Source organism: Ranitomeya variabilis, chromosome 1 (genome assembly GCF_051348905.1).
Source record: "Ranitomeya variabilis isolate aRanVar5 chromosome 1, aRanVar5.hap1, whole genome shotgun sequence".
Taxonomy (NCBI): domain Eukaryota; kingdom Metazoa; phylum Chordata; class Amphibia; order Anura; family Dendrobatidae; genus Ranitomeya; species Ranitomeya variabilis.
This window is the reverse complement of record NC_135232.1, coordinates 272,852,299-273,140,656: the sequence shown is the minus strand read 5'-3', so window position 1 is coordinate 273,140,656 and position 288,358 is coordinate 272,852,299. Positions and strand designations below refer to the sequence as shown.

Sequence of the window (288,358 nt, the reverse complement as noted above, 5' to 3'; positions counted from 1 at the left end):
ATATAAATAACCATGGTACCTCTGAAAACGTCATCTTGTCCCGCAAAAAAAGAGCCGCCAAACAGCATCATCAGCGAAAAAATAAAAAAGTTATAGTCCTCAGAATAAAGCGATGCCAAAATAATTATTTTTTCTGTAAAATAGTTTTTATCGTATAAAAGCGCCAAAACATAAAAAAATGATATGAGGTATCGCTGTAATCACACTGACCCAAAGAATAAAACTGCTTTATCAATTTTACCAAACGTGGAATGGTATAAACGCCCCCCCCCCAAAAGAAATTCATGAATAGCTGGTTTTTGTTCATTCTGCCTCACTAAAATCGGATTAAAAAGCGATCAAAAAATGTCACGTGCCAGAAAATGGTACCAATAAAAAGATCAACTCGTCCCGCAAAAAACAAGACCTCACATGACTCTGTGGACCAAAATATGGAAAAATTATAGGTCTCAAAATCTTTTTTGCTATAAAAAGCGTCTTTTAGTGTGTGACAGCTGCCAATCATAAAAATCCGCTATAAAAAACGCTATAAAAGTAAATCAAACCCCCCTTCATCACCCCCTTAGTTAGGGAAAAATAATAAAATTAAAAAAAATTGTATTTATTTCCATGTTCCCGTTAGGGCTAAGGTTAGGGTTAGGGTTAGGGCTAGGGTTAGAGCTAGGGTTAGGGCTAGGGTTGGGGCTAGGGTTGGGGCTAAAGTTAGGGTTGGGGCTAAAGTTAGGGTTAGGTTTGGGGCTAAAGTTAGGGTTAGGGTTGGGGCTAAAGATAGGGTTAGGGTTTGGATTACATTTACGGTTGGGATTAGAGTTAGGGGTGTGTCAGGGATGTGGTTAGGATTAGAGGGTGTGGTTAGGATTACCTTTGGGATTAGGGTTAGGGGCGTGTTTGGATTAGGGTTTCAGTTAGAATTGGGGAGTTTCCACTGTTTAGGCACATCAGGGGCTCTCCAAACGCGACATGGCGTCCGATCTCAATTCCAGCCAATTCTGCGTTGAAAAAGTAAAACAGTGCTCCTTCCATTCCGAGCTCACCCATGCGCCCAAAAAGGGGTTTACCCCAACATAAGGGGTATCAGCGTACTCGGAACAAATTGGACAACAACTTTTGGGGTCCAAGTTCTCTTGTTACCCCTGGGAAAATAAAAATTTGGGGGGCTAAAAATCATTTTTGTGGGAAAAAAAAGGATTTTTTATTTTCACGGCTCTGCGTTGTAAACTGTAGTGAAACACTTGGGGGTTCAAAGTTCTCACAACACATCTAGATAAGTTCCTTGGGAGGTCTAGTTTCCAATATGGGGTCACTTATGGGGGTTTCTACTGTTTGGGTACATCAGGGGCTCTGCAAATGCAACGTGACGCCTGCAGACCAATCCATCTAAGTCTGCATTCCAAATGGCGCTCCTTCCCTTCCGAGCTCTGCCATGCGCCCAAACAGTGGTTCCCCCCCCACATATGGGGTATCAGCGTACTCAGGACAAATTGGACAACAACTTTTGGGGTCCAATTTCTCCTGTTACCCTTGGGAAAATACAAAACTGGGGGCTAAAAAATCATTTTTGTGGAAAAAAAAATTTTTTTTTTATTTTCACGGCTCTGCGTTATAAACTGTAGTGAAACACTTGGGGTTCAAAGTTCTCACAACACATCTAGATAAGTTCCTTGGGAGGTCTAGTTTCCAATATGGGGTTACTTTTGGGGGGTTTCTACTGTTTGGGTACATCAGGGGCTCCTCAAATGCAACGTGATGCCTGCAGACCAATCCATCTAAGTCTGCATTCCAAATGGCGCTCCTTCCCTTCTGAGCTCTGTCATGCGCCCAAACGGTGGTTCCCCCCCACATATTGGGTATCAGCGTACTCAGGATAAATTGGACAACAACTTTTGGGGTCCAATTTCAACTCTTACCCTTGGGAAAATACAAAACTGGGGGCTAAAAATTATTTTTTGTGGAAAATTTTTTTTCACGGCTCTGCGTTATAAACTGTAATGAAACACTTGGGGGTTCAAAGTTCTCACAACACATCTAGATAAGTTCCTTGGGAGGTCTAGTTTCCAATATGTGGTCACTTATGGGGGTTTCTACTGTTTGGGTACATCAGGGGCTCTGCAAATGCAATATAACGCCTGCAGACCAATCCATCTAAGTCTGCATTTCAAATGGCACTCCTTCCCTACCGAGCTCTGCATTGTGCCCAAACGGTGGTTCCCCCCACATATGGGGTATCAGCGTACTCAGGACAAATTGGACAACAACTTTTGGGGTCCAATTTATCCTGTTACCCTTTTGAAAATACAAAACTGGGGGCTAAAAAATCATTTTTGTGAAAAAAAAGGAATTTTTAATTTCACGGCTCTGCGTTATAAACTGTAGTGAAACACTTGGGGGTTCAAAGCTCTCAAAACACATCTAGATAAGTTCCTTAGGGGGTCTACTTTCCAAAATGGTGTCACTTGTGTGGGGTTTTAATGCTTAGGCACATCAGGGGCTCTCCAAACGTGACATGGTGTCCCATCTCAATTCCAGTCAATTTTGCATTGAAAAGTAAATCGGCGCTCCTTCCCTTCCGAGCTCTGCCATGCGCCCAAACAGTGAAAAAATATGATTTATTATTTTTACGGCTCTGCATTATAAACTTTTGTGAAGCACTTGGTGGGTCGAAGTGCTCACCACACATCTAGAGAAGTTCCTTAGGGGGTCTACTTTCCAAAATGGTGTCACTTGTGTGGGGTTTCAATGTTTAGGCACCTCAGGGGCTCTCCAAACGCAACATGGCGTCCCATCTCAATTCCAGTCAATTTTGCATTGAAAAGTCAAACGGCACTCCTTCCCTTCCGAGCTCTGCCATGCGCCCAAACAGTGGTTTACCCTCACATATGGGGTATCAGCGTACTCAGGACAAATTGGACAACAACTATTGGGGTCCATTTTCTCCTGTTACCCTTGGTAAAATTAAAAAATTAGAGCTGAATAAAATTTTGTGTGAAAAAAAGTTAAATGTTCATTTTTATTTAAACATTCCAAAAATTCCTGTGAAACACCTGAAGGGTTAATAAACTTCTTGAATGTGGTTTTGAGAACCTTGAGGGGTGCGGCTTTTAGAATGGTGTCACAGTTGGGTATTTTCTATCATATAGACCCCTCAAAATGACTTCAAATGAGATGTGGTCCCTAAAAAAATTGGTGTTGTAAAAATGAAAAATTGCTGGTCAACTTTTAACCCTTAAAACTCCCTAACAAAAAAAAAAATTTGGGGTTCAAAATTGTGCTGATGTAAAGTAGACATGTGGGAAATGTTACTTATTAAGTATTTTGTGTCACATATCTCTGTGATTTAAGGGCATAAAAATTCAAAGTTGGAAAATTGCGAAATTTTCAAAATTTTCACCAAATTTCCTTTTTTTCACAAATAAACGCAAGTTATATCGAAGAAATTTTACCACTATCATGAAGTACAATATGTCACAAGAAAACAATGTCAGAATCGCCAAGATCCGTTGAAGCGTTCCAGAGTTATAACCTCATAAAGGGACAGTGGTCAGAATTGTAAAAATTGGCCCGGTCATTAACGTGCAAACCACCCTCTGGGCTTAAGGGGTTAAACAGTGGGGAGGCCCTCATTCATTATAGGGAATACTGTGGGAGCCCTTATAAAGTGTGGTGCCCCTTATACAGTTTGGGGGATAACATGGGGCCCATTATAGTATAGGAGCTAGTATGGGGGCCATTATACAGTATGGGAGCTAATATGGGGCCATTATACAGTGTATGAGCTAATGTGGGGGCCATTTTATAGTATAGAAACTAATGTGGTGCCCATAATATAGCTAATGTGGGACCATTATATAGTATAGGAGATAATGGGCCTATTATGCAGTATAGGAGCTAATGTGGGGCCCATTACACAGTATAGGAGCTAATGTGAGGGCCATTGTATAGTATAGGAGCTAATGCGAGGCCCATTATATACAGTATATATTTTTAATAATTTTGGATTTTAATCTTAGCTTTATAAGTCTTATTCTTAAAAGCAATAACACAGGGTGATGTATCTGATAGACAGGTGTCTGTGTGTTAAACTTTCTTTTTGTTTTAGAAAGTCTAGTTAATTGGACAGAGCTAGTCAAGGTCTCCTGCTATTCATAATAAACTTCTGCAGGAGTCATAATTTATAACTCTTGCTATTTCCAATTACAATTCTTTCCCCAATTAAAATAACTTCTCCCTTAGGTAATGTAAAGTCATTTCTATTTTTCTTATCTCTGTGGTTATAATATAAACTTGTGACTCGGCATCTGAGATCAGACAAGCCCATACACTAACAGACAACAGTTGTGTCCTCTTGTCCCCGATTGATCGGCTTCTTGATTTGATCAAAACTGGCAAACGTATGAAACCTTTTGAGTTTCTCCTAAAACTTTCCATACAGGTTTCCACATGAAAGAGGAGTAACAAGTTTTTAAGACATGTAATGACTGACAGTCTTTTCTCTTGATCTACATGTCTCACTCTCCCCCTTTCATTTAAAATAAGCTCTGGAGGCAGATTCTCATGCAGATCAGTGTCCGGCCCATAGATCTTTACAGCTCATTTACAAATAAGAAAAACATGGATTTTTCTGGAATAAGACATCAGATCACAGATATCAAGATATCATGTTATTCAGCTTCCTATGATCTACATGCTCAAATAGATGGCTAAGGATCCTACTGACAGATTCCCTTTAATAGTGAAATCTACAATTTCTGCTGATTGCAGTAGACACACTTTTATCTAACTTCTTTGGTTTCATTCGTGTGACATGTCCAAGTGCTGTCCAATGTTTTCTCGGACAGTACTCGGACCCATAGAACAAATGTATTCACACATTTATTAAAATCACAGATACGAGAGTTAGATCTGTATGACTCACAACAGTCCTATTCAATACAGTTTTGTGGATTAGAATTTTCTCATGAACAAAGAACAACTTTATGAATAGATTTTGGAAAAATAATATCTTCCACCATTGGATGTGCTTAAAGTGAACCTGTCACCAGGTTTGGCCGATAAGAGATACGGCCATCACCTTTCAGGGCTGATATACAGTATTCTATAATGCTGTATATCTGCTCCCAACCAGATCTGCAAAACATGAAAAATAACTTTTATTATACTCACCTGCGGGGCGGTCTGGTCCGATGGGCGTAGCTGGTCTTGGTCCGGTGCCTCCCATCTTCTTACGATCCCCACCCTCCTGCTTGCTTCATGTGATGTGTCCCTTCGTCATCCACATAGTCTCCTCGGCACAGCGCTGCTGGGCAGGCGCACTTCTCTACCCTGTCAAGGGTAGAGCAAATTCCTGCAGTGCGCAGGTGTTGGGCCCCTTTGACCTGTCCCGGTGCCTGCAATACTTTGCTCTGCCCTCAACAGGGCAGAGAAGTGCGCCTTCGTAGGAGCGTGGTGCCAAAGAGACATGAAGCAAGCAAGAGGGCAGCTCTTTGTATACTCTTTTGCTAACTCCCCTGCCCAGGAGCTGTGGTATGATCAGACCATGTTCCTGTACGGTGAGACACGGCCATTACACAGTACACAGCAGGGACACATGTATAAGATTATCTCAGCACAGGAACATTTTATTTAAAGTGAACCTGTCACTCGGTTTGGGCGATATGAGATGCGGCCATGACCTTTCAGGGCTGATATACAGAATTCTATAATGCTGTATATCTGCCCCCAACCCGACCTGTAAGACAAGAAAAATAACTCTTATTATACTCACCTGCGGGGCAGTCCGATCCGAGCGGTGTCGCCCTTTTTGGTCCGGCACTTCCCTTCCTCTTGCGATGCCACCCTCTTGCTTGCAGCAGGGGCACATGTATAAGATTATCTCAGCACAGGAACAGTTTTTATTTACGCATGAAATTGTGGAACTTATTTTTAGTTCATGACTGGTTAAAATGTACTTTGTTTGTCTACCTGCTTTAGTGAAAAAGTAAAGCAGAAGCGACTAGGATTACTACTGAGAATAGGGCCATTTCCCTTGGATGGCAGCACACACAGATGTGTGAATGTCGCCTTAGGCTACTTTCACACATCAGGTTTTCAGTGTCAGGCTAAATCCGGCGAATGTTGGAAAAACTGGATCCGGCGCAGATTCTGAAAAACTGATGCGACGGATCAGTTTTTTTTACGGATTCGGCTAGCCTGTCTAGATTATTGGATAAAAAAAAAATTTGGAGCATGCTCAGTTTAAAAAACCGAATTAGGCCGCTGGATCCGCCTTTTTCCGGCACCTTCTGGCTCCCATAGACTTCCATTCTTGCAAACAGCCGGAAGCGCCGGATCCGGCGCTTCAGGCTATTTCGCCGGAGACAAAAAACGTTGCTATGGACGTTTTTTCAAGAAACCGGAAGCGGCAGATTTGCTGGATCCGGCGAAAACTGGACGAAATGCAATGTCATCCGCTGCAATCCGGCACTAGTACAAGTCTATGGGAAAAAAACCTGATCCGGCGGCAACATTCGCCTGATCCAGTTTTTTGAAAATTAGCCGGATTTAGCCTGACACTGAAAACCTGATGTGTGAAAGTAGCCTTAGGCTACTTTCACACTAGCGTTGTACGACGCACGACGAATTGCGTCGTACCGAGGCAAGCAGTGAAAGCGCCGCACAACGGGGGCAGCGGATGCTGTTTTTCAACGCATCCGCTGCCCCATTGTGATGTGCGGGCGGGAAAAGACGGTCTCGACGCACCAAAAAACGTTACATGCAACGTTTTTTGGTAGCGACGGACCGACGCAACCGTTGCTAATGCAAGTCTATGGAGAAAAAACGCATCCTGCAAGCACTTTTGCAGGATGCGTTTTTTCTACAAAACGATGCATAGCGACGTGCAGTGCACGACGCTAGTGTGAAAGTAGCCTTAGTCTGGTCACTGCATCCTCATTTTCCCCATTAATCTCCCTAGACACCATCGCTCAGGACAGGAGAATGTTACCCAATGGCCCACAAAGCCCATTCCTCTAGAGTCGACTCTAGACCCAAGTGGCTAATCAATTCCTACCCTCAACGGCACCCCCAGTATAAGGACACAGGAGGGGCCACATCTGCTGCACGTCTGACAACCAGGTCTCCGACACCCCAGAATGTGGCTGTAGCTTGCATTGGTTGGGCCCAGCTATGGCAACGCCAATGGGAACGCAAAGAAGGGCACAAATCGGGCGGTGACCGGTCTTATTTCGCCCAGAGCCCACAATGTTATACACACGTCAGTATTCATCATTCCATATACAGAGAAAGGGCCGCCGTCATTGTCCGTCTCAAGTTCTCTTTTTACACTGTGTAACTTCTGTCATAAGCGTCACAGGCAAAATGTGACTATCGTGTCCTCGCTGCTATTGCCGCCCCTTTCCCAGCAGAGCAGTGAGGGAGTAGTGCCTGGAGGACTTGTGAAGGCGCGCATCATAGAGAGCGCGGATAGAAAGTCTGTACTGTACGTGGCGTAGTCATCTCGTTTCCCAGCTCGCTCTTACTGCGCTTGCGCACCATAGTCGTGTGCGGGGCTGTTCTCTGCCAGTCCTTTCGGTGCAGTGCGAGCACAACCGGAGCAGCCATGAGCGGGACACTGGCTAAGATCGCCGAAATTGAGTCCGAGGTGATTAATTTGGGGCGTTATCTGGGGGCTTCGGAGCGCTGATTGTAGTCACAGCCTGTTTGCACATCTGGGTGGGTGACAGGGGCAGAGGCTTGCGGGGCACAGGCTTGGAAGGCAATGCTGGGCGTTGTTGTACTATGTCATTCCCAATGTTTCACTGCTAGCACTCACTGTGGATTGTGCTGATTGTATAAGGTGCTGTCTACATTCAGGAAAGTGGACCCTAAACGTTTTCACTGCTGCAGCCAATCAAAGATGAGCAGCTCTTGCTGTGTAACCCTCATAGCCGCCGAGACCAGTGATTGGCCGCAGCGGTGATATTAGCGGTTGATGTGAAGTCGCTGCAGCAGCTGAAACACCAATGATGGAGCAGCAGTGGGGAGCGGAGCCAGCGAGGGTGGGACCCTGCTCTCTGGTCGGTTAGATGTAACCACCGATCAACCAACCGCTGCACGATCAGCTCTATCCTCACCTACTGTATCCTCACCCATCCCTTGTAGATTGTGAGCCTTCGCGGGCAGGGTCCTCTCTCCTCCTGTACCAGTTATGACTTGTATTGTTCAAGATTATTGTACTTGTTTTTATTATGTATACCCCTCCTCACTTGTAAAGCGCCATGGAATAAATGGCGCTATAACAATAAATAATAATAATAATAATAATAATACAGCGTTTAGAACCCCCTTTCCTGTAAGTGGACAACCCCTTTAATAGTTACATGTTAGATGAGCTCATTAAAGCTTGTTTTTCTAAAGTACCTTAATAGCTGCAAATGTTATAAAAAACAAAAACAACCGTTACTCATCTTTTCAATCCAACGCAACCTCAGCACCAGCAATCAGGGCCCCCTCCGGTCTTTATTTCACAGTGATGATGCCACATAGCAACGGGAGCAGTGCAGCCAATCACTGACCTTTGTTGTCTTACGCCCCTCATACAGGCATCACCACAGAGACCAGTGACTGCATGTGCTGGTCACGTGTACAACATGTCATCACTGCAGCAAAGCAAATTTTGAGGGGCATTATGGGTATTGTATTCCATCACTGAGGCTGTAGATCTTTGTGTTTTTTCATTATACATCATTATTAGAGTTGAGCAAATTTTCTTGACTCCCTCCTTATTTGGCAAGGTATAGCACTTACCGATAAGCTGCAGAGGGAACCCGGCCTAATGGATCACACCGGCCGATCAGCTGTTCGGCTCCGCAGCTGCGTATGTCGCGGCTGTGTTACTGTCATGACACATAATAATAATATTATAATAATAATTTTATTTATATAGCGCCAACATATTCCGCAGCGCTTTACAAATTATAGAGGGGACTTGTACAGACAATAGACATTACAGCATAACAGAAATCACAGTTCAAAATAGATACCAGGAGGAATGAGGGCCCTGCTCGCAAGCTTACAAACTATGAGGAAAAGGGGAGACACGAGAGGTGGATGGTAACAATTGCTTTAGTTATTTGGACCAGCCATAGTGTAAGGCTCGGGTGTTCATGTAAAGCTGCATGAACCAGTTAACAGCCTAAGTATGTAACAGTACAGACACAGAGTGCTATTAACTGCATAAAGTGTATGAGAACATGATGCGAGATGCATGGAGAGACCAACAAACGGCCTTATAAAAGAGTAGTTCAAAGGATTATTACCATAGTTATACTTGCCAATAAATCAGGTTACTGCATTAATGTGAAGTGCCGCAAACTGCTGACAGTCACCTGCTGCCTGTGAAGTACTGCAAACTGTTACCAGACACCCACTGCCTGTGAAGGACTAAATTGCTGCCGGCCACCCGCTGCCTGTGAAGGACTGTAAACTGCTGCCGGCCACCCTCTGAATGTGAAGTACCTTAAACTGCTGGCAATCACCCTCTACCTGTGAAGTACCTTAAACTGCTGCCGGCCACCCTCTGCATGTGACGTACTGCAAACTGCTGGCAATCACCCTCTGCATGTGAAGTACCACAAACTCATGCCAGTCACCCGCTGACTGAGTGACTGGCGGTAATTGGCATTACATTGCAGACAATTGATTTAAACCACTGTGATTCCTATGGCTGCATTCCTGGGTGCCAGTCACATATATTTATGCTTAAAACTCTTGCACTTTGCTTTGCAGATGGCTCGGACTCAGAAAAATAAGGCCACCGCACATCATCTTGGTCTCCTAAAAGCCCGCTTAGCTAAACTGCGGCGTGAACTCATCACCCCAAAAGGTGGTGGAGGTGGTGGTCCTGGGGAAGGTAGGTGTGATTTTGAGCTTTTGACGGTGACCTCTTTGTATGCAAATGTAATCAAGAATAAGGAGATGAGTGTACTTTCTGGTTACCTACTTTAATTTCTTGGTAACATTGCAGATGTGCTGATCCATTTGATGCTGCTAATTATTCTAGAGGAAGATGCATTTACAATGCATTTTGGACAACTGAGTAACCAGGAAGTTACACAGAAATGATTTTCCACCGCAAGTAAGGTTATTTTCACAGTAATCATCAGTTAGAATGGATCCATCAGCAATCTGCTGTGTAGGCACAACTTTTTTTTTGTCTGGCTGAAAAAAAAACACAATTTCAACTGGATCTATTTTTTTTTTACATTGAAGTCTATGGAAAACAGATCCTTTAATTAGCCATCGGTTTTTCTTTCACTTGAAAATAATCCGTTTTAAATTGAACAAAATTGATTGCTATTTAATGGATCTGTTTTCTATAGACCTCAATGTTAAACAGATCCATTTGTAATTAAAAAATTTTTTGGGGCGGACAAAAATGTTCTATCTAGACCAGAGGTGTCAAACTGCATTCCTCGAGGGCCGCCAACAGGTCATGTTTTCAGGATTTCCTTAGCATTCCACAAGGTGCTGGAATCATTCTGTGCAGGTGATTAAATTATCACCTGTGCAATACAAGGAAATCCTGAAAACATGACCTGTTGGCGGCCCTCGAGGAATGCAGTTTGACACCTCTGATCTAGACAACTTTTTGTTAATGGATTGCTGCTGGCTCCCTTCGAGTCATTACTGGACATGTGAACATAACCTTTCATAGTAGAAATAGAATGGCGTGCACTCTGACAAAAGAGAGGCACAGGTGCAGGCTGAACCTGGATCAAGTCCAGTTAGACCATAAATTTGTAGAATAACAGCCGCTCTCACAATATAGATTTTCAAATTCAAAAATTGATTAATTTTATTCACCACAGTAGAAAACAAAGATTGCTGAGGTAACGTTTCGACCCCGTAGTGAGCCTTTGTCAAACCTAACTGAAAAAAACATTAAAGACACAGTACATTAGATAATATATACAAGTATGACATGCTATACAGAAACTGTATACAGGCATCGCAATGATGAGCAGGTGGAATCAGATCCGTTATAAACAAAACAACTGTATGTGGAACATAATGCAATGACATATATACACATATTTACAATATATACAACAGGGTGCCCAATGAGGGTTAAATGTATAGTATACCATGTTGCAGACATAGGAAAAAACATGGCGTAAGCGTAGACAGGCGGCAATATATAATCTGCGTTATGTGGCAAAAGGTGCTAAATTACATCTATGCATAGGGGTAATGTAGAACAAATCAACTGACCTTGTTGTAGAGTAGGAAAAAACCCCAGTAGAGAAGAAGGCAGTTTGTGAAGGTTTTTTTTTAGATATACAGGCTCCAAAGTAGAGCTGTGGGAGGAGAGGAAAGTAATGAGCGAGATGTAGGGAAGAAATGAAGAGAGAGGGGGGAAGGGGGGAGTAATGGAGGGCATAACTCTAGCCACTATGCGGAGTGGTGTGGTGAGCTTGGAAGGGGGGATGCAGTCGCAGTCCGGGCTGTGGGGATATACAGAAATAAGGCAAAGCGGGAGAGAAGGCCAAAGAGCCTGAAGGTGTGCGTCGCGATACGATACCTGCTGGTCCGGGGCAGTAAGCTCCTTGTGGTGATGTGCGCCGACATTGGTGGTCAGCGGGGAAATATAGTGTCCGGGCAGGAAGTAAAGAAGGACGCGTGCGCGGTAGAAAATTGCGCTGGGATGGAGGCTAGGAACGCAGGTGGAGCGCCTGCGTGGTAGCGGAGTTATGCTCGTGCGCTAAAAACACCGGGGGTATTAAACGAAGAGGCTGGGGACGCAGGTATGACGCCTGCGCGATAACGAAAGTGTGCGCGTGCGCAGAGCACTCGGGGTAAGGAGCGGCTGTCAGCAAGATGAGTGCCTGTGTATGCGTGCGATAGGAGCGCGGGAGGGAGGGGGAGGAGCCTGCGTAGCAGGGAGAGGAATGAAGAGATGGCCACAAAGGGAAGGCAGAGAAATAAAGAACAGAACGGTGCAACTACTGAAATACTCATAGGAGAAGGAGAAATAAGATAAAATAAAGATAGTGTGGAAATGAATGAAAATGAAAAATAAAAAATAGAAAATAAAAATAATGATGATAATAAGCAAAAAATAAACAAAGAAAAATAATGAAAAAAATGAAAATAAGATAATAAAAATAATATAAATCAATAAAAGGGGGAGAAATAATGCAGATAACTGGTCATATGCGGAGATAAAAATGGAGAAATAAAAATGAAAGATGGAAATGAAGGAGTACAGCATAACGTAAAATAGGCAAAAATGATAAACTAGACGTAAACCTTGAGAAAATGTAAACCTTGAGAAAACGAAGAAACAAAATGGAAAAAAATAAAATTGAAAAAATAATAATGATAAATGGAAAAATGAAAAAATAAAGAAATAAATAAAAATATATAAATAATATAAAAAATAAAATGAAAAATGTAAAATAGTTTCTGGGTATTTACCCCAGTTGGGTGTAATAGACAGTGAAGATCAGATAGCCTGAAAGCATTGAAAAAAGGTTAAAACATATAGCATCAACAGGTCAGCCTGTAATACACTAAACCGCCATTAAAATAATTGATAAAGAATATGGCATAATCATGAAAATATATATAAACATTCGCAAAGGACCTAGACTTTATAATTCAATAAAATAAAACAGGAAACCACGGGGCCACGTGCCACCCTCAGAAAACTAGGTCAAGTTCCCGGTTCAGGCCTTTAGGTGTAAGAGTTTGCATAGTGTATATCCAGTGGGATTCCCGTTCTCTCAATAATTTAATATGATTACCACCCCTGCGTGGTCTATCAACCTGCTCGAGTACCTGGAAACGCAGTTGGGAGACTGAGTGATTGGCCAATGCAAAATGGTGTGGAAGGGGAAGCCATGTTTTTTTACACCGTATGGTGGATTTGTGGGAAGCAATCCTGTCTCGGATGTGTTGTCTCACGAACGTAAAGCAGGCAACAGGGGCATTTTATCACGTACACGACATTGTTAGAATCACACGTGAAAAATCCCTTGATCTTATATTGTTTGCCAGAATGGGGATGGGTAATAGAACTGGATTTAATGACATTTGAACAACATGCGCAGCCTAGGCAGGGAAACGTGCCACTCCTTTCGGTGCCCAGGAAAGTCTGTCTAGGTACTCTAGAGGAGCTACCTATGTCGGCTTTGACAACTCTATCTTTAATGTTGTTAGGTCTTCTTTTGCACATAAGTGGTGGTGTAGAGAAAGCCTCGATGTGAGGATATGAGTGTTTCAGCATGGGCCAGTGTTTGCGAATTACGCTATATATCTTAGGCATAACGGGGTGATGAGTATGGATAAAAGGAACCCGTTCAGGTTTGGGTTGAGTTATCGGGCTGGGAGATGAACTTAAGGCCAGCCTTTTTTCTCTGTCAAGTAAGCTCTTGGGATACTGTCTAGCTGTAAATTTACGGGACATCTCGTCCAGTCGTTCAGGTAATGTGTCGGGCTTTGAGACAATGCGTGCCACACACTTGAACTGTGAACGGGGTAGACTGTGTTTAATGGAGATCGGGTGACAGCTCTGGTAATGGAGTAGGCTGTTAGAGTCTCTTGGTTTAGAAAAGACGTCAGTGGTAAGGAAACCATTGGGATCCTTAATAACCAAGGTATCAAGAAACGATATCTGTGGTGTCACTGTTCAGCGTGAACTGGAGTTCAGGCCGAATGGAATTTAGGTATTCGGTAAACGGGAGTAAGGTATCCTGTGGGCCTGTCCATAGACAAAAATATCGTCTATGTAGTGCAGCCAGCATAGACTATAGGTTTGAAAGAGAGTATTGTCATAGACATATGCGTGTTCGTAGGCATCCATGTAAATGTTGGCGTATGCCGGAGCTACGTTGGCACCCATAGCAGTCCCCTGGGTCTGCAAGTAATATTGGTCGCTGAAAAGAAAAAAGTTGTTATGCAAGACAAGAGATAGGAGATCAAGGCATAGATGTCGGGAGTTACTAGAGAACTCTGGCGGCTGGAGGAGGTCCCCCACTGCCTTTATGCCTAGGTCATGTTTAATAGAAGTGTATAGACTCTTAGGGTAAAGTCACACAGTGGCACTTTGATCGCTACGACGGTACGATCTGTGACGTTCCAGCGATATCCATACGATATCGCTGTGTCTGACACGCAGCAGCGATCAGGGACCCTGCTGAGAATCGTACGTCGTAGCAGATCGTTTGGAACTTTATTTCGTCGCTGGATCTCCCGCTGTCATCGCTGGATCGTTGTGTGTGACAGCGATCCAGCGATGCGTTCGCTTGTAACCAGGGTAAACATCGGGTTACTAAGCGCAGGGCCGCGCTTAGTAACCCGATGTTTACCCTGGTTACCAGCGTAAAAGTAAAAAAACAAACAAACCGTACATACTCACATTCCGGTGTCCTTCAGGTCCCTTGCCGTCTGCTTCCCGCTCTGACTGACTCCCGGCCGTAAGGCAGTACAGAGCACAGCGGTGACGTCACCGCTGTTATCTGCTTTCACTTTACGGCGGCACTCAGTCAGAGCGGGAAGCAGACGGCAAGGGACCTGAAGGACACCGGAATGTGAGTATGTACGTTTTTTTTTTTTTTTTACTTTTACGCTGGTAACCAGGGTAAACATCGGGTTACTAAGCGCGGCCCTGCGCTTAGTAACCCGATGTTTACCCTGGTTACCCGGGGCCTTCGGCATCGTTGGTCGCTGGAGAGCTGTCTGTGTGACAGCTCCCCAGCGACCACACAACGACTTTCCAACGATCACGGCCAGGTCGTATCGCTGGTCGTGATCGTTGGAAAGTTGCAGAGTGTGACAGTACCCTTAATGTCAAATGTGACGAGAGAGCTCCCTGGTGGAGTGGGAGAAAATTGTTTCAAGGTTTGGAGAAAATGGCCTGTATCGAGGATAAATGACCTCATTTTCCTGGTAAGAGGGGTAAGGATCTTCTCTAAATAGATGGAGATGGGAGCTAAAATAGAATCAGTGGAGGCAACAATGGGTCGGCCCGGGGGGGTTGATGAGGGATTTATGGATTTTGGGTAAAGTGTATATGACGGGGGTGACAGGGTGGGGATTAGTGAGGAAAGTGACTGTTTTAGAGTCAATGGTATTGAGGGACTGATATTTGTGAAGAATGGAATTAATCTGTCTTCTGATGGTAGGAGTGGGATCCGAAGGGATTTTTTTTGTATAGATTGTAAATATATGATTTGTAAATATGTGTATATATGTCATTGCATTATGTTCCACATACAGTTGTTTTGTTTATAACAGATCTGATTCCACCTGCTCAGCATTACGATGCCTGTATACAGTTTCTGTATAGCATGTCATACTTGTATATATTATCTAATGTACTGTGTCTTTATTGTTTTTTTCAGTGAGGTTTGACAAAGGCCCACTACGGGGTCGAAACGTTACCTCAGCAATCTTTGTTTTCTACTGTGGTGAATAAAATTAATCAATTTTTGCATTTGAAAATCTATATTGTGAGTGTGGCTGTTGTTCTACAAATTCATAACCTTTCATAGACATTAGTATGGCTTTCTTTCTGGGCTTCTGAAAAGGTGAAAATTAGTGATGAGCGAATATACTTTTCTCGAGCACGCTCGGGGATCCTCCGAGTATTTTTTAGTGCTCGGAGTTTGTTTTCTTCGCCGCAGCTGAATGATTTACATCTGTTAGCCAGCTTGATTACATGTGGGGATTCCCTAGCAACCAGGCAACCCCCACATGTACTTATGCTGGCTAACAGATGTAAATCATTCAGCTGCAGCGATGAAAATTAAATCTCTGAGCACTAAAAAATATTCGGAGGACCCCCGAGCGTGCTCGAGAAATCTTGAGTAACAAGTATATTCGCTCATCACTAGTGAAAATGCCTCCTTCACTCTGGATGGCAGACACACTTGCAGCAAGCATACTGTCAGACTGCAGCTACTTGTGCTGGTTTGACTAACATAAGCTTGTGATGCAATATATATATATATATATATATATTTGGTTTGATCATGGATTTATTCTTTTAGGCTTCGATGTTGCGAAGACTGGAGATGCCCGAATTGGATTTGTGGGATTTCCATCTGTGGGAAAGTCAACACTTCTCAGCAACCTGGCTGGTGTTTATTCAGAAGTGGCAGCTTATGAATTTACTACATTGACCACAGTACCTGGGGTTGTGAGATACAAAGGGGCGAAAATTCAGGTAAATATGCTCTCGTATGGTAAGAAAGGCATAACTTCTAATCACATGGCATAATACATACTCATTCACGTCTTTTGTCTCCAATGGTACACATGCATGAAATAACCTTAAAATCAGATGATCGCAGCTGTGAAGACCTTCCTGCTCCCAGCAGGTCTCACTTTGTATGTTTTCTGAAGTTAGGAGCAAATGTTTGTAACCCGTAACAAAGCAGTTGTTGACATACTGTAGTGGTGACATCACAACTACAGCTCATGTGATTGCTACAGTCAGTCCCTTGGCTCAGAGGCTCATGCCATCTACATCACTATCACTACTAAGGCCAGTTATCGGCTGCAGCGATGACATCCAACTCCAGCGCACTTGACCGCTGCCGCCAATCAGTGTGTGCACAGTGGCTCATCCCATCTCTATCACCTTCTATTAGCTGCAGCAGTCATGTGCACTCTCATTGTGACGTTACTGGTGTTACTGGTCTGTCAAAAAGTCCAGCGCAGCAGCGAAGAGTCAGCATAGCTATGATTATTATTTTTTTCCGTCTTCTAACCTGTGGGGAAATAAAAATGAATCATGGACAACCCTCTTAATAATATTTTTTTTTTCACCAGTTGCTTGACCTTCCTGGAATCATTGAGGGGGCTAAAGATGGAAAAGGCAGAGGTCGCCAAGTCATTGCAGGTGAGTTGGATTCATGTGAATACAAAATGTGCAATATTTTATAATTATTTCAATATATAAATATTTTTCACCTACAGTGGCACGCACATGCAATTTGATCCTTATTGTCTTGGATGTTTTAAAACCTTTGGGACACAAAAAAATTATTGAAAATGAATTGGAGGGCTTTGGTATCCGACTGAACAAGCAACCACCAAACATCGGATTCAAGAAAAAGGACAAAGGTGGCATCAATCTTACTGCCACTGTGAGTACGGTGGCAAACCAGCAACTTTAAAAGCTGCAAGGAAACTGCAGTGTTTCAGTACAGTCTCGTAAGGGTTTGTAAGAAAGGGAGTGGTAAATTAATGTACGCTCTTCAGAACAGACTGTAGCTTTTTGTCATTCCTACATATATGGCTTCATGTAAAACTTTTAATACAGGCACATACTTGGTCAGTAAGCGTTAGTAGATGCGTCTTTGCACTCAAGCCAGAAAAAGAGCCAGAAAACTGATAAATGTAATAATTTGCGTGCTGGCTGAGATTTTGTTTAATATTCTCCTTATATTCCTTTTGTTCTTAAACACTCAGTGTACGCAAAGTGAGCTGGATTTGGAGACTGTAAAGAGTATCCTGGCAGAATACAAAATCCACAATGCAGATATCACGATGCGCAGTGATGCTACCGCTGATGACCTTATTGATGTGGTTGAAGGCAATAGGTATTTCAACTATAAGTGATGTTTCATTCTAGAAATAAGATGGTGGTTTTGTCTTCTTCTATCCTGCACCTCTTTCTTTCAGAGTCTACATCCCTTGCATCTATGTGTTGAATAAGATTGACCAGATCTCATTAGAAGAATTAGATGTCATTTACAAGGTGCCACACTGTGTTCCTATCTCTGCCCATCACCGCTGGAACTTTGATGACCTCTTAGAAAAAATCTGGGATTACTTACGATTGGTTCGAATGTAAGTGGTAAACTAGATTGGTTATGGGTTCTCCTATGACTAGTAATGTGGTATGATTTCTTTGTAGTACCTCTAAAGATAATACTTTTATGCTTTATTTTTACTTCAGCTACACTAAGCCCAAGGGTCAGTTACCTGATTACACCGCACCAGTTGTGCTTCCTGACTGTCGCACAGCAGTTGAAGATTTCTGCACTAAAATTCACAAAAACCTCATCAAAGAATTTAAGTAGTGAGTATCTTGTGGTTCGGTGTTTAAGAAGACTGCTTTACCATTTTCCTGTATTGATTGGTTTCTACAATTCCTGCTGTTGCTTTAGTACATCTCCCTTGGTCTTTTATCTTTGCTTTTACATCATTATACATTTTTGCTATTTTGCATATTCCAAACTCAACTTCCTAATTGCTCACAGAGCATGGCAAAATCCTAGCCATGGGAATGAGTTATGGTACACCTCCCCAATTGGTGGCTTATTTACCAAACTTGTAGAATGATATATAATCCAACAAAACAGAGATGCACAACTAAGGATGGATTGAGTGATAGTAGTAGAGAGGATGTCACCTTGAGAAGTCAGTCATTAAAGAGGTTGTCCACTACTTTATCATTGATGACCTGTGTCTGATCAGTCGGAGTTTGACACTTGGCCCTTCTAATGATCAGCTGTTCTCGGTGTCTGTTTAGCTGCCAGCCGGAAATACTCAATTGCGGAGCTGCTCTGTCTTTTGATAGTGGCCGTTGCCGGGTACTGCACATCTGCCCCCTATTGATTTGAATAGAAGGCAATGTGCAGTACCCTGCCACGGCCGCTATCGGAAGACAGAGCAGATCCGCAATTGAGTATTTCTGGCCACCGCCCTCACCGAGAACCGCTGAACGGGTGTCAGACTCCAACCGATCAGACATGGATGACCTATCCTAATGATAGGTCATCAATGATAAAGTAGTGGATGACCTCTGTTGATGCTCGTCAGCCTTACATGACGTGAAAAGAACCGTAATGAAATTCTATTATTGCTGATTTTCTTTCTTTATCTTGCCAACAGTGCTCTGGTTTGGGGTTCATCTGTAAAGCACAATCCACAAAAAGTTGGTAAAGATCATGTAATGGAAGATGAAGATGTCATTCAAATAGTAAAGAAGTGATCAATACAAGATTGCCTTGTTACTTATGTCTGCAAACACTTAACATCCCGCATCATATTTCTGTATGTAGCTGGTCACCCATCTGTAAATATGTCTTATGCAAAACTGTCAATAAAATTTTGCTCCACAAACCATCCATTAGTGTTATTTTGTAAAAAAAATAAATAAAAAATGGTGAAATGAGAATACAATAAATGCTGGTGCAAAACAATCCGATTTTTAAAGTTTTTTTTTACTCTACTTCCCAATCAAAGGGAAAAAAATGCTCTATATGAAATCAGAAGCATAGAGATGTACAATAGGGCCCTGTAACATTAATGGTTGAGTCTGCAAGGAGCAATTATATAGTTATGTGATAGACTACCTCAGCTTGCACTGCTCCTTCTTCCAATCAAGATCCTGGAGTGACAGCAGCATGTGAGAAGTCTGACTGAAGAAGATTTCTCCCTCTGTCAGTCCCTCGCCACTCCCACAGCTCACAGATGAGTTGCTATGGCAAACAAAAGCCTAACATTGGCCTCCCTGTCTGCCATATGCCTCAGCCTAACAGACCCCGCCCCCGTTGGCATCTAATAGGATACCTGTCAGAAAAGGCCAATCTGTTAGTTATGCTCTGTAGTGCAATGTATTATAGGATCACATGAACAAGTCCACTTGTGTGAAAAACAAACTGTTCAAATAAAAAAAATCCCAGTTTAACCCCTTAGTGACAGAGCCAATTTGGTACTTAATGACCGAGCCAATTTTTACAATTCTGACCAGTGTCACTTTATGAGGTTATAACTCTGGAACGCTTTATCGGATCCCGCTGATTCTGAGATTTTTTTTTGTGACATGTTGTACTTCAAGTTAGTGGTAACATTTCTTCGATATTACTTGCGATTATTTATGAAAAAATTGGAAATATGGCGAAAATTTTTAAAATTTTGCAATTTTCAAACTTTGTATTTTTATGCCCTTAAATCAGAGAGATATGTCACAAAAAATAGTTAATAAATAACATTTCTCACATGTCTACTTTACATCAGCACAATTTTGGAAACAATTTTTTTTTTTGTTAGGGAGTTATAAGGGTTAAAAGTTGACCAGCAATTTCTCATTTTTACAACACCATGTTTTTTTTAGGGACCACATCACCTTTGAAGTGATTTTGAGGGGTCTATATGATAGAAAATAACCAAATGTGACACCATTCTAAAAACTGCACCCCTCAAGCTGCTCAAAACCACATTCAAGAAGTTTATTAACCCTTTACGTACTTCACAGGAACTAAAACAATGTGGAAGAAAAAAATTAACATTTTACTTTTTTTTGCAAACATTTTACTTCAGAACCATTTTTTTTAATTTTCACAAGTGTAAAAACAGAAATTTAACCACAAATTTTGTTGTGCAATTTTTCCTGAGTACGCCGATACCCCATATGTGGAGGTAAACCACTGTTTGGGCGCACCGCAGAGCTTGGAAGTGAAGGAGCACCGTTTGACTGTTTCAATGCAGAATTGGCTGGAATTGAGATCGGACGCCATGTCGCGTTTGGAGAGCCCCTAATGTGCCTAAACAGTGGAAACCCCCCACAAGTGACACCATTTTGGAAACTAGACCCCCCAAGGAACTTATCTAGATGTGTGGTGAGCACTTTGAACCCCCAAGTGCTTCACAGAAGTTTATAACGTAGAGCCGTGAAAATAAAAAATCGCATTTGTTTTCACAAAAATGATTTTTTCGCCCACAAATTCTTATTTTCACAAGGGTAACAGGAGAAATTAGACCACAAAAGTTGTTGTGCAATTTCTCCTGAGTACGTCGATACCCCATATGTGGAGGTAAACCACTGTTTGGGCGCACCGCAGAGCTTGGAAGTGAAGGAGCACCGTTTGACTTTTTCAATGCAGAATTGGCTGGAATTGAGATCGGATGCCATGTCGCGTTTGGAGAGTCCCTGATGTGCCTAAACAGTGGAAACCCCCCACAAGTGATACCATTTTGGAAACTAGACCCCCCAAGGAACTTATCTAGATGTGTGGTGAGCACTTTGAACCCCCAAGTGCTTCACAGAAGTTTATAACGTAGAGCCGTGAAAATAAAAAATCTCATTTTTTCTACAAAAATGATCTTTTTGCCCCCAAATTTTTATTTTCACAAGGGTAACAGGAGAAATTAGACCACAAAAGTTGTTGTGCAATTTCTCCTGAGTACGTCGATACCCCATATATGGGGGTAAACCACTGTTTGGGCGCACCGCAGAGCTTGGAAGAGAAGGAGTGTCGTTTTACTTTTTCAATGTAGAATTGGCTGGAATTGAGATCGGACGCCATGTCACGTTTGGAGAGCCGCTGATGTGCCTAAACAGTAGAGACCCCCCACATATGACACCATTTTGGAAACTAAACCCCTTAAGGAACTTATCTAGATGTGTGGTGAGCACTTTAAACCCCCAGGTGCTTCACAGAAGTTTATAACGTAGAGCCGTGAAAATAAAAAAATCGCATTTTTTCTACAAAAATGATCTTTTTGCCTCCAAATTTTTATTTTACCAAGGGTAACAGGAGAAAATGGACCCCAGAAGCTGTTGTACAATTTGTCTTGAGTACGCCGACACCCCATATGTGGGGGTAAACCACTGTTTGGGCGCATGGCTGAGCTCGGAAGCAAAGGAGCGCCATTTGACTTTTCAATGCAAAATTGACTGGAATTGAGATCGGACGCCATGTCGCGTTTGGAGAGCCCCTGATGTGCCTAAACAGCAGAAACCCCCCAAAAGTGACCCCATTTTGGAAACTAGACCCCCCATGGAACTTATCTAGATGTGTAGTGAGAACTTTGAATGCCCAAGTGCATCACAGAAGTTTATAATGCAGAGTCGTGAAAATAAAAAATATATATTTTTTAACAATAAAGATTTTTTAGCCCCCAAGTTTTTATTTTCACAAGGGTAACAAGAGAAATTGGACCCCAAAAGTTGTTGTCCAATTTGTCCTGAGTATGCTGGTACCCCATATGTGGGGGTAAACCACTGTTTGGGCGCATGGCAGAGCTCGGAAGGGAAGGAGTGCCATTTTGGAATGCAGACTTTGATAGAATTGTCTGCGGGCGTTATGTTGCCTTTGCAGACCCCTAATGTACCTAAACAGTAGAAACCCCCAACAAGTGACCCCATTTTGGAAAATAGACCCCCCAAGGAACTTATCTAGATATGTGGTGAGAACTTTGAATGCCCAAGTGCTTCACAGAAGTTTATAATGCAGAGTAGTGAAAATAAAAAATATTTTTTTTCCCACAAAAAAGATTTTTTTAGCCCCCAAATTTTTATTTTCACAAGGGTAACAAGAGAAATTGGACCCCAAAAGTTGTTGTCCAATTTGTCCTGAGTATGCTGGTACCCCATATGTGGGGGTAAACCACTGTTTGGGCGCATGGCAGAGCTCAGAAGGGAGGGAGTACCATTTGACTTTTTTAGCGCAAAATTGGCTGTCGTGTTTGGAGACCCCCTGATGTACCTAAACAGTGGAAACCCCCCAATTCTAACTCCAACCCTAACCCCAACACAGCCCTAACCCTAATCTCAACCCGATCCATAATCCTAATCACAACCCTAACGATAATCACAACCCTAACCCCAAAACAGCCCTAATCTCAACCCTAACCATAACCCTAATCAAAACCCTAAATCCAACACACCCCTAACCCTAATCCCAACCCTAACCCTAATCCCAACCCTAATCCCAAACGTAACACTAATCCCAACCCTAATCCAAACCCTAACCCTAATCCCAACTCTAACCCTAACTTTAGCCCCAACCCTAACTTTAGCCCCAACCCTAACCATAACTTTAGCCCCCGTCGTCACAAAAAAAGTTCAATGTAACCTTTTTTTTGTACGTCGCGTCCGCCATTTCCGCGGATGCGTGGCCGTAACTCTGCCCCCTCCTCCCCAGGACATAGACTGGGCAGCGGATGCGTTGAAAAACTGCATCCGCTGCCCACGTTGTGCACAATTTTCACAACGTGCGTCGGTACATCGGGCCGACGCATTGCGACCGCCCCATACCGACGCAAGTGTGAAAGAAGCCTTAGGCTACTTTCAGACATAGCGCATTTTTGAGCGCTATTTTGCGGGCGCTTTTCAAAAATGCGCAATGTCATTTTCGTCTGCCGGCAAAGTGAATGAGAAATTCACTTTGCCGTTCAGACACACCGCAAAAAAACGCGGCGCTTTTGTCTGCAAACACGCCGGCGTAAAAAGAATTGACATGTCAATTCTTTACGCAGCGGCGTGTCTGCGTATCCCCCTAGGGCCCCATATTACCTTCCACACACAGCGCCTTTGTCCTGGGTGTCGGCGTCTTTGTACGGAGGGGTTGACACCCAGGACCGGACGTGACGTCGGACAGGAAGAGGGAAGCCCCCGCCCCCCAGTGAAGCAGCATGGAGTCCTTCTGTGTGTGTGTGTGTGCGTGTGTGTGCGTGTGTGTGCGTGTGTGTGTCCCCATGCGACGCTAGTGCCACCATTGTGCTAAGTCGCCGTATGGGACTACTACTCCCATCCGGTATTAGGATGGGAGAGTTGTCCCTGTGTCCGGCGACTTAGCACAATTGTAAAGTTACACAAAACACCTACACACAATACACATACATGACACACAGTACATACAACATATAACACAGAGTATATACTCACCAACAGCACACTTGTAGGCGAAGCCCTCGATCCTCCAGGAAAAAATCCAAAAATAATAAACCAAATTCATACTCCCTGTCCGCAGAATCCATAAAACGAGTGTCCCACGCCGATCGGCTGCTCTCCGGCGATACACTGCCAGGAGCGAAGCTCCTAGCAGTGTATCGCGTACTGTTCCGGAGTTCAATGACTCCGGCGTCTCGGTTAACAGCAGTACAGCTGCGTTGAACTTTCCCACGCAGCACTGCCGTTAAGCGAGAGTGCCGGGGTCAATGACCGCCGGTAAACTCGCTCGCGCATGCGCAGTGACACACCGACAGGAACTATGGCTCCTGTCAGTGTGTTGCTGCAGCCGTGGAGAGCAGACATATCTCTGGATGTGTCTGTTCTCCATGGAAAATCTTGATACGTGGCACTTAAATATGTGGCAATTAAATACGTGACACGTGGCACTTATACGTGATACGTGTCACTTAAATACGTGGCACTGAAATACGTGATACGTGGCACTTTGATACGTGGCACGTGTCACTTAAATACGTGGCACGTGGCACTGAAATATGTGGCACGTGGCACTTTGATACGTGGCACGTGTCTCTTAAATACATGGCACTGAAAGATGTGGCACGTGGCACTTTGATACGTGGCACGTGGCACTTTGATACGTGGCACGTGGCACTTTGATACGTGGCACTGAAATATGTGGCACGTGGCACTTTGATACGTGGCACGTGGCACTTTGATACGTGGCACGTGGCACTTTGATACGTGGCACGTGGCACTTTGATACGTGGCACGTGGCACTTAAATATGTGGCACGTGGCACTTTGATACGTGGCACGTGGCACTTTGATACGTGGCACGTGGCACTTTGATACGTGGCACGTGGCACTTTGATACGTGGCACTGAAATATGTGGCACGTGGCACTTTGATACGTGGCACGTGTCACTTAAATACGTGGCACGTGGCACTGAAATATGTGGGACACGTCGCACAAAAAAGTTACATGTAGTTTTTTTTGTGTCGACGGTCCGCCGAAGCACGACGCATCCGTCGCACGACGGATGCGACATGTGGCAATCCGTCGCAATGCGTCGTTAATGCAAGCCAATGGAGAAAAAACGCATCCTGCAAGCACTTTTGCAGGATGCGTTTTTTCTCCAACGACGCATTGCGACGGAAGCCAAAAAACGCTAGTGTGAAAGTAGCCTAACCCTAACCCTAACCCTAAATTTAGCCCCAACCCTAACCCTAACTCTAACCCTAACTCTAACCCTAACCCTAACCCTAATTTTAGCCCCAACTTGTCTTCTCCTGCCGGCCGGCAGATGGCAGCAGATGGCGGGCGCACTGCGCATGCGCCCGCCATGATGAAAAAGCCGGCTGGCAGGAGAAGACAGAAGAGGACCCAGGGACCCCGGGTGAGTATGTTAGGGTCCCCGAATCCCCCTATTTCTCTGTCCTCTGATGTGCGATCACATCAGAGGACAGAGAAATAACTGATCGCTTTTTTTTTTTTTTTTTTTTGCGGTCGCCGGTAAACTGTTAATTACCGGCGATCGCAAAGCAGGGGTCGGTGCAAATCGACCCCGATCATGTTCTTTGGGGTCTCGGCTACCCCCGGCAGCCGAGACCCCAAAGAACATCCGGGTGCCGGGCGGCGGGCGCACTGCGCGTGCGCCCGCCATTTTTTCCCGGAAAAAAGATGGCGGCGCCCATGGGGAGACACGAGGAGCACCGGGGGAGGTAGGTAAGTATTGGGGGGCTATTGGGGGCCATCGGGGACCACATTTCTCTGTCCTCCGATGTGCGATCACATCGGAGGACAGAGAAATTAAACGGCAAATCGCGTTTTTTTTTTTTTGTTGCGACCGCCGGTAAACGGTTAATTACCGGCGATCGCAACTCGGGGGTCGGTAAAAACCCCCCGAATCATGTTCTCTGGGGTCTCGGCTACCCTCGGCAACCGAGACCCCAGAGAAAATCCGACTCTGGGGGGCGCTATTCACGTTAATTAACGGCGCTGTGGTTTAAGTACCCTTAGCGGCCGCCGTTAAAAGGCGTATCGGCGGTCGTTAAGGGGTTAAAAAAAAAAAAAAAAAAAAAATCCAACCCCCTCTCAAAAATAACATGTATTTGGTATTGCTATGTTCCTTATGACCCACACTGTTAAGACACATTCTGCATGTGAATGCTGTTTAAACAGCAATACTTATATAGCATTTTTTGTTCATAACTCCTCGCACAGAAAAACAAAAAAACAAGTGATCAAAAAAGTTATGTATCCCAAAATGGTACCAATAAAACTACCACTTCTTACATCAAAAATCAAAGCAATCATACAAATCGGAGAGCCCTAACCATTAGAATGCCGCTATCAATCTCTGACAGCGGCATTTAAATGGAACTCTCAGTAAGAGTTAAGAGGTAACCATGGCAGCAAGGGGCCTATGTAAGGCTACCATAGCTGCCATCTTGGCACTCCTGTGATGCTCAGCCCAAAAAAAGTCAAAACATCAGAATTGCATTTTTCCAGTAACACCTCCCTAAAAAATAAAAAGCGAGGAAAATGTTGTATGTACTCCAAAATGATTATGAATGGAAACGTCAGCTCATCATGCAAAAAAAGAAGCCCTCACATAGCCGCATAGAAAAATAAAAACGTTATGGGTCTCTGAAAATGGCATCAAAACATTTTTTTTTTTGTGTGACTCAATGTGCCTTTCCTTAGGATAGGTCATCAACATCAGATCTGCTGGTGTGATGTGATCAGTTGGAAAGCTGCAAAGCCCAACTTAAGGTACCTTCACACGAAGCGACGCTGCAGCGATAGCGACAACGATGTCGATCGCTGCAGCGTCGCTGTTTGGTCGCTGGAGAGCTGTCACACAGACCGCTCTCCAGCGATCAACTATGCCGAGGTCCCCTGGTAACCAGGGTAAACATCGGGTAACTAAGCGCAGGGCCGCGCTTAGTAACCCGATGTTTACCCTGGTTACCAGCGTAAAATCTAAAAAAAACAAACAGCACATACTTACATTCACGTCCCCCTGCGTCCACTTCCTGACTGACTGAGCGCCGTACAGTGAGAGCAGAGCGGTGACGTCACCGCTGTGCTGCTTTCACTTTCACTTGGCGCTGAGTCAGAGGAGGAAGCAGACTGCAGGGGACGCAATGTAAGTATGTGCTGTTTGTTTTTTTTACATTTTACGCTAGTAACCAGGGTAAACATCGGGTAACTAAGCGCTGAGTTAGAGGAGGAAGCAGACTGCAGGGGACGCAATGTAAGTATGTGCTGTTTGTTTTTTTTACATTTTACGCTAGTAACCAGGGTAAACATCGGGTAACTAAGCGCGGCCCTGCGCTTAGTAACCCGATGTTTACCCTGGTTACCAGTGTAAAATATCGCTGGTATCGTTGCTTTTGCTTTCAAACACAACGATACACAGCGATCGGACGACCAAATAAAGTTCTGGACTTTATTCAGCGACCAGCGACATCACAGCAGGATCCTGATCGCTGCTGCGTGTCAAACGAAACGATATCGCTAGCGAGGACGCTGCAACGTCACGGATTGCTAGCGATATCGTTATAATGTCGTTTCGTGTGAAGGTACCTTTAGACAAGTGCATAGTATCTGCATCTGGGTGCTGCAGCTCCGCTACTACGCGATCTGCAGTTACCCAGGAGCTGTGCTGTGTCGCTCTGCAGCTACTGTAAGCAAGTCCGGGTGTTGCATCTCCACCGGTCTGAATGGGATGATCTATCCTAAGGATAGGCTATTGTTATGTAGATACCGGACAATCCCTTCAAGTAAAAATATTTTGGTATTGCTGTAATTGTACTGACCTGGAGAAATATTGGCAGGTAATTTTTGCCATACAATGAGCGCCTTACAAACTAAACCCTCTGCTCAAAAATAAAATGGCAGAATTGCATTTCATACCACTTGGAATTGTTTTTGTCCCCATTCCACAGTGTGTTGTATGGTAAATTGAATGGTATCATTCAAAACTCATCCCGTAATAAAACACTCATAGTGGCTATCTTAATGGAAAAATGAAAAAGTTAGGGCTCTTAGAAGGGGAGAAAAAAAACAAAAGCGCAAAAATGAAAAATCACCTGGGAGAGGAGGGCTGAAAAAATTTCCAAACTTTGTTTCTATTCATGCCCTCATGCAAAAAATGAAAATTGATTTAGAGTTCTATGGGACCAAAAATGGTACCAGTAAATCTACAGTTTGTCCTGGAAAAAAAAAAAGTCTTCACACTATCAGATTACAATAAAATAAGTTATGGCTCCTGGAATGTGGCAAAAAAAAGTTATAAAAAAAAAAATTAATGAAAGCCAAAATTGGCTGTGACGTTAAGGTGATGGAGGAAAAATGTGCACCTCTAGAAGCTGTACACAGAACAGCCCGTAATACAGTCCTGAGATTATGCCTTAGGGTGTTTGCACATGATGTACTGTATATACACTGGATGAAAAATCTGCTGCATGTTACAGTAGTGGCATTGTGGGTGAGATGTCATCCACATGCGGCAGAGAAAATATATTGACTGGCGCATTTGGGGGTTGCATAATTTCGGAATGAAATTCATGGTGAGGACATTGGCTACATATACTTTAAAGGGAACCTGTCACCCCCAAAATCGAAGGTGAGCTAAGCCCACCGGCATCAGGGTGGAATGCTGTAGATAAGCCCCCAATGTATCCTGAAAGATGAGGAAAAGAGGTTAGATTATACTCACTAGGGGGGCAGTCCGATCCGATGGGCGTCGCGGCCCGGTCCGGGGCCTCCCATCTTCATAGGATGACGTCCTCTTCTGGTCTTCACGCTCCGACACAGGCGTACTTTGTCATGTTGAGGGCAGAGTAAAGTACTGCAGTGCGCAGGTGCTGGGCCTCTCTGACCTTTCCCGGCGCCTGCGCACTGCAGTACTTTGCTCTGCCCTCAACATGACAAAGTACGCCTGCGCCGGAGCCGCAGCGTGAAGACAAGAAGAGGATATCATCGTAAGAAGATGGGAGGCCCCGGACCGCGACGCCCATCGGACCGGACCACAGCGGGACCGCCCCTGGGTGAGTATAATATAACCTCTTTTTCTCATCTTTCAGGTTACATCGGGGGCTTATCTACAGCATTACAGAATGCTGTAGATATCCCCTGATGCCCGTGGGCTTAGCTCACCTACGATTTTTGGGGTGACAGGTTCCCTTTAAGATTGAAGTATTTCCTGCAGTCTCTGAAACAGACTGTGGAAGACTCACAAAGTAAAAAAGTCACCAAATGTATGATGATACACAAGTTTTATTTATTCACTTCTAGATTAATCTTGGCAGATCTCAGTCCCTCACCTGACACTTTAGAAACCGTTTCCACCATTCTCCTGTCCTCTTCCCATAATGTTGCAGGCCATACGATAAACCTACGCAGTAGATGACATTTCACTTGTGTGGTTTGTACAGGATAATGCTCATTAGTCCTCAGTCTTCAAAAACAAGCTCATGCCCAATAGCAACCAATCATATATCATTTTACAAAAAAGTTAAGTTTCAACATATCCAATTTGCCAGATAAGCAATTGGCTCCAACATGAAGTATTGGCTTCATCAACAAATTTCTATAGTCAGGTGTTGTTTTTTTTTTTTCCATTGACCCAATATGTACATATGGCTGTTTCACTGGTCAATTTTCATGCTTCTCTTCCACAAATCAAGTGAGTGTGGAGGCAGCACAACACAGGACCAGTGGCCAGGGAAAAAAAAAAAGCAACTTTGTATAGCCTCTGAGGGAAAACATTTCTTGCTTCTCCTGTACTACTTAATCCTTCCCTTAACCCCTTCACGACCTTGCCCTTTTCGTTTTTGCGTTCTCGTTTTTCGCTCCCCTCATTCCCAGAGCCATAACTTTTTTATTTTTCCATCAATATGGCCATGTGAGGGCTTGTTTTTTGCGGGACAAGTTGCACTTTTCAACAACATCATTGGTTTTAGCATGCCATGTACTAGAAAACAGGAAAAAAATTCCAAGTGCTGTGAAATTGCAAAAAAAGTGCAATCCCACACTTGTTTTTTGTTTGGCTTTTTTGCTAGGTTCATTAAATGCTAAAACTGCCCTGCCATTTTGATTCTCCAGGTCATTACGAGTTCATAGAGACAAAACATGTCTAGGTTACATTTTATCTAAGTGGTAAAAAAAATTCCAGACTTTGCTAAAAATTAAAAAAAATTGTGCAATTTTCCAATACCCGTAGCGTCTCCATTTTTCATGATCTGGGGTCGAGTGAGGGCTTATTTTTTGCGTGCCGAGCTGGCGTTTTTACTGATACCATTTTGGTGCAGATACGTTCTCTTGATCGCCCGTTATTACATTTGAATGCAATGTCGCGACGACCAACTGGCGTTTAGAATTATTTTCTCGCTACGCCGTTTAGCGATCAGGTTAATGCTTTTTTTTTATTGATAGATCGGGCGATTCTGAACGTGGTGATACCAAATATGTGTAGGTTTGATTTTTTTTTTTATTGTTTTATTTTGAATGGGGCGAAAGGGGGGTGATTTAAACTTTTATATTTTTTTTTCATATTTTTTAAAACATTTTTTTTTAACTTTTGCCATGCTTCAATAGCCTTCATGGGAGGCTAGAAGCTGGCACAACTGGATTGGCTCAGCTACATAGCAGCGATCATCAGATCGCTGCTATGCAGCTGAATTGCAGGCTTGCTATGAGCGCCGATCACAGGGTGGCGCTCACAGCAGGCCGGCATCAGTAACCATAGAGGTCTCAAGGACCTCTATGGCTACCATCCTGACGCATCGCCGCCCCCCGATCGTGTGATGGGGTCGGCGATGCGATCATTTCCAGCCGCGCGGCCGGAAGCGCCGTTTAAATGCCGCTGTCAGCGTTTGACAGCGGCATTTAACTGGTTAATAGCGGCGGATGAATCGCGAATTCAGCCGCCGCTATTGCGGGCACATGTCAGCTGTTCAAAACAGCTGACATGTCCCGGCTTTGAGGTGGGCTCAGCGCCGGAGCCCACATCAGAGCAGGAGACCCGACCTCCGCAGTAATAGTACGGCGGACATCGGGAAGGGGTTAAAGGGAATCTGGTTTTTGCTATGTAATCTAACAGCATGCAGTAGCGACACAGACCCCAATTCCAGTGCTCTATCACTTAGCTTATTGGGTGCAGCGGTTGTGATAGTCACAGTTCTCTCTGCTGCAGATCTAGCAGAGCTCAGTCGCCGAGCTGTGGATCTACCAGAGCTCAGTTGTTAAAGGGAACCTGTCACCTGAATTTGGTGGGACCAGTTTTGGGTCATATGGGCGGGGTTTTCGGGTGTTTGATCCACCCTTTCCTTACCCGCTGGCTGCATGCTGGCCGCAACATTGGATTGAAGTTCATTCTCTGTCCTCCGGAGTACACGCCTGCGCAAGGCAATATTGCCTTTCGCTGGCGTGTACTCCGGAGGACAGAGAATTAACTTCAATCCAATATTGCGGCCAGTATGCAGCCAGCGGGTAAGGAAAGGGTGAATCAAACACCTGAAAACCCTGCCCATATGACCCAAAACTGGTCCCGCCAAATTCAGGTGACAGGTTTCCTTTAAGCTGTGTATAACCCAACCCACACCATTGATTAGCAGCTTTCTGTGTACATTGTATAGTGACAGAGAGCTGCTAACTAGTGATGAACGCCAGTGCTCGTTATTCGAGTTTGCCCAGGGTATTGTAGGTACACAAGTGAGATGTTTGCGTTCACATGTTTCACAGCTGTTAGGTACAAAACATGCCGGGATTGCCAATGTTTGTCAGGCAAGCTCCACATGTTTTGTGGCTGTCTAAGGGTACTGTCACACAGTGCCATTTTGATCGCTACGACGGCACGATCCGTGACGTCGCAGCGATCGTATGATTATCGCTCCAGCGTCGTAGACTGCTGTCACACGTTGCAATCACGGCGCTGGAGCGATGCCGAAGTCCCCGGGTAACCAGGGTAAACATCGGGTTACTAAGCGCAGGGCCGCGCTTAGTAACCCGATGTTTACCCTGGTTACCAGCGTAAACGTAAAAAAAACAAACAGTGCATGCTTACCTTCCGCTGTCTGTCCTCCGGCGTCTCAGCTTCTCTGCACTGTGTAAGCACAGCGGCCGGAAAGCAGAGCGGTGACGTCAGACGTCACCGCTGTGCTCGCTTTCTGGCTGGCCGGCGCTCACAGTGCAGAGAAGCTGAGACGCCGGAGGACAGACACCGGAATGTGAGTATGTACTGTTTGTTTTTTTTACGTTTACGCTGGTAACCACGGTAAACATCGGGTTACTAAGCGCGGCCCTGCGCTTAGTTACCCGATGTTTACCCTGGTTACAAGCGAACACATCTCTGGATCGCTGTCACACACAACGATCCAGCGATGTCAGCGGGTGATCAAGCGACGAAAGAAAGTTCCAAACGATCCGCTACGACGTACGATTCTCAGCAGGATCCCTGATCGCTGCTGCGTGTCAGACACTGCGATATCGTAACGATATCGCTAGAACGTCACGAATCGTACCGTCGTAGCGATCAAAATGGCACTGTGTGACAGTACCCTTACAGTGGTGGAACATGCGGACATGAAATGATTAGTAGAACCACTCTAGTGCTGAAATGAAATAAAAAAAAACAAAAACCAATGCAGTGGTGGTTTAAAAGTTCCCTCTTAGTAACAGAGTGATGGACTGGCTAGAGATGAGTGAATGTGTTCATTTTTTGTCCCCGAATCTGATTGTGACATATTCGTGCCATATTCTAACACTATTCGTGTCAAATGTATATTTGAAGATCGGTTCTGATTTCTACTCCCATTGACTCTAATGACTTTCGACAAATATTGCTAAAATGGTAATTAGTCTTACCGGTAAGTGTATTTCCAGGAATCCATCCTGACAGCACCATTGGAGGACGTCCTTCTTACCCTCAGTGGGACAGGAACAACAAGCGGTTAAAAGGACCCTCCCCACTCCACCCACCAGTGATTTTCTAAGTACCACATCTGGATGGATGCAAAAAGAGAGTTTATTAACAGTATATACCAATGTTACATCACATTAATAATTAATCATACTATAATTAATAGTATAAACTTGTAGTGGGAGGGAACTAGTAGTGCTGTCAGGATGGATTCCTGGAAATACAATTACCGGTAAGACTAATTACCGTTTTCCAGTTCACCATCCTGACAGCACCATTGGAGAAATACCAAAGGATGTTAAACTAGGGTGGGACTACTGCATGTAATACTTTTCTACCAAAAGCTAACTGATCTAAAATAATGGGATGTATTAAAAGAGGCATAGATGCTCATGAGGAGAACATAATTTTACCTCTATACAAGTCACTAGTTCGACCACACTTAGAATACTGTGCACAGTTCTGGTCTCCGGTGTATAAGAAAGACATAGCTGAACTGGAGCGGGTGCAGAGAAGAGCGACCAAGGTTATTAGAGGACTGGGGGGTCTGCAATACCAAGATAGGTTATTACACTTGGGGCTATTTAGTTTGGAAAAACGAAGACTAAGGGGTGATCTTATGTTAATGTATAAATATATGAGAGGACAGTACAAAGACCTTTCTGATGATCTTTTTAATCATAGACCTGAGACAGGGACAAGGGGGCATCCTCTACGTCTGGAGGAAAGAAGGTTTAAGCATAATAACAGACGCGGATTCTTTACTGTAAGAGCAGTGAGACTATGGAACTCTCTGCCGTATGATGTTGTAATGAGTGATTCATTAATTAAATTTAAGAGGGGACTGGATGCCTTTCTGGAAAAGTATAATGTTACAGGGTATATACACTAGATTCCTTGATAAGGCGTTGATCCAGGGAACTAGTCTGATTGCCGTATGTGGAGTCGGGAAGGAATTTTTTTCCCCATGGTGGAGTTACTCTTTGCCACATGGGTTTTTTTTGCCTTCCCCTGGATCAACATGTTAGGCTAGGCTATGGGTTGAACTAGATGGACTTACAGTCTTCTTTCAACCTTAATAACTATGTAACTATGTACCTAACTATGATCTGATGAGACATCTAGTTTAGAGTGTCTAGCAAAGGTAGAAAGACTGGTCCAAGTCGCCGCCCTTCAAATTTGCTCAGCTGAGGCTCCCCCTTTCTCCACCCATGATGTAGAGATAGCTCGAGTTGAATGGGCTCTAAGAATATCCGGGGGATCTTTCCCTTGGTCTGTATACGCTAGGTTTATCATGGTTTTGATCCACCTAGCAATAGTTGATTTTGCTGCCTTACAACCTCTATTTGGATCCCTGTACTGTATGAACAAGTTAGCGTCTCGTCGCCAACCTTCTGTCGCCCCCAGGTATTTTAGAACAGTCTCCCTAACGTCAAGGTTATGGTAGACCCCTTCCTTTGTGTTTCTAGGGTGTTGTCAGAATGAGGGAAGGATTATCTCCTGATTTGTATTTGTTGAGGACACTACTTTGGAAAGGAAGGCTGGGTTAAGTCTTAGGGTATGTGCACACGTCCGGATTTCTTGCAGAAATTTCCTGAAGAAAACCGGAAATTTTCTGCAAGAAATCCGCATTTTTTTTTTCCGTTTTTTTCCCGTTTTTTTCGCGTTTTTTTAGCATTCTGCAAGCGTAATTAGCTTGCAGAATGCTAAAGTTTTCCAAGCGATCTGTAGCATCGCTTGGAAAACTGACTGACAGGTTGGTCACACTTGTCAAACATAGCGTTTGACAAGTGTGACCATCTTTTTACTATAGATGCAGCCTATGCAGCATCTATAGTAAAAGATAGAATGTTTAAAAATAATAAAAAAAATGGTTATACTCACCTGCAGGCGTCCGTTCCTATAGATGCCGGTGTGGTTCAGGACCTTCCATGACGTCGCGGTCACGTGAGCGGTCACATGACCGGTCTCGACCAATCACAAGACAGTGACGTCATCACAGGTCCTTCACCGCACACCAGCTATAGAAACCGAAGCGGCAGCATGCAGCGGAGAGGCGGGAAGACATCGAAGGTGAGTATATGACTATTTTTTATTTTAATTCTTTTTTTTTTTACCAATTATATGGTGCCCAGTCCGTGGAGGAGAGTCTCCTCTCCTCCACCCTGGGTACCAACCGCACATAATCTGCTTACTTCCCGCATGGTGTGCACAGCCCCGTGCGGGAAGTAAGCAGATCAATGCACTCCTAGGTGTGCGGAAACCCCTGCAATTCCGCATTTTAATGAACATGTTGCTTTTTTTTCCGCGATGCGATTTTTTCGCGGAAAAAAAGGCTACATTTGCACAAAAAATGCGGAATACACTGAAAATAATGGGAGGCATATGTTAGCGTTTTTTTCGCGTTTTTATCACGTTTTTATAGCGAAAAAAACGCGAAAAATACTGAACGTGTGCACATGGCCTTAAGACTATCCTGTCATCAAAGATCTGAAGATATGGGTCCTGGATGGAAAGAGCCTGCATCTCCCCCAATCTTTTAGCCGATGTGATGGCAATCAGAAAGGCAGTTTTAAAGGAGAGATTGGCTATGCCCATATCTTCTGATAACAAGAACGGGGTTTTACACAGGGTATTAAGGACCAGGTTTAGGTCCCAAGGAGGAGTTGATTTTCTCACAAGTGGTCTCATTTTCTGCGTGGCTCTGGAAAATCTTGCTATCCAAGGATGGGAGGCTAGTGACGTATCAAAAAAGACACTAAGCGCTGCAATCTGTACTTTTAAAGTACTAGGCCGGTGGCCCTTCTCAAACCCGAGTTGTAGGAAGTCGAGAATTCTGGGAATGTCAGGTTTTGAAGTATCCACAGAAACCTCTCCCAGAAAGGAGCAATACCGCTTCCAGATTTTGTTATAAATTGCTGAAGTCACTGGCTTTCTGCTTGCCTGGAGTGTAGTAATGACTTCTTCTGACAGGCCTCTGGATCTTAGGGTTCGCCGTTCAGGATCCAAGCAGACAGGTGAAGAGAGCCTGGATCTTTGTGGAATACCGGCCCCTGTAGTAGAAGATCCTGCCTGTTCGGTAACAAGATTGGTCTCTCTGTTGACATTCTGGATAGTAGAGAGAACCAGCTCCTTTTTGGCCAAAAAGGAACCACCAGGATTACGGTTGCTCTCTCGTCTCGTATCTTCCTGAGTGTCTTCGGTATCAGAGGAAGAGGCGGGAATGCGTACAGGAGACCTTCTTCCCAACACTGAGACAAGGCGTCTACTGCAGTGGCTCCGTCTAGAGGATTGAGAGAGAAAAATGCTCTGGTTTTTGCATTTGACCTGGTGGCAAAAAGATCCACCTGAGGTGTTCCCCATCTTTGGCACAGACTGCTGAATACTTCTGGGTTCAGTTCCCATTCTCCGGGATGTACAGACGTTCTGCTCAAGAAGTCTGCTACTTGATTCTTGGCGCCTTCCAGGTGAACTGCCGAGATGGATTTGACAGATTTCTCTGCCCATCTGAAAATCTGGTCTGCTAGGTGTTGCAGCGGTGGATGTCTCGGACCTCCTTGGAGTCTTAGAAATGCCACTGCTGTGACATTGTCGGACAGTATTCTTACGTGCCTGCCCCTGACCTGTGACTGGGCCTGGTATAACACCTTCCAGATCGCATACAGCTCCCTGAAGTTTGACGACCTTGAGGCAATCTGAGGAGTCCATTCTCCCTGGTAATATGTTCTTTCTATATGAATGCCCCATCCGAATTGACTGGCGTCTGTGGTAACCGTAACACAGGGATCGAGGATCCATGGAACTCCCTCTTTTAGGTTTTCCGGTGTGGTCCACCAGGTCAGGGATCTCTTTACTGGCGGAGACACAATCATCTTCTTGTCTAGGGAACTCTGTTTCCTGTTCCAAGATCTCAAAATTTCCCTCTGTAATCCCCGCGAGTGGAATTGGCTCTATTTCACACAAGGTATGTATGCCGTCATAAAGCCCAGAATCCTCATTGCCTCTCTTATGGAGGGGGTACTTCTCCTGAATTGGTGTATGTGCCTAATCAAGGCCTCCTGTCTGTCTTCTGGTAAAAAAGATGTTCTGAGTTTGGAGTCTAATATGACCCCCAAAAATTTCATTCTGGAATCTGGGACCAGGCAAGATTTCTTCCAATTCACAATCCACCCCAGATCCTGTAGGATGGAAAGTGTGAAGCTGCAGTCTATTCTGAGAAGTCTTTCTGATCTCGCCATTATCAGAAAGTCGTCCAGATATGGTACTATGGTCACATTCTGATTTCTTAGATAGGCCACAACTTCTGACATCAGTTTGGTGAATATCCTGGGCTCCGAAGCAAGCCCGAAGGGGAGACATTTGAACTGGAAGTGGTACAATATTCCCTTGTTCATAAAGGTACCGTCACATTAAGCGACGCTGCAGCGATATAGACAACGATGCCGATCGCTGCAGCGTCGCTGTTTCGTCGTTGTGTGGTCGCTGGAGAGCTGTCACACAGACAGCTCTCCAGCGACCAACGATGCCGAAGTCCCCGGGTAACCAGGGTAAACATCGGGTTACTAAGCGCAGGGCCACGCTTAGTAACCCGATGTTTACCCTGGTTACCAGTGTAAATGTAAAAAAAAACAAACACTACATACTTACATTCCGGTGTCTGTCGCGTCCCCCGGCGTCCGCTTCCCTGCACTGTGTAAGCGCCGGCCGTAAAGCAGAGCGGTGACGTCACCGCTGTGCTCTGCTTTACGGCCGGCCGGCGCTGACACAGTGAAGGAAAGCGGACGCCGGGGGACGCGACAGACACCGGAATGTAAGTATGTAGTGTTTGGTTTTTTTTACATTTACAATGGTAACCAGGGTAAATATTGGGTTACTAAGCGCGGCCCTGCGCTTAGTAACCCGATGTTTACCCTGGTTACCAGTGAAGACATCGCTGAATCAGCGTCACACACGCCGACTCAGCGATGTCAGCGGGTGAGCCAGCGACGAAATAAGGTGCTGGCCTTCTAGCTCCGACCAACGATGTCACAGCAGGATCCTGATCGCTGCTGCGTGTCAAAAACAACGATATCGCTATCCAGGACGCTGCAACGTCACGGATCGCTATCGTTATCGTTGTTAAGTTTTTCAGTGTGAAGGTACCTTTAGGGCAAACCTCAGAAATTTTTGGTAGGCAGTGTGTATTGGGACATGGTAGTATGCATTGCTTAGATCCAAGGTGCACATCACCATGTCCTTGTCTATGAGAGGCGTTGTGGACTTTATAGATTCCATCCTGAATTTTTTGTACCGGATCCACCTGTTTAGGGGTTTTAAATTTATAATCGTTCGGGAGTCCCCCAACGGCTTTTTTATTGAAAATAAATGGGAGTAATGGTCTTTGCCTCTTTCTGAGATGGGCACTGGGATTACGGCGTTTAACTTTATCAACTCCTGGATGTTTGTCCACATAGGAGTCTGAGAGTGGACAGGGTCGTGTTACAACAAATCTTTCTGGGGGACTGCTGGAGAACTCTAGCCTGTACCCCTGATCAATTACCTGCAGAATCCAAGGATTTTGGGATATTTTCTGCCAACCCCCTAGAAATTTTTGTAACCGACCACCCACTTTGATGTAATTTATTAGACTTTCCTGTACCTGCGCACTTGGGAAGATGGAGTCTCTACCCTTTCCACCCTTGGGATAAGACCACCTCCCAGTCTTCCCTTTCCCCCTGTAGTCTGTCTTCTGACTAGTTCGGGATCTACGAAAGGGCTGGTACTTTTTTGTATTTTTCTCAGGGAACCACTTCTTTTTATCTGAGGCTTTTTCTAGGATGTCATCTAGAATAGGCCCAAATACTTTATTCCCTGAGAATGGGATTCCAAACAATTTATTTTTTGATTGAATATCCCCTGACCAGGTCTTTAGCCAGATGGCTCTTCTGGCCGCGTTGGATAAGGATTCGCTTCTGGCAGCGAAGCGTACAGACTCTGCAGAAGCGTCTGCCATAAAGCCTGTGGCTAGCTTAAGTAATGGTAGGGATTTGAGAATAACATCTCTGGAAGTTTTAGCTTTGAGATGTTCCTCCAAATCGTCTATCCATAGATGCATTGACCGGGCTACCGATGTTGCAGCTATATTGGCCCGTATTATTGCTGCGGAGGACTCCCAAGTTCTCCTGAGCAGACCATCTGCTTTGCGATCCATAGGATCTTTTAAAGCGGAGGAGTCCTCAAATGGGATTGATGTCTTCTTCGCCACCTTTGCAAACGGAACATCAATCTTGGGAACTTCATCCCACACTTTAATGTCCTCTGGATTATAAGGCAAACGGAGTCTGAAATCTCTGGGTACTACTAGTCTCTTCTCCGCTTCCTGCCATTCTTCCAGAATCATGGAACGGATGTGGTTGTTGACTGGAAAAACCTTTGTAACCTGGGCATGTAATCTGCCAAACATCTCATCCTGGACCGAGGTCTCCTCTGGCGTGTCCTGTAACTGCATGGTGTTACGAACTGCATACAGAAGCTCATCTGTATCTGCTGCCGAGAAGAGATATCTCTTCCCTCTGCCCAATGATCCGTCTCTTTCCTCCAGGTCTGAATCCTCCGAAATCTCTCCTTCGGAAGAGGGACTAGACTCTCTTGGCCTTTTCCGTGATGTCTGCGGTTCTGACTGGCTTGTCTGGGGAACATTCAAGCTTGAGATGGATGCCTGAACCTCTTGACGAATCATTGTCCTCATACTGGTTAATAATGCAGTCTGCTCATCCACCCACAATTTTAGCTGTGCATGACTTGCATAGTGGCTTCCGCCAATTTTCCGGAAACTTAGCAGCACATATTGGGCATTTATTTTTCCCTGATTTCTTTCTTTCGGATGTGGGGATAGGAGGCTCTACCTAGGATAGAATACATAGTACACTTTGTAGACAAGGACGTAGGGGGAGGGGTGAGCATTGTGGTATGGCTTAGTATAGCCTACTCACGTGCCCCTGAAGCTGATCAATCCCCTCAGGTCTGGCAGTCTCCTCCATAGTGAGGACAAATTACCATACAGCTGTGTGCTCCTTGTGTAAAGGTACCTTCACACGAAACGACTTTACAACGAGAACGACAACGATCCGTGATGTTGCAGCGTCCTGGATAGCGATATCGTTGTGTTTGACACGCAGCAGCGATCTGGATCCTGCTGTGATATCGCTGGTCGTTGAATAAAGTTCAGAACTTTATTTGGTTGTCAGACCGGCGTGTATCGTCAGGTTTGACACCAAAAGCAACGATACCAGCGATGTTTTACGCTGGTAACCAGGGTAAATATCGGGTTACTAAGCGCAGGGCCGCACTTAGTAACCCGATGTTTACCCTGGTTACCAGCGTAAAAGTAAAAAAACCAAACAGTATATACTCACCTGCGCGTCCCCTGCCGTCCGCTTCCTGCTCTGACTGAGCGCCGGCCCTAAAGTGAAAGTAAAAGCACAGCGGTGACGTCACCGCTCTGCTGTTAGGGCCGGCGCTCACACAGTACAGGAAGCGGACGCCGGGGGACGCGCAGGTGAGCATGTACTGTTTGTTATTTTTACTTTTACGCTGGTAACCAGGGTAAACATCGGGTTACTAAGTGTGGCCCTGCGCTTAGTAACCCGATGTTTACCCTGGTTACCCGGGGACCTTGGCATCGTTGGTCGCTGGAGAGCGGTCTGTGTGACAGCTCTCCAGCGACCAAACAGCGACGCTGCAGCGATCGGCATCGTTGTCGCTATCGCTGCAGCGTCGCTTCGTGTGAAGGTACCTTTAGGATGGCCGGCGGCATAAAGACCCCCGTAAAGCGTTTATATAGGTTTTACCTGGATCCTGCCCTCCTTACCGCATCCACGTGGTTGACCGTGCTGAAAGGCCTCTCCTGAGGCCGGCGCCATCGCTGGCGTCCCTCTGTCCAGCGCTCGTCGCAACCGGAAGTGACACGGCCGTCGGCCGGAACTGACGCGGCCGCAGGTCCTGGAGCCAGCAGCGGCTGCCGCGCTGAGAGCGCTTGCCGGAGATGGATGCGGCCGCATGCTGGTATTGGCCGCCGTCTGGAGATGGCCCCCGTATACACCCCCAGCAAACAGGCGCCCGGACCGAGAGCCCCCAGCATGGAGGAACGGATCCGATCCCAGGAGCAGCGCTACACTGGGGAGGCTGAGGGACCCCCCATTGCAGGTATCAGCCGCAGATATCTTGCGGCAGGGAAGGGAAAGGCTGGGCCCCCCGATCCCTACCATCTGCACAGCACCGTCGGAGGAAAAGCTTGCCGTTCCTATCCACAGTGGGACAGGAAAAACACTGGTGGGTGGAGTGGGGAGGGTCCTTTTAACCGCTTGTTGTTCCTGTCCCACTGAGGGTAAGAAGGACGTCCTCCAATGGTGCTGTCAGGATGGTGAACTGGAAAACAATATTCGATGCAAATCGTTTTCAGAACCGAATCTGAACAAATTCTCTCATCTCTAGGGCTGGCGACTCCATAACCTCAATTTTGTTGGACTGGAACCAAGATTTTGCTTGTTTACTGGTGTGCTTAGGGTCGTTTGTCTTGTTGAAACATCCATTACAAGGGCATATCGTCTTCAGCGTAAGGCAACATGACCTCTCCAAGTATTTTAATATATGCAAACTGGTTCATGATCCCTGGTATGCGGTAAATAGGTCCTGCACCATAGTAAGAGAAATATGCCCAGATCATGATGCTTGCACCACTAAGCGTCACTGTCTTTTGAGGCCACGTGCACACGTTGCGGATTTTTCCGGACTGATTTTGGTAAATCCGCACTGCGGAATTAACGCGATTTTTGTGCGGATTCCTATTATGGAGCAGGTGCTGCGGAATAAACAATGCTACGTTTCCGCTCATTTTTTTCCGCAGCATGTGCACTGCGGATTTTGTTTTCCATCCGCTGTGGATCCGCACCGTGTACACATACCCTGAGTGTACTGTAGCTTATATGTAGAGTTTGGGGTCGTCTGACAAACTGACTGTGGCCCTTAGACCCAAAAAGAACATTATACTTTCATCAGTCCACAAACTGTTTCTCCATTTCTCTTTAGGCTAGTTTAGGTGTTCTTTGGAATATTGTATCCGCTTTAGTACATGTCTTTTTTTAACAATGGGACTTTGCTGGGACTTCTTGCTAAGAGATTAGCTTCACACAGGCGTCTTCTAACTGTCACAGTCCTCACAGGTAACTATCTTTGACCATCGTGGAGCTGAGCCTTTGCCATTCTGGCTATTCTTCCATCCATTGGAATGGTACTCTCTGTTTTCTTCCATTTAAAGGGAACCTGTCACCCCCCCCCCCCCCCCCCCCCCCCCCAGCTGTGTGCTGTCTGAAGCAGGGGGGAGACGCCGGCCCACTTGAGGAGCAGGTATTTCAGACAAATTATAAAACTGATTATTTCTCAAGTTACAGCACCCAGACCTAAAAGAGCCACCTTGTCAGAATGCAGCATTACTGCTGCACAAGGTGGCTCTTTTAGTTTGAAACGACTGGGGGGGACCCATATTTCTCAGGCTTTCAAGGAGGAATGCTTGTACAACATGTCATGGCTTCACCTTTAAATAAGGGCCACCCAATTCACACTAGTTTATTCACAGAAAGATTGACCTCACTTAAGGGCAGCACGGTGGCTCAGTGGATAGCACTGCAGCCTTGCAGCGCTGGAGTCCTGGGTTCTAATCCCACCTTGGACAACATCTGCAAGGAGTTTGTATGTTCTCCCCGGGTTTCCTCCCAAAGACATACTGATAGGGAATTTAGATTGTGAGCCCCATCGGGGACAGTGATGATAATGTGTGCAAAACTGTAAAGCGCTGCAGAATATGTTAGCGCTATATAAAGATTATTATTGAACTCCACACTGCTATTATTTTGAACACCCCCCCTTTCAGTTAATTATTCTTAGTGCTCATACTCACATGCAAGAAACTCGGAAGAGTCTCGCACGTCAACACCTGGCACTGCTGCCGGCACTCGGATCGGAGCGTGCGGCCGCATACAAATACATGCAGCCCCACGCTCCGCTCCAGCGTGCAGTGTTGGATATTAACGTGCGATACTCGTCCGAGATTCTCGCATGTGAGTATGAGCCCTAATACACAGACTCAAAAACATGAATGCTGAGTCTATGGTTTGCACCAGGGCTGTGGAGTCGGTATAAAATGGACCGACTCGGAAAATATATAATAAATCGGGTACAGTAGTTCAATGCAGTTTGTGGAGAATATTTTTTCATAAGGATTTGGGAAAGTTATGAAATGTCCTATGAATGTCTGTCCTATTCCTGATCTAAGGTCTAGATTTTTAGCTGAGATGAATCTGTGCTGCAGTTTATGTTCATGATAAGTAGTGAAGCTCCTCCTCTACAGATAAGGGACAAAAATAAACACACAGGGAAGGAAAGCCTACATTCATCTCAGAACTTCTGGAGTGAACAGAAAAGCAGGATTAAAGAAGGCAAGTACTTCCTAAAGCATATCTAAACTTTCAATAAACTGTGAATAAATCAATAGTCCAGTATATGTGGTCTCTGTATGCTTGATGTTTTAGTTTGTTTTTCCTCTTAGCTCATGTTTGGAGAAATTAGCTGCTCTGATGACTTATATACGGTATACATAGAATATAAGGGGAAAAAATGTTTTCTAATATCTCAAATTTGGAGATCAATGTGTGTGTTCTGGAATGTGATTCAGCACAAACATGCTCCCTCCCTCCTCCCCTCTTCATAGATTGTGAAGAACTATGATGTGAAGCATTTAGTGAGCTGTACCCTGCTGAAACAAGCCTTGATATTGAAAGTTCAGAGTAAAACTATTTAATAATACATTTTACAAATGTTATACTTATCTGTCCTATTGATTTATGCAAAGATTGTTTTATTTCTATCCCAAATTATACAGTGCATGATTCCCTATTCTCACAAGAATTACAATATACTTTATTTATTTTTTTTAACAGGACAATTTTGAGAGCAAATTTACATAATTACAAAATGTCTAAGAAGCATCTTATGAAGTCAGCTGTATTTGAGCATTTCACAGTGACTCAAGATAATAAACATTTTGTGTCAGTGTATAAGTGACCCAGATGAAAACAAATGCTGTGATGCCAAAATCAGTGCATACTCAGGCAGTGGTAAAAATGCTCCTTCAAGAGCTTCCAATCTAAAAACACATTTACAATGCTGCCACGCAGGAGTTTACAAAGCGGTGTACCATTATCATCATTATTTGCACGACCAGCTTTTACAGCTCTTAATGGAGCAAACCTGGTGCTTCTCTGGAAAGAGAAAGTATTAGAAAATTAGTGATGGAATAAGCCCTTAACCAAAAGGAAGATCTTAAAAAGACTCTCAAGAGACGCTTTGTATTTCTTAAAATGGATGCCTGCACACGTCACAGAGTGAGTTATTTTGTTATTAACGTTCGATATGTTTGTGACAACAAAAAGATTGTTACTAAAGACACTGGCAGTAGAAGATACTAAAGCTCATCACAGCAGCCAGTTTCTTCAGACCTTAGTGGAAAAATTTCTGCAAGATTATGAACAGGTTCTTGCTATTGTGACTGATAATGCTTCAAACAAATAAACTGATGAATGAGAATGAAGCTGAACAGCAGCTAGAAGAATATTTCACATTCAGCATGTTGGAGATGGAAGGCCACAGTCCTGTTTCCAGAACGGAGGAACAAACAGATATTACTACAGAAGAACAGCAAAATGATTCTTTACAATTAGATCTTGTTGAAGCTGCTTCACACCTCTTTGCTATTCAACACATGCACTGTGTTGCGCACACGCTGCAGGTGGCAATAAGAGATAGTCTGCAAGAGGGACATGCAGGAACTCTGATTAGCAAAGTACTGCCAGAACCCCTAAAATTGATTCCATCTTTAAGAGACGTGCTGGAAAAGGAGCAATTGTGGATCATGCCACTCGGCGGAGCAGCGCCTATTTAATGATTGAGCGATTGCTTGAGCTGAAACCCTTCCTTGTAGATATGGCCAACCCTCAGGTAATGCTTCATGAAGGTCAATGGACACAGGTGACTGAATTGAAGGAATTGCTTCATCACACATTTACAGTGCCTAAAAAGTTACAAGCTGAGGATTTAACTCCTGGCATTTTTATAAAGGAGTGGAAGAACTTGTTGTTTTGCTTGTCCCAAAGAGGTTTAATCGCAGATGGCATTGCTGCTTCAATGAAACAGAGAGAGACACTGCTAATAGAAAATAAAATTCTTCTGGCAGCTGTTTATGTGGACCTGAGTCATCGTATATTGCTTTATGATCAACAGCTTACTAAAGGAAAAGAAGATGTGATTGAGGTAGCAGTTAGGATGAGTGGGCTACAATATGGCCAAGAGCAAGAGGACTCGGGCTATGCCAGTGTTGCTGCTGCCGTTCCTTTATCCTCATCAGATGAGTTTAATTTTGACAAGTATTTGGACGACACGGAGCAGGCAAAGCGTTGCCGCAGGGAAAAAAAAAAAATAAAAAATCCACTCCCATAGAAGATAGTGACCATATTTCAGCAAAATTTTTCACTTGCTCTCAAAGAGTAGAAGAGTTCAATCATTCATCAAAACTGACTGCACGAGGCAATTCCTTTATACCCTGAAATTGTTAGAGATGTTCCCCATGTGGTTACCGCTTTGCCACCAAACCAAGTTAGTGTAGAGAGGTTGTTCTCTAGCCTTAAAATAATTAGGTCAGATATGAGGTCATCTATGATTGAGGATCTGATGGAGGTGATACTATTTCTCAGAACAAATTCATAGACTGCACAAATGCTATTCAGTACGTTTTTTGTTGTAGACTCCTCCCCCCACTTACTGCATAGTGTGTAATAAATTGTAAAATATGCAAAAGTTTTTTGTTCTCAAGTCGTTTTCCAATAAATATATTTTATGCTATATCTAAATGACTTGATTATTGTATCATGATGATTAAAAGCCTGATGTTACCATTTTACTACAGTAAATTTATCACTTAATCTTAAACACGAGGCATGTATGAGGGAGTCTGTCATGGGATTTGAGGAGTCGATGGTTTGGCTTACCGACCCCACAGCCCTGCATGCAATCCTTTGATAACAGATATTACCCTGACCCACTTAGTACAACAGTGCCTGATCTCAAGTGTGCCATATATCAAAGCTTAATAAACCATGCCAGGGGCAGAGTTAGGCCTCTGGTTAATATACAAATAATTTGCTCTCCACAATTCTGCTGCAGAGGACCCATGTAGTGCATGATTTTCCTCTTTCAAACTCCTTACATGTAAAAAAAAAAAACAAAAAAAAAAAAAAAAACACACTGATGTGAACTTCCCCATTTATTAACATTGGTCCGAGTGCTATGCGATGTTTTCTTGCATAGCACTCGTCTGTATTATACTCTAGTGTCACGCCGGCCTTATGCAAGCCATGGCAAGTCAAGCCATATTATGCTGTACAAACCACACAGATAACATGGTTCTGCTTTTGTAGCAAACCCTGTAGAAGAGCATGTAGATAACTTGCCATTTATTCCTTATGGGTCATCCTATAAGTCCTGCTGATTCAGAGATTTTTTTTTTCTTTCTTCCAGAAATGCAGTGTTAAAAAAAAAAAAAATATATTAAAATACTAGCACATATATTTGGTGGGGCAGCCCATGTATCTATTCTGGGAGAGTGGATTCTGAAAATTTAACTTGTCTTCTTCATATGATGAGACTTAACACTCATGTAACCTTTCCAGAAAGTATTCCAAGAAACTTCCTGCCAGTATCCATTCTCCAGAGTAGTCTGATTAATAACCAGTTGTGTGCCAGTACATTCAGCGACTCTGGGTTGTGACAGCTGAAACTACAACCACCCAAACTTCATTAAAAAAGAGATACAAAAGTGGGTAGTATTATGCAGGATAGGCATGTATTCACACTGGTTTTTGTATGGTCCACTTTGGCAGTGCTCCTAGTGAAATGATGTCCCTTTTGGTCCCTGGAGGAGCTGGCATATTGTATGTATGTATAACTTTTCTGCTGCACTGTTCCATACCAAAGCATCGGTATGAACATCATAGGGGCCTATGGGCATACTTACCTCTGCACATCTAATTGGTGTAAACACTGGATGGCAGTTAGTTATAAGTCAGTCAAGAAATCCTGACGAAAATAAAGGAAAATGTTCCAGCTCTTAATAAAATACTTGACTTTAAAATACAAACGCATTAAATAAACAGCCCCTCGGACAACGCATAGGACATGAGCTATGCATTTCGATTGCTGCCAAAATCTTTATCAAAGCAGCTTTGATAAAGATCGCAGTAGTGATCGAAGCACATAGCTCATGTCCTCCTGTGTGTTATCCGAGGGGCTGTTTAAAATACAAACGCATTAAATAAAGTCAAGTATTTAAAACCAAGGAGAGCTGGAACATTTTCCCTTATTTTCTACTGGTTCGTCTCATCAGGACAGGGTTCCGTGAACCTTCTGAAGATCGGTGAGCTGGCTTTTTTCCTTACTGTGAAGAAATCCTGACACCTACTAGTAATGTACACTGCACATGCAGAGTTCTTTAGTGTGTACTGCAGACAGCTGAGCACTAAGATGACTGGTTCCTTTCTAAGGCTGGAAATGCTATTACCAGGTTTGGACGATAAGAGATACGACCACCATCTTTCAGGCCAGATATACAGCAGTCTATAATGCTGTATATCTGCCCCCAACCAGATCTGCAAGACAAGAATGACATATATGCTCACCTGCAGGGCAGTCCTGTCTGAGGGATGTCACTGGTCTTGGTTGGGCGCCTCATTTCTTAAGATCGCAGTCCTCCTTGTGGATGACTCATCCCTACGTCATCCACACAGTGTTCCCTGGCATTGCACTCCTGTACAGGCACACTTCTCTGCCCTGATGAGGGCAGAGCAAAGTACTGTAGTGCTCAGGTGCCAAGAAAAGTATAAGCCCTGGCACCTGCAGTACTTTCCTCTGCCCTAGTCAGGGAAATAAAGTACGCCTGCGAAGGAGCGCAATGCCGGGGAGCACAGCATAGATGTAGGGACGAGTGATCCATGCGACGCAAGAAGGACTGCAATCGTAAGAAGGGATGCGCCAGAAGACCAGTGACACCCCTCAGACCGGACTGCCCCACAGGTGAGCATATATGTCTTGCAGGTCACGTTGGGGTAGATATACAGCATTCTATAATATGGTGTATAAGGCCTGAAACAGTCAAACCTGATGACAGGTTCCCTTTAAAAAGGAGCAAATCAGTCCCTGTTCATTTTGACATTGAAAGGGGAGCTGGAGACATCACGTCTAAAAAGATATCTGTTGGCTTATGTGCACGAGTGGCGATTGTTGAGCACCTGTCCATTGCTTGGATAGGTGTGCGACACCTGCTGCTTGAACAAACAAGTTGTTAGAGGTGACCACTGGCATGCTCACGTCTCTATGCAGAAGTGAGTGGGGCAGGATTTCCAGAAAAAATAAAAAAAATAAAAAGATTATATAATATACCTATGTTTTTTTAGAATCACTCCTGGCTTAGGCTGCAAATACATGTTCAGGTTTTGAGCCAAACAAAACAAACAGCCCCAGCCAAAAATAAAAACTTCATGAAGACAAGTAAAAAGTTATCTAGACACTCCATTAGCATTATGCAGATTTAATTGAAAGAAAAGACATGTACAAATTAAAGGGAGAGCTCAGACTTTGTAAGTGGCAAAACAGACTTCGCTTTCTCATCTGTACAGCTAGTCAAACAAACTATTCTAAATGTGAGTATATACAAACAAAAACCTTTTTACAAGTCTGTACACAAAGTTCATCTCTTGCCAGAGATCTCCTTAATCCCTTAGCAGACTGCCAAGTTGAAAGGGAAAAAAAAAAATATAAAGTGCCCCTTCCCAAAAAATAAAAATAAAAAAATAAAAATAAAGGCTTCATGAGCAAATGAGATGAACCTTCCTTTATCAGATAGTCTGCATGAATACTGAGCAGATAGGAGGGTGATGCAAACTACTGAAAGTTGATTAGGTAGGCCTCCGAATAAGACAATCCATCTTGTGCCCAGAATGGATCAGACTGTAGACCATGAACGACCCAATTTACCGCCACTTTATTGTCTGTATTCAAGTTCATCCACACTGATCACTTTAGCAGGCATAGAAGGGAGTGGCTGCTGCAAGACATCAGAACCAAACCACTTGGCCAGTCCCACAGGGGAAGAGCTCCTTGGAGGACGCTGATCTAAATGCAGATTGGGCCGACTCTGCAAACCTTGTGAAGGAGTATGAATGCCAGAAAAATTTTGACCGCCAGATCCTAGGAGACAAAAATTTCAATTTACGTTTAGTAAACTCATTTTTAAGTCAATCTGTAAACAATTCTGAATTATACAGCAACCTACAAAGAACCTTAATAGAGTAATGTTCATCCACAACTATACAAAATCCATTTTATTAAACAGAAAATATAAAAATATATAGTGCAAGAGATTCAAGGTATTGAATCCGTAAGCAAATACAATGTTGCATAATAATGAGCACCAGTAAGAGTGACTGTCAGATATATCTGTCTACATCTAGAGATCTGGCTGAGAAATAGTTATGCTGCCATACGCTGACATGAAGATAGGTCAGATAGACCCCAAAGGTGTTTTACATAGGGGGTCTAAAGTGCTTACCCTCTGTAAGGCTTTTTCCCCAGGTGTACAAATGTACTAAGTTATATATATTGTACAGTATCAGCATGATGTACCATGTCAGCAATTGTCCAAGACAAATATTGATTTATCATCATTTGTAATATCTGACCCTTCTGATCAGCAGAATGAAGGCCAAAATGTATCTGTTACAGGAGCACAATCCCACTATTTTATGGGGCTGTTTACATGTCCATGTATTTTCATAAATTGAGTAGTCCACACATAAGCACAGACATGTCCGATTTTCACTCATCTCATAGATCTAACTTGTCAATGCAAGTCTTAAAGAAGTTGTCCACCAATTTGACATTCATGGTCCAGTCTTAGGCTAATTTCACACTAGCGTCGGGCCGAGGTTCCCGACGCTAGCGTTGTCTCCGCCACACAACGGGGGCAGCGGATGCATTTTTCCAGCACATCCGCTGCCCCATTGTGAGGTGCGGGGAGGTGGGGGCGGAGTTCCGGCCGCGCATGCGCGGTCGGAAAAAGCGGACCGTCGTGAGCAAAAAACGTTACATGTAGCCACAACACGGCGCAACCATCGCACGATGGTTGCGACGTGTGTCAATCCGTTGCAATACGTCGCTTAATGTAAGTCTATGGGGAAAAAAACGCATCCTGCAAGCACTTTTGCAGGATGCGTTTTTTTCGGCAAAACGACGCATTGTGGCAGATTGCAGTTAACGCTAGTGAGAAAGTAGCCTTAGGGTACCGTTACACTAAACGACTTACCAACGATCACAACCAGCGATACGACCTGGCCGTGATCGTTGGTAAGTCGTTGTGTGGTTGCTGGGGAGCTGGGGAATGACTTCGGCATCGTTGAAACTGTCTTCAATGATGCCGAAGTCCCCCTGCAGCACCCGGGTAACCAGGGTAAACATCGGGTTACTAAGCGTGGCCCTGTGCTTAGTAACCCGATATTTACCCTGGTTACAAGTGAACACATCGCTGGATCAGCGTCACACACGCCGATCCAGCGATTACAGCGGGTGATCAGTGACGAAATAAAGTTCTAGACTTCTAGCTCCGACCAGCGATATCACAGCGGGATCCAGATCGCTGCTGCGTGTCAAACACAACGAGATCGCTATCCAGGACGCTGCAACATCACGGATCGTTGTCATTCTCGCTGCAAAGTCGCTTAGTGTGAAGGTACCTTTACTGTGGAATCACATTAGCATATGGCATTGGATGAGATATGCTAATGACCCTCGGCTCCTGCTCTGCTGCAAGCGGGAGACGAGTGTCAGTGCCGTGTGCTCCAGTCCTCTCACATCAGAGAATCCAAGTACAGTTGCAGGGGAGACCGAGAAATTTCGCCATCTCCTCCACTGCTAGCATCTGCAGTAATCGCACTGCACTTGGGTAATATCGGAGTGCAGCATGATATTTCACACACACAGACTTATATGGGTGCGTGCGAGCCGATTCACAGATGCAATCGCAACATGCTGCATTTGTTTTTGTATGCAAAATCAGCATGAGAAAAATCGTAGATGTGAGGCGTCGCACAGGTTAACATTCAGCCGAGCACAGAATTTTTTTTTTTTTTTATAGGACTGCACTCTTCCGATTACATTGCAAGTGGGAGTACAACACAACCCAGCCAACGGTCAGCTGTTCTAGATGTCAGCAGCTGCTGAAGTACTCAGATCTCTGACTTTCTTCCCATTCCCATAAGATTTCCTCCCTGCTCCAAGAAGGAAAAAAACAAAAACAGGGCTCCCACAACACCTGCTCCCCACCAGCTTTAGGGTCACCAGATGTTGTAGCCAATTTTCCCTACCATTCCAATGCACTCTCCTGAAGAGAAGAACCCTGCTAGTAAAATCGAGGGAGCCAAAGTTAAAAAGATGAAGATTAGGCGAGTTGCAGGAACTAAACTCACCTAATCCTGTTAAACAACCCATAATCTCCATCCTACACCTAAACTACCACTAGAATGGCCTCCAGGTTCAGTGCAATCCCCAAATTAAGCCCCAGCTTTATTTCGGCATATACTGTAACATCAAGGGGGTGGCAATTTCTGCAGGATATTGGGCATGGACACGCCTCAGCAGCCAAGAAGCCCCCCCCTTTCCCTCACCTCCATCAGTGCTCGCAATACTCATGTAACATTAACCAATCACATTACCTCCTTCAATAGGTAAAGTAACTGTGCCAAAAATACAAGTTATAATACAACTCTTTAGTACGTCAGAGGTCAGATCCCCTGCTTTGATGTGGGCTCTGTCGGTGAGCCCGCATCAAAGTCGGGACATGTCAGCTGTTCAAAACAGCTGACATGTGCCCGCAAACGCGGCGGGTGGAAACCTATTAACTAGTTAAATGCCGCTGTCGATCGCTGACAGCGGCATTTAACTACCGCTTCCGGCCGGAAATGAGTGTATTGCTGACCCATCAGCGATGTGTCGGCATAACAATTAGGTCTCTGAGACCTCTATGGTTGTTGATGCCGATTGCTATGAGCGCCACCCTGTGGTCGGCGCTCATTGCAATGCAAGAATTCAGCTACATGGGAGCGATCTGAGCTTCGCTCCTATGTAGTAGAGCCGATCGAGTTGTGCCAGCTTCTAGCCATCCTATGGAGGCTATTGAAGCATGGCAAAAGTAAAAAAAAAAAAAAAGATTTGTGCACGCACCGTAAAATCTTTTTCTCTGAGCCAATCATTGGGGGACACAGGACCATGGGTGTTAATGCTGCTGCCACTAGGAGGACACCAAGTAAACACAGAAAGAATAGCTCCTCCCCTGCAGTATACACCCTCCTGCTGGCTCTCCGTGAACCAGTTCGGTAAAGCAGTAGGAGCTTAATATTTAACAAGAATGAACTGTCAAAACCAAGTTAACTCAAAACAAAACCAAAGCCAATAGGCTAACAGGGTGGGTGCTGTGTCCCCCAATGATTGGCTCGGAGAAAAAGATTTTACGGTGAGTACACAAAAATCTCCTTTTCTCCTACGCCTCATTGGGGGACACAGGACCATGGGACGTCCTAAAGCAGTCCCTGGGTGGGAAACAAATAACTGCAATTGCTGCTTGTACCCACAAGTTACATATGCGGAACGGCTGCCTGCAAAATTTGTCTGCCGACGGTCGCATCTGCCGAGGTCTGAGAGTGAATATGGTAATGTTTTGTAAAGGTATGCAGACTGGACCAAGTCGCAGCCTTACAAACTTGTGCTGCCGAAGCTTGGTGCCGGATGGCCCAAGATGCGCCCACTGACCGAGTGGAGTGAGCCTTAATCCATGTTGTGACAGGAAGACCTCTGACTCGGTAGGACTCTTGAATAGCCGAACGGATCCATTTGGCTATTGTCGCCTTGGAAGCAGGAAATCCTTTCCTCGGTTCTTCCGGGAGCACGAATAGGGCATCTGACCTGCGGAAAGACGCTGTCCGCGAGATGTATCTCCTAAGAGCTCTCACTAAATCCAGTGTGTGAAGGGCCTTCTCGATGCGATGGACTGGTGCCGGACAGAGTGACGGTAAGACAATCTTTTCATTGATATAATAAGAGGATACAACTTTCGGTAGAAAAGACAAGGATGTCCTCAAAACCACCCTATCCTGATGAAAATTCAGGAACGGAACTTGAGAGGACAGAGCCGCCAACTCGGAGACTCGTCTAATAGAGGTGACCGCAACTAGAAAAGCAACTTTCCATGAAAGAAGAGACAGGGAAACCTCCTGTAGAGGTTCGAAAGAAGCCTGTTGCAAAACTCAGAGGACCAGATTAAGATCCCACGGTTCCAACGGCATCATATAGGGGGGCGCCCGGTGGGAGACTACCTGAATAAACATCTTGACCTGTAATCTGTTGGCAATCCTGCATTGGAAAAGAACAGGCAGGGCTGAGATCTGCCCCTTGAGAGAACTAAGGGAGAGACCAAGTCCAAACCCGTTTGTAAGACCTGGAGAATGGAATGGATGGAAAAATGTAGAGGAGAACGTCCTCGGTCGCTACACCATGAAAAGGAAGTCTTCCAAGTGGGATGATAGATACGCATAGACGTAGGCTTTCTAGCGCTGATCATGGTAGCCTATGACTTCTGGAGAGAAACCTGCCTGGGTTAGGATCCGGGACTCAACGGCCATGCCGGCAAACACAGGGCCTCCGAGTTCTGTTGGCAAAAGGGGCCTTGAGATAGCAGATCTGCGCGATTCGGTAATCGCCAGGGAACGTTGGCAACTAGTTGAACTAGTTCCGCGTACCACGCCCGGCGTGGCCAATCTGGCGCAATCAGGATTACCTGTACCCTCTCCTGTCTGATTTTCTTTATGACTCTCGGCAGGAGAGGAAGCGGTGGAAATATGTACGGAAGCCGAAAATGATGCCACAAGAGCGTCTGAACTGATGGCTGCCGGATTGTGGGACCGAGCCATGAAGTCTGGAACCTTGGAATTCAGCCGTGAGTCCATCAGATCCGCGTCCGGGGTTCCCCAACGACAGCAGATCTAGTGGAAGATCTCCGGATGGAGAGACCACTCCCCGGAGTCGAGGCATTGCCGACTGAGGAAGTCTGCCTCCCTATTGTCCACTCCCGGGATGTGAACCGCAGAGATCATTGAGCGGTTTTCCTCGGCCCATCGGAGGATGTGGCCTACCTCTGTCATGGCTGCCCTGCTGCGGGTTCCCCCTTGGCGGTTGATGTATGCCACTGCAGTGGCGTTGTCGGACTGAATCCTGATTGGGCGACCTGCTAGGAAGGGATGGAACAGGAGACGTGCCAGCCTGATCGCCCGGATTTCCAAGATGTTGATTGGAAGGCGTGATTCCTGGGGGGACCAGCAGCCCTGAGCAGTGTGATGAAGGAACACCGCTCCCCAGCCTAGAAGACTGGCGTCTGTCGTCACAATCAGCCGATGTACTGGAAGAAAGGACTTCCCTTGATTCAGAGAGGATTTCAATGTCCACCACCTGAGAGACTGTGACTCGCTGGGGAAGGAGGAACCGACGGTCTAGGGAGAACGGGTTCCTGTCCCAAACAGCCAGGAGGGCATGCTGTAGAGGACGGAGGTGTAGTTGGCCAAATGGAACCGCCTCCATAGCTGCTACCATCCTGCCGAGGACTCATACTGAAGCGCAGAGAGTGAGAGCGAGGTTGAAAGCTTCTGAGCTTCTCGCTGTAAGACAGATCTTTTCCGGGGGAAGAAGAACCAACCCCCGGGACGAGTCGAGTATCATTCCTAGAAAGGAAATTCGCTGAGCCGGCACTGGGGAAGATTTTTTGACGTTTATCTTCCAACCCAGGCGAGAAAGGGTATCTATTGTGATGGCCACGGCTTCCTTGCAGGAGCGGAAAGAGGGGCCTTTGATGAGGATATCGTCTAAATATGCGAACGCCACCACTCCTCGGGTGTGGAATATGGCCACGGCAGCCGCCATGACATTGGTGAATACACTGGGAGCGGTGGCGAGGCCGAAGGACAGAGCAACGAATTGGAAGTGATCTTCCTGAATTGCGAAGCGAAGAAACCTTTGGTGAGAAGGTAAAATAGGAATGTGGAGGTATGCGCCCTGGATGTCTATAGACGCCAGGAACGCGCCTTTCCATGGAGGCGATGACAGAACGAAGCGATTCCATCCGGAACCGTCGCACCCTGACAAACATGATCAGCAGCTTTAGGTCCATTATGGGCTGTACTGTACTGTCCTTCTTTGGAACAATGAAGAGGTTTGAATAAAAACCTTGAAACCTTCGCTTTGAGGGACCGGAATAATCACTCTTTTTTAAATTCGTTTATTGATTACAGCATGAACCATACATACATTTGCTTATATTCATTATTATCCATTAGATACATAGAATTACCACACATAGCCATGTCTGGAATATTGTAAAGGTTACAAGCAATGCATGTCAATCATTTGTTTATATCCTATTCAAACTTTAACTACATTAACTTCTAATAAAACCTCTAAAACTAACATGCTGCCGCTTAAAGGAGAGTTCTAGATAGATTCTACCCTGTGAGTAGACAATGTCCGCAATCTTACACCTTTTCCTTGTTTATTAAGTTATTTAACCTAAACAGTATGACAGGAGGAGTTCCATCTTCCCCATATCTTCTCAAATTTAGCTGGATTACCTCTATTCTGGTACAGTGTCCGCTCATACGGAATAATGGAATTTACCAAGTCCACCCATGCTCTAAGAGTCGGACAAGAACCACCCATCCATCTCAGAGCCAACACCTTTCGTGCCAAAAACAGCGTCTCCCTCAGAAAAATTCCCGTATGATGATCCCAAGTCTCTGCCTCCCATACTCCAAATAAGCACACCAGGGGTTCAAGTGGGACAGGGATCGACACCAGTGATGCCAATAATGTCGTTACCTCATTCCAATATTGGAAGACAATAGGACATTTCCATATCATGTGAATAAAATCTGCATTGCTAGAATGGCATCTCAAGCAGTCTGATGAGTGTAGACGACCCATTTTAAAAAGACGAATCGGGGTCAAATAGGATTGATGTATGATATATAGTTGGGTCATCCTATTATTACCTGATGGGGAGACTTTAGTTGGGGATTCCAAGATTTCATCCCATTCCTCTCCCAGTGTGTCTGGGAGAAGCCGTCCCCACTTCCCCTTAATTGAATCTATGGTAGATCCCTCACCCATGGATAACAGATAGGTATACAAAGAGGAGATAAGTCCCTGGGGACCCTACGAATTAAGGATACCTATTAACGGTAAATCTGAGATAGCTCGACCCGTACCCACACTCCGCATATGTGACTGGAAGGCTGACCTTAGTTGCAAGTAACGGAAAAATTGAGATTTTGGTATGTTGTAGGTATTTTGTAACTGTTCGAAGGAAACAAAAATCCCCTGATTATGTAGATTTCTTACTGTAAGGACACCATACGATATCCAGAATTCAGTGGACGGATGACCCAGTAATACCGGAAAATAACCATTATTCCACAATGGCATTTCAGCTGCTATATCAGCAAATCCCGTTACCTTTTTAATTTGCCTCCATATTGATCGTGCCAACCGAAGCAAAGGTAGTAAATGAGGAACAGTAGTTCTCTCCATCTCCAAAAATCCCAGTGGACAATCAATTTTGGCTGAGTACAGAATATGGTTTTCAGAGTTAGGAAGAGTTTTCCCGGGCATCCATATATTCAACAGTTTAGCCTGACCAGCAAGGTAATATAAGTAGAAGTCTGGCAGGGCCGCCCCACCCCCTTGTTTGGGTCTTTGCAGGGTGGATAACTTAAGTTTAGGCCTAGCCTTTCCCCATATGAAAGATGTAGTAAGGGAATTTAGGGTTGTAAAAAAAATTTAGGTATTATAACCGCACTGTGGTGAAAACAGTAGCTCAGCTTTGGGAGCAATATCATCTTTATGAGATTAATACGTCCAGCCACAGATAATGGTAGTTTGTCCCAGGTAGCAAATTTGGATTTAACCACATCTAGTAACGGAAATATATTAAGATGCAAGTCTAGGTGACTACTCTGGGACATATGTATTCCTAGATATTTAAACTTAGAGACAATGGGTAGCAGTGAGAGAGTTTCAAGGCAGGACATTGGAGTATTGGAGAGAGGCATCAGGGCAGATTTTTCCCAATTTATATAAAGGCCAGAAAATTTACTGAATCTATCTATCATCGTTATTACTTTCGGTAATGTGTCCTCCGTTTGATCCATAAACACCACCATATCATCAGCATATAGACCGATGACGTCCACCCTATCAGCAATATGTATCCCTTTAATATCTACCGAAGACCTCATTCGTATTGCCAAGGCCTCTATCGCCAAGGCGAATAAAGCTGGGGAGAGAGGGCACCCCTGTCGAGTTCCTCTGTGCAAAGAAAACGGTGCAGATATTGAGCCATTCACCACCATTCGTGCCCTAGGTTTCGCATATAACGTACCTATCCCTCTCAAAAATGTATTCCCAAACCCATATTTCCGTAAACATGCAATCAAGAAGGGCCATTCAAGGGAGTCAAAAGCCTTGGCTGCGTCCAGCGAAGCCAATGCCCACTTGTTGTCTGGTTCCAGAGAACTATATTGTATGACCGACTGTACCCGTCTGATGTTGATAGAAGTATTTTTCCCAGGCATAAAACCGGTTTGATCCGGGTGTATGAGATCTAATATGATCTTATTCAATCTAGTGGCTAGGATTTTAGTGAAAATTTTATAATCTACGTTCACCAAAGAGATTGGTCTATATGATCCACAATCCAGAGGATCCTTCCCCTCCTTCCTGAGTACAACAATATTAGCATCATAAAACGTTTCGGGTACAGATTCCCCCTCCCATATTCCCTTGAGTACCTTCAGCAGTATAGGTGCCAGTTTGTCACGGTATTTCCTATAGAACTCAATGGGAAACCCATCAGGTCCCGGGGCCTTTCCAGCTGCCATATCTGTTATAGCGTGTTCTACCTCCTCCAGGGTAAATTCAGCCTCCATAAGGGCTTGCTGGGATGGGCTCAGTGAGGGGAATGTTATATCCGATAAATAATCTAAGCATTCATCAATACCAGAACCACTGCTAGATTTATATAACGAGGTATAATAGTCATAGAAGCCCTGAAGTATTCCTTCAGTAGAGGATACTAAAGAGCCATCGGACGCCCGGATCTGCAATATTGTATTGGAGGTATTGTGTTGGCGTACCAAGAAGGCCAAAAGTGTACTGGCCTGATTCCCCAGTTCAAAATAGGCTTGGCGAGTGAAAAATAATTTGCGCTTTGACTTAACATCTGCATGTTGGGTATATAGTCTCTGGGAAGTAAGCCATTCAATTCTATTACTGCTGGACTGGTTGGCTATGTAAGTGGCCTCTGAGTCTTTTAATCTTTGTTCCATCTCCTCATCCTCTTTCGCCGTTACCCTCTTAATATAGGAGATAGTAGAGGACAGACATCCCCTCAAATATGCCTTCAGGGTGTCCCAAAATAAACCGAGGTTTTGGAGTTCCGAGTGTGTTAGAATGAAACTATTCAGCTGATCAATCGTCCTATCGCTAGCGTCTATTAATTTTAACCAGAAGGGGTTCAATTTCCAGGACTTACTATTATTGGATTGTCCAAATTTGAGTTTAAGAATAATTGGGCTGTGATCTGAGATCCCCCGACTACCATGTTCAATACTATCCATCCATAATGCCAATCCACTCGACCCAAATAAATCACTCTGTCTTTTCTCAGGGAGCTTATAGCTTTGAAGAACTCTGATGCTTTTGCCCTGGGAGAAGAAGACAGGAAAAAAAAACGGTTTGGGGACGAGATAAAAGATCTATCTTGTATCCGGAGGACACTAGATCGCGGACCCACTCGTCGGGAACGACCGATAGTCACGCGGCACTGAAGGAAAGCAGGCGGCCGCCTACTTTGAGGGTGTCCCCCGGATACCGCAGGTAGTCATTGTGTGGAAGGTCTGCCCGTTCTGGCACCTCTGGATCCCGGCTGCCTTGACCTGCCTCTCCATGAAGGGGAAGGCTTAAAAGAGGCCTGTGAACCTCTGTCTCCGCGTTGTGCCGGGCCAAAACCAGGAGATGTGGAAGTAGAGGACCAGTGAGTTGTAACGGGAAAAAAAAAAAAAAAAAAAAAGTTATGGGTCTGGGAAGGAGGGGAGCGAAAAAAACAAACAAGAAAATACCCCAGGTCATGAAGGGGTTAAGTAAATCAGATGCAAATTTAGGTGAAGAGAAAAAAAAAAAAAAATTTACACAGTGGCAGAAAGTGGCTGTACCTTACTGTGGCATAGTAGAAGGCACCCAACTTTCCAGATCTCATGGAACTCCGTTCTGCCCAACCACAGATAAACCAAAAGTGGGATTTTTTTTTTTTTTTTACATAACTGCATAATTAGGTGGATTTACCTTTCAGAGTCCCAGGAAAGCCAAGTGATAGAACATGTGGAGCTGTAATAGACACAGCTAAACATTAGTGATCGGTAGTGATGAGGGAATATACTCAGGTGACCTCCAAGTATTTGTTAGTGTTCAGAGATTAAGTTTTCATCCCGGCAGCTGAATGATTTACAGCCATTAGCCAGGCTGAGTACATGTGGGGGTTGCCTGGTTGCTAGGGAATTCCTACATGTAATCAAGCTGGCCAATATCTGTAAATCATTCAGCTGCCGGGATGAAAACGTAATCTTAAACTTAATCTTTGAACACTAAAATACTCAGAGGTCACCCGAGCGTGCTTGGGAAAAACAGGATTTTTGGTTGCTTACCGTAAAATCTGTTTCTTGGAGCCTTCATTGGTGGACACAGGAACCATGGGGTGTATGCTGCTGCCACTAGGAGGCTTACACTAAGCACAAAAAAGTTAGCTCCTCCTCTGCAGTGTACACCCCACCGACTGGCATTATACTCTTCAGTTAGCGAGAAAGCAGTAGGAGAAAAACAATAAAGGTTGAAACAACCACAAACGTGAGAACTGTAAAAGTGAGAACAGGAACAGAAAGAATAACATGGGAGGGAGCTGTGTCCCCCAATGGAGGCTCCGAGAAACAGATTTTACGGTAAGCAACCAAAAATCCTGTTTTCTCTATCGCCTCATTGGGGGACACAGGAACCATGGGACATCCCAAAGCAGTCCCTGGGGAGGGAAAAACAGACTTCCATCAGGTCAGAGGACTCACCACTGCCGCCTACAAGATCCTTCTGCCTAGGCTGGCATCCGCCGAAGAGTAGGTATGGACCTTGTAAAATTTTGTGAACGTGTGGATGGAAGACCAGGGTGCCGCTTTGCAAAGCTGTAGGGCGGAAGCCCTGTGGTGCACCGCTCAGGAGGCGCCGACTGCCCGGGTAGAGTGAGCCTTAACCCCAGGAGGGGGCACTGTTCTTGACCCTGGAAGCCTCCAAAATTGCTGTTCTGATCCAGCGAGCGATAGTCGCCATGGAAGCTGGTAGGCCTCTACGCGTTCCATCAGGAATGATGAAAAAGATTCAGTCTTCCGGAAAGAGTCAGTTCTAGCAAAGTAGATTCTCACCGCCCTGACAATGTCCAGCTTGTTCAAAGATCGCCCCAGAGAATGAGTTGGAGTTGGACAAAAAGAACGTAGGACGATGTCCTCGTTGAGGTGGATACCACCTTAGGAAGGAAGGCGGAGGTCTCAGGACCACCTTGTCCTGGTGGATAACCAAGAAAGGAGGTCGACAAGAAAGGGCCGCCAACTCCGAAACGTGCCGGATAGAGGTGATGGCCACAAGAAAGGCCACCTTCCAAGATAGAACTGACAGGGAAACCTCCCTGAGAGGCTCAAAGAGGGGACCCCTCAGAACCTCCAGAACAAGATTAAGATCTCATGAATGCACAGGGCCCCTGTACAGAAGGATAGCATGGGCTACTCCCTGAAGGAAGGTCTTGACCTGTGGCTGGGAAGATAACGTCTTTTGAAAGAGGATGGAAAGTGCAGAAACCTGGCCCTTAAGGGAACTAAGGGCTAGACCCGCATCCAGTCCTGCCTGAAGGAAGGCCAAAATAGAAGGAAGAGGGGGGAAAAAAAAAAAAAAAAAAAATCATAGGAGGAACGTGGTTGGACTCGCACCAACGGAAATAAGCTTTCCAGGTGCAATAGTAGCTTCTGGAAGACGAATGCTTCCTAGCCTGGATCATAGTGTGAATGACCCGATCTGAATGCTTTTAGAACGGAGGTCTCAGCCACGCCATCAAACTGAGCGACCGAGAATTCGGGTGGCAGATCGGGCCCCGAGACAGCAGATCGGGCCTGTCTGGAAGTCGCTAGGGAGCGTCCGCGAGAAGGTTTACGATCTCCGCAAACCAAGATCTCCTGGGCCAATCTGGGGCGATCAGAATGACCGGCACCTCTTCTGCCTTGATCTTTATAAACAGCTTGGGAAGCAAGGGCAGGGGTGGAAACAGATAGGGGAGCACGAACTGCGACCACGGAATGGCCAGAGCGTTGATGCCCACTGCGAGAGGATCGCGGGACCTGGAAATGAATCGAGGGACCTTCCTGTTAATTCGGGACGCCGTGAGGTCCACATCCAGAATCCCCCAAAGACAAATCTGAGGGAAGACCTCCTGATGCAAGCACCATTCCCTGCCACGAGGCCCTCGGCAGCCCAATTGTCCACTCTGGGGATATGCACCGCGGATATCACTGGAACCGTCGCCTCAGCCCAGAGGAGGATCTTGGATACCTCGGCCAAGGAGCTCCGAGTCCCCGTCCCCAAAACAACACCCCCTCCCCCCGTGGCATTGTCCGTCTGGATTCTGATTGGCAAAAACAAAAACCTCATTTTGTGAACACCACAAAAAAAGGGCTTAAAAGAAGCCCGATAGCAAGCAAAAAAGCCTACTCCACTACATGCATAAATCAAAAAATAGGAGCAATCAGGTCTAATAAAACTAGTAAATTTATTAATAGATCAAAAAGTCCAGTGGAAAAAAAAAAAATATAATACATGTCATCCAATGTATACAAAAAACAATTGCAGGAAAAAAGGACACAGAAAAGCTGGGACCCACACAATTGCACCTTGCCAATTAGTGAAACAAATTACATCACGTTAAGGTGCAAGTGCAGTAGTATGTCATATTCAGATGGCAAGCATAATCATCCAGAAGTCAATATCACATAACTCCAAATGTTTGAGGACAGCAACTGCTTACCAGCAGGTGGATATTGGAGGGTCCTACAGCCGGATGTGGATGCCCCGAATACCCCGATGCGCGTTTCGCATGTCTAATGCCGCTTTCTCAAGGGGAAAGGAGAAAGATTCGGATTGGTAGACCCGAGAATCCTTTCCCAGTGAAGGGACAGAAAAATGGCCCGAATCTCGAGGACATTGATCGGCAGAGAGGACTCCTGCGCTGACCAACGACCCTGAACAGTCAGGTGACGAAACACTGCACCCCAGCCAAGAAGGCTGGCGTCCGTCACAACCTGCCAGTGAACTGGAAGGAAGGACCTGCCCTGGGAGATGAGAGGTGATGTCAGCCACCAGTTGAGGGACCGTTTGACCCGGGGCGAGAGCCACATCAGGTGATCCAGAAAAAGGACAGATCTGTTCCACTGCACAGGGCTGTGGAGTCGGAGTCGGTAGAAATGTACCAACTCCAGCTTTAAAAAAAATGTATTAATATTTCATAATTGAACTTTCATATATATTTGAGTAACATTTATAAATTTCATATGTTCTATCAAACTATGAACAACAGTGTTAAGCAGTTCTGCTGGAGATAAGAGACATTTCTTACTTCTTGTGAGTCACTGTTCTCCACTGCCCTTATCTAATCTAATACTTGGTTAACCTCATGCTGCCCCAACCCCCCTACTTACAGTGTATGAAACTGAAAGTGAAAATGTGTTGCAAATTCTTAGTAGTAAAGCTCCTCTAGACTAGATGTTTACTAGGTGTGCGTCTTCCAAGCATCTCACAGCTGCTACTCAGAAGAGGAAGACTGTAAGAAGTATTATCCTTTCAACAAACTTTGCATCAGTTAACTGAGTACATGAGGAATAACAGTATTACTGACAACTATATCAGTTGTACGACCTGGCAATAATTTTGTACAATTGTTTTTAGGAAAAACAATTGTCATTTGGGTTGTGAATGCAGAATTAAAAACCTGAGAATGTCAAAGAAGCGTCACATTAAATCAGCTGTATTTGAACATTTCACCATCACTCAAGATAGAAAACATTATGTCTGTCAGTGTATGACAAATAATCCAGACGAAAACAAATGCTGTGAAGCCAAGATCAGTGCATATTCAGGCAAAGATAAAAATGCTCCTACCAGAGCTTCTAATCTAAAGAGACATTTACAGCGCTTTCATCCAGAAGTACTGAAAGCAGTGGATGAGAAAGACTGCATCCAAACCAATGAACCAGTGCCCAGCTCTTCCAGCCAAAGGAGCAGAGAAGTTTGCAGCCATCAGTTGCAAGATATTTTGTCAGTGACAAAGTTACTGTGACAATAACAGTAGATACATTTAAAAAACAGATCAGAGCTTGTTGTAAAGGATAGTGTGCCTATTTTATTATTTTCACGACCAGCTTTTATGTGTCTGAATGGGGAAATGGCCTGCAAGCTTGGTGTTTCTCTGGAGAGAGAGAGTATTAGAAAATTAGTAATCGAAGAAGCTTTTAAACAAAAGGAAGAACTTAAAAAAACTCTCAAGGGACGCTTTCTGTTTCTTAAAATGGATGCCTGCACACGTCAGAGTGAACTATTTTGCCATCAATGTCCGATTTGTTTGTGACAAATGAAATAGTTACCAAGACATTGGCAGTAAAAGACACCAAAGCTCATCACACCAGTGAGTTTCTCCAGGTCTTGGTGGAAAAGGTTCTGCAAGACTATGAACTTAAAATAGAGCAAGTTCTTTCTTCGTAACTGACAATGCTTCAATATGATAAGTACTGTTAAGCTAATGAATGAGAGTAATGATGGTGACCAGCAGCTAGAAGAACATTCTGGGTCCACAGACACAGAAATGGTTGAAATAGAGGAACACCGTATTGTAACTGAGGAGCAAACTGAAGTTGCTTCAGATGAACAGCAACATGATAGTTTAGATGATCTTGTTGAAACTGTCAATACGTTCTTTCATTCATCACATGCGCTGTGTTGTGCATACGCTACAGCTGGCTATAAGAGACAGTCTGCAAGAAGGACATGCTGCTGCACTGATTGGCAAGGTGAGAAAATTGGCTACTGTTGCCAGAACCCCTAAAGTTGACTCAATTTTGAAGAGACGTGCTGGAAAAGGGGCAATTATTGATCAAGCCACACAATGGGGCAGTACTTACTTAATGATTCAGCGCTTGGTTGAACTGAAAACCTCTCTTGTAGACATGGCTAACCCTCAACTGACGCTAAATGAAAGTCAGTGAAATCAGGTGACTAAATGGGTGCTCTAGCAATTTTTCCAGCTCAGTGACTAAAAAAATTTACAAGCAGAGGACTTAACTCCAGGTATCTTCTTAAAGGAGTGGAAGAACCTGATGTTTTGCCTGTCCCAAAGAGGAGGGTTAATTGCAAGTGGCATTGCTACATTAATGAAACGGAGAGAGGAGCTACTATTACAAAATAACATTCTTTTGGCAGCTGTTTATGTTGACCCAATGCATCCGATTCTTCTAGATGATCAACAGCTAACTAAAGGAAAAGAAGCTCTGTTTGAAATAGCAGTAAGGATGAAAGGGTTGCAGAACAGTCAGGAGGAACAAGAAGAATTTGGTCGTCCTGCCACATCTTCACCCTCAACTGATGAAGAATTTCGAAAAATATTTGGATCACAAGGACAGTGCAAAGCGTTCCCGCATAGAAGAGTCATCTCCATCAAAGAACACAGCCAGTACATTTCAGCAGAATTTTTCATGTGCACTAAAAGAAATTGAGAAATGTGACAGTTCATCAAAAATAACAGTGCAACAAGCGATTCCTCTGTATCCTGACATTGTCAGAGATGTTGCCCGAGTGGTTACTGCTTTGCCACCAACCCAAGTTAGTGTAGAGGTTGTTCTCTGCTCTCAAAATAATTAGATCAGATTTGAGGGCATCCATGAAGGAGGATCTGACAGAGGCAATACTTTTTCTGAGGACAAATTTATAGATTTCTTCTTATTAACTGCATAACAGTGTTTATTGCATATTTACTTACAAGAGTTTAGAAAAGTTTATAAAAGTTATTTGCTATATTCTAATTGTATTCTAATAAATATAGTTTTAGCTCTAAGTGGTCTGATTACCTATATGATGGTGAGAAACTGAATAAGCACGATGTTAATATTTTACAACAGTAAATTTATTGTTACGAATTGGCCATTTATGAAGGAGTCGGAGCCGGAACCTGATAAAATCCATGAGTCGGAGTCGCAACTGTGGCTTACCAACTCCACAGCCCTGCCACTGCGCGAGGAGAGCCTGCTGAAGAGGTCGTGAGTGAAATTGGGCAAAGGGGATCGCTTCCAATATTGCAACCATCCTTCCCAGAACCTTCATGGCCGTTCGGAAGGAGGGAAGCCGAGGACTCTGGAGCGAGCGAACTTCCCCACAAACGGTCTGAAATTGCCGCCCAGGAGGCGGGCGGCGATGTTTAGACTGAGGAAGAAGGGAACTTGTGCCCAGCTTAGAACCAAAAAGACGTGAACCCTGAAAAGGCAGGCCTGTAAGGGACTTTTTTGAAGACAAATCCGCCTCCCAGGCCTTGAGCCAAAAACGGTCCGACGGATGGTGACAGCATTGCTGAACGCCTGAGCCGCACAAGACACAGCATCCAGGGAAGCGGAGACCAAGTCTCCCTGTATGAGAAATCTGGTTGGCAAGCTCCGCTAACTGTTCGGAAGGGGCCCCATCCAGGATGCCTCCACGGAGCAGTTTGGCCCATTTGGATATAGATTTTGAAACCCAAGTTGAATCAAAGGCCGGGCATAGAGAAGACACAGCCGCTTCAAAAAGGCTGACTTTGCAAAGGATTCTATGATTCTATCATTGGAATCCTTCAGAGATGCTCCGCCGGACAGCGGAAGGACTGTTGGTGGACAGCCTGGAAACTGGAGGATCCACAGAGCGAGAAGCAGTACAGTTGGCGGTGAGCTCCAGAGAAAAAGGATATAAAACACCAAGGCGCTTTCCTCTTTGAAAATATCTGGTTGGATTCTCTTTCTCTGGCCAGAATCTCCTCGAATTCAGGGTGGAACTTGGAAGGTGGTTTAGACAGTCTAAACGAAACCGCCTGGTCTGCGGGTTCTGTAGAGGAGTCTTTGATGCCACAAGTCTCATTTATCGCTCCAATGAGGCTCTGAACCGTATCCCTCATGCTAGAGATTTGGTTTGAGTACAGCTCCAAAATATCCTCTGAAGGCGCATCTGAGAACGCCTTGCTTGACTCAAGGGAGGAGGACAAGGGGAAGCCGAACGTAGAGAAGGACCGTGAGGCGAGATGGAACGGGAAGGAGTCAGACCAGCGTTCCTGTCTGGATCTTTTGTGGCATATAATGGAAGTCTCGGATGGAGCATCCTGCGACCTGCTGGCCACTGTGGGGGTCTGCAGGGGCAATCTATCAAGCACTGACAAGGGTTAGAGATACTCGTTTGAGTTCCGCTACCAATTGAAACAGAGGAAGCCCAGTCTGGAGTGGAGGCATCACTCAAGCGGAGCGGCAGGGGAATCCTGGGCGGTGGGCATAATCGGATTGCTGCAGGCCTGACAGAGGGGAGAAGACTGACCAGAAGAAAGCTTGCAGCTACAAGACGAAAATGCAAAGTGTTTGACTAAAGCAGAAGAATTAGAGGAAGAAGTAGGAGGACGAGAACGACCTCGCTTAGAGGTAGACATGATGTACGGGTCCCTAAGGAAAATGCCAGAATGTTAGGGGACAGGAGGGCAGAGGAGAGCGTCAGTCTGCAGTGCAGTGCTACTCACGGCAGACGAAACTGTTTCCAGGTGGAAGAAGCTGCCCAGCTAGCAGCTCGACGTCCAGAGAAGGTAGTCCTTCAGGCAGGAAGGCAAGGAAGCTCCTGCAGCATTCCGGCTGAAGACCTGGAACACCTTGAAGATGGCGACCGCTATATAAGGACGCCAGAATGCGCGCTCTGGAGGGGCGGAGAAAAAAAAAAAAAAGCGTGAAGCCAAAATGCGATCCTGCAGCGACACTGAGTGGGCGGGGCTAGCCGCACGGGCCAGGGGCACAAAGAAGTAGCCGGGGGGTGGAGTCTGGAGAATAGCCCGCCCGATGAAGGCGGAAATGGGTGGAGTCGCGTCACCAGAAGTAGGCCCGGGCAGAAGCCGGGGCCTAAATTAGATGTCGGCGACCGCCAAAAGGGAATCGCGGCGCTAGCCGGAATATACCCTTGCCACAGAGTGCGGCTGCCGGCCGTTGGGAGAAGGAACAGGGCGGCTGCCAGCAAAGGCTACCGCGCTGTGGCAGTGAGGCCGCGGAAGGAAGGAAGGGAAGAAAAAAAACAAACAAAAAAAAAAAAAAAGAGTCAGTTCAGAGAGCGACCAAGACGTCCAGGGAGTTGAAGGACGTCCTCGTCTCCGCAGCTGACAGGCTCTGGAGGGCGAGTGGCCGGGAGACGGAGCTGGGACTGGTCTGGAACTCCACAAACATGCTTGTGTGTTAGGGGCTTGGTCCAGCTGTCAAATCTATGAGGATACGGGGTGGCAGTACACGCCGTACTCATAGTCCGCATTGTGGGATTACAGTTGTGACTATTCATACTGTATCCCTCCGGAACCTGAAAAGGAACGATGCACATTGAGGTAGATAAGGGTCTAAGACCTGTATCCACCTCCTACTGACACTAAGCTAAACTGAAGTTCATAATGCCAGTCGGTGGGGTATACGCTGCAGAGGAGGAGCTAACTTTTTGTGCATAGTGTCAGCCTCCTAGAGGCAGCAGCATACACCCATGGTTCCGGTGTCCCCCAATGAGGCGATAGAGAAACCAGAGCGACGAGTACACTCGCTCATCACTAGTGCTAGGGCTTCACAGTGACATTAGTCCCTCGATAGCAATTCTCTGAAAGTCTATTCTAGAGCTGCAATTTTGCTGTAAACAGCCATGTTATATGAGTCTTACAAGCGGTAACAGAAAAATCAACACATTTGGAAGCACATGCAACTATAGCAACACTACACCATAATTACGTACAATATAACTCAAATTGTGTCACAGCTATGCAGTTGGTTTTCCTAGGACTGATAGGCAAGAGGAAACAGTACTTTCAGGGATTTTTCCAGCAATTTTTGTGAAGGTGACAAAAATACTTTACCAAAAGACTATGGCACCCTTGAATATTGCACAGGACGCTGAGACAAGTTTTCATGTTTGACGATTCACAAACACCACACACTACAGTTAACACCTGATTCCCTACCAAGTATTGCCAACGTATTAGTAACAGACCTCTTAAAGGGCCACTGTCACCCCCTCCAGCCGTTATAAACTAAAAGCCACCTTGTGCAGCAGTAATGCTGCAGTCTAACAAGGTGGCTCTTTTAGTTTTTGATTCAGTTATTCCCTCAATAAAGAGTTTTAAAATTTGTACAAAATAACCTGTCCTTAGACCTGGAGGCGGTCCGAAGCCTCCTCTGTGAATCTCCCAACTGCCGTCACTCTTCTCTTCTGGGGATGTGGTCGCCGCCCCCTGAGCGCTGTTTCTTCTTAAATCCGGCGCCTGCGCTGTGCGTGCCTGCCTGGGGCAGGCGCAGTCTTCATTGTCCTTCATAGCTCAGATGCAGGGTTCCGGTCTGCGCCTGTGCAGGCAGTGCGGCCACCCTGTTGCTGAATCCCCGCCCCGCACTGTGTTATTCATTATGCACAGTGCGGGGCTGGGGTTCCTGGGCATGCGCACTGCGCTGTTCAGACGCTCCCCCAGCTCCCCCGCCTTCCAGCGTTGTTATTTGCGGCTGCTTCATTCCAAACGCTGGCAAGGAAACCTGTATATTACGGCAACGCTGGAAGGCGGGGGACCGGGGGAGCGTCTGAACAGCGCAGTGCGCATGTCCAGGAACCCCAGCCCCGCACTGCGCATAATGAATAACAGTGCGGGGCGGGGATTCAGCAACAGGGTGGCCGCACTGCCCGCACAGGCGCAGACCGGAACCCTGCATCTGAGCTATGAAGGACAATGAAGACTGCACCTGCCCCAGGCAGGCACACACAGCGCAGGCACCGGATTTAAGAAGAAACAGCGCTCAGGGGGCGGCGACCACATCCCCAGAAGAGATGAGTGATGGCCGTTGAGAGATTCACCGAGGAAGCTTCGGACCGCCTCCAGGTCATTTTGTACAAATTTTAAAACGCTTTATTGAGGGAATACCTGAATCAAAAACTAAAAGAGCCACCTTGTTAGACTGCAGCATTACTGCTGCACAAGGTGGCTCTTTTAGTTTATAACGGCTGGAGGAGGGTGACACAGTGGCCCTTTAAAGAAGACATACTGGATCAGTCAAAGTAACCAGTATAAAGCCAGCCTTGAAAATCAGAACAAATTCTCCAATACATGCCCAAGAAAAACCATAGGATACCTGATCGCTGCATCATTGCAAGTTGGAGATGATTTGCTGGTCGTTGATTAAGAAGCGGATGCCCCGTCTGTGCCAGTGGGTAGAATTGTTGACCCAGGACCGATGGCGAGAGAGCATGCAGATCAACACCAGAAGGCAGGAGACCTTAGGAGCAAAGATAAGAAAAAACAAACTGGGTTTCACAACAGAGCACCAAAAACCATGGAAAATGTAACCCAACATTCTTATAAATACCATGTTGCAGTACTATGATCATGTAACTTGAATGAAGTGTATGCGAGATTATATGCAGCTTGATTGGGCTTCAGACCATCTGCACCTTCAGTTTATTTCTCACATTTTAGATTCACAAGCATTAAGAAGATAGCAAGACCAAGCCGATAGCTAAAGGATGAGCTTGCTACAAAAGTGCCTACAGTATTTAGTGAAAAGCTATGTGGCGAGCTTTACTCCTTGCAGCCCTGATGGATATCTTTAACCCCTTAATCCCATATGACGTACTATTCCGTCAAGGTGACCTGGGACTTAATTCCCAGTGACGGGATAGTACGTCATATTCGATCGGCCGCGCTCACGGGGGGAGCGCGGCCGAGTGTCAGCTGACTATCGCAGCACTATGTGCCAGGAGCGGTCACGGACCACCCCCGGCACACTGCGATCAAACATGATCGCAGTGTTCCGGCGGTATAGGGAATCATCGCACAGGGAGGGGGCTCCCTGCGTGCTTCCCCGAGACCCTTGGTACAAGGCGATGTGCTCACCTTGTACCGAGCGTCTCCTCCCTGCAGGCCCCGGATGCAAAATGGCTGCGGGGCTACTTCCGGGTCCTGCAGGGAGGTGGCTTACCAAGTGCCTGCTCAGAGCAGGCGCTGGCAAGCCAGGAGCCCTGCATGTCAGATCGCTGATATGACACAGTGCTCTGCAAAGTGTCAGATCAGCGATTGTCACATACAGTGATGTCCCCCCGGGACAAAATAAAAAAAAAAAAAAAAAAAAAAAAACACACGAGGCAAAAAACAATGCTTTATTATCATACCGCCGAACAAAAGGTGGAATAACACGCGATCAAAAAGACGGATATAAATATCCATGGTAACGCTGAAAACGTCATCTTGTCCCGCAAAAAACGAGCCGCCATACAGCATCATCAGCAGAAAAATAAAAAAAGTTCTAGTCCTCAGAATAAAGCGATGCAAAATTATGTTTTATAAAGAAGCTATCGTATAAAAGCGCCAAAACAAAAAAAATTACGTAAATGAGGTATCGCTGTAATCTTACTAACCCGAAGAATAAAACTGCTTTATCCATTTTAACAAACGTGGAGCGGTATAAACGCACCCCCCCCAAAAGAAATTCATGAATAGCTGGTTTTTGGTCATTCTGCCTCACAAAAATCAATGTCACATGCCCAAAAATGGTACCAATAAAAATGCAACTCGTCCCGCAAAAAACAAGACCTCACATGACTGTGGACAAAAATATGGAAGAATTATAGGTCTCAAAATGTGGTAACGCAAAAAATATTTTTTCAATAAAAATCTCCGTCCGATCTCAATTCCAGACAATTCTGTGTTGAAAAAGTAAAACAGTGCTCCTTCCCTTCCGAGCTCTCCCGTGCGCCAAAACAGGGGTTTACTCCAACATATGGGGTATTAGCATACTCAGGAAAAATTGGACAACAACAATTGGTGTCCAATTTCTCTTGCTACCCTTGGGAAAATAAAAAAAATAAAAATTCCCACAAAAATGTTTTTTTTTAGCCCCCAAATTTTTATTTTCACGACTCTGCGTTACAAACTGTACTGAAACACTTGGGGGTTAAAAGTTCTCACAACACATCTAGATAAGTTCCTTGGGGGGGTCTAGTTTCCAATATGGGGTCACTTGTGGGGGGTTTCTACTGTTTAGTTACATCAGGGGCTCTGCAAATGCAACGTGACACCTGCAGACCAAATCATCTAAGTCTGCATTCCAAATGGCACCCCTTCCCTTCAGAGCTCTGTCATGTGCCCAAACGGTGGTCCCCGCCCCCCCCCCCACACATATGGGGTATCAGCATACTCAGGACAAATTGGATAACAACTTTTGGGGTCGAATTTCTCCTTTTACCCTTGGGAAAATACAAAACTGGGGGCTAAAAAATTATTTTTGTGGAAATTTTTTTATTTTTTTTTTTATTTTCAGGGCTCTGCGTTATAAACTGTAGCGAAACACTTGGGGGTTCAAAGCTGTCAAAACACATCTAGATAAGTTCCTTAGGGGGTCTACTTTCCAAAATGGTGTCACTTGTGGGGGGTTTCAATGTTTAGGCACATCAGGGGCTCTCCAAACGTGACATGGTGTCCCATCTCAATTCCAGTCAATTTTGCATTGAAAAGTCAAATGGCGCTCCTTCCCTTCCGAGCTCTGCCATGCGCCCAAACAGTGGTTTAACCCCACATATGGGGTATCGGTGTACTCAGGACAAATGGCACAACAACTTTTGGAAATCCATTTTCTCCTGTTACCCTTGGTAAAATAAAACAAATTGGAGCTTAAATAAATTTGTGAAAAAAACAGGATTTTTGGTTGCTTACCGTAAAATCTGTTTCTTAGAGCCTCCATTGGGGGCCACAGGAACCATGGGTGTATGCTGCTGCCACTAGGAGGCTCACACTATGCAAATAAAAAAGTTAGCTCCTCCTCTGCAGTGTACACCCCACCGACTGGCATTATACTCTTCAGTTAGTGAGAAAGCAGTAGGAGAAAAACAACAAGGTTGCAAAACCATAACCACAAACTTGAGAACTGTAAACGTGAAAACAGTCATAGAACATAAAACAGAAACTGAGAAACATTGGGAGGGTGCTGTGTCCCCCAATGGAGGCTCCAAGAAACAGATTTTACGGTAAGCAACCAAAAATCCTGTTTTCTTTATCGCCTCATTGGGGGACACAGGAACCATGGGACGTCCCAAAGCAGTCCCAAGGGCGGGAAGAAACAGACTTCCATCAGGCCAGAGGACTCACCACTGCCGCCTGCAAGATCCTTCTGCCTAGGCTGGCGTCCGCCGAAGTGTAGGTATGGACCTTGTAAAATTTGGCGAACGTGTGGATGGAAGACCAGGTTGCCGCTTTGCAAAGCTGTAGGGCGGAAGCCCTGTGGTGCACCGCCCAGGAGGCGCCGACTGCCTAGGTAGAGTGAGCCTTGATCCCAGGAGGGGGCACTCTGTTCTTGACCGGGCAAGCCTCCAGAATTGCCGTTGTGATCCAGCGAGCAATAGTCGCCTTAGAAGCCGGTTGGCTTCTGCGCGTGCCATCAGGAATGACAAAAAGAGAATCCGTCTTCCGGAAAGTGGACGTTCTATCCAGGTAGATCTTCACTGCCCTGACGAGGTCCAGCTTGATCAACGATCGCTCCAGAGGATGAGTCGGAGCTGGACAAAAGGAAGGTAGAACGATGTCCTCGTTGAGGTGGAAGGTGGAAACCACCTTAGGAAGAAAAGGCGGCGGAGGTCTGAGGACCACCTTGTCCTGGTGGATGACCAAGAACAGAGGACGGCAAGACAGGGCCGCCAGCTCGGAAACGCGGCGGATAGAAGTGATGGCCACAAGAAAGGCCACCTTCCAAGATAGAACTGACACGGGGACCTCCCTGAGAGGCTCAAAGGGGGAAACCCTCAGAACGTCCAGTACCAGGTTTAAATCCCATGAATCCACAGGGGCCCTGTACGGAGGGACAGCGTGGGCTACTCCTTGAAGGAAGGTCTTAACCTGTGGTAGGGAAGCTAAAGTCTTCTGAAAAAGGATGGAAAGCGCAGAGACCTGGCCCTTCAGGGAACTAAGAGCTAGGCCCGAATCCAGTCCTGCCTGAAGGAAGGCCAAAATGGAAGGCAGGGAAAAGGACAGATGAAAATCGGTTGGACTCGCACCAACGGAAGTAAGCCTTCCAGGTACGATAGTAGATCCTGGAAGATGAAGGCTTCCGAGCCTGAATCATGGTGTGAATCACCCGGTCCGAAAGGCCGGACGCTCTTAGAACTGCGGTAACAGCCACGCCGTTTAACTGAGCGACCGAGAATTCGGGTGGCAGATCGGACCCCGAGACAGCAGATCGGGCCTGTGTGGAAGGTACCAGGGAGCGTCGGCGAGAAGATTGACGAGCTCCGCGAACCAAGCTCTCCTGGGACAATCCGGGGTGATCAGAATGACCGGCACCCCTTCCGCTTTGATCTTTTTCAACAGTTTGGGAAGTAATGGAAGGGGTGGGAACAGGTAGGGCAGCACGAACTGTGACCAAGGAATGGCCAGAGCGTCGACGCCCACTGCAAGACGATCGCGAGACCGGGAGATGAACTGCGGAACCTTCCTGTTCATTCAAGACGCCGTGAGGTCCACGTCCGGAGTCCCCCATCGAAGACAAATCTGATGGAAGACCTCCGGATGCAAGGACCATTCCCCTGCCGCGAGACCCTCGCGGCTGAGGAAGTCGGCGGCCCAATTGTCCACGCCAGGGATATGCACCGCGGATATCACCGGAACCAACCGTTGCCTCTGCCCAGAGGAGGATCTTGGATACCTCGGCCAAGGAGCTCCGAGTCCCCCCTTAATGGTTGACATATGCCACCGCCGTGGCATTGTCCGTCTGGATTCGGATTGGAAGGCCCCTGAGAATCCCTTCCCAGTGACGAAGGGACAGAAAAATGGCCCGGATCTCGAGGACATTGATAGGCAAGGTTGACTCCTGCGCTGACCAGCGGCCCTGTACAGTCAGGTGGCGAAACACTGCACCCCAGCCGAGCAGGCTGGCATCCGTCGTCACCACTTGCCAGTGAACTGGAAGGAAGGACCTGCCCTTGGAGACGAGAGGTGACGTGAGCCACCAGTTGAGAGACCGTTTGACCCGGGGGAGAGTCGGATCGGGCGGTCCAGGGAGAAGACAGACCTGTTCCACTGAGACAGGATGGCTTGTTGAAGAGGTCGCGAGTGAAATTGGGCAAAGGGAATCGCTTCCAATGTTGCTACCATCCTCCCCAAAACCTTCATGGCCGATCGGAAGGAGGGAGACCGAGGGCCCTGGAGCACGCGTATGTCCAGACGAAGAATGGATCTAGTCTTCGGGAAGAGAGATTTTGGTCTTACGAGTGTCGAAGAGCATGCCCAGAAAGATGATGCGCTGAGAAGGAATAAGGCAGGACTTCTTCCGGTTGACCAGCCACCCGAAATGGGCTAGGGTGTCGAGAACGATGGACAGGCTTTCATGGGCCTGAGAAAAGGATGGAGCCTTGATGAGGATGTCGTCGAGGTATGGAAACAGAACCAGGCCTCTGACCCTCAAGATGGCCATCAGCGCCGCCATGATCTTCGTGAAAACTCTTGGGGCGTTTGCAAGACCGAATGGCAGGGCGACGAACTGAAAATGTTCCTGAAGCACTGCAAAGTGCAGGTATCAGTGATGTCCTGGAAATATCGGAACATGGAGGTAGGCGTCCTGAATATCTATGGAACACAAATTCCTGAGCCTCCATGGAAGCAATTAGTGAACGAAGGGATTCCATCCAGAAGTGCTTCAGACGAACTCTCTTGTTCAGCAATTTGAGATCCAGAATGGAACGCACCCTGCCTTTTTTTCGGGACCACAAAAACGTTTGAATAGAAACCAGTGAACCGTTCTTTTTCTGGGACGGGAACAATTACCCCGGCTTTGAGGAGAGAAGTGATGGCTGCGAAGAAACCCAGAACTAGAGCGGGATCTCTTGGAGGTCGGAATTTGAAAAAACGATCCCGGGGTCGTGAAACACTCGATCTTATATCCCGAGGATACAACTTCCCTGACCCATGCGTCCTCTACTGAGAAGATCCAGACGTCCCTGAAGAGGAGACGGCCGCCCAGCCTGGGAGGTGGGCTGACAACTAGCCGAGTCATGCCGAGGTGGTTCTTCCAGTCCTGGACCTGGAGGATCTACCCTGGGAGTAGCGAGGACGCCAGGAAGGAGTGGGCCTAAAGGATACCGTCTTCTTCTCTTGACGTGCCTGTGGCCTTTGTTGCTGCTGGGAGAAGGAATTTGGTGCCGCGAAGCGACGAAAAGGCTGAAAAGACCGAAATTGACGTCTAGGAGGAGGGCGACAAGGCTTGGCCTGGGGAAGAAGGGAACTTGTGCCCCCTGTAGCTTCCTTAATGATTTGGTCCAGTTTAGATCCAAAGAGACGAGACCCCTGAAAAGGCAGGCTGGTAAGGGACTTTTTAGAACACAAATCCGCCTGCCAGGCGCTCTTTGGCGAAAATGCGGGGCACGTGTGGAATCTCCTGCCCTGTGAGTCAAGCAGCGGCGTGGAGGAAGGGGCGGAGTCAGCCGAGATGGCGCCGGTGGGCGGAGAGTGCAGGGCACAGTTTGTCGGGCGGGAGAAAGCCCGCCCGAAGAAAGTGGAGGCGTGCGGTACCAGAAGTAGACCCCGGCAGAAGCCGGGACCTAAATTAGAGGCCGGCGCTGCCGGAAAAAGACCGCGGCCCCGGAGCAGTGCGCCGCGGAGCAGTGCGCCGCGGAGCAGTGCGCCGCGGAGCAGCGCGCCGCGGAGCAGCGCGCCGCGGAGCAGCGCGCCGCGGAGCAGCGCGCCGCAGAGCAGCGCGGCAGCCTTCCAGGGCCGCCCGAGGGAACGGAAGTGTCGGGGTCGCGGCGCCGGAAGTAGGCCCCGGCCGGAGCCTAAATTAGAGGCCGGTGCCGCCGAAGAGAGGATCGCGGCGCCGAAGCCGGCAGGTAGTAAGTAGCACGGCGGCCTTGGCAGGCACAGGACGCATTGCGGCCGCAGGGATGCCCCTGTAAGAGGAGACATTGCTGCCGCCGAGCAGTGCAGCTGCAGGGAGAGCACTGAGGCCCTGATGAAGGGGATAGCTCAGGAGGAAACGCGGTGGCCTGAAGGGCCACCGCGCGAAGAGATACTGCTCATGTTGGTGCCCCTGGGATCCCCATTAACAATAAAGGTCAGCGCCGCCATAAGAAAATCGTGCAGCGCATTTAGGGACTTCTACTCCCCCACACTGAGAGGGAGGGCAGGGGAAGAGCTGGGAAAATTTAGGGTAAACACTCACCTAGACATCCCACGCAGTTACTAACCTGAGGGGAATGAGACATCCACGGAACTGTGATGAACGTCCTCGTCTCCTCCAACCGACAGGCTCTGGTGGGCGAGTGGGTGGGGGACGGAGCCAGGACCGGACTTCTGAGCACGCTTGTGTGCTAGGCTCTTGGTCCTGGATCTATGAGGATACGGAGTGGCAGTACACGCCGTACTCATAGTCCGTATTATGGGACTACAGGTGTGACTGTTCACCCTGTATCCCTCCAGAAAAACCTGAAAAGAAACGACGCACATTGAGGTAGATAAGGGTCTAATGAAAGACCCGTGTCCACCTCCTACTGACACTTAGCTAAACTGAAGAGTATAATGCCAGTCGGTGGGGTGTACACTGCAGAGGAGGAGCTAACTTTATTTGCATAGTGTCAGCCTCCTAGTGGCAGCAGCATACACCCATGGTTCCTGTGTCCCCCAATGAGAGGCGATTTAACAAATTTTTTTTAAAAAAATAAAAAAAAATGAACGTTTAACTTTAACATTCCAAAAATTCCTGTGAAACACCTGAAGGGTTAATAAACTTCTTGAATGGTGCAGTTTTTAGAATGGTGTCACACTTGGGTATTTTCTATCATATAGACCCCTCAAAATGACTTCAAATGTGATGTGGTCCCTAAAAAATATTGGTGTTGTAAAAATGAGAAATTGCTGGTTAACTTGTAACCCTTATAACTCCCTAACAAAAAAAAACATTTTGGTTCCAAAATTGTGCTGATGTAAAGTAGACATGTGGGAAATGTTACTTAAGTATTTTGTGTCACATATCTCTGTGATTTAAGGGCATAAAAATTCAAAGTTGGAAAGTTGCGAAATTTTCAAAATTTTCGCCAAATTTCCTTTTTTTTCACAAATAAACGCAAGTTATACTGAAGAAATGTTACCACTATCATGAAGTACAATATGTCACAAGAAAACAATGTCAGAATCACTTGGATCCGTTGAAGTGTTCCAGAGTTATAACCTCATAAAGGGACAGTGGTCAGAATTGTAAAAATTGGCCCAGTCATTAACGTGCAAACCACCCTTGGGGCTTAAGGGGTTAAACACCTCTAAAAAGCCAGATGACTGAGGCTATACTAGATCGCCATAAAGATAAAAGAACCCGGAGAGAACAACAGCTGACATGCACAGGGCAAAGATGTGGGCTCACAGCTGCAGCGCATATCAAAGGGAGGCATGCGACCTGAGCGGGAATAGTACGGCTACGGCAGAGGTCGCAAGGGGGAGTTACCAGTGAGACAAGTAACAGAACAGGAGAAACGAAAGTCATAGTTACTCACCGATAACGGTGTTTCTCAGAGCCCATGACAGCGCACCAGAGAGAGGGGATCCGCCCTTCAGGGACAGGAAACCTACAGGATAAAAGGGCGGTACCTCTCCCCTGCATCAGTTTTGTTTACAGAGCATCGGAGGTCCTCCAGGTTAGTCACAACAACAAAAAATATACAATTTTATCATATTGCTTAACAAGTAAACACCGTGTCTATATGAAAAGGCACTTCACACAAAATAATGTGCTCACCGCACACGTGGTGAGGGGGGGAATAAGTAGGTGCTGTCATGGGCTCTGAGAAACACCGTTATCGGTGAGTAACTGACTTTCTCAGTCGCCCATGACAGCACACCAGAGAGAATTGCAGAGATATATTGGTTAGGGAGGGACCACAGCCTGCAGAACCCTTCTTCCGAAGGTTAGGTCAGATGAAGAGGCTAGGTCTAAACGATAGTGTCTGAAAAAGGTTGAGGGTGATGACCAGGTGGCCGCCTTACAGATTTGATCTAATGGTACCTCTGACCTTTCGGCCCAGGAGGTCGCCATAGCCCTTGTAGAGTGGGCCTTCAGTCCCTGTGGAACGGCGTTCCCGGTGGATGAGTAGGCCAAGGCTATTGCATCTGTTACCCATCGTGCTATAGTGCTTTTAGAAGCTTTGAGTCCTTTCCTAGGCCCCTGGAAGCAGATAAAAAGAGACCCTTCCTTCCTACACTGTTGGGTGGATTTAATATATTGGATTAGACACCTTCTCACATCTAGTGTGTGGAATTTTTCTTCTTTCCTATTTTTAGGGTCTGGACAGAAGGAAGGAAGGATTATTTCCTGGGACCTGCGAAATATGGATGCTACTTTGGGTAGATAGGCAGGGTCTGTCTTTAGTACAACTTTATCATCTAGGATTTGTGTAAAGGGAGGGTTTGCGGACAGGGCTTGGAGATCACTTATTCTACGTGCCGATGTCAGGGCTATTAGGAGGGCAGTTTTAAGTGATAGAATCCTAAGAGGTATTGACTCTACAGGCTCAAACGGGGGTTCTGTCAGGGCTGACAAGACTAAGTTCAAGTCCCAAGTTGGTAATTTTTGTACTGTTACAGGTTTAGACCTTGCGGCTGCTCTGATAAACCGTATCACCCAAGGGTTTGCTGCTATGTTTTCACAGTACAGTGCTCCTAAGGCTGATATCTGTACTTTTAAGGTGCTTATTGAAAGGCCCAAGTCTAACCCCTTTTGCAGAAATTCTAATATTTCAGTCACTGGAACCCCGTCTTGCAACCTGACCCCGGAGGAGGATACAAATTTTTGCCAAGTTTTACCATATATTTTTGTGGTCACAGGTTTTCTACTTTTCATTAGTGTAGAGACTAGTTTGTTAGAAAACCCTCTATCCCTCAATAGTGACCTCTCAAATTCCACGCTGTTAAGTGGAGATTCTCTGACTGGGGGTGGAACACCGGTCCCTGATATAGAAGGTCTGGAAAATCCGGAAGGACCCAGGGATCGGTGATCGATAGCATCCTCAGCCAGGAGAACCAGGCCCTTTTGGGCCAGAAGGGGGCCATTAGGATAAGCCTGGATTTGTCCTGCCTGATTTTCCGCAGAACTGCTGGAATGAGGATGATGGGAGGAAATGCGTACGCAAGTGTTTGTGTCCAGGGAATCGTAAATGCATCTACTGCCTGAGGATTCCCTCTGGGATCTAAGGAGCAAAAGGTTTTCACCTTCCTGTTGTGCATATTTGCAAAGAGGTCTATTACAGGGATGCCCCATAAGTCTGATTTTGTTGAATATCCCCTGATTCAAGGACCATTCTCCTTGTTTTAGTTGGGTACGACTTAGGAAGTCGGCTTCCTGGTTCTCTACTCCTTTTATATGTAGGGCTGATAGGGATAGAAAATTGTTCTGTACTAGGCTGAAAATTTCAGAGGTAGTCTCCATTAATGTTTGAGACCTGGTCCCCCCCTGGTGGTTCAAGTAAGCTACAACTACTTTGTTGTCCGAAAAAATTCGGACATGATGCCCTTGTAATCCTCTTAGGAAAAAAAGTAGTGCATGATTCACCGCTCTCAGCTCTTTTTGGTTTGAGGAAGTCCCGAGTTCCTGACTCGTCCATACCCCCTGAGCGACTTTGTTGTTCAGATGAGCCCCCCACCCTGTGGGACTTGCATCTGTTACTATCTGAGGGTCCTCTATCACCCATGGAATCCCTTTTGATAGGTTGGTGGGATTTAACCACCAGGTTAGGGAATGAATAACGGGCGAACTTAGAGTCATGCGACCCTCTAATCGACCCCTTAGTAAACTCTGGTCTTTTAAAATGTCCCACTGGAGGGGTCTCGTGTGGAGCTGCGCCCACTGAACTGCTGGAAGGCAAGCAGAGAGGGACCCCAGTAACGACATCGCCTTCCTCAGAGACATGGATGGTTTTGAACAAGCTTCTGACACTAGATGTAATATCTTTTGTCTTTTCTGAATTGGGAGGCGACATTCTTGGGAACTTGAGTCCAGAGTGAGACCCAAAAATTCCTGGACCCTGGTTGGTTCCAGTTTTGACTTTTGAAGGTTCACCAGCCAGCCTAGTTTTCAAAATGTCTATCACTCTTTGGCATTGCTGATTGCAGAGTTGGGCCGAGCTGCTTACAATCAAAAAGTCGTCCAAATATGGAACGATTAAGATGTCCTCTTCCCTTAGATGTGCCATCATCTCTGCTACCAATTTGGTGAAGATGCGAGGCGCAATTGATATGCCAAAGGGAAGGGCTCTGTATTGGTATTCCCTTATCTGCCCCTTTATGACCACTGCCAGTCTGAGGAATTTTTGAGAATCCTTGTGGATGGGGACGTGATAATACGCGTCGCTGAGATCTAGAACTACCATAAAACAGTTCGGAAACAGGTTTTTTATTGTCGACTTTATTGATTCCATTTTGAATCGTTTGTTCTTTACGTAAGTGTTTAATTTCCGTAAGTTTATTATGGTCCGGAAAGACCAGTCTGGTTTGGGAACCAGGCATAATGGGGAGTAGAAACCCTTCTTTCTCTCCAGAGGGGGAACTTCCAGGAGGACATTTTTGTCCAATAATTTTAGGATTTCGAGTTCTAGAGCTTCTTGTTGTTGGGTAGAAGACCTCAGTGGAGTTACTACATAGTGTCGGGGGGGTAGGGAAAAAAATTCTATTTGAAGCCCTGCGTTTATCAGATTCAGTATCCAGGGGCTGGTAGTAATTTTTTCCCAGGCCGGGAGGAATTGAGACAACCTCCCTCCCACCCTGGGGGAGACGTCACTTAGGGGGGGGGGGTTTCTTATCACGTGGGGAACTACCGAAGAGGAACCCTCTTTCTCTTCTTTTCCCATCATCCCAGCGGTTTTGTTCTCTTGGTGGTCTTCTCCTGAAAAATGTCCTACTCCGAAAGGGCCGCTTATTGAATGTTGGAGTCAGGTTGGGGAACCCCTTCTTTTTATCACCTGCTTTTTGCAGGATATCGTCTAGAGTCTCTCCAAAGAGAAACTTGCCCTCACACGGGATAGAACACAGTTTGTGTTTAGTTTGTAAATCTCCTGGCCAGCTTTTTAGCCACAGGGTTCTGCGTGCTGCATTCGAGAGGGCTGCAGATTTAGACGTTAATTTGATTGAGTCGGCAGACGAATCAGCTAGAAATGCCGCGGCACCTCTAATCATAGGAATAGAGTCTAACACTATTTCTGGGTACCCCATCCCTCAGCTGTTTCTCTAAGTTGTCAATCCAGATCATAAGGGAGCGTGACGTGCAAGCCGCTGCTATGGCCGGTCTCAAGCATCCTCCTGCCGACTCCCAGGCACCTTTAAGAAAGGTGTCGGCTCTCTTGTCAAGTGGATCTTTTAGGGTTCCCATATCTTCAAATGGTAACGCGTATCTTTTTGAGGCTTTAGCTACCGCCACGTCGAGTTTGGGAGCCTTATCCCATGAAGTGGAAGATTCCTCTTCAAAGGGATATTTTCTTTTAATAGAGGGAACTGATGCATTTTTCCCCTCTGGTTTTTCCCACTCTTTTTTGATTAATGTTTGTATATTTTCATTTAGGGGAAAAACTCTCCGCTTTTTTTGGCATAGTCCTCCGAACATGACATCCTGAACTGTTTTGTCAGGACGAGGGTCCAATACCCCCATTGTCGACCTCACCGCTTTAACAAGGCCGTCAACCTCATCTAAGGGAAAACAATGACGACCTCCCCTTTCGTCATCTGAGGAAGAGAAGGAGGAGTTCTGTGTATCTGAGTTTACAATATCAGAGCTGGAGGAATCAGAATTCCTATAAGGATTAGGTTTTCCCTTACTGACTTTCCTTTCTCCTTTAATGGTTTTAAACACAGATTCTACCTCTGTTTTAATTACGGACCGTAACTCAGAGGCAAAGTTTGGAGTCTCCTCGCAGAGGACTTGACCAATACACGAATCACATAACTTTTTATCCGAAGATTGCGGTAATTCTTTATCGCACAATGGGCAGGTTCTGTGCTTTGTTTTTGCCGTTCTCTTCCTTGCCGGTTCTGGAGGAGGGGTAGGATCTTGAAGAGAGATCCGTAGATGGTAGCCGATTCACCACGCTGGAAGTCTTGCTACGTTGTGTGGAATGGCTACCAGACCGAGAACTCCGGGTGCCCGCAGAGGTTCACTTCTTTTGCACGTCCGGTTTCGGTCGTTGATGGTGGCGCTGCTGCGGCTGGAGCTGCTGATCGCTGTCTTCCATGGCTATAATACCCTGGGACGGCATGCAGCAAGGAGCTCCTATGTGCACCATCTTTTAAGCAGAGCGCTCATTATTAGCCCCTCCTCCGTGGCTGCATCGATGAGGAAGCGTTCATCTTTTTTTTTTCCCCAAAAAAAATGCTACTGCGCATGCGCGCGCAGTCAGGGACCCGGAAATGAAGTAATCCGGTTCCGGGGCAGCGCCATCTTGGTACACCTTGGTTACAGCGCTGCCCCCGAACCGGAAGTCGTCCTATCACCTCCGGTGCGGCGCCATCTTGGAAACGCCAGCGTCCTGAGTGCGGCCGAATGCCGGGAGCCCCAACCTATCCGGAGTGGCGGCTGCGCTTCCCCCCGCTCACGCTGAGGACCCGTCGGTCGTAGCCGTGGCGGCTTCGGACACCGCACCAGCCGTGGCAGGGGCCTCCCCGCTGCCAGGACTCGGACTGGCCGGCTCCGGATTTCCAGGCTTCTTCACGGTTCTTCTCAGGTACAGGAAACCAAACTGATGCAGGGGAGAGTTACCGCCCTTTTATCCTGTAGGTTTCCTGTCCCTGAAGGGCGGATCCCCTCTCTCTCTGGTGTGCTGTCATGGGCGACTGAGAAATTGATCTTCTTGCAAACACATTGTTCTCTTTTCTCAGTTCTGCTGTATTGCAGCCCTGTCTGGGCTGGGTTTACTGGGAGATAGAAGCTGGAGCTGAGAGGAATCTGAAGACCTGTCAGTTATAATCGCACAGCTCTACAGCCATTACACATCACACTGGTAACTCCCACTTCATATAAAAAGCTCTGGAATCAGCATCATCTTCCAGACAACATCCTCCCCAGACCCTGGAAGAAGAGGCAGTTTAGATAAAGTCATAAAAGCGGATTTATCAATATGGCATCTGATATGATGCATACAGATAGCACTATTTTCAGCATTCTATATCCCGTATGCCCATATTAATTAGTTTAGATCGGTCAAATGTGGCGAGATTACTTTTAAAGCTTTATAGGCGCAATATACTGACCTGCATGCAGTAGGGAGAGATGTTGTGGAGGTAGACCCTGTGCCAACATCTTCTGCACCAAACCAGGATGCAACTGGTGGGATGGCCGAACAACTGGCAGAACAGGTACCTGGTGGAGAGGGCGCAAAAAAGATGCTCCAGGAACTGAAGTCATAGTTGGCGTTTGCCTCCCAGAAGATTTAGGCCGGCATTCTTGATCTTTGGTGTAGCGATTCTGGTGGGGTAGTGGTGGTGTACACCCAGTGCGTTGAGAGTTGGGAAACCTGGTTCCCAGGACTGGAGAGGTGCCTTGGACGGCATTGTCAGATAAATGACCAGATAAGACTCCATCTGTTATTAAATAAGAAGTAGGAATAAGAAAAGTTTGGCAGAAAGCTACTGTATTCAGTGCCAAGGTTTGCAGCACCATAACTTAATTACCTTCCTGCAACCTTCTTCCTTCTTCTTTGCCCTGGGCACTTGGCTTTCCAGAAGGGGTCTCATCTTTGCTCTTCTCCTTGCTTTCATACATTTTACGGATGACTGAGGTAGGTGTAAATGATGGGGACAGCTAAAAAGAAAGTGAAATGCTCATTAACAAAACCGAGAAAAATAAAGTCATTTTAATCCAAGTGTCAATTTCTTTGTAGTTCTTATTAAATTAACTTATACATGTGGCATTATTTAACATAGGTAACAATTATTACTTTGATCAAGTGGACAAGAGCTCGATTTAACAGTTAACAAAAGGTTATTATTCCACACTGCTTACCATGCTAGTAACAGGGGCTCCAGGGCCTGGTGATACAGCCGATGTGCGCATGTTGCTTACGGGAGATTTATTTATTCTCTGTTGCGGTCTGAGTATAGAAAAGTAAAAACATTCATTCTTTAAGACCATGGAAACCACAGCTTAATACTTATTGACATATTGGAGTCTTTACACTGACCTGATACGAAGACCATCCCTTCCTTTATCCATCTGTATTTTGCTGTAGACCGATGGGTAGTACCTAGCCGTTGGGAAGGCAAGATCATGAGGTACCAAGCCTTCCAACACAGCCTGCTGCAACTCCATTGGACTAACCTTTTAAAAGGAAGAAAAAGTCAGTACAAATATTTGTGCATGAGACAATAGTTTGCACCTTGATAATTCAAACACCAGGGTGAAACTATCACCAGGGTATATTATACACAGTGGTACATCAAAAACACCTTTTCTAATGGCTCAACAAAAGTTTCTATGTAGTTACTGGGTTGTCCAATCCTATATAAATTAAGTTTAAAGGAAGTTTTGAGAAGTCAAACATCTGAGAGCTACAGAATTTAGAGAGACAGTTACCAGTGATGTGTCACTTAATGGGCTGGTTGCTGGAGTTTTGATAAAATCAATGTTTAATCAGCAGGCAATTATCACCAGAGAACTTGAAAACCTGCTGCAATGCAGTCCTCCATATTCCTGAGCTCTGTGTAAACTTGCCCCCACCACAAATTGACAGCTTTCTTTATACACTGGCAGAAAGTGGTCAGTGGTGTGAACAGGGCTCAACATTTAGAACTGGTAGATTGGCCGCAGTTAACAGAAGGACTACATGGCACAAGACAACTAGTCCTGTATTGCAAAAAAACACACCACACTCTAAGAAGTGAAATTGAGCACATACCTGTGCCATTACAGGGCTGTCAGCCTTCGGCATTCCCGTGGAAAACTGTTCTCCTAGGAGTTGCTGATGACCTGAAAAACCTATATACAAATTAAGCATTTAAGAGTTAAAACAAACAAACAAAACCATTTACATTTATCAAACACTTTGCTTAAGAAGAGAACAAACAAAACAAAAAAACCACAACAGGCATGCAAAAGCCAGTTTTCAGATAACATCCTGCAGAATGCCAGTTACCTAATGGAGAGGGTATTCTATTTCGAAGATAATCAGCAGAGGAGGCACGTGTATGGAACATTGGTGGTATTTGAGGAGATGGTGTCCGCTGCCTTAGAAGCGATGCCGTAGGGTCTAGGGATCCCAGAACATTGGAGGACGGATCAGAGATAGGAGGCCCAAGAAGCTCCTGCTTAAGACAATAAATAGGCTCACAATTCCAGACTTGAACCAGCTAAACCCTAACATTTAGCTGGCCTGCCTGATCGTGACGCCATACCTGCAAAATGTTCCGCTGCAGGGGAGAAGGACCTGTGACATCAGAGGACATCAAATGGCTGTCTGCATTCCTCTACAGAAAAAGAAAATTTATTAGAACACATGCAAAAAAAAAAAAAAAGAAAAGGAAGAGTGCACACCATACCCACATGACAATTTGTGCAAGAACCCAAGTGAGACATCCTTTATCAGGTGAACACAACCAGGCATGATATGTCACAAGATGGGATATTAAATGGAAAGTAGCTGCACAAATTTGAAAACTTAGATTTCCATACTCACTGGCACCTACTAAGAACTTTACTACAACATACAAATGCAGTCTGAGCACAGGGAAGAATCATTCTAAACAACTTACAGAAAAAAGGAAAAACCCTATCCAACTAATATGCTACCAAAAACAACTAGCCAGCCAGACACACACATTGCACAAGCAGAGACCGCTTGTCCACTGGACATAAAAGTGAAGTATTAAGCTTTTCCTCATAGTATAGAGTAACGTGATTAACAGACCTTTAAAACAATACTTACATTGACTTTGGGTTGGTTAGGTAGCGTTCCACTTGCCTTCATACTGCTTACAAGTTTGTTAAAAGCGGACATGTCTCCATCTTTCTGCAGCCTTCTTGGTCCAGCCATAACTGTTAAAGCTTCTTCCAGTTGTTCAGCCATGAAAGGAGTTGCAATCTTCCCCTCTTGTTCAACTTTCAGACCCTTGAGTCCAGCTTCCACCTCTTCCACTGACAAGGCAACTCCAGAATGTGCTGCAACCAAAACAATTGGTTATTGTTGTGCCCCAAAGATCTGCTAATCAAGTCTACACAAATATAAAATATTGTTTAAGAAACCCTTACTTTGTGCCACTTTGGTTTTCTAAATGTAAATACCCAATACTCTTTCACAGTTTTAATAGCCAATTTTTTTTTTTTTTTTTTTTTTTTTTAACTTCACCAATAATCCAAGATCACAGCTTGTCATATGCTCCTGTAAGTGGGGCTTCTGCTGTGTAACCAATGACCAACACAGGCAGCATTGTCTCCGTGTGTGGCATGGAGATTAAAGGGACTAGCTGTAGCCAAGCCTGCCTCCTTGCCTATGGCTGTCAGAGAAAGGGGTGAAAAGTACACAACCAAACAAGGAAAGGGACAAAGTTCTTTGACTATCAAAAAGTCACTTTTACAACAGAAGCTACATTACCAGGAGAGTGGCAAACACGTATGGTTGCAAAGTAACATTTGCTGAACAACATCAGTCTGATTTTTTATTTGACTATTGTGGTAAGTTTTTCCCATTAAGAAATTGACGTGCATTTGCAGAATATCAACAACAGCGATTTGTCACCAACTTGTTGCACATTTTCCCTACTGAATTTAACCCCTTCCCGACATGCACTGTACATGTACTGCGATGCAGAAGCGGTGTTCCCGCAAAACGTAGTATACGTACGGTGCTGCCATTTCCAGTAACCGGGTTAAGATGGCTGCTGTCCCCTTTCAACAGACCATCCCTGCACGTCGGTGATTGCTCAGTTCTGACCAGCCAATCACAGCAATGTGTCAACGTTTTGGGAAAAAAACAAAAAACACACAAGACAAAAACATGTGACATGCTGTGATCGATGCTGTATGACAGCACCAATCACAATGGGTGGGGTGATCGCAACGTCACCTCTCCTGATTAATGCCTCTGGCGCTGATTGGCGCTAATTGGCCAGAAACTATTGTTCAGACAAAGGGGTTCATCTAAAATAGCGATCCCCACTCTGCACGCAATCTTCCTCTCAGGTGGCATGCAGAGAGGTTGCAAGACCCCCCCACCCATGTTACCTGGGATAAAGATTCATTGGTGGCCAGTGTGATCCCCACGATCTGTATCCAATCCCTGGTGTGTGTGTGTGTGTGTGTGTGTGTGTGTGTGTGTGTGTGTGTGTGTGTGTGTGTGTGTGTGTGTGTGTGTGTGTGTGTGTGTGTACACACACACACGAGGAATACACTTTCCTTGCCTCAGACAGATTCCGCCAGTGAGGAAGATTCCTCTAATCCTCCTCTAGTGAGAAAGGACCCCCAGCACCATATGGATTGCATCCCCTAAACATTTATCAGCCTGTTATTTCTGGATTTCATTGGCAGCTCGGGATTCCAGTTTGACACCACTGGCTTCATTGAAATGTACTTCAAATTCTTTTTCAGCAAGGAAATAAATATTATGGTGGCCCAGACAAGCTTTTATGCCCATCAATTTATTTACCCCAAATCCTACATCATCATATGCCAAATGGACCCCTGTTAATGCAGCAGAGATGACATTTTGGGGAATTGTGCTGCACATACTGCTGTAGGCAGTCAGAAAGCCAGACATTCAGAAATACTGGAGTACTGATTTTCTACTGTACACTGGTATTCCGCATGGCCATGACAAGGACATTTAAAGCGATCCAAACATTTTTGCATCATAGTATAGATTTGAAAGATCAGATCCTCAAACCATACAGTGCCATGGCCATTTTTTTTATTTTTTTTTTTTTGTATATTGTACAGTGCCATCTGTACAAGGCTTTTGGGCTGTTTCGATCTGCAAGCAATACGGGGGACCTTCCTTCAGTTTCAGGAGGTAGTCATCAAGACCCTAATAGTTGGCACTCAGGAAGGTGAGGGTTCCAGTACTTCTGAAATAGATAGTACCCTGGTCAACATTTTTTAGAAGTTCCCCAGACAGGAAAGAAAGGAAGATCACAAAAAAGTTGCAGCAAGTGCTCCAAGAGGGGAATCCAAAAAGGAGATTTTTGTGTACTCACAGTAAAATCTTTTTCTCCGAGCCAATCATTGGGGGGGGGGACACAGGACCATGGGTGTTATGCTGCTGCCACTAGGAGGACACCAAGTTAACACAGAAAGATTAACTCCTCTGCAGTATACACCCCTTCACTGGCCAGGATTCAACTAGTTCTGTAGTAAAGCAGTAGGAGTATGAAACGAAAGACAATAAAAACTATGTCAAAACCCAAGAACTAACAACAATGAGCCAAAAGGCTAACAGGGTGGGTGCTGGGTCCCCCAACGATTGGCTCGGAGAAAAAGATTTTACCGTGAGTACACAAAAATCTTCTCTCCTACGCATCATTGAGGGACATAGGACGTCCTAAAGCAGTCCCTTGGCGGGAAACAACATAGCTAATACCCCATGTACCACTGGCTTACAGCTAAGGTACCGCCGATTGCAGAATGCGCCTGCCAAGAGCGGAGTCTGCAGAAGATAGAGAATAAATGTGGTAATGTTTTGTAAAAGTATGCAAACTGGACCATGTCGCAGCTTTGCAGACCTGTTGTGCCGACTCCTGGTGCCGGATGGCCCAAGAGGCGCCCACCGACCAAGTAGAATGGGCCTTAACCCCTGCTGGGATAGGAACACCCTTGACACAATAGGATTCCTGAATAGCCGATCGGATCCATTTGGCTAGAGTAGCCTTGGAAGCGGGAGAGCCCTTCCTTTGTCCCTCTGGAAGTACGAATAGGACATCCGACTTATGGAAGGGAGCCGTCCGTGAGCTGTACCATCGAAGGGCCCTCACCACATCGAGAGTGCGCAGAGCTTTCTCAATGTGATGGACTGGTGCCGGACAGAATTAAGGCAGAATAATCTCTTCATTGAGGTGAAAAGATGAAACGACCTTGAGCAGAAAAGGAGAGGTCCTCAAGCCTGCCTTATCCGGGTGAAAAATCAGAAACAGGGGGTGGGCAGGAAAGTGCCGCCAAGTCCAAGACACGCCTAATGGACGTAATAGCCACTAGAAAAACTACCTTCCAGGAAAGGAAGGTCAGAGACGTCCCGCAGCGGTTCGAAGGGGTTCTCCTGTAGAGCTCAAAGGACCAGATTAAGATCCTACGGATCCAAAGGCATTTTGTAGGGAGGTGCCACGCGGGAAATTCCCTGAAAGAATGTCTTCACCAGTAATCTATTGGCAATTATTCGTTGGAACAGGACTGAACGCTGATACCTGTCCTTTGAGAGAGCTAAGTGCGATCCCTTAGACCCAGAAGATCTCGGTCTGGGTTTCCAGTTGCGGTTAGGTCTGTATGAGACCTGGGGGCCTCAGTCAGCGCGCGAACCTGATCCTGATGCCAGTTGATACCGAAACGGCCGGGTAGGCTTTTGTTGGGGGAGGAATCTACTCCCCCCCCCCCCCCCCCCCCAGTATAATCCGAGATTATTTGGTCTAATTTGTCTCCAAATAAGGGACCAGGTTAGTAGGGTAGAGATGTCAAAGAACGCTTGGAAGCAGAACCTGCTCGCCAGTCTCGGAGCCACAGGGCTCTTCAGATGGAGATTGCATTTGCGGTTGCCTGTGCAGTGAAATTGGCCGCGTCTATTGAGGCGTTAGCCCAAGCCGGGTACTTCGTGGTTATCTGGTTAGCCAAGTTGATAGCCTCTGGAGGGAGATTAGTGTCTTGGATGGTCGTGGTAAGCACCTCAGCCCAAGCGACCATAACCTTCGCCACCCAAGAAGCGGCGAAGGCTGGGAAGAGAGGCTCATGTGGCCTTGAAGACGGAGCGAGCCAGGTAGTTGATTTGATGGTCAGAGGGGTTCTTGACTGAGGAACCATCTGACAGATAGTTTTGGAAGCGAGATGTGATACGGCAGGATCCACTGAGGGAGACTGCAGCCAGTCCTTGATTAGTTCCTGAGCAAAAGGGTATTTGGCCTCGATGGGCTTTTGACCCATGAAGCGTTTGTCAGGACGGTCCCTGTGTTTTTGTACGATTTCCTTAAACGCAGGATGAGTGAAATACTTTTTGGACCCGTTTAGCCTTTTTAAAAGACACCGCGTGTTCCGGAGTGGATACGGATTCCTCGTCCACCTTCAGGGTCTTGTTGACCGCTTCAATGAGAGAATCTAGTGTCTCTTGGTAAGTCGAGGAATCCTGGACGTAAGAATCGTCGGACTCATATTCAGAGTCATTTAGGTTCTCTGGAGAAGGGGAACAGGAGACTGAACTTGCAGATGCTGAAAAGCAAACGTGCCCGTGGTCAGGGGGGATGGGACATTGGTATGTTTTCTGGAACCCCGAGCCCTTAGTGACAGTACGCCCCCTGCTGGTGGACAGTTCCGTACCATCGCCAGAGTCCTCCGCGGTCTGACTTAAAGAGGGACCCTGGAGGGAGTCAATTGCCTTGGCTAGGAAAGCCATAGACTGACAGGGAAGTGACCCACTCGGGGACTAGGCTCTGCAAGGTCAGCGGCGGCATTGGGAGGCGGCTGCACAGAGGCCGGGTCACAATCCGCACATAACGGGGTATTGTGAGCTCGGGGCAGGGCCGTATTGCAAGTGGCACATGAAGTGAAAAACACTGCTTCTGGTTACCCTTTTTGGTCTCCTTAGGTTGAGACATAGTGTCTTTAGAGACAGGGGCAGGATATGCACTGTGGTGCAGGGAAGGGGTTAAGTTTTCTTGAAGCTGCTTACCCACGGTCCTGTGCCTGTGTCCCCAGGGAGGAATGTCGCCGCGGCAGTCCTGGTAGTGCCAGTCAGTGCGAGCCACCTTCGGGGTCTTGATGTCCCCGCAGGAAATGAGTGGCAATATGGCCCCCCACCATTGTGAAACCTGCCCTGGAAAACCTGGCCTTTGCTTTAGGTTTGCATTAAAGCGTACCACATGCCCACAAAAATAAAATTTGTTTTTACCCTGTTGACACTACACACTTAAAATCTGATTAACACCGTACAACACCACATTATAAATTCATACACCAGTAAAACCAACAGCATTACAATTACTATAAAACTATGCCTCTAGATAAATTACAAGATGGGGTCACTTGTGGGGGGGGGGGGGGGGGGGGGGGGGGGACTTCCACTGATTAGGCACATTAGAGACTCTGCAAACGCAATATGGTGTCAGATATTAATTCCAGCCAATCTTGCGTTCAAAAAGTTAAATGGTGCCCCTTCCCTTCATCCAGTGGTTTCCCCCCACATATGGGGTCATCTGTGCACTCAGGAGAAAAATTGTACAACTTTTGGGGTTCATTTTATCCTGTTACCCTTGTGAAAATTAAAAAAAAAAAAAAAAAGCGTAAAGATTGTGTGATTAAAGCATGTTCATTTTCCCTTCCACGTTGCTTTTGCTCCCTTGAAGCACATGAAGGGTTAATAAGCTTCTTCAATGTAGTTAATAGCACCTTGAAGGGTGCAGTTTTTAGAATGGTGTCACTTCAAAATTGTGGACATGTATGTTATGCAGTATTCCTGAAACCAGTAATAAGATAGGGTGATCAAACTACTGGCTCTTCTTCTGGAACTTGAAATACAAGTTCAGGGCACCATCTGTGTAGTAGGTACATGGCACACTTCATGTTGTGCCTTTTCATCTTATGAAAACAAAGAATAAGCTGAATAACTTACTGCTCTCCCGTAATTTCTCCTTGTTAGCAGTCAGGCTTGACAACAATGGTTTCAAGTCAACTTTGGCTTTCTGCAACATTTCCAAGATATCAACTTTGTCAGCAGCATCTTCAAAATGAATGGGAGCAAAATAGTTTTCAGCGTTCTGCCCACGACTGGGAAGAACTTGTTCTAAGCCTGCAGACAGAGACAATGGATCATCTTTTCATGTCCATCACTACAATTCCTGAATATTTCAGAAGGCTAACATTCAAGGAATACATATAGACTTGAAAAAGCAGTGCATTAACAAAAATGCACTTCAAAAATTTGCAAAAAAGGTTGGTTTGTAAGAATTAGATGATACATATGTAATCTGAGCTTTTATAATGTATCTAAATGAGAACTGATCAAGGTTGCGTTTGGCTTTTGAAAGTGTGTGTGCGCATGCGTTTTCCTTTGCCTATAAATACTATGTAACGGTACTTTCTATTTTAAATTATGACAGTCTTGACTTGGTGTTCACATAAGACATGTGCAACTTTCAAGTTATATTATATGGATTGTGTCTCCAGTATTATTGTATCTCTTTTGTTACATTTTTGGAAAATGGAAAATCTAATGTAGTAGTTTTCTCAATAAAAATCTGATTTAACACAAAAAAAGCTTTGATTTTTTTGTGTGGAAATTGTTGTTCGTAAAATTTATAAAGGGAACGTGTTGCCCCAAAATTTTGTTAAAAGTAATCTGGAGATCATAGGGGGATATAGCCACTATAAAAACACCCAATTCATTTTCTTAGCTTTGAATACCCAAAAATATAAGCAAAATGTGGGCATACTAGCACGTTTGGAATTAGCCAAACACCCCTCCCCGATTACACCATTCACAGTGTTCCTGTATCATTGTGTGACACTGCCACATAATTCTGTTCTTCACACCAAACTAAAGGATTGGGTAATTGAGTTCCCACTACCCAATCCTTATATACCGACATGGTCTCAAAACAGCTGGAAGGCCCAAAAATAAGCAGTGGGTTTAGACATTTAGCTAGTGTGAATTAAATCTTTTACCTCTCCTTAATGCTCCAAACCAAGTCTTCCTTTTGATAAAAATAATAAATTAAAATCTACAGTACGGTAATTCCTAGCCCAAACAGGAATGTAAAGGAGGCTAGTGTCGGTTCCACAAGTGGGATGGGGAGTTATATATTACTGGTTGTATCCTAATGTACACTATGGGCGCAGTCATACGGACGTATACATCGGACTGCAATGCTCAGACTGGCTGTGGCAGCTTTTTATATTCCTGTGCTTTAAGGCAGCAGTGCTTGGACACTACAAACCTGAATGAAGAATCCCCTTGGGGATAAATAATATCTGTATGAATTGACAGTTTCAGATATAATTGCCACACTATTGATCTAACAAGTTGGGAGTAAAAATTGTAGTGTTTCAACAGAGGGTCAGGACCATGTAAAATATATTATACATATATGCATACACTTTTAATTTGCACATGCCTATTAAAGCCAAATACCAGGCTGACAAAACAAACAAAACAAAAAATCCACGCATACCAAAGACATGCATAGGAATAAAAAACAACTGCAAGTAACCCAATTTGAATCGTAGATGCAGAAAATCTGCAAGATAAACTTCAGCAAATTCTCATTGTGGGAAAGTACCGTAACCCAATTTCAAACAACTCACTGTGTTTATGCTCCAAAGACAAAACAGATATATAGTATGCATGATACCCAGTAGGAGCTTCCACTTTTCATGTTTAGCATTCTACAGGCCTCATCAGAATACAAGTTTAACCTCTCAACATTAAATAAGGTCTACTTAACATACAAAACCGTTGTTTTGTGGTATACATAGCACATTTGGATTTGTTTTTTTACCTGCTAGACTTTCTAGCTCCTCATGTGGCGTGGACCTCAGGCTGCTGGATCGACTTCCAGAGTGACTGTGATTGGAGAACCATCTGCTGAATCTGCTGGCAGACACTGAACCCTCCCCCAACACATCCTCAATCATCTGTAGAAAGAAAGTGGCCAATCAATCTCATAAGTTCCAAAGAGCCAGTTGGGAGATGGAGATCTTGAGCTGCCATTGAGTTGCACTTACTTGTAGTTGATGGGAATGTTCTTGAGCGGCTCAATATCTGCTCTGAGCACGAAGTCCTTTATTTTGCAGTAGTTTCTTTCCCAACCCCCAAAATCATCATTCACAGGAAAATTGCAGAAAACTTCCAAACCACAATTACAAGAGACTTCCACTCCACAGACCACATATCTTATTTGACGTACTTTTATCACAACTCAAGACCTTCAGTACCAACAGTTTTAAAAAGGAAACCAAAGAGCAACCAACCCAAAACATGGGGTAAAAGTTACCAGCAATAAGCACCACAGCCAAAACACACCACATTTTACAGAACACAATTGTATGGCAGAGCATAGAACAAGTGAGTCAATATAAAGCCATGTACCAAGCCATGTTATGACAACCGTTCTAAAACAAGCATACTATGTAGCAGGGACAGCATCAGAAATAACACATTTCTGGATTTAAAGGCAAAGCTGAATTAAAAAGTCCTACATTTTCGGGGACATTGAATATAGGGAGTGAGATATCAAGCCAGGTTTAAAACCAAAAACCCAACATTAAACCCACACCATCTTTGTGCACACGTGATTACCCACCACAAGCAACCACCAAGTGATAGCACCTTTAAAGGGCACATTCGGAGGTCTTAAATTTTGCAGATGTAAAAATGTATCTGTTAGGGTTCGCTCACACTAATGTATAAAAAGAAAAAATTTTTTTTATAATTTTCTCATGCAGACATGTGGAACACTTTCTCACTTGTCATCGGTGTGATGTCCTTATGCAATAAGTTTTGTTTGTTTTAATTTTACTCAGCAGCCATTAATCTTTAACTGTTAACAGTTTACCATCTTACAGGATTGCAATAAATCCGTAAAAATCAGAGGCAATACTGATGGTCCGTGACAGATTTTTTTTTTTTTTTTGAGACTCAGATTTCTGAGTAAAATTACAGCATACTACGATTATTTTCTCATGCAAAAATACAGCCGAGAAAAAAAAAAAAAAAAAAAAAAAAAAAAAAAGCAGAACTACACCGCCTCATTGAATATCATTGGTCTGAGTGCAATATCGCGTTTTCCTCGCGTTGCGCTCGTCTGATATATACACTAGTGTGAGCGGGGGGGTTGGCTTTTCATTTTTAACAGTCTCATTTAAAACAAGTTAGAATTGGATGTGTAAAGTTTAACACAACTGACATCCATAAAAAAATAAATAAAATAGTTGTATTTCATTGTATGACTTAATGTGCTGTCAACTTTACAAAAAGATGAGCAATATTGTCTTACAAATATGCCCAAACGCACATGCAAGGGTAGTGATTATCATCATCCTGCTACCAGATATATTCTTCACACCCATATGAGAAGAAACTTTATAAAGGGAATGCATCATTTATGTATTAATAAATAATTACAAAAAAAAGTAATAAGATAAATCTAATAAGACTACTGTAATCCATTTAAGTTTCAGATTAGAATTTTTCAGCCATCTTGCCTGATCATTCCTAGACACGCTTTATTGCAGTCATGGACCTGTGAGAACTACAGCTGTTCATTTACTTTTATGGGAGAATTTTCTAGGTATGCTCTGATCTGGAGTCATGTGACTTATGAGGCTCAGTGGCCAAGCAAAAACGGCTAGACACTAGGGATGATTTTTTTTTTTTTATATTGTGACATGGAGGTTTTAAATTGACGCTTAAAAACAATAGGTCATTTTCTAAGTCTGATGACACATTCCCTTTGATTCCAGGCCTGCCTGAAGCCATGTGCAATCTATTCTACGAGACTCACCGAAGCCAAGCCAGGCACGCTCTTGTCCAAGTTAAAAAATTCATTGAAGTCAAATTCTCCAGGTGCTGGTTCTGTCAGAACAGCCTCTTGAGGCACTTCCTGGTCAGCTGTAGATCCTGGGGCAAGAGGGCCTTCTTCCTCCAGGACTCCTCCATTGCATTCGAACCCTGGTAATAGAATATAAAACCTCATAACACCGCTTACCAATTTACATAATTGCATATAAGTTACTAGTGTTCTTCTGGGATACATGTGTAACATGGAAAAATTGTATTTATTTTTTTTAAAAAGGACTCATTGTAAAATGAAGAACATGGCAATATTCCTTAACTTGCCTTCCTTCACAGAAGATACTCGTTTTCGTGTTCTCTTTCTTCCCTTGTGATCCTCCTCTAGGATTTTGTCATCAAATCCTGTAAGTTCTATAGTCTCTGACTGGCTTGTAGGTCCACCAGAAAACCACTCAGGTTCCTCTTCTGTGTACGAGTCATTTCTCCTGCGTTCTCCAAAGACTCTCTTGCTGTCCCCATAATCCCTCTATTGAAAAATAAAAACAGAAGTTTAATAAAATTTACATACAACCACAAATCAAAAAGACAGCTGAAGTCAAAAGACATGACTAAAAATGACCAACTGATCATACCCTAAATCGTTTATCCTTGTACTCCTTTTCTCGTTCTCTTCCATCACGGGTTTCTCTACCATCTTTTTCTCCACCACGCAAGTCGCGTTCAAATACTCTACCAGTGATTATTCTGCCACTACCAATTCGTCGACCACCAGCGAGACGTAGGGTCTCATTTTCCTTATTATCTAGTGGGCTCCCAGCCCGACGTGAGCCCACAGCAGCAGTCACATGACAACCTCCCCCAAAACTTCTCCTTTGTGGACTGAGAACTACATCAAGGTCATCTTCCTTAACACGCTCTCTGGGGTCTAAAAAAGTAACAATTAGAAATGTATACATACACTAAATAACACTAGAAGTTTTCACAGTACAGTGTTCATTGCCATGAGCAAAGGAGAGTATCACAATAAGTAATTTTAACAAGTCAAACGCAGAACATTTGCCATTGCTACAGATATCAGAATATTGACCAAGATTGCGCAAAGTTCAGGGCACTGCAAATTTGAAGCATGTGTCCAGCATGTATTATTTTACTTTATAGCTCAGTCTGTAAGAAGGATGGGAGGGGAACTAAGCAACATTGAGAAAGTAAAAAATGAAAAAAATATAAATATGATTAGACTGTTGATATTCTCTCCCATTTTGTACAGCCTCCTGTGACCACGGATGATGCGGTCACAGTAAAAGTTTAAATAAACTGATGTCAACTGGCACATGAATATTTTTGGTCTCCTCAGTATTGATGAACGTATAGAAATGCGTGTACGAAACATTTGTACTATGAACATTTTGAACTTCAATTACCAAAGCAGAGCTTGAACTGTATACTTTTAACCACAAAAGTAATTATTGTTTACATTTTAATTTCATAAAATCAATAGTACGCAAAAAGTTAGAGTTTCTTGTTCATCAGCAAAAATCTGCTTCAGTCTCCATTAGGACCGATTCATTCTCAAAAGTCTCAATTCTAAAATCTGTATTCAGTGATGACATGATTTCTGAGAGAATACCATCTGTATTAACTCTTATATGTGGAGGTTGCAGGAGAGGAGCTAGTTCGCATTGTAGCTTTGCAGTTATGGGTGTCCGGGATTCAAATCCCACCAACTTCTATAAGGAGCGTCTATGTTGCCCGTTTGTGGGTTTCCTCCGGGTTCCTTGCACACACCAAAGATATACTGATAAGGAATTTAGGTTGTGAGCCCCAATCAGGATGACAATGTCTGAAGCACTGTAGAATAGGATTGCGATATTTAAGTAAGCACTCTCATCAAAGTGTTTATCCTCTTAATATATCGCAGACATTACGGTATATAGCACTGTACTTTCAATTGCTCATTTTGCCTTTCAGCCCAGTTAATTTTTCTCTATTCTCTGCTCAAAGAAACAGGAAGAATTTTCTTGTCCCGGCATTTATCATTACCCTGGCCAACTCCTGATCCAGCTGATCCCTGCCAGCCCACCCTGGCTTATGATTCACACATGGAAAGTGGTCCTCCTTTATCTACATAGAGTTTAGAAGGATTCAGCTACTCAGTGTTTATCACATGATGTCAGAGCCAATTTAAAACAGAAGAAATAACTGGGTGGAAAGGCAAGGAAGCCATTCTAAGTACACAGTACTATGTAACGATGACTGCAACATTTTAAATATGATAAAATATTGACAAGGGGGATTCTTTAAAGTAGAACTCCTCCATACACTCCCCTTTCCTGTATACACAGAATCTTAACAGTGGCAACGATCACGTCCTCTCTCAGTAATGGGAAAGTCTGTATTCAGACAAGACAGGTTTTTACCTATAAATTAATAAATTACAGTAGGAGAAAGCAGATCTCTTATGAGATAATACAAAGTTTCTTATTTTCATATGCACTGTTGATGGATTTTTTTTTTTTTTTTTTTTTTTTTTTTTAAACAGCCACTCTGAGCTGTTCATCCAAATCTTCTGCTTTGACGTAAAGTTGCAGAAATGTTCACATAAGTGAAAAGTGGGGTGCTATTTTGAGATATATAAAAATCTTGGCATACCCTACTACACTTTGTGTTCTAATTTAGGCTTCATTTGTGCTTGTCAAAAACAAAATGAATTGAATTGTTCTTTTATCCAAGAACCTGAGTAATGAGTAATCAGTGGTATAACAGATACTGGCTTATAGATGACAAGTAGCAGCAATGTTTTTACTGATTGGGGGTCAACGCTGTCCAGATGGGGGAACACCGATTGTGGTGGTTCACCATAAGCTGTCAATGTGACGACAATCTTGCATTTTACCTGCTATCCTACGCTTAAGAGAAGTTCTCTCTGCATCAGATTCTTTTCTTAAGGAGTCAATGGGAGAACTGCGACCAGAATTGGGGTAGAGAGATGCATGCCACTTCTCAGGATCCCAAACGCCATCACTATTTACAGACAAAAAACAAACAGGATTTTTGGTTGCTTAACGTAAAATCTGTTTCCGGAGCCTTCATTGAGGGACACAGGAACCATGGATGTATGCTGCTGCCACTATGCACAAAAAAAGTTAGCTCCTCCTCTGCAGTGTACACCCCACCGACTGGCATTATGCACCTCAGTTAGTGAGAAAGCAGTAGGAGAAACAAATGAGGTTGAAATAACCACAATAGTGAAACTAAAAATGAGAACAGTCAGAACACAGAACAACAGAAACTGAACAAGGGAGGGTGCGGTGTCCCCCAATGAAGGCTCCGAGAAACAGATTTTACGGTAAGCAACCAAAAATCCTGTTTTCTCCATCACCTCATTGGGGGACACAGGAACCATGGGATGTCCCAAAGCAGTCCCTGGGGTGGGAAAAACAGACTTCCATCAGGTCAGAGGACTCACCACTGCCACCTGCAAGATCCTTCTGCCTAGGCTGGCGTCTGCTGAAGCGTAGGTATGGACCTTGTAAAATTTGGCGAACGTGTGGATGGAAGACCAGGTTGCCGCTTTGCAAAGCTGTAGGGCGGAAGCCCTGTGGTGCACCGCTCAGGAGGCGCCGACTGCCCGGGTAGAGTGAGCCTTGATCCCAGGAGGGGGGCACTGTTCTTAACCCTGGAAGCTTCCAAAATGGCCGTTCTCATCCAGCGAGCAATAGTCGCCTTGGAAGCCGGCAGGCCTCTGCGCGAGCCATCAGGAATGACAAAAAAAATCAGTCTTCCGGAAAGTGGACGTTCTATCCATTTAGATCTTCACTGCCCTGACGAAGTCCAGCTTGTTCAACGATCGCTCCAGAGGATGAGTTGGAGCTGGACAAAAGGAAGGTCGAACAATGTCCTCGGTGAGGTGGAAGGTGGAGGCCTGAGGATCACCTTGTCCTGGTGGATAACCAAGAAAGGAGGTCGGCAAGAAAGGGCCGCCAACTCTAAAACGCGGCAGATAGAAGTGATGGCCACAAGAAAGGCCACCTTCCAGGAAAGCTGACAGGGAAACCCCCCTGAGAGGCTCAAAGGGGGAACCCCTCAGAACATCCAGCACAAGATTTAAATCCCATAAATCCACAGGGGCCCTGTACGAAGGGTCAGCATGGGCTACTCCTTGAAGGAAGGTCTTAACCTGTGGCCGAGAAGATAACGTCTTCTGAAAAAGGATGGAGAGCGCAGAAACCTGGCCCTTTAGGGAACTAAAAGCAAGGCCCAAATCCAGTCCTGCCTGAAGGAAAGCCAAAATGGAAGGCAGGGAAAAGGACATAGGCGAAACGCAGTTGGACTCGCACCAACTGAAGTAAGCCTTCCAGGTATGATAGTAGATCCTAGAAGACGAAGGCTTTCTAGCCTGGATCATAGTTCGAATCATCCGATCCGAAAGGCCAGACGCTCTTAGAATTGCGGTCTCAGCCACGCCGTCAAACTGAGCGACCGAGAATTCGGGTGGCAGATCGGACCCTGGGACAGCAAATCGGGTCTGTCTGGAAGCCGCCAGGGGGCATCCGCGAGAAGGTTGATGATCTCCGCAAACCAAGATCTCCTGGGCCAATCCGGAGCGATCAGAATGACTGGCACCCCTTCCGCCTTGATCTTTTTCAAGAGCTTGGGAAGCAAGGGCAGGGGTGGAAACAGATAGGGGAGCACGAACTGCGACCAAGGAATGGCTAGAGCGTCGACGCCCACTGCGAGTGGACCGCGGGACCTAGAGACGAACCGAGGTACCTTCCTATTCATTCGGGACGCCATGCGGTCCACATCCGGAGTCCCCCATCGAAGACAAATCTGATGGAAGACCTCCTGATGCAAGGACCATTCCCCTGCCGAGAGACCCTCGCGGCTGAGGAAGTCGGCGGCCCAATTGTCCACGCCGGGGATATGTACCGCGAATATCACCGGAACCGTTGCCTCTGCCCTGAGGAGGATCTTGGGTACCTCGGCCAAGGAGCTCCGAGTCCCCCCCTTGATGGTTGACATATGCCACCGCCGTGGCATTGTCTGTCTGGATTCAGATAGGTAGACCCCTGAGAATCCCTTCCCAGTGACGAAGGGAGAGAAAGATGGGCCGAATCTCGAGTACGTTAATCGGCAGAGAAGACTCCTGCACCGACCAACGACACTGAACAGTCAGGTGGCCAAACACCGCACCCCAGCCGAGCAGGCTGGCATCTGTCATCACCACCTGCCAGTGAACTGGAAGGAAGGACCTGCCCTGGGAGATGAGAGGCGACGTCAGCCACCAGTTGAGTGACCGTTTGACCCGGAAAGAGGCGGATTGGACGATCCAGGGAGAAGACAGACCTGTCCCACTGAGACAGGATGGCCTGCTGAAGAGGTCGCGAGTAAAATTGGGTGAAGGGAATCGCTTCCAATGTTGCTACCATCCTCCCCAGAACCTTCATGGCCAATCGGAAGGAAGGAAGATGAGGACCCTGAAGCGAGAGTACGTCCCGACAAAGGATGGATTTCTTGTCATTGGGAAAGAAGACCTTGGTCTGACGAGTGTCGAAGAGCATGCCCAGAAAAACGATGCGCTGAGAAGGAATAAGGCATGACTTCTTCCGGTTGACCAGCCACCCGAAGCGGGCTAGGGTGTCGAGGACGATGGACAGGCTTTCGTGAGCCTGAGAAAAGGACGGAGCCTTGATGAGGATGTCGTCGAGGTACGGAAAAACAGAACCAGGCCTCTGACCCTCAAGATGGCTTAGACCGTCTAAACGAAACCGCCTGGTCTGCGGGTTCCGTAGAGGAATCTTTGATGCCACAGGTTAGATTTATCGCTCCAATGAGGTTCTGAACCATATCCCTCATGTTGGAGATTTGGTTCGAATCCAGCTCCGAAATATCCTCCGAAGGCGCATCAGAGAACACCTCGCCTGACTCAGGGGAGGAGGACCCTGGGGAAGCCAACCGCACAGAAGGACCGTGGGGCGAGATGGAACGGGAAGAGGACTCAGACCGGCGTTCCTGTCTGGACCTTTTGCGGCCTATAACGGAAGGCTCGGACAGGGCCTCCTGCGACCTGCTGGCTACTGCGGGGGCCTGCAGGGGCAACCTATCAAGCACAGACACAAGAGTTTAAGACACTTGTGTTAGATCTGCTACGGATTGTGACAGAGAGGAAGCCCAGGCTGGGGTGGAGGCTTCGCGGTCGGGGGGGGCATAATGGGGTTGCTGCAGGCCTGACAGAGGGGAGAGGACTGACCTGACGGAAGTTTGCAGTTACGAGTCGAACACGCAAAGTGTTTGACTAAGACCGAGGAAGTAGAGGCAGAAGTAGGAGGACGAGAGCGACCTCCCTTGGAATTAGACATAGTGAACAAACCCCTGAGAAATGCCAGAAGGTTAGGGGACAGAAGGGCAGAGGATAGTGTCAGTCTGCAGAGCTACTCACTGCAGGTGATGCGATTTTTTGGATGGAAGGCTGCACGGCTTTGAAGATGAGCTTCAGTGATGATCCTTAAAGCAGGGGTGCAGGCAGATGGAGCAGACCTCTGGAACTCTCCTGTCCGGGACCAGCTGTGGGGCTCAGGAGACCTCAAGTGAGAAGGATGCCAGGATTCGCGCTCTTGGGGGGTTGTAATAAGGCGTTCCTGGTGCGAAAATACAGAGGTGGTGGGCAGGGCTAATTGCCTGGCCAGGAGCACCAAGATGGCGCTGGGGCGGAGCTCGCCGAGACAGTCGGGCGGGAGAAAAGCCCGCCAGAAACGCATGAAGTGGGCAGAGTCGCGGCCGGAAGTAGGCCCCGGGAGAAGCCAGGACCTAAGTTAGAAGCTGGCGGCCGCCGGAAAGGGCCGCGGGACCGGACACTGTATGGCCGCCGGAGGAAAACGGAGCGGCTGCCTGTAGGGGGCCGCGCTACACGGACCAAAGATACGGCCGCAGACAAGGCAGTGCGGCTGCCTGTAAAAGTGCGGCTGCCGGGCGAACGGATCAGACTGTCGCCCAGGCGCCATGACAGAGGAAAAGTGCGGCCGCAGTAACAGCAGCACGGCTGCAGGAGCCCATATTTCTCTGATCTGTGACAATAAAGAGGATCGCGCACCCTGTAACAGGGAATCCCCCTCCTCTCCCCCCCCCCCCATGAGCACCCTGACTTGGAGAGACCAAAGGTTAGGGGACAGAAGGGCAGGTGGGAAGGGAAAAGGATACTCACCTAACCATCCCACGCCGTCCATTACTAACTTCAAACCGTGGAAGGTGTTACACGTTGGAGGAGCTGGACGTCCTCGTCTCCTCCAACCGACAGGCTCTGGTTGGCGAGTGGGTGGGGGACAGAGGCAGGACTGGTCTTCTGAGCACGCTTGTGTGCTAGGTGTGATGAGTTCTTTGGTCCTGCAGTCGGATCTATAAGGATACAGGGTGGCAGTACACGCCGTACTCTTAGTCCACATTGTGGGATTACAGTTGTGACTATTCACACTGTATCCCTCCGGAAACCTGAAAAGAAAACGATGCACATTGAGGTAGATAGGGGTCTATTAAAAGACCCGTGTCCACCTCCTACTGACACCAAGCTAAACTGAGGTACATAGTGCCAGTCGGTGGGGTGTACACTGCAGAGGAGGAGCTAACTTTTTTGTGCATAGTGTCAACAGCATACACCCATGGTTCCCGTGTCCCCAATGAGAGGCGGTAGAGAAAACACGTTACCAAGACAGGAAGTAAAACAAATCTTTATCCAAAGGCATCATTATACATACCTGTCATATTTATCTGACAAGCAGGACGGCCTCTGTCTTGAGTGTGGAAGCTCCTTAATATCTAGAAGGACTTCCTGTTGAAGTGGAATAGAAAACGCAGCGTCTTGGATTAAAAAGAAAATCAATACATATCGCAATGTTTATAGTAATTTCAAGCGTAGTTAAAAAAGTAAATTTAATTATACTTGCTTTTTAATGAATAGTCAAGCTCTACATAAAACTGAAACATTACAGCCAATTCTGTGTTCTGCCATCTCAGATGGAAAATCATGAATGCACAGAACGTTATCAGTCGGAGGGGGCAGGCAGGATACAATTGCAGAATGACGATATCCAATCAGTGCCCCTTTGTCAGACTAACTCATTTGCAAGGAAGATAATGCTCTTTGTGTATTCATACGTTTATGAGAAATGGCACAATGCTCATTCACAATAAAAATACTCCAGAGTTGTTACATTAGGGGTATACACAATTACTATGAGAGGTGACAGGTTTGTTTTAAACCAAATATTGGCCAGCTACCTTTATGCAGTGCTGCGAGTTCAAGCGTTTGTCCCTTAACAAGACCGGGTTTAAGGCCGGGGTCACACTTGTGAGTGTAATGCGAGAAACTTGCATGAGTCTCTCGCATCAATACCCGGCACTGCTGCCAGCACTCGGGACCGGAGCGTGTGGCGGCATAGAAATACATGCAGATGCACACTCCAGTCCCGAGTGCCAGCGGCAGTGCCAATATTGATGCCCCAGTTTCTCACATTGCACTTGCAAGTGTGACCCCTGGCCTTAAACACATTCTAGACAATGCCAATGGTTCTCTAATAGGTCCACCCAGCTTTTGCTTTAATTAAATAAAGTGTCAAGCACAAACCCACCCATTTTCAGCCCTGGAACTGGGGGTTGATGTTAACAGTCAATGGAGCTAGAATAGCACAGTTCCTACGCTACAATGTTTAGTGGCCATTGCATAGAACTCTATTGAATAGGAGTTGAGCTGCAGTTCTTGGCAATTGCCCATATACACTAAAAGTAGTGTTCTGGCTCTGATCTCATTTGGTTGGCACGGAAAACATCATAATGGTAGGAGTGTTGGACCCACCAGCAATACAATACTGAGGACTCCTATTGCTTTCATAGGTTATGAACATAGAAAGGCTGGACAACCCCTTTAACTTGAATAGCATCAATATAGACAATGGCATCTTTTGACAATGAAAAGAAACACCAAACAGAAATTTGTTACCATATGAACAGAGCTATACAAAGCCATTTTTGAGAGCAAAAGTGAATAGAGTGGACCAAAGAGATTCAAAAGCTGGTTCAGCAGCTACCAGAGCCCTGCAAAGCTTCTATCCACAGCCATGGTGCAGCTTCCGATTAGTACGCCTGGTGTGTCAAGCATCAATCACACCCCAATGAGACCTTAGCGCCATGCCTTCTAACCAGAAGAGGCATCATGAATGCTGGCAAGTAGGAAGAGTTTTGCGAGACACTGGTCAGTGGTCATAGATTTCGGATTTTGCCGTTGTGCAAACGATTTGCACGATTCTTGTCCAACACCAAGGACAGGTTCATGCGAGCATATAAGAAATCATTCAGAAAGCTCAGACTATTTTTTTCCCCCCCACTTCTCATTCGTGTGCAGACAGTATATAGCGGTTTTATTTACAACAGTGGTTAATATAGAAGACCATTTAGTTTTTTAGGTTACAGTATTGCAATAAATCTGTAAAATAACTGATGGCATACCCGTGGCCCTGTATGGCACCCAACTATTTTTGCACACAAACTTACATGAGCGAGTCTCCTCTGATTTACAAAAGAAACTAATGAAAGATTAGATATATATTTTTTTCTACATTAGATGCAGTCTGTAGATCTGCACTATCCCACTGAGTAACATTGCCGCGAGTGTGGTCGTATTTTTATGGATACAGTCATGTGAATGAGCCCCCAACAGTACACTTGAAAAACCTAAGATAACACGAGTGGAGGTTTTAAAGTGGCCAGCATTCCAAAACTAATTTTATGTCTCAGCAAGTCAGGACAATCCCAGGTTCATGCAATCAACTCTTATTAAGGCAAACAAATGAGGCTTTTTCAGAAGAAAATGTGATTTTACAAAGCAGAACTGATGATGTTGTTATCTAGGCATTACAGGGAGAGGGGTTTTAAGGGTGCTGAAGAATATGGATGCCAACTGATGACCTAGGTAAATTATATGGCCAGCAATAAGTCCTTAAAATACGCTTCTTAGCACTGCAAGATCAAATCAATACAGCCATGATACCTTTGAGTATCTGTGGTGAGACTTGCATCGGGGAGCCTTCCTGATGTCTGCAAAAAGATCTCTACTGTCAGAATCTTCTTTATGATCCATCCCGACAAGCCCAAAAAGCCAATGAAGACCTGAAGAAACAGTACAATTCTTAATTAATAAACAGCCAACATGTGACAAGCTGAAGGCAACTTATTTCACAACTATAAAGTAGAAATATGATAATCCTGAAGCAGTGTTACCCCATACCACTATCCCCTTTACTTTTATGGCTGGTATCTTAAAGGAGGTCCCCGATTCGCAGTGCCGGACAGCAGCCACTAACGAAGCCGTGCTCTTGTAGATCCAGAGCAGGTTACATCTCAAGCTGAAAACAGCTGATGGGTGGGAGTCAGACACCTGGCATCACCACCAATCATATATTGGTGATCTATTCTAAAGATTGGGCATAGGGAAACACCCATTTAATGGAGTTCCTAGTTCAGAAAATCTTTGCCCCCCAGCCTGAAACACAGTTCTTTACTCCCCCCCTTGTGTCCAGCAATGAGCCTCCACTGCTGCTCCTGGTGTCATTGTTATAAGTGCTGACATGTAGACAGCAGCAGCCAATCAGTGAGCTCAGAAGCTCTGCTACCGATGACGACAAGTTACTCAGCCACTGACCTCACTGACCGGTTGCAGCGCTACTGATGCAATGAGCACTGAGCACTGCCAATAACGAGACACTGGGGAGCAGCAGAGACTCGGAGTAAAGCACACATTCACTAGAACCTATTCCTACAATACAGTCCACCAATGTCTGACCAGCAGGCAGTGAGCAGTAACGCAGTCTGTTCTCAGAGAACAGTCCACAGCCGGGGAAAGGGGGCTTCTGAGGCTGGAGACTCCCAATCAGCCTCCATTTCCTACAGCCATGCCCACTACAGAGGATACAGAGCCGGCTGTGTGCACAGGGGACAGCGCCGCCCTGAGGTGGGCAGACGAGCACCTGCTGTTTATGTCTGGACTCAAGTAAACAAACCAGCTCCCAGTCCCACCAGACCGGCTGATAACTGCAAACAATAGCACGCACTGAAGGTAAACAGACGCCTCCCCACTACATAGGGCTCGGACTACCGGTGTGGGGGTCCCAGACACTTCCCGAGCACAGGAACAGAAGCCCTCCCCTGGCGAGCAGGTCCTGAGGACTAACGTCTGCACCGGGAGCGCACACGGCTATAGGAAGCAGAGCCGGGCACCTGCCGCCGGCACTACCCCGCCTCACCTGAGTGCACCCCCACTGAGCCCCAGCTCCCCCCCTCTAATACCCCCCGCCGCGGACACACGCCGCTTACGCAGGGCACGCACAGCACGTACCGGCCCCGCGGCTCCCCTCCTTCCGCCGGTCTGCTCTCTACTGGGAGCTTCGGGGCCTTCTTTGTCGTCTTGTCTCACGTCACGCCGGTCTGCAAAAATCCAGCTCCCGGCCAACTCAGGCACCGAAAGCCGCCTACGTCGCGAGGACCCCGAACGTGCAACGTCACTAGATAACGTCACGGGGCGTGCCAACCGACTGCTTAACCCCTTAACTAGTGGCACAGCGCTGACCACGTGACGCGGATGATGTTGTGGATTAAAGTGAAAGTGAGTGCACAGCCGGCGTGTGCGCTATATAGCGACCGGAGAGCCCCGCCTCACTGTCCGCCCCGTGCGGTAAGGCAGAGCAGCGTGGGGCGCATGTGAGCACGGCCACGGGTGGTTATTACTTAGCGCCCCCTGTGGGTCACTGCTGGCAGCTCTGTGTAGTGTGATCACCGGGATATCAGCGGGCGAGTGACCTGGCAGTTATTGTCAGTGGCAACAAATGGATAACACTGCTGGGAACGTGATCTCGGCTATAAACCCCAGCCTGTGTCAGTGGCTGATCACCCTGTAGAGGTGGCTAGTGCTGATCGTCATCCCTCCGGCGGTGATCACACATGTCCAGCCTGTGTCAGTGGCTGATCACCCCGTAGCTGTGGCTAGTGCTGATCGTCATCCCTCCGGCGGTGATCACACATGTCCAGCCTGTGTCAGTGGCTGATCACCCTGTAGCGGTGGCTAGTGCTGATCGTCATCCCTCCGGCGGTGGTCACACATGTCCAGCCTGTGTCAGTGGCTCATCACCCTGTAGAGGTGGCTAGTGCTGATCGTCATCCCTCCGGCGGTGATCACACATGTCCAGCCTGTGTCAGTGGCTGATCACCCTGTAGCGGTGGCTAGTGCTGATCGTCATCCCTCCGGCGGTGATCACACATGTCCAGCCTGTGTCAATGGCTGATCACCCCGTAGCTGTGGCTAGTGCTGATCGTCATCCCTCCGGCGGTGATCACACATGTCCAGCCTGTGTCAGTGGCTGATCACCCTGTAGCGGTGGCTAGTGCTGATCGTCATCCCTCCGGCGGTGATCACACATGTCCAGCCTGTGTCAGTGGCTGATCACCCTGTAGAGGTGGCTAGTGCTGATCGTCATCCCTCCGGCGGTGATCACACATGTCCAGCCTGTGTCAGTGGCTGATCACCCTGTAGAGGTGGCTAGTGCTGATCGTCATCCCTCCGGCGGTGATCACACATGTCCAGCCTGTGTCAGTGGCTGATCACCCTGTAGAGGTGGCTAGTGCTGATCGTCATCCCTCCGGCGGTGATCACACATGTCCAGCCTGTGTCAATGGCTGATCACCCCGTAGCTGTGGCTAGTGCTGATCGTCATCCCTCCGGCGGTGGTCACACATGTCCAGCCTGTGTCAGTGGCTGATCACCCCGTAGCTGTGGCTAGTGCTGATCGTCATCCTCCGGCGGTGGTCACACATGTCCAGCCTGTGTCAGTGGCTCATCACCCTGTAGAGGTGGCTGGTGCTGATCGTCATCCCTCCGGCGGTGATCACACATGTCCAGCCTGTGTCAATGGCTGATCACCCCGTAGCTGTGGCTAGTGCTGATCGTCATCCCTCCGGCGGTGGTCACACATGTCCAGCCTGTGTCAGTGGCTGATCACCCCGTAGCTGTGGCTAGTGCTGATCGTCATCCCTCCGGCGGTGATCACACATGTCCAGCCTGTGTCAGTGGCTGATCACCCTGTAGCTGTGGCTAGTGCTGATCGTTATCCCTCCGGCGGTGGTCACACATGTCCAGCCTGTGTCAATGGCTGATCACCCCGTAGCTGTGGCTAGTGCTGATCGTTATCCCTCCGGCGGTGGTCATACATGTCCAGCTTGTGTCAGTGGCTCATGACCCTGTAGAGGTGGCTAGTGCTGATCGTCATCCTCCGGCGGTGGTCATACATGTCCAGCCTGTGTCAGTGGCTCATGACCCTGTAGAGGTGGCTAGTGCTGATCGTCATCCTCCGGCGGTGGTCACACATGCCCAGCCTGTCAGTGGCTGATCACCCCGTAGCTGTGGCTAGTGCTGATCGTTATCCCTCCGGCGGTGGTCACACATGTCCAGCCTGTGTCAGTGGCTGATCACCCTGTAGAGGTGGCTAGTGCTGATCGTTATCCCTCCGGCGGTGGTCACACATGTCCAGCTTGTGTCAGTGGCTCATGACCCTGTAGAGGTGGCTAGTGCTGATTGTCATCCCTCCGGCAGTGGTCACACATATCATCAATCTGGCTGATCGTTACTCGGACGCCTCTGCCCTGTGCCAGTCATTGCACAGGCTGCCCATTTATTATAGGATCCAATTTAAACTTCTTGTTCTCACCCACAAAGCTCTCCACAGTGCGGCACCCCTCCTACATCTCCTCCCTCATTTCCGCAAACGACATTCGACTAACCTCTGCACTAATCTGTACCTCCCACTCCAAGGTCCAAGACTTCTCCCGAGTTACACCAATACTCTGGAATGCTCTACCCCAAGAAATTAGGACTAACCACAACTTTTAGGCGCTCCCTTAAGACACATCTGTTTAAAGCAGCCTATCACGTTTCCTAATCAAAGTCCTTTTATATATAGCCCATTCAGCATTTATCTGATCATAATCCTCCATCAAACTCCACCGCACCCAAAATCACCACACATACTGACTGGTGACCAGCTCATGCAGCCTTTATCTATCCCCAATCCCTCAAGATGGCTGGACCATCACTGTAAATACACTGTGTTCCAAATTATTATGCAAATTGGATTTAAGCGTCATAAAGATTTAATTGTTTTGTTTTTCAAATAAACTCATGGATGGTATTGTGTCTCAGGGCTCAATGGATCACTGAAATCAATCTTAAACACATGTGATAATTGGTTTTCCAGGTGATTCTAATTAAAGGAAAACTACTTAAAAATGATGTTCCACATTATTAAGCAGGTCACAGTTTTCAAGTTACATGGGAAAGAAAAAGGATCTCTCTGCTGCTGAAAAGCATCAAATAGTGCAATGCCTTGGTGAAGGGATGAAAACATTAGAAATTTTCCAAAAACATAAACGTGATCATCGTACTGTTAAGAGATTTGTGGCTGTATCTGAGCACAAATGTGTTTGTGCTGATAAAGGCATAATGAGGAAGATTTCTGCCAGGCAAGTTCATCGGATTAAGAGAGCAGCTGCTAAAAAGTCATTACAAAGCAGCAAACAGATATTTGAAGCTGCCGGTGCCTCTGGAGTCCCTCGAACCTCAAGGTGTAGGCTCCTTCAAAGGCTTGCTGTGGTGCATAAACCTACTATTCGGCCTCCGTTAAACAGTGTTCACAAGCAGAAATGGTTGTATTGGGCCCAGACATACATGAGGATTAATTTCCAAACAGTCTTGTTTACTGATAAGTGTTGAGCAACCCTGGATGGTCCAGATGGATGGAGTAGTGGATGGTTGGTGGATGGCCACCATGTCCCAACAAGGCTGCAACGTCAGCGAGGAGGTGGAGGAGTCATGTTTTGGGCCAGAATCATGGGAAACAGCTGGTAAGGCCCTTTAAGGTTCCTGAAGGTGTGAAAATGACCTCTGCAAAGTACATAGAGTTTCTGACTGACAACTTTCTTCTATGGTCTAAAAAGCAGAAACGTGCCTTCAGGAGCAAAACCATCTTCATGCTGACAATGCCCCATCTCATGCTGCAAAGAATACCTCTGAGTCATTGGCTGCTATGGGCATAAAATGAGATAAACTCATGGTGTGGCCACCATCTTCCCCTGACCTCAACCCTATAGAGAACCTTTAGCGGATCATCAAGCAAAAGATCTATGAGGGTGGGAGGCAGTTCACATCCAAACAGCAGCTCTGGGAGGCTATTCTGACTTCGTGCAAAGGAATACAAGCAGAAACTCTCCAAAAACTCACAAGTTCAATGGATGCAAGAATTGTGAATGTGATATCAAAGAAGGGTCTTATGTTAACATGTAACTTGGCCTGTTGGGATGTTTTGGCGTTAAATAGCTTTTTTGTTCAGTGAATGTGACCTAATGCTGCAAATTCCACAAATGAGCATTTTCAGTTCTTTAAAACATATCAAATGTTTAGAAATTCTACTGTGCATAATAATTAGGAACAGTGCATTTTGAGTTTTTATTCATTTTGTAGATTATGCTGTTATCATTGGGAGGTTTCTTCAATAAAATTCGATGTATAATCTAACGGGTGATGACTTTTATTAGACTGACTGTCATTTGCACCGATCATTTAGGAAAATCTAATAAAAATTAATTTGCATAATAATTTGGAACATAGTGTACACAGCTGTCCTTTGTGTCTCCCCCACCTCATTGTAGATTGTAAGCTCTCACGAGCAGGGTCGTCATTATCTTTGCTTTAATTATTATATTGTTGTACATTGTTACTTATGACTGTTGTGTATGAACTGCTGAATTGTAAAGCGCTGGGAATATGTTGGCGCTATATAAATAAAGATTATTATTAATAAGTGATGCACATGCCATACGCTTCAGTGCAAACCATAGGCGACTTGTCTGTAACTTGGTGATTTTATTTGCGGGACTAAAATACAGTAGTCACACGACATGGCTGTGTGGCCACGATTTGGAATAGCAGTGTTTTGGACACAGCTCACCTGCCCTGCATCCAAACCGTTGCGTTCTACATTAGAAGCACAGTGGATGAGATTTCTAGAAACCCCATGCCCACTGTGCTGCTATTAATTCTGCGTAAACTCACCCGCGGTGTGGGATTATGATCCGCAGCATGTGAATGTTGGCAGTGGAGACGCTAGTCTCCTCTGTAGTCTCACCCATAGCCATTCTTTACATGTGTTATATCTGCACAGGTCACTAAGAACGTGCGGATTTAACTGCGTGATTAGAACACAGTGAAGATACGCTGCATCCAAACGCTGCTATTCCTGATCGTGGGCACATAGCCTACCAAGTCACATTCATGCTTTTGTGACGCGACCCATCACCAGAAGGTGAGCAGATCGATATGTGGACTCCAATCTATCCACCAGGTAAGTCGGCTCTTGCTGCTGGACGGGAGGCTCACAAATCTCTTACCTTCCAGGAGATCCCAGAAGGAAAGAGATCAGGGAACCTCTCGTCTGGTGGCCAGAGATTACAGACTGCCTGGCTGATGGACCACAATCCCGTGAATCGATCCTCCCATCTCAAGTCGTCATGAATTCCCCACCTTGGGAAGCGGGTTCTCGGCAGATGCGAGTCTTCATGCAGGCACTTATGAGCGACTATGCACTTCTCATTAATGGTCGTGCTACTTTGCTTTATTTGCATCCCTCAACATCGGAGACCGGCGGTCCAGCTCTGCATCTGAGATGGCACAAGGGTCTGGTTGTATGTCTGATCCATGTCTCCACGGCACAGGTAAGGCAGTGCTGGTGTGGTTCATACTTGCCATTGCGCAGTTATCTCGGATGCAGGAGGACTGGTGGCTGTGGGAGGAAAACGGAGGTCTCCAGGTAGAGTGACTGTACAGGACAAGTGCATAGGCATTTCTCAGTGGCAGCGTGCACGGTCAATTTAAAGGGAACCTGGCACGTAAAATAACGCTGCTAACCTGCAGATAATAGCGTTCTGACACTGCGGCATCGGCACTGAGAGCCCCTCTGCCAGGAGGAAATTAACTTTATTCTTCCAGCAGCGTTCAGCCTCCACTCATAGAGATGATGCATGCGCGGTTTCAGTCACCACTCTGTGCATAGTGAGCTGTGGCTTTAACCGGACCCCCAACACTGACTGACATCAGGCTCAGCAATAGGGTTGGCTGTCAGTCAGTGCTGGGGGAGCAGTTTTCTAAAATAAATTTGTGTAAAAAAAGAGGACATTTCACCTCAGCCGGGTTCAGACGAGCATATTTATTTACTTGCTTATACTGTACAATTAATTCCACAGCGCTTTACAGACATCATCACTGTCCCCATTGGTGCTCACAATCTAGATTCCCTACCAGTATGTCTTTGGAGTGTGGGAGGAAACTGGAGTACCCGGAGGAAACCCATGCAAACACGGGAGAGAACATACAAACTCCTGGCAGATGTTAGGCAAATGACAAAAACGATTTTCATCCCAGCAAGTGACACATCGCTGCAATCAGGGTCTCTGTCTTTACCTTACGCAGCTCTCAGGTTAGGTGGCAAGAACCTGGTGACAGATTCCCATTAATAATTGTAATGAATCCATAGAGAACTCATGACATGACGATGGTGACCCATATGTGATTGTTTTCTTTACTCACCTATTGACGTATAATGAGCGAGTCTGATCCGGAATTCAGATTAAGGCCAGTCTTACACGTCCAGATAATTCCGGTACCGGAAAAATCGGTACCGGAGTTATCCGTGTCCATGTGCTCACGTGGCACATCAGTGTGGCACACATGCGGCAGCCGTGTGCCGCCCATATGCCGACTGAGTACCACATGGACCGTGCAGGAGACAGCGCTACAGTAAGCGCTGTCCCCTGCTTTGGGTGCTGAAGCTGGAATTCATTCCTTCTTCCTAGCAGCGTTCGCTGGAGAGAAGGAATGAAAAATCAATGTTTTTTTTATTATTTTTGTGTTTAAAATAAAGATCCTTGTCACCTGCCGCCTCCCACCCCCTGTGCGCCCGCCCGCTGGAAATAACATACTCACCCAGCTCCCTCGATGCTTCCTCTCAGCGTCGCAGCTTGTCCTGTATGAGCGGTCACGTGGTGCCGCTCATTACAGTGATGAATATGCGGCTCCACCCCTATGGGAGGTGGAGACGCATATTCATCACTGTAATGAGCGATACCGCGTGACCGCTCATACAGGACAAGCTGCGGCGGTGAGAGGAAGCATCGAGGGAGCTGGGTGAGTATTTTATTTCCAGCGGGCGGGCGCACAGGGGGTGGAAGGTTACCGGGAACATTATTTTAACCACAAAAAAACAATGATTTTTCATTCCTTCTCTCCAGCGAACGCTGCTGGGAAGAAGGAATAAATTCCGGCTTCAGCACCCAAAGCAGGTGACAGCGCTTACTGTAGCGCTGTCTCCTGCATGGTCCGTGTGGTACTCAGTCGGCACACGGCTGCTGCACGTGTGCCACACTGATGTGCCACGTGAACACACGGACACGGATAACTCCGGTACCGGAATTATCTGGACGTGTGAGACTGGCCTAATGGGTCCGTGTGATCCGTGCGCTCCCACGAACACTGACATGTTTCCGTGTTTTTCAAACGGACACACGGTCCGTGAAAACACACTGACATGTGCAGAGACACATTGATTTTAATGTGTCTACGTGAGTCAGTGTCTCCGGTACGTGAGAAAACTGTCACCACATGTACCGGAGCCACTGACGTGTAAAACAGGCCTAAAGTAGTGCATGCTGCCATTTTTTACACCTAGACCATCACAACAACCAACATTGACTTGCATTGGTTGGTGTGCTGTATATATGCTATCAGTTTCACATCCAGACAATATAGGGGGCGATTATATGCTCATCTGAACAAGCCCCTTTCACACGACCGATTGTCTCTGGGAGCTGCTCAGATATCCAATTTTTTTTTTCAGGAAGAGTCACAAATCAGAATCGCCTATTCAGTTCTGTCAGTCCATGAAAACCTTGTGTAGCACAGGGATGGCATCCTGGTTGCATACTAGTGAGGTCTGTTTTTCACAGTTTGATACAGGAAGCCAGGAAAAAATCTCTGACCAAACAATAATGAGAATCAGATAGACTATGTTCACATAACGGTTTAGCCCATGTACTGTGTCTCCAATGGATCCTAAGATTCAAAGCCCCCCACTAAACAGGATTCGGTTCTGTGTGCTGACGGGGTCACTGACAGTAATGATGCTGATGGGGTCACTGACAGTAATATGGGGTCACAGTGCGCTCAGACATACATCTTTTTCGTCAGTATACGCCTATTGGAGATGGGCAGTAAGGCAGAATTTTCATGGATGTATCAAAGTATGAATAGTATCAATCAAAACCCCAGAATTGCCACTTTTCTATAAACGTACTTAGAAAGAAAAATACAATAAAAATCAATCAAAAGATCATACGTGCCCCAAAATGGTACCGATAAAAACATCTGCTCGGCAGGCAAAAAACAAGCCCTCACTTTGCTCGATGGAGGGAAAAATAAAGTTCAAAGTCTGGACATTGTTATGGCGGTAACGTCTCTGCGTGTGCCCATAGGCAGATGGCAGCCGTATGACCATGCCTGCAATGAGCTCCCCCTTGTGGTCGGTGCAGACATCCAGAATGTGATCATTTACAAGAGTGCTAGCTTGTGCACTTGGCGCTGCACACATCTCCCAAGGTAGCAGCTCTACTTAGCCCCAAAAACGCACTTACCAAGAAGATAAGGCTTCTTTCACACTAGCGTCGGGCTCGGCCCGTTGCAGTGCGTCGGGCCGAGGTTACCGACGCTAGCGTTGTATACGCCGCACAACGGGGGCAGCGGATGCATTTTTCCAGCGCATCCGCCGCCCCATTGTGAAGTGCGTGGAGGTGGGGGCGGAGTTCCGGCTGCGCATGCGCGGTCGGAAATGGCGGTCCGTCGGCAGCAAAAAACGTTACATGTAACGTTTTTTGCAGCTGACGGTCCGCCACAACACGCCGCAACCGTCGCGCGACGTGTGGCAATGCGTCGCAAATGCGTCGCTAATGTTAGTCAATGGTGAAAAAACGCATCCTGCAAGCACTTTTGCAGGATGCGTTTTTTCGCCAAAACGACGCATTGCAAAAAACGCTAGTGTGAAAGTAGCTAATGCATAATGCAACACTTGGGAAAGGCAGGAGCAGTGCGGGTTTTATTCAGGCGACAATGGAGACATGCCATCACGTTATTTCTTCTTCGGAGGCTCCTGCCCGCACTGTATGTCATGCCGCCCTGTGCCAGCAGATGGCGCTGTGCTGCATTCTGGAATCACAGGCGTCCTGTGGCTAAGACAACGAGCGGGAAGTGGAGCGCGGATGTGGCGGTGCCCGGAGCTGCCGTGACCGGGGCTGACAGATGGAGCGTCCGCTGAGAGACCGGTATGACGCCCATGTAGGGTTGCGTGTGGAGACTGGTGTCTGCTCACTGTCATTACATAATGATTGCTTCTTCTAGGCAGAAGGCACATAAGGCTGCCATAGCCAAATTGCCTCCCAAAGTCCCAGCTGTGGCCCTCAGGGGCCCTGCCAACATGAGGCAGGCTAGGGGCAGCCGTCCTGGACCCTACCGAGTGAACTACACCTGGAAACGTGGCGGGAGGCTGAAGGAGCTGCGCATCAGGTACGTGGGGGCTCAGGTCAGTGGGGAACTACAACTTCCAGCATTCTCTGACTGCTTGTGGCATACAGGGCATCCTGGGAGTCACAGCAGCTGGAGTTCTGCAGGCTGCTGATCCCTGCTGCACAGCATCTGGCCTTGTGTAGGGCAAGTGGGCGCCTGCGTAATGTGAACAGAGGTTTTTGTTTTCCCAAATCTGCTAAAGAAGTAATTTGTAGCCTGTGAGCGGAGGTGGGCCCTGAGTGGGGTCTTCTGGCTGCTGCCTAAGCCGCTCTACCAGCCGTGTGTGGTCACATCCATTGCTTCCCCGATGACAGTGGCTGATTGTTTGGTGCTGTCTGGTCTTGTTTAGGTCACAACCGTTGTTGGAGGCTTCTTTGCGAATTCCCTCAAGTTAGAAAAAAATCAAACCCCGCTCCATGCAGCGCTGTAAGGCTACGTTCACATTTGCGTTGTTGGGCGCAGCGTCGTCGACGCAACGCATGTCAAACGCATACACAATGCAGCGTTTTTTGACGCATGCGTTGTCCTATACAATTGAAGATCCAAAATGCCCCCCAAAAAATAAATTTAGTCAAAAGGCGCATGCGTCTAAAAACACGGCTCAACGCAGGCAACTGCGCCCTATGCGTTTTTCATAGACACTAATGTGTTTTTTTGGCGCATTTACGACGCAAGTGCGTTGCATGCGTTTTTCTTCGGAAATGTGACGCATCAAAACTGCAACCTGTAGCGTTGTCCGCGCCCTGTCTGGTGCGCCAAAAAAACGCATGCGTCATACAACGCATGACAACGCATACCGGCGCATGTCCATGCGCCCCCCATGTTAAAGATAGGGGCGCATGACGCATGCGTCGGTGTCCATCGACGACGCTGTGCCCAAAGACGCAAATGTGAATGTAGCCTTATTTGGTGGAAGTCAGATGCCGTTACTGATGCATCCAGCACTGTGCTGTAATCGCAATGTAGATGTGAATAGAATTTAAAGGAAACCTTCAAAATCGTAATCTACCTACAGATATAGGGTGATCCGCATAAATAGGGTATCAATCATGTGTGTCTGCTTTACTGGAGCAGCGGCTACAGGGGGAAATGAATTTATGTTCTCACTGCTCGCTTCCAGTCATCAGGACGATGGAGAGGTTGTTACTATCACCGCTCACTACACTGTGAGTGCAGCTGCAATCACTCCCCTGCAGATTGACAACCTGCGCTGCACACTGGCGCTAGCACTGAAAACGCTGCAGAGGGGACGAGCACTGAAAACGCTGCAGAGCGAGGCGAGCACTGACGCTGCTGCAGAGCGAGGCGAGCACTGACGCTGCTGCAGAGCGGGGCGAGCACTGACGCTGCTGCAGAGCGGGGCGAGCACTGACGCTGCTGCAGAGCGGGGCGAGCACTGACGCTGCTGCAGAGCGGGGCGAGCACTGACGCTGCTGCAGAGCGGGGCGAGCACTGACGCTGCTGCAGAGCGGGGCGAGCACTGACGCTGCTGCAGAGCGGGGCGAGCACTGACGCTGCTGCAGAGCGGGGCGAGCACTGACGCTGCTGCAGAGCGGGGCGAGCACTGACAACGCTGTTATTTACATAACATGGATAAGCGACATAACTTCTGTCAGGAAGTGTACTTTATGTCTCTAGCTCATGGTTATCTGCGGTCTCTGACGCAACCTGATGCTGCTAGATTGCGGAATTGATAAGGCAGTGATGTCATGAGAAGTTGGTGCAGTGTCTGGACCCCTACCACTTGGGAATTGGTTAAATAAAAAGGACACCAACTTGCTGGGAAGAAGCCGTGATCCTAAATGGCCTCTTTCACTAATCATTTTGGAAGGCCACATTACTCGAAATAAGTGTGCTTATAAGTGTCTAACCAAATACTTTATCTATAGGCATCTGGCCCGAAAGTTCCTATACCTGTGGATAAGGAAAAGTTTTGGGCGGGTCCTTCCATCCACTGCAAGGTAAAGTTACTAAAGCTTTTTAGTCTGTGCACACCAAGTATAGTGCACACCAGGTATACTGCCCGTTCACAAAACTTCTCTCCAGGTAACACAAACGGCTGGTAAACTACTTTTGCTAAATATAACTTTTGCAGCCAGTGATTAGGCATTGCCACACATAGGTTGTGGAAGTGTTTTTCAGCCCCCATTAAAAAATTTTTCTCCAAAATACCTGAGAGTGATATAAAATGTGTTTCCTATTACAGTTGGCTTTGCGTGTAAGGCTACTTTCACACTAGCGTCGATACGGGTCCGTCGCTATGCGTCGGGCCGATGCACGTTGTGAAAATGTGGCACGACGTGGGCAGCGGATGCAGTTTTTCAACGCATCCACTGCCCAGACTAAAGTCCGGGGAGGAGGGGGTGGAGTTTCGGCCGCGCATGCGCGGTAGAAAATGGCGGACGCGACGTACGAAAAAACGTTCACTTGAACCTTTTTTTCGCTACGACGGTCCGCCAAATACCGACGGATCCAGTGCACGACGGGTGGCCATACGTCACAATCCGTCGGCAATACAAGTCTATGGGAAAAAAACGCATCCTGCGGGCACATTTGCAGGATCCATTTTTTTTCCCAAAACGACAGATTGCGATGTATCTCTCTCTCTCTCTCTCCCTCTCCCTCTCCCTCCCTCATAACACTGGATGCGTTGCACACGTTTTCAGCTATTTTTCCAACGTCCGTCGGTTCACTGCACTGTGACGCAGGTCGACCGACGATCACTTACCGTATATACTCGAGTATAAGCCGAGATTTTCAGCCCACTTTTTTGGGCTGAAATTGCCCCTCTCGGCTTATACTCGAGTCATACCGGGGGTCGGGAGGGGAGGGGGAGCGGGGGCTGTCTAAAAATACTCACCTAGTCCAGGCGCGGTCCCTGCTTCCCTGGCGCCGGCAGCAGCAGCTGCAGCTTCTTCCTGTACTCAGCGGTCACATGGTCCCGCTCATTACAGTAAATGAATATTCGGCTCCGCCTCCCATAGGGGTGGAGCCGCCTATTCATTACTGTAATCAGCGGTACTATGTGACCGCTGAGTACAGGATGAAGCGATGCGGCGCCGGAGAAGCAGGATCTACACAGCGGCAGGACCACGTGAGTATACGGGGAGGGGAGCGCAGCGCTGCGCGATAGTCACCTGCTCCTCGTTCCGGGCGCCGATCTGTCTCCAGCAGTGACGCTGAGGTCAGAGGGCGCGGTGACGTGGTCAGTGTGCGCCCTCTGCTGAACGTCAGTGCTGGAGACAGATCGGCGCCCGGAACGAGGAGCAGGTGACTATTGAAAGTGCCGGGGGCCTGAGCGACGGAGAGGTGAGTATGTGATTTATTTTTTTTATCGCAGCAAATGGGGCAAGTGTCTGTATGGAGCATCTATGGGGCCATAACGTTCCTGCAGCACTATATGGGGCCATAACATTCCTGCAGCACTATATGGGGCCATAACATTCCTGCAGCACTATATGGGGCCATAACATTCCTGCAGCACTATATGGGGCCATAACGTTTCTGCAGCACTATATGGGGCCATAACGTTTCTGCAGCACTATATGGGGCCATAACGTTTCTGCAGCACTATATAGGGGCATAATGTTTGTGCAGCACTATATGGGGCAAGTGTCTGTATGGGGCCATAATTAACGTTTGTAGGGCACTACGGCATATGGGGCAAATGTCTGTATGGAGCATCTTATAGGGCCATAAGGTTTGTGCAGCACTATAAGGGGCAAATATCTTTATAGAGCATCTTATGGGGCCATAATCAGCATTTGTGCAGCATTATATTGGGCAAATGTGTCTATGGAGCATATTATGAGGCCTTTATTAACCTTTATGCAGGATTATATGGGGCATATTTTAATATGGAACATCTTTTGGGGCCATAATGAACAGTATGGAGCATTATATGGGGCTCCTGATTCAATATGGATATTCAAAGACACTTAACCTACTGATGTCTCAATTAATTTTACTTTTATTGGTATCTATTATTACTTTTGACATTTACCGGTAGCTGCTGCATTTTCCCCCCTAGGCTTATACTCGAGTCAATAAGTTTTCCCAGTTTTTTGTGGCAAAATTAGGGGGGTCGGCTTATACTCGAGTATATACGGTAATTATAGTTAGGAAAATGCTCAGCCCCCCCCCCCCCCCCCATTTTGTTTAACTGTAAGGCTATGTGCACACTTTTCGGATTTGGCTGTGGAGCGGATTCGCAGCAGTTCTCCATCCAGTTTACAGTACCATGTAAACCTATGGAAAACCAAATCCGCTGTGCCCATGGTGCGGAAAATACAGCGCAGAAATGCTGCGTTGTATTTTCCGCAACATGTCAATTCTTTGTGCAGATTCCGCAGCGTTTTACACCTGTTCCTCAATAGGAATCCACAGGTGGAATCCGCACAAAACCGCAGGAAATCCGTGGCAGTGCGTTTTACCTGCGGATTTTTCAAAATCTGTGGAAAAATTCACACACGAATCTGCAACGTGGGCACATAGCCTAAGTGGGATATTTGCCAATTAAATTTATACTTTTCAGTTTGTGATATTTTATCTTTTAGTTTCTGCTGAATGTGAACATAGCTTCAAAACCTGTAGATGTAGGGTAATGCTTCTGTCTGTAAACACCAAACTGATTGCTTCTATTGTTTACTGACGTATATAAAAACATTGAGTAATTCAGAGTATCCACCTTTGTTTGCACTTCGGTAGTTTAGGAACATTTTCTTGTCAACTCTGTTTAACTACAGTGGCTTGTGAAAGTATTCACCCCCCATTGGCTTTTTAACTATTTTGTTACATTACATTCTGTGTTTAAATATTTTTGTAATCCAATTTGTGGGGATGCATCAGCTCTAAATAGTATAATTGGTGATTGAAGTAAGAAAAATATTGGCATAAATTAAATTTATGGAATCAAATAGCTAAAAATTGGCATGTGCATATGTATTCACCCCTTCTGAAAGTGAACAAAGGAATAAAGAATACACTAATATATGTAAGAAATGGGTTTTTTTTCTACGTCAAAGACATCCATAGCTTTTAAGCCCAACTATATTCAGTAGGATTTTATTTAATAAACTATTACTAACTTGTTTTCTTTCTTTTTTTAAATGAATGCAAACACATTCTATAGACGCCATTATTCCTTTCAACTACTACGTTGCTGCTTTTCTCAGTGGAAGGAGGAGTGGTGGACATTGTGTAAGGAGTGGAGGCTTAATGTCCGCGCTGAATGCCATTACAGGTAAATGGATGAATGAAAATGATAAGCTATGCTGAAAAATATCAGAATACAATCATTACATAGAATGTATATTTTACCATGAGGTTGATCTTCCAGCGATTTCTCCCCCCCCCGGCTACTTCTTAAGGGGAGCAAGTGATATATTACATGTACATTCCATATTTCTCCTTCACCAATGTGTTAAATGTGTTTTTTTTATTAGCATCACATAAAACACTATAAATCACACCTATATTGCTGCAAAAAAATTCTCAATATATTCTCTAATTTCTCTGTAAATTACACAGTATACAGCAGGGGCACATTTATAAGATTATCTCAGCACAGGAACATTTTTTTTTTTAACACATCCAAATGTGGAACTTATTTTTATTCCAAGATTTATTAATTTTAAACATACGGTACTTTGTTCATGGTGAAAACCCCTTTTATAGGAGTATTCACATATCGTACATCTATGGCATATTAACGTGATATACCCCAAATTTATGGTAGATGTCAGTTGCACAAATGGGACCTGTGTCTTTCTAGGGAACAGGGCCCTGGCATGTGCTGCAGTTATTTAAGAGGTGGTTTGTATGGGAAATTTGATTACAGCTCCACTGACATCAAGACCCTGTTCCCCAGATAGACACCGGTCCCATATGTGTGACCTGCAACTACTATACATTTATTCCATATTCTGTGAATTTGCCATAAATGTATGAGATAGGAATACTTCTTTAAATTTGTTATGTATAACGTATAAAAAAAAATATTCTTCCAATACAGTTCTGGTGCCAAGGATAATTTAGAATTCTACATGCCACGTCCAATTGCACAAACAAGCGGTGCTAGCATTTAGCTACCGTAATCTCCGTTTTTCCAGGTATTTTTTTCTGGGGAAACTTTTGGACTTGCACATTAGTTTTGGCTATCACATCAAAGTTTTTATTGCGCTGCAGAAGTTTGAGTTTGGCCTCATACTGATATTACCTCCTTCTGTATATGTTTTCTTGTCATGTTTTATATATGATAACCTTTCGGGAGCAATATACAAGTGAAATTGCTTATGACTCCTCCAGGTACACTCACTACACAATGTGTTTCAAGGCATGGAGGACCTTTGTGGTGGCACAGAAGCAAACAAAACAAAAGCATCTTATTGCCGACCAGTTTGGTAAGTATCCCTCAAAGACACTGTGTAAGATCAGTAGTGACAGAGAAAAAAATCATGCCTGCTAACTTCCAGAAACAGTTCCTCTCTCATCAATTTGATTGAATGGAAATGAGCAGTATCATACAACCTTACGTGTGATGCTGCTTCTGAGAGAAAAGTAACATCACCAACCAGTTCCAAATTCTGAGCAACTCATCTTAACACCCAGGATCTTACAAAGAATACAGAAAACTTGGTATACAATTCAGGTGCAACAGTCATTTAAGTCCTGGAGCAGCATGAAATGAAATGTTATCTTCTTTATCGGTGTGTATGGGGAGAGGGCTGAAAGACATAAAGAAAGATGAAAGGACATTTTTTTATTGTTTACTCCCATAGCAGTCAGATCTGTGCCCTCTAATCGTCACTAAAGATTAAGAAGATGCTATTTTTTTAAATCAGATATTTTTTATTAAAGTTTTCAGAACATAACAGAATTTTTTCCAAAATACCCCACAGTCTTTTCCCATTCCCAACAACTCCCCCCCCCCCCCCCCCCCCCCAACCCTGGTCCAATGATAAAATATATCACAAGAAAAATACAGACATAGATAAGGCACATATCCCAAGGCACCAGTCATGGAGTACAACTAAATCACTTTCAGGGTGATATAAACATGGTATCACGAGAATAAACTTACAGACGGTAAGCCTGGAACATTCAACCATCCTGCCCAAATTTTCTCAAACACTGCCGGTCTACCCCGTTTAAGATAAATGGCCTTCTCTCTGCATAGTATGAGGTTTAGCTTATTTACATACTCCTTCCTCGTGGGAACTTTATCTGAGATCCAGTGATATGCTATTAATTTTCTAGCAGTAAAAAGCATTCTGGCAACAGCTATTTGTGAATGATCATCTCCTCCCGCCTCCTCAACATATCCAAGCACACAGACAATAGGATCTCTGGGAATATCCTGCTCTGTGGCCATATATATTAAGTTGAGAACCATAATCCAGAATATTTGTATACAGGGACACGTCCAGAACATATGTAGGATATCTGCATTATCGAGCGTACACTTGGGACATTTTGAATTTGGCCTTAGACCTAAATCAAACAGCCACTTAGGAGTCCTATAAACCCTATAAAGGATATATAGTTGAGACAGAAAGAAGATGCTATTTAATCCTTAGACGCCACTAAGACTTTTGAATGCGGAGTTGGGGGTTACATTTTGGAGGTGCTAAAGAAAATAAGGTTGGCCCTAACTTCATTAAATGGGTTATGCTACTATATATAGCTCCAACTGCTAAAATAAGAGTGAATGGCGATATCTGAGAATCTAGAGCTATACAGGGGAACGAGATGGGGATGCTCATTGTCTCCTCTACTTTTTACCCTAGCAATTGAGCCCCTAGCCTGTATGACTAGACAACACCCCAGGGTGGACAGTTTTAAATATGGGAATAAAGAAGAAAAGGTCACTTTCTATGTGGACAAACTTGTATACAAAATGATTAATTAACTTGTAATTATAATGGAAACTATGAAAACTTTTGTGATTTTCTCAGGATTGAATATAAATTGGTCAAAGTCTACTTTGTTGCCTTTGGAAGGGATATTTTCTTAAATATTCCAATAGTTTAAAAATTCAAATATCTTGGCATATATATCACAAAAGAGACAAAAGACTATATCCTTTTGAATCTTTGTCCACTGATAACTAGCTCCAGACATATAAACATGAGTGCAAGGGGAAAATTGCCATTCTTCAGGTAGGACAAACCTCGGTATAATGTGCTTTCTGTCTAGCATTCTTTATGTACTACATAATTCACCTCCATGGATTCCTAATTACTGGATTAGAAAGATGCACAATATTTTCAGGAATTTTGTCTGGAGGAGAGGAATACCTTGGATAAAGTTGGAAAAGTTGCAACTGCCTAAAATCCTGGGTTGGCTAGCATTACCGCACACCTGGAGATACTTTCTAGCCTCTCAGTTCGATAAATTTTAGCACTAAAGTGCTGGATCACCCATGACCGCACCATGAGAGAGGGGATCCACCAGGGGCGTAACTACCACGGTCGCAGCGGTCCCCAGGTCAGAGGCACCTGACTCTCCCCGCCGCATTGAACTATACCGGCGTCTATGACGCCGGTACAGTTCAAAGCAATGATGGAGGAGAGAGGGTCAACTGACGCTCCCTCTCTCATCATTCCCCTCTGCCTCTGACACTGCAAGTGCGCAATGACGTCACTTCATCGCGCACCCACTGTGTGCGGGGCCCAGGCAGTGCAGCATTTGCACAGGTGATGGAGACTGCCATATTGGTGGAGCCTGTGGCGGCTGCTGGGACCGGGAATAGGTGGCTCTGGAGCTGGCATGGGGCGCGTGGACCGCCCAGGAGGGGGATGCTGCAGCGGCTCAGCCATGTGGACGATCCGGGGATGAACATGAAGGTGTACGGGACCTGCGGCAGTGAGGTGTGTCTGCTGCCCATGTGTCGCCTTCCTCAGCCCCCAGCTTCCCCGGGCCCCTGTGACACCAGCCCCGTTTCCTTCCTGCTCTCCCGTGCACCATGTCCTCGTAGGTCCCCAGGTTCAGGTCATTGTGCTCCTCCGGGCTCCCGTATGCGCCTTGTCCCTCCTGCCCTGGTCTCCCAATGTTCCCCATCTCCCATGCCCTAAGTCCTCCTGCACCCCCCATGCATTCCCTGGTCCTTGTCACCGTGCGTTCCCCATCTATCCTGTCCTCGTAATCCCTGTGCCCCCTTCTTCCCTGCTCCCAAGTCTCCCCCCCCCCCCCCCTTCTTCCCCTGTCCCCTTGCAGCACCGTCTCCCCGTGCGTCCCTGTCTACTCTGCCCTTGGAGTCCCCTTGTGTCCTCTTGTGCCTGTCGCCCTTGTGCTTGTGTCCCTTGTCCCCTTGTGTCAGTCTCCCTTGCCCACTAGTCCCCTGGTGCCCTTCTCCCCTGCCTCCTAGCGCCTGTGTCCCCTTGTGCCTGTCTCCCTTGTCCCCTTGTGCTTGTGTCCCTTGTGCCCGTGTGTCAGTCTCCCTTGCCCACTAGTCTTCTTGTGTCAGTCTCCCTTGCCTACTAGTCCCCTTGTGCCCTTCTCCCCTGCCTCCTAGCCCCAGTGTGTCCCCTTGTGCCTGTCTTCCTTGCTCCCTAGCCCCCTTGTGTCACCCTTGTGCCTGTCTCCCCTAGCCCCCTTGTGTCCTTCTCCCCTGCCCCCTAGTCACCGTTTGCTCATGTCTTTCTCACTGCCCCTGTATGGAGAGGCTGCATTATACTATGAGGGGGGCTGGATTATATTCTATGGGGGTTCCATTATATTGTATGGCCTGGCTGTATTATACTTTTGAGGGGTGACTGCATTGTACTCTGTGGGGTGGCTGCATTATACTATATGTGGGCTGCATTATATATATATACTGTACTAAAGAACTATGGGGTGCATTATACTATGGGAAGTGAATTGGATGACGATGGCGGTGCATTATACTATATGGAGCACTATGAGGAGTGTATTATACTATATGGAGGACTGAGCAGTGTATTTTAATATATGGAGTACTATGAGGAGTGTATTATACTATATGGAGGACTGAGGAGTGTATTTACTATATAGAGCACTATGAGGAGTGTATAATACTATATGGAGGACTATGGAGATTGTATTATACTATATAGAGGACTATGGGGAGTGTATTATACTATATGATTGACTATGAACTGTGCAGTATATTATATAGAGAACTATGGTGGTGCATTATACTTCATATATGGATCCCCATGACTTCTATGTAAGCCCCTGATGAGTATAATGGTTTATTTTCTTTCATACATTACAGAACAACGGCAGCACGGGGGACAAATATATATCAGGATGGGCATCGGATAGTTACGCCACTGAGGTCACACATATATACAGAGTATACAACTTTGCAATAAAGCTATAGTGTGCAAAATGAATAGGGAAAATGTGAATTTGGGTGGAAAATATTTTGGCATGGTGGGGGGGCCATTTGAAAGTTCACACCAGGGCCCATAACTTTGTAGTTACGCCACTGGGATCCACCCTTTAAGATCAGGAAACCTACAGGCTAAAAAGGGAAGCACCTCTCCCTCGCATCAATTGTTTTTTTTATCCTTGACAAGGGAACCTCTTACAATAGAGTGGGTCCCTGTTGGACTCAGGTGCAGGAGTGTCCTCCCGCAGGCGATAAAATGGAAAAGATTCAGGGCCAAGTGTCAAAAGCCCTAAAGGTCCCCACCATGTCCCTTAGGAGAACAATGTTCCTCCTGGGTTCTCTGACCTCTTGCATACTGGCAGTCGTGTGGGCCCAGTTCCATTCTAAGATCTTACAATGGGAAGTTAGAAAGTGAGATTTCCTTAAAGGGACTCTGTCACCGGAATTTGGCGGGCTATGTAAATGCCCTATGTTCGGTCCGATGGGCGGTGTTTCCTCTGCTTTCATTCATCCCTTCCTTTCCCGCTGGCTGTAATATTTTCTGGTATTTCAGTAGGTTTCCTCCGTAGTTCATGCGTGCGCAATGCAATCTTGCCTTGCGCACGTGCAGTATGCTTTGCCCAACTGCGGGGTAAAGCCGAAAAGCATTAGTGCGCATGCGCCGGCGCACTATGTCCCGGAAGTATTTAGCTGTGTTCCGAGACATAGTGGAAGGGGAGCAAGGGGAGTGGGAGCTAAATCAGTCCATCTTTGACAGCACAGATGTGGAGCCATCTGGATATAGACCTCTTCGCCACCAAACTGAACAGGAAAGTGAAAAGATTCTGTTCTCTGAATCCCAGAGAAGGGCCCCTGGGAGTAGATGCCTTTAAGATTCTGTGGGATTTGGGCCTGCCTTACACATTTTCACCAGTAGCCCTAATCCCGTTAGTAGTAAGGAAGATCAGGGAAGACAGGGGCAAGGATTGTTTTGATTGCCCTCTTTTGGCCAAGAAGACCATGGTTCTCATGGTTGAGGATAATCTCTACGGTATCCCCGATCCTTGGGTCCTCCAGAAGATTCAAAATTTCCTCTCACAAGGGCTGGGTCACCATTCACAAGTAGCCAACCTTCATTTAACAGTGTGGAATTTAAGAGGGTGCTTTTAAAAGAAAGAGGTTTTGCTTCTAATCTTTTTTCCACTCTACTTCAAAGTAAAATGGCAGCTATGACAATTTATGCTAAAACGTAGAGAAAGTTTCTAACCTCTTCGGGATCAAATATAGAGGATGTGATGCCAGTGGGTCATATTCTCGGTCCCTGCAAAAAAACCTCTCGAACTAGGCCTATCCACCTGTTCCCTCAAAGTCCAGGTGTCAGCTCTAGGGGCCCTGTATAACTGTGATTTAGCAGGAAATTATCTAGGGTACCTAGATTTATTACAGCTTTATCTATATCCATGCACATTTTAAGAGAAAAAGTAGTGCTATGGGATTTAAATCTAGTCTTAATAGCTAGCTATGACGGTGATACCGTTTGAGCCCATTGAATTAGCTTCTGTTAAGGTTCTTTCTCTTAAAACAGCCTTCTGGTAGCCTTAACATCTGCCTGAAGAGTCAGTGGCTTTCAGGTCCTTTCCAGAGGTCCACCATTTACTCAGATACTGTAAGACAGGGTAATTTTGAAACCCGATCCATTCTACCTACCTAAAGTAATGTCCTGGTTTCATAGATTAAGAGTTCTTCCTATATTTTGCTCTAGTCCAAAAAAATCAGAAGGAAGAGAAGCTTCGTACTCTAGACATTGGGAGATGTCTTATTGGGTACCTGTGTGTTACGGAGGCCTGGAGGAAAGAAAGTTCATTGTTCGTATCCTAGGGACCCAGGAAGGGGCCTAAAGCTTCAAAATGCATAATATCTAGATGGATCAGGGAGACCATTTCTTCAGCTTATCCTGCAAGTGGCAAAGCGGTTCCAGAAGGTCTGAAGGCTTACTCCACAAGGGCCGTAGCCAGGGCCGTATTTAGGGTTTCTGCTGCCCTAGGCACTTTTAGTGCTGCCTCCCCCATTGGTGAGTATGACACTATCGGCAGTGGCTTTAGCAAGAATCGCTGATGTGAAAGTCGCCTTTTGCAGCAGATCCGTCAGTTTTTCTGCATGTGCCGCGTAACGGATCACTTACAGCAACACTGTGTTCGGCCTCATTCATTCCCTATGGGATTTGCAGCACTTGCCATGATCTGCCAAATGCGGTACCATACCTCCCAACTTTTGAAGAAGGGAAGGAGGCATAAAGTGTGCGGCGCGCCGCGGCAAATTTTAGGCCACGCCTCTGACCACACCCATTTCACAACTAGTCACACCCATATCCATGTCCCAACCACAGCCATTTAGCACTGCTGATCACACTGTTTTATATACAATAATTATAAACGAAACAATATGGCCACAGTGCTCCATACTGTATAATGGCCACACATGATGCTCAATACTGTATAATGGCCACACGTGATGCTCCATACTGTATAATGGCCATTGGCCACACATGATGCTCCATACTGTATAACGGCCACACATGATGCTCCATACTGTATAATGACCACACATGATGCTCCATACTGTATAACGGCCACACATGATGCTCCATACTGTATAATGGCCACACATGATGCTCAATACTGTATAATGGCCACAAACAGGTCTCCATACTGTATAATGACCCCCCCCCCTCCTGTGTGCATGGCTCATATTCCCCCCTGAATGCATGGCTCATATTCCCCCCCCCCCCCCCCCCGTATGCATGGCTCATATTCCCCCCCCCCCCTGTATGCATGGCTCATACTCAACACGTATGCATGGCTCATATTCACCCCCCCTGTATGCATGGCTCATATTCACCCCCCCTGTATGCATGGCTCATATTCCACCTCCCCCCTGTATGCATGGCTCACCTCTCCACCCCACCCCCCCGTATGCATGGCTCATAATTCCCCCCCCCCTGTATGTATGGCTGATGGCTCATATTCCCCCGTATGCATGGCTCATAATTCCCCCCCCCCCCCGTATGTATGGCTGATGGCTCATATTCCCCTGTATGCATGGCTCACAATTTCCCCCCCCCTGTATGCATGGCTGATGGCTCATAATCCCCCCTCCCCCCTGTATGCATGGCTGATGGCTCATATTCCCCTGTATGCATGGCTCATAATTCCCCCCCCCCCCCCCGTATGCATGGCTGATGGCTCATAATTCCCCCCCCCCCCCCCCGTATGCATGGCTGATGGCTCATATTCCCCTGTATGCATGGCTCATAATTCCCCCCCCCCCCATATGCATGGCTGATGGCTCATACTCCCCGGTATGCATGGCTCATCTCTCCACCCCCTCCCCCGCTCCTTCTCCCATCTTGCATGGCTCGGGCGGCTTACCTTCCTCCTTCATCCCCCCGCCCCTCATACTCACCTGTCAGCTGTCCCACACACCGCGCGGTTGCGCCGACATCCTCCCTCTGGCTCTGTCCCGCCGCAGCGCCTTCATCCTGAGTGAGCGGTCATGTGGTACCGCTGATTAAGGTCATGAATATGCACATATTCATGACCTTAATCAGCGGTACCACATGACCGCTTACTCAGGACGCGCTACAGACGCTGAGACCAGGCATCGCTGGAGCAGGGTGAGTATCGTCTTCAAGGAGGGTGGGTGGGACTCGGAGGCGGGCGGGGGCGGTCGGTCGCGTTTGTGACCCGAGACTTAAAAAAAAAAAAAAAAAAAAACTTTCTCAGGTGCCGCCCCCCGCAATGTCGCCGCCCTAGGCACGTGCCCTCGAGTGCCTAGTGGCAAATACGGCCCTGGCCGTAGCAACCCCATAGGCGGAGAGATCTGACGCCTCAATCAAGCAGATTTGTAAGGTAGCAATCTGGTCTTCTTCCACTTTCAGTAAACATTATAGACTGGATATGGTTTCCTATTCCGATCTCGCCTTTAGGAGAAGGGTGCTCCAGGCTGCGGTCCCTCCCTGAATTCTTTTTTTTTTTTTTTCTCTGCAATTCTCTTGTCATGCTGTCATGAGTGAAAAGTGAGTATCAAACGCCCCCTGAGGAAGCTAACATGAAACGTGCGTTGGGGTTATCTTCCACACCACCAACAGGTTGTATTCAACAATATTTATTCATTTATTTTCAATACAGTTTATTGTACATTTGGGTTTTGCTTTTGATTGCCTACCACTGGAAGGATAGATTCAATCAAACAGCGTGCTGATGTCAACATATGTAAAGGCAATCTAATGAATCTCTTGGATATGGACTCGGGAAAATATTTAATATAAAGAGCTGAGGATCACTTTTTCCTTATAAATAATCCTCTCTATAGATTTTAATATTGATTTTCAATACTGTAAAGATTTATTATATTTTATTTAGATGCTTCCATTTTCTTTTTGGGTATTATATTTGTTTGGAAGAGCGTTCATTATTTGACCATTTTTTTCTTTTTGGCTACTCATATACAGTATGAGCACTCACAAAGCTCCCTATATACAGTGTGAGCCCCCCACATAGCCTTCTGTATACAGTGTGAGCCCCACATAGCCTTCTATATAAAGGCACGCATCCCATATACATATTAAAAAAAAAAGAAAAAGCCTCACTCCCATTCCCCTGGTGCCCTGCTTCAGTCCCCAGGCTCCACTTTTTTTTGTGGCCAACCGTGTACATGCTGGCGCCGGGAGCTCACCTGGAGCTGTGCTACCATTTTGTAGCACCAGCATGGGAGCTCCAGGAGAGCTCTGTGCCTGAGGATGAGTGCCACCAATGGTGGAGCACAAAACATAATGGGGGCAATCTGACCCCCGAGCCTTGGACCCCAGGTGGTAGCCCAGAATTCCCTCATTATAACCCACCTATGGTGCCAGTAGTCTAACTTTCAAATATTATTATTTTAAGTGTTATTTGTTAAAAGTATGAAAATGTGCTGGCAGTAAGTGTTCTTTTCAGAGGTTTAGGTTTAGAGGAAAAAGTAAAAGAAATATAAGCTTTAATATTGTGATTATTTTTTAAAGCGTTGGCTAGTGCCACTTATTTTATCATCAGGAGGCAATTGGCATCAGACCTATTCATTAGAGTGGGGCACTGCCAGTGCAGTACTGATTAATACCAGGGGGGAGACCCTTATCGTAACTACTGAGCCCATTGATAAGAAATGCATTAATAGAATTCCATGCATGTGCTGTACTTTAACCCCTTAAGCCCCGAGGGTGGTTTGCACGTTAATGACCGGGCCAATTTTTACAATTCTGACCACTGTCCCTTTATGAGGTTATAACTCTGGAACGCTTCAACGGATCCCGGTGATTCTGACATTGTTTTCTTGAGATATATTGTACTTCATGATAGTGGTAAAATTTCTTTGATATTACCTGCGTTTATTTGTGAAAAAAATGGAAATTTGGCGGAAACTTTGAATTTTTATGCCCTTAACCCCTTTCTGACCTCGGACGGGATAGTACGTCCGAGGTCAGAAGCCCTGCTTTGATGCGGGCTCCGGCGGTGAGCCCGCATCAAAGCCGGGACATGTCAGCTGTTTTGAATAGCTGACATGTGCCCGTAATAGGTGCGGGCAGAATCGCGATCTGCCCGCGCCTATTAACTAGTTTAAATGCTGCTGTCAAACGCAGACAGCGGAATTTAACTACCGCATCCAGCCGGGCGGCCGGAAATGATGGCATCGCCGACCCCCGTCACATGATCGGAGGTCGGCGATGCTTCAGAATAGTAACCATAGAGGTCCTTGAGAACAGCAGATCGCTGCTATGTAGCAGAGGCGATCGCGCTGTGCCTGCTTCTAGCCTCCCATGGAGGCTATTGAAGAATGGCAGAAGTAAAAAAAAAAAGTAAAAAAAAATGTGAAAAAAATATAAAAGTTTAAATCACCCCCCTTTCGCCCCAATCAAAATAAATCAATAAAAAAAAAATCAAACCTACACATATTTGGTATCTCCGCGTTCAGAATCGCCCGATCTATCAATAAAAAAAAAAGCATTAACCTGATCGCTAAACGACGTAGCGAGAAAAAAATTCGAAACGCCAGAATTACGTTTTTTTTTGTCGCCGCGACATTGCATTAAAATGCAATAACGGGCGATCAAAGGAACGTATCTGCACCAAAATGCTATCATTAAAAACGTCAGCTCGGCACGCAAAAAATAAGCCCTCAACCGACCCCAGATCATGAAAAATGGAGACGCTACGAGTATTGGAAAATGGCGCGATTTTTTTTTTTTTAAAGCAAACTTTGGAATTTTTTTTCACCACTTAGGTAAAAAAATAACCTAGTCATGTTAGGTGTCTATGAACTCGTACTGACCTGGAGAATCATAATGGCAGGTCAGTTTTAGCATTTAGTGGACCTAGCAAAAAAGCCAACCAAAAAACCAGTGTGGGACTGCACTTTTTTTGCAATTTCACTGCACTTGGAATTTTCTTCCCGTTTTCTAGTACACGACATGCTAAAACCAATGATGTCGTTCAAAAGTACAACTCGTCCCGCAAAAAATAAGCCCTCACATGGCCAAATTCACGGAAAAATAAAAAAGTTATGGCTCTGGGAAGGAGGGGAGTGAAAAACGAACACGGAAAAACGGAAAAGCCCAAGGTCATGAAGGGGTTAAATCACAGAGATATGTCACACAAAATACTTAATAAGTAATATTTCCCACATGTCTACTTTACATCAGCACAATTTTGGAAACAACATTTTTTTTTTTGTTAGGGAGTTATAAGGGTTTAAAGTTGACCAGCAATTTCTCATTTTTACAACACCATTTTTTTTTTAGGGACCACATCACATTTGAAGTAATTTTTTGGGCTCTGTATAATAGAAAATAACCAAGTGTGACACCATTCTAAAAACAGCACCCCTCAAGGTGCTCAAAACCACATTCAAGAAGTTTATTAACCCTTCAGGTGTTTCACAGGAATTTTTGGAATGTTTTAAAAAAAAAAATGAACATTTAATTTTTTTTCACAAAGTTTATACCGTTCCGCGTTTGGTAAAATGGATAAAACAGTTTTATTCTTCGGGTCAGTACGATTACAGCGATACCTCATTTATGTAATTTTTTTATGTTTTGGCGCTTTTATACGATAAAAACTATTTTATAGAAAAAATAATTATTTTTGCATCGCTTTATTCTGAGGACTATAACTTTTTTATTTTTTCGCTGATGATGCTGTATGGCGGCTCGTTTTTTGCGGGACAAGATGACGTTTTCGGCAGTACCATGGTTATTTATATCTGTGTTTTTGATCGCGTGCTATTCCACTTTTTGTTCGGCGGTATGATAGTAAAGCGTTGTTTTTTGCCTCGTTTTATTTTCTTTTTTTTACGGTGTTCACTGAAGGGGTTAACTAGTGGGACAGTTTCATAGGTCAGGTTGTTACGGATGCGGCGATACTAAATATGTGTACTTTTATTGTTTGTTTTTTTTTTATTTAGATAAATGAATGTATATATGTGAACAATATATTTAATTTTTTTCTTTATTTAGGAATTTTTTTTTTTTTTTTTTACACATCTAAATATTATTTTTTTTTAACTATATAACATTGCCCCAGGGGGCATCATGTTATAAGGTCAGATCGCTGATCTGTCACTTTGCAGAGCACTGTGTCAGATAAGCGATCTGACATGCACTGCTCCTGGCTTACCAGTTCCTGCTCTGAGCAGGCGCTTGTAAGCCACCTCCCTGCAGGACCCGGATGCAGCCCCACGGCCGTTTTGGATCCGGGGCCTGCAGGGAGGAGACGCTCGGTACAAGGTGCGCACATCGCCTTGTACCGAGGGTCTCAGGGAAGCCCGCAGGGAGCCCCCTCCCTGCGCGATGCTTCCCTATGCCCCCGCGACGCTGCAATCATGTTTGATCGCAGTGTGTCGGGGGTTAATGTGCCGGGGGCGGTCCGTGACTGTTCCTGGCACATAGTGCCGGATGTCAGCTGCGATAGTCAACTGACACTCGCCCGCGCTTCCCCCGTGAGCGTGGCCGATCGCTATGACGTACTATCCCGTCTCTGGGAATTAAGTCCCAGGTCACCTTGACGGGATAGTACGTCATATGGGATTAAGGAGTTAATGAACACAGCAGCATCTGTATAGCGTGCCCTGTAATAGTGGGACAAGGTCTGACTTTGGCTATTTTCTACTCAAATTTTTTTTTATTAAGTATAAAATTCAGATAAAACATTTCACATTAAGACATACATTTTCATTTTCTCCACTCTTGACCCCCCCTCTCCCACCCCTCCCCCCTCCTTTCCCACCCCTCCCCCCTCCTTTCCCTTTTTTAGACAGCTCACGCTTTTCTCTTAACATGTCTTGTAGTATTATATACATTATCCGTATACACTGACTTTTATTTTGAACATATAAACCATTGGTATATAGGCGAACCCTCTTCAGGCCTTTCTTCCCTTTACTTCCCCTAACCTAGTTCTAGCCAAGGCAACCACAGTTTATTGTACAGGCCCATCTTCCCTCTTTTCTGATATGCACCCTTCTCCAGGGTAATGACCTGCTTCACATATTTAATATATTCTCCCCTCGAGAGAGGCTCCTCTTTGATCCAATTTCTGGCTATGACTTTCCGAGCCATGTATAGTAGTCTAGCGATTGCTATTTTCAGCTTATTATCCACAACTATCTCATCCACATATGCTAACACGCACACCAAAGGTTCTCTTGGAATCACACATCTGTATACCCCTTCTATCCGACTTATAACCACCAATCAAAAAGTAGTCAATCTCGGACACGACCATACCATATGAAACATTCCAGCACTATCATACCTACATCTAGGGCATTCCGAGTCAGATCTCAACCCAGCTCTGCACAGGACGTCCGGGGATCTATACACTCTGTGTACAATATAAAGCTGGGAAAGTCTATATGGCTCATTTAGTGATAATTTTGGCATCCATTCTAGTACAGACTCCCATGTTTCATCCTCCAAACGATCCAGCTCCCTTTGCCATTTAGCTCTCGCGCCAATCGGATATCCCAATAAGTGAGTATGGAGTAAATCCTTATATAGAGATGTGATAACACTCCTCGTCGTCCCCACTCCACAGATGTAGTCCAATACTAAGTCGCTTTGATTCGGAAACCATCCCCTTCATTTTGAACCACAAACGCATGCCGTACTTGTGCATACTGGAACCCCCCAGATTGCCCTAAGACCATACTCCGACTGTAGCTGAGGAAAGGGTTTCAACTCCCGCCGCTCTAAAATCTGACAGGCATACCAAATCCCCCTGGCTTGCCATTCTGGTAAATATCCCATCGCCAAAAACTCCAGCAGATTATTATTAAACCACAGCGGAGAGAACCTAGTTAGACAAGCAACCCCACGAATTTGTTTAACTCTCCCCCATACTTTATATCAGAAATAATGTTGGATATTTTTTCCCCAGTATCCCTAGGGAGCCATCTTCTAAACACTGTACCGCCGGACTTCTTTTTGCCACCCTTTCTATCAAGAGTTGTGCAACATTGGCAGACGACTCATATTCCCAGCCCTTTAAATGCTGACATTGGGCCGCTAAGAAGTATATTTCAGGGTTAGGTAGAGCCAAACCTCCCGCATCCTTAGGGCACTGAAGCATCTCCAATCTGATTATTGGATGCTGCCTCCCCCATACCAGGCTTCTAAATAAAGAGTTAATCAGTTTAAATTTCCCACGTGGTATCCAGATAGGTGAGTTATTGAGAACTAAGGGTACCGTCTCACAGTGGCACTTTGGTCGCTACGACGGCACGATCCGTGACGTTCCAGCGATATCCATACGATATCGCTGTGTCTGACACGCAGCAGCGATCAGGGACCCTGCTGAGAATCGTACGTCGTAGCAGATCGTTTGGAACTTTATTTCGTCGCTGGATCTCCCGCTGTCATCGCTGGATCGGTGTGTGTGACACCGATCCAGCGATGCGTTCGCGTGTAACCAGGGTAAACATCGGGTTACTAAGCGCAGGGCCGCGCTTAGTAGCCCGATGTTTACCCTGGTTACCATCGTAAATGTAAAAAAAACCAAACCGTATATACTCACATTCCGGTGTCCGTCAGGTCCCTAGCCGTCTGCTTCCCGCACTGACTGACTGCCGGCCGGAAAGTAAAAGCACAGCACAGCGGTGACAGCTCTCCAGCGACCACACAACGACTTACCAATGATCACGGCCAGGTCGTATCGCTGGTCGTGATCGTTGGTAAATCGTTTTGTGTAACGGTACCCATACAGTATCTTGGGCATCAGAATCATCTTAACAAGATTAACTCGGCAAACAGATAAATGCAACTTAGACCAAGCCCCTACCTTTGCCTTCAGATTTCCCAGTACCAGTGTGAGATTCGTATGCAAGTAATTCGTGATCGGGAAAGAGATTAGTATCCCCAAATATTTGAATTGATCTGCTATTTTAAGTCTACCCCTTCTCCCAGTTCACCCCCTGCATCATCCACCTTGAGGAGAGTGGATTTATTCCAATTTATTTTATACCCCCGACATAGCACCAAATCCCTCGATGAGCCGAATTACATTACTCAATGAATCATGTGGCTCACTCAAGAACAGCAGTATGTCGTCAGCGTAAAACGCTATCTTTTCCTCTATCTATCCATATTTAAACCCAGAGACGTCAGTGGACTGTTGAATCTTAGCGGCCAACGGCTCCACGGCCAAAGCAAACAAAAGAGGGGAGAACGGACACCCCTGCCTCGTCTCCCTATGTAGCCTTATCGTATGAGAAAGCTCCCCATTCACTCTCACTCTAGCTGATGGTTGCGCGTACAGTAACTGAACCCAGGACACAAATTGTGGACCGAAGTCAAAGCATTGTAATACCTGCCACAAGTACCCCCCATTCCACACTGTCAAATGCCTTATGGGCATCTAAGGAAGCAACAAATCTATGCCCACCGTTATCCCCCCCCAGTTGTAAATTTAAAAAAAAAGCCTTCTAAGATTAACTGCCGTGGACCTGTCAGGCATAAAGCCAGACTGATCTGGATGAATCAGCTTAGAAATAACACCCGATAAACGGGCCGCTAACACCCCAGCCAGAAGTTTAACATCCGTGGTAAGCAGAGAAATTGGGTGATGCGATTCAGGCAGTCGTAGATCTTTATCTTCCTTCGGGATTACAACTATTATGGCCTCCCTTATGGAGGCTGGCAGGATTCCCCTATTCTTAGCCTCCTCCAAGACTACTCTTAATCTGGGTATCAGCACTTCCTCCATCTCCTTATAGATTTCAGCTGGCAATCCATCTGCTCCTGGCACCTTGCATCTTGCCATACCCCTTAAAGCGTGACTTAGTTCTTCATCCGTGACAGGCTCCTCCAAACTTTCCCTATCCTCCTCACTCAGCCTAGGTAAGACAATACATTCCAGAAATGTCGCGTTGTCACCCCCCGATGGGACCACACCAGACGAGTACAGATCTGTGTAAAAGTCCATAAAGACCCTTAAGATCTCAGAGGTCTCCGACACTTTTGTACCATTGACAGGTTCCAGCGAATGTACGAATGATGTACCCTTCTGGGCAGACGCCACCAACGAGAGCATATGCCCCACTACCTCCCCCTCCTGATAAAAGGCTAGTCGTTGGAACTCTCTCTTCCTCCCTTCCCTTTCCAGAAGAACTTTATCCATATTATTCTGGGCTTCTCTTAACCGTTTTCCAGCTTCAGGGGTACCCAGTGTGGCCAACTCATCTTCAGCAACTCTCAGCCTTTCCCTTGCGGCATTCTCCGCCTGCTTTGATCGCCGCTTACATCTACTGTTGTCCCTGAACAGCAATCCTCTCAAATATGCCTTCATAGTCTCCCATATAATGGGTATATCCGAACTGCCCTCGTTAATCTCAAAAAACTCCTCCACCTCCCGCTGTATGCCCTCCAAACTCACACTATTTAGCCAGTTAGGGTGAAATTTCCACTCTCCCCTATGCCGTGCCTGTGTCCCCATTGGCCGCAGCCCTACCTCTATCGGATTATGATCAGAGAGCGCCCGAGGCAAGTATCTCACCTCCCCCACCATAGAATCAAACAAATTGTTTCCGAGCGCCATATCTATTCTGGATAAAGTATTATGAGCCGGTGAGTAACAAGAATATCCCCTCTTCCCAACATGGCGCACTCTCCACATATCAGTCATACCAATCTCTCGAATATATGTTCTGAACGGCGTAATATGTTCTGTTCTATATATTTTTGTTTCTATCCCAGAAATCATCACATATGTTGTTGAGGTCTCCAATAATTAAAAGCGGCATCGGATCTCCCCGTCCAATCAATTCCAGCACTTCTCTAAGTTTTTTGCTCGAATAAGGGGGAGGAATGTGCATAGCCACCACACACATCAAAACACCAAGCATTCTGCATTTCACTGCCACATTTTGTCCATCCATATCAACATATACCTTCACCTCCTCATAGTGCACACCTGATGGGACCAATACCGATACACCCCTTGAGTATGTAGAGAAGGTGGAATGATACACATTTTGCAACCAGCGCTTACGTAAGACGTCCACTTTCTCACAAACCAAGTGTGTCTCCAGCAGACATATCAGTGAAGCCCCCTGGGCTCGTGCATACTAAAGCACCGCCGCTTGTCTCGTTTTATCCGCTAAGCCTCTAACATTCCAACTCAGTATTTTAATACGGTCCCCCATCATGGCGCGGAACAGTCATCCAGAAAATCCTTAACCTGAGCTGTCTAACCCCACCCCCCAACCTCTCCCCAAGATAAAGCATTTTCCTCTCATCGAGAGTGGGGCTCCTCGACCCGTTTTAGACACTCTCACCTAGGTATCCTCCTCTATCTGGCTCCCGCAACCCTCAAAACCACATCTCTTTACATTAATCATTAACAGAACAAAACAAACATAGAGGTAAAGAGATTCCAAAAATAACATTTGTAGTACACCCTGTTAACAATCCCCACCTCCCCCCACATTTTCCAGCGCGTCTCTAACTGGCGCATTGATCAAACCCAGCCATACTCCACTCCTCCGAAAGTGGAAGAGGCACAGGCATTAAATGGGTACAAGAAGCAACCCAGTTCTCTTATTCCAAATATCTTGGTAACAATAACAGCTCACGCCTCCACTGTAAGTCAGTCTCCCGCCGCCTGCAGTTTCTTGGCATTGACATCAATCCATTGGTTGGCGTCCTCTGGTGCCATGAAGAAATGGGCTTTATTAAAGGAGATCACTTTCAACCTCGCAGGAAAAAACATGGAGTATTGCACTCCCAGTTCTCTCAGACACCTCTTAACGCCAGTAAATTGCATTCTTTATTTCTGGACCGCAGCAGAGTAATCCGGGTAGATGGCAATCCTCTGTCCATCAACAGTGAGATCCTCCATTTCTCTGGCCTACCTAAGAACAATGTCTCTGTCTCTGTAGTTTAATATCTTAGCCAGCATGGTACGGGGACTGGCTCCAGGGGGAGGGGGCTACGGCTTAACTCTGTGCGCTCTTTCCACAGCAAAAACCTTTGTCATAGCCTCGACATCAACCTTCTCCTTTAACCAATTTTCAATAAACTCAGTAGGATTTCACCCCTCTGTTTTTTCCGGCAGACCCACTATCCGGATATTATTTCTTCTGGATCTGTTTTGTAGGTCCTCATTTTTTTGCCGCCAATTCCGATATCTGTTGGACAAACTTTCTCTCTGCCTTTTGTAGTTGGACCACATGATCCTCCTCCGTACTCATCCTTTCCTCCACCTCTCCCATGCGTTTATCCATTTTCTGTATGGCAGCCTTTATCTGTATAATCTCCCCTTTCACCTCCTTCATCTGAAGGGCTAAATCATTTAGGGACTGATTACAAGAGGATAAGAGGATAAAAACGTCCTTTAGAGTCGGCTCCCCTCTCAGTTCCACTTCCTTCTCGGCCTCTCCCGCTGCAGCCATGTTACTTTTTTCCTCCCCCTTCTGCGCCCCCTGCACTCATTCATCAGCTTTCTCCTCCTCCTCTTCCTCTCCTTCAGATCTCTCCTCGCTAGTCTCTTGTGCCTCTTCCCCACCATCCACCCGGGCAAACCTTTTAAGTTTTGCTGCAGCCTCCATGCGCTTCTGACAGGCAGCGTTCTCCTTCTCAGCGTCCGCTCTAGCCGTGGCGCCACCTTGGATCCCGCCGGCCTCTCCTGCGCCCGCATCCCTCTGTCTCCTCCACGTCATTGCAAGCCTCTCCGGGTGTCCCCACAGCTCTCCTTCGCTCCTGGGTGCTTCAGCCTCCAGGTATGGCTAGATTAGGGGCAACCAGCGCTGTCTGCGCAGGATAATAGTACTTGTGGCCGCGGGAGCTCTCTCCTTAGTGTCCGCTCACATGGCCGTCCAGGACACGCCCAACTTTGGCTATTTTCAGTCGGTGTGCTGTCCTTGTATACTACGCAATGCATGCCGAGCAATATAAAGCAAAGCTCCATGCCGAAGTGTCATTGGCACAGTGATATTATCAGTAGCACATACAATAGGTAGTTGACCTGTGTGCCAGACGAATGAGCCTGTGAAGCAGCAGACTGATGCAGTCACGTCAGCAATTTGGAGGCTTAACCGGTACGTTCATCTAAACGCAGCCTTCGTGATACTATAATACTATTTTTTTGCTTTAGTTCTTGCTTGTATTATGTGATACAGATATACATCTCACCCCATTCCTCTTATTTTTTTCCTATAATATTGATAGGGCAATGTTGTCCACTGCTTTATGGCTATATCTTCACATTCTTAGTGGTACATTTCTAACTACGGTACATTTGTAATTTTTGTATGCCAAAATAAGTATTCTATAGTCTTCTGACAAGTCAGTGAAACCAGACTCACCATTACTTTAACTTTTCCATTTTATCCCTTGCACAGCTCAACAGCGTATTATGTGCCTTGCGTTGCATCACTGGGTAATATATATCCAAATGCGTAGGACAAAAAATCACATGCGATCTACAGCTGTGGAGGTCAGAGAATACAGGGTCATGTGGTAAGAGGATATTACATGAATATCTTACATTTTATTATTTTTTATTTCTTACAAATTTATGGTTTATAGGCTTTCTAACCTGTTTTAGTAATACTTGGCATGTTTGGGTGAAGCGGATACAAGAGAAGAAAATAAATTCTCGATTGGAAACACAGGCTTTAAATTACTGGGCTTTGAGTCTTCAGATGAGGGTATGTATGGCAGCTTTTGTACCATCTTTACATATAGATCATTTTTTAGAGTGATTAAGAGAGATTTACACACTTATGTGCATGGGAACTTATGTCATCATTACTTAAAGCATGAAATGTGTTTGACTTTGCTTGGAGGTATTTTGGCCCACTAATTTTTGCAGAATTGTTGTAATTCAGCCACATTGTAGGGTTTCCGAGCATGAACTGCTTTTTTAAGGTCCTGGCACAGCATCTCAATCGGATTAAGGTCAGGACTTTGACTAGGACACTCCAAAGTCTTAATTTTGTTTTTCTTAATCCATTCAGAGGCGGACTTGCTGGTGTGTTTTGGATTATTGTCCTGCTGCATAACCTAAGTGCGCTTCAGCTTGAGGTCACGAACAGTGTCATGTTCTCAATGGCAAGAGAACATAGCATCAGCATATATAGGAACTAGCTCTTGGAAGATGGGAACTGAGCTGACCATGAACTAAACCTAACGCACAACTAGCAGTGGCCGGGTAGCATGCCTACGTTGATTCTAGATGCCCAGCACCAGCCGGAGGACTAAATAATGCTAGCAGAGGAAAATATTAGTCCTAGCTCACCTCTAGAGAAATACCCCGAAAGGAGACAGAGGCCCCCCACAAGTATTGGCGGTGAATTAAGATGAAATAACAAAACGTAGTATGAAAATAGGTTTAGCAAATTTGAGGTCCACTTACTACATAGCAGAAGACAGAAAGGACACTTTCATGGTCAGCTGAAAACCCTATCAAAACACCATCCAGAAATTACTTTAAAACTCTGGCATTAACTCATAACACCAGAGTGGCAATTCCTGTTCACAAGAGCTTTCCAGACACAGTAACGAAACTACAGCTGTGAACTGGAACAAAAATGCAAAAACAAACATGGACAAGAGTCCAACTTATCTAGTAGTTGTCTAGGAGCAGGAACAAGCACAGAGAGGCTTCTGATAACATTGTTGACCGGCAAGCAACTAACAGAGCAGCAAGGTTATATAGCGACTCCCACATCTTGATGGGAACAGGTGAACAGAGAAGATGAAGACACCAGTTCAATTCCACCAGTAGCCACCGGGGAAGCCCAGAATCCAAATTCACAACAGTACCCCCCCCTCAAGGAGGGGGCACCGAACCCTCACCAGAACCACCAGGGCGATCAGGATGGGCCCTATGAAAGGCACGAACCAGATCAGAGGCATGAACATCAGATGCATTCACCCAAGAATTATCCTCCTGGCCGTATCCCTTCCACTTGACCAGATACTGGAGTCTCCGTCTGGAAACACGAGAGTCTAAGATTTTCTCCACAACGTACTCCAACTCACCCTCAACCAACACCGGAGCAGGAGGCTCAACGGAAGGCACAACCGGTACCTCATACCTGCGCAATAATGACCGATGAAAAACGTTATGAATAGAAAAGGATGCAGGGAGGTCCAAACGGAAGGAAACAGGGTTAAGAATCTCCAATATCTTATACGGGCCGATGAACCGAGGCTTAAACTTAGGAGAAGAGACCCTCATAGGGACAAAACGAGAAGACAACCACACCAAATCCCCAACACAAAGCCGAGGACCAACACGACGGTGGCGGTTGGCAAAAAGCTGAGTCTTCTCCTGGGACAACCTCAAATTGTCCACCACCTGCCCCCAGATCTGATGCAATCTCTCCACCACAGCATCCACTCCAGGACAATCCGAAGATTCCACCTGACCAGAGGAAAATCGAGGATGAAACCCCGAATTACAGAAAAACGGGGACACCAAAGTGGCAGAGCTGGCCCGATTATTGAGAGCGAACTCCGCCAATGGCAAAAAAGCAACCCAATCATCCTGGTCAGCAGACACAAAACACCTCAGATATGTCTCCAGGGTCTGATTAATCCGCTCGGTCTGGCCATTCGTCTGAGGATGGAAAGCGGACGAAAAAGATAAATCTATGCCCATCCTAGCACAGAATGCCCGCCAAAATCTAGACACGAATTGAGTCCCTCTGTCAGAAACGATATTCTCAGGAATACCATGCAAACGAACAACATTTTGAAAAAACAGAGGAACCAACTCGGAAGAAGAAGGCAACTTGGGCAGAGGAACCAAATGGACCATCTTAGAGAAACGGTCACACACCACCCAGATGACAGACATCTTCTGAGAAACAGGCAGATCCGAAATAAAATCCATCGAGATGTGCGTCCAAGGCCTCTTAGGAATAGGCAAGGGCAACAATAATCCACTAGCCCGAGAACAACAAGGCTTGGCCCGAGCACAAACGTCACAAGACTGCACAAAGCCTCGCACATCTCGTGACAGGGAAGGCCACCAGAAGGACCTTGCCACCAAATCCCTGGTACCAAAAATGCCAGGATGACCTGCCAACGCAGAAGAATGAACCTCAGAGATTACTCTACTGGTCCAATCATCAGGAACAAACAGTTTATCAGGTGGGCAACGATCAGGTCTATCCGCCTGAAACTCCTGCAAGGCCCGCCGCAGGTCTGGAGAAACGGCTGACAATACCACTCCATCCTTAAGGATACCTGTGGGCTCAGAGTTACCAGGCGAGTCAGGCTCAAAACTCCTAGAAAAGGCATCCGCCTTAACATTCTTAGAACCCGGTAGGTATGACACCACAAAATTAAACCGAGAGAAAAATAATGACCAGCGCGCCTGTCTAGGATTCAGGCGCCTGGCGGTCTCAAGATAAATCAAATTTTTGTGGTCAGTCAATACCACCACCTGATGTCTGGCCCCCTCAAGCCAATGGCGCCACTCCTCAAAAGCCCACTTCATGGCCAAAAGCTCCCGATTCCCAACATCATAATTCCGCTCAGCGGGCGAAAATTTACGGGAAAAGAAGGCACAAGGCCTCATCACGGAGCAGTCAAAACTTTTCTGCGACAACACTGCCCCAGCTCCGATCTCAGAAGCGTCGACCTCAACCTGAAAAGGTAGAGCAACATCAGGCTGACGCAACACAGGGGCAGAGGAAAAACGGCGCTTAAGCTCCCGAAAGGCCTCCACAGCATCAGGGGACCAATCCGCAACATCAGCACCCTTCTTAGTCAAATCGGTCAATGGCTTAGCAATATCCGAAAAACCAGCAATAAATCGACGATAAAAGTTAGCAAAGCCCAAAAATTTCTGAAGACTCTTAAGAGAAGAGGGCTGCGTCCAATCACAAATAGCTTGAACCTTGACAGGATCCATTTCAATGGAAGAGGGGGAAAAAATATATCCCAAAAAGGAAATCCTCTGTACCCCAAAAACACACTTAGAACCCTTCACACACAAAGAATTAGACCGCAAAACCTGAAAAACCCTCCTGACCTGCTGGACATGAGAGTCCCAGTCATCCGAAAAAATCAGAATATCATCCAGATACACAATCATAAATTTATCCAAATAATCGCGAAAAATATCATGCAGAAAGGACTGGAAAACTGACGGAGCATTTGAAAGACCAAAAGGCATCACTAAATACTCAAAGTGGCCCTCGGGCGTATTAAATGCGGTTTTCCACTCATCCCCCTGCCTGATTCGCACCAAATTATACGCCCCACGAAGGTCAATCTTAGAGAACCACTTGGCCCCCTTTATGCGAGCAAACAAATCAGTCAGCAACGGCAATGGGTATTGATATTTAACAGTGATTTTATTCAAAAGCCGATAATCAATACATGGTCTCAAAGAGCCGTCTTTTTTTGACACAAAGAAAAAACCGGCTACTAAGGGAGATGACGATGGACGAATATGTCCCTTTTCCAAGGACTCCTTTATATATTCTCGCATAGCAGCATGTTCAGGCACAGACAGATTAAATAAACGACCCTTTGGGTATTTACTACCCGGGATTAAATCTATGGCACAATCGCACTCTCGGTGCGGAGGTAACGAACCAAGCTTGGATTCTTCAAAGACGTCACGATAGTCAGACAGGAACTCAGGAATTTCAGAGGGAATAGATGATGAAATGGAAACCACAGGTACATCCCCATGAGCCCCCTTACATCCCCAGCTCAACACAGACATAGCTCTCCAGTCGAGGACTGGGTTGTGAGATTGCAGCCAAGGCAATCCTAGCACCAAATCATCATGTAGATTATACAGCACCAGAAAGCGAATAAACTCCTGGTGATCCGGATTAATACGCATAGTTACTTGTGTCCAGTATTGTGGTTTATTATTAGCCAATGGGGTGGAGTCAATCCCCTTCAGAGGAATAGGAGTCTCCAAAGGCTCTAAATCATACCCACAGCGTTTGGCAAAGGACCAATCCATAAGACTCAAAGCGGCGCCAGAGTCGACATAGGCGTCCGTGGTAATAGATGACAAAGAGCAAATCAGGGTCACAGATAGAATAAACTTAGACGGTGAGGTGCAAATGGAAACAGATTTACCAAGCTTTTTAGTGCGCTTAGAGCATGCTGATATAACATGAGTAGAATCACCACAATAGAAACACAACCCATTTTTCCGTCTAAAATTCTGCCGCTCGCTTCGGGACAGAATTCTATCACACTGCATACTCTCTGGCGACTTCTCAGTGGACACCGCCAGATGGTGCACTGGTTTGCGCTCCCGCAAACGCCTATCGATCTGAATAGCCATTGTCATGGACTCATTCAGACCCGCAGGCACAGGGAACCCCACCATAACATCCTTAATGGCATCAGAGAGACCCTCTCTGAAAGTCGCCGCCAGGGCGCACTCATTCCACTGAGTAAGCACAGACCATTTACGGAATCTTTGGCAGTAAATTTCCGCTTCATCTTGCCCCTGAGATAGGGACATCAAAGTTTTTTCTGCCTGAAGCTCCAAATGAGGTTCGTCATAAAGCAACCCCAAGGCCAGAAAAAACGCATCCACATTGAGCAACGCAGGATCCCCTGGTGTCAATGAAAAAGCCCAGTCTTGAGGGTCGCCCCGGAGCAAGGAAATCACAATCCTGACCTGCTGTGCAGGGTCTCCGGCAGAGCGAGATTTCAGGGACAAAAATAATTTGCAATTATTTCGAAAATTCTGAAACCCAGATCTATTCCCCGAGAAAAATTCCGGCAAAGGAATTCTCGGCTCAGATACAGGTGCATGACAAACAAAATCTTGCAAATTTTGTACCTTCGTGGCGAGATTATTCAAACCTGCAGTTACACTCTGAAGATCCATTACAAACAGGTGGACACAGAGCCATTCAAAGATTAGAAGGAGAGAAAAAAAAAAATAAAAAAATTTCAGCAGACTACTTATTTCTCTCCTTTCTCAGCCAAGGATTTTAACCCTTTAGTGGGCCGGTCAAAACTGTCATGTTCTCAATGGCAAGAGAACATAGCATAAGCATATATAGGAACTAGCTCTTGGAAGATGGGAACTGAGCTGACCATGAACTAAACCTAACGCACAACTAGCAGTGGCCGGGTAGCATGCCTACGTTGATTCTAGATGCCCAGCACCAGCCGGAGGACTAAATAATGCTAGCAGAGGAAAATATTAGTCCTAGCTCACCTCTAGAGAAATACCCCGAAAGGAGACAGAGGCCCCCCACAAGTATTGGCGGTGAATTAAGATGAAATAACAAAACGTAGTATGAAAATAGGTTTAGCAAATTTGAGGTCCACTTACTACATAGCAGAAGACAGAAAGGACACTTTCATGGTCAGCTGAAAACCCTATCAAAACACCATCCAGAAATTACTTTAAAACTCTGGCATTAACTCATAACACCAGAGTGGCAATTCCTGTTCACAAGAGCTTTCCAGACACAGTAACGAAACTACAGCTGTGAACTGGAACAAAAATGCAAAAACAAACATGGACAAGAGTCCAACTTATCTAGTAGTTGTCTAGGAGCAGGAACAAGCACAGAGAGGCTTCTGATAACATTGTTGACCGGCAAGCAACTAACAGAGCAGCAAGGTTATATAGCGACTCCCACATCTTGATGGGAACAGGTGAACAGAGAAGATGAAGACACCAGTTCAATTCCACCAGTAGCCACCGGGGAAGCCCAGAATCCAAATTCACAACAGAACAGATAGCCAGACATTCTCCTTCAGGATTTTTTTGGTAGACAACAGGATTCATGGTTCTATTTACCACAACAAATCTTCCAAGTCCTGAAGCAGTAAAACAGACACAAGACTATAATACCACCACCACCATATTTTACTGTTGGTATGATGTTCCTTTTCTGAAATGCTGTGTTACTTTCATGCCATTTGTGATGGGACATACACCTCCCAAAAAGTCGACTTTTGTCTCATCCGTCCACAATGCATTCTCCCAAAAGTCTTGGGGATCATTAAGATGTTTTCTGGCAAAATTGAGATGAGCTTTCATGTTCTTATTGCACAGCAGTGGTTTTCTTATTGGAGCTCTGCCATGCTGGCCATTTTTGCCCACTCTTTTTCTTATGGTGGAGTCATGAACACTGACCTTAACTGAGGCGAGTGAGGCCTGCAGTTCTTTGGATGTTGCTGTGCGGTCTTTTGTGAGCTCTTGGGGTAATTTTGGTAGGCAGCCACCACTGTTCCATGTTTTTGCCTTTTGTGGATAATGGTTCTAACTGTGGTTTGCTAGAGACCCAAAGCTTTAGAAATGGCTTTATAACATTTTCCTGACTGATAGATCTCAATTACTTTGTTTCTTACTTGTTCCAGAATTTCTTTGGATCGGGGCATGATGTCTAGCTTTTAAGGCTCTTTTGGTCTACTTCACTTTGTCAGGCAGGTCCTGTTTAAGTGATTTCTTGATTGAGAACAGGTTTGGCAGTAATCAGGCCTGGGTGTGGCTTGGGAATTTGATCTCTGCTTGCCAAAGATGTGATAAACCACCCTTAGTTCGTATTTTAAAGGGGAGGGACAATCATTTTTTCAGACAGGGCCTGTAGGTTAGGATGTCTTTTTTCCTTAATATTAAAGACCTGCATTTAAAAAACTGCATTTTGTGTTATCTTTCTGTAAAATTTAAATTTGTTTGGTGAAACATTTAAGTGTGACAATCGTGCAAAAGAACAGGAAACCAGGAAGGGGGCAACAATTTTTCACACTCACTGTATGTTTTGCCTTATGTTAAAACTGTAGGTTATTTTACTTGTAGTGTCATGGTCACAATATGTCTTTTAAAGGCTTGGCTTCAATGGAAAGAGATGCATTTGCTTATTGAGGAAGACAAGATGAAAGTGGAGAAGGCAATTGAACATCATCGGTTCTGTAAATTGCAGGCAGCAGTCCGAGCTTGGCTGCTGTACCTGCATTATCGTCAGCAAAAAAAACGGCAGCATGGTAAGAATTGTCACAGTTTCATGTGTTTAGTCACTTCATAAATTTCTTAAAGGCGTTCACCGGGAATAAATTAAAAAAAAAAAATCAATAGGAAATGTCATCCTTTAAATGAATTCTGAAATACTTTTAATTAGCAAATTAAATTTCCTTTAGTTATTTAGTTTGTTCTCGTACATAAGAACCCATGTTTTGAGCAAACCTTTGTCTAACTTAACGAAGGCCATTTACCAAATTTTTCAGGTTGAGCTTGACACATGATGTAATAGTGGCTGCAGAGTGGAATAGAACTTGTTTTTATTCCTCTTAATTTCGCCTCTCAGTTGTGAAGATATTTCGAATCAAAGTATTGGCACCTATAAGTTAACTTTAGTTAAAGGGGTATTCCCATCTCCAAGATTCTATCCTGATATCTACGGTAGAAGGTGCAATAATATTAATATCAGCAAATACCTCAAATTAGAAATTTAGTTTAGTTCTTCAGATTCGCTATGTAGCTTACCTCATTTATGGCATTGCAGTAGCTTAGGTATCCATGGTTCCGACCACTCATATAGTAAGTTACTTGGCTCTTACTGGTCATGACCATGGATACCTAAGCTACTGCAATGCCATAAATGAGGTAAGCGACATAGCGAATCTGAAGAATTGCACAAATTTGTTTTTAATTGGAGGCATTTGCTAATATTACACCTACTACATTTTGGGATAGGATCTTTGAGATGGGAGTATACCCCTTTAAGTCCAAGTGGGTGTTATCAGATAGTTTTTCCTGGGGGGTATGTCCTTCTGCATCCTGTATGACACTGACCAATCATAAGCAGGCAGTAACATACTGTAGAAGAGCATAAGGACCTGGAATGATGTCATCAGGGTAACACAGGTCCTATGATATGGAGTGTACTGCCTAAAAAAAAAAACACTTTCATTTTGGTGTGCAGCCACTATTGCATCACTTGTCCAGCTCAACACGAAGAAAAATTTGGTGAAAGGATTTCATTAGGCTAGCCCATGTCAGCAAATTTGGATCTGTACATTTGGATAGCTTTGAGTTTTATATTTATTTTTTCTGATTTTGATGAATTTATCTTGCAGTTTATCTTGGCCTTCTATATTTATATAAGGTGCATGCATTGATCATGCTAATTATATCAATTCTATCTCATTTTGAAGCACTTGCCATGTGCTTGCATCGTGAACATCTCACACACCAATATTTCTCGTTGTGGTCCCTTGAAATGGAGAAAGTCAGGAGAAGGCAAGCAAAACAGGAATGCTGTGAATCTTTGGCACGTCACTTTATTCTTCGAAGAGTGTTTAACCATTGGAGACACTGAATCCTTTCTGTCTGTTTGTTCTGTCAGCTTTATGTATTTCTGCAGTTACATATGTGATACTGATTAATGCTTTTTCACATGTAACATTTCAATACTTAAAAAATGGAAAATTGGGGTATTTATGTATCTTGATTAACTGCATAGCTTTGTGCTACCATTTCTGTAATGTATTTCTTTACAGGCGTTTTGTATCTCACTGCTATGTACTATTTAACCTGTTAATGACCGCCGATACGCCTTTTAACAGCGGTAGTTAAGGGTACTTAAACCACAGCTCCGTTAATTAACAGCGCTGTGGAAAAAGTGTATAGCGCAACCCAGAGTCCGATTTTCTCCAGGGTCTCGGCTGCCAGGGGTATCCGTGGCCCCAGAGAACATGATTCGGGTCGGTTTTTACCGACCCCGGGGCTGCGATTGCCGTTATTAACAGTATAACGGCGACCGCAAAAAAAAAAAGTCCGATTTGCGATTTAATTTCTCTCTCCTCCGATGTGATCGCACATCAGAGGAGAGAGAAATAGGGTCCCCCGATTTCCCCCCCTCTTATATTCACCTGTTACCCTGGGTCCTCCTGCTTCCTCCCACGGCCGCTGGCGTCTTCTTCCGGTAAGAAAATGGCGGGCGCATGCGCAGTGCACCCACCCAGATCTGCCACCTGGCAACAATAGGAGATTTTTTCCTATTGGTTAATTTTTATCACTGTGATAGACACTATCACAGTGTCACAGTGATCAAAATTAAAAAAAAAAAAGTAAATGAACCCCCCTTTTATCACCCCCTTAGATAGGAAAAAATAAGAAGAAGAATCTTTATTTTTATATAGCGCTGACATATTCTGCAGCGCTTTTGCACACATTATCATCACTGTCCCCGATGGGGCTCACAATCTAAATTCCCTATGAGTATGTCTTTGGTATGTGGGAGGAAACCGGAGTACCCGGAGGAAACCCACGCAAACACTGGGAGAACATACAAACTCCTTGCAGATGTTGTCCAAGGTGGGATTAGAACCCAGGACCCCAGCGCTGCAAGGCTGCAGTGCTATCCACTGAGCCACAGTGAAATAAAAAAAATATTTCCATTTTTCCATTAGGGTTACAGTTGGGCTAAAGTGAGTTGGGCTAAAGTTAGGGTTAGAGTTGGGGTTGGGGCTAAAGTTAGCGTTGGGGTTAGGGTTTGGATCACGTTTACGGTTGGGATTAGGGTTATAGTTAGGGGTGTGTTGGGGTTATGGTTGGGATTAGGGTAAGGGGTGTGGTTAGGGTTATGGTTAGGGTTGGGAATAGGGTTAGGGGTGTGCTGGGGTTAGGGTTGGAGTTAGAATTGGGGTATTTCCATTGTTTAGGCACATTAGGGGCTCTCCAAACGCTACATGACGTCTGATCTCAATTCTGCGTTGAAAAAGTCAAACTGTGCTCCTTCCCTTCCGAGCTCTGCCGTGCGCCCAAACAGTGGTTTACCCCCACATATGGGGTATCAGCCTACTCAGGACAAATTGGACAACAACTTTTGCGGTCCAATTTCTCCTGTGACCGTTGTGAAAATAAAAAACTGGGGGCTGAAAAATGATTTTTGTAAAAAAAATATATATATTTTTTATTTTCATAGCTCTGCGTTATAAACTTTAGTGAAATACTTGGGGGTTCAAAGTTCTCACAACACATCTAGATAAGTTCCTTGGGGGGTCTAATTTCTAAAATTGGGTCACTTGTGGGGGGTTTCTACTGTTTAGGCACATCAGGGGCTCTGCAAACACATCATGACGCCCGTAGACCATTCCATCAAAGTCTGCATTCCAAAATGTCACTACTTCCCTTCCGAGCCCCAACATGTGGTCAAACAGTAGTTTTCTTCCACATATGAGGTATCAGCGTACTCAGGACAAATTGCACAATACCTTTTGGGGTCCAATTTCTCCTGTTACCCTTGGGAAAATAAAAAAATTGGGGGCTAAAAGATCATTTTTGTGGAAAAAAATATTTTTTATTTTTAACGCTCTACATTATAAACTTTAATGAAATAACTAGGGGTTCAAAGTGCTCACCACACATCTAGAAAAGTTCCTTGGGTGGTCTAGTTTCCAAAATGGGGTCACTTGGGGGGGATTTCCACTGTTTAGGCACATCAGGGGCTCTCCAAACGTGACATGGCGTCCGATACCAATTCCAGCCAATTCTGCATTGAAAAAGTCAAACAATGCTCCTTCCCTTCCGAGCTCTGCTGTGTGCCCAAACAGTGGTTTACCCCCACATATGGGGTATCAGTGTATTCAGGAGTAATTGCACAACAAATTTTGTGGTTCATTTATCTTTTTACATTTGTGAAAATAAGAAAAAAAACTTTCTGAAATAAAATGTTTGTGAAAAAAGTTAAATGTTAATTTTTTCCTTTCCACATTGCTTCAGTTCCTTTGAAGCACGTAAAAGGTTAATTCACTTCTTGAATGTGGTTTTGAGCACCTTGATGGGTGCAGTTTTTAGAATGGTGTCACTTTTTGGTATTTTCTGTTATGTACACCCCTCAAAATGACTTTAAATGTGATGTGGTCCCTAAAAAAAAAAAATGGTGTTGTAAAAATGAGAAATCGCTGGTCAAATTTTAACCCTTATAACTTCCTAACAAAAAAAAAAAATTTGTTTCCAAAATTGTGCTGATGTAAAGTAGACATGTGGGAAATGTTATTTATTAATAATTTTTTTGTGACATCTCTCTCTGATTTAAGGGCATAAACATTCAAAGTTTGAAAATTGCTAAATTTTCTACATTTTACCAATATCATGAAGTACAATATGTCACGAAAAAGCAGTCTCAGAATTAGCGGGATCCGTTAAAGCGTTCCAGAGTTATAACCTCATAAAGTGACAGTGGTCAGAATTGTAAAAATTGGCCTGGTCATTAAGCTGCTAATTGGCTCCGTCGCTAAGGGTTTAAAAACCAAAAATCTGTGTATGGTCTGAACACATTTTACAAAATTTAATGGGAAGTACAAATCCTGCAAAGCTGAGACTCGCTACGACTTGAATATATGGCTGATTATGTTAGTAACTAGATGGTGGCCCGATTCTAACGCATCGGGTATTCTAGAATATGCTATTTCCCAGCCACGTAGTATATTGCCCAGCCACGTAGTATACAGCACAGAGCCACGTAGTATATTGCCCAGTCACGTAGTATATTGCCGAGCCGCATAGTATATTGCCGAGCCACATAATATATTGCCCAGTCACGTAGTATATTGCCGAGCCGCATAGTATATTGCCGAGCCGCATAGTATATTGCCGAGCCGCATAGTATATTGCCGAGCCACATAGTATATTGCCCAGCCACATAGTATATTGCCCAGTGACGTATATTGCCTAGTCACGTAGTATATTGGCCAGTGACGTAGTATATTGCCCAGCCACATAGTATACTGCCCAGTCACGTAGTATATTGCCCAGCCACGTAGTATGCATCATATCCCTGTTAAAAAAAAGAATTAAAATAAAAATAGTTATATACTCACCTTCCGGAGCCTCCGGATCCAAGCAGCCGGTTACCGATGCTCCTCGCGCGCTCCGGTCTGAAGAGTGCATTGCGGTCTCTCGAGATGATGACGTAGCGGTCTCGCGAGACCGCACGTCATCATTTCGCGAGATCGCAGCATGGACCGGTTACCGGAGCGTCGCGAGCGGGAAAGGCCTGTTGTGGATCCGAGGGGCCGACGGACGGTGAGTATATAACGATTTTTTATTTTTTTAAATTATTTTTAACATTACATATTTTTACTATTGACGCCGCATAGGCAGCATCAATAGTAAAACGTTGGTCACACAGGGTTAATAGCAGCGTTAACCGACCGCGGCATAGCGCGGTCGATTAACGCTGCCATTAACCCTGTGTGAGTGCTGACTGGAGGGGAGTACGGAGCGGGCACTGACTGCGGGGGAGTAAGGAGCGGCCATTTTTTTCCGGACTGTGCCCGTCGCTGATTGGTCGCGGCAGCCATGACAGGCAGCTGGCGAGACCAATCAGCGAATGAATAACCGTGACAGACAGAAGGACAGACAGACATACGGAAGTGACCCTTAGACAATTATATAGTAGATATGTGTTTTTATTATGTTTTATATATTTATTATCTTTACATTGGTTTCCATCTGAAGTCCCCTTAACTGTGCCATAGACATGCAACTCAGCTCAGAAGAAGCCAATTTTCAAAAAGTAGCCAAGGACCATTACAGATTCCAACTCTTGGTAATATTCTTATAAAGCATGGTGCATATTAATTGGTAAGTGAAGTAACTAATACTTAAGAATTTCTATTTTTGCAGAAGTCTGGCTGTCATGCGTTTAAGAAGAATATCTGCTTGGCACAGGTTAAAAAGGACAAAAAGCTACAGGCTTCCCATCACTACAACTGTTCAGTAAGTAAAAAAAAAACACCTTTAATGACTCAAAAAGATCCTGTAGGCAAATGATATTGATTAACTATCCCTGAGATAGGTCAATGCACAACTCCGTTCAATGTGTGGGGACAGGGCTACTGCCAGGTATGGCAGATCAGCTGCTATCTGTGTCAACCCCCCACTGATCTAATATTAATGACCTCTCTTAATAGGTCATAAATAGAACATGAAAGGGGAACCCGTATGACGTCTGCATAGTTTAACTCCTTACTGACTTATGACCTATAGATACGTCATATGGCAGCTCCCTGACTTTGATGAAGGCTCAGGAACTGACTTTGCATCTTTGCTGTCAGATGTTGGATGCATTGCTCAACCATCATCTAGCTCTAGCAGCTTCATGTGGAGTGGAGCTCCACCTACAGCGGTTAGCCTGTTAAATGCAATGATCAATCTGTGATAGCGGCATTTACAGAGCGCGTCCCAGAGGCATGCTGTTCTACATGCCCATTGGTGCATCCACGAAATGAAAGCGTGGCCACAGTGGGTTCCCATGACAGCTGGGGGACTGTTTCTGAATACCTCTTCACCTGTTGTGACTGTACCCCCGTGAAAGCAGTTTGTGGCTATATACACTCACCGGCCACTTTATTAGGTACACCATGCTAGTAACGGGTTGGACCCCCTTTTGCCTTCAGAACTGCCTCAATTCTTCGTGGCATAGATTCAACAAGGTGCTGGAAGCATTCCTCAGAGATTTTGGTCCATATTGACATGATGGCATCACACAGTTGCCGCAGATTTGTCGGCTGCACATCCCAAAGATGCTCCATACAAGGCAGGATGGATCCATGCTTTCATGTTGTTTACGCCAAATTCTGACCCTACCATCCGAATGTCGCAGCAGAAATCGAGACTCATCAGACCAAGCAACGTTTTTCCAATCTTCTACTGTCCAATTTCGATGAGCTTGTACAAATTGTAGCCTCAGTTTCCTGTTCTTAGCTGAAAGGAGTGGTACCCGGTGTGGTCTTCTGCTGCTGTAGCCCATCTGCCTCAAAGTTCGACGCACTGTGCGTTCAGAGATGCTCTTAGGCCTACCTTGGTTGTAACGGGTGGCGATTTGAGTCACTGTTGCCTTTCTATCAGCTCGAACCAGTCTGCCCATTCTCCTCTGACCTCTGGCATCAACAAGGCATTTCCGCCCACAGAACTGCCGCTCACTGGATTTTTTTTCTTTTTCGGACCATTCTCTGTAAGCCCTAGAGATGGTTGTGCGTGAAAATCCCAGTAGATCAGCAGTTTCTGAAATACTCAGACCAGCCCTTCTGGCACCAACAACCATGCCACGTTCAAAGGCACTCAAATCACCTTTCTTCCCCATACTGATGCTCGGTTTGAACTGCAGGAGATTGTCTTGACCATGTCTACATGCCTAAATGCACTGAGTTGCCGCCATGTGATTGGCTGATTAGAAATTAAGTGTTAACAAGAAGTTGGACAGGTGTACCTAATAAAGTGGCCGGTGAGTGTACATCAATACCATAGTATTGCTATATGTATCACAAGCGATCAGGCGATTGCAGGTTCAAGTCCCCTAGGGTGGCTAACGAATACAATAAAAAATAAAAAGTTTTACAATTCTGATTAAAAAAACTGTGAAACGTCCGCCTTTTCCCCAATTAAAAATTAAGAAATAAAAAACTACACACGTGGTATCTCTACGTCCGTAAATGTCTGGTCTATCAAACTAGGAAATTAGTTTACCTGATCTGTGCAAGACGTTACCAAGAAAAAAATCAAAATGCCAGAGTTGCAGATTTTTGTCTACCGCAACAGGGCAGAAAGTTGCAATACCAAGCGATCAAAATATCCTATCTACTCCAAATTTGTATCAATTAAAACGTCGGCTCACGGCGCAAAAAGCAAGACTTTACGCAGCCCCATTACCTTAATATTTAAAACGTTACTGGCCTTTGAAATGGCAACACAATCAAATTTTATAAATATATAAAATGTATAACATAAACATTTGTAATATATACATATTTATACCATATACAAAATATATAACATAATTTATATTTTTTACTAACAGCTTCCCCCAAATATTTCAACATTGAAATTTCAAAGAAAACTATGCATGTTTGGTATCGCCGTAATGGTACTGACCTGGACAATCCCATTGACAGGTCATTTTTTTTATCATATAATGACTACTGTAAATAAAAAAAAAAATAATAATTGCGGAATTTCACTTTTTGAGCTATTTCGCTGCACTTTGATTTTTTTTCCTGCTTTCCAGTGCATCACATGATAAAATGGATGATGTCACTCAAAAATACAACTTGTCGCACAAAAAAAACCCAAGCATTCACACAGCTATGCTGACGGAAATTTAAAATGTTCTGGCTCTTGGAAGAAAAAAACGAATTAGCAAAAATGGAAAAGCGCCCGGTCGGAAGGGGTTACCAGTTGTTTTCTGTTTGGTAAATTTTCAGGTAGACAGTTTTTGCAAGTTCTTACAGAATACACAACCTATTAGTTTTATATTCACCATCATTGTCTTTTCTATTTCTTTTTTTTTTTGTAGCTGCTCCTCAAGTTCTGGACTGATTGGCAATGTCGCATGGAGCAGAAAGAGGAAAACACACTTTTGCCTCTTACAAAGGCAGCACATTCTCATTACAGGTATGCAGAAAAAGCTTACAAATAGCCATAGAACAGGCTCAGCTCACCAATTCAATTACTCCACCACCGCATGTAGTACAGGATCTCCGGCAAACCTGTTGGCTAATGTAGGCAAGACCAATCCATAAGAATCAAAAGCTGAAGATTTCAGTCAAATCATTTCCTTTATTTTAAATCTATTAAAATATCAGTATGGTAGAATAGTAAAACGTTTACAATCGGAATCTCCAGCTTATTTTTCTTAGAAGCCATTATTAGGGCTTATGCTCGTGCCGTAGATTCTCTCATCTGGGAGAATCTGGCTGATAATACCAATGACACCCTGATCAAATCTGGCCGATAATACCAATGACACCCTGATCAAATTCTCCATTGTGTCAGTGTGCGGAAATCGAACTGCATTCAGATGTCAACCAAGTGCAGTTCAATGGTTTCCACGCACTCACTGACTTTCATGGCCGAGTGCAATCCAAATTTCAGATCAAATTCTGACATGCAGACTCTGTTCGAGGAAAAAAATGGACATGGGCACGGCCCCATAGTTTAACATTAGTGCAGGTGGGATCCGATGTTTTGTTGGACCTATAATGCAGGTGTCTGCACGAGCCCTTATCATGTCACACTGTTGGTTGCATTTCCTCAAATATTTTGGGTTGCTCTAGATGTTAAATTTTTTTTGTAAAATTTTAATAGTTTTTTTCAGTATATTTAAGTGTTTCATTTTCTCTCTATACATTTTGTTCTCCCTGACTGAAAAATTATACTTTAATTCTGCCATTTCAGATCCGTGGTAATACAGAAATGTTTCAATTTCTGGGTAGACTACAAGCAGAAATGTAAGATCAAAAAGGTATATGCAAATGTTTGTGTGCATTACACTCCAGAATTAACATGTTTTCATAGTGTTACAATATTTTGTAGATAATGTTTTCATTCTTTCCTTACAGATGCTTGTTGCAGTTGCAGACAGCCATTATGTTAGGTGTCTTTTGCCTCATAGCTTCCAGACTTGGCGGGAACAAACCTACATAAAGCAAAAGTGCAGAGAAATGGAAGATCAAGCTGCACAATTTTACAGGTTGTACTTATCGCTAATCCGTTATTGATCTGTAATATATTTGTATAGAAACTGAACAATATTAAATAATGTTCCTTTTACACAAAATGCAAGAGTTTTTTGATAAAGGAGTTGTCCCCTTTCCAGGAATCTTCGTCCACAGTTGCAGTTTGTTATAATAAATAAATTAAAAAACACTATTATTGCCTGCGACACGAATGTCATGTTGACAGCACAGCAGCCACTAACTGAGCTCAGCCGCTATGAGAGGCCGAACCATTGAGCTCACTGATTGCCTGTTGATGTAACGTCAGCGCTGCAGCCAGTACATGACACTGGTAACAGCGTCAGAGACTCGGCTCTGGACCCCAAGATGGTAATTAAAGCACAGTTTGTTTCTTTATAACATACTGCAGCCAAGGAAGAAGATTTTGTAAAAGGGGACAACCCCTTTAAGTCTGATCTTATAAAGACACATTCTGAGATAAAATCTGTGAAAGTAATTCAATATTATTTACTGGTCTTGTTAATAAATTACATTTACCAGTAACATACATAATTATTTTAACTGCTTTAAGTCTGATTACTATGTGTGTGAAAGGGTTCCTAACATGCATGTTATAGACCATTGTTTAGTTTGTCTATACAACATTGCCTTTTGTCATTGTTACCCTGATACTGTACTGTATAAGGTGCTATGGAAGTTAATGGTGCAATGTAGATAATTTGAAGGGACTTGAATTTATTAGTTATAAGAGAACATGTGGCCTTTGTTTGACATTTTTAAAGTTGATATGTATCCCATTAAAATCCAGTGGAGCGTTGGCCACACTTGCACGTAACTCTTTTCATTTGCTGGAGCTACATAAAGAGCCTTTTTATAAGTCTACGTTCACACTATCAGTATTTGGTCAGTACTTCACATACGTAATTGTAAACCAAAACCAGGAGACGAATAATCAGAGGAAAAGTATAATAGAAAAACATCACCACTTTATTATTATTATTATTATTATTATTATTATTATTATAGCGCCATTTATTTCATGGCGCTTTACATGCGAGGAGGGGTATAATAAAAAGCAAGTACAGTAATCTATATATATAATTGTCTAAGGGTAACTTCCGTCTGTCCTTCTGTCACCGTTATTCGTTCGCTGATTGGTCTCGGCAGCTGCCTGTCATGGCTGCCGCGACCAATCAGCGACGCGCACAGTCCAGAAAAAAATGGCCGCTCCTTACTCCCCGCACTCACTGCCCGGCGCCCGCATACACCGCTCACACAGGGTTAATGCCGGTGGTAACGGACCGCGTTATGCCGCGGGTAACGCACTCCTTTACCGCTGCTATTAACCCTGTGTGTCCCCAACTTTGTACTATTGACGCTGCCTATGCGGCAACAATAGTACAAAATGTAATGTTAAAAATAATAAATAAAAAAAAAAAACCTGCTATACTCACCCTCCGCCGCCTTTCTCGCTCCTCGCCACGCTCCCCGGACCGCTCCATTACAACCGTCAGCTTGCAGTGAGGTCCCGTCCCAGGGCTGGTGTGCGGCAAGGACCTTCCGTGACGTCACGGTCATGTGACCGCGACGTCTTCATAGGTCCTGCTCCCACCAGCCCTGGCACTTGCAATGGAACTCGGCTTCAGGAAAATGGCCGCCTCGATCTGCGCACGCGCGGCATCCCGCGGCCATTTTCCTGAAGCCGAGCACTACCATCTGCACAGGATCCCAGGAAGAGGAGAGGCGGGACGCAAAGGAGCAGCGACAAGAATGGTGAGTATGATACACTACAAGGGGCCCTCGGATCGTTAGGTGAGTATGTTTATTTTTTATTTTTTGGACCTGTCACATACGTGCCTCGGTAATATACTACGTCACTGGGCAATATCCTACGTGGCTCTGCTGTATACTACAAGGCTGGGCAATATACTACGTGGCTGGACAATATACTACAAGGTTGGGCAATATACTACAAAGCTGTGCAATATACTATGTGGCTCTGTGCAATATACTATGTGGCTCTGTGCAATATACTACGTAGCTGTGCTGTATACTATGTAGCTGGGCAATACAATACGTGGCAGGGCAATATACTACGTGGCAGGGCAATACACTACGTGGCAGGGCAATACACTACGTGGCAGGGCAATATACTACGTGGCAGGGCAATACACTACGTGGCAGGGCAATATACTACGTCGCTGGGCAATATACTACGTGGCAGGGCAATACACTACGTGGCTGGGCAATATACTACGTCGCTGGGCAATACACTACGTGGCTGGGCAATACACTACGTGGCTGAGCAATATACTACATGGCAGGGCAATACACTACGTGGCAAGGCAATATACTACGTGGCAGGGCAATACACTACGTGGCAGGGCAATATACTACGTCGCTGGGCAATATACTACGTGGCAGGGCAATACACTACGTGGCTGGGCAATATACTACGTGGCTGGGCAATATACTACGTGTCTGGGCAATATACTACGTGGCTGGGCAATATACTACGTGGCTTGGCAATATACTACGTGGCTGGGCAATATACTACGTGGCTGGGCAATATACTACGTGGCTGGGCAATATACTACGTGGCTGGGCAATATACTATGTAGCTGGGCAATATACTACGTGGCTGGGCAATATACTACGTGGCTGGGCAATATACTACGTGGCTGGGCAATATACTACGTGGCTGGGCAATATACTACGTGGCTGGGCAATACACTACGTGGCAGGGCAATACACTACGTGGCAGGGCAATATACTATGTAGCTGGGCAATATACTATGTGGCTGGGCAATATACTACGTGGACATGCATATTCTAGAATACCCGATGCGTTAGAATCGGGCCACCATCTAGTCTAATATATAAAGCTGAATGTGTGTATGTGTGTATGTCCGGGATTGGCATCTGAACCGTCGCAGCTACAGGCTATAGGCTATGTTGTGAGGTGAAATTTTAACCCCTCGCTTTCCAATTCACCAAACAATTTTGCCCCTATCTACATAATGGGGAAAAAGTGAAAGGAAAAGTGTTGGAGGCGTCGCAGCTACAGGCACAAAATTTTGCACAGTCACACGTCTGGACCCCGAGAGCGTCAAAGCTATGTTGTGAGGTGGAATTTTAACCCCGCGCTTTCCAATTCACCAAACAATTTTGCCCCTATCTACATAATGGGGAAAAAATGAAAGGAAAAGTGTTGGAGGCAAATTAACAGCTGCCAGATGTGAACAAGGGGGACTTAAAGAATGAGAGCGATGGCGCCAAAGAGTATATACTGTACAGTTGCTAAGGTGGGGCCCCGACATGGGATAATCACCACACCACCACAGGGATATGAACACACACACAAAATGCGCCACACACTACCACGTGCTCGAACACATATACCACCCTCAGCGCACATTTCACCACACATACACCAACCTCTCCACATAAAAGTCGAAACACAAAAGTCGCCGCTCAAAACTCGCCACGCGCAAAACTCTCCACATGCAAAACTCGCCACACGTGCAAAACTCACCTCATGGAAAACTCGCCACACGCAAAACTTGCACACGCGGAAAAATTGCCACATGCACAAAAGTTGCAACACATGCAAAAGTTGCCTCACACAAAACTTGCACATACTCAAAAGGTACCACACATAAAACTCGCCATGCACAAAACTCGCCATGCGCAAAACTTGCTGCACACAACTTGCTACACTAACCTGTCACATGCAACTCGACACACAAAAAGTTGCTACACGCATGTCGCCACACAAAACTCATCTCACAAAAGTCCCTACATGCATGTCGCCACACGCAACTCAACACACACAACTTGACACACGAAACTCGCCCTAAAACACACACAAGTCTGGTATTATCCTTCAAAAATAAAAATCTGATTAATAAGCAGACAAACTACAAGAGCAACAAATGTACCATATAGGAATCCGGCAGCTGTCAGTCACATGACCAGTCTATTATGTGTATGTGTGAGCTAATATATACTGCCAGGGGGTGGGCTTACTGTTGCCTGGGGATTTATCAGGCTGCCAATTTAGCTTACAAATACTGAGGTAAAAATACTGACCAAATAACGTGTGAACGAGGGCTAATACAGGAGGAGATGGTGTGTATGTATGTCCGGGAGTGGCATCTGAACCGTCGCAGCTACAGCCACAAAATTTTGCACAGTCACACTTCTGGACCCCGAGAGCGTCATAGGCTATGTTGTGAGGTGAAATTTTAACCCCGCGCTTTCCAATTCACCAAACAATTTTGCCCCTATCTACATAATGGGGAAAAAGTGAAAGGAAAAGTGTTGGAGGCGTCGCAGCTACAGGCACAAAATTTTGCACAGTCACACGTCTGGACCCCGAGAGCGTCAAAGCTATGTTGTGAGGTGGAATTTTAACCCCGCGCTTTCCAATTCACCAAACAATTTTGCCCCTATCTACATAATGGGGAAAAAATGAAAGGAAAAGTGTTGGAGGCAAATTAACAGCTGCCAGATGTGAACAAGGGGGACTTAAAGAATGAGAGCGATGGCGCCAAAGAGTATATACTGTACAGTTGCTAAGGTGGGGCCCCGACATGGGATAATCACCACACCACCACGGGGATATGAACACACACACAAAATGCGCCACACACTACCACGTGCTCGAACACATATACCACCCTCAGCGCACATTTCACCACACATACACCAACCTCTCCACATAAAAGTCGAAACACAAAAGTCGCCGCTCAAAACTCGCCATGCGCAAAATTCGCCACATGCAAAACTAGGCTCACGCACAACTCGCCACACGTGCAAAACTCACCTCATGGAAAACGCGCCACACGCAAAACTTGCACAAGCGGAAAAATTGCCACATGCACAAAAGTTGCAACACATGCAAAAGTTGCCTCACTCGCCAAGCGCAAAACTTGCTGCACACAACTTGCTACACTAACCTGTCACATGCAACTCGACACACAAAAAGTTGCTACACGCATGTCGCCACACAAAACTCATCTCACAAAAGTCGTCACAAACATGAGGATCTACATAACAGGCGATGTTTCTTCTGGACTGTATTCGAGCCAGCTGTTGACTATTGGAGATGGCAAGGCACCAGTAAACTCAACCACTGGAAGATCACCTTCCCAAGCAACTTTTGTTGCATTGTAACTTCCATTGAGGAGTTGAAAGCAAAGGTTTTTCCAAACATTCAACTCCACTTCAAAAATTCTGGCTAGCTGTGTGAAAGGGCAATTCTAGCTCCAAAAATGACAGCATCAACAAGATCAATCTTCAAATTCTAAATCTCCTTCCAGGTGTGTGCACAACCTACAAGTCAGTGGATACAGTAATAGACCCTGCTCAAGCATTATTTTATCCAACTGAGATCCTCAATTCCTTGGAGCCACAAGGACTTCCTCCTCACAACCTCTTTCTAAAACCTGGTTCACCTATTCTGCTATTGAGAAATTTGGATCCACCAAAGCTGTGTAATGGAACAAGACTCTTGATTAAGAACCTGTTTCCACATGTAATTGAGGCAACCGTTTTGACAGGATGTGCCACAGGAGAAGATGTTTTCATTCCAACAATTCCTCTCATTCCATCTGATTTGCCTTTTGATTTTAAACGCCTCCAGTTTCCTGTTAGACTGGCATTTGCTATGTCCATCAACAAGGCTCAGGGACAGTCCTTGAAAGTAGTTGGAATCGATTTACAATCTCCATGCTTTTCTTATGGTCAACTTTATGTGGCCTGTTCAAGAGTTGGAACAGCCAAAAATCTGTTCATCTTTGCACCTGAAGGAAAAACTAAGAATGTCGTTTATCAAAAGGCTCTCGAATAAGTAGTAGAAGATTACTTTACATTACTTGGCAAATTTAATTAAATCTGTGTGGAATATCTCTGGTGTTGAAATATATGTTGTGAAATGCTTCTATTAGCTTAGTTTTTGCCTTTTAATAATTACATTTCTATCTATTTGTTTTGTGGTTTTTGTGTGCAGAATAAATTTTTGTTAACACATTCTATTTTGCTAACAGCAGTCATTAACCCGGGCGAAGGCGGGTAGTACAGCTAGTCTTAAAATATAACCGTTACGACTGGTACAGGAGGAGAGAGGACCCTGCCCGCGAGAGCTCACAATCTACAAGGGATAAGTGAGGATACAGTTAGTGAGTGACGGTAGAGCTGATCTCTGGTAGGCGACAGTCTGATGTTAGAGAGTTGCAGAGTAGGGGGGATGCGCAGGACATATCTTGTATGGGATTGTGTGAAGAGGAGATAAGAGGAAAGTAGATAAGGAGATCTTTAAGGATCGGAGGTTTGGTGCAGGTAAGTATTGGTAGACTAGGTCACAGAAGTATGGAGGACACAGGTTGTGGATGGCTTTGTATGTCTTGGTTAGGGTTTTGAATTGGAGTCTCTGGGTAATGGTGAGCCAGTGAAGGGATTGACAGAGGGGAGAGGCCGGGGAACAGCAGAGGGACAGATGGATTAGTCGGGCAGCAGAGTTCAGAATAGATTGGAGGGGGTGCGAAAGTGTTAGAGGGGAGGCCACAGAACAGAGATTGCAGTAGTCAAAGCGGGAGATGATGAGGGCATGGACTAGGTTTTTGCAGATTCTTGGGTGAGGAATGTACGGATCTGGGAAATATTTTTGAGTTGAATTCAGCAGAAAGTGGAAAGGGCTTGGATATGTGGTTTGAAGGAGAGATCAGAGTCGAGGATTACCCAAGGCAGCGATCTTCTGGGACTGAGGAGAGTGAGCAGCCATTTACTTTAATAAATAGGTATGTTGGGGGTCGAGTGAGTTGGGGGAAAGATGAGGAATTCAGTTTTGTCTATATTAAATTTAGAAATCTAGCGGAGAAGGAGGATGAAAATAGCAGACAGACATTGTGGGATTCTGGTTAGTAGGGAGGTGATATCTGGTCCAGAGATGTAGATCTGTATGTCATCACCATAGAGATGATACTGAAAACCATGAGATTCTATGAGCTGTCTCAGGCCAAAGGTGTAAATGGAGAAGAGCAGGGGCCCTAGGACTGAACCTTGTGGGACTATGACAGATAGGGGGCGAGGTGAGGAGGTGGTGTGTGAGTGGGAGACTCTGAATGTCCGGTCTGTTAGGTATGATGAGATTCAAGATAGGGCCAAGTCTGTGATGCCAAGAGATGAGTGTCTGTAATAATAGGGAATGGTCTACTGTGTCAAACGCAGAGGACAGGTCCAGGAGGAGGAGGACAGAGTAGTGTCGCTTGTCTTTTGCAGTTACTAGGACATTGGTGACTTTAGTCAGGACAGTTTCAGTGGAATGGTGCGGTCTGAAGCCAGATTGTAAGCGGTCGAAGAGGGAGCAGGAAGAGAGGTGTGAGGACAATTCAAAATGGACGTGTTGTTCCAGTAGTTTTGAGGCATAGGGGAGAAGTGATATGAGGCGATAGCTAGATACTGAGGATGGGCTTTTTGAGGATGAGTGTGATTGAGGCATACACTTCTGTATTTATCACCCACTCTTGGTTTTGGATTACAAATACTGATGTGAAATACTGACCCAATACTGAATGTCTGAACGTGGCCTAAAGCTTGTACTGTGCAATGGAGAGAAGTACATTCAAGCTCTCCCATCTCTTAAATGATAAAAATGGCCACATTGAATTGACAAACAATGATACCAGAATTCTTTTTATCCTGACATATCACCCCTCATCTGCCCTGTGGATATGACACAAATGGTTAAGATTGGAAACTCCTTTTATGCCCAATAATCTTATTGGTTTTTATGTTTCATTAGTTTTTCTGTACAGAGAAGGGTTCTCCTGACCTGGAGCAAGAAACTAGAACATCAGCAAGAGACACGTTTAGCTGAGAGATTGGTGGGTACAACTGATATCTCCTCTAGACAAATGTACTAGTCAAGGCCCCCATACAAATTAGTGTAGTCTAGAGTTAATTGAACCCACCGGTATCGGCATGATTGACCAGAAGTCCATTGTGTATGAGGATCACCCGATTCTTTGGTGACAGATCATGAGAGAGGAGCAAAGGATCTGGCCTGCTGAATTTTAGGGCCAATCTTTTTGTTCTTTCCTCAGATAAGATGCCACAAACGTAGCCTGGCAGTGGCTGTCCCATAGAGCGCACATGTTCGCTTGGCTGAGCTGAGTGTACCTGTGTATGTGAGAGAGAGTTGTTGGCTGTCGTTTGACTTACAGCTATCTAATGTGTGTGGGTGTCTTTAAAAGTAATGGAGAGCAATTGAGAAATCATACAAAATAACCAAAGCATCACGTGTTAGAAGATCAACCCTAATTATATTATCTCATAATATACTAGCCTGTACAGCTCTCTCCTCTGTATTACTAAAAGATGATTTTGTGTTTTCAACAGGATTTCCAGCAAAATAACATATAGCTAAAGTCCTGTTTTAGATTAGCATTCGGCGTGTATTGATGAAAAGACTTGTCCTATATACTGAATGTTCTATCTGTAATTCTAGGCAATTCTGCACTGCAACGCAAGTTTGTTGGAGCAATGTTGGTGGAAATGGAAACGTTGTTTAGCTGCTCTAAATGCTGAGTGTGAAGGGATTATGTTGGCGTCAGATCACTATTGCAGGAGACGGCTCTTTATTGCATTCCATGCATGGAGGAATCACATCGAGGATGTAAAAACAGAGTAAGAGAATAGGCATTCCCTACTAATAAATGTAATCGTTTATTCAGATGCAAAACAAAACTCGTGGATTCTTACGGGTTGTAATAAGATAATATGCTAGTAGCACTTCTGAATGGCCGAGATGTATGAATGAGGGCGCGGGTATTTTGCATATGTTATGGTAATGTCCACGGTTACAAGCTTTTCTCCTACGCCTCATTGGGGGACACAGACCGTGGGTGTATGCTGCTGCCACTAGGAGGCTGACACTGTGATACAAAGAAAGTGATCTCCTCCTCTGCAGTATACACCCTCCTGCTGGCTCTCAGCTAACCAGTTCTTGCTTAGTGTCTGTAGGAGGCACTTGGGTCTGGTTCAGACCCCAACATTTTTATTTTATTTTTTACTTTTCTGTAAATTTTTATTTTTTAATTAACGGAGTGAAGGGGGTGACAGATCCTTTCAAGGTTCCGATCTCCCCCCGAATTATCAACAGGTGAGCACGGCGAGTATACCTCCCCGTACCCTCTCCTGCGACGTGGGAAGCCATGCCTGAGCTCACTTGAGGGGCGACAGTTCCTTCGAGTCCCAATCTCCCCACACCAACAGCAGGCGACCACATGGAGTGTCGCCTCCATGTATCCTCTCCTGGAGCCAGGCTTAATGCCGGACAACTGGCCCTGTCCACCCGGGGACTGAACTCTGTGGATGTACAGAGGCCCCTCTCTATGGCGTCCGAGCAGCCCCCACTGTCCCACCACTGTGAAAGCGGGATGGCACAAGGAGGCGGACGGTTCCTCTCCACCTCCCTAACAAGGGAATGATGGATTGAGGGTTATCGCTGCACCGTCCACGCTGCAATACCTGACCTGCAGCAGAACAATACAGTGCGCGCGCTTCCTCGGCGCTGAAACCCAGTCATCGCGGTGGCTCCATGCCAGGACGCGCACCGACGGTGAGTGGATCCAGTCAGCGATGGGCCTCTGCAGTGGGATATTCACATGCTGACAGGCAGCCTCAGCTTCCCTGTGGCCCACCTCCCTGAGGTAACGCTCCGGTCGGCTGCAAAAATTTAGCCCCCGGCTTCGGCCGATGTGTAGGCCACATCCTGGAAGTCGCGCCCACACTATGGCGCGCTAAGGCGGCTCCGCCCGCTTTTCTGGCGCTTCTTCCCTGGCACTGGAGCGATCGCTTCCTTCAGCAATGCTGGTATTGCTCACGCCGGCTGCAGAAATTTAGGCCCCGGCTTGGGCCTATTCATGGAAGTCACGAGGCTCCGCCCACATCACGTCTGTGGCTCCGCCCCCCGAATTGCCGACTCTCACTCTCTGCGAGACTTTACCACCTCTGCAACTCCCAGTGGCCATCTTGGTCCACCCTGCCGGCACACACACACACGGGCGATGGTTTTGTATTAAAGGGGCACAACGACTCTGCAACCGAGTAAGGAAGTACTGCTCTCTTCCCCTGCATCTTCCCCCCTGTACTTAACATGACCAGTATTTCCTGCCACATGACCAGTATTACCCGGTCTTAAAGGCACATGACCAGTATTCCCCGGTCTTAAAGGCGCATGACTAGTATTACCTGGTCTTAAAGGCACATGACCAGTATTCCCTGGTCTTAAAGGCACATTACCAGTATTCCCTGGTCTTAAATGCACATGACCAGTATTCCTGGTTTTAAATGCACATGACCAATATTCCTGGTCTTAAAGGCACATGACCAGTATTTCCTGGTCTTTTTAAGGCACATGACCAGCATTCCCTGGTCTTAACCCCTTAAGCCCCGAGGGTGGTTTGCACGTTAATGACCGGGCCAATTTTTACAATTCTGACCACTGTCTCTTTGAGGTTATAACTCTGGAACGCTTCAACGGATCTTGGTGATTCTGACACTGTTTTCTCGTGACATATTGTACTTCATGATAGTGGTAAAATTTATTCGATATAACTTGCGTTTATTTGTGAAAAAAATGGAAATTTGGTGAAAATTTTGAAAATTTCGCAATTTTCCAACTTTGAATTTTTATGCCTTTAAATCACAGAGATATGTCACGCAAAGTACTTAATAAGTAACATTTCCCACATGTCTACTTTACATCAGCACAATTTTGGAACCAAAATTTTTTTTTTGTTAGGGAGTTATAAGGGTTAAAATTTGACCAGCAATTTCTCATTTTTACAACACCATTTTTTTTTAGGGACCACATCTCATTTGAAGTCATTTTGAGGGGTCTATATGAGAGAAAATACCCAAGTGTGACACCATTCTAAAAACTGCACCCCTCAAGGTGCTCAAAACCACATTCAAGAAGTTTATTAACCCTTCAGGTGTTTCACAGGAATTTTTGGAATGTTTAAATAAAAATGAACATTTAAGTTTTTTTCACACAAAATTTATTTCAGCTCCAATTTGTTTTATTTTACCAAGGGTAACAGGAGAAAATGGACCCCAAAACTTGTTGTACAATTTGTCCTGAGTACGCTGATACCCCATATGTGGGGGTAAACCACTGTTTGGGCACATGGCAGAGCTCGGAAGGAAAGGAGCGCCATTTTACTTTTCAATGCAAAATTGACTGGAAACGAGTTGGCACGCCATGTTGCGTTTGGAGAGCCCCTGATGTGCCTAAACATTGAAACCCCCCACAAGTGACACCATTTTGGAAAGTAGACTCCCTAAGGAACTTATCTAGATGTGTGGTGAGCACTTTGACCCACCAAGTGCTTCACAGAAGTTTATAATTCAGAGCCGTGAAAAATAAAAAATCATATTTTTTCACAAGAAATGATCTTTTCGCCCCCAATTTTTTATTTTCCCAAGGGTAAGAGAAGAAATTAGACCACAAAAGTTGTTGTGCAATTTGTCCTGAGTACGACGATACCCCATATGTGGGGGTAAACCACTGTTTGGGCGCATAGCAGAGCTCGGAAGGCAGGAGCGCCATTTGACTTTTCAATGCAAAATTGACTGGAATTGAGATGGGACACCATGTCACGTTTGGAGAGCCCCTGATGTGCCTAAACATTAACACCCCCCGCAAGTGACATCATTTTGGAAAGTAGACCCCCTAAGGAACTTATCTAGATGTGTTTTGAGAGCTTTGAACCCCCAAGTGTTTCACTACAGTTTATAACGCAGAGCCGTGAAAATAAAAAAAAAAAAAATTTCTCACAAAAATGATTTTTTAGCCCCTAGTTTTGTATTTTCACAAGGGTAACAGGATAAATTAGACCCTAAAAGTTGTTGTGCAATTTGTCCTGAGTACGCTGATACCCCATTTGTGGGGGGGAACCACTGTTTGGGCGCATGGCAGAGCTCGGAAGGGAAGGATCGCCATTTGGAATGCAGACTTAGATCGATTGGTCCGCAGGCGTCACGTTGCATTTGCAGAGCCCCTGGTGTACCCAAACAGTACAAACCCCCCACAAGTGACCCCATATTGGAAACTAGACCTCCCAAGGAACTTATCTAGATGTGTTGTGAGAACTTTGAACCCCCAAGTGTTTCACTACAGTTTATAACGCAGAGCCGTGAAAATAAAAAATCCTTTTTTTTTTCCCACAAAAATGATTTTTAGCCCCCCAAATTTTTATTTTCCCAAGGATAACAAGAGAACTTTGACCCCAAAAGTTGTTGTCCAATTTGTCCAGAGTACGCTGATACCCCACATGTTGGGGTAAACCCCTGTTTGTGCGCACGGGAGAGCTCGGAAGGGAAGGAGCACTGTTTTACTTTTTCAACGCAGAATTGGCTGGAATTGAGATCGGACGCCATGTCGCGTTTGGAGAGCCCCTGATGTGCCTGAACAGTGGAAACTCCCCAATTCTACCTGAAACCCTAATCCGAACACACCCCTAACCCTAATCCCAACGGTAACCCTAACCACACCCCTAACCCTGACACACCCCTAACTCTAATCCCAACCCTAATCCCAACCGTAAATGTAATCCAAACCCTAACTTTAGCCCCAACCCTAACCCTAACTTTAGCTCCAACCCTAGCCCTAACCCTAGTCCTAATGGGAAAATGGAAATAAATACATTTTTTTAATTTTAATATTTTTCCCTAAATAATGGGGTGATGAAGGGGGGTTTGATTTACTTTTATAGCGTTTTTTATATCGGATTTTTATGATTGGCAGCTGTCACACACTAAAAGACGCTTTTTATAGCAAAAAAGTTTTTGCGTCTCCACATTTTGAGACCTATAATTTTTCCATATTTTGGTCCACAGAGTCATGTGAGGTCTTGTTTTTTGCGGGACGAGTTGACGTTTTTATTGGTAACATTTTCGGACACGTGACTGTTTTTGATCACTTTTTATTCCGATTTTTGTGAGGCAGAATGACCAAAAACCAGCTATTCATGAATTTCTTTTGGGGGAGGCGTTTATACCGTTCCACGTTTGGTAAAATTGATAAAGCAGTTTTATTCTTCGGGTCAGTACGATTACAGCGATATCTCATTTATATCATTTTTTTATGTTTTGGCGCTTTTATACGATAAAAGCTATTTTATAGAAAAAATAATTATTTTGGCATCGCTTTATTCTGAGGACTATAACGTTTTTATTTTTTTGCTGATGATGCTGTATGGCAGCTCGTTTTTTGCGGGACAAGATGACGTTTTCAGCGGTACCATGGTTATTTATATCCGTCTTTTTGATCGCGTGTTATTCCATTTTTTGTTCGGCGGTATGATAATAAATAATAAAAATATATTTTTTTTTCTTACGGTGTTCACTGAAGGGCTTAACTAGTGGGACAGTTTTATAGGTTGGGTCGTTACGGACGCGGCGATACTAAATATGTGTACTTTTATTGTTTTGTTTTTTGTTTTTTTTTTAGATAAAGAAATGTATTTATGGGAATAATAATTTTTTTTTTCTTTATTTAGGATTTTTTTTTTTTTTTTTTTTTTACACATGTGGAAATTTTTTTTTTACTTTTTTACTTTGTCGCTGATCTGACAGTTTGCACAGCACTCTGTCAGATCAGCGATCTGACATACAGCCGTGCAGGCTTACCAGCGCCTGCTGTGGACCCGGAAGTACTCCCTGCAGGACCCGGATGCAGCCCCGCGGCCATTTTGGATCCGGGGACTGCAGGGAGGAGACGCTCGGTACAAGGTGAGTACATCGCCTTGTACAGATCGTCTCAGGGAAGCACGCAGGGAGCCCCCTCCCTGCGCGATGCTTCCCTATACCGCCGGAACACTGCGACCATGTTTGATCGCAGTGTGCCGGGGGTTAATGTGCCGGGGGCGGTCCGTGACCGCTCCTGGCACATAGTGCCGGATGTCAGCTGCGATAGTCAGCTGACACCCGGCCGCGCTCCCCCCGTGAGCACGGCCGATCGCATATGACGTACTATCCCGTCACTTGGAATTAAGTCCCAGGTCACCTCGACGGGATAGTACGTCATATGGGATTAAGGGGTTAAAGGCACATGACCAGCATTCCCTGGTCTTAAGGGCACATGACCAGCATTCTCTGGTCTTAAGGGCACATGACCAGCATTCCCTGATCTTAAGGGCACATGACCAGTCCGAAGCCGGTCACCCTAAATGAGCTCAGGAGCCCTCCGCTGCCGACCCCAGCTTATCCCAGAGTACCTAGTTCCCTGAGTGGGTTTCGTCACTGCCGCAACCTATGGATTCTCTGACAAGAGATTGAATTACTCCGTGATCCCTCTGTGGCTCGGAGTGCTCGCAGGACCAATATAGGTGGTCTCTTTCCTTCAGGCTAGCAGGGGCCACAAGTATCCTTGAAACGTATACGCGCCTAGAAAACGGAAGTTTAATTTCCTGATCCCTCACCAATGATTTGCTGAGAGCAAGTCTCTGAATATGGATCGGATATTGCCTTGGTTCTGGACTCACCAGAACTTCAGAAAAGGATGGATTTGCCTATTTATATCATTAACCAATCTCTGTATGTTGACGAGGACTTCGGTTCTACTCTAGATCACACAGTGTCCCTCATGAGGAAACTAAACTCCCTCGCAGAGCATCTGCCATTCACCCTCACAGGGAGCGTCCGGATAAGCGATCCACTGGACAGAAACCTCTTCAAGCGCGGTATCCTTTTTTCAGCCAATATGCAAACACGCGGGGTGTTCCCTCCAAGTATTCCCACCTAAGACGTGAGAAGCCATGCCTGATCTGATTCTTAAAGGACACCGATCTCCCACACCAGCAATAGACGAGCACATGGAATGTCGCTTCCATGTATACTCTTCTGCAGCTAGGCCTAACGCCGGACAGCCAGCCCTGTCCACCCGGGGACCTTAACTCTGTGGATGTACAGAGGCTCCCTTTTTGGCATCTGAACACCCCCTCTGCATCTCCACTATTTTGCAGATGATGCAAGAAGGCGGACGATCCCTCTCCACTTCCCTGTTAAGAGGATGGTGGGTCAAGGGTTCATCATTTTAACTCTGCACAGTCAAAAGAGAGCGGCGATAGTAAGAGACTGTTTTTCCTCCTTCTGCATGCAGCCGCGCATTTTGCCACTTGGCATATTAACCGAGTAGAATCTCCTGTGGTATACCTACCAGTATCCCTACCCGATGGGTCATCAATTAAAAATACAACCGACTGTCAGATAGCAAATCAAGTTCGTTCCGTCTTGCGGCCTCCAGTTCAGCGCTCTACTCTCCCTTAGCTGCCGCATGTGTTGCTTGATTTCCTATAGACCCAACCAGCAGTGGATCAGTTGTCCAGGACGGTCTAGATCTAAGGCATCTTGGTTCCAAAATGAGGACCAAAAAGTAAGACCGACCCTGAACCCCAAACTTCTACCAAGCTTGACAAGGGCCCCCTTCTTCGGATGGAGTTCCCCCGCTCAGCCATTACTTCAACGAAAAAAGGTGAAGTTTCTGGCATCCACAGACATTCGGGATGCTTACCTTCACATTCCTATGTTTTTCCCTCTTCAAAATTCCTTCGCTTTCCCTTTTGCGAACAGCATTTTCAAATCACAACCTTGTTCTTCGGCCTTGCTACCGCACCCAGAGTGTTCGCAAGGGTTATGGGGCTGTCATGTTCCTCTTTTACCCTAGAGGCGTGGTAGTCCTGCCCTATCTGGTCGACTTTCTAGCTGCTCCTTCAGCCCGGCGCTGAGTCGTGTATATCTCTTGCGATACCCTCTCTCTCCTGGGCTGGCAGCTACACAAGTTTTTTTCCTCATTTCCAGCCCAGCAGATCTACTTTTTGAGGATGATCCTGGAATCTTCCAGAAGTTTGGTGATTCTCCCTTGAGACAAGGCCGTGGCCCTTCAATAGGGAGCTCGCGCACTTGTTCACTCAACCCCTCATTCCATTCGATTTGCTAGGAGTGTTCTGAGGAAAATTGGTGACGACAATGGAAGTGGTTTCCTTCGTTCCTCTCGTTTTCTGCAGGTCAATCAGGCTTTCAGAGGGTAGTCTCTGAGCTCCTTCCTCATCCAGGGAAGATCCTTTCTCCCGGTTATTAGTGACTACCAATGCCAGTCCTCCTCCTGATCATTGTTCTGGGGATCCGAACAGTACAGCTAGTTCTACAGCAGGTCCACTGCCTTCTGGCGGGTCACCCCTTCCGATTCAATCGGACAATCCCACGTCTGTGCCATACGTCAATCATCTAGCAGGTACCCACGGTCAGGCGTCATGGCCGAGGTACCTCACATTCTCTGTTGGGCCACGATCTATCATTTGGTGATCTCGGCACTACACATCTCAGGTGTAGAACTCTGGGCGGCGGATGCCGTCAGGGTACCGCCTCATGTGAGTGGGAACTTCACCCGGAAGTCTTCCATCAGATCCGTCTTCTATGGAGCACTCCAGATGTAGGTCAGATGGCATCCAGACTGAACGCCAGTGTACTCTAAGTTCATGGTTCGGCCTCCAGTCCAAAAGCCATCGCAGTGCATGCTCTGGTTCTTCCATGGTACCAGTTTCCTTCACCCCTCTTCCACGACTTCCGAGATCTTTTCGGAAGCAAGAAGGGCCCCAGTGATCCTGGGAGATCCGCACTGACCATGTCAGGTTTTTTCTCGTTTGCTGAACTAGTATTTTTCCGTCTTATTGCAACAAAACTGCCAATATGGACTTATTCCCAGGGAGTCTTCACATGTGGCTCTTCCCTATTGCATACCGTTAGATCTTTGGGACCTTAATGATCCTGTGAGTCTAAGGGTATGTGCACACGTCAGGATTTCTTGCAGAAATTTCCTGAAGAAAACCGGAAATTTTCTGCAAGAAATCCGCATTTTTTTTTTGCGTTTTTTTCCCTTTTTTTTCGCGTTTTTTTTTTAGCATTTTGCAAGCGTAATTAGCTTGCAGAATGCTAAAGTTTTCCAAGCGATCTGTAGCATCGCTTGGAAAACTGATTGACAGGTTGGTCACACTTGTCAAACATAGTGATTGACAAGTGTGACCAACTTTTTACTATAGATGCTGCCTATGCAGCATCAATAGTAAAAGATAGAATGTTTAAAAATAATTAAAAAAATGAAAAAAAAGGTTATACTCACCTGCAGACAGCCGATCTCCTCAGCGGCGTTCGTTCCTATAGATGCTGTGTGTGTGCAGGACCTTCGATGACGTCGCGGCTTGTGATTGGTCGCGTGAGCGGTCACATGAGCGGTCAGTCGACCAATCACAAGACTGCGACGTCATCGCAGGTCCTTCACACAGACCATCTAAAGGAACGGAAGCGGCAGCATGCCTCCGGGGCCATCGAAGGTGAGTATATCACTATTTTTTATTTTCATTCTTTTTTTTTAACAATTATATGGTGCCCAGTCCGTGGAGGAGAGTCTCCTCTCCTCCACCCTGGGTACCAACCGCACATAATCTGCTTACTTCCCGCATGGTGTGCACAGCCCCGTGCGGGAAGTAAGCAGATCAATGCACTCTTAGGTGTGCGGAATCCCCGCAATTCTGCAAATTTAATGAACATGTTGCTTTTTTTTCCGCGATGCAATTTTTTCGCGGAAAAAAATGCAAAATTTGCACAAAAAATGCGGAATACCCTGTAAATAATAGGAGGCATTTGTTAGCGTTTTTTTCACGTTTTTATCACGTTTTTATAGCGGAAAAACGCGAAAAAAATGCGAAAAATCCTGAACGTGTGCACATGGCCTTACAGTAGACTCCTTTTGATCCGGACAGACTTTACTATCAGGGAACAACGCCCTTTTTTCTCTGCGATCTCGTCATCTTGACGACTCTTCGGAGCTAGCCGCTCTGTTCTTTCAGACCTTTTTCCCTTATTACCATCAAGGCAAGGTTGTCTACAGGCAATCCCCATCCCTTGTTACCAAGGTGGTATTGTATTCCCACAGTTATGAGGGCATCGTTCTTCCCTCATCTCTTTCGGCACCAATCCGCATAACGGTATGGGTTCCCCATATTCTGGACGTGGTGAGTGCTCTGAGTAGGTACGTCTTGAGGACGGCGTCCTTCCGAAGGTTGGACACTTTATTTGGGCTACCTCACTGTAAGAGGACTGATTTCTGACGGTTACAGGAAGGGCTTAGCCGTTTCATCGGCCATGTTAGCATGGTGGATTTGTTACACCATCCAGGAATCCTTCTGTGTTAGATGTCTGCCTATCTCTCTGTCTATCGAGGTTTCTTGGATTCTAGGCACCAGGCGTCGGCACAGCACGACTGCAAGCTTGCGGGTTCGTCCAGTCCGCATGCGTTCTTGAAGTCCTCAGTACGAGGACTAAGAACCTAGTGTTCGAAACGCGTTCAGTCACGACTGCCGTGTGATCTTTTCTCCATTTTTTTTGTCAGCCTTTGCTATTTTAAATTACCGAATAAAGATACAACATTTTTATATTTACGTCCTGGAGCTGAAAATCTTGCTTTGTTTGATGAATATGTAGTGCCTAGGACTCCGTTAGTGTGCGTGTTGGGGTATGTTGATGAAAATGGAATTAATATCTCAAAGAAGTTGGCCATGGCCAGGCCCGCTGTTCATGGCCAGAAAATTGCTTGCCAGATATTGGGTGAGGACTGAACCACCCTCCAGAAAGGAATATATTCAGCAAGTGGATTATACAGTTTGTATAGAAGAAAGTGTATATCGGAGAAGAAATAAGTTACCAAAGTTTGAACAAATTTGGGCATCATGGTTGCGGATAACGTAGGGAGGTATATGGACCTTTAAAATATAGTAGAGGTTGCATAAAGGCTCCTGAGTGAGTGTCCTGTTCCAGCTGCATTTTACAGGGTGGTGTACATATTGCAAAATTTGGTTTTGATTCCCAGAAGAAGGTGACTATGTGATTGCTGTCTACTTGGGGTGGTGGGGAGGGTTTTGGGGGGGAGCGGGTGGTGAAAGGGGTGGAGGAGAAAAAAACACAAACTTTTATACGTGCCTAATTGTATGTTATTGGGTATAAGTTGTATTTGCTTTACTTCTTCAATAAAAAAAATATCTGATTTAAAAAAAAAAAAAAAAAGATAATATGCTAGTCTTGCTTGTCATTTTTATATATTTATAGTTTTATTTTAATACATTACCTGCGTGAACGTATAAACCCTTACAACAGTATTTATAAATTATCTGTTTAAAATTTGTCTCAAGAAACCCCATGCATTAGGAATAGGACACTATATCTGGATGACCAAAAAATGATTTATTCAGATACTCAGTTATGCGGGTCTGCCTAGAAAAAGTGGATAAACCCAGTAGAGCAATATAAGATAATGCATCTGGATTACCTATCTCTACAATTTGAATGTGAATCCTCCTGATTGCCCTAGTGCAGTGGCAATCTGGGTAATTCTTTTGGGGGTTGATGTCAGCAGCTGGCTGACACCAAGCCAAGGGATTAGTAACCCAATAGTAAGAAGAAATAAACACAGGCACAGAAAAGTCATTTATGTGTTAAAACCAGTCCCCTAAAATTACCGTCTTTCACCAGTTTATTAAAGATAAAACTCCCATGCTGGTCAGCTGTAGTCCAAGAGATCCTCTGTACAGACCCACGACGAGCCCTGTCCAAGATTCCAGCATATGGAGCCTTTTTTAGAGAACGGAGTTTCATTGGCACTAACTTAAGCAGACACTGCCAGATCTCGCAGCGGTCTGCAATACTTGGCAGAGTCTGTAACTGGCGGTAATTTCAGTAAAGTTAACGCTTTCCTCCAGTCATAGCTGCTGTTTGGCAGCGTGGGAAACAGCGACTATGACCTGACGTCACTAGTTCACACGCTCTGAAATACCTGGCTGTAAACTTACTGACGTCACCCTTGCTAGTTCACACTCTGTGAACTACTCTGTGACATACCCAGCAGCTGTCACCGGCAGTGACTTCAATAAGATTAAAGTTTGCCCGAACCCGAAAATCCAGGGGTCCGCTCATTACTAGTGATGAGCTGATGTTTTATTGATATCATGTTGGGGTACATACAATGATTTGATCATTCCGATTGCACTTCATTTTTTGTGGTGGCAATTATAATAATAATAATTTTATTTACAGTCATGGCCAAAAGTATTCACACCCCTGCAATTCTGTCAGATAATACTCAGTTTCTTCCTGAAAATGATTGCAAACACAAATTCTTTGGTATTATTATCTTCATTTAATTTGTCTTAAATGAAAAAAACACAAAAAGAATTGTTCTAAAGCCAAATTGGATATAATTCCACACCAAACATAAAAAAGGGGGTGGACAAAAGTATTGGCACTGTTCGAAAAATCATGTGATGCTTCTCTAATTTGTGTAATTAACAGCACCTGTAACTTACCTGTGGCACCTAACAGGTGTTGGCAATAACTAAATCACACTTGCAGCCAGTTAACATGGATTAAAGTTGACTCAACCTCTGTTCCTTGTCCTTGTGTGTACCACATTGAGCATGGAGAAAAGAAAGAAGACCAAAGAACTGTCTGAGGACTTGAGAAACCAAGTTGTGAGGAAGCATGAGCAATCTCAAGGCTACAAGTCCATCTCCAAAGACCTGAATGTTCCTGTGTCTACCGTGCGCTGTGTCATCAAGAAGTTTAAAGCCCATGGCACTGTGGCTAACTTTCCTAGATGTGGACGGAAAAGAAAAATTGACAAGAGATTTCAACACAAGATTGTGCGGATGTTGGATAAAGAACCTCGACTAACATCGAAACAAGTTCAAGCTGCCCTGCAGTCCGAGGGTACAACAGTGTCAACCCTTACTATCCGTCGGCGTCTGAATGAAAAGGGACTGTATGGTAGGAGACCCAGGAAGACCCCACTTCTTACCCCGAGACATAAAAAAGCCAGGCTGGAGTTTGCCAAAACTTACCTGAAAAAGCCTAAAACGTTTTGGAAGAATGTTCTCTGGTCAGATGAGACAAAAGTAGAGCTTTTTGGGCAAAGGCATCAACATAGAGTTTACAGGAGAAAAAAAGAGGCATTCAAAGAAAAGAACTCGGTCCCTACAGTCAAACATGGCGGAGGTTCCCTGATGTTTTGGGGTTGCTTTGCTGCCTCTGGCACTGGACTGCTTGACCGTGTGCATGGCATTATGAAGTCTGAAGACTACCAACAAATTTTGCAACATAATGTAGGGCCCAGTATGAGAAAGCTGGGTCTCCCTCAGAGGTCATGGGTCTTCCAGCAGGACAATGACCCAAAACACACTTCAAAAAGCACTAGAAAATGGTTTGAGAGAAAGCACTGGAGACTTCTAAGGTGGCCAGCAATGAATCCAGACCTGAATCCCATAGAACACCTGTGGAGAGATCTAAAAATGGCAGTTTGGAGATGGCACCCTTCAAATATCAGGGACCTGGAGCAGTTTGCCAAAGAAGAATGGTCTAAAATTCCAGCAGAGCATTGTAAGAAACTCATTGATGGTTACCGGAAGCGGTTGGTCGCAGTTATTTTGGCTAAAGGTTGTGCAACCAAGTATTAGGCTGAGGGTGCCAATACTTTTGTCTGGCCCATTTTTGGAGTTTTGTGTGAAATGATCAATGTTTTGCTTTTTGCTTCATTCTCTTTTTTTGGTTTTTCATTTAAGACAAATTAAATGAAGATAATAATACCAAAGAACTTGTGTTTGCAATCATTTTCAGGAAGAAACTGAGTATTATCTGACAGAGTTGCAGGGGTGTGAATACTTTTGGCCATGACTGTATATAGCGCCAACATATTCCGCAGCGCTTTACAAATTATAGAGGGGACTTGTACAGACAATAGACATTACAGCATAACAGAAATGACAGTTCAAAATAGATACCAAGAGGAGTGAGGGCCCTGCTCACAAGCTTACAAACTATGAGGGAAAGGGGAGACACGAGAGGTGGATGGTAACAATTGCTTTAGTTATTTGGACCAGCCATAGTGTAAGGCTCGGGTGTTCATGTAAAGCTGCATGAACCAGTTAACTGACTAAGTATGTAGAACATGATGCGAGGAACCTGATTATGTTATTTTTTTTTTTTGAATGGGCCACACAGGGATAGTTAGGTTTAATGCGTTGAGGCAGTAGGCCAATCTGGCCTGGCAATTGAAAAAACGCAATTCTGATATTTCAATATTTTTTTTTTGTTTACAACCTTTATCAATTTGTTTTAATTAATGTTATATTTTGATAGACAGTATTATTATGGACACAGCAACACCAATTTTTTTTTTTTTTAATTATAATAACTTTTTTTTTTTTAATTGGGGGTACCTTTTTTTTCCCCACATTTTTTAACTGTTTTTTAAATTTATTTTTTAGCCTCCTTGGCGGACTTGAACCTGCGATAGTATGATTGCTTAAGCTGTATACTGGAATACAATGGTATTGCAGTGTACAGTAAAAAATACATTCCCATATGAGGTGCACGGGCCTTTTAATGAATTTTGTGCATGCAAAACGCCAGTCTTGGTTAACTGGGATGACTAGTTTTGAATTAGAATTCTGCAAATTCTTTCATTTTAGTCCTACTGCTTATTGAATGGGGATGTCTGTTCATAAGGCACCTGTCACAAATTACTGAATGTGAGGTTTATTATTGTATAGCACAGGTGATGGATAGGCTTGCAATTATTCATCTCTATGACACCGTACATTTACTCATGTAGAAAGCCTGCCATATGCATGTTTGGATGATCTGCCAATACGTACTAATTGCCAAAATATCATTTTTTTCTTTTCATGCCAGGCAATCCAGAGAAGAATTGGCTCTATGTCATCACCAACAGCTTTGCAAAAGGAATGGTTGGAATCAGTGGAGACTGGTGAGATATGTTACAGTAATTATATCGACTTTATTTAATAAAACAAAAAACTAGGGTTAGGCCGGAATCACACTACCTTTTAACACGGCTGAGTGCTATGCAGTAAAACATCGCACAGCACTCTGCCCAGTGTTACACTATGGGGCAGATCACACCTGCGACTTATTTTCTCATGCTGATTCGGTATGAGAGAACAATCACAGCATGCTGCAAGTGGCAGCGAGGCTCAACTCATTGGCACCTGTCCAAGTTTAAGGGTGCGAATGAAACATCAGACTGCACTCGGGTGTCCATACCAGTGCAGTCCGATATACGCTGAGTCAGGCCATGGAGGAAGTGGAGAAATTATTTTCTCCACCTCCACTGCAGCTGTGCTCCGATCTTGTCATGCACAGTAGCATGACACTCGGCTCCCACTCGCAGCAGATCAGGAGTCGAGTGTCATTAGCATATAGCATCTGATTTTAACCTTATTAGTCTACAGTACTCCTTGAAACTTATATTGCAGGACTCTCACCTAGCCAAATGATACCCTGCTCTGCACTGACAAAGGGGTAGGAACTGTTAAACAGCTGATCTACAGATAGGTGTATTTCTGTTAGAATGGACTCTAATCTGGCTTAGTCATATGGCAAAACAAATGAAGAGTTTGACGTTGATTTACAGAGTAGCTAACCTTAAGGCCATGTGCACACATTCAGGATTTTTCGCGTCTTTTTGCGTTTTTTCGCTGTAAAAACGTGATAAAAACGCGAAAAAAAACGCTTACATATGCCTCCTATTATTTACAGGGTATTCTGCATTTTTTGTGCAAATGTTGCATTTTTTTCCGCGAAAAAATCGCATCGCGGAAAAAAAAAGCAACATGTTCATTAAAAATGCGGAATTGCGGGGATTCCGCACACCTAGGAGTGCATTGATCTGCTTACTTCCCGCATGGGGCTATGCCCACCATGCGGGAAGTAAGCAGATTATGTGCGGTTGGTACCCAGGGTGGAGGAGAGGAGACTCTCCTCCACGGACTGGGCACCATATAATTGGTAATAAAAAAAGAATTAAAATAAAAAATAGTGATATACTCACCCTCTGATGGCCCCCGAAGTGTTCCCACCTCTCCGGTGCATGCTGTCTCTTCCGTTCCTATAGATGGTGTGGTTCAGGACCTGTGATGACGTCGCTGTCTTGTGATTGGTCGCGTGACCGCTCATGTGACTCACGCGACCAATCACAAGCCGCGACGTCATCGAAGGTCCTGAACCACACCGGCATCTATAGGAACGGACGCCGCTGAGGAGATTGGCTGTCTGCAAAGGGTGAGTATAACCATTTTTTTAATTTTTTTTTATTATTTTTAAACATTCTATCTTTTACTATAGATGCTGCATAAGCAGCATCTATAGTAAAAAGTTGGTCAAACTTGTCAAACAGTATGTTTGACAAGTGTGACCAACTTGTCAGTCAGTTTTCCAAGCGATGCTACAGATCGCTTGGAAAACTTTAGCATTCTGCAAGCTAATTACGCTTGCAGAATGCTAAAAAAAAACGCAAAAAAAAAAATGCGGATTTCTTGCAGAAAATTTCCGGTTTTCTTCAGGAAATTTCTGCAAGAAATCCGGACGTGTGCACATACCCTTATAAGTGGCAAGGTTTTTTTTGTGGAGGGTAGAAGAACTAATTTGCATTTTTTCTTTTTCCTGGGAGCATTGTCTAGTCTGTAAAGCTGACCATACACATTAGATGGCTGTTGGTCGAAACATTGTCATCTCATCTGTCTCGAGCGCTTGTTCTGTTGAGTGCTCCTGTTTTCTCTATGAGAAAGCTGTATTATGTCAGCTAGCGGCTTATCTCTAAGAGAACAATGTGATTTGGCAGTCTGAAATTGGACATGCGCAATTGATATCTCTCCCGACAGTCAGTCGGCCAGTGTCCTCATACACATTAGACCGTTGGTTTGCATTAAGGTACCTTCACACTAAACGATATCGCTAGCGATCCGTGACGTTGCAGCGTCCTGGATAGCGATATCGTTGTGTTTGACACGCAGAAGCGATTTGGATCCCGCTGCGATATCGCTGGTCGTTGCTGAAAGTCCAAAACTTTATTTGGTCGTCAGATCGGCGTGTATCGTCGTGTTTGACAGCAAAAGCAACGATGCCAGCGATGTTTTACAATGGTAACCAGGGTAAATATCAGGTTACTAAGCGCAGGGCCGCGCTTAGTAACCCGATGTTTACCCTGGTTACCATTGTAAATGTAAAAAAAAAACAGTACATACTCACCTTCTGATGTCCGTCAGGTCCCTGGCCGTCTGCTTCCCGCACTGACTGTGAGCGCCGGCCGGCCGTAAAGCACAGCACAGCGGTGACGTCACCGCTGTGCTCTGCTTTTACTTTACGGCCGGCGCTCACAGTCAGTGCGGGAAGCAGACGGCCAGGGACCTGACGGACATCAGAAGGTGAGTATGTAGTGGGTTTTTTTTACATTTACAATGGTAACCAGGGTAAACATCGGGTTACTAAGCGCGGCCCTGCGCTTAGTAACCCGATGTTTACCCTGGTTACCCGGGGACCAGCATCGTTGGTCGCTGGAGAGCTGTCTGTGTGACAGCTCTCCAGCGACCACACAGCGACGTTGCAGCGATCGGCAGTCTTTAGACTTCTTATGCCGGCTGATGGTCTCCAACATAAAGACACTATTTGATTTTGTAGCTCTTATAGCTTCTTTTCCAATGTTACAATTAGTCACCCTTCATGTATTAGGTAATTAAATAACCCTATAAACATGGTTTTGACGGTAAAGGAAGGTATAGCCAGGATTGGGTTCTTTCCCGTCAAAGGCATTGGACCAACCAACAATTATCTCTAAAGCTAGTTATGGATATTAGATAATTTTTCCTATTTATTTATGCTCTTCAAGGACTTATTGCTGGAATCCCAACCTAAAGTAATGATTAAAATGAATGTCATCAGATTTGAAAGCGACAGAAGTTGATTTAGAAATGTTTTTGTAATATTGAAACAAACTCTGCTTATTGTACAATTTTATAATAGTGATTAACTACAGCATGTTTTTCTCTGGAGGTAGTTTGTGGTTTACAGACGGCATAAACGGCAGATGCTTCTTTGTGCAGATGTACACTATCAGCAGTGGCTGCTCAGAAGAGTACTGGAAGCATGGAAGGTACAATATGGAAACATTACATATTTCAGACTTTTCCTTTTGGGCTTTTTTTATACCCAGATTAACACTGAAACTTAAAAGAATGTTAGTATAAATCGTAGTACGGTAGTTTATTTACATAGGTAAGCTTCCTTGAAAATATTATGGGTCTTTTTAGACTATTAAGTTGTACAAAATATTTTTTTTCTTCTCTTCAGCATTATCATAGGAATATACAGAATGTTTTGCAAGAAGTGACTAGCAAAGAGAGGCAGCACAATGAACAGATCCTTCGGTAAGGACACTCCATCCTCTTATAGCAAAGAATTTACACTTATACATCAAATTTTTTTAATAATGTATTTGTTTTTCGTATAAAAACGGCTGGTTTTCCCCCAAAAGCTTTCTTATGGCTCCTGTGTTTGCATATCTTGTCTACCCAGCACAGTGCTGTTCGTACGGCTGTGAATGTGTCATGCACTTCATCTCAGTCCTGTTCCTGTTAATGCTAAACACCACCACAGCTGTATATGTGGAACTGGAGCATTGGGTCCTCTAAAGTCAGCTGGACAGGCGTATTGGGAAATAGATCCTTACTAGAAATGTGTGAATAGCTTTGGATAACTCCTTATCCGAATAGCTATAGCGCTTACCGAATAGCTGCATTGGGAACCCGGATACCTGGAGCGCTCCTGTTAATCAGCTGGTCGGCTCCGCAGCTGCATGTGTGGTCACGGCTGTGTGACAGTCACAATACATGCATGGAGAGCCCAACACACAGACTCTCCATATATATGTTGTGACTGTCATACAGCCACAACACATGCAGCTACGGCGCCAAACAGCTGATTTCTTTATCGCCTCTCATTGGGGGACACAGGAACCATGGGTGTATGCTCCTGCCACTAGGAGGCTGACACTATGCAAATAAAAAAGTTAGCTCCTCCTCTGCAGTGTACACCCCACCGACTGGCATTATACTCTTCAGTTTAGCTTAGTGTCAGTAGGAGGTGGACACGGGTCTTTCATTAGACCCTTATCTACCTCAATGTGCGTCGTTTCTTTTCAGGTTTTCCGGAAGGGATACAGGGTGAACAGTCACACCTGTATTCCCACAAGGCGGACTATGAGTACGGTGTGTACTGCCACCCCGTATCCTCATAGATCCCTTTCCAGGACCAAGAGCCTAGCACACAAGCGTGCTCAGAAGTCCGGTCCTGGCCCTGTCCCTCACCCACTCGCCCACCAGAGCCTGTCGGTTGGAGGAGATGAGGACGTCCATCACCAGCTCCCAGGGACGTCTGAGACATTCCCCAAGGTTAGTAACGGACAACGTGGGATGTTTTTAGGTGAGTATTCCTCTAGTCCTCGGGGGTCCCTTGAGTTCAGTGTTCCAGACAACCTTTTGGCCTGGTCGGCGTTCCTAAAGGGGTCCCAGGAATCAGCAGGGGTCATCGCTGCATTTGCAGCATTTTTCAGTTCCCTACGCGGTGGAACTGCGTTACGCGGCGGCCTTTCTGCCAGTCGTGCTACTTTCTTCATCTGAGCACCACCGCTGCCCTAACCGGCGGTCTCCATTTTACTAATTCAGGCCCCAGCTTCTTTCGGGGTCTACTTGCGGCGGTACACTAGCCTGCGGCAGCGCTCCCCCCTTTCTATGCGGCGGCCCCGCAGGCTGCCGCGCCGCTCACCTTCCAGCAGGGTAGCGCCGGCACCGCGGCCTTTCTCCTGCGGTCGCCGGCTCCTAATTTAGGCCCCGGTTTTTCCCGGGGCCTACTTCCGGCGACACGCTCACCGGCGGCAGCGCTTCTCTTTTCTATGCGGCGGCCTTCCGGCTGCCGCGCCTCTCAATCCAGGCAGCGCTTGCACCGCGGTTGTTTCCGGCGGTCGCCGGCTTTTAATTTAGGCCCAGGGCCTACTTCCGGTGCCGCGCTCCACCCACTTCCGTTTTCATCGGGCGGGCTTTCTCCCGCCCGACAATCTCTGCCCGGCGCCATCTCGGCTACTCTACCCCTTCCTCTACGCCGCTGCCGGCACATTCGGAGCTGGATTCTAACAGAGCGCACACTCTAAGCCATCCTGATCTGCCTCCCTTCAGCGGTCACCATCTGCGCGGATGAAAGAGAGAACCCAGGGGCTCGTCTTCTCTCCGGAGATTAACCGCAAGCTGGACAGCTTCCCCCACCTGGTATCCGTTTTCTCGTCTGCCGTGAGTAGCTCTGCACTGCAGACTGACACCCCCCTCTGTCCCCTAACCCACTGGCATTTTCTTCAGGGACCTTTTCAATATGTCTAACTCTAAAGGGGGCCGCTCTCGTCCTCCTACTTCTTCCTCTTCTACCTTAGTCAAATACTTTGCATGTTCGTCCTGTAACAGTAAACTTCCCTCAGGTCAGTCTTCTCCGCTCTGTCAGGCCTGCAGCAACCCGATTGTTCCCACTGCCCAGGATCCCCCGGCCGGTCCGCCCGAGAGTGATATCCCCATCCCAGGCTGGGCTTCATCTCTGTCACAATCGGTGGCCGATCTGACACGGGTGTCTCAAACCCTGGTGTTAGTGCTGGACCGATTACCCCTGCAGACTCCCGCAGTAGCCAGCGGGTCGCAGGAAGCTCCGTCCGAGCCCTCCATTGCAAACCGTAAAAGATCCAGACAGGAACAGCTGTTTCGGGGTATTCGGGTATTTCGGGTATTTCGCAGCTTTTCTACATGCATTTGCATATTTCCCATAAGGGATGGGGGCAGTGTTCTGGATCACTGCATTGAGAAACACTTGATGGTGTCTCCGCGGTGTTGGATGTTTTGATCTCCCCGAGGTCATTCACCCTTATGTTTATAGTCTTTTCACCAGGCACTGCTCCTAATAGCCAGTTTCCTACTCCACACTGATGAGGGGCAAATACCCCGAAACAGCTGTCTGTGGATGGATACCATGTTTTAGCATAGGTGGTTTTCCTTTATTGGATGCTGCCCTTCCCGTGGTTGTTCCTTCCCGGTGAAAGACCTGGCTATTCATTGCTTGCGTTGAGAAACACGTGATGGTGTCTCCGCAGATTTTCTACATGCATTTGCATATTTCCCATAAGGGATGGGGGCAGTGTTCTGGATCACTGCGTTGAGAAACACGTGATGGTGTCTCCGCGGTGTTGGATGTTTTGATCTCCCCAAGGTCATTCACCCTTATGTTTATAACCATCAAGGGGGGACTTGGAGCGCCTTGGCCTTGGCTGTGGTATCCAAGATCCTCCTCTGGGCAGAGGCAACGGTTTCGGTGATATCCGCGGTGCATATCCCCGGCGTGGACAATTGGGCCGCCGACTTCCTCAGCCGCGAGAGTCTCGCGGCAGGGGAATGGTCCTTGCATCCGGAGGTCTTCCATCAGATTTGTCTTCGATGGGGGACTCCGGACGTGGACCTCACGGCGTCTCGAATGAACAGGAAGGTTCCGCAGTTTGTCTCCAGGTCTCGCGATCCTCTCGCAGTGGGCGTCGACGCTCTGGCCATTCCTTGGTCTCAGTTCGTGCTGCCCTACCTGTTCCCACCCCTTTCATTACTTCCCAAACTGTTGAAAAAGATCAAAGCGGAAGGGGTGCCGGTCATTCTGATCTCCCTGGATTGGCCCAGGAGAGCTTGGTTCGCGGAGCTCGTCAATCTTCTCGCGGACGCTCCCTGGCGCCTTCCAGACAGGCCCGATCTGGTGTCTCAGGGTCCGATCTGCCACCCAAAATCTGGGTCGCTCAGTTTAACGGCGTGGCTGTTGAGACCGCAGTTCTAAGAGCATCCGGCCTTTCGGCCCGGGTTATTTACACCATGATTCAGGCTCGGAAGTCTTCGTCTTCCAGGATCTACTATCGTACCTGGAAGGCTTACTTCCGCTGGTGCGAGTCCAACCGCGTTTCATCTATGTCCTTTTCCCTGCCTTCCATCTTGGCCTTCCTTCAGGCAGGACTGGATTTGAGCCTTGCTCTTAGTTCCCCAAAGGGCCAGGTTTCTGCGCTTTCCATCCTTTTTCAGAAGACTTTAGCTTCCCTACCACAGGTTAAGACCTTCCTTCAAGGAGTAGCCCACGCAGTCCCTCCGTACAGGGCCCCTGTGGATTCATGGGATTTAAACCTGGTACTGGACGTTCTGAGGGTTTCCCCCTTTGAGCCTCTCAGAGAGGTTCCCCTGTCAGTTCTATCTTGGAAGGTGGCTTTTCTTGTGGCCATCACTTCTATCCGCCGCGTTTCCGAGCTGGCGGCCCTGTCTTGCCGTCCTCTGTTCTTGGTCATCCACCAGGACAAGGTGGTCCTCAGACCTCCGCCTTCTTTTCTTCCTTAGGTGGTTTCCACCTTCCACCTCAACGAGGACATCGTTCTACCTTCCTTTTGTCCAGCTCCGACTCATCCTCTGGAGCGATCGTTGAACAAGCTGGACCTTGTCAGGGCAGTGAAGATCTATCTGGATAGAACGTCCACTTTCCGGAAGACGGATTCTCTTTTCGTCATTCCTGATGGCTCTCGCAGAGGCCAGCCGGCTTCTAAGGCGACTATTGCTCGCTGGATCAGAACGGCTATTCTGGAGGCTTACCGGGTTAAGAACAGAGTGCCTCCTCCTGGGATCAAGGCTCACTCTACCCGGGCAGTCGGCGCCTCCTGGGCGGTGCACCACAGGGCTTCCGCCCTACAGCTTTCAAAGCGGCAACCTGGTCTTCCATCCACACGTTCTCCAAATTTTACAAGGTCCATACCTATGCTTCGGCGGACGCCAGCCTAGGCAGAAGGATCTTGCAGGCGGCAGTGGTGAGTCCTCTAACCTGATGGAAGTCTGTTTTTCCCGCCCTTGGGACTGCTTTGGGACGTCCCATGGTTCCTGTGTCCCCCAATGAGAGGCAATAAAGAAAACAGGATTTTGGTTGCTTACCGTAAAATCTGTTTCTTGGAGCCTCCATTGGGGGACACAGCTCCCTCCCAATGTTTCTGTTGTTTTATGTTCTACGACTGTTCTCACGTTTGACTGTTATCACGTTTACATTTCTCAAGTTTGTGGTTATGGTTTTACAACCTTGTTATTTTTCTGCTACTGCTTTCTCACGAACTGAAGAGTATAATGCCAGTCGGTGGGGTGTACACTGCAGAGGAGGAGCTAACTTTTTTATTTGCATAGTGTCAGCCTCCTAGTGGCAGCAGCATACACCCATGGTTCCTGTGTCCCCCTATGGAGGCTCCAAGAAACAGATTTTACGGTAAGCAACCAAAATCCTGTTTTTCAGGAGCGCTCCAGGTATCCGGGTTCCCGATGCAACTATTCGGTTAAGGAGTTATCCAAAGCTATTCCCTCATCCCTAATCTTTACTGTTCACATGTTGGTGACCCTTCTTAGGATGTTCCATCATTATTAAAGGCCTAGAAAAACCCTTTTTATTTATATTTTTTGTTTTCCATATTTTGCACAATTACAATTAAATGCAGGCACTGAAAAAATCCCAACAACCGTATATTAAACTAAATAATATATATTATCATATAAAATCTTAAACAGCATTAAAATTAAATCACAATGCTGCTAAGAAAAGTGTGGATCAATAACCCAAAGGTCCAAAATATTGTACATAATTAATCATAATTGAGACCTTGCAGTTTATATTGAGACCATTATTAAAAACGCGCGCACACCTCGCGCTAGTGACTGCAAGCGAATACTGCGGGCGAGCTCTGCCACCGGCCGGGGCAGCGCTTACCACGCATATACACCCTTGGCATATATTGATCCGGACATCGGGACGAAGAACAAAGATTATTAATGCGGACATAAACGTACGGAGAACTACATTGAGCTATACCATGATCTCCTTGGAAGGGTGAGAGTGTACTCATATTATGGAATAATCACCCTATACGTTTATTTTTTGGTAGGATTCTTTATGAAAGTCACTCTGAAAAGAGTTTAGTGAGAGCTGGTAACAAATAAAAATTAAAGGACCCTTACTTTCTTCTAGATCACACATAACAATTAGGGCTGGTTCAGAATATTATCTTTTGGATTACTAAGTCATACAAATAGGGGTTTTCCTAGCGCGGATATATTATTATTTACATTATTAAAAATTATTATAAATGTGCATAAATGGGGCATGATATGTGTATAGTACATTCAAATCTTATAAAGTACTCAGACCCCTTTAAATCTTTCACTCTTTGTTTCATTTGGTAAATTCAAAAAAGTTCATTTTTTTACTCATTAATGTACACTCTGCACCCAATCTTGACTGGAAAAAAAACTGAAATGTAGACATTTTTGCAAATTTATTAAAAAAGAAAAACTGAAATATCACATGGTCATTATTATTCAGACCCTTTGCTCAGACACTCATATTTAAGTCACATGCTGTCTATTTCCTTGTGATCCTCCTTGAGATGGTTGTACGCCTTCATTGGAGCCCAGCTGAGCTTAATTAAACTGATAGGACTTTATTTGGAAAGGCACACACCTGTCCATACAAGATCTCACAGCTCACAGCGCATGTCAGACCAAGTGAGAAAAACTTCTACATTTCAGTTTTGTTTTTTGTTTTTCAGTCAAGATGGGGTGCAGAGTGTACATTAATGAGAAAAAAAATTAACTTTTTTGAATGTACCAAATGGCTGCAATGAAACAGAGTGAAATTTAAAGGGGTCTGAATACTTTCCGCACCCACTGTGTGTGTATGTATGTGTGTAATATATATATATATATATATATCACATACATACATACATACATACATACATACATACATACATACATACATATACAGGGTGGTCCAAAAGTGCAGTAGGTGGACAGTATGTGTAATAGGGTTATGAAGGGGGAGACTTATCAAACATGGTGTAAAGTCAAACTGACTCAGTTGCCCTTAGCAACCAATCACATTCCACTTTTCATTCTTCACAGACTCTTTGGAAAATGAAAGGTGGAATCTGATTGGATGCTAAGGGCAACTGAGTCAGTTTCACTTTACACTATGTTTGATAAATGTCCCCCTTCATAACCCTATTACACATACTGTCCACCTACTTTTGGACCACCCTGTATATATAATATATAATTTTTTTTTTTCAAAGGCTCCTAACACTATAATAACTACTGCAGGTGGCTGTTATAGTGTTATAGTTAAAGAGCACAACCACAAACGTGCCCTGTTGGAAGTAATATACCAGTAGTGGTCCTTGGGCAAGACTGCTATACTAAAGGTACCTTCACACTAAGCGACGCTGCAGCGATACAGACAACGATGCCGATCGCTGCAGCGTCGCTGTTTAGTCGTTGTGTGGTCGCTGGAGAGATGTCACACAGACGGCTCTCCAGCGACCAACGATGCCGAAGTCCCCTGGTAACCAGGGTAAACATCGGGTTACTAAGTGCAGGGCCGGGCCACTGACTGAGAAACAACTAGCCACCCTACCTTTCAATGTCATAAAGAGAAAGCTATTAACACAACTTGAGATGGATCCACTGAACTGCAGATCCACCCAACATGAAGACCTGAAAGAACGTGTACAACCCCCTGAAAATCCTGATCCAATCCTGCAACTAGAGAGCACTGCAGCTGATCTGAAACTGAAGATCTTAGATAAACTAAATACCATCAATACCAGAGATCGACTGCTAAGTCTCCACAAAGAAACACCACCAGACAGTATGCTAGAAGATGCTAATAGAGCACTTCCATCAATACCTAACACCACAATAGCTCAAACTAATAAACTGATCTATGCTACTGCCTAAGCAATCATGGAAATGCTTGGCTATACAACCAGCAAGAATAACAGAAGTACATGTCCTACTTGGAAAAGAAGACGGGAGACAAAGATCAAGGTGACACGAAAGGAAGTCAGCCAACTAACATAAATACAGGAGGGTGTAAACATCAAGAATAAGAACAATCTGGACAAATACAAAGGCCTGACCCCAACTGAAGCCCTAGAGACTGCTAAACAAAGGCTCACAGCACTCGCTGCAAGACTAGGGAGATACACTAGAGAAGCAGAGGCCAAGAAGATAAATGCCCTGTTCTCCAAAGAACCATCCAAGGTGTACTCCCAACTACAGAGTAACAGCACAAAGGCAGCAACTCCACCAATAGCAGAGACTGAACAATACTGGAGGAATATACAGGGGTTGGACAAAATAATGGAAACACCTAACGTTTTGGCATCATAATCTTCGAACATGTGATAAGCATGCAAACCGTGACATATGGTAATGTTTTGTAGTTGATTATTTGTGTTATGTGATACTTGTATGTAAATTAACTGTTTTGTTTTGCATAATTGTAAGAACATTGATGAGAACCTGATACCAATGGCAGACCTCTCGGATTTTCAAAGAGGCCAAATTGTTGGTGCTCGTGTGGCAGGCGCTAGTGTAACAGAAAGTGCCCGAATGCTTGGCGTGTCAAGAGGTACTGTCTCCAAAGTAATGACTGCGCTTGAAAGAGAAGGAAAAACGTCCGCAGCAAAGCACAGGTCCAGCCGAAAGTCAAAGTTGACTGAGAGAGACCGTCGGACTCTAAAGCGAATTGTGAGAGAGGATCGCAAGATCTTGGCTCTGAAAATCACTGCTGAGCTCAATGAACACCTACAGAACCCAGTTTCCATGAAAACTTCGTCGGGAGCTGCACAAATCTGGATTCCACGGAAGAGCTACAATTAGAAAACCGCTGCTCTCAATGACAAATGTTTCCAAGTGTTTAGAGTGGTGTAGAAACCTCCAGAATTGGTCCCTCGAGCAGTGGAAACATGTGATATTCTCAGACGAATCATCTTTTACCCTATTTCCGACCTCCGGCCGAGTGTACGTTTCTAGACAGCCAAAAGAAGCATTCCATCCAGACTGCCTTCTCCCAACCGTAAAACATGGTGGAGGTTCTGTGATGATCTGGGGTGCTATTTTGTGGAGATCCGCTGGGCCAATGATATCCCTTCATGGAAGAATTAACAGCCGAGATTATTTAGGCATTTTGGGCGACCAATTGCATCCAATGGTTCAAGCACTGTTCCCGGAGGGGAACGCCATCTTTCAGGATGATAATGCACCAATTCATCCAGCTAGAATCGTTAAAGCATGGCACTAGGAACATTCTAATGAAGTTAAGCATCTCATCTGGCCCCCACAATCCACAGACCTCAACATTATTAAGGATTTATTGTCGATTTTAGAGATTCAAGTTAGACGTCGATTTCCGCCGCCATCGTCGCTCAAAGAACTGGAGGGTGTTTTAACTGCAAAATGGGGTAAAATTCCTTTGGAAACAATTCACACCTTTACCTCGGAGAATTGAGGCTGTAATCGCCGCAAAAGGTGGACCTACACCCGATTAAACTAACTTTTGTTGATGTTTCCAGGTGTTTCCATTATTTTGTCCAACCCCTGTATGGGAGAAGGAAAAAAACATACAACACCAGTGCAATGTATCTGCAAGATCTGAAAATGAAACACAGCAACCACCTAGAGCAAGAACCAGCCACCATTGCAGAAGCAGATATCCAACAGCGGGTCAAGAACATGAAGAGCTGGACAGCACCTGGCCCAGACATGATCTACACCTACTGGCTAAAGAAATTAACAGCGGTAGATGAACGCATGGCAAAGCAGATGAACCAACTGCTAGAAGCAGGCCACCACCCAATTTGGCTAACACATGGAAGAACAGTGCTGATCATGAAGGATCTTCACAAAGGAACAGTTACATCCAACTACCGCCCAATAACCTGCCTTACAACAACATGGAAACTCTTGTCAGGCATCATAGCCAACAAGCTACAGAACCATATGAACCAGGACTTGAATCCAGCTCAGAAAAGCATTGGGACCAACACAAGAGGCTCTAAGCACCAGCTCCTAGTAGATAGAGCAGTCACTCTAGATCCAGACAAACAATCTCAGCACAGCCTGGACTGACTACAGGAAAGCCTATGACTCAATGCCACACACATGGATCTGTGAATGCTGGGCTGTCTACAATGTCAACAGGAAATTAAGAACTTTCCTCAGGAATTCAATGGGGCAATGGAGAACAAGATTGCAAGTCAACTCAAGACAACTAGCACAAGTGACCATCAAATGCGGCATATACCAAGGTGATGCGCTGTCCCCATTGCTGTTCTACATAGTCTTGAATCACCTCAGTCAGAGTTATATACTACGTGGGCTGTGTTATATACTACGTGGGCTGTGTTATATACTACGTGGGCTGTGTTATACACTACGAGGGCTGTGTTTATATACTGCGTGGGCTGTGTTATATACTACGTGGGCTGTGTTATATACTACGTGGGCTGTGTTATACACTACGAGGGCTGTGTTTATATTCTGCGTGGGCTGTGTTATATACTACGTGGGCTGTTATATACTACGTGGGCTGTGCTATATACTACGTGGGTTGTGCTATATACTACGTGGGCTGTGCTATATACTAGGTGGCCTGTGTTAGGCTGCCGTCACACTAGCAGTATTTGGTCAGTATTTTACATCAGTATTTGTAAGCCAAAACCAGGAATGGAATGGGTGATAAATCCTGAAGTTGTGCATATGTTTCTATTATACTTTTCCTCTGATTGTTCCACTCCTGGTTTTGGCTTACAAATGCTGATGTAAAATACTGACCAAATACTGCTAGTGTGACGGCAGCCTTATATACTGTGTGGGCTGTGCTATATACTACGTGGGCTGTGCTATATACTACGTGGGCTGTGCTATATACTACGTGGCTGTGCTATATACTACGTGGGCTGTGTTATATACTACGTGGGCTGTCAGACTTTTTTTGCCCGGGGCCGTCAAAAACCTGGAGCTGGCCCTAGCTTCACTAATTGGTCGCGTCCAGCCGGTCGCGAACAATCAGCGACAGACGCAGTCCGGCTGCGAATTGGCGCGGGATTTGAACCACGCTTCGCTGATTTGTCGCGCCCGGCCAGCCAAATCCTGTGTATTCATTGCATTATTCTGTAATCTTCATGAATAAACTACATGCATATTCTAGAATACCCGATTAGAATCGGGCCACCATCTAGTGTGTATATATATATATCTACTAGATGGTGGCCCGATTGTAACGTAACGGGTATTCTAGAATATGTATGCGTAGTGTATAGCACAGCCCACGCAGTACATTGCGCGGCCCACGCAGTACATTGCGGGGCCCACGCTGTACATTGCGGGGCCCACGCTGTACATTGCGGGGCCCACGCTGTACATTGCGCCGCCCACGTTGTACATTGCGCCGCCCACGTTGTACATTGCGCAGCCCACGTTGTACATTGCGCAGCCCACGTTGTACATTGCGCAGCCCACGTTGTATATTGCGCAGCCCACGTATATAGCAATGTGGGCATGATATCCCTGTAAAAAAAAAAAAATTAAAATAAAAAATAGTTACATACTCACCTTCCTTTGGTGCCTGGATCCAGGAAGCGGTTAACGACGCTTGGGATCCACCGAAGCTCCGCCGAGCTGCTCGCGCCGGACCGCTAAGTCTTCTGGGTAATTTCGCAATGCATCGCCGGGAACGGAAGATGGCGGCCGGCGCGAGCAGCTTGGCGGACTACCGAGGGTGAGTATAGCAGGTATTTTGTTTTTTTATTATTTTTAACATTACATTTTTTAACTATTGATGCCGCATAGGCTGCATCAATAGTAAAAAATTGGGGACACACAGGGTTAATAGCAGCGGTTACGGAGTGCGTTACCCGCGGCATAACGCGGTCCCTTACCGCCGGCATTAACCCTGTGTGAGCGGTGACCGGAGGGGAGTATGCGGGCGCCGGGCACTGAGTGCGGGGAGTAAGGAGCTGCCATTTTCTTCCGGACTGTGAGCGTCGCTGATTGGTCGCGGCAATGGTCTTGGGCGTTTTGCCACGACCAATCAGCGACTTGGATTCCATGACAGACAGAGGCCGCAACCAATGAATATCCGTGACAGAAAGAGAGAGGGACAGACAGAAGGACAGACAGAAAGACATATAATTAAAACTTACTCAATGATCAATTAGATCAGCTCAGGTGTCCCAATCTTATGAAACAAAGTAGTAGCACACTTACAATTACAGTTCAGCATGTGCCATTGTAAGTGTGCTACTACTTTGTTTCATAAGATTGGGACACCTGAGTTGATCTAATTGATCATTGAGTAAGTTTTAATTATGATCACAATGCACTTTATGCTATTCAAGTATGAATAATGTATTTGGATGAATTTGCTATAAAAGCACTTATGCACTTTTTTTGATCGCTGATCAAATATGCACTGATGTTGGAAAACGCTAAATATTGTTAATGATCTAATATGATTGAACATGTCTGTGTTCTATATAAACTCATTTCACTTGTATGTTCATTGCTTGAAAAAGGATACCATATCCGAAACGTTGCCACGCCGTTCAGGCATTAAAGCCCACTTTTTTCTATTTTTTTTGTGCTGTTTTCCTTTTTTATTCTTATTATTGGAAGCCATTGGACCATTGGTTTGGGAAGCGCTGCACAACAATTGTGGTAATATCAGATGCTGATCCAATTTTGATCTCTCTCTATATAGATAGATAGATAGATAGATAGATCTATATAGATAGATAGATCTATATAGATAGATATATAGTACAGACCAAAAGTTTGGACACACCTTCTCATTTAAAGATTTTTCTGTATTTTCATGACTATGAAAATTGTACATTCACACTGAAGGCATCAAAACTATGAATTAACACATATGGAATTATATAAAAAAAAGTGTGAAACAACTGAAAATATGTCTTATATTCTAGGTTCTTCAAAGTAGCCACCTTTTGCTTTGATGACTGCTTTGCACACTCTTGGCATTCTCTTGATGAGCTTCAAAAGGTAGTCACCGGGAATGGTCTTCCAACAATCTTGAAGGCGTTCCCAGAGATGCTTAGCACTTGTTGGCCCTTTTGCCTTCACTCTGCGGTCCAGCTCACCCTAAACCATCTCGATTGGGTTCAGGTCTGGTGACTGTGGAGGCCAGGTCATCTGGCGTAGCACCCCATCACTCTCCTTCTTGGTCAAATAGCCCTTACACAGCCTGGAGGTGTGCTTGGGGTCATTGTCCTGTTGAAAAATAAATGATGGTCCAACTAAACGCAAACCGGATGGAATAGCATGCTGCTGCAAGATGGTTTGGTAGCCATGCTGGTTCAGTATGCCTTCAATTTTTAATAAATCCCCAACAGTGTCACCAGCAAAGCACCCCCACACCATCACACCTCCTCCCCCATGCTTCACGGTGGGAACCAGGCCTGTAGAGTCCATCCGTTCACCTTTTCTGCGTCGTACAAAGACACAGTGGTTGGAACCAAAGATCTCAAATTTGGACTCATCAGACCAAAGCACAGATTTCCACTGGTCTAATGTTCATTCCTTGTGTTTCTAGCCCAAACAAGTCTCTTCTGCATGTTGCCTGTCCTTAGCAGTGGTTTCCTAGCAGCTATTTTACCACAAAGGCCTGCTGTATAAAGTCTCCTCTTAACAGTTGTTGTAGAGATGTGTCTGCTGCTAGAGCTCTGTGTGGCATTGACCTAGTCTCTAATCTGAGCTGTTGTTAACCTGCGATTTCTGAGGCTGGTGACTCGGATAAACTTATCCTCAGAAACAGAGGTGACTCTTGGTCTTCCTTTCCTGGGGCGGTCCTCATGTGAGCCAGTTTCTTTGTAGCGCTTGATGGTTTTTGCCACTGCACTTGGGGACACTTTCAAAGTTTTCCCAATTTTTCGGACTGACTGACCCTAATTTCTTAAAGTAATGATGGCCACTCCTTTTTCTTTACTTAGCTGCTTTTTTCTTGCCATAATACAAATTCCAACAGTCTATTCAGTAGGACTATCAGCTGTGTATCCACCAGACTTCTGCTCAACACAACTGATGGTCCCAACCCCATTTATAAGGCAATAAATCCCACTTATTAAACCTGACAGGGCACACCTGTGAAGTGAAAACCATTTCCGGTGACTACCTCTTGAAGCTCATCAAGAGAATGCCAAGAGTGTGCAAAGCAGTCATCAAAGCAAAAGGTGGCTACTTTGAAGAACCTAGAATATAAGACATATTTTCAGTTGTTTCACACTTTTTTTGTTAAGTATATAATTCCACGTATTAATTCATAGTTTTGATGCCTTCAGTGTGAATGTACAATTTTCATAGTCATGAAAATACAGAAAAATCTTTAAATGAGGTGTGTCCAAACTTTTGGTCTGTACTGTCAGAGTTCTAGCAGCCGACACATCTCTACAACAAATGTTAAGAGGAGACTTTGTGCAGCAGGCCTTCATGGTAAAATAGCTGCTAGGAAACCACTGCTAAGGACAGGAAACAAGCAGAGGAGACTTGTTTGGGCTAAAGAACACAAGAAATGGACATTAGACCAGTGGAAATCTGTGCTTTGGTCTGATTAGTCCACATTTGAGATCTTTGGTTCCAACCACCGTGTCTTTGTGCGATGCAGAAAAGGTGAACGGATGGACTCTACATGCCTGGTTCCCACCGTGAAGCATGGAGGAGCTGTAATGGTGTGAGGGTGCTTTGCTGGTGACACTGTTGGGGATTTATTCAAAACTGAAGGCATACTGACCCAGCATGGCTACCACAGCATCTTGCATCGGCATGCTATTCCATCCGGTTTGCGTTTAGTTGGACCATCATTAATTTTTCAACAGGACAATGACCCCAAACACACCTCCAGGCTGTGTAAGGGCTATTTGACCAAGAAGGAGAGTGATGTGGTGCTACGCCAGATGACCTGGCCTCCACAGTCACCAGACCTGAACCCAATCGAATTGGTTTGGGGTGAGCTGGACCGCAGAGTGAAGGGCCAACAAGTGCTAAGCATCTCTGGGAACTCCTTCACGATTGTTGGAAGACCATTTCCGGTGACTACCTCTTGAAGCTCATCAATAGAATGCCAAGAGTGTGCAAAGCAGTCATCAGAGCAAAAGGTGACTACTTTGAAGAACCTAGAATATAAGACATATTTTCAGTTGTTTCACACTTTTTTGTTAAGTATATAATTCCACATGTGTTAATTCATAGTTTTGATGTCTTCAGTGTGAATTTACAATTTCCATAGCCATGAAAATGCAGAAAAATCTTTACATGAGAAGGTGTGTCCAAGCTTTTGGTCTGTACTGTACATATTAATCCCTATTTATGCAAAGTTATCATAATTGTTAATTGTCTCAATATAAACTACATGGTTTCAATTATGGTTAACTACATGGTGGCCCGATTCTAACGCATCGGGTATTCTAGAATATGCATGTCCACGTAGTATATTGCACAGCCCACATAGTATATTGCCCAGTGGCGTAGTATACAGCACAGAGCCACGTAGTATATTGCCCAGCCACGTAGTATATTGGCCAGTCACGTAGTATATTGCCCAGCTACGTAGTATACACTATGTTCCAAATTATTATGCAAATTACATTGTTATCAGATTTTCCTAAATGGTCGGTGCAAATGACAGTCAGTCTAATAAAAGTCATCACCCGTTAGATTATACATCGAATTTTATTGAAGAAACCTCCCAATGATAACAGTATAATCTCCAAAATGAATAAAAACTCAAAATGCACTGTTCCAAATTATTATGCACAGTAGAATTTCTAAACATTTGATATGTTTTAAAGAACTGAAAATGCTCATTTGTGGAATTTGCAGCATTAGGAGGTCACATTCACTGAACAAAAAAGCTATTTAACGCCAAAACATCCCAACAGGCCAAGTTACATATTAACATAGAACCCTTCTTTGATGTCACCTTCACAATTCTTGCATCCATTGAACTTGTGAGTTTTTGGAGAGTTTCTGCTTGTATTTCTTTGCATGAAGTTGGAATAGCCTCCCAGAGCTGCTGTTTGGATGTAAACTGCCTCCCACCCTCATAGATCTTTTGCTTGATGATCCTCTAAAGGTTCTCTATAGGGTTGAGGTCAGGGGAAGATGGTGGCCACACCATGAGTTTATCTCCTTTTATGCCCATAGCAGCCAATGACTCAGAGGTATTCTTTGCAGCATGAGTTGGTGCATTGTCATGCATGAAGATGATTTGGCTCCTGAAGGCACGTTTCTGCTTTTTAGACCATAGAAGAAAGTTGTCAGTCAGAAACTCTATATACTTTGCAGAGGTCATTTTCACACCTTCAGGAACCTTAAAGGGCCTTGCCAGCTGTTTCCCATGATTCTGGCCCAAAACATGACTCCTCCACCTTCTCGCTGACGTTGCAGCCTTGTTGGGACATGGTGGCCATCCACCAACCATCCACTACTCCATCCATCTGGACCATCCAGGGTTGCTCAACACTTATCAGTAAACAAGACTGTTTGGAAATTAGTCTTCATGTATGTGTGGGCCCAATACAACCATTTCTGCTTGTGAACACTGTTTAAGGGTGGCCGAATAGTAGGTTTATGCACCACAGCAAGCCTTTGAAGGAGCCTACACCTTGAGGTTCGAGGGACTCCAGAGGCACCAGCAGCTTCAAATATCTGTTTGCTGCTTTGTAATGGCTTTTTAGCAGCTGCTCTCTTAATCCGATGAACTTGCCTGGCAGAAATCTTCCTCATTATGCCTTTATCAGCACAAACACATTTGTGCTCAGATACAGCCACAAATCTCTTAACAGTACGATGATCACGCTTATGTTTTTGGAAATTTCTAATGTTTTCATCCCTTTACCAAGGCATTGCACTATTTGATGCTTTTCAGCAGCAGAGAGATCCTTTTTCTTTCCCATGTTACTTGAAAACTGTGACCTGGTTAATAATGTGGAACATCATTTTTAAGTAGTTTTCCTTTAATTAGAATCACCTGGAAAACCAATTATCACATGTGTTTAAGATTGATTTCAGTGATCCATTGAGCCCTGAGACACAATACCATCCACAAGTTTATTTGAAAAACAAAACAATTAAATCTTTATGACACTTAAATCCAATTTGCATAATCATTTGGAACACAGTGTATTGCCCAGCCACAGCCACATTTTTTAACCTGTATGTCACAGGTTAAAAAATAAACATATACTCACCTTTCGAGGGCCCCTTGTAGTTCTGTCGCCTATGTGCGGTGCAGGTGGCAGCTTCCGGTCCCAGGGTGTGATGACGTCGCGGTCACATAACCGTGACGTCATGGCAGGTTCTTCTCGCGCAGGACCTGTGATGACGTCGCGGTCACATGACCTTGACGTCATGGTAGGTCCTTCTCGCATACCATCCTTGCCACCGGAACCTGCCGCTTGCATGGAGCGGTCACCGGAGCGTTGCGAGGAGCTGGAAAGGCGGCGGAAGGTGAGTATATAATGATTTTTTATTTTTTTAAATTATTTTTAACATTAGATGTTTTTACTATTGACACTGCTTAGGCAGCATCAATAGTAAAAACTTGGTCACACAGGGTTAATAGCGGCGGTAACGGAGTGAGTTACCTGCGGCATAACACGGTCCATTACCACTGGTATTAACCCTGTGTGAGCGGTTACTGCGGGGAGTATGGAGCGGGTGCCGGGCACTGACTGCAGGGGAGTAGGGAGGGACTAATCGGATTGTGCCCGTCGCTGATTGGTCTCGGCAGCCATGACAGGCAGCTGGCGAGACCAATCAGCGACTTGGATTCCATGACAGACAGAGGCCGTGACCAATGAATATCCGTGACAGACAGACAGAAAGACGGAAGTACCCCTTAGACAATTATATGGTAGATTATGTCCAATTTTGGACTTTTGAGTACTGATACCCGCTTTTCTTAGCAAGATTGTGATTTAATTTTAATGTTGTTTAGATTTTGTTATAACTAGCTGAAGAGCCCGGTGTTGCCTGGGCATAGTAAATATCTGTGGTTAGTTATAGCACCTCACTTCTCTTATTTTCCCATCAGGCCTCTCATTTTCCTCCTCACTCCTCTTATTTACCCCCTCACGCCTCTCATTTCCCCTAACACTTGTCATTTCGACCTCACTTCTCTCATTTTCCGATCACTCCACTATTTTCCCTCACTCCTCTCATTTTGCACTTACCTTTTCATTTTCACTTCACACCTCTCATTTTCACCTCACACCTCTCATTTTCACCTCACACTTCTCATTTTCCCCTCAGTATATACATGTTTGTCATCTCCCTTATATATAGTATACACCTGTATGTCATCTCCTGTATATAGTATATACCTGTAGGTCATCTCCCCTGTATATAGTATATACATGTATGTCATCTCCCCTGTAAATAGTATATACCTGCTGTATGTGATCTCCTCCTGTATATACTTATGTGTCATATCCTCCTTTATATAGTATATACCTGTATGCCATCTCCTCCTGTATGTAGTATATACCTGTATGTCATCTCCTCCTGTATATAGTATATACCTGTATGTCATCTCCTGTATATAGTATATACCTTGTAAGTCATCTCTTCTGTATATAGTATATACCTGTATGTCATCTCCTGTATATAGTATATGCCTGTATGTCATCTCCCCTGTATATAGTATATAACTGCTGTATGTCATGTCCTCCTGTATATACTTATGTGTCATCTCCTCTTTTATATAGTATATACCTGTATGTCATCTCCTCCTGTATATAGTATATACCTGTAAGTCATCTCCTCCTGTATATAGCATATACCTGTGTGTCATTTCCTGTATATAGTATATCCCTGTGTGTCATCTCCCCTGTATATAGTATATACCTGTATGTCATCTCCCCTGTATATAATATATATGTGTGTGTCAACTCCTCCTGTTTTAGACCTCGTTCACACGTTATTTGGTCAGTATTTTTACCTCAGTATTTGTAAGCTACAGTAAATTGGCAGCCTGATAAATCCCCAGCCAACAGGAAGCCCTCCCCCCTGGCAGTATATTTTAGCTCACACGTACACATAATATACAGGTCATGTGACTGACAGCTGCCGTATTTCCTATATGGTACATTTGTTGCTCTTGTAGTTTGTCTGCTTATTAATCAGATTTTTATTTTTGAAGGATAATACCAGACTTGTGTGTGTTTTAGGGCGAGTTTCATGTGTGAAGTTGTGTGTGTTGAGATGCGTGTGGCGACATTAGTGTAGCAAGTTGTGTGGCGAGTTTTTTGTGTGGTGCGTTTTGAGTATGTGTAAGTTTTGTGTGAGGCAACTTTTGCATGTGATGCAACTTTTGTGCATGTGGCAATTTTTCTGCGTGTGCAAGTTTTGCGTGTGGTGAGTTTTCCATGAGGTGAGTTTTGCACGTGTGGCGAGTTTTGCATGTGGTGAATTTTGCGCGTGGCGAGTTTTGAGCGGTGACGTTTGTGTTTTGACTTTTATATGACGAGGTTGGTGTATGTGTGGTGAAATGGGTGCTGAGGGTGGTATATGTGTTCAAGCACGTGGTAGTGTGTGGCGCATTTTGTGTGTGTATTCATATCCCCGTGTGTGGTGAGTATCCCATGTCGGGGCCCCACCTTAGCAACTGTACGGTATATACTCTTTGGCGCCATCGCTCTCATTCTTTATGTCCCCCTTGTTCACTGGCAGCTGTCAATTCGCCTCCAACACTTTTCCATTCACTTTTTCCCCATTATGTAGATAGGGGCAAAATTGTTTGGTGAATTGGAACGCGCTGGATTAAAATTTCACCTCACAACATAGCCTATGACGCTCTTGGGGTCCAGACTTGTGACTGTGAAAAATTTTGTGGCTGTAGCTGTGAAGGTGCAGATGCCAATTCCGGACATACATACACACATACATACACACACACACATTCAGCTTTATATATTAGATAAAGATTATTTCATTTAATATACTCGGGTTGTTGGTCTTTTTTCAGTGCCCGCATTTTTTGTTTTGAAACTAACATAGCGCCTTCTAGCTGCGTACTCTATATGAGTTAAATTTGTGTATACAATTAAACCTATATAAAGTTAGAATTGTATTGAAGGGGTGGTCCAGGTCTGGAATGAAAGTCTGCAGTCCCTATATGTCACTGCTGACTTCTCAGTCCTCACAGTGCATGTAGTGCACCACACACTGTCATCATTCTCTGATGCCTGCAGCAGGAGCGGGCGATAACGTGACTGCAAGTACGTGATTTGCATGCTTCCAGCCACATTCCAAATAGTCATGAGTGGCCTTGCTCGACACAGGTGAATTGAGCTGAGCATGTCTAGTCAGCAAATGACATGACATGTATGCAAATCACATTCTTGTGGTCATATGACAGCCCTGACTTGATGCCGGCAGTGGGGAATCTTGACCACATACGTTGTGTGCCCTGTGAAGATTGAGAAGTCTGCTGTCACATATAAACTTGCATCCAAAACCTGGACAACCCCCTTTTGAGAATTACAAAATAAAGTTGTCTTTCACATGAATGTTTGTATATTTAGAGCTGCACTAAACACTTGGAGGACTCAAGCAACTGCTCAAATCAGGGAAAGAATACAGACGGACATTGCTAAACATCACTATAGAAATATGGTCCTGAGACAGGTATATTCTCATGCCCAAGGTCCATATCCATCCATTTGTTCAATTCCATTGACTAATTTTTGTTCTACAGGTTTTGCAGTCATGGAGAGAGGCTGCATATCTTCAGGCATGTGGTCGAGAACAAACCTCCCAAGAAGTAAATGTGGCAATTGTATGTCTGCAGAAAGGTAAGAAATGGAGCGAGCTTATAAATATCTCCAGATCCGTCCTTTCCTCAACCGTCGATCTGCTAAAATGCTTGTGCTTGCCCTCATCATCTCCCGCCTCGACTACTGCACCATCCTTTTCTGTGGCCTACCTGCTAACATTCTTGCAGCTCTCCAGTCCATCCTTAACTCTTAATCCGCTGCCTCGGAGTAACCCTTGACTCTACCCTGTCCTTTAAACCGCACATCCAAGCTCTCGCCTCCAGCTGAACAATATTTCCAGAATCCGTCCTTTCCTCAACCCTCACTCTACCAAAATGCTTGTGCATGCCCTAATTATCTCTCATCTCGACTACTGCAACATCCTCCTTTATGGCCTACCCTCTAAGGGCTTGTGCCCACGCTGCGGATTCCATTGCGGAATTTTCCGCAGCGGAATTGATAAATCCGCAGTGCAAAACCGCTGTGGTTTTTACTGCGGATTTATCGCGGTTTCTATTGTGGTTTCCGCTGCTGGTTTACACCTGCAGTTTTCTATTGGAGCAGGTGTAAACCCGCAGCGGAATCCGCACAAAGAATTGACATGCTGCGGAATATAAACCGCTGCGTTTCCGCGCGTTTTTTTCCGCAGCATGTGCACTGCGGATTTCATTTCCCATAGGTTTACATTGTACTGTAAACTTATGGGAAACCGCTGCGGATCTGCAGCGAAATCCGCAGCGTGTGCACGTACCCTAACACTCTTGCACCCCTCCAGTCCGTCCTTAATTCTGCTGCCCGTCTAATTCATCTCTCTCCTCGCTACTCCTCCGCTTCCCCCCTCTGCAAATCTCTTCACTGGCTCCCATTCTCTCAGCGTATCCAGTTCAAATTACTAATACTGACCTACATATATCTCTGTCCCCTCCATATATCTCTGAACTAATCTCCCGATATCTTCCCTCATGTAATCTCCGGTCCTCCCAAGACATAGTAACATAGTTATTAAGGTTGAAGGAAGACTTTAAGTCCATCTAGTTCAACCCATAGCCTAACCTAACATGCCCTAACATGTTGATCCAGAGGAAGGCAAAAAAAACCCATGTGGCAAAGAGTAAGTTCCACATTGGGGAAAAAAATTCCTTCCCGACTCCACATACGGCAATCAGACTAGTTCCCTGGATCAATGCCCTATCAAGGAATCTAGTATATATAACCTGTAACATTATACTTTTCCAGAAAGGTATGCAGTCCCCTCTTAAATTTAAGTAACGAATCACTCATTGCAACATCATACGGCAGAGAGTTCCACAGTCTCACTGCTCTTACATTAAAGAACCCGCGTCTATTGTTATGCTTAAACCTTTTTTCCTCCAGACGTAGAGGATGCCCCCTTGTCCCTGTCTCAGGTCTATGATTATAAAGATCATCAGAAAGTTCTTTGTACTGTCCCCTCATATATTTATACATTAAAATAATATCACCCCTTAGTCTTCGTTTTTCCAAACTGAAAAGCCCTAAGTGTAATAACCTATCTTGGTATTGCAGACCCCCCAGTCCTCTAATAACCTTGGTCGCTCTTCTCTGCTCCCGCTCTAGTTCAGCTATGTCTTTCTTATACACCGGAGACCAGAACTGTACACAGTATTCTAAGTGTGGTCGAACTAGTGACTTGTATAGAGGTAAAATTATGTTCTCCTCATGAGCATCTATGCCTCTTTTAATGCATCCCATTATTTTATTTGCCTTTGTAGCAGCTGCCTGACACTGGCCACTGAATATGAGTTTGTCATCCACCCATACACCCAGGTCTTTTTCATTGACGGTTTTGCCCAGAGTTTTAGAATTAAGCACATAGTTATACATCTTATTACTTCTACCCAAGTGCATGACCTTACATTTATCCCACTAAAGCTCATTTGCCATTTATCAGCCCAAGCTTCTAGTTTACATAAATCATCCTGTAATATAAAATTGTCCTCCTCTGTATTGATTACCCTGCAGAGTTTAGTGTCATCTGCAAATATTGAAATTCTGCTCTGAATGCCCCCTACAAGGTCATTAATAAATATGTTAAAAAGAAGAGGGCCCAATACTGACCCCTGTGGTACTCCACTGCTAACCGCGACCCAATCCGAGTGTGCTCCATTAATAACCACCCTTTGTTTCCTATCCCTGAGCCAGCTCTCAACCCTCTTACACATATTTTCCCCTATCCCCATTATTCTCATTTTATGTATCAACCTTTTGTGTGGCACCGTATCAAAAGCTTTAGAAAAGTCCATATACACTATGTCCACTGGGTTCCCTTGGTCCAGTCCGGAACTTACTTCTTCATAGAAGCTGATCAAATTAGTCTGACATGAACGGTCCCTAGTAAACCCGTGCTGATACTGGGTCATGAGGTTATTCCTCTTCAGATACTCCAGTATAGCATCCCTTAGAAAACCCTCCAGGATTTTACCCACAGTAGAGGTTAAGCTTACTGGCCTATAATTACTGAGTTCAGTTTTTGTCCCCTTTTTGAATATTGGCACTACATTTGCTATACGCCAGTCCTGTGGTACAGACCCTGTTATTATGAAGTTTTTAAAGATTAAAAATAATTGTCTATCAATGACTGTACTTAGTTCCTGCAGTACTCGGGGGTGGATCCCATCTGGGCCCGGAGCTCAGTCAATTTTAGTTATTTTTAGACGCCGCCGTGCTTCCTGCTGGGTTAAGCAGGTGACATTTACTGGGGAATTTTTATCACTAGTCATTTTGTCTGCCATGGGATTTTCTTTTGTAAATACTGATGAACAAAAGTCATTTAGCATATTGGCTTTTTCCTCATCCTCATCCACCATTTCACCCAGACTATTTTTTAGGGGGACAACACTATCATTTTTTAGTTTCTTACTGTTTATGTAGTTAAAGAATATTTTGGGATTATTTTTAATCTCTCTGGCAATGAGTCTCTCTGTCTCAATTTTTGCTGCCTTGATTTGCTTTTTACAGAATGTATTTAATTTTTTTAATTTATTTAATGCCTCATCACTACCTACTTCCTTTAATTCTGTAAATGCTTTCTTTTTGTCACTTATTGCGCCCCTTACAGCTCTATTTAGCCATATTGGTTTCCTTCTATTTCTAGTATGTTTATTCCCATACGGTATATACTGTGCACAGGTCCCATCCAGGATGCCAAGAAACGTCTCCCATTTTCTTTGTGTATTTTTATGTCTCAGGATATCGTCCCAGTTAATTGCACCAAGATCCTCTCTCATCCGTTGGAAATTTGCCCTCCTGAAGTTTAGTGTCCTTGTAACCCCTCTACTACACATCTTATTAAAGATACATGAAAACTTATTATTTTGTGATCACTATTCCCCAAGTGACCCCCAACCCTTATATTTGATATGCGGTCTGGCCTGTTGGTTAATATTAGGTCTAGCAGTGCCCCCCTTCTTGTTGGGTCCTGAACCAGTTGTGAAAGGTAATTGTCTCTCATAGTTGTCAAAAACCGATTACCTTTGCTGGAACTGCAGGATTCTGTTCCCCAATCTATTTCAGGGTAGTTGAAGTCCCCCATAATAATGACTTCTCCTTGAGTCGCAGCTTCATCTATTTGCTTTACAAGGATATTCTCCATTGCTTCCATTAATTTTTGGAGATTTATAAGAAACCCCTATCAGTAATTTATTATTTTTCCCCCTCCCCTTATCTCCACCCACAGGGACTCTACATTTTCATTAGATTCACCTATATTATCACGCAGGATGGGTTTTAAGGATGATTTTACATACTGACACACCCCTCCCCCTCGCTTATCTGTACGGTTATTTCTGAAAAGGCTATAGCCCTGCAAGTTAACAGCCCAGTCATGGCTCTCATCCAGCCATGTCTCAGATATCCCCACCATGTCATATTTATGCTCCAAAAACATTAATTCTAATTCCTCCATTTTGTTGGCAAGGCTTCTGGCATTAGTATACATGACTTTATGTATCTCTCTGTACCTCTATTCTTTCTTAAATTATTAACTGTTCTAACCCCACCCCCCCATGCCACCGCCACCCCAATCCCTAGTTTAAACACTCCTCCAACCTCCTAGCCATCTCCCCCAGCACAGCTGCACCTTCCCCATTGAGGTGCAGCCCGTCCCTAGCGTAGAACCTGTAGCCAACTGAGAAGGCGGCCCAGTTCTCCAGGAACCCAAACCCCTCCTTCCTACACCAATTCTTCAGCCACTTATTAACCTCCCTAATCTCCCGTTGCCTCTCTGGCGTGGCACATGGTACAGGCAGTATTTCAGAAAATACGTTGGAGGTCCTTGCTTTCAGCTTGCAGCCTAATTCCCTGAAATCATCTTTAAGGACCTTCCACCTACCTCTAACTTTGTCATTTGTGCCAATGCGCACCATGACCGCTGGGGTCCTCACCAGCCCCTCCCAGTAATCTGTCAACCCGATCAGCGATGTGTCGGACTCGAGCGCCAGGTAGGCAGCACACCGTCCGATGATCCCTGTCTTTGTGACAGATTGCCCTATCTGTTCCCCTAATAATTGAGTCCCCCACTACCAGCACCTGTCTGGCCTCCCCTGCTCTCCTATTTCCCTCCTTACAGGAGCAGTCACTCCTCCGGCTTTCAGAGGACATGCCTGGCTGCAACAGTGCTACCCCTGTACTGGCACCCCCCTCATCTGCCAACTTAGCAAACTTATTGGGGTGTGCCAGATCAGGACTAGCCTCCCTGGCACTCTTCCCTCTACCCCGCTTCCTAAATGTCACCCAGCTTGCTACTTCACTGTCCTGCAGCTCCATCCTACCATCCCCCCCTCATCTATCCCATTGAGCATCTGCTCAGTGAGCAGAAGACTCCTTTCCATATAGTCTATGGATCTCAGTGTTGCCAGCTGCACATTTAGATTCAGAATCTGGGCTTCCAAATGCACAACGTGCTCACATCTCGCACAGCAGTACACGCCCTCGACCGGCTGATCAAGGACTGCATACATGTGGCAAGATGTGCACTGGATGGCATTAAAAATAGTGGAGCACATTTCCTAATGGGGATTGCACCAGACAAACGTTAAATAAAAAAAAATACAAAGTATTAATAAAATACAGACAACAATTCAGTAATTCCTCCCTTGGAAACTCCCTGAATCCAAAGTCACTGAATCACAAGTCACACTTACCGCCGTTCATACTTTCGCTCAGGTCACACTCAGCTCATTCACACTCGCTAAGCTGAAGATTTAAAGATTTTTTTTTTCTTCCCCTCCGCAACAATCCACCTTGCTGTTCAATGCACTTCCAAAAAAGACCTCCTTCTCTCCTCCACACTTATTCGCTCCTCACCCAACCGCCTCCAAGACTTCTCCCGAATATCCCCCATCCTCTGGAATTTTTTGCCCCAACACGTCCGACTATCAACCGCATTCGGATCCTTCAGACGGAACCTGAAAGCCCACCTCTTCAGGAAAGCCTACAGCCTGCACTGACCCCGCTGCCTCCTCATCACTACCGGAGATACTGCCTCACCAACACTGGATCTCCTGCAACCCTCAACCTATTAACTCCTTCCCCATAATCCTATAGAATGTAAGCCCTCAAGGGCAGGGTCCTCTCCTCTCTGTATCAGTCTGTCATTGTTAGTTTGCTTACTGTAAGTGATATCTGTCATTTGTATGTAACCCCGCCTCATGTACAGCACCATGGAATCAATGGTGCTATATAAATAAATAAATAATAATAAATAGAGATGAGCGAATTTGGTCGGGTTCCCTCTTATTCAGCAACAAACAGGCTGTCCATGCATGTGTTGTGACAGTGACGCAGTCGTGACACATGCAGCTGCGGCGCCTATTAGCTGCACGCTCCATGTATCCAGGTTCCCTCTGCAGCTTATTCGGCATGCGCTGCAACTTGCCGAATAAGAGGGAACCCAAGCAAATTCGCTCATCTCTACTTATAAAGCTCTAGTCTATTGGCTTTCAGTTAATCTACTGCCCCCTATACTTCAGGAAAACTTTGCCGCATGTTTTTGTACTGGAGAGAACTCAGTCAGATTTCAAAGAGAGAAGGGGTGAAGAGGGACATGGCCGCAAAGCATCACAAAAGGAGATTATTGACGATTTGTGTCAAAAACTGGAAAGTGTACTATGCTTTATGTCTAAGAAAAAAGGTGAGTGGTATAATGCATTATGTTACAGTCATCTCTCAGAATCGCATAGGACAAGGAAGAAAGTTGTCATAATTGTAAATAACAAACTCTTGAATGTAGCATTTTTGTGCTAACCTGTGAAAATAAGTGGAAACCTAGGATAAAATTTCAGAATTTCATTAATCCAACATCTGATAACCTGGGACATTACTTATTTCCATCACAAAACTGCAATATTATGAGGACTTTCACAAGACCACACAGAAAGCGCTGAAATGGTGTACATTCTCATATTATCATTTTGGTTTTGGCTGCCTTTTTTAACCCCTTAAGGACCCAGGGTATTTCCATTTTTGTGTTTCCATTTTTTGCTCCCCTTCTTTCCATGGCCATAACTTTTTAATTTTTTTGGTCAAAATAGCCATGTGTGGGCTTGTTTTTTGTGGGACGAGTTGTATTTTTGAACAACACCATTGGTTTTCACATGTCATGTACTCGAAAACGGGGAGAAAAATTCCAAGGACGGTGAAATTGCAAAAAAAAGTGCAATCCCACACTTGTTTTTTGTTTGGCTTTTTTGCTAGGTTCACTAAATGCTAAAACTGACCTGCCATTATGATTCTCCAGGTTATTACGAGTTCATAGGTAAAAAAAGAACCTAGACATGTTTGGTGTCTAAGTGGTGAAAAAAAATTCCAAAGTTTGTAAAAGAAAAAAAAAAGGGGCCATTTTCTGATACTTGTAGCGTCTCCATTTTTCATGATCTGGGGTCGGGTGAGGGCTTATTTTTTGCGTACCGAGCTGATGTTTTTAATGATACCATTTTGGTGCCGATACGATCTTTTGATTGCCCATTATTGCATTTTGATGCAATGTTGCGACGTCCCAAAAAAAAAAATTCTGGCGTTTTCTCGCTACGCCGTTTAACGATCAGGTTAATCCTTTTTATTATTGATAGATCAGGCGATTCTGAACTCGGCGACCCCAAATATGTGTAGGTTTGATTTTTGTTTTAAATTGTTTTATTTTGAATGGGGCGAAATGGGGGTGATTAGAACTTTTTAAATAGTTTAAAAATATCAAAAACTTTATTTTTTTTACGTTTGGCTTGTTTCAGTAGTTTATATGGGAGAGTAGAAGCTGCCATAACTCAATCGGCTCTGCTCATACAGGCGATGATCAGATCGTCTACATGTAGCAGAATACCTGACTTGCTATGAGCGCTGACCACCAGGCAACGCTCATAGCAATCCGGCAGTGACAAGCATAGAGGTCTCCAAGAGACCTCTGGTCATCATGCCGACCCATCAGTGACCCTCAGTTATGTGACATGGGCACCGATGTGAGGAGGTAATGACGCGCTTCCTGCGTGTGCATGTTAAGTGCCACTGTCAGAGTTTGACAGTGGCATTTAATATTCTAACAGCCGCAGGTAGATCGCGACTCTACCCGCTGCTGTTAGGAGCACGTCAGCTGATCAGATCAGCTGTCATGTGCCGGAAAACGTGTGGGCTCATCTCCAGAGCCCGCCCCAAACGGGGAGGCGTTCAATGATGGACTATGTTTGTCATTGGACGTTAAGGGGTTTAATAAACAAACACACACTATAATTATTCAAAATTTTTCTGTAATTGGCTGTGAAAAGTGACCCGTCTTTAATTGGAAAGATTTATTATAAAATGCTACTTTTCATTAAGGACTACCAATAATATCATAACATTATGGTTTACTGGACATCTGTACTTTTGTAATTGTTTACAATGTGCAATTTTACATTTTCTGTATTATCGATGTGGAAGCATTGATGTTCTAAAGCTTGCAATAATAAATATTTTCATAGATTACATTATTTTGTCCACACAGCTTCTTCAGCGGCAGCAGATGATCTGGTCTCGTCACAGGCTATGCTTGTATCACTGGAGGAAATGGCAACAGATGGTAAAGTACATTAATTTACAGATCTTACATTTTCTTGTAACACATGGGTTGCTTTTCATGCTCTTGTCAGCATTAAGTGTGCTGTACTTGGAAACATGCCTGATACTTTACATTTATATTATAGCTGTTGGAGAAAAGGCGGCAGGATAACCAGACAGTACAAGCTCTATGGCACTGGTCTTTCAACCTACAGGGGAAGGTATTTTTTTATTCAAACAGAAATAAATGAACCATACTTATAATTTACTAATAGCATTATGTTTTAGGTGTTTGACTATTGGCTGGCATATCTTCACGAGAGTCGGAGAAAGAAACAGCGACTTGCCATGGCAGTTGAAGTATATCGCACTGACCTCCTGAGAAAAGGAGTCACGAGAATTTTGCATTTCATGTCAGGAATGAAGCATTTCAGATCTCAGCAGTCTACCCAGAATCAGCTGAAGGTTGGTAGAAATATTATCATGTTGTCCTTGCATCGACTACATAATTGATGAAGTATGCCATAAAAGTCCGAAATGGTGAGGGTCTAAGTACGTGACCCCCTCCCCTTTTATTAGTAAATGTCTGGTTGTACTTTATGTATTTGTCTACAGTTTTTCTGAATCATATAACAACATTTCCATGTTTAGAGAAAAAAAATTGAGAAAAGTCCCTATATGTGTCCATTCAGTTTCTCTCACTGAGAACAATCTTTTTTCAATTAGCTAACATGGTACCAAAAACGTTTTTTTTTTTTTTCTTTTATTGCTCACCCAATGATGCCACCGTAGCTCAGAAATACTTATGGTAATTTCCGTTATCAGCTCTGTGCATTATTGTTTTGATGCTGGCTACAGATGGAATTACCAATGGTAATAAATACAAATCCCATAGTTCCTTTCCTCTCTACTGGGCATTTTATTTACAGCAGCCTGTTTGCCAGTATATTACATGGTGTTAAGTAGTGATGTGGGTACTGTCTTCACTCAAAATGCTGTTCTGTTACTGAGACACAAATCATCTGTTACCAACAATGCTAAATGTGCCACTATGTGATACACAGTACCTCTAGAAATGGAGGACAGATGAAAGGTGGAATAGGTAAAAGAGGCATGAGATGTTCCCTGTAGGGATAGGGGAGGCCATTACTTGTGTGGAAGTATGTGCAGGGCATCACTGAAGCAGGAGATGAAGGTCATGAAATGACAGTTGGGTTGGAAAGGACAGGAAGATTAGGCCTTGGCATCTCTGGATGGTGCAAAGGCATTTTATTCTATTGAGAAGACCCTTTGACTGGGGCGTGGCCTAGCAGCATGTGAGGAGGACGTGTGCTTGCAGAGCTCCCACATGTCCTAGTGAATTACTGCTGCTAAATCCCCACAACACAGCCAGTAATTATCTGTGGAGAGGCCCTGGGGACTGGTGGAGGTCGTCGGACCATTGAGGGAGCATTCCAGGCGTGCAACATGCCGAAAAAAGTTCAAAGGAGGATTACAGGAGAGATGGCCTCTGGTTCCCAAGATGGCGCTGCCGCTTCAGCACGTGCTCTGGCAGATGCAGAGACTGATAGTGCAGCCAGAAACAGAGAAGTAGCGGCTCGTCTGCAGCGATATGCCCGAGTGGAGGAATTGGAGAAGGAATCTCCCCAAGCAGCTGGAAAAGATCCAGACACAGGAAGAAAAGGTACAGAGCAGGGGATGAGTGAAGAGGGGGAGGAGGAGACTGAAAGTGCTGGAGGGCAGAGGAACCAGGAGGCTCTGGCTAGCTGGGGAGAGCTGGTGGAACAAAAGAAGCAGCTCACAGCGCTGAAACTGCAGATTCCCGCTGAGCCCACTATAAAGGACGTGCTGGTGGCTGTTATGCAGTGTGGATCAGCCATTACTAATGTGCTCACTCAGTTGGGCTTTCTACAGGAATCAATGCAAAATGTAAAACATGATCTCCACACAGTTAAGGACAGAACTGGGCAATTGGAAAAAAGAGTTGGTGTGGTTGAAAATACAGTTTCTGCGTCTGCGCAGCACAATAAGGAGATCACGAAAGATATTGCTGCAATTTGAAAAAAAACGGATGATTTGGAGAACAGGTCCAGGCGCAATAATGTTCGCATTGTCGGTGTCCCAGAACGATGCGAGGGCAAAAATCCTACTACTTTTATTGAGGTCTGGATAAAGGAGAAGACCCTTTGACAATTTTGCCTTTGAACCATGCTCCAGAAGATGGGTTGCAGTCTTGTATCGATCTCCGAAAGCCAAGGTCCTGATTAATGGATTGTTTCTTTTGGGGAGAGGGAACATACAGGGATACCCTTTTGTTTTGTCATTGCCATGGAACCACTTGCTGTCATGATCCGCCAGACTGCATGGTTCCAAGGGATTAAAGTGGGTTCCTGTAAGGACCGCTTGGGTTTATATGCAGATGATTTAATACTATTATGGCCATTCCAAGAGCTACACAGCCTTTTGTAATGGTTCTGATTTAATTTGGTCGTTTCTCTGGTCCAGAAATAAACTGGCAGAAATCCATGTTGTTACCTCTAAACAATGTGGGATGGAAAGTAAGGGATGAATTCTGCAGACTATGAATAATATCCTACTTTAAATATCTAGGTATACACATTTGAAAGAAATCACACGCAACGCCAGGAGAATTAATGTCATTAAAATGAAAGTCTCTTAAATTCCTATATGTTCTGGAGCACTCAGCCTTCTAAGTCGTACAAAAGGTCTTTACCATGATCAACTCCCATTGAGCACTCTTCATATGGGGCTCAAAAGGACACAAACTGAAATGAAACACTCTTCAGAGGCCCAGAGATGAGCCAGGTGCGGAATTTCCAGGCTTCTTCTTAGGCCGGGATCACACTTGCGAGAAACTCGTACGAGTCTTGCATCTCAATACCCAGCACTGCCGCCGGCATTTGGGACCGGAGCGTTCAGCTGCATAGAAATACACGCAGCCGCGCACTCCAGTCCCAAGTGCTGGTGGCAGTGCCGGGTATTGAGATGCGAGACTCGTCCAAATTTCTTGCAAGTGTGATCCCAGCCTTATACTAATTTGCTGGCCAACTTTGCTTTATACAACAATGGATAGCAGATAATTAGAGATGAGCGAATATACTCGTTATTCGAGATTTCCTGAGCACGCTCGGGTGTCCTCCGAGTATTTTTTAGTGCTCAGAGATTGTTTTCCTCACCTCAGCTGAATGATTTACATCTCTTAGCCAGCTTGATTACATGTGGGGATTCCCTAGCAACCCGGCAACCCCCACAAGTACTTATGCTGGCTAACAGATGTAAATCATTCAGCTGCGGCAATGAAAACTAAATCTCCGAGCACTTAGAAATACTCGGAGGACACCCGAGCGTGCTCGAGAAATCTCGAGTAACGAGTATATTCGCTCATCACTACAGATGGAATCATTTGCCTAATTCTGAACATCACCTTGCTCACTCTTTGAGGCAACAGAGTCTGTGAGGGGGTCTTGGAGGCACCAGAGCAATACTCACACTCCTCGCCAATTTACAGTCTTGCGGTTCAAATGTAGAGAGCCACCAAAAGATTTTTCAATTCAAGGACACAGTAGCGGAGTCCCATTTATGACATAATAGTGCTCATCTCGAATTGCTACATTCCCAACATGATCAGTTTTGGTCAAACTTAGAGCTGTGCCAGAGTCTTGACTCCTATCAAGCTCCCAGGCACGCTTTCTTTAGGTATCTGCAAAAAGGAATGTCCTAAATACCCAGTTGCCAGACATTAGAAATACTTGCATATCCTCATTATCCCTGATAGGGATTCTAAGGAGCCAGAGACCCAAGGGGGAGGGGTTGATCTCCTTTATATACACCCAGTTACTAAGCAGGAGATGCTCCTCATTGCCATTATTGGTTGAGGCCAAATGTAAGGCGGTATCACCCCCCCCCCCCATCAGAGGAGGATTGGAGCAAGGCCTTGATCTCCTCTCAATATATTTCACTGGGAATTAGCAACAAGCTAATCCAAATGTATATAGTCCGTCAATGATACCGGACTTCTAGCAGGTTATATAAAATGGGTAGATTTACCACTGCCGATTGCCATAGATGTGGGGAAGAGGCAACTGACTTTACACATCTGACATGGTATGGCCCTCCTATTGAATACTTTTGGAAAGAGGTCATAGCTATCCTCAACGTGATCATACAATCCCCTGTGCCACTCTGCCCTAAGGTGTGTTTATTAGGAATCTTTGAGGAGACCTGTCCTCACTATCATCACACTCTTCTGAGGGAAATAGCCTTGCTAGATAAAAACAATCACCATGAGATGGATGGATGGATGGATATACGATCCCAACAAATTTCACACTGGATCAATAAGGTAAATATTACCTCCCTAATGTACAGGAATCCATCTTAGATTGCTTCCTATATAACTACATTTAACATGAACTAAGGCAATAGCTCAAACCTCCCATGATTACATGCTGCATACTTCTAGTCTCCTCCCAGTCATCCCTCTTCTCTCCAAAACAGGAAGTCTCACACAGTTGTCAGAGTAGTGAGACCATGGAGAGCACTATTTCAGTCTCCCTTTCTAAAAGGGCCAGAGCTTTCATCATTAAACTAGACATGAATTCTTTAGTTTTCCTAATTACCGAATTTTGCGGATTAGAAGACGCACCGAATTATAAAACGCACCCCAAATTTTGAGAAAAATAGGAAAAAAACTTTTTTTTTTAATAAAATGGTGGTGCTTCTTTTAATCCATGCGTCTTATTGCTTAGCGGGGGGTGGTGGCTGTGGTGAAGCCGGGTCGCCACTGGAGGAGGCAAGAGTGGAGCGTTGCTACAGGCCGCAGGCTGAGATGAGGGGGTGTTTGGATGTGCAGTGCGTTGCACTGCTGCGGGTGTCAGGTGCTGCGGGGATTCTGCCGACATCTTGTGAAAGCCCAGAGCCCCAGCAGTGACATGGCTTCCTACGCGGTGGACTGGACTCTGGGAAAATGGCTGCCAGATGGGGACAGCGCAGATGGAGTTCTCAGTGCTTTCACAAGATGTCGGCAGAGCCCCCCGCAGCACTGGACACCCGCAGTGGCGAGCCACACCGCACATCCAAACATCCCCTCATCCCAGCCTGCGGCCGGTAAGGTATATACACATTATAAGATGCACCCACATTTTCCCCCTAAATTTGGGGGGGGAAAAGTGTCTTATAATCTGAAAAATCTGATATATATACAGTGGGGGGAATAAGTATTTTATTCATTGCTGATTTTATAGTTTGCCCACTTACAGACATGAAGTCTATAATTTTAAGGGTAGGTTAATTTTAACATTGAGAGATAGAATATCAAAAGTAAAATCCAGAAAATTGTCAAAATGTATTTGTATTTTGCAGTGAGAAATACGTATTTGATCCCCTACCAACCATTAAGAGTTCTGGCTCCTACAGACTAGTTAGACGCTCCTAATCAACTCGTTACCTGCAATAAAGACAGCTGTCTTACATAGTCACCTTTAGAAAAGACTCCTGTCCACAGTCTCAATGAATCAGTCAGACTCTAACCTCTACAACATGGGCAAAATCAAAGAGCTTTATAAGGATGTCAGGGACAAGATCAGAGACCTGCACAAAGCTGGAATGGGCTACAAAACCATAAGTAAGACGCTGGGTGAGAAGGAGACAACTGTTGGTGCAATAGTAATAAATTGGAAGAAATACAAAATGACTGTCAATCGACATCGATCTGGGGCACGATGCAAAATCTCACCTCGTGGGGTATCCTTGATCATGAGGAAGGTGAGAGATCAGCCTAAAACTACACAGGGGGAACTTGTTAATGATCTCAAGGCAGCTGGGACCACAGTCACCAAGAAAACCATTGGTAACACATTACACCGTAAAGGTTTAAAATCCTGCTGTGCCCGCAAGGTACCCCTGCTCAAGAAAGCACATGTGCAGGCCCGTTTGAAGTTTTCCAATGAACACCTGCATGATTCTGTGAGTGATTGGGAGAAGGTGCTGTAATCAGATGACACAAAAATTTAGCTCTTTGGCATTAACTCAACTCGCCGTGTTTGGAGGAAGAGAAATGCTGCCTATGACCCAAAGACCACCATCCCCACTGTCAAGCATGGAGGTGGAATCATTATGTTTTGGGGGTATTTCTATGCTAAGGGCACAGGACTACTTCATCACGTCAATGGGAGAATGGATGTACCGTAAAATCCCGAGTGACAACCTCCATCCCTCCGCCAGGACATTAAAAATGGGTCGTGGCTGGGTTTTCCAGAAAGACAATGATCCAAAATGTACAGCCAAGGCAACAAAGGGGTGGCTCAAAAAGAAGCACATTACGGTCATGCATGGAGTGGCCTAGGCAGTCTACAGACCTTAATTCCATAGAAAACTTATGGAGGGAGTTGAAGCTCCGAGTTGCCAAGCAACAGCCTCAAAATCTTAATGATTTAGAGATGATCTGCAAAGAGGAGTGGACCAATATTCCTCCTGACGTGCGCAAACCTCATCATCAGCTACAAAAAACGTCTTGACTGCTGCGCTTGCCAACAAGGTTTGGTATTAAGTCTTGTTTCCAGAGGGATCAAATTCTTATTTCTCACAGCAAAATGCAAATACATTTATATAATTTGTACAATGTGATTTTCTGGATTTTATTTTTGATATTCTATCTCTCAATGTTAAAATTAACCTACCCTTAAAATTACAGACTGCTCATGTCTTTGTCAGTGGGCAAACTTACAAAATCGGCAAGGGATCAAATACTTACCGTATTTCCCCTACTGTATATTTAAGAAATGTTGCATTTTTTGTTTCCATTTACTTCATATTGATTTGATAGGTTCTCTTTTAATGAATTCATGGAATAATGATATTGTCTTTAAGCCCTTAAGGATGACCGCTTGTTGGGAGTGGATATATGAAGCAGGCTCAGGGAATGAGCCCAAAGTATTCCCATCTGATAATGACTGTGTTATTCAGCCATCATTTGCTACTAACAGATGAGGGTGGAGTCGAGCTCCACCTATTACTGTTAACCTGTTAAATGAACACGAAAACAAAACCCCAAAAACAATTGTTACACGATTTTATAGCACATAGACTATGCGGCGTCATGGAATGATCGCGTCCCTGCAGATCGGGTGAAGGGGTTAACTCCTATTTTACCCGATCTGCAGGGAGAGGGGGAGTGGTACTTCAGCCCAGGGGGGGTGGCTTCACCCCCCCGTGGCTACGATCGCTCTGATTGGCTGTTGAAAGTGAAACTGCCAATCAGAGCGATTTGTAATATTTCACCTAAAAAACTGGTGAAATATTACAATCCAGCCATGGCCGATGCTGCAATACCATCGGCCATGGCTGGAAAACCTGAAGTGACCCCCACCCCACCGATCGCCCCCCCAGTGCTCCGTTATGGGGTCCGGTCCCCTCCGTCCTGTGCTCCGCTCCCCCGTCCTCCTGTCCGCTCCCCCCCTGCTCCTATGTCACCCCCCGGTGCTCCGACGCCCCCCCCCCCCCCCCGTGCCCCGATCTCCCCCCCTTATACTTACCTAGGCTCCCGGTGTCGGTCCGTCTCCTCGCTGGGCGCCGCCATCTTCCAAAATGGCGGGCGCACGCTCAGTGCGCCCGCCGAATCAGCCGGCTGGCTGATTCATTACAGGTACATTTTGATCGCTGTGGTAGGTTCTAACACAGCGATCAAAATAAAAAAATAATAAATAAACCCCCCCCCTTTATCACCCCCATAGGTAGGGACAATAATAAAATAAAGAAAATATTTTTTTTTCTTTTTCCACTAGGGTTAGGGTTAGAACTAGGGGTAGGGTTAGGGGTAGGGTTAGGGTTACGGGTAGGGTTAGGGGTAGGGTTATGGCATGTGCACACAGAGCGGATCGGCCGCGGATCCGCAGCGGATCGGCCGCGGATCCGCAGCGGATCCGCAGCGGATTGGCCGCAGATCCGCAGCGGATTGGCCGCTGCGAATTCGAAGCAGTTTTCCATCAGGTTTACAGTACCATGTACACCTAAGGAAAACCAAATCCGCTGTGCCCATGGTGCGGAAAATTCCGTGCAGAAACGCTGCATTGTATTTTCCGCAGCATGTCAATTCTTTGTGCGGATTCCGCAGCGCTTTACACCTGTTCCTCAATAGGAATCCGCAGGTGAAATCCGCACAAAAAAACACTGGAAATCTGCTGTAAATCCGCAGGTAAAACGCAGTGCCTTTTACCTGCAGATTTTTCAAAAATCGTGCGGAAAGATCTCACACGAATCCGCAACGTGGGCACATAGCCTTAGGGTTAGGGTTGGAATTAGAGTTAGGGTTGGAATTAGGGCTAGGGTTTGAAATAGGGTTAAGATTAGGCTTGTGGTTAGGGTTACGGATAGGGTTAGGGGTGTGTTGTGGTTAGGGTTGGGATTAGGGTTACGGTTGGGATTAGGGTTAGGATTAGGGTTGGAATTAGGGTTACGGGTGTGTTGCGGTTAGGGTTGTGGTTAGGGGTGTGTTGGGGTTAGGGTTGTGATTAGGGTTATGGCTACAGTTGGGATTAGGATTAGGGGTGTGTTGGGGTTAGTGTTGAAGTTAGAATTGAGGGGTTTCCACTGTTTAGGCACATCAGGGGTCTCCAAACGCAACATGGCGCCACCATTGATTCCAGCCAATCTTGCGTTCAAAAAGTCAAATGGTGCTCCCGCCCTTCCAAGCCCCGACGTGCGCCCAAACAGTGGTTTACCCCCACATTTGGGGTACCAGCGTACTCAGGACAAACTGGGCAACAACTGTTGGGGTCCAATTTCTCCTGTTACCCTTGCAAAAATAAAAAATTACTTGCTAAAACATAATTTTTGAGGAAAGAACAATTATTTTTTATTTTCACGGCTCTGCGTTATAAACTTCTGTGAAGCACTTGGGGGTTGAAAGTGCTCACCACACATCTAGATAAGTTCCTTCGGGGGTCTAGTTTCCAAAATGGGGTCACTTGTGGGGTGTTTCTACTGTTTAGGCACATCAGGGGCTCTGCAAATGCAATGTGACGCCCGCAGACCATTCCATCAAAGTCTGCATTTCAAATGTCACTACTTCCCTTCCGAGCCCTGACGTGTGCCCAAACAGTGGTTTACCCCCACATATGGGGTATCAGCGTATTCACAACAAACTGGGCAACAAATATTGGGGTCCAAATTCTCCTGTTACCCTTGTGAAAATAAAAAATTGCTTGCTAAAACATCTTTTTTGAGGAAAGAAAAATGATTTTTTATTTTCACGGCTCTGCGTTGTAAACTTCTGTGAAGCACTTGGGGGTTGAACGTGCTCACCACACATCTAGATAAGTTCCTTGGGGGGTCTAGTTTCCAAAATGGGGTCACTTGTGGGGGGTTTCTACTGTTTAGGCATATCAGGGGCTCTGCAAACGTAACATGATGCCCGCAGACCATTCCATCAAAGTCTGCATTCCAAAACGTCACTACTTCCCTTCCGAGCCCCGGCGAGTGCCCAAACAGTGGTTTACCCCCACATATGGGGTATCAGCGTACTCAGGAGAAACTGGACAACAACTTTTGGGGTCCAATTTCTCCTGTTACTCTTGCAAAAATAAAAAATTCTGGGCTAAAAAAATATTTTTGAGGAAAGGAAACACATTTATTATTTTCACGGCTCTGCGTTATAAACTTCTGTGAAGCACTTGGGGGTGCAAAGTGCTCACCACACATCTAGATAAGTTCCCTTGGGGGTCTAGTTTCCAAAATGGAGTCACTTGTGGGGAGTTCCTACTGTTTAGGCACATCAGGGACTCTGCAAACGCAACCTGATGCCCGCAGAGCATTCCATCAAAGTCTGCATTTCAAAACGTCACTACTTTCCTTCCGAACCCCGACGTGTGCCAAAACAGTGGTTTACCCCCACATATGGGGTATCAGCGTACTCAGGAGAAACTGGACAACAACTTTTGGGGTCCAATTTCTCCTGTTACTCTTGGGAAAATAAAAAATTGTGGGCTAAAAAATCATTTTTGAGAAAAGAAAAATTATTTTTTATTTTCATGGCTCTGCGTTATAAACTTCTGTGAAGCACCTGGGGGTTATAAGTGCTCACTATGCATCTAGATAAGTTCCTTGGGGGGTCTAGTTTCCAAAATGGGGTCACTTGTAGGGGAGCTCCAATGTTTAGGCACACAGGGGCTCTCCAAACGCGACATGGTGTCCGCTAACGATTGGAGCTAATTTTCCATTCAAAAAGTCAAATGGCACGCCTCCCCTTCCGAGCCTTGCCGTGCACCCAAACAGTGGTTTACCCCCACATATGAGGTATCGGCATACTCAGGAGAAATTGCCCAACTAATTTTAGGATCCATTTTATCCTGTTGCCCATGTGAAAATGAAAGAATTGAGGCTAAAAGAAATTTTGTGTGAAAAAAAAGTACTTTTTCATTTTTGCGGATCAATTTGTGAAGCACCTGGGGGTTTAAAGTGCTCACTATGCCTCTAGATGAGTTCCTTGGGGGGTCTAGTTTCCAAAATGGGGTCACTTGTGGAGGAGCTCCAATGTTTAGGCACACAGGGGCTTTCCAAACGCGACATGGTGTCCGCTAACGATGGAGATAATTTTTCATTCAAAAAGTCAAATGGCGCTCCTTCCCTTCCGAGCCTTACCATGTGCCCAAACAGTGGTTTACCCCCACATGTGAGGTATTGGTGTACTCAGGAGAAATTGCCCAACAAAATTTAGGATCCATTTTATCCTGTTGCCCATGTGAAAATGAAAAAATTGAGGCTAAAATAATTTTTTTGTGAAAAAAAAGTACTTTTTCATTTTTACGGATCAATTTGTGAAGCACCTGGGGGTTTAAAGTGCTCACTATGCTTCTAGATAAGTTCCTTGGGGGGTCTAGTTTCCAAAATGGGGTCACTTGTGGGGGAGCTCCAATGTTTAGGCACACGGGGGCTCTCCAAACGCGACATGGTGTCCGCTAAAGATTGGAGCCAATTTTTCATTGAAAAAGTCAAATGGCGCTCCTTCCCTTCCGAGCCCTGCCGTGCGCCCAAACAGTGGTTTACCCCCACATATGAGGTATCAGCGTACTCAGGACAAATTGGACAACAACGTCCGTGGTCCAGTTTCTCCTTTTACCCTTGGGAAAAGAAAAAAATTGTTGCTAAAAGATCATTTTTGTGACTAAAAAGTTAAATGTTCATTTTTTTACTTCCATGTTTCTTCTGCTGCTGTGAAACACCTGAAGGGTTAATAAACTTCTTGAATGTGGTTTTGAGCACCTTGAGGGGTGCAGTTTTTAGAATGGTGTCACTTTTGGGTATTTTCAGCCATATAGAACCCTCAAACTGACTTCAAATGTGAGGTGGTCCCTAAAAAAAATGGTTTTGTAAATTTTGTTGTAAAAATGAGAAATCACTGGTCAAATTTTAACCCTTATAACTTCCTAGCAAAAAAAAAATTTGTTTCCAAAATTGTGCTGATGTAAAGTAGACATGTGGGAAATGTTATTTATTAACTATTTTGTGTCACATAACTCTCTGGTTTAACAGAATAAAAATTCAAAATGTGAAAATTGCGAAATTTTCAAAATTTTGCCAAATTTCCACTTTTTTCACAAATAAACTCAGAAATTATCGACCTAAATTTACCACTAACATGAAGCCCAATATGTCACGAAAAAACAATCTCAGAATCGCTAGGATCCGTTGAAGCGTTCCTGAGTTATTACCTCATAAAGGGACACTGGTCAGAATTGCAAAAAACGGCAAGGTCATGAAGGGGTTAAAACAGTGTGACTAGAGCTGTGTAATCATCAACAGTAACTGTGATAGGAGTTCCTGTTCCTCTAATGGAGAACTTATATGGTCCAATTCATGGAGTTCCAGATTACATGATATTCTGTTATCTCAGATGGTATCTCCCTTTAGAGAACATAAAACCATATACTTCCTAGGGAGACTCGCCATGTGATCATATGACTTAAATGAAGAGAAGAATATCAGCAATTTACAGATGGAAAGCAAGAAATAAGGTGATAACCTAGATCACCATTCTATGTACTGGGGGACTTGTGAAAGAGTAAAAAAATCACTATGGGTCTACTTTACTGTTCAGAAGTTGACTGTATATACCCTTAGACATCCTACTACTGCGGAAAATATCACTGGATCCATCATATTTTATTATCTATATTAACAACATGTTATTTGTTTTTTGATGTAGGAGGTGCACATTCAGAATCTGGCAGTACGTCGCTGTGCAATGATCTGGAAGGAGAAAGTTTTCAAGAAGAATCCACAAATTCCCCCACAGAAAAAAGTGACTTTTCAATTACCAATTACCCACCTGCGATCCCAGGAAGAGTTTCACTGCACACAAGTTGATCATGTTGCGAAAAAAGTTGTCACTACACCCCTTTCTGGTTGTGAACCCACCCTCAGCGCAATGTAAGATAGATATGAATAGCTGAAGATGCTATATATTTTTGTTATGTACAATATAGCTACTAATTTATATTCTAGACCTGCTTTACGGAAAGATCGTCTAAAACCTCGGACACCAGATTTCTTATTGCAATCCTTGGAAAGAGAGGGTCTCCTTGGAGCAGTGATTGTTGAAGCAGGAAACACAGTGTGAGAAGTTGCAAAGTGCCTTATATTCTGATGCAGAACTTAAACAAGAAAATAGAAAACCTTTCTACAAATCATTTACCTTTTCTAGTGATTCCAGCACAAGAAATAATAACGAGAAATGCTCCCCGTGCATGGATAGTCCACCTGACGTGGGAATTAAACCTTCTGCAGCCACTCAAGTCACTTGTTCACACCAGGCACCACCAGATAAAACATTAACACCACCTCCTTGGATTATGCCAGTGTTTGGGGAGCAAGCAGACACTGTGAGTAGATGCTTAAGTGATTTGATGTCATATATTGTAGTCTTTAGTGTTCACAGTGTAGCTTTGGCCTCCTGATTTACTAGAAATTTCACATGGTTAAGATATTGATTTTTCTTTTTCAACAGAAAACTCAGGTGTTTTCAGATTATTCCAGCCGTCTGCTGTCACCAAATGACTTTTTACATGGCACAAGAGTACTAAACCCTCCCTCCACAGGTAAAAAGAAATGTAGGATTAGCTCAATGCTAACTTATTAGTAAAATCATGTGTTAAAGGCCAATAATTGCATAACGCTACAATTTTCTTTAAACAATGTACTATATAGCATGGATAAGATATGACAAGCTTATACGACTTCAATAACATACTGCTATTCCAGAAAATGCAGATCTTCAAGAGAACAGAGACTTACTGACAACACAAGTGACAAAGACAACCTCCTTACAACAGGAACTTTCTGAAATTCAGTATATTCTGCAGCAGTACCAGCACCAGAAGCAAGAACTAAGGTTTGTTGTCATTACTGCGCTCACTGTATGGATGCATTATGTAACGCTTAAAGGACTGAACCCTTTCTCTAAGGGCATCTACGATATGGCATGTTGGCTTCTTGTTTTTAGGGCAGCTGTTTGATGCTCTCAGTTTAATGTTAGCTTTTGGCTATTGTGAGAACGGATTTGATCATACTATATGAACGCTCAACTTTGCTGGTCATTTAGACTGCACTTTCCTATACACTGGCTCACCATGAAGAAGTATGTCAGAATATGGTTTTATTTTATCATTGTGGACAATTCCTGATCTTTACCATGGTATGGCTATATACAGTGGTATAGGATGAAGATATACCATACTTTTGTGAATGTTCCCAATTTCTGAAATATAGAGTGAACACGGCCTCAGTGCACATTTTTGGAGGATATGTGAAGTCCGATGCTTAAGTATAGGAAACAAAAGTGCATGCTCTTAGTCGTTTTCTTTATAAGGCCGGGGTCACACTAGCGAAGAATACGGACGAGTGCTATGTGATAAAACATTGCATAGCACTCGGACCAGTATTCATCTATGGAGCAGCTCCCATCACTGCTTTTTTTTGATCGGCCATATTATACGTGCGAGTGAAATCGCAGTATGCTGCGATTGTCACCGACACTCAGCCGAGTCTCGTCTCACTCGCACCCATATAAGCCTATTGGTGTGAGTGAGACAACACACATGACTCGGATATCATCCAAGTGATGTGCATAATACGCTGACCCCGGCAATGGAGGAGATGGGGAAATTCATTTCTCCGCAGCTGTGCGAGAGGCTCGGAGCACAGACACATGACACTCGGCTCCTGCTCGCATCGCCATACGCTCGTCTGACCCCAGCCTACGGTCAGACAGCGTAAATTCTTTCAATTGAAAGAATCAGGCCGATTATGCAAATGAAACTTGATCACACTTTCATCAGTGTTTGAGCCCAGTGTCAGCATAGTGTGATCCGATTCTCTCACCCTGTGAGGAGAAGATGAAGAACAACATTTCTCCATTTTGTGAGTATGTGGAAATCGGACTGCTCTCGGGTGCCATCTGAGTGCAATCTGATGTTTTCCACGCACCCATAGACTTGAATGGGTGAGTGGCATACAATTTCAAAGTAAAATCGCAGCATGCTGCAATTTTTTTCACTCACTGACAGATTCTTTCAGTGAAAAAAATTGCGCATCTGCACTGCCCCATAGCATCCGTTGAATACGCTTGTGTGAGTGATCCCTAATACAGGTGCTCTAGGATTAGGTGATAAATGTATGGTTGTTGGGTCCCAATGGTGGGACCCTAGGCATTTACAGGAATTGAGATTCCTATCTCCATGAATCCTGTAGATAGAAAAATGGATTTCAAGTGTGTATTCCCAAGCTCGGCTCCATCAGTAAGGGATTTGAAGACCATTCTTTGTGAGATTGGTGGAGGAGTTCCAACAGTGACCACCTAGCCTGAAACTGGTACAGCATGGTTGACTATTTGAGATTGTTAAAGAACTACGCTTGTGGAACCTCACTGACAATTGCTATGACTTGTTGGATGATGCTATGGCTGGCTATCCCCTAAATCAAATGCCAGGAGTACCTATAAAATGTGTATATGAAACATAAACCATACAGTGGATACCGAAGGTATTCCGACCCCTTTAAATTTTTCACTCTGTTTAATTGCAGCCATTTGGTAAATTCAAAAAAGTTCATTTTTTTCACATTTAATGTACACTCTGCACCCCATCCTGACTGAAAAAAACAGAAATATGTTATTTTTAGCAAATGTATTAAAAATGAAAAACTGAAATATCACATGGTCATAAGTATTCAGACCCTTTGCTCAGACACTCAGATTTAAGTCACATGCTGTCCATTTCCTTGTGATCCTCCTTGAGATGGTTCTTAAGGTACCTTCACACTGAGCGACTTAACAACGATATCGCTAGCGATCCGTGACGTTGCAGCGTCCTGGATAGCGATATCGTTGTGTTTGACACGCAGCAGCGATCAGGATCCTGCTGTGACATCGTTGGTCGGAGCTAGGAGGCCAGCACCTTATTTCGTCGCTGGATCACCTGCTGACATCGCTGGATCGGTGTGTGTGACACCGATCCAGCGATGTCTTCACTGGTAACCAGGGTAAACATCGGGTTACTAAGCGCAGGGCCGTGCTTAGTAACCCGATGTTTACCCTGGTTACCAGTGTAAATGTAAAAAACAAACGGTACATACTTACATTCCGGTGTCTGTCCCCTCGCCGTCAGCTTCCCGCACTGACTGAGCGCCGGCCGGCCGTAAAGCACAGCGGTGACGTCACCGCTGTGCTTTCCGGCCGGCGCTCACAGTCAGTGCAGGAACGCACAGCGCCGGGGGACAGACACCGGAATGTAAGTATGTACTGTTTGGTTTTTTTTACATTTACACTGGTAACCAGGGTAAACATCGGGTTACTAAGCGCGGCCCTGCGCTTAGTAACCCGATGTTTACCCTGGTTACCAGGGGACTTCGGCATCGTTGGTCGCTGGAGAGCTGTCTGTGTGACAGCTCTCCAGCGACCACACAGCGACGCTGCAGCGATCGGCATTGTTGTCTATATCGCTGCAGCGTCGCTTAGTGTGACGGTACCTTAACTCCTTCATTGAAGTCCAGCTGTGTTTAATTAGACAATGACCCTAAGCACACAGCTAAAATAACAAAGGAGTGGCTTCAGAACAACTATGACCATTCTTGACTGGCCCAGCCAGAGCCCTGACCTAAACCCATTTGATCATCTCTGGAGAGACCTGAAAATGGCTGTCCACCAACGTTCACCATCCAACCTGACGGAACTGGAGAGGATCCCCAAATCCAGGTGTGAAAAACTTGATGCATCATTCCCAAGAAGGCTCATGGCTGTACTAGCTCAAAAGGGTGCTTCTACTCAATACTGAGCAAAGGGTATGAATACTTATGACCATGAGATATTTCAGTATTGTTTTTTCAATAATTTCGCAAAAATTTCTCTTTTTGTTTTTTTAAGTCAAGATGGGGTGCAGAGTGTACATTAATGAGAAAAAATGACCCTTTTTTTAAAGAATTTACCAAATGGCTGTAATGAAACAAATAGTGAAAAATGTAATGGGGTCTGAATACTTTCCGTACCCACTGTACATCTTTGTCCGGGTTTCATATCTGATTTTGGAAGCAGTCCTGCTCCTGTATTACCCTTACAACACTTTTTTAATGATTGATCCATTTGACAAACACATGCACAATACTTAAAGGGGTTTACCATTTTCTTATGTTAGTGCAGCTTTCCTTACAAACTGACAAACATTTAAAAATGGGTGCATTAGAAGGAACATGTGAGCAGACCTGTCCACCATTGTCCTAAAGTAGAAAAGCAGCTTTCCCATGTGAAGTGCTTTACAATTGGAGGCGGCTGATGGACAGGTCCACTCACATGCTCCTCCACCAGCTGCCATTTAATGGACAAAAGTGCTGGTCAGTTGTGTGACCTCTCTAAGTGCCACTTTTCAAGTTTAAAGGGAAGCTGTAATGTTGAAAATTGCAGTCAGGATGTATAGAGCCATAGAAGCCAATCATACTAGGGTTGAGCGAAACGGGTCGTGCATTTTCATAAGTCGCCGACTTTTGGCAAAGTCGGCGTCTCATGAAACCCGACCCGATCCCTGTGCGGGGTCGGCCATGCGGTACCTGATCTTGGCGCTAAAGTCGCGTTTCGTATGACGCGTTTAGCGCCATTTTTTCAGCCAATGAATGAGCGTGGGCAGAGTGATGACATAGGTCTTAGGGGAGTGAACGCCTATCGTCATGTTATCGTTTGTGTGCAGTAGGGATTTGGAATGTGCAATAGGAAATTTTCAGTGCTGGGACGGAGGGAGAGAGAGACAAAAAAAAAAAAAAATTAAATTCCTTCATTGGGTTTCGTGTTTCGGCCGAAACCCGACTTTTCACGGTGGTCGGCCGATTTCACTCGACTCGACTTTTAAGACAGTCGGGTTTCACAAAACCCGACTCGACCCTAAAAAACTAAAGGTCGCTCAACCCTAAATCATACTGATAAACATTTATGTGGATAAAGTTTCTGTAAATCTTATTTTATTTATTGCAATCTCTGGTGTTTATATGCATAGGCGTTCCATGGGCGGTCCTATTCAGTGATTGACAGTCTTTCCTGTATGACTGCATGTAGAGATAGCTGTCAATCACCAAGTAGGACCGCCCACTGAAGTCCTGCATACAAACAGCATAGATTAAGCAATAAAATACAAGTTATACTGATTTTTTTTTTCCCCCAACAAATCTACATCTGAAGCTTCTTCTCTACACCTTGCTGACCACAGATCTGACTGTTTGCAATGTTTCATGCTCCCTACTTGACGTTTAGCATCATCAAATCAAATCATTTAATAGTTATTTATATTTCAATACCTTTATTCTTACCCTCTGCAATAACCATTGAAGCTCATTAAGGGTGACATATATATATATATATACATATATATATATATATATTTATCATTCCTATTTTTTGTTTTCTTCATAAGAACCTGGCACAAGCATGCTGTGGTGTTAAGAGGATGGTTGGATGTTGTAGGCCTCACTGTGGATTCAGATGAACAAATAACAGCCCAGGAAGTCAAGCAAGAACTGCAACAGGTAGAATGCAAATGTTTCTATTATCATATATATGATAGTTTAGAGGTTTTAGTTTAATTCTCTGTAGCATAGTTCCAGCCCAGTTATATCAAGGTCGCAAGATAAAAAAAATGAAAGGCTAAAGTCCACCATTCTAGCTGGTAGCTCAGCAACAATTTATAAGGAAAGGCCCATTACAGTGACCAAGAGTAAGTGGCACATACCTAGACTATTCGGGGTTTATCCACATATTATGTTTGTGTTGTAGTCTTTGCTCTGGTTGGGAAGGGGGAGAAACTTATTTTTAGGCAATGCTGCATTTGTAAAAAATTGAAGTATTGACAACTTAAAGGGAACCTGTCACCAGATTTGGCCGATAAGAGATACGGGAATCAACTTTCAGGGCTGATATACAGCATTCTTTAATGCTGTATATATGCCCCCAACCCGACCTGCAAGAGAAGAAAAATAACTTGTTATACTCACCTGCGAGGAGGTCCGGTCCGAGGGGTGTCCCTTTTCTTGGTCCGGCACCGCCCTCCTGCTTGCTTCGTGTGGATGACTCGTCTCCTCAGCTCCGCGCTCCTGTACAGGCGTACTTATTTGCCCTTTTGAGGGCAGAGCAATGTACTGCAGTGCACAGGTGCTGGGAAAGGTCAAAGAGCTCCGGCGCATGCGCACTGCAGTCCTTTGACTGCCCTCAACAGGGCAGGGAAGTATGCCTGTGCAGGAGCGCTGTGCCAAGGAGACTGTGTGGATGAAGAAGGGACGCATCATCTACACGAAGCAAGCAGGAGGACAGGGATCGTAAGAAGATGGGAGGCGCTGGAGGAAGACCAGCGACGCCCAAGGGCCGGACCGCCTCGCAAGTGAGTATAAGTTATTTCTCTTCTCTTACAGGTCGGGTTGGGGGCAGATATACAGCATTATAGAATACTGTATATCAGCCCTGAAAGGGGGTGGCCGTGTCTCTTATCGGCCAAACCTGGTGACAGGTTCCCTTTATACATTTGCACGTCTCTAGCATAAGACTGTGTTCACACTTCGTCTTTTTCCAGCCCTCCAAAAAAAAACGGTTATCCAAGCGGAAGATGCTTCAGGAATCACCCAGATTTTTCTGAATATTGTGAAAAAAAATTTTAACATTTTATTGATGTATATCTGACTTTTTAAAAAAAAAAAAAAAAAAAACTCCAATGCATGTATTTTGGAGGCTCTTTGTTTCCTTCCACATACAACTCTGATGTGGTCAGTGGTCATAAATCAGCTAAAAATAACATCAGAGAATCTCTCCCATCGGAAGTCAGAATGAGCTCACTGATTGATTCTCATTTACCCATTTTGCAACCAACAATAGCCAGGGCAGCACAAAGGGCCATAGAGGGCAAACCGTGCACATTTTTAACCCCTTCCCGACATTTGACGTACTATCCCGTCGAGGTGGGGTGGGCCCGTATGACCGCCGACGGGATAGTACGTCATCACCGATCAGCGGCGCTCACGGGGGGAGCGCGGCCGATCGCGGCCGGGTGTCAGCTGCATATCGCAGCTGACATCCGGCACTATGTGCCAGGAGCGGTCACGGACCGCCCCCGGCACATTAACCCCCGGCACACCGCGATCAAACATGATCGCGGTGTACCGGCGGTATAGGGAAGCATCGCGCAGGGAGGGGGCTCCCTGCGGGCTTCCCTGAGACCCCCGGAGCAACGCGATGTGATCGCGTTGCTCTGAGGGTCTCCTACCTCCCTCCTCGCCGCAGGTCCCGGAACCCAGATGGCCGCGGCATCCGGGTCCTGCAGGGAGGGAGGTGGCTTACCGAGTGCCTGCTCAGAGCAGACACTTGGTAAGCCTGCAGCCCTGCACAGCAGATCGCAGATCTGGCAGAGTGCTGTGCACACTGCCAGATCAATGATCTGTGATGTCCCCCCCTGGGACAAAGTAAAAAAGTAAAAAAAAATTCCCCACATGTGTGTAAAAAAAAAATAAAAAAAATATCCTAAATAAAGAAAAAAAATATATATATTATTCCCATAAATACATTTCTTTAGCTAAATAAAATAAAAAAAACAATAAAAGTACACATATTTAGTATCGCCGCGTCCGTAACGACCCAACCTATAAAACTGCCCCACTAGTTAACCCCTTCAGTAAACACCGTAAGAAAAAAAAAAAAAAAAACGAGGCAAAAAAACCGCTTTATTATCATACCGCCAAACAAAAAGTGGAATAACACGCGATCAAAAAGACTGATATAAATAACCATGGTACCGCTGAAAACGTCATCTTGTCCCGCAAAAAACGAGCCGCCATACAGCATCATCAGCAAAAAAATAAAAAAGTTATAGTCCTGAGAATAAAGCAATACCAAAATAATTATTTTTTCTATAAAATAGTTTTTATCGTATAAAAGCGCCAAAACATAAAAAAAATGATATAAATGAGATATCGCTGTAATCGTACTGACCCGACGAATAAAACTGCTTTATCAATTTTACCAAACGCGGAACAGTATAAACGCCTCCCCCAAAAGAAATTCATGAATAGCTGGTTTTTGATCACTCTGCCTCACAAAAATCGGAATAAAAAGCGATCAAAAAATGTCACGTGTCCGAAAATGTTACCAGTAAAAACGTCAACTCGTCCCGCAAAAAACAAGATCTCACATGACTCTGTGGACTCAAATATGGAAAAATTACAGCTCTCAAAATGTGGTAACGCAAAAAATATTTTTTGCAATGAAAAGCGTCTTTCAGTGTGTGACAGCTGCCAATCATAAAAATCCGCTAAATAACCCGCTATAAAAGTAAATCAAACCCCCCTTCATCACCCCCTTAGTTAGGGAAAAATAAAATTAAAAAATGTATTTATTTCCATTTTCCCATTAGGGTTAGGGCTAGAGTTAGGACTAGAGTTAGGGCTAGGGTTAGGGCTAGGGTTGGGGCTAGGGTTAGGGCTAGGGTTGGGGCTAGGGTTAGGGCTATGGTTAGGGTTGGGGCTAGGGTTGGGGCTATGGTTAGGGCTAGGGTTAGGGCTAGGGTTAGGGCTAGTGTTACGGCTAGTTTTAGGGCTAGTGATAGGGCTAGGGTTATTGCTAGGGTTAGGGCTAGGGTTGGGGCTAGGGTTGGGGCTACAGTTAGGGTTGGGGCTAAAGATAGGGTTAGGGTTTGGATTACATTTACGGTTGGGAATAGGGTTGGGTGTGTCTGGGTTAGAGGAGTGGTTAGGGTTACTGTTGGGATTAGGGTAAGGGGTGTGTTTGGATTAGGGTTTCAGTTATAATTGGGGGGTTTCCACTGTTTAGGCACATCAGGGGCTCTCCAAACGGGACATGGCATCCGATCTGAATTCCAGCCAATTCTGCGTTGAAAAAGGAAAACAGTGCTCCTTCCCTTCAGAGCTCTCCCGTGTGCCCAAACAGGGGTTTACCCCAACATATGGGGTATCAGCGTACTCAGGACAAATTGGACATCATCTTTTGGGGTCCAATTTATCCTGCTACCCTTGGGAAAATACAAAACTGGGGGCCAAAAAATAAGTTTTGTGGGAAAAAAAAAGATTTTTTATTTTCACGGCTCTGCGTTGTAAACTGTAGTGAAACACTTGGGGGTTCAAAGTTCTCACAACACATCTAGATAAGTTCCTTGGGGGGTCTAGTTTCCAATATGGGGTCACTTGTGGGGGGTTTGTACTGTTTGGGTACATCAGGGGCTCTGCAAATGCAACGTGACGCCTGCAGACCAATCCATTTAAGTCTGCATTCCAAATGGCGCTCCTTCCCTTCCGAGCTCTGTCATGCGCCCAAACAGTGGTTCCCCCCCACATATGGGGTATCAGCGTACTCAGGACAAATTGGAAAACAATGTTTGGGGTCCAATTTATCCTGATACCCTTGTGAAAATACAAAACTGGGGGCTAAAAATCATTTTTGTGAAAAAAAAAAAAGAATTTTTATTTTCACGGCTCTGCGTTATAAACTGTAGTGAAACACTTGGGGGTTCAAAGCTATCAAAACACATCTAGATAAGTTCCTTAGGGGGTCTACTTTCCAAAATGGTGTCACTTGTGGGGGTTTTTAATGTTTAGGCACATCAGGGGCTCTCCAAACGCAACATGGCATCCCATCTTAATTCCAGTCAATTTTGCATTGAAAAGTAAAATAGCGCTCCTTCCCTTCCGAGCTCTGCTATGCACCCAAACAGTGGTTTACCCCCACATATGGGGTATCGTCGTACTCAGGACAAATTGCACAACAACTTTTGTGGTCTAATTTCTTCTCTTACCCTTGGGGAAATAAAAAAATGGGGGCGAAAAGATCATTTTTGTGAAAAAATATGATTTTTTATTTTTACGGCTCTGCATTATAATCTTCTGTGAAGCACTTGTTGGGTCAAAGTGCTCAACACACATCTAGATAAGTTCCTTATGGGGTCTACTTTCCAAAATGGTGTCACTTGTGGGGGTTTCAATGTTTAGGCACATCAGGGGCTCTCCAAATGCAACATGGCGTCCCATCTCAATTTCAGTCAATTTTGCATTGAAAAGTCAAATGGCGCTCCTTCCCTTCCGAGCTCTGCCCTGCGCCCAAACAATGGTTTACACCCACATATGGGGTATCAGTGTACTCAGGACAAATTGCACAACAATTTTTGGGGTCCAATTTCTTCTCTTACCCTTGGGAAAATAAAAAATTGGGGGCGAAAAATCATTTTTGTGAAAAAATATGATTTTTTATTTTTACGGCTCTGCATTATAAACTTCTGTGAAGCACTTGTTGGGTCAAAGTGCTCACCACACATCTAGATAAGATCCTTAGGGGGTCTACTTTCCAAAATGGTGTCACTTGTGGGGGGTTTCAATGTTTAGGCACATCAGGGGCTCTCCAAATGCAACATGGCGTCCCATCTCAATTCCAGTCAATTTTGCATTGAAAAGTCAAATGGCGCTCCTTTCCTTCCGAGCTCTGCCATGCGCCCAAACAGTGGTTTACCCCCACATTTGGGGTATCAGCGTACTCAGGACAAATTGTACAACAAATTTTGGGGTCTATTTTCTCCTGTTACCCTTGGTAAAATAAAACAAATTGGAGCTGAAATAAATTTTGTGTGAAAAAAAGTTAAATGTTTATTTTTATTTAAACATTCCAAAAATTCCTGTGAAACACCTGAAGGGTTAATAAACTTCTTGAAAGTGGTTTTGAGTACCTTGAGGGGTGCAGTTTTTAGAATGGTGTCACACTTGGGTATTTTCTATCATATAGACCCCTCAAAATGACTTCAAATGAGATGTGGTCCCTAAAAAAAAAATGGTGTTGTAAAAATGAGAAATTGCTGGTCAACTTTTAACCCTTATAACTCCGTCACAAAAAAAAATTTTGGTTCCAAAATTGTGCTGATGTAAAGTAGACATGTGGGAAATGTTACTTATTAAGTATTTTGCGTGACATATGTCTGTGATTTAAGGGCATAAAAATTCAAAGTTGGAAAATTGCGAAATTTTCAAAATTTTCGCCAAATATTCGTTTTTTTCACAAATAAATGCAAGTTATATCGAAGAAATTTTACCACTATCATGAAGTACAATATGTCTCGAGAAAACAATGTCAGAATCGCCAAGATCCGTTGAAGCGTTCCAGAGTTATAACCTCATAAAGGGACAGTGGTCAGAATTGTAAAAATTGGCCCGGTCATTAACGTGCAAACCACCCTTGGGGGTGAAGGGGTTAATCAAACCAAATTACAAAAATGATTTTTAACCAAATATAAATACATTTACGTAAGAGAAAAAAAAATGTCCCTACAGGGTGAAAATGCTCAAAAACAGGGATTTTTGTGTACTCGCCGTAAAATCCTTTTCTCCTTTGCCTCATTGGGGGACACAGCCCGTGGGTGTATGCTGCTGCCAATAGGAGGCTGGCACTAAGTGATGCAAAAAAAGTTAGCTCCTCCTCTGCAGTATACACCTTCCTGCTGGCTCTCAGCTAACCAGTTCTTGCTTAGTGTCTGTAGGAGGCACTTGGGTCTGGTTCAGACCCCATCGTTTTTATTTTATTTTTTACTTTTCTGTTAATTTTTATTTTTTAATTAACGGAGTGAAGCGGGCGATGGATCCTTTCAAGGTTCCGATCTCCCCCGAATCATCAACAGGTGAGCACGGGGAGTATACCTCCCCCGTACCCTCTCCTGCAACGTGGGAAGCCATGCCTGAGCTCACTTTAGGGGCGACGGTTCCTTCAGGTCCCGATCTCCCCACACCAGCAACGGGCAAGCACATGGAGTGTCGCCTCTATGTATCCTCTCCTGGAGCCAGACCTAATGCCGGACAACTTGCCCAGTCCACCCTGGGGCTTGATCTCCGTGGATGTACAGAGGCTCCTTCTTTTTGGCGTCCGAGCAGCCCCCAATGCACTGTTAAAGCGGATGGCACAAGGAGGCGGACGGTTCCTTTCCACCTCCCTAACAAAGGGATGGTGGATTGAGGGTTATCGCTTTATCCCTGCACCGTCCACGCTGCAATACCTAACCTGCAGCAGAACAGCACAGTGCGCGCTTTCCTCGGCGCTGAAACCCAGTCATCCGCGGTCGGCTCCATGCCGGGACGCGCACCAATGGTGAGTGGATCCAGTCAGCGATGGGCCCCTGCAGTGGGATATTAACATGGCTTCCCTGTGGCCCACCTCCATAAGGTAACGCTCCAGCCGGCTGCAAAAATTTAGCCCCCGGCTTTGGCCAATGTGTACGCGTACTATGGCGCGCTAAGGCAGCTCCGCCCATCCTTTCTGGTGTTTTCTGTCTGGCACAGGAGCGTTCGCTTTTCCTGGCCCAATGCCCCTCTATTCTACCCCTGGTATTGCTCCCGCCGGCTGCAGAAATTTAGGCCCTGGCTTGGGCCTGTTCATGGAAGTCACTAGGCTCCGCCCACATCGCGTTTGTGGCTCCGCCCCTGAAATGGCTCCTCTATCACTCTCTGCTAGACTTTATCACCTCTGCAACTCCAGGTGGCCATCTTGGTCCACCCGGCCAGCAGAGGCGATGTTTTTTTGCATTAAAGGGGCTCAACGATTCTGCAGCCGGGTAAGGAAGTACTGCCCTCTTCCTTCCTGTACTTACATGAATGACCATATTAGTCCCCAGTCTTAGAGGCACATGACCAGTATTCCCTGGCTTTAAAAGCACATGATCAAGATTCCCTGGTCTAAAAGGCATATGACCAGCATTTCCTGGTCTTAAAGGCTTTTGACTAGCATTCCCTGGTCTTAAAGGCACATGACCAGTATTACCTGGTCTTAAAGGCACATGACCAGTCCGAAGCCGGTCACCCTAAATGAACTCAGGAACCCTCCGCCGCCAATCCCAGCTTATCCCAGAGTACCTAGTTCCCCTGAGTGGGCTTCATCACTGCCACATCCCATGGCTTCTCTGATCAAGAGATTAAAGCCCTCCGTGAACCCTCTGTGGCTCGGAGTGCTCGCAGGACCGATATATATGGTTCCTCTCCTACATGGGAGCTGTCGGCTAGCAGGGGCCGCAAGTATTCTAGAAACGTACAGGCATCTAGAAAATGGAAGCTTCATTTCCTGATCTCCCTCACCAATGATTTGCTGAGAACAAGACTCTGAATATGGATTGGATATTGCCTTGGATCTGGACTCACCAGAGCTTCGAAGAGGATGAATTCACCTATTTATATCATCAACCAATCTCTGTAGATTGATGAGGGCTACGGTTCCACTCTAGATCACGCAGTGTCCCTCATAAGGAGACTAAATTCCCTCACAGAGCATTTGTCATTCACCCGGACAGGGAGCGTCCGGATAAGCAATATGCAAACACGTGGGGTGTCCCCTCCACGTATACCATCCTACGACGTGGGATGCCATGCCTGGTCTGTTTCTTAGGGGCGACGGGTCCTTTTAAAGGGCACCGATCTCCCCAAACCATCAATAGACGAGCACATGGAGTGTCACCTCCATGTATACTCTTCTGCAGCCAGGCCTAACACCGGAACCAACCCTGTCCACCCGGTGACCTAAACTCTGTGGATGTACATTGGCACGCTTTTTTGGCGTCCAAGCACCCCTCTCTGCATCTCCACTATTTAGCAGATGATGTAAGAAGACGGACGATCCCTCTCCACTTCCCTGTTATGAGGGTGGTGGATCGAGGGTTGATCATTTTAACTCCGCACTGTCAAAAGAGAGCGGAGGTAGCAAGAGACTGCTTTTACTGACCTGGATGCTGCCGCGCATTCTGCCACTTGGCAGATTATCCGGGTAGAATCTCCTGTGGTTTGTCTACCAGTATTCCTGCCCGATGGGTCATCAATTAAAATTACAACGAACTGTCAGATAGCAAATCTGGTTCGTTCCGTCTTGCAGCCTCGGGTTGAGTGCTCTACCCTTCCTTAGCCACCGCGTGGGTTGCTAGAGCAATGGTCTCCTGGTCGGAGACCTTAACTACTTTGATTCACATCAGTAACCTTTTCCCGAAGACAGTACAGCTGGTCAATCAAATTTCTTGAGCGGCAGACTAGCTGGTTCACGCCTCTTGGATGCAGCTCGTTGAGCGGCGCTGTCAGCAGCAAATGCCATTACACCCAGAAGGGCATTATACCTCAGAGTATGGAAGCGTACTCTGCGTTCAAAAACATCACTCTGACATCACTCCCTAGGATCGCATGTTTCCTATAGACCCAACCAGCGGTGGAAGAATTGTCCAGGATGGTCTAGATCTAAGGGATCTTGGTTCCAAAAGGGGGGACCGAAAAGTAAGACCGATCCTGGACCTCAAACTTTTACCAAGCTGGACAAAGTCCTCCTTCGGATGGAGTTCCTCCGCTCAGCCATTACTTCAACGGAAAAGGGTGGAGTTTCTGGCATCCACCGACATTCGGGATGCTTACCTTCACATTCCTATTTTCCCCTCTTCAAAAATTCCCTCGCTTTTCCATTCGCAAACAGCATTTTCAAGTCACGACCTTGTCCTTCGGTCTTGCTACCGCACCGAATGTTCGCAAGGGTCATGGCGGCCGTCATGTTCCTCTTGCACCCCAGAGGCTTGGCCGTCCTGCCCTATACGGTCGACTTTCTAGCCGCTCTTCTAAGACTGCGCTGAGTCGTCTATATCAATTGCTATGCCCTCTCTCTCCTGAGCTGGCAGCTTCATATAGACAGGTTTTTTCCTCTTTTCCAGCCCAGCAGATATCCGTTTTGAGGATGATTCTGAACACTTCCAGAGGGTTGGTATTTCTCCCTTGAGACAAGGCCGTGGCCCTTCAACTCAGAACTCACTTACTTGATCACTCATTCCATTCGATTTGCTGGGAGGGTCATGAGGAAAAATGGTGACAGCAATGGAAGCTGTTTCCTTCGCTCCGCTCGTTTTCTGTAGGTCAATCAGGCTTTCAGAGGGTAGTCTCTGAGCCTCTTCCTCATCCAGGGGAGTTCCTTCCAGTTCAATGATTATTAGTAACTACCGATGCCAGCCTTCTTCTCCCGATCTTTGTTCTGGGGATCCGAACTATACGGCTAGTCCTACAGCAAGTCCTCTGCCTTCTGTCGGGTCACCCCATCCGAATTCAATTGGATAATGCCACGGCTGTGCCATACGTCAATCATCTAGCAGGTACCCACGGTCAGGCATCATGGACGAGGTACCTCTCATTCTCTGATGGGCCGAGATCTATCATTCCGTGATCTCAAAAGTACATATCCCTGGAGTAGAACACTGGGCGGCAGACATATTCAGCCGTCAGGGTTTCTCCTCAAGTGAGTGGGAACTTCACTCGGAAGTCTTGCATCAGATCTGCCTTCACTGGAGTACTCCAGATGTAGGTCGGATGGCGTCCAAACTGAACGCCAATGTACTCCAGTTCATGGTTTGGCCTCGTGATCCAAGACCATCGCAGTGCATGCTCTGTTCTTCCATGGTACCAATTTCCATAACCCCTCTTCCACTACGTCTGAGATCTTTTTGGAAGCAGGAAGGGCCCCAGTGATCCCGGGAGACCCGCACTGACCATGTCAGGTTTTCTCGCTTGCGGTACTAGTATTTTTTCCGTCTTATTGCGATAAAACTGCAAATATGGACTTTCTCGCAGGGAGTCTTCACCTGTAGTTCTTCCCTACCGCGTACCGTTAGATCTGTGGGACCTTACTTCCGAGAGTCGTTTGGAAGCAGGAAGGGCCCCAGTGTCCTGGGAGATCTGCACTGACCATGTTTGGTTTTTTGTTTGCGGAGCTAGCACTTTTCCATCTTATTGCAACAAAACTGCAAGTAGGGACTGTCTCGCAGGGAGTTTTCACATGTGGTCCTTCCCTTTCACGTACCATTAGGACCTTAAGGGAACCTGTCATCTCCCCCAGGCGTTTTTAACTGTAGGAGCCACCTTGTGCTGCACTAATGCTGCACTTTGTCAAGGTGGCTCTTTTAGTTGGTGTCCCTGCCAACGCTGAAATAATCATTTTTATAATTTGTCCCTCATACCTCTAATTTATCAGGGGGGCATGTCTTTTCCCCCTGACACAAACGTCTCTCAGCCATCATTTAGGGCCTCCGTTCGCTGCCTCCATTTCCTTCATGAACGTCCCTGGCGCCTGCGCTGTAAGTTCGAAGGGCAGCGCAAACTGCGCATGCCCGAAAGAGAGAAAAAAAATGATCCTGGGAGTCTTACAGTAGACTCCTTTTTGATCCGGACAGACTTTACTATCAGGGAAGGTCGCCCCTTTTTTTTTCTCTGCAATCTCGTCATCCTGACAAGTCTTTGGAGCTAGACGCTCTGTTCTTTCAGACTTTTTTCCTTATTACCATCAAGGCAAGGTTGTCCTCAGGCCATCCCCGTCCCTTGTTACCATGGTGGTATTGTATTCCCAATGTTACGAGGGCATCGTTCTTCCCTCATCTCTTTCGACACCAGTCCACAAAACAGGACGGGTTCTCCATATTCTGGACGAAGTGAGTGCTCTGAGTAGGTACATATCATGCACGGCGTCCTTTTGAAGGTTGGACACCTTATTTGGACTTCCTGACGGTCAGAGGAAGGCTTCCTGACGGTTACAGGAAGGGTTTAGCCATTTCATCGGCCATGTTAGCCTGGTGGATTCGTTACACCATCCAGGAGTCCTTCCGGGTTAGACGTCAGCCTAAGGCTACTTTCACACTAGCGTCGTTTGCAATACGTCGCAATGCGTCGTTCAGGAGAAAAAACGCATCCTGCAAAGTTGTCTGCAGGATGCGTTTTTTTTTCCCAATAGACTTACATTACCGACGTATTGCGACATATTGCCACACGTCGCAACCGTCGTGCTTTGGCGGACCGTCAGCACAAAAAAAGTTACATGTAACTTTTTTTGTGCGTCGAGTCCGCCATTTTCGACCGCGCATGTGCAGCTGAAACTCCGCCCCCTCCTCCCCGGACCTTGCAATGGGGCAGCGGAAGCGTCGTAAGACTGCTTCCGCTGCCCACGTCCGGCATTTATTTCACAGCATGCGTCGGCCCGACGCACTGCGACGGGCCCGTACCGACGCTAGCGTGAAAGCAGCCCTACTCCACTCCTCCCGGTCGATCGTGGTTTTCTCGGGCTCTAGGTACCAGGCGTCAATAAAGCACGCCTGCAAGCTTGCGGGTTCGTCCAGTCCGCATGCAGTCTTGAAGCACTATAATTCCCAGACTTCCGCAGATGTGAACCCTTAAAAATTCCATCAGACCAGATTATATTAAATAAAATATATTTTTTATTAAAAATAAATTGCTCAACATCTGGCAAGTAGAGTGGAGGACACATCTGTGGAAATAGGGGGAGGTCGAGGGATTCTTCAGTTTCTCGGGGGTCGGGGTCCCCTATTGTCTAAGTTAGAGGCAAATAAATTTAAACCGTGGGTGTCTAAATTTCCGACGGTAATGCTTATGGTCAAAGTGTGGGGTAAAATTAAAAGTTTAAGGGGAATTACTGGGTTCACAAGGTATACCCCTATATGGGATAATCCATATCTGCCGCAATTGAGGACACTGAAGGGGTTTGCGCAATGGCGACGAGTGGGTATCTGGTGGCTCTCACAGCTGATAGATGGGGGTGTCTTTAAATCATTTGAGGACTTACGAAGGGAGTTCTCACTTCAGCATTCTATGTTTTATCAGTATTTACAAGTAAGACACGCTTATATAATGCAGACTCATATACACCCTATTATTATACATCATGATACTGTTATTAATAGGCTCGGTTTACAGGCATCTACAAGGGGACTAATTTCATTCGTGTACGGGGAGCTCCTCTCGAGGGCGCTATTAGGTCACCCGATGACTGCATTGGCGAAATGGGAACATCAAGTGGGGGGGATTTCGGTAGATCAATGGGAGTCAATAATGCAAATGATCCCTAAGTTGTCTCTCAGTGAGCCTAACCGTCTGTCTCAACTATATATCCTTTATAGGGTTTATAGGACTCCTAAGTGGCTGTTTGATTTAGGTCTAAGGCCAAATTCAAAATGTCCCAAGTGTACGCTCGATAATGCAGATATCCTACATATGTTCTGGACGTGTCCCTGTATACAAATATTCTGGATTATGGTTCTCAACTTAATATATATGGCCACAGAGCAGGATATTCCCAGAGATCCTATTGTCTGTGTGCTTGGATATGTTGAGGAGGCGGGAGGAGATGATCATTCACAAATAGCTGTTGCCAGAATGCTTTTTACTGCTAGAAAATTAATAGCATATCACTGGATCTCAGATAAAGTTCCCACGAGGAAGGAGTATGTAAATAAGCTAAACCTCATACTATGCAGAGAGAAGGCCATTTATCTTAAACGGGGTAGACCGGCAGTGTTTGAGAAAATTTGGGCAGGATGGTTGAATGTTCCAGGCTTACCGTCTGTAAGTTTATTCTCGTGATACCATGTTTATATCACCCTGAAAGTGATTTAGTTGTACTCCATGACTGGTGCCTTGGGATATGTGCCTTATCTATGTCTGTATTTTTCTTGTGATATATTTTATCATTGGACCAGGGTTGGGGGGGGGGGGGGGGGGGGAGTTGTTGGGAATGGGAAAAGACTGTGGGGTATTTTGGAAAAAATTCTGTTATGTTCTGAAAACTTTAATAAAAAATATCTGATTTAAAAAATAAATTGCAATCACAAAAAACATCACCAAAACGTATGGAAATTTTTATTATTACTAAAATTGTATAATCTACAACAGATATTTATTTATTAAGAATATAAAACATACAACTATAGATAATATGTATCTCCTCCAATCGAGGTTTACTTAGGGATAGATAAAAAAAATTTATATATATAAAAATCCCGTATGTGCAAGACAGGGCAAGTCCAAACTGATCAGTATAATAAACATAAAAATATATATAATGCAGCAAATAATAATTTAATAATATAATATGTGATAAAAATCAGTCAAATAAATTTGTGAATAATATGTGTGTATATCCATATATACACACACCTATTGTGTGCAGCAAAATAAATCAATTCATAATAAAGTGCAATAGTGCAATAAAAAATAAATTGCATACAAAACAACCAGTGTGTCCACAAAAGTTGTGAGCCAAAAACTAAAAACAAATAATTATTATATTGTTTTTTGTTTTTGGCTCACAACTTTTGTGATTTTTATCACATATTATATTATTAAATTATTATTTGCTGCATTATATATATTTTTATGTTTATTATACTGATCAGTTTGGACTTGCCCTGTCTTGCACATACGGGATTTTTATATATATAAATTTTTTTATCTATCCCTAAGTAAACCTCGATTGGAGGAGATACATATTATCTATAGTTGTATGTTTTATATTCTTAATAAATATCTGTTGTAGATTATACAATTTTAGTAATAATAAAAATTTCCATACGTTTTGGTGATGTTTTTTGTGATTGCAATTTATTTTTAATAAAAAATATATTTTATTTAATATAATCTGGTCTGATGGAATTTTTTAAGGGTTCATTTCTATAGTGTTTTTCCTCAGTTTATAAAAACTATTATCTCTGGTGTTTTTCTATATAGGTTGTTGTTTTCCGCAGATGTGAGTCTGGGCAGGTGGACTCTGCAGGCCGCGGTAGCGCTCTTGTAAGTAGCGGTTACACAGGGCCTGATCTGATGTTGTACCCACCCAGGGACTGCTTTGGGACGTCCCACGGTCTGTGTCCCTCAATGAGGCGAAGGAGAAATAGGGATTTTTGTGTGCTCAAAATCCTTTTCTCCAAGCCATTCATTGAGTGGAGTGTGCTCTGATCCCCGTTGGGATGGCTGACTTCTGACTCGGTATGATTCCTGAATGGTAGAATGAATCCACCTGGCTATTGTGGCCTTAGTAGCAGCAAGACCCTTCCTGTGACCTTCTAGGAGAACGAATAGAGCATCTGTTCTTCTGAAGGATGCCGTCCTTGAGACGTACCTTCGCAGAGCTCTGACTAGGTCCAGAGTGTGGAGAGCTCTTTCAGTTCTGTTAATAGAGGCCCGACAAAAGGAAGGAAGAACAATGTCCTCGTTAAGATGGAAGGATGAACCGACCTTTGGCAAAAAGGACGGCGACGGCCTGAGGACAACCTTGTCCTGATGGAAGTTAAGGAAAGGCGCCCGGCAGGATAAGGCGGCTAATTCCGAAACCCGTCTGATCAATGTGATCACAAGGAAGGCAACCTTCCAAGACAGAAAGACCAGCAAAATGTCCTGAAGCAGTTCAAAGGCAGGTTCTTGAAGGGCACTTAGCACCAAGTTGAGGTCCCAAGGCCCTAAAGGCATGCGATAGGGAGGAGCGACATGTGACACCCCCTGAAGAAAAGTCTTAAAGGGCACCCGTCACCACGTTTTTGGAAGATGGGATAAAAATAGCGTTAAATAGGGGCAGAGGTGGGCGTTACATTAGTGTGTTTGTTATGCGTTTATTACCCACCGAAGCTGCCGAAATACTTTTGCAAAGTCTCCGTTTTCGCCTGTCAATCAGGCTGGTCTGGTCAAAAGGGTGTGGTGTCTTCCCCCAGATCTTGCTTAGTTCGCATCTCTGCTTCAGGAAAATGGCCACCGCGATCTCCATCTGCGCACGCGCGGCATCCCGTGGCCATTTTCCTGAAGCCGCGGCCAGCAGAGCGCCGCTTCTGCGCACGCGCGGCCAAAGGAAGATGGCCGCCCCCACCAATCACCAATGAAATAGTGCACATCGCGCTCTTTTAACTCCCCTGTGCAGTGGATTCGGGACCTTGGGCATGCGCAAACCACTACGCCACCAACGGAAAACTAAGCAAGATCTGGGGGAAGACACCACGCCCTTTTGACCAGACCAGCCTGATTGACAGGCGAAAACGGAGACTTTGCAAAGGTATTTCGGCAACTTCGGTGGGTAATAAACGCATAACAAACACACTAATGTAACGCCCACCTCTGCCCCTATTTAACGCTATTTTTATCCCATCTTCCAAAAACGTGGTGACAGGTGCCCTTTAACCTGGATTCTTGACGCGATGCGTCTGTGAAATAATGCCGATAGAACGGAGATTTGGCCATTGAGAGAGCTGAGTGCCAGCCCGGAGTCCAGACCGGCCTGTAGGAACTCTAAAATTGTGGGAACTGAGAAGACGAGAATAGAAAGACCACAATCCTTGCACCAACCAAACAACAATGTCTTCCAAGTACGATGATAAATGCGTACCGATGAGGGTTTATGGGCACTAACCATGGTGGAAATGACCTGTTGAGAGAACCCTGCCTGGGTTAAGACCGAGGATTCAACGGCCACGCCGATAAACACAGGGCCCCTGAGTTCTGGTGGTAAATGTGGCCCTGGGAGAGCAGATCTGGCCGATCCGGCAGTCTCCAGGGTATGTCAGCGACAAGGCATACCAACTCTGCGAACCACACGCGACGAGACCAATCAGGAGCAACCAGGATCACTGGGACTCCTTCAGCCTTGATTTTCTTGATTACTCTGGGGAGTAACGGTAGAGGAGGAAAAATGTACGAAAGGCGGAATTGACGCCATGAAAGAACCAGAGCGTCGACACCAATGGCTCTTGGATCTCGAGACCTCGCTATAAACTGGGGAACCTTGGCATTCAGTCTAAACACCATGAGGTCCACATCTAGTATTCCCCAGCGAAGACAGATCTGGGAGAAGACTTCTGGATGGAGCACCCACTTCCCCGAAGTGAGACCCTGACAGCGGAGGAAGTCCGCTGTCCAGTTTTCCACTCCTGGAATGTGTACCGCTGAGATTACCGAGTGGTTCTTCTCTGCCCATCGAAGGATGTGATTTACCTGGCGGGTATCTCCCTGATGATTGATGGATGCCACAGCTGTGGCATTGTCTGATTGGATACGGATGGGGTGACCCGCCCGAAGATGATGGAAGTGCTGCAGGGCCAGTCGAATAGCACGGATGTCCAGAACGTTGATCGGTAGCTTTGATTCCTGAATTGACCAGCGGCCCTGAGCAGTGTGGTGGCGGAAGACTGCTCCCCAGCCCGAAAGACTGGCATCGGTAGTCACCACCAGCCATTGAATGGGTAGAAAGGACTTCTCCTGGTTGAGGGAAGAGTTCAATATCCACCACCTGAGAGTCTGTCTGACCTGCAGGGCAATGCGGCACCTTAGTTCGATCGAGAAAGGGTTTCTGTCCCAAGCTGCCAGAAGGGCATGTTGTAGGGGACGAAGGTGCAGTTGCGCAAAGGGGACCGCTTCCATTGCGGCCACCATCTTTCCTAGTACCCTCATTGAAACCGGATGGAGTGAGGGTAGGACTGACGAAGCGCTCAGGCTCCTTGTTGAACGGCTAAGACTTTGACTGGAGGGAGAAGTACCAACCCCCGAGACGAGTCCAGGGACATTCCTAGAAAGGAGATCTGCTGGGCTGGGACCGGAGAGGATTTGCTTAAGTTTATCAGCCAGCTCAGGCGAGAAAGGGTATCGCAAGTAATGCGAACAGACTCCACGCAGTTGTGGAGGGACGGACCTTTGATCAACAGGTCGTCCAGATAGGGCAGAACAATCATGCCCCGAGAGTACAGGATGGACAAGACGGCCGCCATGACCTTTGTGTACACTCTGGGGGCAGTAGCAAGGCCGAAGGGCAGGGCTGCGAATTGGAAATAATGGTCGCGAATGGCGAAGTGCAGGAATCTCTGGTGGGGAGGAAAAATTGGAATGTGCAAGTAAGCGTCTCGGATGTCGATTGAGGCCAAGAATTCCCCTTCTTCCAGGGAAGTGATAACTGAACGCAAAGATTCCATGCGGAAATGATGGACCGTGACAAACATTGTTTAGAAGTTTGAGGTCTAGTATGGGTCTCGCCTTTCCGTCCTTCTTTGGGATGCCGAAAAGGTTTGAATAGAAAATCTGAAACCTTTCGCTTTCTGGGACAGGGACAATGACGCCGTCGTGCCGCAATGCGTCTATGGCCTGGGAGAATGCCTTTGAGGGAGGACGAGAGGGAAAGGAACGTGAAGGGGGGCACGTAGCAAAGTCGATTTTGTATCCGGTCGCCACCAGATCTCTGACCCACTCGTCAGAGACAAAAGCCAGACTTGACGAAAGAGAAGTAGGCGGCTGCCTACCCTACCAGTGTCGACCAGATAGCGCTGATAGTCAGCGTGAGGAAAATCTCTGGGACCTAGGTCGTTTAGGCCTCTACTGTTTGGGACAGGACTTCCAATGCTGGTTAGGCCTGTACGAGACCTGAGTTCCTCCATCTCTTCGTGGAGAACGTCCTGAAGCAGACGAAGTAGTGATAGTGGCCCAGCTTGGAGTGAAGCGAAAGGAACGGAAACGGATTTGTTGCTGTCTCCGAAAGGGATGCCTAAGACTCTGTTGAAGGAATTTACTCTTTCCTCCCGTAGTATCGGAAATGATCTGATCCAGCTTTTCTCCAAATAAGCGACCGGTTTGATAAGGGAGGTGAGTGACTTTTTTGATGCACAGTCCGCCTTCCACTCTGAGCCATAATGACCTTCTGATACAGATGACATTGGCTGCTGACTGAGCGCACAACCGGCCGCATCCAAGTGTATCAGGTCATCGCCTGCCTGGGAAATTTGGTGCTCCGCCTCTGGAGGAAGGTTACTGTTCCAAAGAGAATTTGCTAAGGTCTCTGACCAGAAAACCATAGCCTTAGCTACCCATGCTGGGGCAAAGGATGGATAGAGGGTCGAACCTGAGGCCTCAAAAGCAGAGCGGGCCAAGCCTTCTATATGACGGTCCGTGGGATTTTTGATGGATGAGCCATCCGGCACGGACAGGAGAGTTTTGGATGCTAGGCGGAATACTGGGGGGGTCTACTACCGGAGATTCCCCCCAATCCTTTTTCAGATCAGCTGAAAAAGGATACTTGGCTTCAAGAGGCCTTTGTTCTGTGAATTGTTTATGCCTATGGCTTTAAATTCAGGATGAATAGCAAATGCCTTATGAGAGCGTTTAGTTCTCTTAAAGGACAAGGTCTGATCCGGAGCAGAGCCGGAATCTTCCTCAACCTTTAAAGCCTGGTTGACTGCCTCAATAAGCGAATCCACTGTCTTCTGAAAGTTTGGCGAATCCGGATCTAAGGAACCATCAGATACGCAGTCAGATTCGCGTTCACTACTGAACTCTAGAGACAGAGAGCGAGAAACGGAGCTGTGAGGCGACAAGGCACGTGTCTGCTCAGGAGACGTGCTACGGATCCGTTTTCTAGGTGCCTGACGGCTTCTAGAGTGCTTTCGGCCCCTGCTAACCGAAAACAAAAAAAAAACAATAAAAGTACACATTTAGTATCGCGGCGTCCGTAACGACCCAACCTATAAAACTGTCCCACTAGTTAACCCCTTCAGTGAACACCATAAAATAAAAATAAATAACTAGGCAAAAACCAATGCTTTATCATACCGCCGAACAAAAAGTGAAATAACACGCGATCAAAAAGACCGATATAAACATTGTACGGCCGAAAACGTCATCTTGTCCCGCAAAAAACGAGCCGCCATACAGCGTCATCAGCGAAAAAATAAAGTTGTAGCACTCAAAATAAAGCGATGCAAAAATAATAATTTTTTCAATAAAATCGTTTTTATTGTATAAAAGCAACAAAACATTAAAAAATGATTATAAATTTGGTATTGCTGTAATCCTACTGACCCTAAGAGTAAAACTGCTTTATCAATTTTACCAAACGCGGAACAGTATAAACGCCCCCCCCCCCCCAAAAAAGAAATTCACGAATTGCTGGTTTTTGTTCATTCTGTCTAACAAAAATCGGAATAAAAAGCGATCAAAAAATGTCATGTACCCGAAAATACCAATAAAATCGTCAACTCGTCCCACAAAAAACAAGACCTCACATGACTCTGTGGACCAAAATATGGAAAAATTATAGCTCTCAGAATGTGGTAACGCAAAAAATATTTTTTGCAATAAATAGCGTCTTTTAGTGTGTGTGTGTGTGACAGCTGCCAAACGTAAAAACCCGCTATAAAACCCTATTATATATAGTAAATCAAGCCCCCCCCCATTATCACCGCCTTAGTTAGGGAAAAATAATAAAATAAAAAAATGTATTTATTTTGATTTTTCCATTAGGGTTAGGGCTAAAGTTGGGGCTAGGGTTTGGATTAGGTTTACGGTTGGATTAGGGGTGTGTTCGGGGTGTGGTTAGGGTTGGGATTAGGGTTAGGGGTGTGTTGGGGTTAGGGTTGGAGTTAGAATTGGGAGGTTTCCACTGTTTAGGCACACCAGGGGCTCTGCAAACGCAACATGACGTTCGATCTCAATCCATACAATTCTGCGTTGAAAAAATAAAACGGTGCTCCTTCCCTTCTGTGGTTTACGCCCACATATGGGGTATCAGCGTACTCAGGTCAAATTGGACAATAACTTTTAGAGTCCAATTTCTCTTGTTACCCATGGGAAAATACAAAACTGGGGGCTAAAAAATCATTTTTGTGGAAAAAAAAAAAAAAATTATTTTCACGGCTCTGCATTATAAACTTTAGTGAAACACTTGGGGGTTCAAAGTGCTCACCACACATCTAGATAAGTTCCTTGGGGGTTCTAGTTTCCAAAATGGGGTCACTTGTGGGGGGTTTCTACTGTTTAGGCACATCAGGGGCTCTGCAAACGCAACGTGACGCCCGCAGACCATTCCATCAAATTCTGCATTCCAAAACGCCACGTCTTCCCTTCCGAGCTCTGCCATGCACCCAAACAGTAGTTTTCTCCCACATATGGGGTATCTGCCTACTCAGGACCAATTGCACAACAACTTTTGGGGTCCAATTTCTCCAGATACCCTTGTGAAAATACAAAATTGGGGGCTAAAAGATCATTTTTGAGGGAAAAAAAGATTTTTTTTATTTTTACGGCTTTATATTATAAACTTCTGTGAAGCACTTGAGGGTTCAGTGCACACCACACATCTAGATAAGTTCCTTAGGGGGTCTAATTTCCAAAATGGTGTCACTTTTAAGGGGTTTCCACTGTTTAGGCACAGCAGGGGCTCTCCAAACGCGACATGGCGTCCTATCTCAATTCCAGCTAATTTTGCATTGAAAAGTTAATTGGTGCTCCTTTCCTTTCCGAGCTCTGCCATGCTCCCAAACAGTGGTTTACCCCCACATATGGGGTGTCGGCGTACTCGGGACAAATTGTACAACAACTTTTGGGGTCCAATTTCTCCTGTTACCCTTAGTAAAATAAAACAAATTGTGAAACACCTGAAGGGTTAATAAACTTCTTGAATGTGGTTTTGAGCACCTTGAGGGGTGCAGTTTTTAGAATGGTGTCACACTTGGGTATTTTCTATCATATAGACCCCTCAAAATGACTTCAAATGAGATGTGGTCCCTAAAAAAAAAAATGGTGGTGTAAAAATGAGAAATTGCTTGTCAACTTTTAACCCTTATAACTCCCTAACAGAAAAAAAAAAAATTTGGTTCCAAAATTGTGCTGATGTAAAGTAGACATGTGGGAAATGTGACTTAAGTGTTTTGTGTGACATATCTCTGATTTAAGGGCATGAAAATTCAAAGTTGAAAAATTGTGAAATTTTTGCCAAATTTCCATTTTTCACAAATAAAGTCAAGTAATGTCAAGGAAATTTTACCACCAACAATGAAGTACAATATGTCACGAGAAAATGTCAGAATCACCGGGATCCGGTGAAGCGTTCCAGAGTTATAACCTCATAAAGGGACAGTGGTCAGCATTGTAAAAATTGGCCTGGTCATTAACATGCAAACCACCCTTGGGGTTAATCTCATATTATCAAAACACTCTTGGTGTGGCTCAGAATTCTTTCACACTGCGTTCTGGTTCTCGGTCGTTGGTCCCGTCAGGACTTACACTCGAATTCTCTCCTTCCCTCAAAATAGGATGCATTAGTATGCACAAAGCGAACATGTGCTCTGTCATGAATCATTTTTGTGCATATACACCTACTAGAGACTGAAACCCCAAATGCAGTCTACTACGTATGACTATGAAAACGATGCACAACAGAGCACGTTTGCTAATTTGGCACCATTATAGTATATGGCCCCATCAGTGCATACGCCCGAATCTCTTTTTGCAGTGGGTACAGTCGTAATCCCTGACTGGACCAACAAAAGGGTACCAGAACGCAGTGTGAAAGTACCCCAAGAAGCTCAGTGCTCCGTTCCACCCACTGATTTACATGTAGCCACCTCAGTCATTGGCAATTGATAACACTTACTTGCCTGGAGCCAGCACAGTCTACAGCGAAAGCTCTGGAAAACAGCAAGGTCAATCACCATGGAAGGACATACAAAATCGGTGAATGAAAAAGATGCATTGAGCATCCCAATTATAAGATAACACTTCAGTTTCTGGAGGCAGTGATTAGAACACTCAGGGTAGTTCATATGACCGTTTTTTTTTTTGTTCCAGTGCTCTCCGACATTACACACACAGCACTCAAACCAGTGTTATTGAATAGGGCAGTGCAGTTGTTTTGTTGTTTTTTTTATCACGGACTCTGCATGTGAAAATACAAAACACAGCATGCACTAGTCTCTTCAGTGTGACGGATGAGATTCGCCTACTCATGTCTATGGGTGTGCAAAAGAAAAAAAAAATGTTCCATACAAAACCACTGTACAGCGTCTGACTTTTACAGACACCATGCTGGTCTTTAATATAGGAAACTGTATTTAGTCCTTTTTAATTCACTGCTGCTGGGAAAAAAAAAAAGTTTTCTTGATAAAACTTGGGACAGTTTTTTTATATGATCGTGTGAATTCGGCTTATAGATGAGAATTTTATAGGGGCCATATCCTGTACAAGGCAATGTGCTTATCTCATGTTACATCAGGCTGACAAACTCCCTTTATTACATGTGTTTTCAATGTTAAAGTGAGTTTGTCATCAAGATTTCACCCTGAAAATTATTTATTTACGTATGTAGCTCTTTTAAAGACCATTCCAGCAATACCTTTACAAAACTAGTCTTCAGGCGCAGGAGACGATCAACTCGGCCGTGAATAGAGCTGGAGTGACAGGGGCTTCAGACCTACAAATAGTTCTTGGAAAAAGAATAATCTTCTAGCGATTGAAGTGAGGCAAGTATTAAAACTTCACATTTATTAGAACGTTAAAAAGATTACGGCAACCTCCTATCACTCAATAAACCTATGTGTTTCAGCTAAAGAGCCTAGTGTGTTAGTAGATTGCCGTATTCTTAACATGCTAAGAAATGTGAAGTTTTAATACTTTCCTCGCTTCATCGCTGGAGGATTCTTCTTACTCCTGTGGCTTCTGCAGCCCTGACCTGAGCGGCTGTGTGATGTCTCCATTGCGATTCTCCTAACAGCAGATCTGGTGAGCTCTATCTCCCTTCTTAAGCTGTGTGCACACGGTCAGGATTTTTCGCTATAAAAACGCTTAAAAAACGCATACATATGCATTCCGCAATTTTTGTGCATACAGGTCCTTCTCAAAAAATTAGCATATAGTGTTAAATTTCATTATTTACCATAATGTAATGATTCCAATTAAACTTTCATATACTATAGATTCATTATCCACCAACTGAAATTTGTCAGGTCTTTTATTGTTTTAATACTGATGATTTTGGCATACAACTCCTGATAACCCAAAAAACCTGTCTCAAAAAATTAGCATATCAAGAAAAGGTTCTCTAAACGACCTATTACCCTAATCTTCTGAATCAACTAATTAACTCTAAACACATGCAAAAGATACCTGAGGCTTTTAAAAACTCCCTGCCTGGTTCATTACTCAAAACCCCCATCATGGGTAAGACTAGCGACCTGACAGATGTCAAGAAGGCCATCATTGACACCCTCAAGCAAGAGGGTAAGACCCAGAAAGAAATTTCTCAACAAATAGGCTGTTCCCAGAGTGCTGTATCAAGACACCTCAATGGTAAGTCTGTTGGAAGGAAACAATGTGGCAGAAAACGCTGTACAACGAGAAGAGGTGACCGGACCCTGAGGAAGATTGTGGAGAAGGACCGATTCCAGACCTTGGGGAACCTGAGGAAGCAGTGGACCGAGTCTGGTGTGGAAACATCCAGAGCCACCGTGCACAGGCGTGTGCAGGAAATGGGCTACAGGTGCCGCATTCCCCAGGTAAAGCCACTTTTGAACCATAAACAGCGGCAGAAGCGCCTGACCTGGGCTACAGAGAAGCAGCACTGGACTGTTGCTAAGTGGTCCCAAGTACTTTTTTCTGATGAAAGCAAATTTTGCATGTCATTCGGAAATCAAGGTGCCAGAGTCTGGAGGAAGACTGGGGAGAAGGAAATGCCAAAATGCCTGAAGTCCAGTGTCAAGTACCCACAGTCAGTGATGGTGTGGGGTGCCATGTCAGCTGCTGGTGTTGGTCCACTGTGTTTCATCAAGGGCAGGGTCAATGCAGCTAGCTATCAGGAGATTTTGGAGCACTTCATGCTTCCATCGGCTGAAATGCTTTATGGAGATGAAGATTTCATTTTTCAGCACGACCTGGCACCTGCTCACAGTGCCAAAACCACTGGTAAATGGTTTACTGACCATGGTATTACTGTGCTCAATTGGCCTGCCAACTCTCCTGACCTGAACCCCATAGAGAATCTGTGGGATATTGTGAAGAGAAAGTTGAGAGACGCAAAACCCAACACTCTGGATGAGCTTAAGGCCGCTATTGAAGCATCCTGGGCCTCCATAACATCTCAGCAGTGTCACAGGCTGATTGCCTCCATGCCACGCCGCATTGAAGCAGTCATTTCTGCCAAAGGATTCCCGACCAAGTATTGAGTGCATAACTGAACATTATTATTTGATGGTTTTTTTGTTTGTTATTAAAAAACACTTTTATTTGATTGGACGGTTGAAATATGCTAATTTATTGAGACAGGTTTTTTGGGTTATCAGGAGTTGTAGGCCAAAATCATCAGTATTAAAACAATAAAAGACCTGACAAATTTCAGTTGGTGGATAATGAATCTATAATATATGAAAGTTTAATTGTAATCATTACATTATGGTAAATAATGAAATTTAACACTATATGCTAATTTTTTGAGAAGGACCTGTATGTTGCTTTTTTTTTTCCACGAAAAAACGCATCGGGGTTAAAAACCGCAGCATGTTCATTAATTTTGCGGATTTTTCGCATTTTTACCGCTATTTATTGCATTGGGAAAGCTGCGGAAAAAAAATGCAGTAAAAACGCGGAAAAAACACGCATGCGGATTTCCTGCAGAAAAAGTCCGGTTTTGTTCAGGAAAATTCTGCAGAAAATCCTGACGTGTGCACATAGCCTTAAATGACAGTTCTTGAGCCTCTTTGCATATCAATTTAAACACGGATTTCTAAGTAATGGAGGAACTGATTGGCCATGTAAAGGTATTGCTGGACTTGTCTTTGGAAGAACTACATGTACATATACAGGTGTGAAATCCTGCTGACAGCATCTGTTTAAAGGAAACTTGTCACCCCCAAAATCGAAGGTGAGCTAAGCCCACCAGCATCAGCGGCTTAGCTACAGCATTCTGTAATGCTGTAGATAAGCCCCCAATGTATCCTGAAAGATGAGAAAAAGAGGTTAGAATATACTCACCCAGGGGTGGTCCCGGTCCGGTTCTAGTCCGATGGGCGTTGCAGTTCGGGGCCTCCCGCATTCTTATGATGACATCCTCTTCTTGTACTCACGCTGCCGCTCCAGCACAGGCGTACTTTGTTTGCCCTGTTGAGGGCAGAGCAAAGTACTGCAGTGCGCAGGTGCCAGGAAAGGTCAGAGAGGCCCAGCACCTGCGCACTGCAGTACTTTGCTCTGCCCTCAACAGGACAGACAAAGTATGCTGGAGCAGCAGCGTGAATACAAGAAGAGGATGTCATCGTAAGAAGATGGGAGGTCCCGGACCGCAACACCCATCGGACCAGAACCGGACCGGGACCGCCCCTGGGTGAGTATAATCTAACCTCTTTTTCTCATCTTTCAGGTTACATCGGGGGCTTATCTACAGCATTACAGAATGCTGTAGATAAGCCCCTGATACTGGTGGGCTTAGCTCACCTTCGATTTTGGGAGTGACAGGTTCCCTTTAACAGCAATATTTTGTTGATTTGGTGCTTGTATTTAATGGTCACAAGGGTAGACCTCAAAACAAATTGAAATACATGTCTGTTTTTAATCTAAGTCAAGGATCAAACACATCAACAAGATTAAATTCAATTTTCTATTAATTTTTAACCATTGTGAATATGAAACTCTTTTACAGCTGGAAGAACAGATAAAAAAGCGTGAACAGAAGCTTAGTGTGGAGAAAGTGAACGTTCAAACCTATGTCGGTCGTATTCAGGAGATTGCTGCATCCATGGATTTATCTCCTGAAGATATGAATAAATGAATAAGTCACATTATTTTCAACGGTTTTATTTCAAAATGTATGCTATTAAATGAGTTAATGTATTAGCAAGATCATCCCCTTTGTTTAGAAATATAAAAGTAATAAGCTACAGCTCCCTTTGGCAGAACTGACACTCCTTCACTGACCAACCAAAGGGCCAGCACTCACGATTACCCTACACCATTCCACCAGGTACCATCCTCTCACGGGGAAGCTAGACCTGCCCGTACATGTTAGCGCTTCCCTGAGGGCAGCAGTGTATAAACTGGGGTTTCATTCAGGAAAACATGATTTATGCTACCACCAATTAAATTCCTCATTGTTGGGTGATAATTTCTCCAGCTCAGTTCCATGAAACCACACATGGACATGGGGAAGGAGTGGGAAAATAAGTGTGAAGTGAGTAGGAATAGTATGGTGTGGGAGGCAGTAGCCATAGCGGATGGTCTGAATCTTAATGACTACCATCGGGCTGACACGTGCGAACGATTCCAATTTGCTGAGAAACCTGGAGGTGAGCCTCTGTCACCAGCACATTTGAACAGCCTCTGGCCTTTCCTCAGGAAGCAAAACAGCCCATCTTCCTATAGAGAGCCCACTGCCTCTCCAAAGTGGATTTTCTGTCCAGCCTTCAGGTTAAATCTAAAATCCTTTGGTGCTTCAAAAATGAGAACGATGGTAGATCCAAGGTTGAATTCTCCTAGCTGTTCTCCTTTTCTCATTGCAATACCGTCCTGGTTATTGTTCGTTACATAACTCATATCATTATGAGATCCTTTGCTGTATCGTGGGCTGTTAGTCTGTAAATCCTAATGTCAAGGAAAAAAAGTCAATTTATGTTTTAATGATATTCGTACAGAACCCACAGTTGTTACAGTGTCTAAGTGGCCATACACTAGAGATTTTTTGAGACTGAAAAGGCTAATTTAGACCAAGTTCTGCTGTTGGTTTGACACAAAGGCACAAACTAACAGCAAGATGCAGACTGATCGCAAATATTTAATGAAAAGTTGAGCTGCAGTGTTCAAACATCTATCAGAAATAATTAGTGTTTGGCTAGCTAAATGCACAGCAAACTAAAACCAATGTTAGGCATTAGCGTTCGGGGGCTTTGCAGAGGGCTGCGTTCCCGTGCGGTCAGCGGGCACGTCAAAACGACGCATTCGCATACATCCACATTTTCTGCACACCCAATGTTAAAGACAGGTAAGCAAGACGCATGCAGAAGTAGGTGGGGCTTAGTGGAGGACCCAGCTCTCCGCAAAACCCCCAAACGCTAATGTAACCTTAGAGTACTGTCACACAGTGCAATTTTTGTCGCTACGACGGCACGATCCGTGGCGTCCCAGCGTCGTAGACTGCGGTCACACTTTGCAATCACGGCGCTGGAGCGATGCCGAAGTCCCCGGGTAACCAGGGTAAACATCGGGTAACTAAGCGCAGGGCCGCGCTTAGTAACCCGATGTTTACCCTGGTTACCATCGTAAACGTTAAAAAAACAAACAGTACATACTTACATTCCGGTGTCTGTCCCCGGCGTCTCAGCTTCTCTCCACTGTGTAAGCACCATAGCCGGAAAGCAGAGCGGTGACGTCACCGCGTCACCGCTGTGCTCGCTTTCCGGCCGGCAGGCGCTCACAGTGCAGAGAAGCTGAGACGCCGGAGGACAGACACCGGAATGTAAGTATGTACTGTTTGTTTTTTTAACGTTTACAATGGTAACCAGGGTAAACATCGGGTTACTAAGCGCGGCCCTGCGCTTAGTTACCCGATGTTTACCCTGGTTACGAGCGAACACATCGCTGGATCGCTGTCACACACAACGATCCAGCGATGTCAGCGGGTGATCAAGCGACGAAAGAAAGTTCCAAACGATCTGCTACGACGTACGATTCTCAGCGTGATGTCTGATCGCAGTAGCGTGTCAGACACTGCGATATCGTAACGATATCGCTAGAACGTCACGAATCGTACCGTCGTAGCGATCAAAATTGCACTGTGTGACAGTACCCTTAGCCTTAGAGTGAAATGGGTCATATCGGTCTAAAGTCTGTTTTAGACACGTTAGGATACAACTAAGTCTTGTTTTCCTTATCTGATATCAGATCAATTCACACATTTCATACCAAACTGATTTATCAAATTGTATTCCAATGTATAGATTAAATCTTTCCTCTACATCTGCCCAAAATAAAAATAAAAAGCTTTACATTCGTTAATAAACACAAGGAGTAGATTATAAAAAAAAAAAAAAGAGGAAAAAGTAAACAATAGATGTTACAAAAAAATTTTTTATCTGCCTACAACTAAGTACCGTAAGTTATAAGTGATAAGTAGTGACCAAAAGCTGAGACTAAAATTTTTGTTTTCAGGATTTGGCCCAGAAGAGGATATCCAGCTAGTAGGCAAAATGGAAGTCTTGAAAAATAAAGTTCAACACTGTAAATATGGAGTCTTTGCATAAACTTGTTGCATTTGTCAATCGAAGTGTAAGAACGTATTAAATGCTTATAATTGTACTTCTGGAACCATAGAAACATCTGACTACAAAATCTAAAGACACTGAAGCAGAAAACTTAAGAAAACCAAAATTTGTGTCAGTCTCAGATGCTGATCGCAACACTATAGGTTTAGATAGGGAGGTTTTCTGGTATCTATTATACATCCAAGAAATTTTGAGGATGGACCTTGGAGAAAATACTCCGTGCCCACTTTTAGTTTCTTAAATGTATCAATCTACTTTGGTTAGAAATGGAATTTTTAGTGAACAGAATTCACTTACCCTGTCAAAGTATATGCGTATAGACCCAACATTGGTAGCACCGACGGCAGTGAGTGAGAAGAATCCATGTTTCCATCCTCCTGTGAGGACAACACGTTCATTGTAGCAGAACAACTCTTTTATCCATCGAGCAACTCCAGGGTTCACAGACATGAGAGATCCTATGGAATCAATGAGTTAGTTCTCATAACGCATTACTGAAATAGCTAAATTATTATGTAATTTAGGTAGTCTGTTTTAGGTTTTCAAACCATGAAATCATTAATGACTGTTGTGATCGTGATCTAAAATAGTAAATACTACTTTCAATAGTAAAAATTTGTCCACGATTTGGCCCCATATCAGTTTGAGGGACTTAGGTCTTCAATTTTTAAACATATTTAGATGCTAGGCACACAGCATGAAACCTGAACAGCAAAACATGGTAAAATGCTCCGTGGGTTCACTATGGCGCTAGATCTTAGACCTCGGTGTGGTGTGCAGAAAAATATATAAAATGGGTCATTCAGCAGTTTGTTGGAACATTACATGTCTCAAATGTACACTTTGCTAAACGTCATAAGACGGCCTAGAAAGAGCACGGTACCTGGGAAATGCCGTCTGTGATACACATTCCAGTCTGTTGGTGAGTGAAAGCAGTGATAGTCACCAGGAGCCAGGTAAATGACACAGTGGTACAGCTCATTGCCTTCCTTCGTTACTAGCTGGTCCTGGAATGATGCTAGAGGAAATATTTACCAGTTAACATTTGTTACCAGTAACAAAAATAAAAATCTTTCATACGAGATGAGCACATTTCTATTTACAACTATGACCTTTGCAATTTAGTTTAAATATTTAGCAAATAACATGGCATGAAGCAAGTTATTACCGTATATACTCGTGTATAAGCAGAGTTGTTCAGCACTTTTTTGTACTGAAAATGCCCCCCTCGTCTTATACACGAGTCATTGTCCCAGTTTACGGTGGGGGAGGGGGAGCGGCGGGTCACAGGAAGCTGCAGCTAAAGCCTGTGCCCACTGCTAGGTGAATATTCATTACTTTAATGAGCGGAGACACATGATCACACGGTAGCAGGAGCTGCTGGCACTGTAGGTAAGATTTTTTTTTAATGCTTTTCTCATGGGGGCAATACATACAAGGAAGAGGCAAAGGATGGGAATAAGGAGCCATGCATACAAGGATGGGAATAAGACAAGGATGGGGATGAGGGGCCATGCATACCAGAATAGGGATTAGGGGACAATGCATACCCTGCTTATACTCAAGTCAATAAGTTTTCCCAGTTTTTTGAGGCAAAATTAGGTGCCTCAGCTTATACTCGGGTCGACTTATACACAAGTATATACGGAACATGTTTAGCGTTTTATAAATAAATAAAATGCCATTGGACAGAGGAGTGCTCCCAACCACTATTCTTGGTAATGATCATGATGATCTTACTCATGGATAGATTCTCAGTCCAGGTCTGGGGTCCTAAAAAGGATTCCAATGAATAGGTTACCCCTTTAACCTGCTCCACTTCACAGTTTTTCACTCGACCAAAGTGCAGAATTTTTCCATCAGATGGGCTGATCTGAAAAGGATCAAATAAGATTTAAATACATTTTACATAAGTGCCTCACCAAGAAAAAAAAAAAAAAAAAAGGTTTTTTTTTTGGTACCATTAAAGTGACATCAAAAGAGGCCCTTGCCGCTCTGTCAGACTAAGTTGTCACTTCTAAAGCTGTCTCTCTATAAACATGCATTCTAAACAGAGGCTGCATGTAGCCATCTCCAATGCACCAAATATATATATATATTAGTAATCAACTTTATTTGTCCATACCAATGTTATAGGGAATTTGTCACTAAGTATTTGCTTTTTCCCCATGTGAGCGAGGTATGATGTAAGGACAAAGCCCCCGATTCCAGTAATGTACAGTGGGGAAAAAAGTATTTAGTCAGTCACTAATTATGCAAGTTCTCACACTTAAAAAGATGAGAGAGGCATGTAATTGACATAATAGGTAGACCACAACTATGAGACTCAAAATGAGAAAACAAATCCAGAAAATCACCTTGTCTGATTTGGCAAGATTTATTTTGCAAATTATGGTGGAAAGTAAGTGTTTGGTCATTAACAAAAGTTCATCTCAATATTTTGTTATATATCCTTTGTTGGCATTGACAGTGGTCAAATGTTTTCTGTAAGTCTTCACAAGGTTGGCACACACTGTTGGTGGTATTTTGGCCCATTCCTCCATGCAGATCTCTAGAGCAGTAATGTTTTTGGGCCTGTCGCTTCGCAAAACAGACTTTCAACTCCCTCCAAAGATTTTCTATGGGATTGAAATCTGGAGACTAGCTAGGCCACTCCAGGACCTTCATATGCTGCTTTTGAAGTCACTACTTCATTGCCCTGGCAGTGTGTTTGGGATCATTATCATGCTGAAAGACCCATCCACGTTTCATCTTCAATGCCCTTGCCGATGGAAGGAGGTTTGCACTCAAAATCTCACGATACATGGCCCCATTCATTCTTTCATGTACACAGATCAGTCGTCCTGGTCCCTTTGCAGAGAAACAGACCCAAAGCATGATGTTGCCACCCCCCATGCGCCACAGTAGGTATGGTGCTCTTTGGATGCAACTCAGCATTCTGTCTCCTCCAAACACGAGTTTTTATTTCCACCAAACAGTTCTACTTTGGTTTCATCAGACCATATGGTATTCTCCCAATACTCTTTTGGATAATCCAAATGCTCTCTAGCAAACTTCAGACGTACTGGTTTAAGCAGGGGGACACGTATGGCACAGCAGGATCAGAGCCCCTGGCGGCGTAGTGTGTTACTGATGGTAGCCTTAGTTACGTAGTCCCAGCTCTATGCAGACCATTCACTAGGTCCCCCCGTGTGGTTCTGGGATTTTTGCTCACCGTTATTGTGATCATTTCGTCCCCACTGGGTGAGATCTTGCGTAGAACCCCAGATCGAGGGAGATTATCAGTGGTCTTGTATGTCTTCCGTTTTCTTATTATTGCTCCCACATTTGATTTCATCACACCAAGCTGCTTGCCTATTGCAGATTCAATCTTCCCAGCCTGGTGCAGGGCTACAATTTTGGTCTTCACCATAGTGGAGTTTGGAGTGTGACTGTTTGAGGTTATGAACAGGTGTCTTTTATACTGATAAGTTCAAACAGGTGCTATTACTACAAATAATGAGTGGAGGACAGAGGAGCCTCTTAAAGAAGAAGTTACAGGTCTGCGAGAGCCAGAAATCTTACATGTTTTTAAGTGACTAAATACTTATTTTCCACCATAATTTGCAAAATAAATGTTGCCAACTCGGACAAGGTGATTTTCTGAATTTTTTTTCTCATTTTGAGTTGTGGTCTACCTATGATGTCAATTACAGGCCTCTCATCTTTTTAAGCGGAAGAACATGCACAATTGGTGGCGGACTAAATACTTTTTTTTTTCCCCCTCACTGTCCCTTACTGGTCTGCTTGGTGCAGTTTGATAAAGACACTTATCTGCTGCAGATCTTTTCTCTGAATGCTGAGCTCTGTATAACCCCATCCACACTGACTAGCAACTTTCTGAATATTATGAGGCATCATTCACAGTATTTTGCATCTATGTTTTGTGCCAAAACCAGGAGTGGAACTTACATTATTTTTAAAAAAAAGAACACTGTAATTGAATTCTGTTCTGTGTTTGAGACACTCCTGGTTTTGAAGTAAGTAAAAGGGAGCAGTCTCATCCTGGTGCTGCAAGGGGAAGACAAGCTGGTTCCAAGTAGATCAACTGCGTTAATGTACTACCGTATTTTTCAGACTATAAGACGCACCGGACTATAAGACGCACCCAGGTTTTAGAGGTGGAAAATAGGGGAAAAAAATGTGGTAACATATTTAATAACATAAATAACATACTATTATATATAATAACACCACATATAATAGTATGTTATTATGTTGGAAGCTGCGGGTAGAAGATGGTGCTGAGGGACCAGTGTGGTGTCTGTAAAGTACTATATGAAGACGCTGGAGGGTGAGTATAAGAATGGGGGCACAGGGCTTATATTGAAAGCACCACTCCAGCACGGCAAAATAACCACTGGAGTGCTGCTTTAAAATCCCATGGGAGAACTATAACTCCCAGCATGTCCTGCAGATAATATGGCATGCTGGGAGTTATAGTTCACCAAAGGAGTGGCAGAGTGCTTTATTGTGTGTTAAGACTAACCTCTTAATTGTGGCAGCCAGCCACTGTGGTGAGGTGAAAAGCTGGAGCATCCCATGACTGCACACACAGAGCTCTCCCTCTTGTTGCCTCTCCACAGCACAGGTCATAAGAGGAAGCCAGCAGATTCTAGCGAGGTGTCTGAAGGACCTGTGATGACATCAGAAGAGGGAGGGCTCTGCCATGTAATGCTCCAGCCCGCCCACTTCATGACATCACACAGGTCCTTATGCCCAGCACTCAGCATCCAGCCCAGGTAGGTATGTGGCACTCTTGTCTCCCCTGGCCCCTGCTGCTGCCCTCTCCTCCACCGGACACAGATCTCTACAGCTGCTGCAGGAATCCAGCACTGGGGAAACCATGTGTGTTTCAGTGAAGGACTATTCATTTGCTGCTCACTGCTCAGGCTGACAGGTGGGCGGGGAAGCGGCTAATGAATATTCACTGCACTTTAATTATCGGGACCATGTGGTTTCCCCAGAGCTGATTCCGGGCAGCAGGGATATTTTTCTGCCTCCTGAAGGTGGGATCCCAGTGCGATCCCACTAGCCGCTGCCCCCCTCCCCACATGCTACATTCCGATCATAAGATGCACCCACACTTTCCTCCCAAATTTGGAGGGAAAAAAGTGCGTCTTATGGACGGAAAAATAAGGTATGCGTTTCAGGAACGATCTGTCCTTGTCAAGATTGTACCTTATGGAGGGGATGGACAGTCCCTGAAACGCATCGTTAAATAAAGCAATTGATCTACTTGGATCCAGCTAGTCTCCTCCTTGCAATGCCCAGATGATACCACTCTTCTTCCTTCATACTGTTTAGCTCACAGAGCATCGTGAACCTGCGGTCAGGTTGGAGTCAGCATGACATCTGGCCCAGTGTTGAGCATGGTTAGCACAACCACCTGGAGTGAGCGTCACTATCATCTTTTCAACGGGATTGTTACATTGATTCACACTTGGAGCATTTTCTTTTGTTAGTGCTTGTTTTGGCACACAACACTGACATGTGCATGAGGACCAAGCACAAATCTGCCAAATTAGTGATGGGTGGGGTTATGCAGAGCGGGACTACATTACACCAGACAACTAGTCATGTAGTGATCATCTGATAACACTCTAACATCATGCTGCTCTCGGATTATATAGCAAGAACCTGCTGACAGATTCCCTTTAACCCCTTAATGACCACCAATATGTCTTTTAACTGACCTGAGATATTAGAGAATTGCATCCCCATACAGGTGACAATCCAGCAGCTGTCGGCCATACACTATAGCTGACAACTTGCTGCATCAGCCACGATCAGTCTTGGCACCGTCCAAATCTGTTTAACCCCTTAGATGCTGCTGTCAATAGTGACTGCATCACATAAATGGTTAACAGTGTGGGGTCTTCCTCTTTATCCCAGTTAGTGCCCGCAGATCATGATTGTGTGATCCTGATGTTTGCGATGGCAATTCATGACCAAATAGCGGCCTAAGGGTACTGTCACACCGTGCAATTTTCGTCGCTACGACGGCACGATCCGTGACGTCGCAGCGTCGTATGAGTATCGCTCCAGCGTCGTAGACTGCGGTCACACTTTGCAATCACGGCGCTGGAGCGATGCCGAGGTTCGCTGGTAACCAGGGTAAACATCGGGTTACTAAGCGCAGGGCCGCGCTTAGTAACCCGATGTTTACCGTGGTTACCAGCGTAAAAGTTAAAAAAAACAAACCGTACATACTCACCATGTGAGGTCCGTCAGGTCCCTTGCAGTCTGCTTCCTGCTCTGACTGAGTGCAGCCGTACAGTGAGAGCAGAGCGCAGCGGTGATCACCGCTGTGATCTGCTCTCACTTTCCGGCCGGCAGACAGACAGAGCGGGAAGCAGACTGCAAGGGACCTGACGGACATCAGATGGTGAGTATGTACGGTTTGGTTTTTTTTACTTTTACGCTGGTAACCACGGTAAACATCGGGTTACTAAGCGCGGCCCTGCGCTTAGTAACCCGATGTTTACCCTGGTTACCAGCGAACGCATCGCTGGATCGCTGTCACACACAACGATCCAGCGATGACAGCGGGAGATCCAGCGACGAAAGAAAGTTTCAAACGATCTGCTACGACGTACGATTCTCAGCAGGGTCCCTGATCGCTGCTGCGTGTCAGACACTGCGATATCGTAACTATATCGCTAGAACGTCACGAATCGTACCGTCGTAGCGATCGTAATTGCACTGTGTGACAGTACCCTTAGAGTCTGACGGCTACAGTAACCTGTTCAGAAATTAGCGGCATTTAGGTGGTAATAATAGAAATGAAAATGTGTGTCATGCCACTTTACATTAATTCCTGAAAATCACCTGAATGGTCAATAAACTACCAGACAGCAGTTTTCAATATGTCGAGGGGTGCAGTTTTTAAAATGGTATCACTTTAGGGTTTTTTTCCAATATATAGGACCCGCAAAGTCACTTCAAACCTAGATAGGTCCCTAAAAAAATACATTTTGTAAATTTCCTTGAAAAAAAAAAAAAAAAAGAAAAATTACTGCTACATTTTTGAACCTCCTAAAATGCTAACAAAATCAAATAACATTTTACAGATGATGCTGATGAAAAGCCGACATGTGGGAAATGTAATTTATTAATGTTTTGCTGTGGTATGACTATCTGGATTAAAGGGATAACCAAAGTTTGAAAACTGCTAATTTTTTAAAATTTCTCAAATTTCTGATTTTTTTTTTTTTATAAACAAACAAAACATATCGACCTAAATTTTCCTTTATCATAAAGTATGTGTCACGAAAAAAAACACTCAAAATCACAGATTTATTGAAGAGTTCCAGAGTTATTACCACGTAAAGTGACACTGGACAGATTTCAAAAATTTGGCTCCGTCACTAAGGGGTTAAAAAGCAAGGGCTTTCACCCACATCAGCCTTTATAAAGCCAGTTAATGAAGAAAAATATTTGAGCATGCCTGTTTAACAGGGTAGGGAGAGACACTGCTGTGTGTCATTGCACAGCAAAACAAAAGATCAGGTATGTGATACACTGGATCCTAATGATCAAACGTGTATGTCAGCAACCTAAGGCCAAAGAAAATGGAGTTGCTGCCCAAGCCAACCACCTTCACTAACTAATCATTCCCAATAAAGGGAATCTCCATGATAAACTGCTTCACATATTTCAAGCTGTAACCTGTCCTAGGCTAGCATAAAGATGGGTTGCAGCATTAAAAGGGTTGTCCAGTCTAAATCAAGTGTGCACACGCTGCAGGGATTCGCCGATTTCAAACCCAGGAAATCGGAGGGCATGTACGAGTTATACATACTCCAGGCCAGTGGGTGCAGCCTCGCTCACCATACACTTGTATGGAGCAAGGCTGTGCCCTCTAGTTGGTCACGTCCACTGGCCGGCCACGTCTCTAGACAGCCGAGGTAACGAACAATACAAGTGTATGGAGCACACCTGCGCCCACTGGCCGGGAATATGTATAACTCACACAAACCTTCTGGTCCCGGGTTGAAAAGTGGTGACGAGTGACTGCAGACTTATTAAATTGGACCGAACAATCCCTTTAAGGAATGCAGCTTGTGGCATAAGCATTGGCTTTGGTTCATCCATATAACAAGATGCAGCCTGAAATATAGTGATAGTAGCCACCTTGATATACTTCTTGTAGAATCCCTTAAAGACCGGAAACAAATTATATAGGAGTGACTTTGCTTTAAACTATAGTGTCAGTTTTCCAAAATCAGCAATCTCTGATTAGCGCCAAATGAGTTTGGATTTTTCCTACAATGCTGCAGCCCTTTTAAAGCGCTGATTAAATGAAAGTCAACCAAAGCCCACGATTTGTGTAGGACCAGTCAACTACTGCGTGTTCCTTCTTTTTCTGGAATTGGAAGATCGGACATCTCAGATATCATCGAATGGATTCTTTGTTCCCAGCAGAGCTGTGCAACTGGCTTATTTGTCACTCCACAAAGAAAACACTGGGAAACCTAGCTTGTAGATGGGGAGGAAAATCAACAGTTCTCTTAAGCGCATGAAAACCATTAGTCCTCGATTTAGGTGGACTAGACTATACTAGTGTCATGTTCTGCAATCATCAGTGTATTCTATGCATGGCAAATAATCTTCCACATACCACACTATGGGAGTCACATACAGGTCGTGCCTGTGGCTTTAGTTTCCTACGGAAGAATTCGCTGAGATTTCGGTAATGGTGCAAATCTTCCACTGCCGCCTCTTTCATGTTCACACCAAAAGTCCATATATACAGACTGTAAACAGGTTTCCTCAGCCATGTTGGCAATTCCACCTGATTCAGACGACCCCAAGCACGTGAGAGCAACCTGGTTGGCACAGATTTGTAGATGGCAACCTGTAGAAGGAAAATAAAATGTACTAGAATTAACAGAAGGCCTGCTATGGATTGGTTAAAAGTGCATTAATTCTAATGAATCAATACACAGTGCAGTTGGGAGCTTCAGAGACATGTGGTTATCCATTATGTCTATTGAATGACTAAAGGGAGCCTTAGGTTGCTTTTACATTGCGTTTAGTACAAGCTCGGTGGCCCCATCGGGTGATATGTCCGACAACCCCCAAAATAAAAAAAATAAAAATATCATGATGCCGACAGGGCCATAGGCTATAATGGTGCCATCAGAACGAATGTGCACTTTGCCGTGCATCGTTTTCAAGGAGGCAATCAGATGCAGTCTAAGTCTGAGTGTCCACCTTCAGTAAGCGTATTACACTTGAAAATGATGCACGGCAGAGAGTCGGTACTTTAAGGCTATGTGCACACGTAAGAAAAGAGGTGCAGAATTTCCTGCACAAAATCCACAGCTCCTTGCAGAATCCGCAGCCGCGGTTTTTCTGCGGATTTTGTGCAGTTTTTATGCAGAATTGCTGCGGATTTTGCCACTGCGGATTTTTAACATGGAGGGGTGCAATTCCGCACTCATTTTTCTGCACATCTTTTTTTTTCCCATTAACCAACATTGTACTGTACATCACAGTGCGGATCTGCAGTGTTTCTGCGCGGTAAAATCCGCTGCAGATCCGCAGCAAATCCGCATCGTGTACATATAGCCTTATAGCCTATGGCTCTGTCAGCGCTGAAAATGTCGGCGCTGAAAACTAGTTTTGAAGGGATGTATGCTCCGATGGGGTCACCGAGGGGTTACTAAACACAATGGCAAAACACCCTTATCTCCAAGAAACTAAACAGACTATAACTCTGAATTTGTGTACTAATTATATTAATACATACATTTAAGGAAAATTCATTGTTATAATTATAATTGAGGGGAAAAAAAAACAACTAAATCTGTGAGCAGGGCCTATACAGTTAATAAAGTACCATATACACAACATTATGCACGGGAGCAGTACATGAGGTCATAGCTTTATGTGAGCAATAAAAGACAGGGTTAATTCACACAGAGCTGCTTCATGGTTAATTGGCTACCAAACAATTACATTTTAGTGTTTCATGGTGCACTTACATATTGTAAGGTATTAACTTGAGCAATTGAGAACGTTACATTAGCTAGAGCACCTTTCACATGAACAAGTGATACATACTTTGCATAGACTTCTCGAGCTAAAGAATGGAAGACATTTCAGTGGGGGAAAAAAAGTGTATATTGTGATTTTTTATTTTTTTTTTACAAAAGCCTTTCGTTTAAGTTATAAAAATCAGTCTCATCATCTAAGTGACAATTAAAGTACATGAGAGCCTCCAGAGGATGTCGGACAAGTTGGATTTTAACACTCGGTTGTTTTGTTCTCAAGGGAGAAACTGCTACACAATGGTCTGACAGCAGCTTACTCCTCTCTCTCCACTGACTACACATGCACACTCGGCAGGGCATACATGTGTATAGGAAGGAATGGTTGTTAGGAACAATCATTGGCCAAACGAATGTAGGACCAGCTTTAGGCCTGTAATCCTTCCATACGCAGTTAATGCTCATAACATGGGAACTGTGGAGTCCTTGGCCATTACCACCCCCTTCCACGTGTCCATTTGTTTGTTGTTTTTGCAGCAGGCAAGAACGAACTGTCATTAGTTCTCATGTCACATCTCATGACACTTCAGCTTATAACTGTGCATGAGAAGAGCCAAGCAGAGAACCAAATAATCCCAGCCGAAGCCTCACCCTCCTCGAGAACATCCCAAGGTAACAATTAACCAAGATAATGTGCCACAGATTATTGTAGTTAAGATTAACCCCATTGTTTCCACTCAGGATCTGTGTGAATCAAGTTGTTTTTTTTTTTCATAAAACCCCTACAACCTTCGAAAAGCAAAATTCTAAAAAAAATAAAAAATAAATAATATATGTGTATAGCTCACAGTATTCACCTGCCATAACTTTTTTCTGTCTCAAAAACTGCAGAACATCAACCAAATGTGCAGCCCGATACCGACAGGCATGGAGCTGGCATTTACTCCCGATGAATAGACAAAGAACACTGGAAATTCAGCCCCAATCTGCTGTTCTCAGCGCTGCCCATCTCCTACACTAAATCCAGTTATATTAGTGAACTCAGTCCTTGAGCCAGGGACAAACCACTGAGAAACCAAATAAATGGCAGCTAAAATATGTCCAATATGAATACTGCTTAGTCACATCATGCAATTTTCCCGTTTATGTTGAGAATTACCGTAAGTCATCACTGTAGTCATAAAGGTGCTTTATTACGATCAGAAATCCCAGTTTTACTTCCACACAGACGCAAAGGTTACTGTAATATGACTTTATACTATAGAACGATTAGGCTAGATTTAAAACTACATAACTTATGATGGACAAAAAAAAAAAAGTGTGGAAATGGCAATGGGCAGGACACTTACCCTGCTGGTAGGTCGCCATCCCACTCTTGCCAAGGGCCTAAGTGCAGCAAACGGTAAGAGGTAATAAAGGATTGTGAGAGGCCAGGAACGTAATTTCAGTGCTGACCTAGACATGCAGGTCAGCTGCCCCAACCTCCGTCTGAGCGCCAGCTGAGGGAACTGCAACCTGTGAGATCAGATACAAGTGTCAGAAGATGGTGCAAGGGTCCAGGGACGGCTAAGGTTGTGGCTTCTACCTAGTATGAACCCGACAGTCTTAGCCATCAGCAGATTTCACAATGCCCGATATATAGATCAGGTTAACAGATTCCATGCATAACCAGCACTGAGAACTGCAGCATCTACAGATCAGGCCTAATCATAAAAGGAACCAACCAAACAAGCAACAGGGAGAATAATTATCCAGCTACTTAATAGTAAATGCAAAATTGTATGAGCAATTGGAGTTTAACCCTTGCATGTGCTGTGGGCCTATTACCACTTTAATGTTTCTAAGCATTGTTCTCTTGATACAGACGACTCATTCAATTATTCATGGCTGGTTATTATCCCCATGCCAAGCACATTTCCTCTGCTCTTTCCAGAGAATACCAATAACCATACCAGACACAGAGAAGCTGAAAAGGCAAGAAGTCTACAAATCACAACCCTCTGATAAACAACCTTAATATTTGCAAGCGAAAAACGAAGGACAGTAAGTCCTGGTTTTGGAGTTCTTCGTAGAGGTTCAATAATAAGAAAAAAGTAACAAACCTTCTCAAGAGTCACCAGAGCGTATGGAGGCTCAGCTCAAGATCTTATACATTGCCGGCAACTCGAAGATGAGGTACCCAGTAACCAGGGCCGCCTCTCACTCCCCCCTTTCACTGCAGACAACCATGGACCAATCCCTGCCTTGCTGCCTCTTTCCCCATCCATCCTTTCCAGAGACACATTCCTCAGTCCCGGTCCCTCATCCACAGTGCACAATGCTGAGCCAGCTGCTTTTCTGGCCGACTGGCCACACAGTAGCATCATTCTCTCCCTCCCCCTCACTCCACTGAATACATAAGGAGCTTTTGCCTAATTAGGCCAAACAAAAGCTTAGCCATTCCTCGCCCTGCCCTTCCCCATTTCAACTGACCCACAAATTGAGGGTACCTGAAGCGTGCCCGTCTGGATGAGGAGCTATTGTCCAATTTTGCTGGTTCTGATGTGTCAGCTTGTTCTTCCCTAGTAGGGTTAGTGGCACTGGCTGCTCGCGTCCTGCGAACATGAAGTTTCACTTTGCGCAGGTTACATCTAGAGGGTAGAGGATTTACTACAGGTTTCCGGCATCTCACCATCTCCTTGGGTGCAAGATCGGAGCACGCTGGCCCCTCTGTGACAGGCACATCATCAGGGCTCAGGCCGCCGGTCTTTCATCCTCCTACTCTGGAGCAGGACGTGACGACAGAGATTAATACTCTGCAATAAGCAGTTTCTACCTTTCGCTCCTCCTTAGATGGGAGTTCCGCTCTCCCCTTTACAGTGTTGGCTCTACAGTACGAGTGCTGCACACGTCACACAGCGAACAAGTATAGGTCAAAGGGCAAGCTAATAAAAAGAACTTGGTCAACTCTTATTTTATGGTAGAAGGATTCCTGACTATGAATCACTTTACAAATAAATGTCTCTAAATTTTCCCTTAAATATTCACCTGTGTAACACTGGAAATAGGCATCCTAGGTTTTTGTTCCACCGCAAACTATTTTCTGTAGGACAGGCTGGTTGTTAAAGGGAATCTGCAAGTAGGATTTTAGAAAGTAGAATAAAATCTGTGAATCCTCCTCCAGAGCTTATTTTAAATAAAAGGGGGCATTAGCAATGCGTAACACGTAGATCAGGAAAGACTGTCAATGTCTACATGTCTCACACTGGCAATGCGTCCTTTTATTTACAATGCGCTCCCGAGGCAGATCAGTGTCCGACCAATAGATCTTATCAGCTCACTTACATGTTAAGAAACTATGGATTTCTCTTAAGTCATCTTTCTATGACCAACATGCTCAAATAGACGGATTGGGTGGGTTGATCCTATTGACAGATTCCCTTGAAAACTATAGTTCATACAAAGAAATTCTACACCTACTATATTAGATTTCATTAATGCATTTATTTGATTTCTTCAAATCGCCAAGGCATCTGAAAATTTTTCCTCCATGCCTTTCATAAATACCATAAATGACATCTACAAGCATACCTTGAAAATGCATGTCATTTAAGCCAATATACTTGCAAAAGGTACACTGATGAAAAACAACGTCATGTGAATGCAAACTACAGGTGGCTGACTGCCATCTCTCCCCACTGCCCCATACACAGAAACGACCTCTATGTTGGCCATGGTGAGAGAAGAATCATCAGGCAGCAGAAAGCCCCAGTGTTGATGGCTAATGTTTGTCTGACTTATGTAATACGTATGGGGGCCTTAATATGTATAATCAAAAAGAGACTCTTAGACCCACTACCTAGGACATCACCAAACTGATGGCTTTTGCATAACCAAAAAGAAAAGATGCACTTTGCAGCCTCAATAGCAAGGTGAAAATCTGCTGCAAAAGTTGATAGGCTGTGAATATCAAATCATCGTAATGGTGATTTGGTTCAGACATCTAGAGCCTTATGAATAACCTGATATCTACTACCACATCATGCTCTGAACGACTGATCTCAAAATCACATTAAAGAATTGGCGTGAACAGCAATCACTAATGTTACAATATGCACAATAAACTCCCAACATCTTAGACTTCCACTGCTTCAGATCTAGGCACATTACCAGCGAATGCCCGGGCGCACACGCCTGCAGAGTGACACGTCACTGTAGGTTTGGCCAAAGATCATGAAATCCTAAATCTACTGTACACAATGCAAGTCTCTGTCATTTACCTGTAGATATATTGGTAATGTGATGGTCAATAGGGTATAAACCATGTCTGGCAGGCTTACTGTATTGGAACAAGAGCTAAAGAAAGAAATTAGGTTTGTTTGTTTTTCAGGCAACAGGTTCCCCCGTAAGGGTATGTGGAAATTCACTCTGGATTTTCCGATACGTTTTTTCATGCAAAATTTTTGTGCAGAACATATTCTGCAATAAATAGTTCAAACAAAACGAATTTGATTTCATAACTCAGGCCCACTCTGCACTTAAAAAGACTGTTGATCTATGCATTGTTTTGTGTGAAAAATCTGTTTGTTTTTTTTGTTTTTGTTTTTTTTTTGTTTTTTTTTTTTTTGGGGGGGGGGGGGTAAACTCCTTAGTGACCACTAGTGATGAGTGAATATACTCGTTACTCAAGATTTCTCGAGCATGCTCGGGTGTCCTCCGAGTAATTTTTAGTGCTCGGAGATTTCATTTTTTTGCCGCAGCTGAATGATTTACATCTGATAGCCAGCATAAGTACATGTGGGGATTCCCTAGCAACCAGGCAACCCCCACATGTACTTATGCTGGCTAACAGATGTAAATCATTCAGCTGCGGCAAGAAAAACAATCTCCGAGCACTAAAAAATACTCAGAGGACCCCCAAGCGTGCTCAAGAAATCTCGAGTAACGAGTATATTCACTCATCACTAGTGACCACCAATACGTCTTTCTACTGACCTGCGATGAGAGACTAGAATCCCTCCAACTGGTGACAATCCAGCAGCTGTCGGCTGTACACTATAGCTGACAACTTGTTGCATCAGCCAAGATCAATGTTGGCACAGATTATGGTTGTTTAACCCCTTTTTTGCTGCTGTCAATAGTGACTACAGCATCTAGATGGTTAGCAGTGTGGGGACGCCACCTTTAACCCCACTGTCACCTTGAGATCTTGATCATGTGGTCCTAACGTTTACCATGGCAGTTCATGGCCAAATAGCAGCCTTAAGGTACCTTCACACAAAACGACTTTACAACGAGAACGACAACGATCCGATCGCTGCAGCGTCGCTGTTTACATCGCTGTAGAGATGTCAAACACAGCAGCTCCAGAATGACGCAGGAGCGATCCTGTGACGTAGCGGTGACGCACTTATCGTTCTCACAGGTCGTTAGCTCCATGTTTAACATTGCTGGCATCGTTGCTTTTGCTGTCAAACATGACGATACACGCCGATCTGACGACCAAAGAAAGTTCTGAACTTTAATCAACGACCAGCGATATCACAGCAGGATCCAGATCGCTGCTGCGTGTCAAACACAACAATATCGCTATCCAGGACGCTGCAACGTCACGGATCATTGTCGTTCTCGTTGTAAAGTCGTTTCGTGTGAAGGTACCTTTAGAGTCTGCCAGCTATAGCGGCCTGTTCAGGAGTCATCAAAATTTAGGAGGTAAAAATAAACCTTTCATTCCTGTCATGTCACTTTGCATAAATTCCTGAAAAGCACCTGAAGGGTTAATGAAATACCCGAAACCAAATTTTGAATATGATGTGGGGTGCAGATTTTAAAATAGTATCACTTTTGGGGGTTTTCCAAAATATAGGATCCCCAAAGTAACTTCAAAACTGAATAGGTCCCCAAAATTTTAAAAAAAAAAAAAAAAAGTTTAAAATTTCACTGAAAAAATGAAAAATTTTCAGCGCTGAGATCTCATCTCTCGAGATCTTGTGCCGAGATGTCCATATGCGCATAAGCCACCTCCGGCAGCCATTTTCCTGGAGTCTACCGCATAGTACACCCTCTAAGTGTGGGGGCTCTGGGCTTTCACAAAATGTCGGCGGAGCTCCCCGCAGCACCGAACACCCGCAGTGGCGCACATCCGAACACCCCCTTATCCCAGCCTGCAGCAACGCTCCACTCTTGCCTTACAAGAAATGGAATAGGTGCTTTTTTTTGGGTTCCTAGGGTGTTGACAAAAGGAGGGTAAGGCTACTACCCGATTTACTTTCAGGGTAAAGACTACTTTTGGCAAAAAAGCTGGATCGAATGTAAGAATTATTCAGTCCTCCAGGATCTAAACATATGGATCTAGGACCTTATCTCCCCACTCTTTTTTTTCGCTTTGCTTTCCAATATTTTTATTAACATTTTAACAGGTTAACAAGTAAGCGTTATTTAATCAGTATACTACTCTCATATCCTTTGAACATATTGAGAGACTTCATAAGAGTGTAAAAGGGGGATATGGGGAAAAGAAGTGAAGAGGGGAAGATGGTGGGAAAATGACATCCTCCACTCATTTGATGGAGGTGATGGCTATTAAAAATGCTGTTTTAAAAGTTTGTTTTGAAATGCTTATGTCCTCTGCTGGCACATAGTCCCCTTTAATGCCCTATGTAAACTCCCCTAAGTTTAAGTCCCACAGGGGCATTGATCTTCTTATACTGTATTGCTCTAGTAAATCTGGCCACCAACAAGTGGGAGGCTAGGAGATGGTCAAAGAAAACAAACACTCAAAGCTGATATTTGGACTTTGTATGCTTTGGCCTTGAGCCTTATTAAACCCGGCCTGCAGGAAATCTAGTATTTTATGGATATCCACAGTTGGGAAGTGTCTATGTAGGAACTGCCACACTCCAAACAGAATCTTTTCCCAAAAAATTTTATAAATTGCCAAAGTGACCGGCTTTCTGCTTTTCTGGATTGTGGTTAACACGTTAGGATGTTCCTTTCAGGTTCCATGCCGACAGTTGATGTGTCTCCAGGTCGTGGTGAAGAACTGGACACTGATGAATCATATCTTCTCTCAGCAGAAGCAAGACCGATTCCTCTACGGCCATGATTTTTAACAGAGGGAACCAACTTCTTTTTGGCCAAAAGGGAACTATCAGGAGCACGTTTGCCTGAACTTCCCGAGAACCCTTGGGATTAAGGCCACTGGAGGAAAGGTGTAAGATAGAGTCTTGCTCCAAACCTGGTTTAAGGCATCGATCCCTTCGGGGTTGTCCATTGGGTCAATCGAGTAAAACCTTTCAGATTAACTGTGGAGATTATTAAAACTGTTCTTTCTGCCCAAGCAAAGATTCTCAAGACCAACTCCTGAAGAGTACAATGTCTTGGGCCTCCATGGTGGCATAGAAAAGATACAGCTGTCATGTTGTCCCACCTGATCTTTATGTGTCCGTTTTCCAGCAATGGTCGGTTCAGTCTTAGGGCTTTCCCATACCACGCAAAGCTCCCTGTAATTTGAAGACTTGGACTGGATCTCTTGAGGCCAAACCCCCTGGAATATTTTCCCCTCCAGATGGGCTACCCATTCCTCCCTGCTTGCATCCATGGTAACTTTCACGCAGGGAGAAAAAATCCATGGAATACCCAACCGGAGGTTTTTGGGGATGGTGCACCAGACCAGAGATTTTCTTACCGCTAGGGATAAGTACATTTCCCTGTCAAGAGTTATTTGCCGCCTGTTCCAGGAGGATAGAATAGCCCTCTGAAGATTCCGCGAATGAAATTGGCTCCATCGGACACAGGGGATGCAAGATGTTGAAATGCCTTGGAACTTCATTGCCATCCTGACCGAAAAGCGAGCTTCATAAAAACAACTGAATTCTGTTCCTTACGGTTCTCAGTTTTCCTTCTGGTAAAAATGAAGTTCTCAACCGGGAGACCTAACAGAACCCCCAGGAATATTTTCCTGGTTCCTGGCACCAAGTCCGACTTCTCTAGATTCAGGATCCATCCTAGCTTTTTTTTTGTGTCGAAATCATAATATTAGCAGGGACTCGAAGTTCTACGGAGTTGGCCACCAGAAAGAAGTCGTCCAGGTAGGGGACTATAACTATGCCCATCCTCCTAAGACAAATTGGAGAGATCGTAGCCTAATTTAGTAAAGACCTGGCAGGCTGAGGTGAGACCAAATGGAAGTCACTGAAATCGTGTCAGTTTCGGTTTTGAAATTCTGCTGCAAACCTCAGGAATTTCTTACCGCATGAGTGTATTGGTACATGATAATATGCAAATTTTAGGTCTAATGTGCACATAACCGCATTCTTGTTTATTAGAAGGATTGTTGTTTTTGTAGACTCCATCTTGAATCTTTTGCATTTTACCCAGTAATTTAATGGCTTTAAAAGTTTATTATACAGGTGCTTCTCACTAAATTAGAAAATCATCAAAAAGTTAACTTATTTCAGTTCTTCAATGCAAAAAGTGAAACTCATTATATAGAGTCATTACAGAGTGATCTACAGGGTGGGCCATGTAGATGGATACACCTAAATAAAATGGGAATGGTTGGTGATATCAACTTCCTGTTTGTGGCACATTAGTATATGGGAGGGGAAAAACTTTTGAAGATGGGTGGTGACCATTTTGAAGTCAGTCATTTTGGATCCAACTTTATTTTTTCTAATGGGAAGAGGGTCATGTGATCACATCAAACTTATTGAGAATTTCACAAGAAAAACAACGATGTGCTTGGTTTTAACATAACTTTATTCTTTCAAGAGATATTTACTTGTTTCTCTTTGTTTACAGCCATTGACATGTCACAGAGGTTAACACGTGAGGAGAGGCTAGAAATTGTGTTGATGTCTGGTGAACGCAGTACCGGGGTCATTACAGCAGATTTCAATGTAAGACACCCTATGCAAGAAAACTGTCACCATTCCCATGTTTATTTAAGTGTATCCATATAAATGGCCCACCCAAAAAAGTTTGCCTCATCACTGAACATAATGTTCTGTGTAAACTGAGTGTTCGCGCCAATCTGGGTCATCCTCGTTGAGATGCTGCTGCAGCTGGATTTTGTAAGTGTACCATTTGTGAGTAGCTAATATCTACCGAAGGGGTGTTTGATTGATGCCAGATCGGCGCGCTGAATTTGCAGGATGGGCAAAACAAAAATTGGAACAGGACCCTCAGTTTAGACAGAACATTATGTTCAGTGATGAGGCAAACTTTTTTGAGTGGGCCATTTATATGGATACACCTAAATAACATGAGAATGGTGACAGTGTTCTTGCGTAGAGGGTCTTGCATTGAAATCTGCTGCAATGACCCGGGTACTGCGTTCACCAGACATTAACACAATTTATATCCGGTCCTCACGTGTTACCCTCTGCGACATATCAATGGCTGTAAATAAAGAGAAACTTGTAAATAACTCATGAAAGAATAAAGTTACGTTAAAACCCAAACACACCATTGTTTTTCTTGTGAAATTCTCAGTAAGTTTGAAGTGTCACATGACCCTTTTCCCATTGGAAAAAATAAAATTGGATCCAAAATGGCCGACTTCAAAATGGCCGCCATGGTCACCACCCATCTTGAAAAGTTTTCCCCTCCCATATACTAATGTGCCACAAACAGGAAGTTGATATCACCAACCATTCCCATTTTATTTAGGTGTATCCACATACATGGCCCACCCTGTATTACAAGTGTTTATTTCTGTTAATGTTGATGATTATGGCTTACAGTCAATGAAAACACAAAATTTATTATCTCAGTAAATTAGAATACTTTGTAACAACAGCTTGAAAAATAATTTTAAAATCCAAAATGTTGGCCTACTGAAATGTATGTACAGTAAATGCACTCAATACTTGGTCAGGGCTACTTTTGCATCAATTACTGCATCAATGCTGCGTGGCATGGAGGCGATCAGCCTGTGGCACTGCTGAGGTGTTATGGAAGCCCAGGTTGTTTTGATAGCAGCCTTCAGCTCATCTGCATTGTTGGGTCTGGTTTCTCATCTTCCTCTTGACAATACCCCATCGATTCTCTAAGGGGTTAAGGTCAGGCGAGTTTGCTGGCCAACCAAGCACAGTGATACTGTTGTTTTTAAACCAAGTATTGGTAATTTTGGCAGTATGGACAGGTGCCAAGTTCTGCTACAGAATGAAATTTCCATCTCTATCACTGTGTCAAGCCGCTCATGACCAATAGACAACGCCAGAAGCGTCTTACCTGAGCCACGGAGAAAAAGAACTAGACTGTTGCTCAGTGGTCCAAGGTGTTTACAGATGAAAGTAAATTTTGCATTTCATTTGGAAATCAAGGTCCCAGAGTCTGGAGGAAGAGAGGAGAGGCACAATCCAAGCTGCTTGAGGTCTAGTGTGAAGTTTCCACAATCAGTGATGGTTTGGGGAGCCGTGTCATCTGCTGGTGTAGGACCACTCTTATCAAAACCAAAGCTGAGTAACCTACAGACACTATCAGGTCGGCGCTGTTATACTGATTAAAATGATACCTTGGTTGATGAAATCCATCTTGTGGTTGTTGTTTAAGCTTTATTTTCACATCACTTTAGAAGTGGTGTCCATTTATACCCATCTCAGATATCCACCACATTTATATGGCTGCATGTCTCACGACTGTTTGACAGCTGCAACACATGCAGGGATTGCCTAACAAACAGGCATTCCCTGCATGTAGATGCAAGACATGCAGCCGCAGGGACTCAAACATATTATTCGAGCATCCTGAAGTCACTCTTAGCACCTGAGCACGCTCTGATAACACCTTATCAGAGCACATTCGCTCATCCCTATTTATTAGTTATCATGACGGTCATATAGGTTTTATTTCAGTGCCAAATTTTGGCCTAGGAAACTGGTTCTGGCACAGTTAGAATGCTTTGTCTTGTGTATGTTTTTGTACGTTTTACCCAATAAAGATTTACATTATTTAAATATAGGAAGTGCAACCGACCTGTTACAGTATACAAATGAAGGGGATGCAACATATGCTGTTACACCCCTGCAGAATTTAATATGCAAATTGCCCCTTCAGAGAAAAAGAGGACTTGAACTCTATAGCGCCACCTGTTGGAAGTAGCAATCCTACAAGTCACAATCAACCCTTTAACGAGTCTTGCAATATGACAGTAATGGCCTATGATAAGGCTAGGCCCTTAAATGTTTGAAGCAACCCTTCACAGGCCGTTTTTAGACCCCAAGGCTAAGATCACACTAGGCACTTTTGCAGCTTTTCAGCTGAGTTTTACAGTACCAGAAATCTCATGCACACACAGTTTTTTTTTTTCATCAGTATTTTGTGCTTTGCATGTTTTTTTAGGACAACACAGCAGGTCACTCCTTTCAGCGTTTTTCATACTTTGACTTGAATGAGTGATCAAAAAAAAAATGCACCAAAAACGCAGGTATCAGGTTTTGTTGCGTGTTTTTTTTGCCTGATTCTATGGAATAGCATGCTAAAGAGAAATCTAGCATGCCAAAACCACCACAAAAAAAGCATAAAAAAAGCAAGAAAATCCAAGGAAAACATTTTTTTCAACAGCTTCTTTCCTGCCAAGAGATCAGGTTTTGCTGCAGAAAAAAACCTAGTGTGAACCTACCCTTTTTCTCTAGTGTGTTGTGTTACATTCTCGTTAGGTTTTTATTTTGGTACCGTTTTTAGTCAGATGCGCTTTTAACATTACAGGACATGTAATTTATAGATTTCTCTTACAAATCGAATGAGTGGTAATGTCTAGAGATGAGTGAAACCGAACAGTAACGTTTGGCGTCCATACCGAACACGGACTTCATCAGGAAGTCGGTGTTACTGTTTGGGTTCGGCCCCCCGAACACTGGATGTTTGTCGCGCTGTCATGTGCAAAATCATTACCGCCGGTTAGACAACCGTAGTTCCCACGCTGTCAAATGACAGCGTAAGCCCACAGTGAGCGTTGGACCGAAGCACCTTGGGCCCACCAGAGAAAATAATTCTTGAGGCCCACTATGTAGCTACATAGAAATAGATACAAGACCACCAATTGTGGGGTAAAAAGCACTAATATCAGGGTATAATATAAGGTAGTTCACGTCTTAATTATGTACCAAGGGTTAAAATATAATGCAGTCCCCTCTCATAGAATATAATGCAGCACCCCACAAAATATAATGCAACCCCCTCAGGTATAACGCAATCCCCACCGTAGAATATAATGCAACCCCCCCTCATATAGTATAATGCAGCCCACCACAGAATATAATGCAGTCCCGAGAGAATGCAGCCCCACCACAGAATATAATGCAGCCCCCCCATATAGTATGATGTAGCCCCATAATATAATGTAGTACCATGAGAATAATGCAGTCCCCCCACAGAATATAATAAAGCCCCCTCAAAGTATAATGCAGCCCCTCTCCACCCCCATCATTGTCCTCACCACCACCTTCCATCATTGCCTTCTCCCCCTCCATCACTGCCCATTCCACCACCTGCATCATTGCCTCCTCCCCCACCATCATTGTCCATTTCATCACCTCCATCATCACCTCCATCATTGCCCCCCCACCATCATTGCCCATTTCATCACCTCCATCATTGCCTCCCACGACCACCATTGCCCATCACCTCCATCATTGCCTCCCCCCACCACCATCATTGCCCATCACCTCCATCACCTCCATCATTGCCTCCCCCACCACCATCATTGCCCATCACTTCCATCATTGTCTCCCCCACCACCATCATTGCCCATCTCCTCCATCATTGTCTCTCCCCACCACCATGATTGCCCATCACCTCCATCATTGTCTCCCCCCACCATTATTGCCTCTCTACCATCATTGCCCATCACCTCCATCATTGTCTCCCCCCACCACCATCATTGCCCATCACCTCCATCATTGTCTCCCCCCACGCACCATCATTGCCCATCACCTCCATCATTGTCTCCCCCCAATATCATTGTCCTTCACACCACACACACACACACACACACACGCACACACGCACACACGCACACCTCCCCGCAGCAGCCTCTTCCTCGCTGAAAGCTTTCTGAGACAGCACGCTGGATGATGATGTCATCCAGCTGGGCTGTCTCAGACAGGAAGTAGGACGCCGGGAGGTGAGCTGCTCTGTGTGAGCCTGTGTGCCTGCATGTGTGTGTATGTGTGCGGTGCTGTGTGTGCGCGTGTGGTGGTGGGGCTTTACATGCGGGCAGTGTTAGCTGCAGCCTGCAGCTAACGCTGCCCGCTATTAAAGAGAAATGGTATTCATGCCTCTCCAAACCCATAGGGGCGTGGGGAAGTGTGAATATTCATTTTGCTTTAGCAGTGGGGACAGGATCCTGTCTCCAGCTGCTGCTACTGGCACAGGGTGGGCCCCCTTGACTCAGGGGCCCCAGAGCCGCTGGCTGGGGGCCCCTGGAGCAGTGGGGGCCCTAGGCAGCTGCTGGCCAGTATGCCAGCAGGTGTCAGTGCCTGGGCCCACCGGAGAATCCTCCGGTTCTCCGGTGGGCCAGTCCGAGCCTGCCCGCAGCTATGATAGGAGGCGTAAAGTTACCTCCGGCACCTGCGATAGGAGGTATAAAGTTACTGTGGGTCCCATCAGCTTACACTGAGAGCAGGCGGTGGCTGATGGGAGTATTCATCAGCCGCCGCCTGCGCTCGAAATAATTTAATTTTAAAAAATCCCAGCGTGGGTCCCTCTGTATTTCTGATAACTAGCCAGGCAAAACTCAGAGCTGGAGAATTCAACCATCAGCTTTAGCAAGGCTGATTATCAAGAATAGAGGGGTCCCCATTCTGATTTTTTAAATAATTTTTTAAAAAAGGGCGTGGGGGTTGCCCCATTTTTGACAACCAGCCTTGCTAAAGCAAACAGCTGAGGGCTGGTACTCTCAAGCTGGTAAGGGGCCATGGATATTGGCCCCCCAGCCTAAAAATAGCAGCTCGTAGCCAATCAGAAAAGGTGCATCTATTCAACCTGAACAGTGCCAAGATACGAGCATCTAGGCTGAGAAACACTGATGAATGAGCTGCTGCGAGTTCTCCACTAGTACAGTGAGAAAAAGCCTCACCACAGTACGCCGGTAGAAAAATGTCTCACAGTGAACTCTGAGCTCAGCGCTGCACCGTGAGACTTTTTCACAGTGCTAGCGGGGATCTCACAGAGGTCACAGCAGTTAAGAGGCCGGCTGGGAACACAGCCTCAGTGACCTGTGATAACCTCGTTGACATCCCCGCTAATCACTCATGCTGCACTTGCAGCAGCTCATTCTCCCAGTGGTTCTCAGTCTGGACAGTCACATCATGGCAGCATCCAGATTGAAAACGGTTTATGCCCCAGCATGGATTACGGCATGGGACAGAACGACAGACAGGTGAGGGATATGGTTGTTTTTAATTTTTGTTTTATTACAGGAGACCATGGCTTCAATGGAATGGGTGATGACATGGATATGGTTTAATTTAGAATCATTAATTGAAAGAATAACAGACTCCTTTAAAGGACTTTATTCTTGTTGTGTCTTTATTTACAATATAGCTATGTGATTAGTAATGGATAGTCGTCTTATAGACGCCTCTCCATCACTAAGCCGTGGGCTTGTTGTCACTGGACAATACAAAGGTGACAACCCCACAAATATGAACCACACTTGCCACCGCTACAAGGCGAGTGGGAAAAGCCATGCAAAGCGCCAAAATTGGCGCATACCATACAGGTGCCCTTACTGGGTGGCTGCAGGCTGCTGTTTTTATGCTGGGGGGGGCAATATTAATGGCCCCTTACCAACCAGAGAGTACCAGCCCCCAGCTGTCTGCTTTAGCTTTGCTGATTGTCAAAAGTGGAGGGGGAACACATGCTTTTTTTTTTTTTAATTATTTAGGTAAGCAATTTAAAAAACGGCATGGGGACCCCTCTATTCTTGATAACTAGGCTTGCAGCCTCCAGCTGTGAGTTTTGTCTGGCTGGTTATCAAAAAACAAGGGAACCCACTTCATTTTTTTAAATTTAAAGTCTCACGGTGCAGGGCTGAGCTCAGAGTTCACTGCAGTTCACTGTGAGAAATTTCTCACAATGAACCGCAGTGAGCACTCTGAACCCAGCGCTGCACCATGAGACTTTCTCACTGTGCCAGCAGTGATCTCACTGAGGTCCCCACATCTCAGGGGCCCGGCTGAGAACGCAGCCTCAGTGACCTGTGATAACCTCTATGACATCCCCGCTAATCACTCATGCTGCACTCATAGCAGCTCATTCTCCCAGTGGTTCTCAGTCTGGACGGTCGCATCTTGGCACTGTCCAGGTTGAAAATCATTATTCCCCAGACATGGATTACGGCGTGGGACAGAACGACGGAGAAGTGAGGGATATTGTCGTTTTTTATTTTTGTTTTATTACAGGAGACTAGGGATTCTGTGGAATTAGGCGTTGAGTGAATGGTGTTTGTTATTTTTTAACTAATAAAAAAGTAAAAGTGCGTTTTCTTTTATTTCAAATAAAATACTTTATTCTGGCTGTGTCTTTATTTACCATACAACTATAGGATTAAGTAATGGATAGGGGTCTTAGGCTAGTTTCACATTTGTGGTTGAGTCCGCAGCGTCTTGTCCGCAACCGCATGCAAAAACGCATGCCAACGCATGTTAACGCAGCGTTTTCTATCTGCATTGGCTTACGCATGACCACCAAAAAAACGCTGCATTTGCATGCATTTTTTGCCTGCGTTTGCACTTTTTATGCGCATGCGTTCGATATTTCCAGGAGGGCGTCTCTCAATGGGCGTGTCTAAATCAGTTCCTGGACATGCGCAGTCTGAAGTACGCAAGCGCAGCAAACGCATGCGTATGCAAACACATACGTTCCCATAGGCAGTAATGCGTTATTTATTTTTAACGCACTCATCCGCATGCCTGCGCATATTTGACGGAAATTTTCCACCTCAAAAATTGCAACATGGTGCCTTAGCCGCGCCTCACCACACACCGCGAAAAGACGCATGTGTAAGCAGACGCAGGCGAACGCATGCAAACGCATGAACCTGCGTCCACAATGTCAAAGATATGAAATCAAGACGAATGTGAATGTATGCTTCAGAAACGCTGCGAACACACCCGCAAATGTGAAGCCGGCCTTATAGACGCCTCTCCATTACTAACCTGTGGGCTTGATGTCACCAGACAATACAAGGTGACATCAACCCCACAAATATGAACCTCACTTGCCACCAGTACAGGGCAAGTGGGAAAGGTGCCAGAATTGACCTTGTCTGGGCAGCTGCGGGCTGGTATTTCTAGGCTGGCAGGGCCAGTATCCATGGCTCCTTACCAGCCTGAGAATACCAGCCCCAGCTGTCTGCTTTAGCTTGGTTGATTGTCAAAAATGGGGGGGGGGGGGGGGGGCACCACGCTTTTTTTTTTTTAACTATTTAAATAATTTAAAAATAAAATTGGAGTGGGGACCCCTCTATACTTGATAACCAGCCTTGCTAACAGTTGAGGCTTGCAACCCCCTGCTCTCAGTTTTGCCTGGCTGGTTATCAAAAATACAGGGGAAACCACTCTGTTTTTTTTTTAAATTATTTATTTAGAGCGCAGGCTGATGAATACTCTTATCCGCCGCTCCTGCTGTTATTAGCGGCAGCAGGCATAGGATGATAGGAGAAGTAGTCCCATCAGCTGACACCAGTGCCCAGAGGTAAACTTTATACCTCCGATCACAGCTGTGGGCTCACGCTGTCATTTGATAGCGTGGGAACCGCGGCTGTCTGATCGGTGGTAATGATTTCACCGCTGATCAGAAGCACTGTTTCCCACGCTGTCATGCACATGGCAGCGTGGCAAACACTGGATGTTTGGGTCCCTCATGCAAGTGAATGGGGTTCGGGTACTGTTCAGGTATCCAAACTTTTTTTTTTAAACTGTTCGTCTGTAACAAATATCCAGTGGTCAGCCCATTTCTAGTAATGTCAAAAGACGTCAAAGTCAGTAATTGTTAACATGTGCATTTTTTTTTTACCAGTAAAAACCATGGAGGTCTATGGGAAAAAAACACCATAAAGAAGGCCACAGCGACAATGCTGGGATACGGGAATAGGGTAAAAAGCCATAAACTAAGTACAACTTATGTGAAGAACAAGAAAAAAACAGCAGTGTGTACAGCACCTTATTTCCCTGCCCACAGAGACCACCACCATCATGTGAGGGCACAGTACTCACCTCCCAGGTGTATGCGACTTTGGGGGGAACCTCTAGGCCGAGGTTCTGCAGCTGGCGGTCCTTGTAACCCTCGTACTGCCTGTAGCCGGCATAGCCTCCGCCTGTCCCCAGCAACAAGTACAGGGGCCTGACCCTGGCGCCCACCGCAGCCGACGCAGCATGCAGTCTTCTCCCACCTAAACAATACAGGACACGTGAGAGGAGGACACGTGAGAGGAGGACACGTGAGAGGAGGACACGTGAGAGGAGGACACGTGAGAGGAGGACACGTGAGAGGAGGACACGTGAGAGGAGGACACGTGAGAGGAGGACACGTGAGAGGAGGACACGTGAGAGGAGGACACGTGAGAGGAGGACACGTGAGAGGAGGACACCATGGAGACACGGAGGCGCACACAGTGCTGGCAGTACTCACTGGAGTGGAAGCTCCTCCTGGGCACACTGCTCTGAGCAAGGCGTCCTGCCTTCAGGAAGCTGGAAGCAGACATTGCATTAGACACAATAAGCACAGGCCTCTTTGTTATTGTACCTGCCCTCCGCTCCTCTAGGACTACCTATTGAGTCTGTGCTGACAGCCGCACGCCCTCCATATGCACAGCGCCATCTTTCTTCCTACACTAAAGGGGCGGGGCTAAGTCAGGTAACGTCACTGAGCCGGCAGCCAATCACGTGCTTTATGCTACTTCCGTTCTCAAAAGCCAGGAGAAAAGCAGAGCAGACGCGCCATATTACCGGAGACCAAAGTTTGCATGTGGTCATGTCGCGAGGTGGCGCTGTTCTCATCGATCCACATAACGTGCTGGCTCAGGGCAACTTATTTAACCCCTTCACCATACCTCCCAACTTTTGAAGATGGGAAAGAGGGACAAAGTTAGGCTACGTTCACATTTGCGGTCCTCGCCGCAGCGTCGGGCGCCGCAGCGGCGCCGCATGCGTCATGCGCCCCTATATTTAACATGGGGGCGCATGGACATGCGGCGCACTTGCGTTTTGCGCCGCATGCGTCGCTGCGGCGCCAGCGTCGGTGCGCAGAGGACGCAGCAAGTTGCATTTTTGCTGCGTCCAA

General features: G+C 45.0%; 4 protein-coding genes across 17 annotated transcripts; 2 read left to right on the top strand and 2 right to left on the bottom strand.

Moving 5' to 3' along the window:
* The first annotated feature begins 7,430 nt into the window (after positions 1–7,430).
* Positions 7,431–19,118, top strand: DRG1 (developmentally regulated GTP binding protein 1). Its single transcript, XM_077294016.1, has 9 exons — positions 7,431–7,636; positions 9,763–9,886; positions 16,029–16,204; positions 16,813–16,882; positions 16,960–17,129; positions 17,455–17,585; positions 17,668–17,835; positions 17,945–18,067; positions 18,883–19,118. Exons 1-9 carry the CDS (start codon positions 7,595–7,597, stop codon positions 18,980–18,982), a joined length of 1,104 nt encoding a protein of 367 aa, XP_077150131.1. The 5' UTR covers positions 7,431–7,594; the 3' UTR covers positions 18,983–19,118.
* A 29,154-nt stretch (positions 19,119–48,272) lies between these two features.
* EIF4ENIF1 (eukaryotic translation initiation factor 4E nuclear import factor 1) lies at positions 48,273–107,541 on the bottom strand. Of its 8 annotated transcripts, none has more exons than XM_077293907.1 (19): positions 107,278–107,541; positions 105,934–106,052; positions 103,646–103,719; positions 98,791–98,918; positions 96,530–96,822; positions 96,222–96,423; positions 95,887–96,053; positions 93,883–94,018; positions 91,998–92,174; positions 86,127–86,359; positions 85,597–85,668; positions 85,338–85,506; positions 85,101–85,180; positions 84,387–84,523; positions 84,209–84,296; positions 83,878–84,007; positions 83,458–83,787; positions 69,335–69,478; positions 48,273–48,947 (listed from the first exon to the last, which is right to left on the bottom strand). In XM_077293907.1, exons 2-19 carry the CDS (start codon positions 106,021–106,023, stop codon positions 48,742–48,744), a joined length of 2,856 nt encoding a protein of 951 aa, XP_077150022.1. In that variant the 5' UTR covers positions 106,024–106,052; positions 107,278–107,541; the 3' UTR covers positions 48,273–48,741. The 8 variants fall into 8 exon arrangements, with proteins under 8 accessions (XP_077150022.1, XP_077150029.1, XP_077150038.1 ...); XM_077293914.1 differs by having other exon boundaries at positions 107,256–107,511; XM_077293923.1 differs by lacking the exon at positions 107,278–107,541 and adding an exon at positions 107,038–107,192.
* Positions 107,408–257,579, top strand: SFI1 (SFI1 centrin binding protein). 4 transcript variants are annotated; one of them, XM_077293887.1, is made up of 32 exons: positions 107,445–107,544; positions 116,428–116,592; positions 118,482–118,553; positions 121,724–121,834; positions 122,899–122,993; positions 141,854–141,971; positions 142,060–142,162; positions 149,294–149,450; positions 150,621–150,782; positions 154,950–155,020; positions 155,098–155,190; positions 157,766–157,863; positions 158,647–158,713; positions 158,811–158,941; positions 166,732–166,813; positions 167,437–167,615; positions 181,731–181,806; positions 184,891–184,986; positions 185,184–185,260; positions 205,357–205,459; positions 205,530–205,626; positions 211,596–211,756; positions 213,599–213,673; positions 213,798–213,872; positions 213,940–214,116; positions 225,872–226,095; positions 226,171–226,281; positions 226,370–226,547; positions 226,673–226,763; positions 226,927–227,056; positions 231,615–231,726; positions 257,438–257,579. In XM_077293887.1, the coding sequence occupies exons 2-32, from the start codon at positions 116,504–116,506 to the stop codon at positions 257,564–257,566; spliced, it is 3,540 nt and encodes a 1,179-aa protein (XP_077150002.1). In that variant the 5' UTR covers positions 107,445–107,544; positions 116,428–116,503; the 3' UTR covers positions 257,567–257,579. The 4 variants fall into 4 exon arrangements, with proteins under 4 accessions (XP_077150011.1, XP_077150002.1, XP_077149985.1 ...); XM_077293870.1 differs by lacking the exon at positions 107,445–107,544 and adding an exon at positions 116,188–116,351; XM_077293878.1 differs by lacking the exon at positions 107,445–107,544 and adding an exon at positions 116,256–116,351 and having other exon boundaries at positions 116,432–116,592.
* Positions 257,577–287,991, bottom strand: PISD (phosphatidylserine decarboxylase). Of its 4 annotated transcripts, XM_077294000.1 has the most exons (9): positions 287,847–287,906; positions 287,708–287,766; positions 287,293–287,468; positions 271,438–271,603; positions 268,714–268,950; positions 261,792–261,924; positions 260,935–261,069; positions 260,349–260,509; positions 257,577–258,375 (listed from the first exon to the last, which is right to left on the bottom strand). In XM_077294000.1, exons 4-9 carry the CDS (start codon positions 271,549–271,551, stop codon positions 258,151–258,153), a joined length of 1,005 nt encoding a protein of 334 aa, XP_077150115.1. In that variant the 5' UTR covers positions 271,552–271,603; positions 287,293–287,468; positions 287,708–287,766; positions 287,847–287,906; the 3' UTR covers positions 257,577–258,150. The 4 variants fall into 4 exon arrangements, with proteins under 4 accessions (XP_077150115.1, XP_077150107.1, XP_077150097.1 ...); XM_077293992.1 differs by lacking the exon at positions 271,438–271,603 and having other exon boundaries at positions 287,847–287,991; XM_077293982.1 differs by lacking the exons at positions 287,293–287,468; positions 287,708–287,766; positions 287,847–287,906 and adding an exon at positions 272,578–272,889.
* Positions 287,992–288,358: the final 367 nt, after the last annotated feature.

What these genes read in the sequence shown, in the direction of transcription:
- PISD (XM_077293982.1), bottom strand. Translation starts at nt 272,762, where the DNA reads ATGGTGAGATGCCGGAAACCTGTAGTAAATCCTCTACCCTCTAGATGT. An exon ending in TATGTGACTCCCATAGTGTG is followed by an intron (nt 261,925 to 268,713) that starts GTATGTGGAAGA and finishes GATCCTTTTCAG; the next exon opens with ATCAGCCCATCTGATGGAAA. An exon ending in GACTGAGAATCTATCCATGA is followed by an intron (nt 261,070 to 261,791) that starts GTAAGATCATCA and finishes TATTTCCTCTAG; the next exon opens with CATCATTCCAGGACCAGCTA.
- EIF4ENIF1 (XM_077293907.1), bottom strand. Translation starts at nt 106,023, where the DNA reads ATGGATCATAAAGAAGATTCTGACAGTAGAGATCTTTTTGCAGACATC. An exon ending in GAGCCCCTGTTACTAGCATG is followed by an intron (nt 84,008 to 84,208) that starts GTAAGCAGTGTG and finishes CTTTCTTTTTAG; the next exon opens with CTGTCCCCATCATTTACACC. An exon ending in TGCAATGATGCAGCGATCAG is followed by an intron (nt 48,948 to 69,334) that starts GTATCCTATGGT and finishes TTTGTCTCCTAG; the next exon opens with GATCTGGCGGTCAAAATTTT.
- DRG1 (XM_077294016.1), top strand. Translation starts at nt 7,595, where the DNA reads ATGAGCGGGACACTGGCTAAGATCGCCGAAATTGAGTCCGAG. An exon ending in AGGTGGTGGTCCTGGGGAAG is followed by an intron (nt 9,887 to 16,028) that starts GTAGGTGTGATT and finishes TTATTCTTTTAG; the next exon opens with GCTTCGATGTTGCGAAGACT. An exon ending in CTCATCAAAGAATTTAAGTA is followed by an intron (nt 18,068 to 18,882) that starts GTGAGTATCTTG and finishes TCTTGCCAACAG; the next exon opens with TGCTCTGGTTTGGGGTTCAT.
- SFI1 (XM_077293870.1), top strand. Translation starts at nt 116,329, where the DNA reads ATGGAGCGTCCGCTGAGAGACCG. An exon ending in CTGAAGGAGCTGCGCATCAG is followed by an intron (nt 116,593 to 118,481) that starts GTACGTGGGGGC and finishes CTTTATCTATAG; the next exon opens with GCATCTGGCCCGAAAGTTCC. An exon ending in CTACCCAGAATCAGCTGAAG is followed by an intron (nt 214,117 to 225,871) that starts GTTGGTAGAAAT and finishes TTTTTGATGTAG; the next exon opens with GAGGTGCACATTCAGAATCT.